The sequence below is a fragment of the Schistocerca serialis genome, chromosome 3 (assembly GCF_023864345.2).
Source record: "Schistocerca serialis cubense isolate TAMUIC-IGC-003099 chromosome 3, iqSchSeri2.2, whole genome shotgun sequence".
In the NCBI taxonomy this organism is placed as follows: Eukaryota; Metazoa; Arthropoda; class Insecta; order Orthoptera; family Acrididae; genus Schistocerca; species Schistocerca serialis.
The window spans coordinates 589,260,779-589,549,136 of NC_064640.1; positions in this window are offsets into that span (position 1 = coordinate 589,260,779).

The following is a 288,358-nucleotide window of genomic DNA, read 5'->3' on the forward strand; positions in this document are numbered from 1 at the left end:
TTTATCGTCTTTTGGCTCCCCAATATTCCCCACGACCCGGTAGCGAGTCATATCGTGTGGTGTGGGATTTCGATCGCCGAATGTCTGGCGTGAACTCCCATCCATTAATGATTTTGTTGTCTCCTTCGGACAACGAAGTCGCTCGCGGTCGACGGTGTGACTTTTACTTGCGTGATCACTGGGTCCCGCATTTTATTGAGAGTGAAGCCACGATCTCTGTTGATCAACCCATCCAGTCTCCTGCAGTGAAGCAATGTTCTCAACACCAGATTTTGTTGGCTGCTTAAATTCGGTTTGTCTTCTGTGCTCCGGGCACTTTTCTTCGACTGTCCGCACTTCCTACCCGATATGTGCCTTACTGAATTTGTATGGAATACGGTAGATACCCTGCTTATGGAACTCTAAGTCGCCTTTCACTGTATATAATTTGACTTTAATTCGGCGATTTGCGCGTCGATGATGATGAAATGATGATGAGGACAACACAACACAACACTCATTTCACAAGCATTCTCTATTCGGGCACAGCATCACAAAAACTTAATTATTAGGAACACCATAGAAAAGTATCTCTTTCCTCAACTAGCCAACTTGGAGACAACTTGTCTCACACAGGGAACGTGAACACGCCAATAACTGAACACAATAGAATGTGTAAATTACAATGTAACAGTTGCACTGCATTCTACATAGGCAAAACAGGAAGAAGTTTATTTAGACTTTGCAAAAAAAAAAAAAAAAAAAAAAAAAAAGAAACCAAACTGATGCTTTCGGAATCAACCGCTTTCACAAATTATCGATAGCTGACCTCATGAAACTTAACAGACGTAGACTAAGTGACATCCGAGACAGCAGATTAACTGTATTCCACACAGAAAATAAGGGTAGAAAACTCGATGTGCTAGAACAATTAGAAACAATATTACACAAAAAAATCAGAAAATATGTTAAATGAACAAACAGAGTTTAACAGCAGAGGCTTTTCAGTAATTTTTGAAGTTTATTTTTACCTAAATGAACAAATATTTAGTAGTTGAATTATTTCCTGTCATAAGACCAAACCTCATATCCACACATATCACTTCTTAAGAGGCTGGGGGATTATTTTGGTGGAGGAGACCAGACAGCGAGGTCATCGGTCTCATCGGATTAGGGGACGACGGGGAAGGAAGTCAGCCGCAACATTTCGAAGGAACCATCCCGGCATTTGCCAGGAGCGATTTAGGAAAATCACGAAAAACGTAAATCAGGATGGCCGGACCCGGGATTCAACCGTCGTCCTCCCGAAAGCGAGTTCAGTGTGCTAGCCACTGCGCCACCTCGCTCGGTTATCCACACATATGGCTGTTTTAAAAATGACATCTATGTATGTGTATTAATGTAATATCTTTGTATCATCTGCCTGTGTATATGTACAGGTGTAGCATTTTTGTATCTGGATATGTTTTGAGCTGTGTAAATTGTGTTTACAAACGTGCTGTAGGACGAGAAGTGTGTGTTGGTATCGGGTAGCTATAATTAAACTACAGCTACTCACAGAGATTCCGTGTGGGCTGAAAATTTCGTATGGTGGCGAAACAAAACAAGGTTTATAACCCAATGCGTTAATGCGGAACCGATTTACGATGGAAAAATTTAGTTGCAAATAAGGCGGCCAAGTGCAAATCTGGTGCTGTACAACATCTCAGCGGCATCTCCAGTGCTCATATTGAACAAACTGTGTGAGTAGTAGTTAATAATATCAATGTTATGGCTTTCTCATTTTTTGACCTTTTCTGCCCACATCCCATTCATAATGCATTACATGTGGAAACATTCCTATACATCCTCCTTGCAGTCACAGCGCCGTATTTGTACCTCGTGGCCAAACTTGGAACTAATTGTTATCAGGAGTAAATCAGTTCCGCTGTGACGTGCTAGAACATCTATCAGTCAACCAAGTTTCTCTACCATACTATGATTACAGTCCACATTGGGCCTCTGTGAATATCTGCACTTCAATTATGACCACTCACAAATATGTCTATTCATCCTGTGCTTAAAACACATGCTAGCAGCACTGGAAAATATAGGTAATTTTTTCCTGTTATCTTTGTTTTGTAGATATTGTAGTAACAATGTGCTACTTTGTAATACACCAATGTACTCTTAACAGGTCCAGTAGTAATAATATAGTTACAGAACCCACAATGAAGGTAACAGATAAAAGTAAGATATTTGTTTTACCTGATTGTTATTTATTAAACTTTCTGTAGGTCTTTGTGACTTCCACGCTCTGATATTCACTGGCAACAGCTGTCTGTTTTACTTACAGGGAGTGTACCAGATGATGTATCATAGAATTAAGGAAATATCTTTTATACCATTGTGGATGACAATAATGGGCCTTTGTTATTTTATCAGTTCTAGTCGACTTACTATACGTACCAAAAACATTATTACTTTCTAAGATACGATAATTTACACAAATCAGTTTATTTTCAATCTCAGCACTGCACTTAATTTTATAATGGGTACAGCTGATTATTATTGCAGACTTATTAATGCCTAATTCATTTCCTTTATAAAGGAATTTGAAGTTATAATATGAGAATAAAATGTATATGTTTATCAGGACTAACTTTTTAAATAATTAATTCAACAGGTCTTTTATAAATATTTCTACCACATCTCAGCCCATTGTGAGCTGTACTCAGTCATTATAAATTTTATGGTTACAGGAAAAATTATAAAAAGGACAAAATCTTTCATGAGTTTAACTATTTCTTTTGTTCAAATTGTTTGCCTTTCAGTAAATTCATATTAATAAGTTCCCGGTTCTTTGATTAGGCCATGGTTGTATTCCATAACCAATAATACCAACAAAGAGTAATTTGGAAATTTAATTTTTTTAACAACTTTTGCAAAGTCATAGCTGTTTTTTCGCTACAGTTATTGCTTATATCAGATACTACGTCTTATTTAGTATTTAATAACTTATTAAGCTAGGGCACCTAACAATGGGCAGACATATCTACTTCTATTACTATCTTGACTGATAATTTGGGTTTCAGCTACAATTTCTCCAGTTTTATAAGCATTAATGTGAGGACTAATATTGTAGCCCTCTGTGATCAAAATTTCAGATCTACTGAAACTGACTACCTACTCTATTATTATTTGTTAATCATTGGTACAACATTAACAAGTTCTTATTATGTCTTTCAAATTTTTTATGTTTTGTGTTGTTCTGCTACTCATTTCTGAAGCATATACATGAGCTAAAGGGATGAAAGTATATGACGAAGTTCTATTTCCAAATAGGATGCTTCTCTTTTAAACAAGCAGTTTATCTTATATGACCATCTAATATGCAATTTTTACCTTAATCCCTCAGTTCTGTACCTAGTTGTCTGTGATAGTGGTAACTTAGTATTGCTTGGGACAATATATAATAATATGTGGTTTTTAATAGAAAGAATTGTTTGTTATTGTACAATAACAACAATAATGTTAGCAGACTTTGTCTTTCAGCGATGGATTTCTCACTTATGTAAGATTTTTACTTTTAAAGTTTATAGTAATAACTTCCAGTCATAAATTATAATGGCAAATAAGCTTTGTAACATACTTACTCTGGTCATACCAGGTTTGGACCTTAAGCTGTCATGGACAGCAATACAGTTTCTGGTATCCAAGGGAAGGTCGCTTGTTCATGTTGGAAAGAATGGGCCAGTCTTTCAGCAACTCTCGTAAAGCGGTATTGAAATGCGGCTACTGTGCTTCCTAAGGAGCAAGTGACATTCTCGTGGTGGCAGGTGCTGTACACCACCTGTTCGAAATAAGATTTTAAGCAGGCCAGGCAGTAAGCTGCTCTCCGCCCAGAACCGATAATATAGATATTATAGGAGTAGTCAGAAGTTTAGCCCCGGTTCACTGTTTAAACCATGGCTGTCGACCAATATTTTGACTAATTTAATCATAATGCTGTGCAGAAGATTAATCAGGATCCATCAATGAAGCTTTCTTCGGAAAATATGTGAAGTCATACAGATCAAAATATTGGCCAAAGGGCTGCTCAACGTAGGTAACACAGCAAGCTAAACCCTGTGGCTCAGTGTAGTACAGTTTTGAGCTACAATAGGGCGTGAATGTTCTGTTTTGTTCTTATGGCGAATGATTTTTCTTTAGTGATGCAGGATGCTTGATTTTGTCTCAAGGGTCTATAGTTTAAATTTGGAGGGGAGAATGATTTCACTTGGTGACCGTGTCGAGACTGTAAACACCACACAGAATGTCACCTTCAATGGCTGGAAACATTTACCGAAGGATTGCACAAAGTAGAAAATCCTAACAAGGCCAATCCTGTTGCTCTCTTCACTGGCAGTTTTGAGCATTTGCAAGGCGCGACCACTCTGTTTTACCTTGTGTCAACTATTTTCTCTCTAGTAATAGAGGCTGTTGGATTCTGCACTGAGAATCTACCTTTTTAAATGAGAATTAAGAGAAATGGAAGTGGGACAAGATAAAAAAGGTGCCAGCAAGACGGAGGAGAATAAAGAAATAAACAGGAAGCACAGGCACTGGCAGGAAGTAAACTGACAAGAGGTTGTCGGGATTAAACGGACCAAAATCGCAAACTGTCTGCCACAGTTAAATCGAGAGAGGATACAAAGGGAAGAGAGGGAGGAATGAGTGGAAAACGGAGGGTACGTAGATAGAAATGAAATGAAACTGAGACATAACAGTGGGAGAAATGTACACGAAACTGAGAAGCAATCAGGAAAGAGAAATAAGCTACGACGGCACAGAAGAGTTTGGTATGGAAAGAGGGAGGGAGGGAGAGAGAGAGAGAGAGAGACAGAGAGAGAGAGAGAGAGTAGGAGCAAGAGGGCCATGAAAGAACTTAAAAGGAAGGAAGAGGAGAAGAAAAGAAAAGTTTGTTGTTGAACACTTACTGGAGCAGCATAAATTTAGGGTGGTAAGCACGTTAAAAAGAACCGAACAGCAATTGAGGTGGGAAATAGAAGGCATATTATACAGAAATTCAATGACACCGGATTGGAAAGATGGTAATGACTGTGACTCAAAAGTTGAAAATCTTTTCCAAAACAATCTGGAAAATGCTAATGTTTTACACATGCAGTAAATGATTAGAAACGGAGGAGAAGAGAGTTCCACGAGAAAGGGAGCTACGTTATATTGTAAACCTCCCCTCTTTTATCTCATTATTCTGCAGCTCATTTATTTTGAGGGCAGTCGGATCCTTAGACTGGAGACAACGTACAAACAGATCACGCCCGGCAAAATGATGAAACCGTGTGCCTACTACCTGTGAAACGCGTGTAATTATGTACCACACAACAAAATTAATAATCAGTGATGACGGCGAGCGTCTGCAATAAATTAAGGTTTCATTGAAATAGTTTATTAAGCTTCAACCAACAGAACATTCTTAACCATTCTCTTCTCTTCACATATGGGACTACATTTCCTGCAGAGAAGACACAGTCTGTTCATGCTTCCCATGTACAATTCTGATTTTAAGTGTAATATGATAGCTTACAAATTATTCCTAATATCGGTCTCGATGCTGACGATGGGTATTCATATGAACTGATTTAGTTGACATGTGGTAGAGTAAATTTACTCGTGCTGAACACGAACCACAGTACCATTGAAGTCTTATATATCTACCATTCGGTGTAACTGGTTAAATAATTCCCGCTTTGACTTTCACGTGTCCATTTCCTCACGTCACTTTTCCCAGATGTTAACTCAGCAGATCCAACAGCACCACAGACTCCGCGTCTTTGTCAAGGAAAGTCACATAACAGTAACGAAAACGTGAAGGTAAGACTCTTGGCATGCTACGTCAAAAATAACTGGTGTTAAGAACACTGTGATCTTACATTCCAAGACTCAATGTTTTCCAAAATGTGGGAGACGAATCTGTGAGCAAGATGTCTGCTATAGCTAGTAGAAATTACTCCCTCAGTAGGCATCGGAACAGTGACTTTCCCGGCTTCACACTCTGAATGTTAGTATAAATAATTGTTAGTCATCACGCTCACACCTCCTTCCGTCTGTCCGTCCCTACACCCAAAAATAGTTCGATCTACAATATAGTTTACATTTCTGATAGTGCTCATGGTATACGGTCATATGATAGAGAAGGTAACCATTCTAATATATATCTTACGCTAACCAAAAACAAAATATTAATATCTCTTTTTAAGTATTAAGGACACCTTGGGCTTACAAAGAGAATTCAGGATCATTCAAGGGAGAACATGACTCTAACAAAGCCTGAGGATCTTTGCCAATATAATACGAGAGGGGATGATATTTTTCCCATACCTGAGATGAATGAAATTCAAATTGAAGGGATGGTAACTAGACATAAGGGAAATTTGCCTGACACAGTTCATAAACTGGAGATTGGGGTGAAACAATCGTTAGCTAATAATTTGTAGACACAGTAATCTACTTAAGAAGTATGAGAATCTTTTTCCAGAATGTTCTAGTGTGGACGATGAATTGGATGAAGAATCGAAGAAAATAGATGAAATGAGCTCAAGATCTTTTAGGAACTATTGGGGACAGAGAAGTGTGTGAGGAATCTAGGAAATCGGCACATTTCCATCAGTGTGGGGTTCCTGATAGTGGCCTATGCAGTCACAGTCATGGGCACCTCTGCGACTTCCTCAAACTTTGATGTGGCTATGACATAGAGGATACGCGGAAAGGAGATTGTGATGGAACATGGCGTCAAAGCACAGACGAACCAGGAAGCAGACCAAATTCCCATGGGTGCATGATGGAACATTCGGCAGGGTAAATATCTGAAGCCCCTTGTATGGCCTTTCCTACATCAACTATGCCACCAACTGTCACATATCAGATGCCTCTCAGTGGTCAAAATTAGTTAAATGTGCAACGAATCTTCCGTGAATTTTTCTGTGACACATATATCAATACACACGCTCCATGCACTGATACGTATCATATCAGAAATATTCAGTAAGAATTCACGTTGAAGAGGAATAACGATTGTGTTGCTGGTGGGTGATATGGCTTATGAGCATGGTTTTCTCTTCATTTGTCACATTGCCAGAAAGACTAATGTACTGTCAGAGGCATATGCGTTAACAACCACAGCATCCACTTTTGACGAATGTATTGGATTCGTTTCAGTTTTGTGTAAGTTAGATATATTACATTTTATGACTCTTTACTTACTGATCGCATGTGCATTCTTTGCAAAAATTTGCTCACACTATTAGGCATCTTCGAAAAACTGCAGTTTGAGTCCCGTTATAGGTTCATATCCTCCAGATAAATTACTAAACAGGAGAAGAAGTTCATAATGTGACAGCTTCATTCTATGAGTCACATGTTCGCGGTTAACCCAGTAAATGGGATAGCGTTAACCGAAACTTAAATAACAACTTAACAATACCCAAAGGATTCTTTTATAGCTACAGAGTGTCCACTAGAACATATCTGCATTAGTAATAATTCATAACGGGATTTTTAAATAATGCAGTGTGGCTTAAATGTGTAACAACAAGGATAATAGATCAGCAGTACGGCATGATGAACAAAATGAGGACGTACAGAATCATGAATAGAATGTCAGATATGACGCCAGTAGTTACATGACGGTAAGTATAGATGATGTTACTGCACAGTAAAAGACTTACTTAGAGAGAAACATGTACATAAACGGTAGTATTGTTACGTGGGTACCATAGCCAATAAAACAGGAGAATGAATGGAATTATGGGTTTGCTTCGTAAAAAAACGCAGGACCACAATTAAGTGCGAATGATCTGTTACAAATTTTGACAGCCAAAATAACTATTCACAGCGCAATGATAAGTAAACTATTTCATAAACAGGGGAAGCCAAACGTGCAACAAATTAGTAACACTGACAGTGACGTTAAAGCATAGAGCAGAAAAATGAAAGCACAAGGTAGCAAAATAATTCAGTAGATCGAAAATTTCATAAAAAGGCGTAAGTTTTAAATACAGAAATTCAAAATATTAAAACAGAAGTAGATTATCTGAAAGAAATGGAGAATATCCAAGAAAGTGAACTGAAGTGAAATGGAAAGAGAATATGTGTATTCTAAAAACTGAAACAGTTGATTGGAATAGGATGGAGATCTCAGATTTGAGAAAGCTGTTTCTGACACTGAAGCTAAATTAAATAATCAGGTTGTTTCTTATGAAGAGAAGTGTACCAAGAACATTTGTGATATTTAAGGTAAAATTTGGAACATTGGATTGAAAATTAAGGAAAATCCGAGTTATATGATAGACTGAATTTCCCAACATCATATTTTAGGTGGGGAAGAGAAATTTGATCCTCAGAAGAAATAAACTCTATGGAACTCGGTTGAATTTCTAAGGAAATGAAAAGAATTTTTCCCAAGGAATGACTGTTCAGTAAAAGATAATGTAGTGATTTAGAAGTAGATACCAAGTACTGGAGCCGGAGTTTAAACACAGAGAAAACGAAATTTGATGAGTTTAAACAACATTTCTTAACGGGTACTGGTTGGAGCAGAAACAAGCTTGTTTAAGGCGTGAAATTATTATAACCGGAATATATGACAGCAAGGGCAGAAATTCCAAGCAACATTTCTGCGAAACGTGGTTCAGGAGACCGGTAAAAATTAGTGGCCAGAACCAAAAATTGCCTGCGACCTTTGGAAAAAGCTTCCAGATGATTCTAAAAATTACGTAGGTGCCAATGACAAAAATTTGCTCCATGTTTGAAAAGCGTCCAGGAGGAAGGCCACTGGAAAGTAAACCATGAATTCAAGCAGGATAACCATTGAAATGACCAGAACAATAATGAGGGAAATGTTAGGGAAAGGCAATGTGGCAATACAATGTGTGGATGAGATACTTCACACTGAATTCAGCAAGACGCTGAAGAAGATTCTAACCGTGTAATATGAAAGAAAATTATGTGGAAAACTAGCTGATTTCGTTACAGACCGAACACATGAGGAGAGATTTTCTTGACCCAGAAGTGAAAGATACGAGGCAAGAAAAATAAGGAATCTTGTGTTCGGAATAATAAGAGGGAAACGTAGCTACAATGAGCATGTGTAGCGACCGGCGTGGGCAGAAAAAAGTTACAGTAGGCAAGCAATAGAAAGAGTGCTGACACGGCTGCCAAGCCCTCAGAGACAGATCACCTGACCGTGTGAATATTTCACCTATCGCAGTATGGCAGGAAGATGACAACACTGGTGTGAACATTGGACCCTCTCCACAAAATGATATTACCGTGCTGGTCGTGGTCGAAATTACGTTCGTGGCCGAAGAAATATGCTATCACAACAGTTTGTATAAAATAGATTAAGAACATATCGATGATCTGTTCCATGGTTTGAAGCAATGCAAATGTGATTTTGAAGGTTTCAAAAGAGAAGTGACGGAAAGGTTAAATAGGTGTAAGGAGAAAGGAAAGGGATCCACGGGATTACGTTACCCAACAAGAAGGGGGAATGTGGTGTAATAATTAAAAGAGCAGTGCAAGGTTTGAGTGCTGCTAAAATAACAATGTGATGTGTAGAGCGGCAAAAAGCGGCGCTCAAAGTACCCCAGTTGCTGGCAAAGATGATATTGGCCATAAAATAAGGAGCGTCGCAAATGACAGGCGAATGGCGGATGGAATCATTAGCAGTGCTGATGACAAGTGGCTCATGGAGGAAACTACAATGAAAGAAAGTGTTGTCGAAGGAGGAATATTGAAACTTTTTAGGCCATGGATCATCCACCTTGCAGAGGGGTAGCTGAAGGAGAAATAACTTCTATCGACAAAGCAGATCAGCTGCTTCTTATGTCATGGCAAGATGTTTATGTATGACTGATTGCACTTCACATAGTGTTCCCAGAAGTTTTTTAAAGTCCTTCCTCGTAAAAATCGCGAAGGTCTAATGAGTGCAGGTGTTTTTCACGCGACATTAATCATTTCTATGACTGCGGACTTGCACAGTCCCCTGAAGAGGTTTCCCTCAGCCCTTAGGCGGTGGTTTCAACACTGGGTCGCTGACCTTGCCTGTTCGGCTAGGCTTCCTATGTACTCAACTTAACTGCAGATAAATTCATGCATAAGCTACACAAAGAAAAATGGTATGAATATCGATTTAGATGACTACGTTTGGCAACACCTGACGTTATCCATTCCACTTATTAATTACATATCTTAATAGATGGGAATTAAATACATATGGTACTGATTACCAACCTAGATCTAATTATGATTAGCATACGTGATGCTAGAGACTGGCAATATGCTGTTAAATTTCAATATCTGTAAAAATATGGGGCACTACCAAAATAATGACGATGATCGGAAACCAGTTAAAGTAGACTATGACAATGAAGAGAAGCTCAAAACTGAAAAAAAAATATTACAAGAACCTTCAAAGGTATTCTGTACATATGGAAAGATCTAGATAAGGAAGAGTGGGGAGTTTGTTAGACATGCCAATATGAAAATGAAATTATAAATCACGTTCATTTAGCGTATGGCCATTGTGGGCCAAAGAAAAGTTCTGACAAAATTTTAGTGTATTATTGTTTAGCAATACATGGGAGAAAGTTACAGATCGATTAAAATTGTGTGATTTTGCCAATGAATTAAGATAGTTAACAACACAAGCAGAGGTCCTATGCAGAGTACAAAACTGAAAGATAATATAGAGTAAACATCTGTTAACGTCTATGGCAATTTGCTCATACCATTAAGAAGCTTCACTTGTACGTTGTTAGTGGTAGTGATTTCCTGGAAATTTTTCAAGTTTTAGCGACTAAGGAAAGACAGACCTACAGCAATGTTTAGTAAAATGGTTGACTTCTTTTCAAAGAAAAGGAAACCAAAATTTGTCTTACCTGACGTAGTGTCCCATTTATTTTGTAAAGATAAAAAACAGACACACAACAGAATGATGTGCAAGTAAAATACATTTTGGCATACCATCCAGTGAGGGAACACATGAAATGCTATATGCATGAATTGGGCAAGTTGTACATAATTTATTGCCATCAGAATCATCGGATGTGGGACAAATTTATACACAATTTTGAAAATTTTGTGAATTTGTTAATGCAGGAATCTGTTGACTTTACTCCTCAAGATATGTTGTTGGATGTAAAATTAACATTTTCATAAAGAATTCCTTGATGTGCTACCCAATAAAGAACTCGAACTAGACTCCAAGAAATAACCGTTGAGAGTAGAAGTGGGTATACAAGCGGAAGACGTAATCAAACAGAATGAAAAAAAAACTGAAGGCAGGTAAGTTCATTGTAAGGGACCTTGTCTGACTGAAAACGTGCGAAAGGTCTACCAGACTCACTCAAGACGTATCCAAATTTAAGTATGTATACATTGTATTATGTATCATTTAAAGTCCAAAGGAGGCCTTAAACTCACACATACTACCTGCCTACTATCTGTGTTATCCAAAATCAGGGAAACCACTAGGTATCACTAGTGTCATTGAATTAAAACACTATGTGCCTACAACAGCCTAAAACGTTCTATTGATTAGATAACTAAAATAAAATAAGGTGAAAGCTTGTACATTTGAACATGAATATGACAATATTGTGTACTAATGTTGTCTGTAAAACTTATAATTACTTATATGTCCTTAAGTCCATTTTTGTAAATCTTAAATACGAAAATTTATCATTTGTGCAAACACGACGACAGTTTACAGCTAAATACTGATGTTTGCAATAAAAAGGTTATTGATTTAAAGGACTTCGAGAGTGATATATGTAGCCACTAAACTATAGATAGAATGAAGCTTTCTGAACTACTCAATTTGTGTTTTTTAATGAACTGCTTGATGTCTATAAAGTGAAATTCAATCTGTGTAAATGTTTCTATATAATAGATGGCAGAAAGTTTACTAGCAGTCGAATTTAACACATTCCAAAAATTAATTCAGTATTGGAGTATATTTTATGGATGCCATAAAGTAATTCAAACAGCAAATTTTTGTTTTGCCTAACAAATGTCGATTTAATGTCTATCTGCTGTAGTTTTCAGTGTAATATATATCCCATGATGTAGCACTGACTATTTTGAAATGAGATACGTTTGTTCTGATATATGGATAATGTCAGCTAATACCAGTATGTATCGAGAACACCGTTTTGTATTTTATTTAAAATAAAATGTTTAAGTGCAATATGCATGTGAATGATTTTAAATTTGTGAAAATTTTGTAAATTAGAACATTATATTGTGTCACATGTACTGTGTGACCTTAACATTGTGTGGCATGTTGTGTGACATCTTACTGATGCTGTAATTGGCACAAAACCTCACTTAAGTGGGAACACCTATACTGTCAATATGTATTTTAACATAATGATACTTTTATCAATTTTGTCAGGCTGTTGGTTCTCCTTAAATTTTGTGTGTTTTCTGTGCTGTATTTTAATGTATTTGATGCAAAATGTTTTGAGTTTGAACGTAAATGTCATAAAAGCTCTTTCCGTTATCTCGCTAGTTCATGATAATTTAATCTAAGCTGTAACTGTGTGTAGTCGTTCAGTGCCTGAAATTTAAGCTTATGTATGAAAAAACTGGAGCTGAGAGTAGAGGAGGTGCCCATATAGAACAAGTACTGTAGTCTGTGGCTATAATACATGCGTGTGTTTATAACTGAGAAATTAAGAAGAGATTTATAGACCATATCACATGAAGGCCTATGGCTGTACAGTCGTGGGCAGCATCACTACCACAGCAGCTTCATACTTCGTCTGTTTTGAAGCAAAGTAATGTTTTACAATTACACTATTGGCGTGAACTAGTGATTGTGATATCTGCTTAATATTCATATGAAATTGTATTTGTTCTGTCCAGTCAAATTTATTCACATGAGTTATATTATCTGAGTTATCTTTCCATGGCTATTCCTTTATGTAAGTGTAGATCTTCTAAGCATGCTAGTGCTTATTCAGACAGTTAATTATTTAGCTCTCTTCACTGTGTTGGTCATTGAGTGGAGTTAGTAATTTAATCAAAGTTCCTTTGGCTGAGTCAGATGACCCATGTGATGGTAGAAGTTAGTTACAAAATTACAGCTGAGTGGTCGGCCCCCAATCATGATCATTTCATCCCCATCGACGAGCAAGTCGCCAAACTGGCGTCAAGTCGAAAGTCTTGCACCCGGCGAATGGTCTACCCAATGGGAGGCTCTAGTCACACGACATATACATTTACATTACATAATGATATGATTTTGTTTAATATTTGTCAGAGACGCACTTCTTCAATGTAATTTTGTTAGAATAAAAATCCGTGAGTGAAAAGTCTTGAAAAGTATGTAATGCAGTGTGCCAGTGTAATGGTCTACAACTTTATCTTAAGGCGAGACAGGCTTGCAAACAGCGAATCATACTACTAAATACTGTTTACATGCTTTATAGTCTGCTATACAGCAAAAGTTTTACCAAAAGTGTGTTAAGGAACTGGTAACAGTTTAAAGATCTCCATATATTAACCATTTTTCTCATGGTTATTTAATATAAAGCCTTTACTTGATATTTGTGTTAAGGTTTAAACTTTCCCTCCAAGTGCAAGCTTCACCTATGGCACAGTAGTTTGTCTTAACACATTCTAGGATTTACACACAACAGACTAAGTCCTCTGTTAATCAGCCATTTATCACTGAGAATATTTTGTTCCTTCTTATTCCATATATAAAGCAATGACTTATTTAACAGTTCATGAAAGTACTACGTCAAATTCAAGATCTCCATAGACTACTTAACTAAACTTACAGAAAGTACAACTTGTAGGTTTCATCCAGCAGTATTACATCCATTATAATTTGTGCAGTAATTAATAGCTGAATTTGAGCTGTCGACTGCGTTTATTAAAATTAATCTCAAATAATTATTTTATCTATTCGAAGAACCTCAGTTCGAACCCTGTTATTGATTATTATCCTTCACATACAGAACAATACATTTATGCTCTGATAGCTTCATTCCATTCATGGTCAACTTAATTCTTTCAAAGGGGTAACATTACTCTCATCTTCAGCAACAAAAATCACTCCACTGTTTAACTTTTTCACATCTTCCATCATTTTAATTTTTCTGTGTTCATAAATTATATATTTTATCTATGGAATTTAGAACGGTTCGTGAAGTAACAGGTTAAAACTAAAAATTATTAAGAAATCCTGTAGCAGCCCCTGTGAACATCAACCAGCTAGCATTCCTACTTCATTTTACTTCCTTTTCACATTCAAAACCTTCATTAACCTAGTGAGGAATTATTTTCATGTTTCGACAAGAATTGGGCAGTGGGTTTGAAAAATCATTTCTAACCTAGCTGTGGGTTCAAACATTGGTTGTTGTGGACACCAGACTGTTTTTGGTATCTGAGGAAGAGGGATTTGCTTAGATGGGTCATGATGGTTTGCTCCTTTCCATAATCCTAATTCGGTTCTGTTCTGGGATTACTATACTGGTTAAACGGTGACTAACTTTCCCAATTTGGCCAGTGTCTGCCTACAACTTTTGAAAATAAGCTTTGAAAAAGTCAAGGTATGATGATATATTTTGCTGAGAAATGCTGTTAGTGATAATAAGAAAGGTTCAACAAAAATCCTCGCATTATGCTCCCGAGTATGACTGGCATAAAAACATGTTCAAAATGGTTCAAACGGCTCTGAGCACTATGCGACTTAAGTTCTGAGGTCATCAGTCGCCTAGAACTTAGAACTAATTAATCCTATCTAACCTAAGGACGTCACACACATCCATGCCCGAGGCAGGATTCGAACCTGCGACCGTAGCGGTCGCTCGGCTCCAGACTGTAGCACCTAGAACCGCACGGCCACTCCGGCCGGCCTGAAAACATGTATTTTAAAACAATTTGCTGGAGCTGATTGGGGCTAAAAAAATTAATTAGTTGATTGGCTGGTCTTAGGTGCCTAGGCAGTGAGTCACATGGACCGTACAGTGAAGTTGACGTATCAGCAATGTTAAATGTAGCAACTTGGGAGTGAGTGACTCTCAGTGATCGTTAAACTGTTCACAAGTACGGAGAACACAAGAAGAGTGTGATATATGGCGTCCCTTGTGGGGGATGAATATGGATTGACTTAGTTTGTATCAGTGAATAGCTGAATCGAATAGTGCATATTACAGTAACAGTCTATAAGAACAGTGTGAAGGATTGGATATGCAGTGACACTAGTAGTCGTAAAGAGCACAGTGTAAGACAGGTAAGAGTGAGCGATAGAGAAAACTGTGAGTGTGACTTAAAAAAAAAAAAAATTACACAACGTTCAATGACAATGAGCGACGGTTTATGTTGTTGTTACAGCAGGTAGGGTGTGTCATACAAAGAGCTTTGAAGTGAGATGTCAAATTAGAGATTGACGTCAAGAGCAGAAGACTGCGAGGCTTCAATACGACGTCTGTGACGGCAGCTTCTTCGACGTGGTTGAGGGTCACAGCGGCACGGGCCGAGAGGGCTACACAACTCGGCTACGACACTAGCAGAGCATGAGGTGAATATACTGGAAAACGAGAGGGAAAGTAGTGAGCTTCAAGTGGTTGTTGTCGAACTTAATAATGTTAATTCAGCAGAAGTTTCTGAATTTCAATTTATTAAAAGGCAAGTGAGAGCAGAAAGGAGTCACGTTTCACATAAGCAACAGTGCTTCAAAGCAAAAAAATGTTCACAGTGCCATATGGCTGGTTGCGCAGTTTTCAAAGTGTCTTCATAGAGCTGATCATTGATTTTGATTCCAAGCTCAAGGAAATTGACGATCAGAGGGCTCCTGCAGACCAAGAAGAAGGTCGACATGATCTTACGGGAACAGCTTTGGATTTGTTTGGTGGGGTAGGTGTAGGACGTTTCCACTGCTGCCTTTGCCGTTTCCCTTTGGGCTGTCGGAATGTTGGTGGACGGAATCATCCTGTTGCATGATGACGCCCGCCCTCACACTGGCTGGCGATCAGAGGCTACTTTTCAGCGATTTCGTTGGGAAACACTGCAGCATCCTGTGTACAGTACGGATCTTTCATCCTGTAATTTTCACATCTTTGGTGACCTGAAGAAAGACACATGTGGACGTCATTTTCAGTCAGGTGAGGAATTGCAAGAGTGGGTGCAGCTGTTCATTCGTCAGCGGCCGACCACGTTCTAAGAAAGAGGAATTGATCATTGATCATCTGCTCACCAAGTGGGATAAATGTCTTAACGCACACGATGATTGTTTTTGAATGTCACCATTCCATGATCCCATGGAACACCCCCCCCCCCCCCCCGCGCCGGGTGTTCTGTTTTCACTTTACTGCCCCCCATAGTTCTTGCACTGAAGTGTAGTCGATGTACTTTTAATTAATGAGGTAATGGTCAAGTATGTGACTCTAGCCCATGACCTTGCTATTGGCTTGGATGCAGGTAGAGTGTAGAGTGCAGTGTTGGAAGGACGGGGGGGGGGGGGGGGGTCGGAACAGAACACTGGTCGCTTTTTATCTCTGGTGTACTCATTTGACAGCAGGCCGAGTGTTCATGGGGCCATACTGGAAAAGTCCCCAATCCTACCCGAGATTGAACACAGGACCTCTATGGCTGGAGTCTAGCGTTCTCCCAGCTAGACCACCACTGCCACCATCATATTCAAAATATGCTTGGAAATAGCTTGACATATCTAATACTGTGTAATGCATTCCAGAGAGAAATATACTTCACTGTATAATACGGTACTGCAGTGTGAACCCGAATTCCATAGCCAAAGTTTTCGAAATTGTTTTAGCGATATTGTCTAAGTATTGATGTGCAATAAACCCTTGATATGTGTTGACCCGTTTCAGAGCCAACTTATTTCCAGTTGTTTTTTTACCTCCATATATATTTTTACATGTATTGCACCAAAAAGTCATCTCAACAGGGCCAATGTCGTGGGTATGCGCATTGTCTCTTCTTGTGAAACAAATTTACTCCATGTACTTAAGTAAATATTCTGCTGAAAACAGTACTGTTGACTTCACTCATCCCTTGATCCTCACATGCAGTACTACTTGGTTGTGTCTGAGAGTAATTTATCCAGTCGCGTTAGCTGTACAACAGAAATACACAGCAGTAGTAGATCGGTGAACAGATGAAGAACTGAGGAATATGCACCTCACAAATGGCTTCAGTGAGTGCAATGGAAGAGTGGCACAGCAAAGCGATGTTGAACTGTTCCCACGGCGATGGCTGTGTCCCCAGAGTACATTTGCATCTCATGGTTCTTGATTTACTCTGTATGTTTTGATGGTTGTATATTGGTTGTGGTAAAGTTATGAAACTATTTTCGTAGAACCTAAGGTAACTGAGGAAACAAAATACATCGCTGTTACATCATTAATCTGTAACGAACCTCCGAAATTAACCTTGAATATTAACAAAAATTTTTCCAATGGCTTTCGATTTCATCGTGCATATCATAGTACTGTCATTCATATACAACCTAATATGTAGTCTAATAACACTAATTCAAGATGAGCATTTACGAATTCAACATTTGGATAACTGTCTAAAATAAAGTGCTTTATAATGTTGATAATGACATTGCAGACAGAGATTACGTAATAATAATGAATATTGTCGCACTGCACATTTACGTCGCCTTAAATTCGAGCTATTTTTTGAGATATTTCTTAAATGAAAATTCGGGTCGGAAACATTCCGTTTCGTTGTTATATTCCACTCTCATATTCAACAAGTTATACAAGTTTAATGATCGCAAATGTAATCATGTAGTATTTGTTGTTCGATTTTATTTGTGCAATTACAAAGACCCCTCTGGGTCGAACAGTGTTCACTCAGAAAGTTAGGCGTGCAGAGAAAACCACAAAAATTTTTTCATTTCTCTAAAATATTAACTGAAATGAAGTAGTAGAATTCGAAGATTTCCACCTTTTTTACAGAATACTTTACCGTCTCGCGCTTGTGTTGAATATCGTTTTTTTAAACAAGATGATGTCGGTGTGAAGTTACAAAAGCTATTTTTGCCAAACGCTTCAAGCGAACAAAACTGTCTCTTGACAAAAACAATATTTCAGGTATCTGAAAGCGCTCCAAACCAATAAAATAAAGTTATATAAGTTAATTTTGTCAAACGCTTCAAGCGAACAAAATTTTGTGTTGACAAAGACCATATTTCAGGTACATGAAAGCGTTTCAAACCAATAAAATTCACTATTGTTTACTCTGTATGACAGTATCCGCTTTTCCCACTTAACCTGCTGAGCCACTGATATAATCCTGAATGATGAGACAAATATTTCTATGGAACGACGATAAAGTTAAATTAGTGCGTATTAATTAAGACGGTCTGTTGGCTTGCATTGTTCGCCGTCCTCCAATTACCGATTTAGCGGGTTCCGTAGGCGCTATCTCCCTAGCTGAACATCGAAAACAGTGTTCAATTACGACATTACACGTCAGGGTAAGCTAGCAGTTGTTAATGATCGTGCTAATAATGTCAAGAGAGACGGCGGTAGGGGGTGCAAACGACACAGAGCGAGAGAGCTGCGCGGCCTGTATCAGCACCAGGGCGGCCGCGATTAACTCAGAAAACATAAACGATGCCTGTTTAATACGCGATTATAGATCGAACTGTATAGTCTCGTGGCGCGCTTTAGCATTCAGTAAAACTATACAAACAGAGGGAAAACAAACGGCATCTCTTCGTAGTGAATGTAGCAACATTAATAGTTTTGCTAACAGTAGAACAATTAACAAAAAGCATTAAGTAAATACCGAGGACAAGGGGCGTTAGGGGATTACACTGGATAAACGTGACCGCATGTGCAAACTTGCTTATAAAGACGAAAACATAAAGATGCACCTAGAGCGATACATTCTGTGCCAGTTTCAGTTGAGAATGCAGCAACTCCTACGGAAACATCCTTCACTGTGCGGACTTCGAGAACTGGTGCTCAGACATTATCAGTATTCTCCTTTACGTACTCCCCCTGTTACAACTATTGAACAGAAAAACTGTTTACTAAAAATCTCAGTGATAGAATATGTTTACCAACACCGCATTTTGTATTAAGATGATAGAAAAAGCTAACTAAATATACTCTTCGTGTACTACCAAAGAAGCGTGATACATCTTCCCTACGGAAGCAAACAGAAATATAGTCAGTTTGATAGTCGTATTAGATTGTCTTATACTTGACAATTCATAATCATATAAAAAAGTATGGGAATGTGATTTCTGCCTATAGTCGAAATTGATCTTGATCTGCTCCTAAAATGGAATGCGGCGAAAATGTTCTTCTCGAACTTCAGCTGCGGGTTACGAATTGAATCTATATTCGTGATTACTAATAGCTGACCACCACAATTACTATCTTCACACTTACCTCAAGCTTCACTTTAGATTTTGGCCCTTTTACGATTTCTAAAGAACACCTTCTATATGGTGGGCTGTTGTTGTAAGAATAAATTCTTGGGGAATACAAAAATCCAAGATGGGACACTGTCACGTAGATGTGAAGTTCAAAATTTGAAGATGGGGATTCAAGATGGTGATCTTTACATAGTATTACCGGCTCTCTGACGTTATAAGCAAAGATGGCGATCCAAGATGGCTGACCTGGTGTACTGGTGTAATTTTATGTTTTCATAATCCAAAAAGAGCCTTGAGAAGGAGTAAATGTGAGCGAGCACCCGTGACCCGACCTCATTTTTTATTCCAGCAATACGATTTCATTGTTGAACAGTTTGTTGTCTCGGTTATCTTACGTGATTACAAGTTGCAGGCAGGTATTAGTTTCATTTTAAAGTTCAATTGTAATGGAAAACCGCACAAAATGAAAAAGGGGTGTGGGGAATGAAACTGAATCCAGGAGCTAGGTAGTTAAAAGAGCACGTGTTCAAGGAAGTGAACACATAAACTATGCAAGAAAAAAATTTCGGAGAGAAAAACAGGTGAAAATGCAATTCTAAAAAAGTGTGTTTAGCTGATGTTGATATATTTCATTAGACATCTTTGTTAGTTAGAGTTAATAATTTCAAGAGAAAAGACGAACAGGATGTATACTTAGAAAGTTTCACCGCCTGTAACAATGTTCAACGACCTCGTCCGTCTAAAAATGTGTGATCCACTAAGCGTAGTCACAGTTTTAAGTACTTCATCATACTCAATGGTGAAAAGAAGAAGTTCTGCCAGAAGGCATTTATAGGTCAGCATGTTCTTAAGGGTGACAGAAGACTCCATCGTCTAAGAGCATTGTTGATAGCCGGTAAGTCCCCAAATGATTTAAGAGGAAAAATCACCACAGGAAATTCATAGCCTTTCGAAATTAAAATGCTCATTCATCTACACTCCTGGAAATGGAAAAAAGAACACATTGACTCCGGTGTGTCAGACCCACCATACTTGCTCCGGACACTGCGAGAGGGCTGTACAAGCAATGATCACACGCACGGCACAGCGGACACACCACGAACCGCGGTGTTGGCCGTCGAATGGAGCTAGCTGCGCAGCATTTGTGCACCGCCGCCGTCAGTGTCAGCCAGTTTGCCGTGGCATACGGAGCTCCATCGCAGTCTTTAACACTGGTAGCATGCCGCGACAGCGTGGACGTGAACCGGATGTGCAGTTGACGGACTATGAGCGAGGGCATATAGTGGGCATGCGGTAGGCCGGGTGGACGTACCGCCGAATTGCTCAACACGTGGGGCGTGAGGTCTCCACAGTACATCGATGTTGTCGCCAGTGGTCGGCGGAAGGTGCACGTGCCCGTCGACCTGGGACCGGACCGCAGCGACGCACGGATGCATGCCAAGACCGTAGGATCCTACGCAGTGCCGTAGGGGACCGCACCGCCACTTCCCAGCAAATTAGGGACACTGTTGCTCCTGGGGTATCGGCGAGGACCATTCGCAACCGTCTCCATGAAGCTGGGCTACGGTCCCGCACACCGTTAGGCCGTCTTCCGCTCACGCCCCAACATCGTGCAGCCCGCCTCCAGTGGTGTCGCGACAGGCGTGAATGGAGGGACGAATGGAGACGTGTCGTCTTCAGCGATGAGAGTCGCTTCTGCCTTGGTGCCAATGATGGTCGTATGCGTGTTTGGCGCCGTGCAGGTGAGTGCCACATTCAGGACTGCATACGACCGAGGCACACAGGGCCAACACCCGGCATCATGTTGTGGGGAGCGATCTCCTACACTGGCCGTACACCACTGTTGATCGTCGAGGGGACACTGAATAGTGCACGGTACATCCAAACTGTCATCAAACCCATCGTTCTACCATTCCTAGACCGGCAAGGGAACTTGCTGTTCCAACAGGACAATGCACGTCCGCATGTATCCCGTGCCACCCAACGTGCTCTAGAAGGTGTAAGTCAACTACCCTGGCCAGCAAGATCTCCGGATCTGTCCCCCATTGAGCATGTTTGGGACTGGATGAAGCGTCGTCTCACGCGGTCTGCACGTCCAGCACGAACGCTGGTCCAACTGAGGCGCCAGGTGGAAATGGCATGGCAAGCCGTTCCACAGGACTACATCCAGCATCTCTACGATCGTCTCCATGGGAGAATAGCAGCCTGCATTGCTGCGAATGGTGGATATACACTGTACTAGTGCCGACATTGTGCATGCTCTGTTGCCTGTGTCTATGTGCCTGTGGTTCTGTCAGTGTGATCATGTGATGTATCTGACCCCAGGAATGTGTCAATAAAGTTTCCCCTTCCTGGGACAATGTATTCACGGCGTTCTTATTTCAATTTCCAGGAGTGTAGATACTTAGGCTTTTCCAAGAAAACAGACTCACTATTCCTCCAAGGTGATAAATTATCTTGATGCAAAGTTAAACGTGAAAAATCACGTTTTAGATATTTCAGGAAAAAAAAATCCTGACGCAGACATTACACATCAGTGCTATGCTAAATACTTGAAAGATCATTTTTATCTCATTTTTCGGAGGTTTCGGGAAGATACTGCTCTACATGTGAAGTTCTGCAACAGATACTTAAGTCCGAATTCCCTAAGGAGAGGGCAGAGAAGGTAGCTGAGGCAGAAATAATGATTCACTGAAAAAGAGCTGAACAATTTTACACTTCTCTTCAAGCTTCAACGAATCTGTGTAAAGGAAGGATGGATATGGCTGTTACAACTTCTGACAACATGCGGAATATTTCACTGTCTAATATTCCGCTGCAGGAGTTGTTGTATCTTCGACAGTTAACCCTCAACGTTCTTGAAATGCATATTGCAAAATCTGCAGAATATCATTTTTACTTCTATGAATAAACTCAGGGTAACAAAAGACCAAATGAAGTAACTTCTTTTCTTCTGCATTACTTAGATAATTTCATTCCGAAGGATGTGAAGGAACTGCCCCTCCTTAGTGATAACTGTGGTGATCAAAGCAGAAAGAAAACCATAGTAATGTTTTTAATGGTTCTTGTATAAACAGAGCTTTTTCATTAAATTCAGCACTTCTGTTCCCTGAAAGGACATTTTTTCTACGCAGTGAGCGTGATGGTTTTGTGAAGAGGAATTTTTCAAAGCACGACCAAATTTACGTTCCAAGGGAGGTATGTGAGATAATAGTGAAGTCAAGGCTCCCTGGATATTTCATGGATACTGTGGCAGGCGTTGAAGATGTAGTTAACGTGAGGAATTGGTGACATCCTCTATATAGGAAGTTAGTAAATTCACTGGAACGCGCGTATGTTTCAAGAGACCAGTGTAATTCTTCCATATATAAACTTTAAGGCAATTCCAGTACTCATCTCGGCATCCAGGGGCAGTAGTTGCTTCACCACTACACAGTATACCAGTGGAACATACGTTCATCCTGAGGGGTGATGGAAAGCGAAATGTGTATTTATCGTAAACAAGGGCGTACTACAGACAGCCGCCAATCACTAAAGCTTAACATGCTGATCTGAAGAGGATGTAATACATTTTTGTAAGTTTGCTGTATAATGCAGTTTTCGTATGTTTTAAAGCTTTTGAAAGTAAAATTTTTATTAAGTTGATTAGAATAGCACATTTGAGTGATAAATTTAAGTTAATTTTAGAAAAAAGGCAACGGCAGACGCTTTGATCAATGTTTTGGCTAGATCTACTAGGAGCATGAAATTATATTATATGTTATTTTATTCACCACACTGTAATCCTTAAAAAGGACAAAGCAACTTTTGCTATTTGTTGAAGATATTTTTTGAACTTTCTTTTAAAAACAGTTTTTTTATATTTCCCTAAAAATATGCATTTATGGAGTTATGCAGTTTCTAAAATGACAGATTCCATTTTGAGCTATGTGTGAGTAAATTTCGAATTTTTCGCCAATTTTAAACTTACGAAAAATGAGTTTTATGAATTTTTCCATCACTTTAAACTTAGGAGAAGTGAGCTCTTCTGTGTGGCACTTCATGTACCCGGTGGATGGGTTAAATTGTTTAACATATGATTTCAGCTAAGTGAGAGGGGGAATAGGTTAAACTTTAATGTGAGAGGCTTATCGTTCACACATAGCAAGATAAGCACACGTGATGATGACTGCCATATGGTCCTAAAGTAAGCTCCAAAGCAACTTGTTTAAGCCGTAACGTCAGAAGGACAGAAGTTTAAACTTGAGGAAAAAATTGATTCACGTCATTTGGTTTTAAATAAAACTGTGCTGCATGATATGAGTAATTTCCTTCCAAACTTAAACTTTGTGTGTCAAGTGTTCAAGTGGTTGCAAGAGAAGGGAACTCAATAAGGTAGGGGAAGTCTATAAGTGACGTAGCTGATACAAATAGCCATACACGTCAGAGTGAAACAATAGCTACCGCCCGCAGTGGCCGAGCGGTTCTAGGCGCTTCGGTATGGAACCGCGCGACCGCTACGGTCGCAGGTTCGAGTCCTGTCTCGGGCATGGATGCGTGTGATGTCCTTAGGTTAGTTAGGTTTAAGTAGTTCTTAGTTCTAGGGGACTGATGACCTCAGAAGTTAAGTCCCATAGTGCTCAGAGCCATTTGAACCATTTTTGAAACAATAGCTTGCGGAAAGCATCTGAAGTCGGGTAGCAGACCAATTACTTCCGCTTTTACTTGCATTTTGGATCCTGACGTCATTGAGTCTGTGCTAGTATCGCAGAGGATTGTGTATTCACCTCAGATTACCTGCTTCCGCAGAAATCTGGCAACAACGCTGACAAGGAGACCATATAAACCGATTTGATTCATATTGACAGGCTGTGTAGAATACAACTAGGACTTCATGTGTCAGCAGGAAGACACAAGTTCTCCAGAAAACCGAGTTCGAACATTTCAGGCTTAGTTATATACTTTGTATGGTCGCTAGTAGTCCCCGAGATCGTGGCGGAGGGAGAAAGCGCTTAGTTTCCTAAGCTCGAATTCTTTGGTTCGTATCTCGCTGCCGATACTTTTTTCATTCCCACGTAATTCTAGCGACAGATGTATTATGAATGTGCAAATGAAAGACCAGTGGCTCAGTTGTTCTGAGTGTAAAAACGTCTGCTGATGAGTATACACGAAAATACAAAAACATTAAGATTACTTCTTAAAGTCCTACAAACTCACAACAGCATTATACATGCATTTTCTTACCCACGTATTGAAGTCATATGTGGGAAAAGAAAATTTTCTTTTGCTGCTTGGTTCATAGAGAAGGTAAATTAAAAAAATGATTCAAATGGCTCTGAGCACTATGAGACTTAACATCCGAGGTCATCAGTCCCCTAGAACTTAGAACTACTTAAACCTAATTAACCTAAGGATATCACACACATCCATGCCGCAGGCAATATTTGAACATGCGACCGGAGCGGTCGCGCGGTTCCACACTGAAGCGCCTAGAACCGCTCGGCCACATCACTGGCTGAAGGTAAATAAACTCGGGTTTGTACGGCAAAACTTTTCAGTATGAAAAGTATTTGTAAACGTGCAGTATTACAGTAATTCCTCCAGTATGTAGCCTTGCGACGTTTAATTATATAGGCAAGTGAAGAACCTTGTAAAACGACTGCAGAATTGCGTGTTTATTATCGAAAACAGTAGACAGACAGCTTCTAGAGAAGATAGCGTAGAAGTTCAATCAGTCGTTCACCATCAGTGAGCTGCACCACTATTCGACGATATACTTCGGCATCTTTGGTACACCGCGAAGCTATGTGACGACTGAGAACTGTTTATGAATGTAAACCAAGTCTGTTTTGCAATAGGCACAAAAAAGCATGCACGTGCTGACATGCAATGCTTTTCGTCGCGGTAATTATTGTTCTCCATGTTTCTATGACCAGTATCATCTTGATTTGTGCAGTGCTCCATAGGTTACAAGCTATACTTGTCACAAACGTAAATAAAATAATACAAATAAAGTGACTATACTGTTTTGGTTGTAAGTTCTCAGTTGTTCTTTCTGTATTTCCAGTCTCCTTCTCCTTTTTCTGGGTGGTGATAAATGAATAATTAAATACTGATATTTTTCGCGTTCATAACAAATCTGTTGTTAGATTATGTCTGAATGAGTAAAAGTACCAGCAGTGAGATTTGATCCAGATACCTCATGATTAGGAAACTAAGTACTTACTCACTTGGCTGCAGACTCGGTTAATATTAGCGACTATACAAAATATATAAACACTCCAAAATTTTCAAACTCAGCTTTCTCGAAAACGGCTGCAAGTTGCATCTTCCTGTTCACACTCGTCGAAGTCCTGGTCGTGCTCTACATACCCCGTCAGCATGAATCAAATTGGTGAGGGGAATTTTCTATGATCCCCTTGTGAGGAAGCCAGTATTCCAGATCAGCTATCTTTTAGTCTGATGCCACACAGCTACACCAGTATCCCCATTCACCCCACCTGGATAGCTATCTTGGAATCTACTGGCACACTGTCTGTGCCACTACGCTAAGATCACCATCTTCTATCCTCATGTTGATAGTTTGAATTTCACAGCGACATGACTGTGTTCCATCCTGGATTTTTAAATTTCCTACCAATTTATGCTTAGGCTAACAGTCCTACTTCCACAATGACATAGTAGGGGGGAGGGTGGAGGCCTGTATCACCAATGGGCTATTTATTAATATCCCGCCATATTTTCAGTTTCTCATAATTTTTTTAATCTCCTGCCATTTTATACATAAGACCCTATTAGCAGAGAGCTGGGAACATTGCATGATGTCATTTATGATGTCATAGTGTGAAACGGGGAGATCTTCCGAACGCAAAGCACCTCAGAACAGACCTAGCCTATCTACTTCTAAAGATAAAGAAAGATCTTGTCAGCAACAGACAGAATTGAATTTTTATGGCTAATGTTGTAGGACGATAAGTATAATAATGAGATCCGTAATGATAATCAGCACAGTTCCCAACAATAAAAAAAATATTTGTAATTATGTCAAATACATCGTTGGAGGAAATGGATGAAGTGTCATATACGTTCTTTTCTAAAACAAATACATGTCAAAAATAACTCATCACTGCCATTAGCATATAATACCATATACGATATCCAACCCCTCCAGAGTCTAAGCCAATAATGTTACTGGTTCACAAATGAACACCAGTGTTTCTCTCGCAACCGTGAAGGAATTTCCTCCTTTATTTACGTTAAGAGATTGTCACATAACAGCTACATAAACTTACGCTGGCCAGACTTACGTGAACTCCATGTATTCTCATGACAGTTCGTTTCAATCCCAGATGTATGTTGTGACGGGAAATTTTCAGGAAATCTCCACAAGAAATAATTTAGATTATACAAATGGTGTCCACATCCTTCACACGTGCATTTTAAGTCTTAAGAAATCTTTGTAAGAGCGACAGCAAAAGCTCAGCTAACAAAAGCCACAACGTAAGATCACGGTTCAAAAATGGCTAATCGTATCTCGGGATTAAAGAAGCTGTCTCAAAATTTTGTGTGCAGTTTGCTGGAACGTAATTAAAGTAGGTCTGTGATCCTTGAGATTTATAATTATAGAAAAAATTATGCAGTCGTGAAGTATACATATATGTTGGATTTTATTGCATGACTATGAAAATAAAGTGCTTCACTGCGCATGCATCTGGTAACAGCTGTTCATTGTTATGCCAGACAAAGAGTCGCAGAGTATGATGTACTTTTTATCAGAGTACCTATATCACAATAGAATCGTCAGCATACTGTATAATTTTGGCATCTAATAATAAGATGCTTCTTCGATTGAATCGTAGAGTACCATATTACTCAAAAGTTTCAACCATATAAACATTTACATGAAACACGTACGCCTTCAATGTGGTGCTGTGCTATGGTGAAGAACTGTACCCCACATTATGCGCTACTATATTCGTAAAAAAAAATTAAAAAAATTAAAAATTAAGAAAAATAATCTTCCATATACGCAGTTAGCTTTCATAAACTTACTCGTTTACCGCTGTTTTTCTTTCTGTTAGTTTCGTTTGCAATTTTTTTTATTTAACACACAACCTTCTTCTCATAACAGGAACCTGAGTTTTCACAATTTTCATTGACGGAGGTGGAAGGGGAAGAAGAAAAGATGGACGTACACGGCACGAAAACGTAGTGTAATACCGTAGTAAGGGACATGAAAATAGTTATGACTCGATGTAGGTATTTTAGTGTACATCTTCAGTATCAATATTGTCACTTCCAAAACTGTGAACTATAAATGATATTAATAAAGACTTTCCGTTTGTAATGTATGTAGCTGATCTTCATTTCACAATTCATTCACGAAGTTTCACCACTAGTGAACGTAAAGCACTTCCATAAGCTTTCCGGAAGATCGAATGCCTTATTTTATTACACACTACAAAAAACTTGTCATATGTCACCAAATTGTGAAACAAAGTCACCGATAATGAACAAGTAGGTTGACACGACTGTAGCCACATCACTTGATCTAATGTATTAGGTACGCACCCTTGAAAATATGTCGATGGAACTACTTGGCAGTAGACTATGAGCACGCAGAGAGATAGTCTGACTAAGGAATGGGCAGACTCATCAGCTACACACCATTGAAACATTTTCTATGGTGACAGCGTCTAAGACACGCGCTTCTGTCAGTTGAGCTGGACATACCTTCGGTAATTACAGTGTTTTGTAACGTTAACGGAGACACACGTTCTTAAGAGCTTTTTACGGAAATACTTCCCACGTCCTATGTCAAACAGTAAGTGATTGCAGTATCATGTAAGAATGCTGTTTGAAACATAACTGATAAAGGATTTATTGTTCCTCAGCCTTACGTCTTTACAATCTTCAGACCGACATTTCCGTGTGCTCGGTCTATTATGAGAATACGTAAGTTTTCTTCTTATTTTGTGGTTATCTATGCTACTGGTAACTCACACTTCGATAAATTATAGATATTCTCCCATTATTATTACTGTTTAGTAACATCCACTAGAATACTGTAATGAAATACAAATGAATTGCTAAGGACTACAAATGTTATAAACCAGAGATTATGATAGGAGAATCCTATTAGGTGTGCTGTCCTTTACAAAGCATAGGAATTATCTTTCGTCTCTTCAGTACTGCAAACTTTCAGAGTCACCAGTGAACCAAAGATGGAATCTTAAAAAGTAAAGTGCTTTTTTACTTTGTATATTTTATTGCAGATCACTGTCACGTCGTTTTATTAGTAGAATTTATGCTACATAGTTTAATACCATTGTGCTCTAAATTGTATATTCAACTGAATCTTAGTGTGTATGTTGGCTACGGTAGTCTGTTAGTTAAAGTAGTTTGAACTGACATATTACAGGTTACCCAGAAGACAAGTCTTATTTAGTCCGTAAAAATGAAAATAATAGAATATTACTTACAAATTTACTCTGAATACCGAAGAGGAAGTTTTCCAGGACGTGGAAACATTAGGAAGGAAGTCTCCAGTACTTTCTTACAGTTACGAGTATATTGTCAAAGTTTTTGAAGCCCTGATTGCCAAAGATGAGCGATGTAGATCCATCACAAGGTGCTGTGGCGGCCGCTTACAACGTAATGATCCCTGACGACAGTATCAGTGGAAACCAGACATGAGTCCCTATGGCGTAATTACTCAAGTACAAGATAGCATTGGCAGCAGCTCCAATATTTACACCTGATGCCATTATCGTTTTCTCGAAAACAACATGTCAATTTTCGAATGTCATTACTTGCGAGCACCATTATTCTGGTTTATCCGTCTCGATAACATCAAAGTGGAATGACGGAACATCATGCCACGGAATTTTAAGAATTAAATTCGTATCAACCGTGTACATCAGCAACATTAACTCACAAAATCTTGGTATTCTATTGGGCTCATTTTACAGTAACAACAAACCACAGATGTGAAATGTAGCTTTAAAAGCTAAATTTGTGGAGTTTGGTTATACTGGGTATAAATTCGTCAGTTGGATATTTTTGGATTCCGAGTTGCAGCAAGACAATGACGACATTTAACACAGCTGTCTGCTGTTAGCGGTAACTTACCGAGTGGTTCATCGGTTATAATTCCAGCTACTTCGTTTCGTTAAACAGAAATAGTCTTATTGGAGAATTCTCTATTCACGTCGAGTAACACTTACATTGAGGTGACAAAAGCCATGAGACAGCGATATGCACATATACAGATGGCGGTACTATCACGTACACAAAATCAGTGCACTGACGGAGCTTTCATTTGGACTCAAGTGGTTCATGTGAAAAGGTGTGCGACGTGCTGTGGTGACACGGTGCGAATGAACCAACTGTGAACGCGGAATAGTAGTTGGGGCTACAAAAATGGGACATTCCATTTCAGAAATCGTTACCAAATTCAATATTCCGGGACCCACAGTGTCAGGAGTGAGCTAAGAATGCTAAATGTGCGTCAGTACCTCTCACCACGGACAATGCAATAGCCAACGGTCTTAATTTAACGACCGAGAGCAGCGACGTTTGCCTAGGGATGTCAGTAGTAACAGACAAGCAACACTGCGTGAAATCAATGTGAGACGTACGACAAACGTATCCATTGGGACAGTGCGGCAACATTTGACGATAATAAGCTATGGCAGCATATGATCGACGCAAGTGTCTTTGCTAACAGCACGTCATCGCCTGCAGTACCTCTCCTGGCCTCGTGAGCGTATCAGTTGGAAAACCGTGGCCTGCTCAGACGAATCCCGATTTCAGTTCGTAGGAGCTGATGGTAGGGTTCGAGTGTGACGCAGACCCCTCAAAGCCATCGACGTAAGTTGTCAACAAGGCACTGCGCAAGCTGGTGGTGTCTCCATAATGAAGTGTTCGGTGTTTACATGGAGTGGACTTGGTCCTCTGGATGTTCGGCAATTTGGAGACCATTTTGAGCCGTTCATGGACATCATGTTCCCAAACAACGATGGAGCTTTTATGGATGACAATGCGCCATATCACCAGACCACAGTTGTTTTTAGAACATTCTGAACAGCTCAAGAGAATGGTTTGGCCACGCTGATCACCCGACATAAATACTCTGGAAAATTTATAGCACGTAATCGTGAGATCAGTACGTGCCCAGAGTCCTGCACCTGCACCACTTTCACATTTATGGATGGCTGGAGATTCAGCGTGGCTCACTACTTCTGCAGGGAATTTCCAGTGACTTGTTGAGTCTATACCACGTCGAGTTGCTGGACTACGCCGGGCAAAAGGAGGTCCTACACGACATTAGAAGATATCCCATGACTCGTCACCGCAATGTATATCACTTTTATAACTCGCTCTTAAATCAGAAACTGATGTTACTCCAGTTCACAGTGACAATAAAAAGACATTGGCTGACACTTTGTCCATATGGCTCTGTCGTTGTTGCGAAGACTACTGCCGTCTTTTCTGTGACATAAAACTAAGCCATTTACCACAACTTAACCATAACAGATAAATGGGAGCTTTTTTACTCTATATGTTGTTGGCAGGGGAAGAAAACGAGATAAAATCACAAGGTGGTATAGTCTAACAGTATCCAAAAAATGCCACAAAAAGTTCTCAAACTGATGGTTCACATAAAAAAAACTTAAAAACATTCCCACAGACACAAAAAATTAGTAGACGTATGACTACACCTGGTACTTTCATGTCATTGGCTGAGAAGCGGGACGCATACGCTTGACGAGGTTGTTTTTGAGCTCTGATGCTGGTAGATTCCTGGATCTACAACAGTCCTGATACCGGCTTTATTCTCCACAATATTACTGAGATACGTTAGATACGATTAGGTTCCGGAAACTCCGCAGTCCATGCTTTGGATATCTCCAATTACGAGAAATTCATCCACTAGGGCATCACGATGCGGACGGGCATTGTCATCAACTGAGAGGAAGTCTGCTCCTTTGAAAGGTCGCACATGTGGCTATAGTATCGCATCCACGTATCCGTCTACGCCCACAACATTGCTCGGACCACCAGTGATGATGCGAAGTCCCGCACGCCCCTCCAAAGTGATGCCCTCCTCCCCAGACAAAAAATAGCGGTTTCCACGAATTCCTCTGACTGGACGGACTACATTTCCTTGAAAACCAACATAAAGCTAGAATAATTCGTTAATCCCGACTAGTACGCAAAAACCCACATAGGAAATTCTTTACTCTCCAGTCTCCATAATGCTGACGACACAGGAAACTCATCAAACTTCGCAGTTTCGTGAGAAAATCACACACTTTGGATCTTGTTCATACATAAATAGCGCAATTTCGCTGTATGAATAAATCATCTCTGTAATTTACTGAGGTTGCTTACTCGTTCTCGTTCCGGGAGGAGCAGGAGGAGATCAGTATTTAACGTCCCGTAGACAGTGTTCTCATTCCAGTCTTCTGTGTTACCCATTACGATAATTTTTTAGAAATCTCAAGGTACCTTGTTACAAAATTAACTTTTTTCTATCCTACTCCACTAGTATACGGAGAGAGAGAAGACCAGAGTGCACATGACGTTCTGCAAGAACTCTAGGCCAGTTCTCGTGATGCTATGCCGAGATATTTGGTGGTAACAACAGATTATCGTCCTTGAACACCTATTACCGAGATTTCCCAGTAAGTTACATGAGAACAACATCACTGTTGTTCCAAACATTTCGTTCAAGTTACCTGAGCACCCCTGTGACGTTATTACACACTGAAAGCCAAAAAAACTTGTATACCTGCCTAATATCGTGTAGGGCCCCCGCGAACACGCAGAAGGGCCGCAACACGACGTAGCATAGACTCGAAAATGTCTGAAGTAGTGTTGGAGGGAACTGACACCATGAATCCTGCAGGGCTCTTCGTAAATCCGTAAGAGCACGAGGGGGTGGAGACCTCCTCTGAACAGCACGTTGTAAAGCATTCCACATATGCTCAATAATGTTCATGTCTGGGGAATTTGGTGGCCGACCGAAGTGATTAAACTCAAAAGAGTGCTCCTGCAGCACTCTGGAACAATTCTGGACGTTCGTTGTGCCACATTGTCCTGCTTGAATTGCCCACGTCTGTCGGAATGCACAATGGTGATGAACGGATGCAGGTGATCAGACAGGATGCTTACATACGTGTCACCTGTCAAAGTCGTATCTAGATGTATCAGGGGTCCCATATAACTCCAACTGCACACGCCCCCTCACCATTACAGAGCCTCCATCAGATTGAACAGTCCCCTGCTGATATTCAGGGTCTTTGGATTCATGAGGTTATCTACGTACCCGTACACGTCAATCCTCTCTATACAATTTGAAACGAGACTCGTCCGACCAGGCAACATGTTTCCAGGCATCAACGGTTCAATGTCCGTGTTGACTGGCCCAGGGGAACCGTAAAGCTTTGTGTCATGCTGTCACCATGGGTACATGAGTGGGCCTTCGACTCCGAAACCCCATGTCAATGATGTTTCGTTGAATGGTTCACACGCTGACACTTGTTGATGGCCCAGCATTTAAATCTGAAGCAATTTGCGGAAGGGCTGCACTTCTCTCACGATGAACTATTCTCTTCAGTCGTTGTTGGTTCCGTTCTTGTAGGATCTTTTTCTGGCCGCAGCGATGATGGAGAATTGATTTTTTACTGAATTCCTGATATTCACGGTACGCTCCTGAAATGATCCTATTAGAAAATCCGCACTTCATCGTTACCTCAGAGATGCTGTGTCCCATCGCCCGTGCGATGACTATAACACCACGTTTAAACTTACTTAAACCTCCTTGATAACCCGCCATTGTAATGGTAGTAACCGATTGAACAACTGCGCCAGATACTTGATGTCTTATATAGGCGTTACAGATGACAGCGCCGTGTTATGCCTGTTTACTTATCTCTTTATTTGAATACGCATGCCTGTACCGGTTTCTTTGGCGCTTCAGTGTATGAACGATTGTGATTATACCAGTGGGACTCTGAATTTGTCTCAAGTTCCTGAATAATGCATAAAGCCTCGAAACGATCAGACACTACTGTAGAACTTGCCACCTAGCATCTTGATTGCGTTTTCATTTTGTAGCGCGACTCTGGGCTAACGTTTCATACACTTTTTCCCTGTGTCATTTTGCTGTCTGTGGAACGACACGTCTTGGTTGTGACATTTGCGTGTTACTCGTGAAGTATGCTGATAGACGATATACATCACCCTCAATTAAAATATAAAAAAATGGTTTAAATGGCTCTGAGCACTATGGGACTTAACTTCTGAGGTCATCAGTCCCCTAGAACTTAGAACTACTTAAACCTAACTAACCCAATGACATTACACACATCCATGCCCGAGGCAGGATTCGAACCTGCGACCGTAGCTGTCTCGCGGTTCCAGACTGTAGCGCCTAGAACCGCACGGCCACTCTGGCCAGCTAAAACGTAAAGTTACTGGCAATATAAACATATCTTTCAGTTATTACAAGTTCATCTTGCAAAGACCTAATAAGCGCTTTAATAAAGCATAACGGTCGCTTTGGAACGGTGTAGACAGTACAGAGCTGGTACCACATGGTTGTGTGGTCCTGCACTACTGATGTAAGTCAAAGCAATGAAGAGGTGGGTATACGCCAGTCACTTGTATGGAATCAGCGCAGTCCATGTGGAGACGTAACTGAATGACAGACACATTCCCTGTACGTAGTTGCCCCTATTTGTTGATGTACCAAAGCGTACTGTCCAAAGTATCTACAGCTATTGTCGTACCACTCGCAGGCAGCAGCCATATAAAACGGAGTAAGAACAATGGTCGTAAAAAATTCTGACACACTGAAACAGGAGACCAGTGTGATGCCTTGTAAATAACAATGTTTATAACAATAATGATAATAATTCCGTCTAGCTCAAAGGCCTGGCGAGAGATTTTCAATTGGACACCACTTTGGTGACGGCGACATGCGTGCTTGTAACCGAAACCAGTAATAGTACCGGGAAGGCAAGCTCCCTACAGTCGCGCCTTGCGGTCTCCAAATTCGCCTTCTTGCTTTGGAGTACTTTATTTCGTATTTTTTGCCCTCTACCATTCTCTTCGTCGCCTATGAGAGTATATCTGTTTTCCACTAATCTTCTTATAATCCTCAGATTAGGAATAAAAATATAATAAGTGACGCATAAATTAAAGTCTTATGTTAACTTTTTGAGGTACACCTTACCAAATGAATGGAACTGCATTTTTTCGTATGTTGCCAACATTTTCCTTTTTCTGTTGTCGTTTTGTTTTTATGTAATGTAATACTAAATTTAATCACTTATGTTCTGTTATTATTAACTTGTGGTTGATCTATCTGAGCAGGCCACTCTGGCCGAGTGGTTCTAGGCGCTTCAGGCTGGAACAGCGCGACCAATAAGGTCACAGGTTTCTAATTCTGCCTCGGGCATGGATGTGCGTGATGTCTTTAGGTTAGATAGGTTTAAGTATTTCTACGTTCTAGGGGACTGATGACCTCAGAAGTTAAGTCCCATAGTACTCAGAGCCATTTGAACCATTCTGTTCTTTCTGGACATTATAATGTTTCTAATATAACGATCGAAAATAAGTAAAGCACACTGTTCAGTAGTGCAACACTAACGGTGATTCATCCTTTGTCATAAGCCTGTTACACAACTTGATATATATTTTTTTAAAATAGCATAACGTTTGTCAGGGCTAGGTTGTGGAGCTGCGTAGTAAGAGATAGCCAAAAATCTTTCTTGCATCTGGTATTTGCTGGAAAGGTGTAATGAATCGTGTGTCCCTTGAGCTAAGGGACAACACCTCCTTTCAAGTTTGGCATGCATCCGCATTCGGATGCTAAATATTTGCTGGTGTGGTGCTGTTTGGTGCCGTCCTACATATATATATTAACTTCTGCCTAATGTTTTTGTAGATGTACTTTGCTTTTGGACATACAAACCTATGTTAGCATTCTTTAAGCTGCATTAAGCACTCAGTGGCGACTCTGTTAAGTGGATTGATTAACTAGTTGGTATTTTTATATTCACGACTTTGCACAACGTCACTTTAACAACCGAAGGTAAGTTCCGGTGGGTATTTCTGTTCTATCATATTTTATTCTCATATTCTATTAATTTCTGATAGGTATCTTTCACTTTTGTCGTATTTTTAGCAAGAAGTTTAGTATGGATGTAGCCAAACTCTATTAGAATTTACTTAATATAATAAAAATTGTTTGAAATTAGCCCCACATTTATTTGTGGGTTCAGATTAACAGGAGCGGTCTATGGGCTGTTAAACCATTGGGCGGCTTTGTCTACAGCTGGAAGGTTTTACACAAGTTTAAAGCCTGCGATTTCAAACCGACATCAGTGAGGTTTAGTCCACCATTTTCTGCTGGGAGAGACTGTCAAGTTTAACTCGAAAATATTGTCACGACCTACGTCCTTTCCTAAGTGCGACATTATTCTCATGGCTATATCCTTGTGTGTTGCTAGAACTTGGGCCTTATATTCCAATGTAGATGTTATGTGTGCATTTGTAAGTCCTACTCTCTGAACCTCTTCCGGGTTCCTCATGCTGTGCGCTTGAGCTGCAGCACGTATGTTCGATAAGATTTTGCTGTAGGTGTCAGAAATGATGTGTTTTATACTGCACCTATATTGAACACCTAACGTGTACTTACCTCTTCCTACTTTCAGTTTGTTTCATTTTGTCTCGTTCATATTATACCTGACACCAGCTCGTATCTGCACATAATTTGTAGTGCAGTCTGCATGTCATTTACATTTTTACTATAAGACTTACGTCATCTGTGTATGAGTTGCAGACAATGTTCTGGCCATGCATGTATAGTATTCGAATCTTTTGCTGCATAGTGGCAAGCAGAAGATCAATAGCAGTGAAAAACGAGGCCATCGACATTGGGCAGCCCTGCAACACCGAACTACTGGATTCGAACTCCTCCACAGTTGACCGTTGATCATAATTATTGATGACCCGTCTTTTAGTATTTATGTATCATGTTGATAAAGCGTATAGGGGAGCCGACTGCGCTTGTCGTCTCTAAAAGGTACTGAAGAATGACTACGTCAAAAACTGTTTCAAAATCTAATGACGTTATTGCACACCGAAGGGAAGAATGTCTACTGTGGCTAAAATGCCTCCATAATCACACGCTATGTGGAGAGCTGACTTATCTACACTAGTTGGACAGGGTCTGGTGACCTCGTGTATTACCATTTTGAGACATTGTGCAAGTATAAAGACCATTATTTTCTTGTCATTGTGAAGCAGTGTAATGGGTGGTTGCGTTCCGTGAGACAAAATCTGTGGATTTTCCGGGACGAGTCGAACCGCAACTTCCAATAAATCTTTATGGATTTCTAAGTCAGATTTCATACGTTCGTTACATACTTGTAATAATGTAGGTATTAGTTGCACCTCAGAGGCCTGGTTAAACTCTGCCGGGATGCCATTTGGCTCAGGCGGTTTGTCTTACGGACAATGTGATATTGTGGCATGTAGATCCTCTTTATTAATCTTCTATTTGAGACTGTAGATACTATAAAACTAAGTATGCCTTGCAGATTTCGTAATAGTTCGGTCCACGCGTTGTTTTCTACAGCACTTCGTGACGTAGGTAGTGCAAAATGTCTGTACATTCCTTCTTTAATTTAACTTAGGGTCATTAAAACGGTTCTGTAACACATTTTAAGTTTAGTAAATATTTTCCTCCGACCATCGTCTTTTCACGTGCAACATACGAAACTGATGTTTCTTAGAAAGAAAAAGTGTCCTGTCTTCTCGGCCGAAGTTGTGTCCAAATTTTTTTCGCTTCTGAATAAAAATTTTCGGTTTTATAATTTTGATCTGATATACCTATCCCTATATACCTATCCCTATCGCTGATGCGTCTAATTAATGGAGATCACGCAGACATTGGTAACAAACGTGAAACTTTTTAGCGCTAACAATCCATTAATATTTTTCGTAATTTCGGTTTCACGTATGGAAGCCACTATGTCAAAGGAGAGTTATAAAAAGTTAACTTCCACTCACATTCCTACCACGAGTTGCTATAACACCCGCGGCATGTAGCATCTTGCAGATGCGCGACATTTAATATGTAATATCCTCGTGCTCCAGATTATTTTGTCGTTCCAGTATTCAATGTCGTTATATAAGGGACATTGTCGGAAGAGCGTATCGCCTACGTTTAGGTATGCGGCATCCTGTCCTTCAAGTTAATAGAGCCGTACATGCTGTCTAATCCACTCACTGCGATAATCCGAACAAAAGTGAATCTAGGCGCAACGCCCTTTTTATGTTACAGTATCAGAGAGATTAAACTCATTCACTATGTATGAGAACTCTATGGACGCGTTAAAACTGGGGGATTGACCTTTGGGGTTATAACACAGTAAATGTGTGGTGCAATTACGATATTGTTATGGCGCGCACTAAACAGGAGAACAATTATATGTTTGAAAACACTGCTCTATCGCGTCGATCGCTACTTCCGTGACGTCACGTATATGTTAATGATCATAGTGGTATAGAATGTGCTACCAATACCTCTACCGTTAGGGACAGTTTCAACGTCTTCAATGATAATTTCCTTTTTCAGTGGTACCGCTGTACCCAGTACAATAGTATGTCCCGAATTAAAAGTAGAACTGTATCCCTTTATGTCATTTAATTCAATGTCTTATTTCTCGAATTAAGTCAAAGTCAGTATCTGCGGCATATAAGCCGCCTCAGACCTTTTGGGTCAGATTGAAACTGGTAACACAAAGTCCAAAATCGATTGTATTGAGATAGGTAACCAATGGTCGTAAATGCATGTTTCCCATGTTATCGAAGTACACAGCGAACACCACATAACAGTAACGTAGCTCATAGTAACTGTGGAATGTGAAGACCGCCAGTCTCAATGTATGCATGGTAACAGCGTATGCAGCTCTGCCGCACACTCGCAAATATCCTGGCTGTATGTTGTGCTCTAGAACAAGCAGTGGGTGATAAGCAACGAACACCCCTGACCACCAATCCGACATACTGTACACAAAATAGCTCATAGCACGTGACTCATATGACGTCCACACGCGTCGCACTGGTCCATTAGCTTTGGCTACACACACACCTCAATCCATGAAATCAGTTGTCCCTTGCATCAGACAATTTGGGATGTGTCCACGATGATGTGTGGTACTGTATACAGAGCATGACGCGTAGTTAAAAATGGAACGTTACTCGTCACGAGAAGTGGCGGACATGAATTTAACGTATCGTGCTGCAGGATGTAGTGCCCGTAAAGCAGCACGAATGTAGAGAGTACACTTTCCCAACAAGTGTCATCCTAAGAGGAAGAAGTTTCTCACCGCGGGTACCAACTTACAAGCGACAGGGTCGTTCACACCATAGAGAGCTGGCCAAGATTCCCGCCAAAGACATGTCGGAACACCGAACTTGGAGGAGATGGTGATGGATTGTGTGACCGACTCCCAGCAATTAGCATCAGTCATCTTGCTCGTGAAGCGCACACCTCGAAGGATACAGCATGGAGAGTCCTGGCGGATCAGGTATTACAGTTCTATCATGAAATACATGTGCAAGTACTGGGACTAACGGATGTTGAGCCGCACGTTCACTTCTCTTAATGGATTATCCACTGCAGTGCTGTAGTGCTAAACTTCGTACTGATTGTATTGAGCACGGATGAGACCTGATTAACCAGTGATGTTCTCAACAGCCGCAGGAGCCATGTCTGGAATGAGGACAATCCCCACCCCTCCCACATCGGTGTCCACCAGTAACGATTCTCTGTCAACGTATGGGCTGGCGTTGTCCAAGAACACCTAACACGATCACGTTTGCTGCCTCCCCATTTGACTGGTCGACGTTACCTGGTATTCTTACGAGATATTCTATTACATTTCTTGGAGACTGTCCCCCTTTTCTGCGATAGGATGTGATTTCAACACGACTGCGCACCAGTTCACACGGTGTTAATGTACGCAAGCTCCTAAACAACACGTAGCCTCATCGTTGGATTAAATGGGGAGGTCCTGTCCCATTGCAAACGTGAGACACGTATCAGACGCCTCCGGGCTCCTTCCTCTGAGGTCACGTCAAGACACTGGCGTATGAAACCGCCATACAAACGCAGGAAGACATTCAAGGTGCCTGTCTCCCGCTACAACAGACACCAGGGATGTTTGAAAGAGTGTGGCAGGCCTTTATGTGCCGTTGCCATGCATGCATTGAGACTGGAGGTCGTCACTTTGAACAATTGCTATGAGCTACGTTGTTGTGTTGCGGTGTGGACTGAGTGTGTTCGTAACACAATAAATATGCATTTCCGACTATAAGTTCCCCATCTCATTATAACAAGTTGTGGACTCAGTATCACCTGTTTCAGTTTATGCCAAAGGATTTGAGACACGGTGTATAAAACGTCTTTCGGGCTATTTAACTTCAATGAACTTCGTTGAGTGGAAGATTTATTTACATTCCTTCCAAATTTGCGATGTGTCTGCTCTGTATCATTGTTATTGACGGCGCTTGCAGTTTGGCATTATTTAGCAGGAATGGAGGCATTTTTTGTGGCTCACAGTGGTGAATTTAGGACAGAGTTTCCCACAGGTAGTCCACTGATCTTACTGACTATCTGTTTATCCTTTGCACGCATTAACGGAGCGGTTTCCTCAGTGCCGTAATGCGCCAGCCTTCGCTTTTTGATGTTTTCTTCGGGAACAGCATTTTTGGGGTCCCTGAAGTATCCGCTGCAGTTCGCTGTTCCCGAAAAGAAATGTTACAGTCAGCAGATGCTTCCTCTGAAACGTTAGAGTTATCTGGGATGTTGCTGATTGGAGATGTCGCCACAGGTTCTGTCGTTTGTGCTTTGCTCAAGGACGCCCTTACTATGCCGGTACTCTCCATCGGACTGTCTCTTTCACGTTCATTGTCATTTGTGGTTGTTGCCGAAATCAGGGTTAATGGTTCTTGCCAGTGACAGCGGCTACATTAATGTGTTCTACGTCGATAGTGATTGGAACTTTCTTCACAGGTTCTGTCAGTCGCGATCTGGTAAAGGACAACTCCGCATTATCGGTGGTCCTCATTGGAAAGTCTATTTCACTAACTTTGTCATTCGGGATCGTTGCAGAAATCGGGGTAGGTGGTTACTGTCCAGTGCCATCTTCTGCAGAAGACAGAGGTATTATGGACACAGCCACAGATCTCACTTCTTCGCTGCCTGGCGGTTCGACCATGCGCCTCTGTGACACTGGGCACACACGTGACCCATTCGATGGCACTGGCACATGTACGAGGTAGCACAATGCTCATGCCTATTACTCGATATCCGCACACATTAATACGTAGGACGGAATGTGTCACTGTGGATCAACTTTTTAATAACTCGCACCAGTCAACACAGGGCACCTGTGAGCAGCGCAATATTACTTACAACTATCCCATAAGACAAGACTACTGCGCTTTTGGAAGCACTTCAACGGTACGTCATAAACTGGGACTGCTCTGATATCAAATGCGGCATATGAAACGCTAATATCACCGATATTACCATCATAATGTTTAAATTTTAATGTGCCCCCACAATCTACTCTTTTATTACAAAGTTCTGCCTTCTTCAGTTTAACAAACAAAACGTTATTTATAATCACATATGGATTCCAATTATACCGTAAAAACTCAGTTTCAAGTTTTCCTCAAGGAAATTTTCAACCTCAAAGAAAGTCGTTGTAATAAAGTTTCTGTCGAAAGTGAACTTCAGAGAGTTTTTCCTACCTGGCTGAGACATCACGATTTCTTGTACTGTTCAAACGGTTTCAAACACTACAGCTGTAGGCAGCAAAGCACATAAAATCACCGAGCTGTGAGTCTGGTCGGCCACAGTACACTGCCGCCAACCACACACCGTAGCTGTCGCTGGTGGATTTCCTCCACTGTACCAATAGGCCCATCGCCTTGCCAGCGATATGCGATTTAAAATCTGATAGGAACTGCTGTTAGCAGTAAATGAACATTTATCTCAACCAGTTCTAGAGCGGACATTACGAAAGGAACTGCTCGTAATGAACATTTGGTATTGCATACCTAGCAAGACGTAATCGCTTACATAAAGCTGGACATCTTCATTGTGTCAAACAGATTTTGGGATGTAGCTGACTCGAAGCATGTGGTTTGATCCGATGAGTCCTGATTTTCATGCTAACCCACGGCATATTCAGACTGGAGACAGTTGTGTGACGATCTTGGGGGGTTTTTCATACCTTGGCTTGAGTCTAATCAGTTACATTAATGTGAATATGGTCCAGGATGTTTATCTTGATGTGTTTGGTGACCAAGTGTTTACCTTTTTCTGCAGATTCATGTTGAACATGTTGTAGACATTCTCGTCTTCCAATATCAGAACGTCCCTATTCACATGACTGCACACAAACAATCCTGCTTTGACGAAGTTCGTCTTATTTATGTTACCGGCAACCGGAGACAGCAAACCGATATCCTATGCAACTAGCGGAACATCGTGGAAAGTGTGGTAGGTGAAGCAACTGTCACATTTACAGCGGTGTATGACATAAAGAGCTCCGGCTGGGATCAAAGGCCAAACGCAGCGGTAGTCTAGCTTGTGACGAATGCTTAAACGAAAGACGTGTTATAAAGTCCACTTGCTGTTAAGGAAAGACAGTAACTGAAACTTTAGGCAGAGATAAATTGTGTGTTAGAGTGACAGCAGTGCATTTACTGACTAGGTTACAGGATTACCTCAGTCTGTGTATACCTGTGCCTTGGATCAGGTACACAGGTAGTCGGTCGCCCAAGTGTTTGTCAGTATGATTACTGAAGTAGCAAGACTTTCTGTCACTATGTATTGCAAGGTTACATTCTATATCACGTCTGTATTACGAATAGTAATTTTCTGATACCTTCTTTTCTAGACAAAGCTGGAGTAAATTCTGTGGCCAAGGTAACATTAGTTCAGTGCTGCTTACAATATGATGAACTGTCATTTTTTTCAATTTATTTTTCTAAAGTTATAGCCGAATGCTACAAGAGATATGTTTGGGACGATATTCTGAAAAATACATTTTCTGTGGAAAGAGTATAATATGATGAAACGTAATTACGTCTGTGTTTTGTTATAAAACCTACCAAAATCGGCGATGGGCTTTGTATTTCTGTAGAAACGGATTGTGTGTGTAAAATTCCTTTCCTTGTAGTTATCACATGCTCATCTTTGTGTATTGTGAGCGGCATGAATGAGTTCGGTGAATCACGCCACTTCTTTGAAAAAGTCTTATTCTAAAACCATTAAATTTATTGTATTAATAACTTAAATGTCAATTGTTTGTCACAGAAACAAGTATTAAGGAATGTAAGAGTTTAACGCGATGATGTTAAGCTGTAAACACTTTAGAGGGTTACTACAACAGCAGATCCACACTACAGTGCTACCCCTCTAACACGATTTTATATTGACTGTGATCGTGTATGCTAATGAGAAGTGAACAGACTAAATTTTGTCTTCTGAAATGTTAAATATGCAAAGCGCCAAAGTTTTGCAGATTGGAGTGAAGTCTACGGTATGTTGTTTAAGAAGAAATACTTGTGGCCATGCAAATTAAATACCGTCGCCAGCCTAATCAGGCAAAATTTATTTCAAGTCACTGCTGTATCAAACTTTACTTCAGTTAGAAATCTGTTTATTAAATGGACACGAAAACAACGTTACCTCTAGCGTGTATTATCAATATAACTAGTCATGATCCCAACTGATATGTTAATGGCAACAAACTAATTAACACTAACGCACACTGCTTGCTTTGGTGTATAAAGTGTAATGATACATTATAAAGCACCACTCAACAGGGAAAGCTACTGATAATTTGAACATGATGCGACCCTAAATCTCCTCTACCGAAAAATAGGAATTTTAATATAGTTAGCAAGCTATTATTTTAACAACGTGATCAATAGTAGTTTTCATATGCTGTCTTTAAATTATGCATAGCACTAAAATGATTTTATAGTAGGGGCCACGAATCTCTTATAGTTTAAGTAATAGTTAAAGTAAGATATTACAACTCGTAATTTTAATAGCACAACTATTTCAGCAATAATTAATTCATTTTAGCATGAAATTTCACTGTGGATTACTAGTTAACTGACTTTAACGGGGAGGGAGGGGGCCCTAAATTATTCTCCGAGACAAAACATAGCTCTTTCATGAACAAATATAACTATGAAAATATACAAAAGATATATGCACTCAAATTACTACTTACAAACATGTTATACAAATACCAGTGTAAATGTTGTAGGCCTTCAAAATGCTATAGCCCAGACTCTGTTTCTGCAATTACAGCTTTCGAGCAAATTTTATATTCTGAGAAATGATTTTAGTATTCTTGATAGTTGCACGTCAGAATGAAATTCTTGTAAAACAATGATAGTCTTAAGAACTTATTATTTCAACACTTCAGAAAAAAAAATTACATACATGCATCAAAATATTAAATATTACTTGCGCTGAAGGTGGATGCCTTGGCGATCTTCTGTGACGGTAGAACAAAGCCACGTAATGGAATAATGGCTATTAATGCAATATACTCTGTATAACTGGCGTCTTAATTACAGATTTTAGAGCGGCCCAAGAAATGTCTTGTTGTTGTTGTTGTTGTGGTCTCCAGTCCTGAGACTGGTTTGATGCAGCTCTCCAAGCTACTCTATCCCGTGCAAGCATCTTCATCTCCCAGTACCTACTGCAACCTACATCCTTCTGAATCTGCTTAGTGTATTCATCTCTTGGTCTCCCTCTACGATTTTTACCCTCCACGCTGCCCTCCAATACTAAATTGGTGATCCCTTGATGCCTCACAACATGTCCTACCAACCGATCCCTTCTTCTGGTCAAGTTGTGCCACGAACTTCTCTTCTCCCCAATCCTATTCAATACTTCCTCATTAGTTATGTGATCTACCCATCTAATATTCAGCATTCTTATGTAGCACCACATTTCGAAAGCTTCTATTCTCTTCTTGTCCAAACTATTTATCGTCCATGATTCACTTCCATACATGGCTACACTCCATACAAATACTTTCAGAAATGACTTCCTGACACTTAAATCTATACTCGATGTTAACAATTTTCTCTTCTTCAGAAACGCTTTTCTTGCCATTGCCAGTCTACATTTTATATCCTCTCTACTTCGACCATCATCAGTTATTTTGCTCCCCAAATAGCAAAACTCCTTTACTACTTTAAGTGTCTCATTTCCTAATCTAATTCCCTCAGCTTCACTCGACTTAATTTGACTACATTCCATTATCCTCGTTTAGCTTTTGTTGATGTTCACCTTATATCCTCCATCCAAGACACTGTCCATTCCGTTCAACTACTCTTCCAAGTCCTTTGCTGTCTCTGACAGAATTACAATGTCATCGGTGAACCTCAAAGTTTTTATTTCTTCTCCATGGATTTTAATACCTACTCCGAAATTTTCTTTTGTTTCCTTTGCTGCTTGCTCAATATAGAGATTGAGTAACATCGGGGAGAGGCTACAATCCTGTCTTACTCCATTCCCAACCACTGCTTTCCTTTCATGTCCCTCGACTCTTATAACTGCCATCTGGTTTCTGTACAAATTGTAAATAGCCTTTCGCTCCCTGTATTTTACCCCTGCCACCTTTAGAATTTGAAAGAGAGTATTCCAGTGAATATTGTCAAAAGCTTTCTCTAAGTCTACAAATGCTAGAAACGTAGGTTTGCCATTCCTTAATCTTCCTTCTAAGATAAGTCATAAGACCAGTATTGCCTCACGTGTTCCAGTATTTCTACGGATTCCAAACTGATCTTCCTCGAGGTCGGCTTCTACTAGTTTTTCCATTCGTCTGTAAAGAATTCGTGTTATTCACCTGCTAATAACAGTCCAAATCCGAGGCATCATTACTCTACTTCTCCATAAATCTTTGTCTGATTGATCATTCGGGATGCTGACTCGTAGAGAGCTAGCCACAGGCTATCTTGCCACATATACTTTTCACGTCAATTTGCGCCCTTCCACCTTTCGCATTCCCACATAAGACCTTTCGTTGCCGGGGGACTTCTCTCAAACTTTTCTATCTTGTACAATTATACATTTCCTAAGCATAAACCAATTATATACTACAATTTAGTACATGAAATGGCATACCTTCAGGAAAGACATTTACACATTATTTCCAATTCACATCATATTACAGGCTGAGAAAAGTTATTTTCGTATATCTCCAGAACAGGAAGTTACATGATACAGATGTTACAGTGTCGATATTCGAAATACGTGTTACAGGCAGTTTAAAAGCACACATTACTCTGTGGTGACGAAAGCCATAGGATACCTCCTAATACCGTGTCGCAACCCCATTGGCCTGGTGTAGTGCAGTTATTCGACGTGCATGGACTCAACAAGACGTCGGAAGTTCCCTGCAGAAATATTGAGCCATGCTGCCTCTACAACCGCTCATAATTGCGAAAGAGTTCCCGGTGCAGGATCTGTGAGCACTGTCATCTCTGTGCAAACGCCGTTGCTCTTACTCGTTAACTGAAGGCCGTCGGCTTCTGCCTCGTCCATAGTGAGAGGTAATGCCTGAAATTTCGTATTCGCGGCACTCTCTTGACACTGTAGATTTCGGAATTTTAAATTCCCAAACGATTTCCGAAGTGGACTGCCCTATGGTTCTAGCTCCAGCTACCATTCCGCGTCCGAAGTCTGTTAATTCTCGTCGTGCTGCCTTAATCACGTCGGAAACCTTTCCACACGAATCACCTAAGTCCAAATGATAGCTCCGCCAATGCAGTGCCCTTTTATACGTTGCGTACGCGATACTACTGCCATCGGAGAATTATTAGAGTCATCCTATATCCTGACTAGGGTCGTTATATCAGAATGTTATGTATCACGCAACCAGTGACAAAGCTATTCAGTGGCTTACAGTAGTTGAGAAATAGAATTTTACAGACATTTGCTATATCTTAAAACCATTTAAAAAATGTACGTTTCCAATTGTCCTCACCACTACAGGTTTTACGGATTCCGTTCATTATCGTTTCTTAGTATTACACCTAGAAATTCACACTATGTGACCAAAAAACCGATCAGATTCTCATAAATTCTTAAATCGAGTTTTGTTCGATTCTTTGTCACTGTCACAGGCACTATTTTGCAATTTCGTTCAAATCTGTGTGACACCTTATGGGACTTAACAGCTAAGGTCATCAGTCCCTAAGCTTACACACTACTTAACCTGAATTATCCTAAAGACAAACACACACACCCATGCCTAAGGGAGGACTCGAACCTCCGCCGGGACCAGCCGCACAGTCCATGACTGCAGCGCCTAACACCGCTCGGCTAATCATGCGCGGCTTGCTATTTCGTAATAAATAGTTGTATACTGAAGAGATTTGCGGCGCAACAGATGTTTCAGTCGAACAGTTCACATTCAGATTAAGGTATTGGGCCATATTACTCAAAATATCACCGAAACAATTTCATATTTGAAAATCAAAATATGCACGGGTGTACTGCCGGTCTACAGTGTCCAACGGGCACAATATTTTGGCGAGCATACATGTCGCCATCATCAGGTGAACTGACGGACTGAGCTCATGTGAACGTGCCGGTACGGAGATCCGTACGCTATGGCTCCTCAGGGGGAACTGGCTTCGGTCGCGGCGGCGGTCGATTTAAATACCCTCCGCCCGCGGCGCACTCCCTCCGCCGTCCGCGCCCCGCGCCACGGTCACGCGGTGGAACAGATTGCGACGGCGTCTGAGATGACGTCGGTGTGATGGCTCTGTCCGCCGTGGTCGTCACAACTATACGTTTGAAAAGTTACGTCATACGATCATATTTTTTTTATCATTGATGTAGAACTCTGACTATCGCCTTTCGGAAATATACGATGTCAAAATGTATCTGTTGACCTTCATCTACTATTAGCAGGGTTTCTAGCTGTGAATGAGACTGAAGGGAGTGGTACAACACCGTGTCCGGCTGCGTGAAGAAGTCCATGATTGTCTTCTGCAAATCCTCGTCCGGCATGAATCTTCGATCCGTCCATTTTAACCCAAGGCGTGATAATCACATTCGAAGAGATCTGAGCTTGAGGGCGGGGGAACGCATATCTCATCCTTTAGTTGGAGCAGCTTTAGCTTTACGACAGCGATTTTGGGACGTGCGTTATAATGAAGCATCAGCAGCCTTTATTCTGGTTCATGACAGAAATTCTGTTGTTCATTATCTGGTGGACACCTACCGGTGTTTGTCCTTTGGCAGCAAAGAAAATAGTATCCGCACGTTGGTCCTGTTTGGACGCATTTCGTAATAACGGCGCTATGGTTCTGCATTTACCGCACACACGTCGGAAAGATACAGATGTCACACTAATCCCGTGCCTTATATACTCGCATTGCAGTAGCATTACGTTGCGTAAACGCTCCAGCAACGCCCTCAGGCGAAAAATCTTTTTTGACTCATACCTAGTGAGTATGTGGTTGGCGACCACGGGGCCCCGAGCTGAGTCCTGACATTGCTTCCTCTTACTTATGCCATACTCCTCACTTTTATCTTTCCTAACTGGCCACCCTCGGCCAACTCTTGTTGTTTTCCGACCATGATGCTATTAGATTTCGAGGGCTAGGGTCTTTCATTTTCCAAGCTATACTTCTCATGCATAGTCGGCGTCTGTATTCCAGAGGAGCGGCTTGCCAAAGGCGTCTGTACCCCATATTAGGGGCGGCGTGGAAAGTTATATCGCCAATCAGATCCGAAGAAAGTGTGGAGATGATGCTTCTCACCTTTGAATCATGATGTGACAGGAAGGTAAAATTTTCCGGAGTTAAAATAGCCCCACCTTCTGATCTCCAGGTGGGAGCTGCTGTAGTGTCACAAAATCCTAAGTCTGCAAAACGAGAGAAGCAATGGTTTGAAATATGTACGTACAATTGTCAATTGGCGTTCGTTAGTTAGAGATGACAGGTTAACAGAAATAGAAGAGGAACTAGAGAAAATTAACTGGGACATTGTTAGTTTAAGTGAAGTGCGCCGTAGAGGCGAAAACTGCCTTCGCTTGAATTCAGGGAATCACCCAAATGGAAAATTAAATGGAGCTAGATTTTTAGTAAACAAAACCATTGTCGACAAGATAACAGTATTAGAAGGAATTTCAAGCAGAACTGCACGCTTCACCCTAAAAATATCAGACAAGTATAAGATCTAAATAGTGCAAGCATATGCACCTACGTCTACTACCTCAGACAAAGAGATAGAACTTTTCTACGAATGTCTGAAGGAAACCTTTGAGAAAGGCAAAGACTGTTTTTATAAATCCGTAACTGGAGACTTTAATGCCAAAGTTGGAACATACAAAGAAGATGATTCAGTTGCAGGCAAATATGGAATAGACGAAGAAAATTATAGAGGTTAGAGATTGGTACCATTTGCAGAATACATGAAAACATGTATTATGATGACGTTTTTCAAGGAGCATCGCCGATCGGAGTGGCCGTGCGGTTCTGGCGCTACAGTCTGGAACAGAGCGACCGCTACGGTCGCAGGTTCGAATCCTGCCTCGGGCATGGATGTGTGTGATGTCCTTAGGTTAGTTAGGTTTAATTAGTTCTCAGTTCTAGGCGACTGATGACCTGACAAGTTAAGTCGCATAGTGCTCAGAGCCATTTGAACCATGTTTCAAGAAGCATCCACGTCGCAAATGGACTTGGAGGAGTACTAACTTTGAAGTGAAAAACAAGACAGACATCTTTCTCACCAACAGAACTCAAAACAATATACACTACGTGATCAAAAGTATCCGGACACCCCCCAAAAATATAGGTGTATCACATTGTGTGCATTGTGCTGCCACCTACTGCCAGGTACTCCGTATCAGCGACTTCAGTAGTCATTAGACATGGTGAGAGAGCAGAATGGGGCCCTCCGCGGAACTCACGGACTTCGAACGTGCTCAGGTGATTGGGTGTCACTTGTGTCATACGTCTGTACGCGAGATTTCCACTCTCCTAAATATCTCTAGGTCCACTGTTTCCGATGTCATAGTGAAGTGGGAACGTGAAGGGACACGTACAGCACAAAAACGTACAGGCCAACCTCATCTGTTTACCGACAGAAAGCGCCGACAGTTGAAGAGCGTCTTAATGTGTAATAGGCAGACAGCTATGGAGACCATCACACAGAAATTCCAAACTGCAACAGGATCCTCTGCAAGTACTATGACAGTTGGGTGGGAGGTGAGAAAACTTGGATTTCATGGTCGAGCGGCTGCTCATAAGCCACACACCACGCCGATAAATGCTAAGCGACACGTCGCTTGGTGTAAGGAGCGTAAACATTGGACGATTGAACAGTGGAAAAACGTGGTGTGGAGTGACGAATCACGGTTCACAATGTGGCGGTCCGATGGCAGGGTGTGCGTATGACGAATGTCCGATGAACGTCATCTGCCAGCGTGTGTCGTCCAACAGTAAAATTAATTCGGAAGCGGTGATGTTATGGTGTGGTCTTGTTTTTCATCGAGGGGTCTTCCACCCCTTGTTTTGTGTGGCACCATCACAGCACAGGTCTACATTGATGTTTTAAACATCTTCTTGCTTCCCACTGTTGAAGAGCAATTCGGGGATGGCGATTGCATCTGTTAACACGATGGAGCACCTGTTCATAATACACGGCCTGTGGCAGAGTGGTTACACGACAATAACATCCCTGTAATGGACTAGCGTGCACGGAGTCCTGACCTGAAACCTATAGAACACCTTTGGGATGATTTGGAACGCCGACTTAGTGCCAGGCCTCACCGACAGACATCGATACCTCTCCTCAGTGCAGAACTCCGTAAAGAATGGGCTGCCATTCCCCAAGACATCTTCCAGCACCTAACTGAACGTATGCCTGAGAGAGTGGAAGCTGCCATCAAGGCTAAGAGTAGGCAAACACCATATTGAATTCCAACATTATCGATGGAGGGCGTCACGAACTTGTACGTAATTCTCAGCCAGGTGTCTGGATACTTTTGATCACATAGTGTAGATGTCACTGTGTTAAACAGGTTCAAGACAAGCAGGGATCATCGATTAGTAGGAGAAAGATATGAATTTAATACAAAATATGAAAGATTAAAGCTAATTAAACGAAAAAGTAAAATTTTAAATGTCAAAAGCCTTGAAGAACGGAAAGAGGATTTTCAAGAAATAATTCAGATAAAATTAAAATATAGTGAAGCAGAAGAAGTATCGAAGGTACTAATTACGACAGCTGAAGAAGTGGGTTGCTTATGTAAATCTCAAAACCAACCCAAGAAACTGACAAATAAAACAACAGGTTTGATGGACAAGAGGAGAAGAATGAAAGTTGGTACAGACAAAGATACGATGGAATATGCAGCCCGCCGCGGTGACCGAGCGCTTCTAGGCGCTTCAGTCCGGAACCGCGCGACCGCTACGGTCGCAGGTTCGATTCCTGCCTCCGACATGGATGTGTATGATGTTCTTAGGTTAGTTAGGTTTAAGTAGTTCTAAGTTCTAGGGGACTGATGACCTCAGATGTTAAGTCCCATAGTGTTCAGAGCCATTTGAAACATTTTAGAATATGCAGAGCTGCGCAAAGCTCAGAGAAACAGCATGGAAAGACGACATCAAGAAATATGAAGAAGACACGCTAAAAGCCAGTGTTGAGAATAAATTTAGTTTAAAGAAAGCCAAGTGAATGCTTACCATTGGAAGGAATCAGCTAATAGCATTAGACACAGATCAAGCCCGAATTACAGACAAGGAAAGAAGTACTTGAATATATTGGAAATTTCTATACTAACCCTTACATTAAAATCAATGATGATACCTTGATCCTAGACGAATTGGATGCTTCTGTCTCCCAAATTCCATTAATACTCCCATCAGAAGTCAAACATGCAATAGAAAATAAGAAAAAAGAGGCTGCTTCAGGTAGTGATGACCTTCCAGTCGATGTTCTAAAGCTGATGGATGAGGAATCCATAAAGCATTTAGCTAAAATATTTTCAGGTGTTTGCACCGTGGAACATTACGAAGAGGCTGGAATAAAGCCAAGATAGTTCTAATATGTAAGAAAGTTAGTACCAAAGATATAAAGAACTATCACCCTGTCAGCTTACTCTCCATAGTGTATAATGTTTTCTTTAGGATCTTGACTACCAGATTGAACACTACAGTCGACCATGCTCAACCCAGTGAGCAAGCCGATTTTCGATAAGGATTTAGCACAGTTGACCATATCTTCACGCTACGGGAAATAATTAGCAGAACAAACGAGTAGCATCTACGCCTTTGTCTTGCATTTATAGACTTTGAAAAGGCCTTTGATTCGATCAGTCACCCAAAAGAACAAGCAGTAGAACAGGCCTATATCAAAATCCTATGTAACGGTCACATAACCTCCACAGCCTTTGTGAGCGTTGCTGAAGATATTGATAAATTTCCCACTGAAAAGCGTGTAAAGCAAGGTGATTCATAATCTCCCTTCAAGTTCTCGGAGAAAGAACGAACAACTTGAGGTGTGCGGATGATATTGTCCTATTTGAAAATGACATAGAAGAACTTCAAGTATTAGTTAACGAACTTGTATTAGTGTGCTCTGAACTTGGACTTAAAATGAACATTGATAAAACCAACCTAATGATCAATGAATGGCCACCTGAGGGAAGTATATCAGATGGAAGTACACAAATCCAAAGAGCCACAGAATAAATCTATCTTGCTCAACTGATGAACATGAAAGGAGATTTAAAACCAGAAATATTACGACGAATTAAATTGGGCTGGCAAGCGTGTGGGAGGTAGTCTTCAATTTTGAAATCTAAGATGTCAGTTGAACTGAAGAAATCTATTTTTGACCTATGTGTATTGCCAGTAGTAACTTAAGGCTGCGAAACATGGACATTAAATGAGTTAATTGTTAGGAAAAGGGACGGAAAGATCAATTTCGGGTCACACGAAAAAAGACGGGAAGAGAGCAGTTGAAATAAGGCGAACAATGAAGACCATGAACATAATGGAAAGAGTGAATATATTGAAATGACAGTGGGCTGGTCATGTTGCTCGAACAAAAGGTGGTAGATGGTCTAAACAAGTCCTAGACTGGAGCCCAATTTACCAAAAACGATCTAGAGGAAGACCTCCAGACTGATGGGACAGAGATATAAGGAAGAATGTGGAATTCAACTGGCAACGGGAAGCTCAGGATCGGAAGAAATGGAAGGATCTTACTGGGATACGTTTTTACATGCCGACTCAATCGTCGTTTCTTCTCGTTAGAGTATCCTGCAGAAAGAAGAATCCAGCCTGGCTTAACCTTCCCACGGTGCCGGCATGCAACTCGCGGGGCAGGCCGGGCATTGTCGTCGCGATGCCCACCAGATAAGCTGCGACCCGCACGCCTGCTTTCTTGTTTATGAATATGTGTTCGGCTGGTGCAGCGCCTATAGTCTTCATAAGCGATCTCCCTCTCATCCTACCTCCTTTCCCCATACCCTCCGCATTGTCGTCGTTACAGCGATGGCTTTTGATGGTTCACCTGTGACCTAGAAAAACGTGCAATCATATTCTGATTGATCTACAGGCTGTCCCACTCACCTCAGACGCCCGTAGTACTCTATTTACAGTTCCATTAATAGAAACAGTTTATGACATGTAGAAAGAAGAGGGTACAAATACATGCTCAGAAATGAGCCCTTTTAGCTGCGTCAAGAACGGTCAGTCTTCCTGTTGCCGATTTCTTAAATTTCTAACTGTGCTTTGTGATCTGACTGTTATGCTGTTACCAGACATAGCTGTTATCACTGTCCCCTGTATCAGCTATTCTGCACGTATAGTTTTCAGGTTGTTGTAGCATCACAACAAGATATGTGATTTTGTGGAGTGTCAACAAGGACATAAGAAATTAGCCACGCTCCTGCAGAACTTACTCTTTGCAGAAATACAACATATGTGATTTATTCCTGACAGGGCAATAGGCCATTATCTTCACCTCGTACGATAGTACGCAACAATATCTTTTAATGAGCGATGGACTGGTCGAGTGGTGCAGTAACATGGCCTATCCGTTCTCTTGATCTTAGTCCCTTAGATTTCTGGCTATTAGAACATTTAAAAGTTTTTGCAAATTTCACAACCATGTACGCTGTGCTCACGTTACAAGATCGTGTACCTATGCAAGTGTGCAAATGCGGGAGCAGGAATGTTTATAGGCAAGAGTTTGTGATTCATTTAGAAAAGGGCTTGACGTAATGTCAGTTAGATGTTACATTGAATGTGCTGTGAACTTAGAATTTTTCCTAGTTGCTATTTATCGAGATTCCTTTGCACAGATAATATTCGAACGTGACGTGACTGGAGAAGAGTACAGGTGACTCCTGTCTACAAAATGGGTAACGGCGTAAATGTACCACCACAATTACGTACCGGTATCGCAAACGTCCATCTTTTGCAGTGTGTCAGAGCATGTAAAAAGCTCAAAAACTGCGAAGTTTATGGAGGAAAGTAAGCTCTTCTCTTACATACACTACAAGGCAAAGAAAAGCACCTCAAAGGAATTATTCAAATGGGACCGGAATATGTACATATGATGTACATGTGCAGACAAACAAACAATTAAAATTTCAGAAAAAAATGCATGATTTATTCTGGAGCAAGAGGTTCACAAATTGAGCAAGTCAACAATGCTTTGGTCCACCTCCGGTCCTTATAGAGGCAGTTATTCTACTTGACAGTGACTGATAGCTTCATTAGATGTCCTCCTGAGGGATGTCGAACCAAATTCGACCATGTTCTACACCCCGTTTTGTTGCCCTTCATGGGAAGCCATCCGGGACTGACATGTCACCAAGGCGCACGGCAAGGGCTTCTACTGCTTATTTTTGTGTTTGCCAAACCGAAAAAGCTCGGGATTTTTACTCTCTAACGAGCCAGTTGGACAGAACTAGACAATAAATCCCTCTGGAGGACATTCAACAACTCTGTTAATCAATGTCAGGCCGAATAACTGTTGCATAAAGGCGAGAAGTGGACCAGCGCATTATCGACTTGCTCACTCTGTGAAGCTTTTCCTCTTGAATAAATCATCAATTTTTTCTGATATTTTAATCATTTGTTGTTTTGCGCGTGAACATCATATCTACAGCTTTCCGTCCCATACGAATAACCCCTTCTTAGTGTGGTTCTTATTTATTTATTTATTTTTCCTATGAGATTGCAAATAGCAATGTTACAAAAGGAGTAAGCGATGGAAAATACAGTTTACGGTACTCATACACATTATGTTGCAAACATTAGAGGCAAGTAAACACCTAGGTAAGACCTTCTATACTTTAGTACAACGTGACTACTAGCTGTTGCCGATGTGTGATTCATGCTATAAATATTTGACTAGTTGAACTCAGTACTCTATACTGGACATGAATATTGAATAGGATGCATAATGTTCTCAGAATACATAGGCGGTTTCGTAGATAGAATCAGATAATTGTTTGTCGACGATTTTGTTGTCTAAAGGAAAACTATCTTCGTTCGCCGATGGTAAAGCAGTGCAGAACCACTTCCAAAAACTTTTCTACTGTATGTAAGAAACGCCAGCTCTCTTAAAATGTAGCTAAATGTAAGGTAATGCCTATAACACAATGGAAGAAGCAGAAAGTATCGGACAACAGTCTAAGTGGTGAACATCTCGAGCACATCGCGTCTTACAGGTGTTTAGGTGTCATGTTAAGAAGCGATATGAAACATGACGATCAGGTAAAATTTGTATCAGTAAAGTCGAATTAAAGACTTAAGATTATTGGAGGAACTGTAGGGTACAGCGCATCTATCAAGGAAATTGCATGCAAGACGCTAGTGTCAGATTATCTGGTAAATAGTTCTAGCCCTTGGCGTCCTTATCCAGTAGGCATGACAACAGACATCTAACGAATTTAGAGACTCACTGTTACTCCCTTAACAGGACGGGGTAGCTATTATGAAAGTCTAACAGATATTCTCGGGAATACGAATTGCCATCCTTGGAAGAAAGGCATCGTAGTTTTTGCGAAAACGTATGAAACATAGAGAACCTGTATTCGCGGAAAGCTGTACGATCACTCTGCTGACACCAACATTTGTCTTGAGCAGGTATCGGTTGACTGAGATAAGAGAGGTTACGGAGTGTACAGAGTCATAGATACTCAGTTAGATAGGACAGAATGTACATAATATGGATACGAAACACCCCCCAGTCATGCACAGTACAGTAGCGTATGAAGTGTATATGCATATAGGGATGCACGTGTAAATGTTTAAGGAGTCGTAATCACACTGAGGCCATCCTGTGTCGAAGACAGATCACCATCATAGGACTGAATGAATCATATTAATCACTTCTCAACAAGTAGTTGTTTATCTAACATTCCTTAGTAGGGCTCCTCTCTTCTAGTTTTGATCAGTACTTTCTGCTGTAAGTCGTTTTAACTGCCTGTAGAGGAATAAATGGGTACTTAGGTGTAAAACCGCGAAAGACACAGGATAGAGGTAATGCGACTGAGGCCGATAGCGTATCCGCAAGATGACCAGTAGTATTTGCTAATGAACTGGCCCCTCTTCGTGTAACAGCCTAACGTAGGCCATTAGAACATCGGAATATCCTGTGACATTTCAAAACACACAAGTTTTTTGAATCATTAAGAAGAGTTTCGTGGCAGATTCGCAGAGTTACATACCCTCTCCACGTAGGTGAATTTGATACTGAACTGACGATCATATTTTTTCTTCCCAAATGGTGACTTTTTCTAGAAGGCTGTTCCTCTGTAGAAACCAACAGTGATGATACATATTTAGATTGTATAAACACAACTTCCTCCCACAGTTCACAACGCTTTAAGGGGCTCCGGAAAGGCTCAAAATCATGAAAAGTTCAATTTTTACTTTTTTGCGTTTTCTGAATGTGCAAACTATTACCTTTTAATAGATATATAATTTATTCAATTCCGAAGACTACAACTATTTTTAATTTTTTTTTGAAATGTGTTCTACATGGGCGTGACCCACTGTGGCGCTGTTAAACTGCTGTCAAATGGTGTTATTATTAACGTCCGTGTTCATCAGGTACATTTTAGTGACGTGAGATAAAGTATGTGTTGTGGCTAACCTGTGATGGTTCGATATATATCGCTGGTGTGATTGTCGATTGTTTCATGTTTATTTACTCTGTCGTTATCTCGAAAATATTCGTAATTAATTCTGTTTCTTGAGTCTCTGTTTTGTTGAAGTATAATAATGAGTAAAAGTAAAGTTATTAGAAATCCTCTGAAGGCTTTTAAGAAAAAGAGAAATGCTGGAAAGCCAAAGGTATGTGTTATTACTGTAAACAATAAAGACGATAACCAAGTGAGTGAACCTAACCTCTCAAGTACACCTGCCCATAGCAGTCAAAGTGGGAAAGAAAATACTTCACAGAAGAAGCTTGGTTCAATGAGTGAAAACTATGAATGTTTTATGGGCGAATCGGATGTGAATGAAATATTTGATATGTCGGTTCTCAAAGGAATTTTTTCAAACTGTATAAGATGTATTCATTGTAGTGAAGTTGGTCTGGAACTCTCCATAATAAAGCACGTAGGACTTGCTAGTGAAATACAACTGAAATGTGATAAGTGTTCATACATGAACACCTTTTGGAACAGTGTTGCAGTAACTGCAACTGAAGAAAATGGTAGCAAAATCTACGAACACAACATTAGATTTGTTTATTCCTTGCGTTCATTTGGTAAGGGTGCTTCTACAGGTGCAATTTTCTGTGGCATCATGAATCTTCCAAATCCCCCAACCAAGTTTACGACCTATAATAAATTAATAGGGTCTAAAGTAGAAGACGTCTGTATAGAATCTATGAAGAACGCTGTGGAAGCGGCAGTAATGGAAAATAATGGTAACAGAGATTTGACTGCAGCGTTCTATGGTACCTGGCATAAACGGGGACACACATCTCTTAATGGTGTAGTATCTGCCACCAGTATGTATACAGGGAAAGTTTTAGATGTAGCAGTAATATCAAAGTATTGTAGATGTCCACAAAAATATAAAAGTAGACATGAAAAAAAATTGCAAAGCTAACTATAGTGGCAGTAGTGGAGGAATGAAAGTGGCTGGTGTTGCCAGTATATTCCAGCGTTCTGAGGCGTGTGATAAAGTGCGATATGCTAATTACCTTGGTGACGGTGATTCTAAAAGTTTCAAACATGATCAAGGACTGAAGCCCTATGGTGATGATGTTGTAGTGCAGAAATTTGAGTGTATTGGACACGTACAGAAGCGAATGGGAACAAGACTTCGGCGACTGAAAGCTTCGTACAAAAAACAAAAACTCAGTGATGGTAAAGGGTTGGATGGGAAGGGAAGGTTAACTGACAGTGTAATTGACAAAATGCAGAACTATTATGGAATGGCTATTAGGCAAAATACACAAAGTGTCGACGAAATGAAGAAGGCTGTTTGGGCTCTTTTTTTTTTCATACTTCTTCAACCGATGAAAATCCCCAACATATCTTGTGTCCCAAAGAAGAAGACAGTTGGTGTAAATATAACAAAGGATTGCTAACTGGTGAAGTGTACACTCATAAGCACAGTCTGCCTCATGCAATAATGGAGGTGATAAAACCTATTTTCAGAGACTTAGCAGCACCTGAACTGTTGAAAAAGTGTATTCACGGAAAACTCAAAACCCCAATGAAAGTGTAAATAGTGTTATATGGTCGAGAATCCCCAAGACTGTATTTGTTGGAATAGAAACACTTCACTTTGGTGTGTATGATGCTGTTGCGACTTTCAATGATGGCAACATTGTAAGGTGCAAGGTATTTAGAAATATGGGAATGAAGATAGGTTCTAACATGGTACGAGCGATGCTTGCTTTAGACAGGGAACGCCTTCGGGCTGCAGACAGGGTTGTAAAGAGTCTAGAAATACAAGCAAGAGTAAACAGGAGGAGGAACAAGAGGAAGCTGGAGGAGGAGTTTGCAGAGGATGAAGATAATCCATCCTATGGACCTGGAATGCACTAAAAAGTTAATCCAATCTTTGTCGCTCGATTCCCAAAACTTTTATTTTCTGATACTAATTACATGTTTTCTAAGGATCTTCCAAACATATTTGTTTCAAACTTTCAGTAAATGTTACACAGTACCTTCTGCATAATTTAACACAGCCTTTTTCCAAAAAACTGCATATTTTCGAATATATAAATAAAAAATTGCAAAAAAATGTTGTGAATTTTCATTAAAATTGAAAAAAAATCATCTTTAATAACTGAACTAAAATTCTGTAAAATCCCTGTGTGAAGTTGTAGCCCATATTCCAATAAATAATCTGTAAAAAGTTCAACTTCCTACCTCAAATACTTTGTGAGGAAAGATGTAATTTATAAGCGCTATTTTAACATTGCAAGTATAGGGCGTTCCGGAGCCCCTTAAACATAATACCATGTTGGTGTCGCTTCTTTGACTTCCGGAAACTCTTCGATACAATTCCTTTCGGTCGCGCGGTGAAGAAGCATCGAGTTCCTTCAGTAATAAAGCAGCAGTTACGCGATTATACCTACCAAACTGTTTCAACAGAAGCCTGTAAGTTGCGTCAACTAGTCTTTTCAGAAATATACCGGCACCAGTTACTACGACCGTAAAAGAATCAGTGTCTAATGCGACTAGTGTTTTAAGATTGATTTTCAAGATACCGTTATTTACACTTACAAGCTACTAAAAATATGTTATTGTGATAGCATGGAAGAATTATTGAAAATCATGAGTCAACAACTGAGTGATCGACATTTAAATATACTGTAGTGTTAATAAACCACGTTCTGCCATTGACATTTAGTTTGTACGTGGTTTCCCTAAGTCACTGACGTCTAGTTCCAGGATGATTGCTTTGAAAATGACACGGCAGGTTTCCTTCCTAGTCCTTTCAATCCAAATTCTAGCCCCACCTCTAATGATCTCATTGCTGACTGGAAGTTAAACCAAGACTTTCCTCCCACCTTTGAAGCGGTAGACCCATTATGAATGAAATGGAAATGAAATAGTGATGGTGATGGGCGGAACACGTAGCCAAGAGATTTGATTGTAGGTAGTACTAAGGAGTACTTCAGTGAATTCCAAGGGATACGAGAAATCCGAGACGACGAGCTAGAGGATGATAAAATCAGAATACAAGCACCGGAATTATGGATGTTTGTAACTGAAGGCAGTAATGCATAGAAAAGTCTACAGAAGACTTTTATCCATCACGGATTTTCAAATGGCTGATGACGTTCGTCTCTACGGAACGTCGGCAGGTATGACCTCCACCTAACAGTTTTTTGAACGCATGAATTACGCTGAAGCAGAAAACAGCGTCATTTACGTTAATTAATAGAGAGAAAGCCATGGGGCATGCAGAATAGTACATATATCATGAAGAGATAAGCAGATTTTACATAAAACATATTCAGGCTGGCGTCTTCAGAATATGACTCACACTGACGTATGATGTGGAACACTGTGAGTCTCCAAGCATACAGGGAAAGTCGAGCATTTAAGGCGTGCGATTAAACCTGTCGACTAGAAAGGACGTAAAGCAGCCCGACGCCCATTGTCCGGGCCGCGTATCTCGCTGCGATGAGGCACCATTGTATCAGAAAACAATTTTCTGATTTAAGTCGTTCAGAAAGACGGTAGAACTTCTCTGAGAGACGTTTTGTTGTAGTCCGTTGTAGAACGCATTTTCTCATTAAACGGTTCACGGCCGCTGGATGGAAGCCTCAGCTATAATGGTATTTTAATTAAAATGTAAGGGACTGTGTGTGAGTTTAGAGGCAGGCGGCTTTTGGTATGCAACTCGGCAAAGCCTTTATGGTTGGTCATCGCAACCTTGATCCTGTATAACCTTTATTCTGCCTTCTCAGAAAATGAGATTACTGCTTAGTATGCACGGGTAGCAATATCGTCCGACTACCCTAGGTGACTCCGCTCTTGGCAAGGTCACCGGTGTTTTATGAGTGTACAGTCCCAACAGCTAACACTGCCACACTTCATGCGCCGCGCGGTGCTGGCAGCGCAACACAGCGCAGCGACCTGATCATCTTTATCCCTGCTCGTCTTGGTGGATACTTCGTCCTTAATGTAGCTATTGACATTCCCTTCTGAGTAATCCGCAGGATCCCCATTGCAAATATAGTTGTTTATTTGTTCAGGTCTAACTCCAGACAACAGCGCAGTGGCGTTACAGAGCACGAGGACAGGAAGGGGAGAGATGATGAAATGAAGATACGGTGCTAGTGTGTAACATCCCACTGACATCGACCTTTTTTGAACAGAAATACTGACTAAGTTGGGCAAGTAAGCAATAAAAGAAGGACATTTTCCAACTACGAGAACCAACCCACATAATAGGTGACCTAATTTCCCAAAACCAAGGAACATGTAAATAAAGAGAAGAGGCTCAAAATTAGAACTTCGTTTGCTCCATATCTGAATGCAGTGTCTTAAGCACTGTACCGCTCACCTGGGTATAATGATTTCACATTCAGCTAGTACATACCTGAAATTGTAGTCGTTTTCCATCCGTCCATTTCAGTTGCTGAACTGCAGTATTAACAGCTTTAAGTCAATAGTTAAAACGGCTGTGTGGTTTTTATACAACTTATCGATTAAGCTCTGTTCAGCTACAACAAGAAAAAGTTGGGTTTTTTTTACAGTTCATTACTATGGGCTTAACAATATCCCAATATCCCTTTTCGTTCTGATTAGCTGTTTTAAAACGAAAATTATATATCTACTAAGGTTGCTGATTTACTCCTCGCATATTACATTCAGTGGAATTACAAACGTACGCGCTTCGGCATGAAGCTCCACAGCTCTAAACTTAACTGTCCTGAAAGCATCCCGTTCTCAGGAAATTCAGTATCAGGTGAATGGCAACGTTTTCAGTCTAGTTTTTGCAAAAACCTTTAAATGTGTGTTAAAATTTTTACGATATACATTTTTAGTGGAGGTGAAATTCCGTGACTGTTACGAAATTATAATTTTTCAGGATACCAGCTACCAATGACAAGTTTGAGTTGCACTTTTACTGTTATTACAGTCCTTCGAGATTAGAACCGCAGTGAGACAGGACGATAATATTTCACCACTTCTGTTCGTTAAACTATTGAAAAAGTAGTCAAGGAATGGCAAAAAGAATTTAAGATATAGACAGCGACTTAATAAATTAATCAGTCTAGACTAGCAAAGAAACCAAAAGATAATATATTGGCTGTCTGACATTCTACGGTGATCTCGGAATACTTACACATACCATAAATAATACAGGAAAGCAAATAGAGGTCCTGAAAGAAACGCCTGATTAGGAAGGATTGTATATCTCTTTCGAGAAAATGGAATAAATTTCCAACCAAAAGGAAATACCAAAAAAGATTACGACAGTATATGGTGAGGTGAAGAGAGTTCACAAGGGTTGGCCACTGCCGCCGAGCGGTTCTAGACGCTTCAGTCAGGAACCGCAAGATCGCTACGGTCGCAGGTTCGAATCCTGCCTCAGGCATGGATGTTTGTGATGTCCTTAGGTTAGTTAGGTTTAAGTAGTTCTACGTTCTAGGGGACTGATGACCTCAGATGTTACGTCCCATAGTGCTCAGAGCCATTTGAACCATTTGAAGAGTTCACAAGATCAAGTACGTTGGAAGGAGAGCGGGTGAGAACATCGGCAAATGGGAAGAAACTTACTAGCAGACAACCGAAATAGGCTTTTTAGAAGACTGGAAACATGTGCAATATAGTGTACCTATCACGTAATGAGAAAGTGAAACATTGCAGCACTGTCATCAAACCAGAACCCTTACACGCATTAGAAACTTTGCTAAGGACCGGAAAGGTACTTCAGACAATATCAAGAAAATACATAGAAGAACCACCAGAAAAAATGTTACGGCCTACAAGACAAAAGAATGTTACACATTGCAAAATAGACAAGAGACCAAACAGACACGTAACATTCCACATGAAATGAGCAAACTTAGAGTCAAATTTTCCTGCTATATTAAGAGTATGTGAGACACCAGTCTAAGCAATCGAATTTCGGAATACACAGAAAACATTAAGAACATGAAGTGAATCAGTAAAATCATAGTGAGACTTGAAGGATACTGACATTAATAATTCAGACATACAAGATTGAAAATAGTACATTCACGACAGGAACAACTTGATAGGAAGAAAGAAATAAAGAAAGAATGAAAATGCATGGTGAGAAGATGAAGGAAGTGGGCTGCCCGAGAAAATCTCACATCAACTGCAGGTTTCGCATGGTCCTTTAGCGGGGTTCAAATGGCTCTGAGCACTATGGGACTTAACATCTGAGGTCATCAGTCCCATAGAACATAGAACTACCTAAACCTAATTAACCTAAGGACATCACACACATTCATGCCGGAGGCAGGATTCGAACCTGCGAACGTAGCGGTCGCACGGTTCCATACTGAAGAGCCTAGAACCGCTCGTCCACTCCGGCCGGCCTCCTTTGGCGGGATATACGTGTATAGTAATAAAAATAATAATAATTGAAACTAAGCAGTTTAAGTTTAAACTTATCCTCGGAGATGAGCGGTTATCTTCGAAATGTTGTAGGTGTACCATTTACGTCAACTGTAAATACACTGAAGCGCCAAAGAAACTGTTATGGGCATGCGTATTCAAATTCCCAAGATAAGTAAACGGGCATAATACGGCGCTGCCGTCGGCAACGTCCATGTAAGATAAGTGTCTGGCGCAGTTGTTAGGTCGGTTCCTGAGGTTACAATGGCAGGTTATCAAGATTTAAGTGAGTTTGGACGTGGTGTTGTTGTCGGCGCATGAGAGATGGGACACAGCATCTCCAAGGTAGCGATGAAGTGGGGGTTTCCCCGTACGATCATTTCACGAGTGTACTGTGAATATCAGAAATCCGGTAAAATATCAGAGGTGTGACATCGCTGCGGCCGGAAGATCTGGCAAGAACGGATCAACGACAACTGAAGAAAATCGTTCAACGTGACAGAAATGCAACTCTTCCGCAAATTGCTGCAGATTTCAACGCTGGGCCATCAACAAGTGTCACCGTGCGAACCATTCAACGAAACATCATCGATATGAGGTTTCGGAGCTGAAGGCCCACTCGTGTACCCTGATGACTGCACGACACAAAGCTTTACCCCTCACCTGGGCCCGTCAACACCAACATGACTGTTGATGAAGGGGAACATCTTGCCTGGTCGGAGGAGTCTCGATTCAAATTTTATCGAGCGGGTGGATGTGTAAGAGTATCGAGACAACCTCAAGCTGGTGGGGGATCTGTAATTGTGTGCGGCGCGCACAGTTGAACTAATATGGGACGTCCAGATACGACTCTGACAGGTGACACGTACGTAAGCATCCCGTCTGATTACCTGCATTCATGTACATTGTGCATTCCGGCGGACTTGTGCAATTCCAGCAGGACAATGCGACACCCCACACGACCAGAATGGCTACAGAGTGGCTCCAGGAACACTCTTCTGAGTTTAAACACTTCCACTGGCCACAAAAGCACATTAATCGAGCCCACGTAACGTGCTGTTGCGGCACTTCTGCGTACTCGCGGGGGCGCTACACGATGTTATGCAGGTGTACCAGTTAATTTTGCTCTTCAGTGTGTATCTGCTTGTAAAACTATTATGATCACATTGTTCCAAATGTGCAAGCCTTAGTGATCCTCGAACTACACTCGATCTTCTGGGTGGCCGATTATATTCCGTACAACTAACCATCTAATTTTTGTTTACAATACATAAAATTTCAGTTATAGTTATAGTCTTTTCACTGTGGTATTATCTTACTCATCTGAGTTAGTTCGTTGAACGTATTGTTTGGTTGGTATTCTGAATATTCGCTTGTTCTGAAAAAATATCTGCATCTTTCATAGTCAGTTCGCGAAAATGTTAATTTCAGTCTGTATATTTAGTTTTACAAATTTTCTCAAAGAAACATCAAAATATCTCTACACTATAAGAGTAATGTTCGATTACATAAGTTAACTTTTTCATCTACTAAAAATCTGTAAAACTATATGCAAATGAATTTAGTACAAACGCAGTAGGAAATGACGAATGAGAGAACCTGGAATGTGTAAAGGAATGTGGAGATATTTCTACGCACATTTCATACACCCTACATGTAATTACACAACAATTACTACGTGCATTGATTTTGATCAGTGATATTTTCCACTGCTTGGATTACTGTATGATATTATAAATCTTAGGTGTCAAATAAAATATTAAATTATAAAATATTACATATGTACTCTACGCCTGAAAGCTAGGGTACTTATTATTTGAAAGGGATGCACACATTTGCTAACAACGCAAATTTATTCTAAAGTGTATTCTTACCTTTTATCATTTTGATACTGACAATACGCTACTAATTTAGTACAGTTGTGATACAATATTACGAATATGTTACTACAAAATGTGAACAGAATTTGAGAAACCACACCCAAATACGGTACACGCTGCTGTTGCTGCACTCCTCATAGCAAGTCCAAATTCATGCCAACTGTGATGGTGTGACATTGATAGCTGCCTTCTTTTACACAGATGAAACGTGAATACCAACTATTAGTGTGAGACTCTTCGGAAGTTGAAAGGGTCTATTGATAACAGAACGAGGGAAACGCTCAGAGAAGGTGTGTTGATCGTCAAGAGCAAGGTCTAGAGTAGTTGCACCTGAAGCTGCTTATCTAATCATGTAGTCCTGACGTGTGCTCTTACCGACTACCAAGTGATACCAGTCCACTCACCTTATCCACAGAGAAGAAGAGAAGCGGGTGGCTGACCATTTTATACAGGCACTCTAACCAAATTCTTGGTGAGGTGGTAGATGGAAGTACTTGAATCGACAGGAACTGACAGATTTTTGCTTGATGGATGTGGGAAATGGCAGACAGCCCTGTGTTTAGTGTGACTTTATCTACGAAAGCAGAAGAGACATGCTGAGTTATCAATGGCTCAGATGTTACGTTGAACTGATTCTGAAGTCATCTTGCTCATTGTCACATCAGACTTGCTAAGCACATTGTTCTCTGCTAGCAAAAATATGGCAGCAATTACAGGAGTTAATACTGCTCAGTGAGGTTCGATTTCTATCGTTTCAGCTATTCCCATCACTCATCTTGTCGGTAATCTTCATAGCGAACACATACAGGGTACAGTACTGTATCCAAGTTATGGTGGCGGGCTAGCACTGCACAAGAATATATTACTTCATATCGCAGTATAATACGTGTGTATTGTAGGGTTATGAATATGTTGCGTGTAGCTGAGCAACTGTTGAGTATGTTCCAACTAACGGATTTTTAACGTGTTTTCTTTCAGTGCAAGATGTTGAGCAAACTGCATTCCTGCAATGCTATTACACATGATACAACAGTCTTGATTAAATTTAACGGTAAAATATAAGTCACAGTAAATTTTCATGTACGAAGGACAATATATATAGGAGAAAATCATCGTCACATCAAGTTGAAACAGAATATTTATTATCCGCCAGGTTCACAAACTACAAATTTAGTTGGTGATTATAGGTTTCGGATAGTTAACTGGCCGTTTCCAGATGTTGGTTTAATTAATCTTATCACCTGGCATGCTACGTCAAACTGCTGTGGTACTGCTAGTGTAGACTATTTAGGCATCGAAGGCATATAGAACACAACGGAAAGGCATAATTTCTTATTCAGAAAATAGAATAGTAAAAATCAGGAAATATCCTCCAAACCTCTTGCAGGAACATAAGAATAGGGAGATATAAGTATTTTCTAACTGTGTGAAGAAGAGAAGAAAATACTTAAAACTGTGATCTCGTCAGCATCTAGCTTACAGATTAAATTAGTTAGAAAACGAGAACTATTCGGCCCATTGTTAGTGATAATAACTGTCACATCTACTAATACACACTCCTGGAAATGGAAAAAAGAACACATTGACACCGGTGTGTCAGACCCACCATACTTGCTCCGGACACTGCGAGAGGGCTGTACAAGCAATGATCACACGCACGGCACAGCGGACACACCAGGAACCGCGGTGTTGGCCGTCGAATGGCGCTAGCTGCGCAGCATTTGTGCACCGCCGCCGTCAGTGTCAGCCAGTTTGCCGTGGCATACGGAGCTCCATAGCAGTCTTTAACACTGGTAGCATGCCGCGACAGCGTGGACGTGAACCGTATGTGCAGTTGACGGACTTTGAGCGAGGGCGTATAGTGGGCATGCGGGAGGCCGGGTGGACGGTCCGCCGAATTGCTCAACACGTGGGGCGTGAGGTCTCCACAGTACATCGATGTTGTCGCCAGTGGTCGGCGGAAGGTGCACGTGCCCGTCGACCTGGGACCGGACCGCAGCGACGCACAGATGCACGCCAAGACCGTAGGATCCTACGCAGTGCCGTAGGGGACCGCACCGCTACTTCCCAGCAAATCAGGGACACTGTTGCTCCTGGGGTATCGGCGAGGACCATTCGCAACCGTCTCCACGAAGCTGGGCTACGGTCCCGCACACCGTTAGGCCGTCTTCCGCTCACGCCCCAACATCGTGCAGCCCGCCTCCAGTGGTGTCGCGACAGGCGTGAATGGAGGGACGAATGGAGACGTGTCGTCTTCAGCGATGAGAGTCGCTTCTGCCTTGGTGCCAATGATGGTCGTATGCGTGTTTGGCGCCGTGCAGGTGAGCGCCACAATCAGGACTGCATACGACCGAGGCACACAGGGCCAACACCCGGCATCATCGTGTGGGGAGCGATCTCCTACACTGGCCGTACACCACTGGTGATCGTCGAGGGGACACTGAATAGTGCACGGTACATCCAAACCGTCATCGAACCCATCGTTCTACCATTCCTAGACCGGCAAGGGAACTTGCTGTTCCAACAGGACAATGCACGTCCGCATGTATCCCGTGCCACCCAACGTGCTCTAGAAGGTGTAAGTCAACTACCCTGGCAAGCAAGATCTCCGGATCTGTCCCCCATTGAGCATGTTTGGGACTGGATGAAGCGTCGTCTCACGCGGTCTGCACGTCCAGCACGAACGCTGGTCCAACTGAGGCGCCAGGTGGAAATGGCATGGCAAGCCGTTCCACAGGACTACATCCAGCATCTCTATGATCGTCTCCATGGGAGAATAGCAGCCTGCATTGCTGCGAAAGATGGATATACACTGTACTAGTGCCGACATTGTGCATGCTCTGTTGCCTGTGTCTATGTGCCTGTGGTTCTGTCAGTGTGATCATGTGATGTATCTGACCCCAGGAATGTGTCAATAAAGTTTCCCCTTCCTGGGACAATGAATTCACGGTGTTCTTATTTCAATTTCCAGGAGTGTATTAAGGAGCTTAAGACGAAACTGAAATCAATGTATACTTTCGGTGTAGTTGTAGAAGAGATAAGAACATAGAAGGATACGTCAGTTAATTCTCTCAGTATTCAAATTTTGTACATAATTACATCAACTATTCAGATTAATGACCACAATTTTGAAAGAGAGAAGAAAGACAAAATAGTAGATTTAATTTACTTGAAGACTGGAAGCGTGTATTGCCGCAGCAGGTGATCATATTGAACACAACCTGTGATGGTGAATTGTCTCGTTACTGGTCATAATCCTCATAACAAGAGGATGCTGTTGCGTTCTTCTTTAGTGTGTGATACCACAGGTATTCAACAAGTGATGGTGTGTGAACTTTTCAAAATACGGTACCAATATTCTAAAAAGAAAAAAAAATTTAACCGCGACTGATATTGTAGCTTAACTTACTTTTTGCCTCCTCTGACTTCCCCTTCCTTGTACCATTGAAGGATGCCATTCGTGGAAGACATTTTGAGGACGATGAGGAGGTGATTCACACTGTGAAGCACTGGCTCCGCCATCAGGACAAGGATTGGTACCGATAGGGCATGCACGCCCTTGCTTCGCGCTGGAGGAAGGCAATAGAATAGGATGGAGATTACGTGGAAAAATAGGGTGTGTAATCCTTATTTCGTTCAATATAGAATTGTTGAAGAAAAAAATGCGGTGTATTACGTTCTGGCAACCCTCATATTTATAATGTGAACTATGTAAACATGTAATATCGCTGATCCACTGTCATCCCAGCTGCCAGAAAAGTAGCATACATAGAAACCAACTAAAATCAGATCCAGTGTGCACCTAGGGGAAACTAATGATTCTAAAGAAGACAGGGCATGACAGCAACGAAGTTACATGTAAGTTAAAAACACCTAACGATTTATTATATCTTTTCTGATCGTAGTTACAGACCATTATGTAAATACCCTATATTACTTATATGTTTACAGAACACCTGATGATGGCAATATGCCGATATTTGCTCATCGCCAATGGTAAAAGGTAAAAGCATTTTACAGAGCAGTGTAGCCTATTACTCATAATACAAGTTACTGTGTGTTATCTGTTTTACATTTTGGTTATTGAATAGGACAGGCTTCTTCACCCTTGTGAAGCTATTGTCATAGAAACGGGGGGGAGGGGGTGACTGCCGTAACAAACCGAGTGAATCATAATTACATTACTCTGTAACTAACCGCTTGGGGATCTGGGTCCCATATAACAGAATCAAAACAGAGTAAAATGAATAAAAAGTTTTAAAGTTGAGTTGATAAAGAGACCATTAGAGAAAAATTTACTGGAGTTTATGAAACCATGAGTATTTAGTTGAACAATTGAACTTATATCAGTACTGAAGTCTTCGTTATTTAGAGTATAATTACTTGACGCACTTGTGAATATGAATAACACATTATGGTTCTTACATTCAAAAAACAATTTAAGTTTTAATTTGCTTCATATAACGTAGTAATATAGCGAAACTACAAATCTACACACCGTTCCCCATACCATGTGAGTACACGCTATATAGCTAATACAGGATTGGCAAACTGCTAGCGTGAAAGTAAATGCGATTACAATGGCGGTAAAATGACATAGATGATCACATGCAAAGACTGTGAGCCTGAGAGTACAAATGTAAATTCACTGAGTCTACATCTGGTGATTTGTGGAAAGTATACCCACCAAGGCTAATCATATATGTTGAATGGAAAAGGAATTAACAACTAAAACCAAGATGTAAATTGAAGGTAGGTTACAATGAGACGAAGAAGTTCATATGGTTCAAATGGCTCTGAGCACTATGGGACTTAACTTCTGAAGTCATCACTCTCCTAGAACTTAGAACTACTTAAACTTAACTAACCTAAGGACCTCACACACATTCATGCCCGAGGCAGGATTCGAACCTGCGACCGTAGCGGTCACCCGATTCCAGACTGTAGAGCCTAGAATCGCTCGGCCACTCCAGCCGGCTGGTGAAGAGGTCGTGGGATATCTCTTAACATTGTGTCAGACCACCTTTTGCTTGGCGTTGTGTAGAAACTCGACGATGCAAGTCTTTCGAAGTCAGCTGCAGAAATATTAACTCATTCTGCCTCAACACCCGTCTACAATTGTAAAGTGTTACTGGTGCAAGATTTTATGCGCGAGTTGACTTCTCAATTATGTCTGATAAATGTTCAATGGGGTTCATATCGGGCGATCATGATGGCCAAGTAACTCGCCAGAATTTTTAATAATTTTCTTCCAACCAATTGCAAATAACTGTTGCTCCGTGCACAATGTCATCCAAAAATTTCCATTCTTTTTCGGAAATGACTGCTGATGGCATCCAAGTAGCCGAACATAACCATTCCCTGTCAGTTATCGGTTCAGTTTGACTAAAAGACGCACCCCACACCATTATGGAGCCACCACCTCCTTTCACAGTTGCTTGTTGCCAACACTGGTCTTTGGCTTCGTGCTGTCTGCGTCACACTCGAAATCTACCATCAGCTCTTATCAACTGAAAGCGGGTCTCATCTGACCACACCACGGTTTTCCAGTCGTCTAGGGTCCAACCGAAATGATTACGAGACCAAGAGAGACACTGCAGGCGATGTCATGCTGTTAGCAAAGGCACTAATTTCTCTCGTGTGATGCCATACCCCATGAACACCAGATTTCACGCTACGCGGCACTACGTTCTCTTGCCCCTGCTGTTTCAGCTTATTCGGCGATTTGCCCGACCGAGAGAAAGGACTGTACAAACCGCTGTTATATGCAGTTCTTCGTGAGCAAAAATTGGTAACTTAAACACTTTTTTAAATCCCTGCAGTGTGATCTATCAGCAAAAGTTGTGACGGTGCATGTGTTTCGGTGTACTCTTCCTGAGTCAAAAAATTCATGATAGTTTTAGACATGGCGGATTGGATCATAACCTTGCTATTTTGGCATATCAGAACTGGTAGGAAAACTTCGAAGTCTGTTTTCCGTGTATTTCTGAGAGTTAAAGAACTGTTGTTGGACAAGTAATTTGGGTTTTCTGTTTCACATACTATAAATTTAAACAAGTACAAAAATCCGGCTGCAACGTGGTCCCCTTGTTAGCCACTGCGTAGGCTGCCGGCGGCCAGGTTTTCTTGTCAAGGCTAATGTTTCGCAAGCTTTCACAGTGGTATTCTTTAGAGACCTACATTTCTCCGGCTATTGTATATGTTTAAGAAAAGGTATGACATCACAGACCATATCATACCATTTGGTAAAACAACTGTCCAAGACTTGTGGAATGGCGTAGTGCTTAATTCGTTAACTCAAGAGAACACAAATTGATATGATGGCTTCTTCTTGACGCAAAAATCTGAATGTCTTCAATTTAATGCAATACTCGGCATGATGAAACACACAATATGATAAAAAATTATTGTCAAGTTGGTCTTGGACTTCTTGATCAATAGTCGTAAAATAAATCTGAAGGACTAAACAGAATGAAATAGTGTGACTGATTTATACGCATGCGCTGCTACCCTTCTTTAAATTAAATAACGTAGCCATTGTTTCTCTAACAAATGTGATTTAGTTATACCTTTATTAAAAAAAAAGATTCAGAGAAACACATTTTCCATTTGTTCTAATTAACGTAAATGCTCAAGAAAAATAATCGAATGGAGAAGAAATGTTCATTTTCCACAAAACGAAACTTTCTCCTCAATAACAAAATACATTCAGTACGGTCACCAGTTTCCTTCCTCCTCTACAGCAGAATTTAGCCTCAAGGGTACAGAGGCAACAAATTTCTGGATGAATTCTGCGACATTTCATCCCACACGCTATAAACTGCTTCGGATAATGCTGGCTTGATCGCTGGTGCAGGTCTTCTACTCCTCATATTTTTCTCGACCTCTGCCCTCACGTGCTCCGAAGTACTAGGATATGCACCTGTGGGACGAAAGTCCAAAAAATCAAAATTTCTGTTCACTTAAACCTGTGTTTTACTCAATTCGTTGTATAGGCTTTTGAACAATCATGTTAGAAGATTACCTTACCTCCGAAAATCTCTGAGAAACAGAAAAAAGACATTATGTTTTCTCGTATTTAGCAGTATCAATGACAGGAAATCATATAGTTAATACAAAATGCCTCAACAATTTGCTGACATCCATCCTCTAGCTGCTACAGAAATTATACTACACTTTTTTCTCTGGTGGGCACGTTTTGTACCGAATCTGCCTGCATTTGCACTATATGCATGAAAGAAGCGTTTGGTGCAGTACAAAAAGATCTTCTCATCTGTATACAGAACTTCCTCCCAGTATGGAAACGGCTTCCTTCTCTACGCCAGAGAATAATTTAATCTGGGAGCCTTATGTTGCTCTTTCAACATTTCCTTAACCGACGATTTTCCCCCATACCTTCCTATGTCGTAGAGACGACAACGTATGTCCGACCTGAGCACGCTTAGCTGAACGACTTTCCTTGTATCTGAGCTGGTCCTGAAAGGGCTTTCATCATTACAGTGGATTACACGATTTTCTTAATCTTCCGTGTACGTCCAGGGCGACGAAGATGGTTGACTTGGCCTTCATGGGCCACACTACGCAGAGATGAATCGTATATTTGCTGTACTTCAGAGCACAGGAATTGGCCCTGACACATCTTCATAAAGCGTAAGAACGCAACCTTTATCTAATTCACTGCGTTGTGTGTAACGTTACGCGTGTTTAGGAATGCCAATTGGCAGCCCAGTATTGGCAAGAGGTAAGATATATTTGTTGTACTGTTGAACACAAGCGCGCCCGGGTCTCAAGGAACAGCACTGCAGTTCTGACTTCGACCTAGGCAACCGGTACGAACGAGTTCAGATGAAAAGGCTAGCAGCGTCGCCGGAAATGAGAAAAATCCCGAAACTTGGAATATGGACAGCTGTCCCTCGCGTGACCTTTGTGCAGGAGATGCTCCAAGAAATGGCGGAGTCGCAGAGAATCTTAAAGATGACTAACTTATAGCTCTTTCATATTCGACGGTAGCTCACGGTCAAATATTAGTGTAATTCTAAATACAGCTGCAATCTTAGAAAAATGAGGAACATCCAATTACACACCAGTATTTCAGTATCTTTAAAACAACGAAGTTAATATTTCAAAATGAATAAACATTTACACAATGAAACTCTGAATTAACAACTTTTAAATCGCTTTATGCGATTTTAATAAACGGTATCTCAGATGAAATCTATCATCCCTGAAAGCAAAGTATCAGTATCTATTCCATTTATTTCTTTACAACGTCTTTTGTATCTATTTCATTACCAAATGTTAGTCAGAACAACGTATCTGCCACAATTACACAGTAAATAGACACAGCATAACTACCTTATATTCTCATTGTTGTGTAGTTATTTAATGAACAGTTTAATATATTTTCAATAAGTTTATCTAAATGCCGATTGCAAATGCTATTAAAAAACTGCTAATTTAATAGTAGTCAATAACATTTTCCAGTGGAGACCGCAACTGAAAAGAAAACGAAAAGCCGTAAGTGTCAAGAAGTAATAAATAACTCTTTAAACAATATTTACTGACGTTGTATTGTCATTTATCATGAGCACAGTTGCAGAAGAATCCTGGCTTACTTATTTATGAACCAACTATTACTTCTATTTATTGTAAATGATCTGAGTGTAACCAAATGTTTATGACATTTCTTTGTTTAGATATTGTAGTAATATATTAGTTTGGTACAGTAAGTGGCCAGCTTGAGTCATTTAATGTCAGTAGAGTTTAATGACGATGTATAGTTGGTGGGGATGACCTTCAGCCAATGGAAAAGCAGATAGTAGCAGAACAAGACGGAAATCAAGTGGAGCCTGGGACTGAAGGGAGCGATTCTGGGCACTCGGGCTTTGGAAGAAGACGGACTTGTCTATAGTAACTGCGTGATGGAGTTGTATAGGTGATTGATTCTGGGTTGTGAATGGCCGCTACAATGCTTGTGAAGGGGCTTTATGTTTCGAGAGATCTGTATATGTTGCAGAGTAGGACTCTTAACTTTCCCTGCTTGTATTTCGGAGCTGAGGTTAGGCAGAACATGAGTTACTGTTCTTTATATCACGTATACTAATTTCTGAATCATCTTGTCAAACTCTTAACTGTTTTGTGCTGGTGACGCTTTCGCGTACTGTGACCATGAAATGGACTTAGATTCCGTGAGTCTTTGACGACTACTTAGATTAGTGTTTTGCTACCATTCTCGTATCGTTCTCAACGATACTTTACTGCATTTGAAAAGGTTTGTTTCTGTCTGCATTTAACTGAATATCGTAGGACAACTTCTCATTTATTTGAGATGCCCTTTCTTAACTAGACATTATTCAACATAATTCTCAGTCCTCTATATCAATTACTGACGTTAGAACCGGATGCCCGTCTTTAAATTAATCTTTTAATTTTTACTTTATAACTCGGTGAATTTAATTAATTTTAGCCATTGAATAGATTATTAGACTGAAGGATAACAGCTACAAGTTATTACCTGCAGTGAATTAGTTGCGGGGCGTGAAAGCAGACTTGCGTGGCTACACCCTATGGCCGCATGAAGCTACTCTTCTTAAACAGAGTAGCGCATAGCCCAAGTACCTAGAGTACGAGAAGCCACATGTAAGATAGCAGCTGGTTTGCTCGAATGCGATGCTCTTTAGTAGCAGTAACCATTAGGTACCGTCGTATGTGTGATATCGCGAATAAGAACCTTCTGACAAGGCAAGAGGAAACGAAGTCCCACGCACAGTACAGAGCAGTTCCTATTCCTCAGTAGTCTAATTCGTTCAAGACTACATCCTCTGAAAAAGATTTCCTAAGTAAGTTACTCTTATCATTTCGAATATCGTGGCGTTGTCTCCCTAAACATCATACATAGTTCCAATGACAGCGTTTTCGGAGGTTAAAAGTAAGTCGTGTAATTTGTAAACCAGGCCCATGATCATTTACGACATAATCCTTAGCGTGCCTGGTGGAGGATAAAGTGGTTCACCGTGGTGATGCTAGTTTGATAGGTGCAAGATATGGGTTCTTATCTCACATCAGTCGTCCATTTTGAACACGCATCAACAGATCTATTTGACTATTTGAGCTCTGATAACGCCGAGTGAAGAACGTCAGGCTGCACCGTAGCTCAGAATCCGCATTAAACATAATATCTCTTCGCTACCAATGGGGCAGGGCCTGTCTACGTTAGACCACAGCACAGGCGGAAGTTGCAGCAAAGACAAACTCTGTTACCGGTAAGCATTCTTACACTGCAAATTTTATGTTATTTAATGAATCCATGGTCATTTAAAGTCACAGGGCTCTAATTTTATGTTAACTTAAGACTTGGGAGATATCGATTCTGAACTGGGGATTTAAATTCGGATTTCCTGTTTCACAATATTTGACCCACTCTGAACGATGTAGTTAGATCATTTCGTTGTTTTCCCCAAGTCTGTAAGCTCCTATAGGTCTGCACGAGTGGAAGATATGTGCGTTCGAACCCTGGTCCAGCCCGAAGATACTCATAATTTCATTTAGAGCTCTAGCATTTGCATACCGAACTATTAGTGAAAAATAAATTTCGTTCTCATTGTCTCTTGATGAGCTAGCAACAACAACTGCGCGTGCCGTTGTTTCAAGTAAAACATGCAAAAGTTTCACTACTGGTATGCAGACAACTGATACTAAACGTCTATTCGTACATAGAAAACACCGAGCGTAGTTGTCGGGTGCGATTCCCGGTAAGCCCAAGGGAGTTGTATCCTCATTTCAGATCCAAACATCTCGCTGATGGTGAAAAAATACTATATCTAACATCTAAATTAACTTAGTTAACAGTCCGATTAAGTGCTCTGTACTAATCCCCGGTACCTGACAATGTTGAGTGATTATGGAAAAAGTTCAAGGCAATCGTAAAATGCGTTTCAGACAGGTACGTGCCGAGTAAAACTGTGAGGGACGGGAAAAACCCACCGTGGTACAACAACAAAGTTAGGAAACTACTGCGAAAGCAAAGAGAGCTCCACTCCAAGTTTAAACGCAGCCAAAACCTCTCAGACAAACAGAAGCTAAAAGATGTCAAAGTTAGCGTAAGGAGGGCTATGCGTGAAGCGTTCAGTGAATTCGAAAGTAAAATTCTATGTACCGACTTGACAGAAAATCCTAGGAAGTTCTGGTCTTACGTTAAATCAGTAAGCGGCTCGAAACAGCATATCCAGACACTACGGGATGATGATGGCATTGAAACAGAGGATGACACGCGTAAAGCTGAAATACTAAACACCTTTTTCCAAAGCTGTTTCACAGAGGAAGACCGCACTGCAGTTCCTTCTCTAAATCCTCGCACAAACGAAAAAATGCCTGACATCGAAATAAGTGTCCAAGGAATAGAAAAGCAACTGGAATCACTCAATAGAGGAAAGTCCACTGGACCTGACGGGATACCAATTCGATTCTACACAGAGTACGCGAAAGAACTTGCCCCCCTTCTAACAGCCGTGTACCGCAAGTCTCTAGAGGAACGGAGGGTTCCAAATGATTGGAAAAGAGCACAGATAGTCCCAGTCTTCAAGAAGGGTCGTCGAGCAGATGCGCAAAACTATAGACCTATATCTCTGACGTCGATCTGTTGTAGAATTTTAGAACATGTTTTTTGCTCGAGTATCATGTCGTTTTTGGAAACCCAGAATCTACTATGTAGGAATCAACATGGATTCCGGAAACAGCGATCGTGTGAGACCCAACTCGCTTTATTTGTTCATGAGACCCAGAAAATATTAGATACAGGCTCCCAGGTAGATGCTATTTTTCTTGACTTCCGGAAGGCGTTCGATACAGTTCCGCACTGTCGCCTGATAAACAAAGCAAGAGCCTACGGAATATAAGACCAGCTGTGTGGCTGGATTGAAGAGTTTTTAGCAAACAGAACACAGCATGTTGTTATCAATGGAGAGATGTCTACAGACGTTAAAGTAACCTCTGGCGTGCCACCGGGGAGTGTTATGGGACCATTGCTTTTCACAATATGTATAAATGACCTAGTAGATAGTGTCGGAAGTTCCATGTGGCTTTTCGCGGATGATGCTGTAGTATACAGAGAAGTTGCAGCATTAGAAAATTGTAGCGAAATGCAGGAAGATCTGAAGCGGATAGGCACTTGGTGCAGGGAGTGGCAACTGACCTTTAACATAGACAAATGTAATGTATTGCGAATACATAGAAAGAAGGATCCTTTATTGTATGATTATATGATAGCGGAACAAACACTGGTAGCAGTTACTTCTGTAAAATATCTGGGAGTATGCGTGCGGAACGATTTGAAGTGGAATGATCATATAAAATTAATTGTTGGAAAGGCGGGTACCAGGTTGAGATTCATTGGGGGAGTGCTTAGAAAATGTAGTCCATCAACAAAGGAGGTGGCTTACAAAACACTCGTTCGACCTATACTTGAGTATTGCTCATCAGTGTGGGATCCGTACCAGATCGGTCTGACGGAGGAGATAGAGAAGATCCAAAGAAGAGCGGCGCGTTTCGTCACAGGGTTATTTGGTAACCGTGATAGCGTTACGGAGATGTTTAATAAACTCAAGTGGCAGACTCTGCAAGAGAGGCGCTCTGCATCGCGGTGTAGCTTGCTCGCCAGGTTTCGAGAGGGTGCGTTTCTGGATGAGGTATCGAATATATTGCTTCCCCCTACTTGTACCTCCCGAGGAGATCACGAATGTAAAATTAGAGAGATTAGAGCGCGCACGGAGGCTTTCAGACAGTCGTTCTTCCCGTGAACCATACGCGACTGGAATAGGAAAGGGAGGTAATGACAGTGGCACGTAAAGTGCCCTCCGCCACACACCGTTGTTTGGCTTGCGGAGTATAAATGTAGATGTAGATGTAGATCAAAATATGTTAAATTTCTATCTTGGTTAACTAACAGGGAGAGAGCGTCTTGATAGGATACCTCGTTCAATACAGAAATTTATATCATTTATTTTCAGTTTCAGATTTGCTGACTAATACTTGTGAATACTTTTCACTTCCCTTTATGGTTATTCAGCAAATAACGATCATTGCCATGATCGAGACTCGGTCAGGCATGACATGAAAATTTTGTTTAGTTATCGAGGCGAAATGGTTATAGGTACTGGGGTTCACCCCAGATCCTGAATTAACATATCCGTCGTGTCGTTTAAAGTCCAAACATACGCAGAAATAATCTGGTAGTGTTCAGGTTGCCATAGAGAGCTTGCCGCGCTGATTCGCGCTGTTTTTTAAGTTTTTAATTTTTTAACTGGTTAGTTCAACAACGTTAAATGACCAAATTTTTCAAAACCGCTCGCCACAAGAAGGACGTTAGCAACTTTGAGAAAGCCTCTTAGAGAGCAACAATACTTCGAATTGTCATAAAAATCTCTTGTGCATAAAAGTACTTCATTTTGCCTATAGGTAACAGAATAATTTACGTGACAGACTCTGTTGTCTCAGATTATAATATGTGCGGTAATACTTTCCAGTTGTCACATACCGTAAAAAAGTTGAGTTTAAAAGCGATAAGAACTGTCGCATCTCTAATAACATGAATCCTAGTATTTGTTGTATCGTGGTGTTCTTTTAAATCTTGATTGATTGCAACAAAGAACAGCGTTCTTTAGTAGTCATTTTGTACAGACACAAAAATTTAATTTAAAAATTCAGAAAATCTTAAAAACTTCTAAAAAGTTAAAAAATATATCTATTGCACCTTTAAATTTTATATAAGTAGTAATATTTTCATCCAAGTGTCGTCGTATTTGGGGACCGCTAAACACAATAAAAAAAGTTAACAGCAGCTTATTAAATTTAAACGGCGGAACAGACGTTCACAGAACGTGGCTAAGAACCATCTAGATTGAAACACAAAAAAAAGAATAAAACTGCACTAAAATCGGACCTTCCGTTTGGGAGATACGTTGCCACGTTAAACTTATTACACCCTACAGTTTGAATCGGGGATTAACGCGATTGTCACACGACAAGATTATACTGTCTACGAGACAGCTACGTTACATTGGCTGCATGCGAATCAGGCGACACGGAGTTAAAATCGTTCTGATATTTTTGAGCATGACAGTAGATCTAAGCGTAATATACACGTCAAATGGTAAACGTAACTGACTATCCTAGTCACGGGATACAGCATCTTAATACACAATGGTACAATAGTGAAGAATGTTAAAAGTAAATATAGAGGTTGAAATGTACCCAGCTATCAAAATATTATTACAGAAAATATCTGATTATGGTATTTAAGAGTTGTTAACATCGGTTTAGCACTTCTAATTGGTTTGGAGTGGAGCCGATACTTAACTTCGTCATCGTTGGCTCCAGTTTCATTTCTTCTATTAACCTGGTGTTAATGATAGTCCGGGGTTTTTATCAGTTTCTTGAATCAAACATCAACGTCCTTTTGCTTGTTTATTCAAACCTAGAAAAATCTGTACTTTTGACACAGACGATACTTTTCATTCACGTTATAATATCAGTGAAATCAAACTTCCTTTTATAGTACCCAAGAACTGTCCACAACCGAAAATCAGCAAGTCCCTTGTTACAAGTACGCTAAGACATCGATACAAAATAAAGAACTTTTATGCTACCGAAACGAAAGTCATACGGGTGCCAAGGACAGGCTTCTAAGAAGTTAAATTGGCGTAAAAGTATAAAGTGGGACATTAATTTTGTACATTAGAAAAACCAAGTTTCCTGTATTATTGTAAAATATAACTTCTGTTGACAGTAATAATTACTATTATCAGCTTATTTCAGGTTGACTAGTTTATTTTAAATGCACATAATTTGATACAAAAATTGAATATTATGATAATTATCCAGTAGGATATTGGAACTGATATAATGTATAAACAGGATGTGTTCACAATACACACTTCTAGACGCTGAAGATGACACTTAGTATATCAAGTCTTACATTGGAGCCCATGTCCGGAAACGTTATCTAGCGACGCTTCAATGCGTCAAAGTCATAGGCGTTGGTGCCTGTAAATGTATTTAAATACAGGGTGATTCCGTGATGTTGTTTCAAACTGTCTAGGATGGTGAGAAGGATAAATTTATTGGTCTGAGCTAAGGGACCCTGCAACTGAAACGAACGAGTCGGAAGTTGTAAACTAAAAGTGTTCCGAAAACCCTGACAGTGGAATTCATGTACTGGTACTGTTGTTGCCAAGACTGCAGGGTAGACAACTTTCATAGTGGTAGTGTCGCTAGGAACAAGAAAAAATGGCTCCTAAACATGGACTCTAAAATCCATACATAAAGAGCTATGAGTACTTGTTCGACAGAGGAGATGTGTTTCGCAGTAGCGATGAAACAAGTGCTCATAGCTCCACAGGGGTATCCATTTTAGAGTCCCTGTTTACTGGATATTTTTATCTTGTTTAGGTTCGTACTACCACCACTAATCCACTGTCAGAGGTATCAGACCGGTTTTCGCTTATAACGTTACACTCGTTCGTTTCCTGTACAGGAACCCTTGCTCCTAGTTGATACATTCATCCTTTTCCATCATTCTAGAAAGTCTGTAAAATGAGAGCGGAATCAGTCTGTACATACATACATTTACAGGCGCTGGGGCCTATAACCTTGACAATCTGTAGAGTCGTTGGATGAAGTTACCGGCTATGGACTAATATGTAAAACTTGATCTACTAAGCCCCTCCTACACCATCTCCTAGAAGCGTGTAACATGAATTGTAAAACGCCCGGAATTGAGTAAAAAGCATCATCCCCAGCAAAAGTCGAGAATTACGCGAATATCACCAACATCTGGTATCGAATTAATCATTAGCAGTGAGACCGGCATCAGTGGAGTCAATTTGGAACAGAGAAAATTACTGTAGGGCTGTTACAGGCTCCACATACGTAAAGCATGTATAGTCAGAAAGACTTAATGTACAATAACAGGCATGTGATGTGCTAATGTGAACGTTCTCATAGTAAGCGATAGCTGTATCCACGAGGAGACGTACTTCTAATCGCAGTGGATAGCTTACATGGTAAAAATGAAGGGCCTGCTTTGTCAAGCTAAAGAACACCTGTAAGATGTGAGTATACCAAAACTTAAATTTAAAAATACCCTGAAACAAAAAAACTGCTTAAAACTAAACAAAAAATAGGTATTGTCCCTTTAAGTTTAATATACGTAGTAACATTTTTATCCAGTTGTCGTCGTGGCGGAGGACTACTAAGCAATTTTAAAAAAATAAGTTAAACAGCAGCTATCGTTTCTAGAAAGACATACTTCCATTATTGCTGAGTATAAGTCTGTTTCGTTTGGCGTCATCTCTTCCAGTCCTGCGCGTCCCCGGCCGGTCGCGGTTGCCGTGCGGTTCTAGGCGCTCCAGTCCGGAACTGTGCTGCTGCTACGGTCGCAGGTTCGAATCCTGCCTCGGGCATGGATGTGGTTAATGTCCTTAGGTTTAAGTAGTTATAAGTCTAGGGGACTTATGACATCAGATGTTGAGTCCCATAGTGCTCAGAGCCATTTGAACCTGCGCGTCACACATCCACACCTCAAAATAGCTAGTAAAGTTATAATTACCTATTATATAAAATATGGAAACCAATTCCGTCTTAATAAGCCTCACATTGTTAAAAAATAAAATTACCTATCTATTTTATATGACATTTTTACACAGTTACGTACGACGTTATTTCCATGCATTAATTTATGAGGCCTATGACCGGCAGTGGTTTGATGGCAGCGTAATAACTCACGTTTCACTAAACTGCGAGGGCGAGACATGGGCGTGCGGTACGTGGAGCGCGCGACTTTACCAAGGGCGGTGGCCCGAACGGGAAGTTACTTGAGGGCAGGCGTCGTCGACGGTTGTGTCTATATTGCGAATTTTTCGGAGTAAATTAATCACGACTTAGACTCAACCGTCTCATATTGTTGTCTTAATACTTATCAACGTTGACTAGGTAGCTGACCTGTTTTGAAATTGCATACATTATCATTTTTTGATGTATTCTGGTTTTATTTCGTGTAATTTGCTGTCTCCAGACGCTTAAATCAAAATATTACTACTTATATCAAACTTATATTGGCTACACATGTTATTCTTTTTACTTTTTAGTAGTTTCTTTGTCTCGGTTTTATTAAATTTATAATTTAAGTTTTATTTCATGCTTTTTAAACTTGATATTTTACTAGTAGACACAGAACGTTGGACACACTATCCCACATTCTCACAAATACTTTCCCCGACGAAACACAGAACTGCATAGCGAGAACTTTTTCACTTATGTGATTTACGTGTTTCTTTCTTTAATTTATACATACATTCATTGAATATGTTTTAGTATATATTTTGCTAATTTAGGTAAAATAAGCAATAAGCAATAGCAATAATACTATATCAAGACGGAGGAAAGTATGCTGGCATTGAGTTCTCTTGCAATAGTTTGCCTGATCTATTAGAGCAAAATCATTTGATTTAGTAATGAATTATAGACCTCATAAAGAAATGATAATATTTTACAATTGAGTCACAATCTCCCTTATTATGCTTTGTACGTGCTGAAACGGGCGACTGCAAAATACAAAAAGAATCATTGTTGGTCAACCGTAAAAGATAAACATACGCTCTTGTGGACTTTTATATAGATCTTTTTGAGTTCTACCGTATGCTACGATGAAACTGGACGTAGCTCGTAAGCATTACTTAGTGTATACCGAGAGAGCGTGCTGGCAGAAAACATTGCTGCTTAATTTAGGTAATGAAGTTTAAACGGCTGAACAGACTTTCATGGAACATACCTAAGAACTATTTGCGTCGTGGGTTAGGAAGGGGGTACTAACACGTAGATGTATAGTAAAGGTAGCGGTGCACATAGGTGAAGCAGAGGCATACGATTGAACAAGAGTGTGCTACAACGTAAGCGGTACAGAAATGTGAACATACTTATGGAAGACAAAACAGGTACTAATTATAGCATTTTCTCTAATTCCTGATGAGACAACCCGTGCTCAAAATGCAACGATATCTAAAAACGCTGCACTCTGAAATGTTCCTTAAACAATCTAAGAATCTCCTTTTTTAAGGTAGATCTGTTCATTCAACATATATTCTGGCCATTCTCCAAACTCCCAATTGATTTGGCTCTCTTCGAAACAATCAACCTGTCTTCCTTTCCCGCTTCTATGAAGAATATATAAGCAGTTGTCGACGTCATTGAATTTGTGTTTGATCGTGTGAAGGAGGTTCCCAAACAACGGTCTAAAATTGTCAAGGTGTTAACTTGTCTACTAGCAAAAACTCTACCTGTTTGTCCTATATAAAAGTTTTTGCATTCTCTACAAGTAATTGTAGAAGTGACAGACTGTATGTACAATTTGTTAGGTTGTATGCTCTGTCGTATGGATTTTCGTAACATGTCCGAATAGGCTTCCGTATTAACAACACGTTAGGTGACCCTCTTTTACCTCATATTTTGTCGGTGTTTCTAGAATGACTAAACAATCACGTCTTTTTTATCATACATTCTGGCAGCTGTAACTAGATGTACGTGTTCTTATGAATGTAGTTGTCTCTCACTTTAAATGAGAACGTTCATATTAATACATCATATTAGTTGTATGACTCGTCATGTCTGTCTCTATGCGCATGCTTTTCGCATGTGGATCTCTATTCTTACATTTATGATTCTTGGCTATGTTGCCCTTATGTTTTAAGATGTTGCATCCTGTTATTGGGAAAGTACCTGCAGTTTTACGACTTGATGCATCCGTTGATGCACACAAGTGTTGTACTTCGGTGTATAAGACTATAGTATTTTTTTATACATGCTAGCTGTTTGCCGTTGTTGTATTAATTACATGGCGTGAGCTCACATGGTACGTGGAACAGCAGGTATTTTGATACTACCTCACGCATTTAGTTTGAAACTGCCGGCAACGATGTTACAGCATGTCTCAACTTAATCTTGTGCAGTAGGTATTAATGGGAACGTAAGGATCCTTACGATTTTATTTTTAATCCTCTGTTACTGAATTATCTAATCCCTGCGCATTTTATTGCCGAAACTGCACTCTTAATAAAAAATATATTTAACACTTAAATTCGAAATGACTTCATTTTATTACTGAAGTTCAAGTATGTACACAAAATACACATACGTAGACGTAGTTAAATGGCTTGTGAAAATAGGTTATGCCGCACAGTAGTCAGCCAACAAATGAAATATCATCGTCATTGTAGGTATTAAAATTTGTCTTACGTTGTTTAAAAGCTATAGGACGTTACACACTAACAACGTCTGTATCGAACACAGATATTACTTTCTCCGTCCTGTTTTCGTTTCCTGGAATTATCGGCTGCTCGAATTAATATTTTTGGAACATGAATACACGAATATAGACATATAACATCATAACTTTCAATGTTAAATCATCTCTATGACAATGCGTACATTCACACTAATATAACAGTAGCAACTCTCGAAAAGGACAATTCCTTTTAGGTTGCTTTAGAGCATGTATCTTCGTCTCATGTCCGAGGAGGATCTTTCTTCGAAATTACCACGAAAGTGTGAACGCAGGAGGGAAGTATACACCAACTCATTTGCGTCGTGAGACGTTTCAGAATAATGAGGTAAGTTAAGTTGGTTGGTTAACTTGGGGGAGGGGACCAAACAGCAAGGTCATCGGATTAGAGAACGATGAGGAACAATGTCGGCCGTGCCCTTTCAAAGTAACCATCCCGGCATTTGCCTGGAGTGATTTAGAGAAAACACTGAACATCTAAATCAGGATAGCAGGAGGTGAGTTCGATCCGTCGGCCTCCAGAAAGCGAGTCCAGTGTGCTAACCACTGCGCCACATAGCTCTGTGAGATAAGTTACATTGTAGTAGTATTGTATAACACCGATAATAAAGGTAATCATCTCGAGTATCGCAGTCTTAACCACTGCTGCTTAAACTGTTGCGTTGAAATGGTCAAGAGAGCTGGCAAATATGAATGTTTTTACGTGAACAAAGTTGAGAGACGCGTTGTATCATGAAATTCCTTTGCGTTCGTCGGTCGGGAAACCACAGTGCGATACTGTGCACTAATAGTGCCATGAGTGAGAGAAATATTCGAAGAAATATTCACACACGTAGTAGTATTTGTACTCCGTTGGCATGAAAAAAAGAAATACAGCTTTTATGCTTCAGCGAGCAGACATCAAGCTCCCTCAAACCTAGTCCGCCTGCCTGGGAGGAGCTTGCGTACGTCACTTGCAAGATGAAGGTTTTGTACGCTACGGAGAGAGCGAACATTAATTATGGCCGTCACGACACACGCTATTATGAAATATGCCTGCCACCATATATGTATATGTGGCAACTACCTGTATATCGTTTACTTCGGTGAAAACTTATGAGTAGTTCTGAGTAGCTTTTAAATGTCAGCGCCATTATGAACTGCGAACACTAAATCAAATCTGTGGTCACAACCACTTTCCAGTCAAGCTTTAAAGGAGAAACCGCGTTCACACAAGACGGAGAACGTGGGCGAACACACGCACCCGCAAACATATAAAGTTTACTGCCTGTTACCGGAATTCTGTGGCTACTTAATACTGCCGATGCCGCTTCAGATCGAGTCAGACGAGTTTTATTGCTGCCCAGCATACGTGAGGCTCCTGTTCAGACAAGTATCAATAACAAAATTATTACTTCGCTTCTGCTGTGTTAGCTCAGCGCTCGCTCGCGTCTCTCGGCCGGTTTTACTGCTCACGGGATCTGACTGAATACTAAACGTTAATTACCAATCTTTGCCTTGAAAATTACTAATCAGGATCAGTTTAACTACAGCATATGATACATAGCTTACTTAATTTATTACGGTCGCCTGGACACCGTGTGAACATCACAAAGGCGCTGGCGTTGGCTTTACTTGCTACAATCATTCCACGTAAACCCAATATAATTATTACATTCGTATGCGTTTACTGGAACCTGTAGTTATTCTACTAGACCTCTGAACATGAGCTGAGGGAACTTTCAGGTTAGTAGCCATTAGACTGTAATGAAACCTTTAAGGTATACCCTTCAACAAAACTGTAGAAATGAGAAACTAGCATGGAATTACAAATAAGCCTACAGTGACACGTCGGTTTGTTTGACTGTTCAGTGGCAGACTTGGTTATAAGAATTAATAGATGGACAAGCAAGATAGAGAATCTGTGTTGTTAGTAGGAACGCAGTTCACTTTGAGGACACAAAATATAAGAGAAAGTAATTATGATTTTCGTTGTGATGTAGAATTTTCTGTTCGAATCACTAATTTTTCTACTTTAATCCTCTTTAAGAGATCTGACCAACGGAAAATTCTAATAAGTGGAATATACAAGTAAAGATCAGTTGATCAACAGATGAAATAATAACTTGAATTGTTATGTTTACATTATTAATAAGTCTACCCACCAAGGCAGGCCAGGTCGCTAACGCTCTTCTGTGCGATGGCACTGGATACCCTGCTATCCTATCCAAATGCTAGTGACTGGATAAATTTTGACCGCCTGTCTTTGGCTCGTAATTGGAGGAGAGGTAGTGCCGTAATGTTCCTGATCAACAGACTTTGAGACAATACACTGGACTAAATTCCAGAGCTCTCCGGGCAGTGGCTCATGGAGCGAGGGCATATGACTCTGTCAATTGTGATCCGTCCGTCAGTTGGGGACAGTAAACTAGGAGGCCCCCTAGGTTTTATGCAAGACGTGTAAGTTATGTGCCAACACGAGATTTCACGCTCTCTCTCTTCCGTCATTGTCATACAATCCTAACATGACGTCACACTGTAGACATATCCATTGTCACCTACATCCAATAAACTTAGGACAGAACACTCCGCACCTCAAAAGAATATGACCGTTTTCGATCCGGCGGCCGAAACTAGGCTCATGGTCTCTCAGTCGACAGTGCCAAAAGACTGTTTCTTGTTGCATGACTTCAAACTTATTACGTTTATACACTGAGGTGCCAAATATTATGGAAAAACGATATGCACAAACACAGATGGTGGTAGTATCGCGTCCACAAGATACAAAACGTCAGTGCATTGGTGGAGTTGTCATTTGCGCTCTGGTGATTCAGGTAAATAGGCTTCCGGCGTAGTTATGGCTGCACGACGGGAATTAACAGACTCTGAACACGGAATAGTAGATGGAACTAAACGCATGGGACATATTGTTTCGAAAATCGTTAGCGGATTAAAATTTCGAGGTCCACAGTGTTAAGAGTGTGCCGAGAATATCAATTTCCAGGCGTTACCTCTCACCACGGCCAACGCAGTGACCGACTGCATTCCATTAACGACCGAGAGTTGCGGTGTTTGCGTTGAGTTGGCAGTGCTAACAAACAAGCAACACTGCGTAAAATAACTGCAGAAATGAATGTGGGACGTACTACAAACGTATTCGTTAGGACAGTACGACGAAATTTTTCGTTAATGGGCTATGGTAGCAGGCGACCAACATGAGTGGCTTGGCTAACAGTGCGACGTCGTCTGCAGCGCCTCTCCTGGGCTCGTTATCATACCGGTTGTGCCCTAAACGGCTAGAAATTGTGGCCTGGTCAGATGAGGTCCGGTTTCAGTTGGTGAGAGCTGACGGTAAGGTTCGAAGGTGGCACAGGACGGTATGAAGCCACTGACGCAAGTTATCAACAAGGCACTGTGCAAGGTGTTGGTGACTGCATAATGGTGTGGGCTGTGTTTACATATAATGGGCTGGCTCCTCTGGTCCAACTGAACCTACCATTGACTGGAAATGGTTGTGTTCGGTTACTCGGAGGCCAGCTTCAGCCATTCAGGGACTTCATGTTCCTAAACGACTATGTGACTTTTATGGATGACAGTGCGCCATATCACTTGGCCACAAAGGTTCGCGATTGGTCTGAGGAACTTTCTGGACAACTGGAATAAAAATTTGGCCACCCAGATCTTCCGATATGAATCACATCGAACATTTATGGGACCAAATCGAGAGGTCATTTCGTGCTCAAAATATTGCACCAGCAATTATGGACGCCTGTATTGATAGCAGGGATTTTTCTGCAGGGGACTTCCAACGACTTATTGAGTCCCTGCCACGTCGGAGAGCTGCACTGTGCCCGAGGCTCAAAACGATATTAGGAGATAACCCATGACTTGTCATCTCAGTGTATGCCCTTTCCCCACCCCTAACCCCCCTCCCCACTCCCAATCTCGTTTCCATAAGCCAATATCCCAACACCACTTCTTGTTGATCATACAAAGACTGCAATATCGAGTCTAGAAATGCAATATATGCGACAGATTTCCTCTTCCGCAACTCATATCCGCTCCCATGAAAACGCCCAACCATGGTCTGAAACGTTTTGTGTTATCATGTTCCTATTGCTTTTAAAATATCAATTAAAATATAGGAAGCGATTTTATGTGAAGAGAATGAATATCTAACATGTATGTGTGAAGTTGTGTACTTCCCTTATTTTATGGAAAGGAGCCAAACTTGGTTTTTATTACGTAGAATGAGATAGTTGATTGAAAATATACGAATACACAGGATGTCGGACAGTTACTGTTACTCGGTTCTAGGGGCGGTGGAGGGAACTTAGTAGATAAAGTTTTGATAAGAAATTCATGCACGAAAATGTTCCTTTTTGATCTAAAATGAGTTTGAAGATCGTATTGCTTTCAGGTCTCCCACTTCGCTGCACGCATACTGTATAAACAACGAGTTCTGACATGTGTGACTGCAGGAATCATTGGCATGGGAAATATATTCAATACTTGCCGTCAGGTTCTGTTTAAAGTCGATAGTGCGGCGCTTCCATGGAGCACAACTTTCAACCCTCCTAATGGTACACGTACCAATTTCTCATAGAGTTACTATAGTCGGACGAATATGGAATGTGTTGTCATAAAAACAACATGGACTGAGGATGGTGGACTGAGGATGGTGGTTTTTCAGTCATAGTTAGTGTTAATTAAGGGAATGTTTTAAATTATTAGCACAACAACAAATTGAGAGCTAGCACGCCACTCTCTCTCTTTAACAACATTTTCAGTTAGATTAACGTTCATATTTTAGGTCGTAATCTCAGGGTTCTCCAGTACTACATTTGGTATGTGTGGTTTATGACTTTTTTACATGTGGAAACTGTGGGCAGAATGTTCTTATAACTGCATGTGTAACCTTCAGAGAGCGTGCATGGGAGTCCCAGTAGTGGAGGCGAGGGAAACCAGGAAGAGAGTTGGCTAGGAGGCCAGCTAGTGTGAGGGGTTCTGGGAAGCAGCAGTTAGTGGATCGTACTTGCAGTGGGACTTCTGGCCGTAGCGCCCTCCTCCTTCGGCTTAGGGTCAGATGGGAGCGTGCCACTTCACAAAACATTTTACCTGGGTCAGGCCACAGTCCGTCGCGAAGGAGTCAGTTGGTGGAAAGTGGCTGGAGGAACCCATTAAAGAGACTGTTGTAATCTGAGTCTTTGTGCAAACGGTAGAAAGGTCATAAAACTCCATGCAGTCTCCATGTTAAGTGCTGGGATGATATGGACAGAGCGACTGTTGCTCGTGTTTAAAGGAGGCTAGACTATAACTCTCCTGACACTAGCAAGTTTCCAGGTTCTTTTAGCGAGCAACAAAAACATACATATATCATGGGCATAGCTGTCTGGGAAGCTTAACAGCCATCGTTCAGAAATTGGCCGACCAAGAAAAATTAGATCTCTCCGTAAATGAGTGACTGTAGTCCTGTCTGGGTAAAATCTTTTTTCAGACGAGACAGATTTGGAATCGCTGATTTTCTCCTCGCGTGATATGGAAAGTGGAGGCTTGCTCCTCCACTGTGGGAACCCCGATGCTGTGTCTGGATTGGCTACCAGGCCATCTAAACATTCTAGAGGGGATATTCAATTGGTACTGGATAGTACGGTAGGTTTCTGCAATGTGGAGACGGTTTCGTTTTTGCCAATTCGGCTCACATATCGCGGCTTGATGGAAAGTGGTGGAGATTCTTTCCCTGCTTCATCTTTTGGTCCTCCCCTGGATGAGAACTTCAGAACTTTCCATTCCAGCATGCACCATTGTGTCTGTGAGTCAAATTGGTTTGGCCAGACCAGCGAACAGATGCACCTCACACTGATATGTGCCGGGATTTCACAGCTCTGATAGGGAAGTTTCTCTTGTTCCGATAATCAGAATGCCAGACCGAATACTTAGCATTATTCGTGGATACGTTAGAACATTACAGCTGCTGCAGCACGTCTCTCCTCGCCCACATCGCACCGTTTTCTGCTGTCGCCTGAATGAAGGCGAAAATGTGAAATATTGCTACACCGGCATGGGGTTGTTAAACGATATTCACAGCTCCCTATTCTCTGGTGAACCAGTTTGTGACATACTTAGTTGTAGCTGGTTCCATTTGAATAGAGTTGGGTTTCACAGTGGATTGATGTAAATCAAGTCAGATTGCGTTATAAAAGGGATTAATTCAATGGAGAATTTTTATAGCTCCTACCCCAATATATGTTTTGCCAATCAGATACATCCATTTTCTGATTTCTATTTGTGATTTTTTGTGCAATATTTATCAGCTCGTTGTAGTTATAAAGGGATTAATAAAACTTCTAACTATTTTGTAAACTCCCTCAACTATTTACTGTTTTTATTTTGTTGTGGTGGTAAATGGGTACAATAGCAATTGTCTTGTTAAATTAATCAATTTGATTATTAATTTGAGCTCTGAAAGTGACCGCAGGCATAGTCAACAAAAGTGCCACGAGTAAATGCACTAATTGTATACATACATATTAAGGGTGCAGCTCACGATTTGAAGGTTATTGAGAAGATAATACTTTCCTTCACGTAAAGATAATGACATTTAGCATCACTCAGACACATATTTACAATTAAAGCAAGTGACGACTTGCGAAGTTACGTAGTGAAACTTCCTGTCAGATGAAGACTGTGAGCCGTTTAGGACCCTGGGACATTTACCTTTTGTAGGCAAGTGACGTACCGATTGAGTTATCCAAGCATGACTCATAACCCATCCTACGGCTCTACTCCTGCCAGTACTACATCTCCAATCTTCCAAACATCAGAGAAGTTCTCTTGCTTACCTTGCAGGACTACCATTTCTGGAAGAAAGTATACTGCTGAGACGTGGTTTAGACACAGCCTGGGAGTTTGTTACCGGAATTAATTTTCACTCTGCAGCTGAATTTACGCTCATTTGAAACTTCCTGACATACTGGAACTGTGTCCTGGACCAGGACGCATGTCTGGGACTTTTGGCGTTTGTGTTCAAGTGCCGCCATGGTAGTTCAACAGTTCAGTCATGGGGTTGGAAAACCTTTGAGTGAACTCATCATTGATAGAATTGGATAGATATGATGCGACATCCACACAGAACTGCTGCATAATAACGACGAAGAAACGGAGAGATGAAAGAAAATATTGGTAAAGAACTTGACCGCAGAATACGGAGGTTCAAGTTCCGGTCTGGTACACAGTTTTAATCTACCAAGAAACTTTAAATCAGAGCACACACTCCTGTAGGGTGAGGAATCATTCTAGAAGCTATGTAGAGTTTATCATCACTGGCAGCTTATTGTATCTGCTGTTATGAATATAATGAAAACTAGAAAGTATTCTTTCTTCACTTTCACAGCTTCAAATATTTTAAATCTTTTCCTACACTCTTGAAACCAAAGGTCAGGTGTTCACCACTTTTCGTCTTCAAAATAACGCTTGGTTCTCTTGGATGTCATAGCTGATTTCTGAGGTAGGAAACCGATTATGGACATGAGCTTCATCCATAAAGTGTTTGTCGTCTGCATGTGAGCAGGTACCTATTTCCGACGGTTACACATCTTGAAACGGTTCTAGCACAAATTTCTGCGAAAGCGTGCTGAGAAGTAAGGCCTCTAAATTTTTCATATAAAAACTTTCAAGGCTTATTAAATGAAATTTACGTTATTCCCATTCTACTTCTTTATTCTTCAAGTCCACATATTCATTTCACAACGTAGTCACTCTGGCGACGTACACATTTCTCCCAGCGGAAGACCAGGTCGTCATTGTAGAATGTTAACAACTTTCGTTTTACTTAAAATATTTAAGAGTTTTCACAAGTAAACTTCGGAAGCATTACTTCTCCTATTGTTCCTATTAAAACGAGAGAAAAACGGCAGCACTAGGTTTATCCTATCTGGGTTACTGAAGTTACTTGGTCATCGTATTGTAACTGCGTGTTATGTGCATTTACCTCTCAATCTTCGAGTCATTGGGAAGAAAGATAGTAGAGTTGCCAGTCAGGGTGAAGAAATTCAATGGTCACATGTACCAGGATTCCCACATGCTGAAGTTTAACACCAAGATCGTTATCCTACTGCAAGTGCTCAAGCATATCCACTCAGCAGATACTACTGCTACAGTTATTGTCGCCGAGCACGCAAGAGGTGACCTTTCATGAAAGGTATCTTAAAGTTAAATTTACGGATGGTGTGTGATGAACAGTAACTTACATGTCTCTCATTCTAGATGAAATTAGGCTGTCCACCATGGCAATCTCTAAGGGAGCAATATTAAGGTGTCTGACGAACATTCATACATTCCACCCAGGAAACATAGAACGCTATAGCTACCATAAATGTATGTTATAATGATAAATCTATAACTCATAGATGTGACTTGCATCGACTATATACAAAATATTTGGTAGATGACAGTCCACGAATAATTACAACTGCAGAACCATACATGACCTCTGACTTTGAGAACTCAGTATAGTGGGAAGACCGAACTTACTGCAATCATATCATCGTAAGGTCGTGACATGAAACTGAAAAGAGCCTCTCTGGTTTAATCTGTGATTTATATTCAGGTTTACAAACCACCAACCGTGTCTGTAGACAGGACCATGACTTAACAGTTGCTGACCAACTATACACCAGGAATGTCAGAAGAGGGTGCAGATCAAGCAAGCTGATATATACAGAAGCGCCAAAGAAATTGGTGTAGCCATGTATATTCAAATACAGACATATGCAAACAGTCAGAATACGATGTTGCGTCGGTAACTATATAAGACAAAAAGTGTATGGCGCAGTTGTTAGATCCGCTACTGCTGTTGCAATGGCAGGTTATAAAGATTTAAGTTAGTTAAAACGAGGTGCTCTAGTTGTTCTCTTACGGATCTATTAACAGCCCTGCCGGATTCATGGTATCAAATCCCTAGAGCACTACTTCAGACATTAGTCGAGTCCATGGCACGTCGTGTTGCAACACCTCCGCGTGTCCACTTGGGCCCTAGACGATATAAAGGATGTGTACCATTTTCTTTGGCTCTTCAGTGTACATATAGTTCCTCGAAGAAGGCTTACACATTCGCCTCTTCATGTGTCTGGGCACTTTCTTCGCCAAACACGGCATTTATATATGTCTAAAATAAGGGGTGGGTGACAGTCCTTTGACGTCGAAGTCCTTCCTCATGTACCCGTTGATTACAGGATTATACTCCACACTCAGTAATCGAGTGAGGTTTGTAGATAGTAGGCTTCTAAACGACAACGCTTGGCGTTGGTCCAGTATTTCGTTTAGCAAAGCCTACTGGCAGAGTGTGTCACCTAGGTAGTGTCTACCTACCACAGATGCGGGTATTACTCAAAGACAGACCGAAGCGGTACGCGTCAAAAATGCGTCATTTAGACCCTCATTATACCAGCGACGGCCTTCACGTGCCTTTGATACCGTCGACGTAGACTGTTGTCTATCGCCCAGCAAACCCTGTTGGCGAAATGGCACGGTTCATCATGGTCATGTGAATAAGAAAGTGATCACACGCTTGTCGCAGCCACGGACTCCACACGTGCATCAGTATCGTAGTAGCATGGTCGGTACGACCCAACATGTCACAGTATACCGAACCCATTTACCAGACGCCTGTCGTTTCCACCCGTTCGAACTTTCTCATATGCTGTTACTACACCACCTCTCTTCAACGTGGGTAACTGGCACTGTATTTAACTATTTAATTTCCTTTGATGATTTCACTTAGCTGGGAGTAGTATTGCTCCTGTACTAACAAAAAATAGTGCGCTTATATATAATGTAGACTCCACATTTACGCGAACTTAACCAATATTTGCTTACGAACCGTCCAGTACACTCTCTGAGTTCGGATTCGTTAGGGCAGTTCTTTCATAGGGTACCATTTTTCTTGAACACTACTGTAAGTTTACGCGAAATATTGCGCATGTTTTCTCAAGTGTCTGCAGCTGAAATTTTTTAGTGTTCGTATCACACTCTCACGAGACGCAATTGATCTACCCTTTTTCACGTGTTCAATGTACCCACTACTCTAAACTGATAATAAGACTAAAAAAGCATTATTGATAGATTTTTCTCTAGTCTCGACACGACTTAATTGCTGCAGTGTTTTTTTTTTCTCTATGGGTTTGTATACTAATATTTGCTTTCAAATCTGCAGATTACCGCTTACGAGCGACTATAACTGAAAATAGGATACTCGGCTGCTACGACCTTGGTCACTGAGGACCGATTTTCGTTCCTTACTAATCTTAATCATTCTTTGTAGACTAATTTATGGATACCTGCGTATATTCCTATTACAAGAAACCACGCCTTAGAATCAGCGCTCCATTAACCTCTCTCTGTAGAAAGTGTGACTTACTTTTCATTTTGCCTCACCTACGTCCAGTCGATTATAATACATATTCCGATGATTGGGTATGTCAGATAAACTGCCTAGAATAATTCACGACAGTGACAGCGCTATTTTCATCTAACAATACTCAGAAGTATATGATAAGGCGCAGAGAGAATTCCGGGACAATGAATTGGTACTAGGATGATCTTCCACTTGTGGAGCTCGATTAAATTTATGCACTGTAAGACTCAAAACAACAACGTAATCGTATATTCAAGGTGTGGCTGTAGTATGTTTCGAATTGTTAGCATCTAGAAGATGAGGATAAGATAGGACTAAGCAAACCGGATTGTCGCAACACATATCTTAATCATTTACTTTCTATTCGTAGACAGAACAGAAAGGAAGGCAGATATTCGTATCTCTTCTAGTGCAAATGGCTCAAATGGCTCTGACTACTTCTAGTGCAGTTAATAGTTATTATCACTAATGAAATGGGGTTGTATCTGTTAGGCTCTCCGTTATTTCGTGGTGCAACACTTATTGATATCATAAGCTTTTGTTGGAGCTCACGGATACAACTTGCCGTAGGTAAAAGTTCCCTACAATATTTTATGAAGTATGACACTATCATGTATAAAACATAGCACTGGCTAATTTACAATGAAACTGTTTTTAAAATATTGTGTGTCTCAGCACAAGGAATATGTAAGAAACAAGTAACCTTTCAACGAAACACCTGTAGTACGGTAACCAAAGGCTTCATACTTCTAAACACCAACAGACAAAGTCCTGACTAAATAAATCCAGTACCACTCAAAACCATAGAAACCACATTAATACTATATGGTCCACTGACATAAATTTGACCACTGCCTATGTGCGACGTCAATGTGCAATAAACAGGTGGTAGCACCAGCAGTGGAGGATATATGAAACAAGTCATGGTAACGCGGGACAAAGTGCAGTCTCCGTCGTGATGCGGAAACGGAGCGATTTATCTGACGTCGAAAAGAGCATAATAATTAGCTTTAAGACCAAGGGTGGAAGCATTTCCGAAACGGCTAAGTTTGTAAACTGTTCGCTTGCCGCCGTGGCTACGGTATACCGTACATGGCAAAATGATGTTATCCAAAACCGACAACGAGGCAGTTGCGGTGTACCAAAGGCCATCTATGACAGAGCTGAAACGCGGCTGCGGAAATATGCACGACCTAATAGATGTGCAATAGTTGAGCAACTGACCGCCCAAATGAACCTAGGGGCTGCCAACAGTGTCTCCGTAACGAACTCTCAGAAAACGTTGCTGCTTATGAGGCTCTGCAGCAGCCGCCTAGCTCACGCTCCCATGCTGACTGCTATTCATCAGCGACGAAGGCTATACAATTTGCACGCCAGTGCCGCACTGGACGTCCAATGAGTGGTGACAGATTCCATCAGACAAACGGCCGTTGGCGCGTATGGCGGGAACATCTGAAAGCAAACACCCAGCAACAATGCTCAGAAGTGTGCAGGACGAAGAGGGAGCGTTATGGTCTGGGAAATATTTTCTTGGTGGTCCCTGGATGATCTCTCTATTATAGAAAGCACAATGTATCAACAGAAGTATGCATCTATCATTCGGGACAATGTCTACTGATACATGCAGTTTGTGATTGCTCCGTACGATAGCATCTATTACCAGGATACTGCAACGTGTCACACATCTACCGACTTACGTGTGTGATTGTAAGAGCATCATGATGAGTTTACCATACTCCCTTGCCCCCAGACTCTCCAAACTTAAACCGAATTAAGAATCTGGGGGACCACCTGAATCGGGCTCTATGAACCATCGGTTCTCAACAGAGGAACCTAGCGTAGGTGACAACGGCGCTGGAGTTGGAGTGGTTCCACATCCCTGTCGGTGTCTTTCAGATCCTCGCTCACTCTCTTCCTGCTCGTCTCGCAGCCGGCAGCGCTGCAGATTTTGGTTATTTGGGGTTTTGAGTGGTGGTCACATTAACGTGACTGGACAGAGTATAAATTGGCAGAAAAGTATGTGCTCCTTTAGAGTAACGTGATTTCTGAAGAGTCACTATGTTAACTGATTTCTTGCTCCAAAAATCTTAAACAAAATCTTTCGGATTATAGTACAAAATTTTCAGAATGCTAGAGAAAAACATACATGCTGTCATTGTCATTTTAGTGCTGAAGAATGTAGTAGGGTTTATTGAAAATACAGCTAAAGGTAGGGTAGTCCTTGAGCTTTATGTATGTACTTACAAAATATCCGCTTGGTGCTGTCTCTGACCACGATGCAATAGAATTCACAACAAATACTCTCTTTCTCTCTCTCTGTCTTTGTCCCTCTTAACCACAGTATCTACACTACCTACTTCCAAACCGACAGAAGACGGAAGATTTCAGACCGGGAGCGTTGATGTTGAGTCAATAGTAACCTTAATATTAACAAATCTTGAGGTATAATTACTGAAGATGGTAATAAGTACACTTCAGTGTCGCTGTCAGTTACACATAAAATATAAGCATCTGCTATTTTCATTTATTACTTCAGCTTGTAGACGTAAGCTTTGAGGCACGAAGCGAGGGTGTGGTATCCGCACTGCTTGAAGGAACCAATGCTTCCTTCCTTTGCAAACAGTGCTGTCCCTGTAACAGACGATGTGTGAGGCGAAATTTGCTTCCTCCGCTACACCACAAGTCAGAGTGCGCGCGTAAATCTACACTTAGTTCCACTTTTTGCTGTTACTAATAACCCTCACTGGCTAATTTCAATCTTGGCAGCACTCTAACCTGTCCTTTCACAGCAAGAATATCGTAAATTAGAAATAATTACTTCCTTTTGTCAGAAATTCGGTAGTGAAGTATGATTCGTTAAGCTGAGTTCCTTTAACTTTATTTTAATAGCCCCGGAGCTATCTGCAAGGCTTCGGTTATTACTGATCATTTGACAAATGCGTTTTCAGCAACTCAATTCATAACTTTTGATATAAAGGTAGATTTAATGAAGGCCAGTACGAAAGATATATCTTCTCGCTGTCATATCTGTAAACATTACAACTACTTTCAAACAATTCTTAGGTATTTATCACAAATTACTGAGGTTTCAAAAGGCAAATGGCAGAAATTAAATGTCTATCATGGAGAAGTGAGCAGGGATGACCTACTTACTAAAGGTAATTTATACGTAATGATTTAATTACACAGGTTTTGCAGAGCACTGAAGAGAGAGAACCAAAATCTCATTTACAAAAATTTTCGTATGCCTCACAAGAGGATTGCCCGATACTGAACAACGTTTTTTTTTTTTTCACGAGAGATCGCGTCCTAAAGGGTCCCATACAGAATCTGTTGAAAGAAAATCGAATGATCAGGTTACAGAACTGCTGCTGCCACTTTCGCATAATAAGATGTCATGTATTTTTCAAGCTGTAAAGTAACTTCTAGAAGCCTAGCAGAGGAAAACAATTAATACGGCCGCAATGTCACAGTGCGTTATACGTAGCTGCCATCCACATCACGACAATCGTTGTGGAAATTAAGAAATACAGCACAGAAAACGGAGGATCTAGTAGATCTTATTAACAGGCTCCAACCACCCCCCCCCCCCAAAAAAAAAAGCAACACGCACGCTTACTCTGCCAGAAAAGAGCTTGGACTCCTCGAATAAGATCAACTAATTCATTAGAAGGCATTGTTCCCAGCTATGGAACTCCTCCTTACAGTGTACCAATTATGGCAATGACCAAGATGGTTAGACTTGAAATAATTCACAGATGGGCATCGTGCTTCCTCTTTACCACTCAGGGTCGCCATTAGAAGACTTCAAATGAGTATTCATACAAGAAATAAGTTTTAGCCAAGCACTGAGGGTAATAACTGCACATGCACCTGTGCATAAATAGGGGATAATGTGGCAATTAAATGATCTTCACTCAGTCTGTAAGTAAACTTGTCCATGCTTAATGTGGGTTTAGGCGTTTATTTGCACAAAAAAAAAGACCTGAAAATATTGTTCCGAACGTCATAAATGATGGGCAACGTTGCGTGGCGTTACTAGCTTCACTTGCAGTAAATGCGTACCCCGTCACCGTTACAGTAGTGAGTGGGAAAACTACCGATAACTACATCTGTCTATAGCTGTCTCTCTCTCTCTTTCTCTCCTGCTATCTCCTCCGCCCCCTCCTCTCTCTCTCTCTCTCTCTCTCTCTCTCTCTCTCTCTCTCCTTTGCTTCTCTCTCATTCTGTCGTCTCTCTCTCTCTCTCTCTCTCTGTCTAACGCACACACACATCACGCCTTTAATAAAAATATCCCTAACGTTGCACGTAGACATGATACTAAAAGTTTAAATTTTGCCTTGTTTCTGTATTTTAAACCGTGTGTGAAGTGTTTGCATTATTCACGTTACATGGGGCAAACTTAAGCCTATAGTGGACCTCACACACAGCCCAGTTAAAACACGTCTACCGTGTTAATTTACTCTGTCAAGAGAAGCAAATAATTCGGAGGACAATGTATGCCTTAGGTTACTTCACAGTACATGGTTTTTCTTTCCAGATTTGGCGCTGACATTTCTTAAAGATAATTTTGTGGGGATTTCAGTACAACTTTTCTAACTTATTTTCCAGAAAAAGAAATACTAATGGATTTATTTCTATTTTATTACCAGGTACAGACAGTATACATACCTACTAGAGTTAAGGGAAATAGCAGCACTATCGTAGACGGTATTTTCATAGATAGTTCTGTAGTTGACGAGTACAATGTCAGATAAATTGGCAGAGGCCAGTCACATCGTGATAAACAGACACAAATACTGAAAGGAATCATGTCAATATTATATTCCAAAGTAGTGAACAAATATCATAGAAATTCGAGTCCACTTGCACTGCTCTCATATGAGGCCAGTTTCGAAGCGCTAACTTGATAAGAAGTCTGCAACACACACAACGTGGGCAACTAGTGTAAGACATTTCTCAAACCTTTATTACTTTCTTTGGTGATGCTTACTCATTAAAAAATGAAGACAAATGTGCAGTTCAAGTACTTACCCGTTCCAGACAACTAATGACATTAGAATCTCACGTAACAGGAAATGGGAGCCGTATCACGATACGAGGGATAGTCGGAAACCTATAATAGAATGACACAACAGACAATATTGCAAAGTGCCAAGGAGTCTCAAGAGACATGATAAAACTATTTATTACACCTAGAGAATAGAATGCTCGCAGATCAAAATTAACACTACATGGTCAGTTGTGAAAGAATCATCGCGGTGAAATGTGGTTCCTTCACATATTAGCCCTTTCTTGTTTGAGAATGAAACTGTTGGTGATCCACCAGAATTGTGTAAAACAATCACTTCTTTTTAACATTCGGCGTGTTAAATCTAAATTTTCTTGCTACAGGTAAAAATGCAGAACTCATGAAAGCTGGTTTTCCCAAGAAACAATGTTACCTGCAGCTACTTGAAACAAACAAATATGAAATTCAATCAATTATAATATCATTGAGGCGTAAACGCTCCAATGAGAATGATGAAATTTTAAGTAGGGTTATGAAGATCAGAGCACGCCAGTTTAATAAATTTTCTCATTTTATTTACTGCCATTAATATATGGGGAGTTTCAAAATTACACCGACAAACTTCGACGGGATGTATAATGTGTCTTGAGGAACGAAATGAAGATAGGAGCCCGTGTTCGGAATCATCATGCAATGACGCTAAGGGGCGTCTAAGTAATAGGTACCGGTGCATGACGCCAGGCCACATCTCTGGTAGTAGGCATGAATGTACGCAAACAGATCGCGGGCAGAACGTCTCCCAATATATCGACAGCTGACTGTACATTAGATGGTTGAAAATGACCACATCTGTCACATCAACACTGTAGAGACCGCTAACAGCAGAGGGGAACGACAAACATATGCAGTAAAAACGCAGCGCTCAGTTGTGATTTGTCTCGCGCTGGTATGCCGCATCATGGAGACGGTCAGCTGGGCCGTGTAACACGACGTGCATATCACATTTGGTGAGGCGAGAGGCGATGCGCACGCTGCGTTACGCATCTGTGAGTAACGATGTTCCAATAAGCATCAGCCGCACTCACCCTCGTTTTCTGCCATCCATCGGTGTCTGAGATGGACGGTGGTTTCACGGGGTGTCGACCCAATAGAGGTCACGCGCGGAGCGGAGACATGGTCCGATTTTGCGGAGGACAAAGTGAAGGAGCTCGACGCACACCCATCCGCAAGCACCCGCGCTGTGGCACGCACAATTCAAAGTTCCCGCTCAACGGTTCGGCGGGTGCTTTATAAGGAGGGAAGGCATTCATTCCATTTTCAGAAGGCACAGGTGCCTTTGGCCCACGATTGTTGTCCATGTGTGGAGTTCAGGCAGTGGTTCCTGCAGCGTTGCACCAGGCAGCCGTTTCTTTTTTTTTTTCTTTTTTTTGGGCATCAGTCTACTGACTGGTTTGATGCGGCCCGCCACAAATTCCTTTCCTGTGCTAACCTCTTCATCTCAGAGTAGCACTTGCAACCTACGTCCTCAATTATTTGCTTGACGTATTCCAACCTCTGTCTTCCTCTACAGTTTTTGCCCTCTACAGCTCCCTCTAGTACCATGGAAGTCTTTCCCTCATGTCATAGCGGATGTCCTATCATCCTGTCCCTTCTCCTTATCAGTGTTTTCCACATATTCCTTTCCTCTCCGATTCTGCGTAGAACCTCCTCCACCTAATTTTCAACATTCGTCTATAGCACCACATCTCAAATGCTACGATTCTCTTCTGTTCCGGTTTTCCCACGGTCCATGTTTCACTACCATACAATGCTGTACTCCAGATGTACATCCTCAGAAATTTCTTCCTCAAATTAAGGCCGGTATTTGATGTTAGTAGACTTCTCTTGGCCAGAAATGCATTTTTTTCCATAGCGAGTCTGCTTTTGATGTCCTCCTTGCTCCGTCCGTCATTGGTTATTTTACTGCCTAGGTAGCAAAATTCCTTAACTTCATTGACTTCGCGACCATCAATCCTGATGTTAAGTTTCTCGTTATTCTCATTTCTACTACTTCTCATTACCTTCGTCTTTCTCCGATTTACTCTCAAACCATACTGTGTACTCATTAGACTGTTCATTCCGTTCAGCAGATCATTTAATTCTTCTTCACTTTCACTCAGGATAGCAATGTCATCAGCGAATCGTACCATTCCTATCCTTTCACCTTGTATTTTAATTCCACTCCTGAACCTTTCTTTTATTTCCATCATTGCTTCCTCGATGTACAGATTGAAGAGTAGGGGCGAAAGGCTACAGCCTTGTCTTACACCCTTCTTAATACGAGCACTTCGTTCTTGATCGTCCACTCTTATTATTCCTTCTTGGTTGTTGTACATATTGTACATGACACGTCTCTCCCTATAGCTTATCCCCACTTTTTTCAGAATCTCGAACAGCTTGCACCATTTTATATTGTCGAACGCTTTTTCCAGGTCGACAAATCCTATGAAAGTGTCTTGATTTTTCTTTAGCCTTGCTTCCATTATTAGCCGTAAAGTCAGAATTGCCTCTCTCGTACCTATACTTTTCCTAAAGCCAAACTGATCGTCACCTAGCGCATTCTCAATTTTCTTTTCCATTCTTCTGTATATTATTCTTGTAAGCAGCTTCGATGCATGAGCTGTTGAGCTGATTGTGCGATAATTCTCGCACTTGTCAGCTCTTGCCGTCTTCGGAATTGTGTGGATGATGCTTTTCCGAAAGTCAGATGGTAAATCGCCAGACTCATATATTCTACACACCAACGTGAATAGTCGTTTTGTTGCCACTTCCCCAATGATTTTAGAAATTCTGATGAAATGTTATCTATCCCTTCTGCCTTATTTGACCGTAAGTACTCCAAAGCTCTTTTAAATTTCGATTCTAATACTGGATCCCCTATCTCTTCTAAATCGACTCTTGTTTCTTCTTCTATCACATCAGACAAATCTTCACCCTCATAGAGGTTTTCAATGTATTCTTTCCACCTATCTGCTCTCTCCTCTGTATTTAACAGTGGAATTCCCGTTGCACTCTTAATGTTACCACCGTTGCTTTTAATGTCACCAAAGGTTGTTTTGACTTTCCTGTATGCTGAGTCTGTCCTTCCGACAATCATATCATTTTCGATGTCTTCACATTTTTCCTGCAGCCATTTCGTCTTAGCTTCCCTGCACTTCCTATTTATTTCACTCCTCAGCGACTTGTATTTCTGTATTCCTGATTTTCCCGGAACATGTTTGTACTTCCTCCTTTCATCAATCAACTGAAGTATTTCTTCTGTTACCCATGGTTTCTTCGCAGCTACCTTCTTTGTACCTATGTTTTCCTTCCCAACTTCTGTGATGGCCCTTTTTAGAGATGTCCATTCCTCTTCAACTGTACTGCCTACCGCGCTATTCCTTATTGCTGTATCTATAGCGTTAGAGAACTTCAAAGGTATCTCGTCATTCCTTAGTACTTCCGTATCCCACTTCTTTGCGTATTGATTCTTCCTGACTAATGTCTTGAACTTCAGCCTACTCTTCATCACTACTGTACTGTACCGAGCGAGGTGGCGCAGTGGTTAGCACACTGGACTCACATTCTGGAGGACGACGGTTCTATCCTGTCTCCGGCCATCCTGATTTTGGTTTTCCGTGATTTCCCTAAATCGTGTCAGGCAAATGCCGGGATGGTTCCTTTGAAAGGGCACGGCCGATTTCCTTCCCTAACCCGAGCTTGCGCTCCGTCTCTAATGACCTCGTTGTCGACAGGACGTTAAACACTACCCACCACCACCACCACTACTATATTGTGATCTGAGTCTATATCTGCTCCTGGGTACGCCTTACAATCCAGTATCTGATTTCGGAATCTCTGTCTGACCACTGCCGTATTACACTGTGTATATGTTGTTTACAGGTGAGGCGTCATTCACCCGTGAGGGTGAGTTCAACACAAAAAATTGTCCTGTTTAGGTGGAGTTGCAGACATGCAGTTTGAAAAAGTGAACACATTTAAGTATCTAGGCGTGGACATCACTTCGAGAAATGAGATTGAATACGAACTGAAGAAGAGATTACGGGCGGGAAATGCGTGCTACTTCTCACTGAATAGATTACTTTCATCACAGATATTGTCTAGGAATTTAAAGATTAGAATATACAAAACTATTATTCTACCAGTTATGCTGTATGGGTGTGAGACTTGGTCTCTCACTGTGCAAAATGAAAAGCCGTTTTGAGTATTTGAAAACAAAATTTTAAGGAAAATTTTCGGAGCAAATATGGATGACATTAGCGGAGAGTGGCGAAAACTGCATAACGAAGAGGTTCACGAACTCTATTCAAGCCCTTACATAACCAGTATTATTAAATCACGTAGGCTGCAATGGGCGGGTATGGCCAGTGAGTAAGTAAGTAAGGTGGAGGCTAACCTCCACGCCACCAACGAAAGAGGTCATCAGGAAATGTTCACCATAAATGCATAGACTGGGGCGGTCCAAGGTTACTGATTGGCCCGCTCATGATTCGCCCTCGATTTACAGGCGACAGTTATACAACGTTTATCCGGGTAAAGCTGCCGAAAGTACTAGAGGAAGTGTCACTTGCAGTAAGTCGAAGTATGTGGTTCCAGCACGATGGGGCACTTACACACTTCAGTCGAGCTGCCAGAGCGCAGATAGGACGGATGTTTGGGGATCACTGGATTGATCGGGTTTGCCCTGTAACGTGGCCACCTCGGTCGCCCGACTTAACCTGCAGGACTTCTTCCTGTGGGGCCATGTGAAGAGTATGGTGTATGAAACCCCGGTGGAGCACGAGGTGGCGACGCTACATACTGTCTTATATTATTCGCAACGTGCTCAATGTCTTTGAGCGAGTGTGGCAGTCAGTGATACACAGATCTCAGACATACTGTGACGCTGGAATCAGGCATTCTGAGTACCTACTATAGTCATATTTAATTCTTAAATGGTGAAAGCATTGTTGTACGGAGCCCCAGCGATCCAATAAATTAATTTAAAGAAATGAAGAAAACAGTTTCGATCCCAATGGAACTTTTAATTTTTGACGTTTGTTTCAAATGTTGTTTACTTAGTTCAATGTATTTAATTTCCTGTACCAACGGAATAAATGGCGATCTACGGTCTCTGGATCCTACTGTCCGATGCCTGCAACAGCGACTACGCATATGGTTCCTCGCAGTTTAATTTATGGCGCCTCTCGTTTAAACTGAATAAAGGTACTGTCATCTCGCCGGCCGAAGTGGCCGTGCGGTTAAAGGCGCTGCAGTCTGGAACCGCAAGACCGCTACGGTCGCAGGTTCGAATCCTGCCGCGGGCATGGATGTTTGTGATGTCCTTAGGTTAGTTAGGTTTAACTAGTTCTAAGTTCTGGGGGACTAATGACCTCAGCAGTTGAGTCCCATAGTGCTCAGAGCCATTTGAACCATTTTGAACTGTCATCTCGGAACGTCTGCCGTAATTAATGTAATGCGGCCGATGGCCGCACACTCCAGAGAAGTAGACGGCAATGACTGCTGCCTAGGTCAACGTTGGCCCCCGTAATTTCGACGCTGTCGTTCTCTCTCTGTTACATCCTGTATACTGCACGAGAAAATGTCAGAGATTGTGTAAAGGATCCCGGGAGACAATATAATGCGGACAGTAGCCCGTGTGAGAGACCGTCAGCCACCACGAGAACAAAGCATCGCGTTCATAGGAGAGAAGACCTGTGCAAGCAGCAGCTAGTTCCATTTGCTCTAGTCGTGATAATCAGTCGCGATCGTCGAATAGGAAAAAACAGAGGTCTCCACCTGCGCGATGTCTGTTCGCGTATGTCACATAGTATTGTTGGATGACATTATCGGACACTGATTCCTGTTCTCATTATATTCTCGAGGTACCGTCTACATCCCCCCGAAAATTGTCAGTGAAATTTTGAGCACCCTGTGAGAAGTCTGAAGCAATTCCGACATATGGCAAAACCGTAGTGAGCCATCAAAAAGGCGTCTACGCAAGTCACTATTTACAATCTGCTCTAACAGAATTCTTCGATACGAAAAAATTAACAGTGGTTAACATCCTTAAATTTTCTTTGCAGTGTACGATAACACTGCAGTCGATAGCAGTACAATTGGGCTATGGGCAAAGATAGTTAAAGAATCCGGAAAAGTAGAAACTGAGCTGCATGATGAGCCACGTTAGTGGCGTCCCGTCACAACCACTGCTCATGACGTAGTGAATAGCACGGATTCCATTATTCGTGCAGAGCGGCGCATCATAATTCGACAACTGACCCTACAGTTATCGGCCGGCATTGTTAAGTGTGTGTGCTGTGACAGAGATCCTTGACTATTGGAAAGTGTGTTAGAGATAGTTTCTACGAATGCTCACGACAAACTAAAAGAAGTTTATGTCTAATGGTGAGTCCATTCTGTCACGGATCACTACCGGTGACGAAACATGGGAACGTCGTTTTCTGCCGGAAAGAAAAAGGCAGTCCCTGGAGTGAAAGCACTCACAGTCACCAAAAAAGAAGAAATTCATAGCAACTCCCTTTACTGGCAGTGTCACTGTGACAGTCTTTTGGGATAACGACGTTGTGATTCTCGTTGGTGGGTTGCCAAAACGGTCAGTCAGTGTTGCAGAGGCACATACGAAGATTCCTAACTAAAGAACCAATTCCTACGTGTTCGGCTCGACAATAATCTAAAACATATTTTGGTCCAACACGAATATATAGTCCCACACAAAAGTGACAGAACCCGGAAACACATCGCCAAATTAATTTAGAGATCATTGCCTCATCCACCCTACAGTCGAGACATGGCTCCGTCAGACTTACATCTGTTTGGTCTCGTGAGGAGTCTCTAGGACGACGCAGAATACATGCTCTGACACAATGGTTGTGTAAGGCCATAGTACATGATACAGGCTGGGTAGAGAAGTAGTACATGTAAAAGAAATGCTGACTAATATTATCACAAAATTATGACAATGAGGAATGAAAACGTCACCATAAAATTTGTTTGACATTATTTATTGAAGAATTTTCATATTAGCTCTACGCTCAGTCTCCTGCACAATGTTTTATTTAGGTATGGTCCATTTCGTTTCAGAGAAAGTGTATACTGCTACCGGCCAGTTTCTTTACTGCTAGTGAGTTCATTACTTTTTGAGAAATCAATGTACAGGAGAGTAGTAGCACATCTCAGTAGACATCATTTGCCGTCTACACCCCCGAAAGCCACCTTTGGGGGTACTGCTGAGGTTATGGTACCTCTGTCTGATCCCTCTTCCCCTTTTCTATTCGTGAATGGCGAATGGTAACAATTGTTGTCTTTAAATTCAATATTATCTCTAATGTCTCTAATTTCTCACGTGGTCATTTCACGAGACATATGTGGCTGGAGGTAACATGTTGCCAAACTCTTACCGGAAAATGCTCTCTAGTAGATTCAATAGTATTCTTCTCCGTGATGCTGAAGGCCTCTCTTGTGCTGTCTGTCACTATAGTTCGTCGAGTATCTCTATAACGCTCTCATGTCGGCTAAAAGATTCCGTTGTGAAATTCGCTGCTCTTCGTAGGATCTTGTCTAATATCTCTTCTGTTAATTCAGCCTGGTAAGGGTCCCAGTCCAATAAGCAATACACAAAAATCGGCAGCAAGTCTTTTTTGAGCCACTTCTTTGGTGTATGAACTATAATTCCATAAGATTCTTCCTATGAATATCAGCGTGGCGTCTGCTGCTCCTACTACTTGTTTTATGTGGTCATTCCGCTTTAGATCCCTCCGAATGGTTACTGACAGATATTTTACGAGGTTACGGTTTCCTGCGACTTCTCACAACGGGTTTGGATGCTCTCGTCACCGTTGATTCCTCATGAAGTCTTGATGCAGCTGACATCCACAGTCCCTTCCAATTCTTTTTCCGTCTCCCCTCCACCATCAGTTTACAAAATAAAGGTAAGAGATGCCTAGTGAAAGAACGATGTTACAAAACTATGGCTCATATATCTCTTAAGACTAACTTGAAGCTCTGATTAGACCAAACATGACGATTTTTCATAAGCTTAATGGAAGTGCACCCTGCAAGCTATGCCATATGAGAGGAATCGCAGACTTCGAAAAGAAAGAAGAATACCAGTAAGGAATAATGTAGCATCAAGCGTGTTTTTGATTTCGAACCAGTAAGTTGTTTGTCTTAGAAAGAATAATGTGGAGAGGAGTGTATAGATGGTCTGTACAAGGGGCAATATTATGGAAATCGAAGGAGACGTAGATGAAGATGAGATGGGAGATACGATACTGCGTAAAGAATTTGACAGAGCATTGAAAAACCTATGTCGAAACAAGGCCCCGGGAGTAGACAACGCTCAGTTATAATTACTGATAGCCTTTGGAGAGCCAGCCATGTCAAAACTATTCCATCTGGTGAGCAAGATGTATGAGACAGGCGAAATTCTATCAGACTTCAAGAAGAATATAATGATTCCAATTCCGAAGAAAGCATGTGGTGGCTGATCAGTTTAATACGTCATAGTTGCAAAAGAGTAACACGAATTACTTATAGCCGGAATGGACATTGTCTTCATAGGAGGATATAAGATGGACATCAACACAAGCAAAACTAGGATAATGGAATACAGCTGAATTAAATTAGGTGATGCTGAGGGAATTAGATTATGAAATGAGACACTGAAAGTAGTAGAAAAGTTTTGCTATTTGGGCAGCAAAATAACCAATGATGGTCGGAGTAGAGAGGATATAAATTGTAGACTGGCAATGGCAAGAAAAGCGTTTTTGAAGACCAGAAATTTTTTAACATCGCTTATAGATTTAAGTGTTTGGAAGACTTAGCTGGAAGTATTGTCCCGAGTGTAGCCACGTATGGAAGTGAAATATGGACGACAGACAGTTCCGACAAGAAGAGAATACAAGCTTTTGAAATGTGGCGCTACAGATCAATGCTGAAGATCAGATGGGCGCGTCACTTGTAATGAGGAGTTACAGAATACAACAGGGAAGAAGAGAAATTTGTGGCACAAATTGACTAGAGGAAGGGATGGGTTGGTAGGACACATTCTGAGACATCAAGGGATTACCAATTTAGTACTGGTGGGAAGCGTGGAAGGGGGGGGGGAGTAAAAATAGTAGAGGGAGACCAAGAGATGAATACAGTAAGCAGATTCAGAAGGATGAAGGTTGCAGGAAATCGATAGATTGCTTTGAGAAACCCGAAGTATCAGAAAATTGAGAGGACATTTAAGAGGAATGAGAAAAAAGATTAATGCCACTGGAGTTTTGCACCTAAAAATGAGGTTACCAGGTTTGGAATACACTGAGAGAGATGTGGGCGCTGCGGGAGACCGTTAGTGAGAATACTTTATCGAATGCAGAGGAGAAGAGGGAGAGGGAAACTTTTCTGTGGGGACACTGCCAAATAATGTCATTTGCGTCAGACAGCATCCCACACATCTGAAGATATCGAGTACTGTTTACGAGTAAAAGATTAGAATAATATTATACCTAATACCCACTAAGTCAGCTGGAAGTGTAGAGAGGCACGATGGAAGAAAATAGCTTACATTATAGGTGGTTTCTGAATGTGATAGTTAACAGAAAATTGTACCAAAGAACTGTTCGATGTTGTTTAGATGTTCGGTAACTAAATAAAAGTGGTTTCATGTGACTTTTCAGTTATGTAGATTTTATATTGTATACCTGTGTTGTCTGTCATGTGTTGTCTGTCAAATGTCATTTGGGAAGAGATACTTGAGAGTAAATGTGACGGATAAAAGCCGGCCGCGGTGGTCTAGCGGTTCTAGGCGCTCAGTCCGGAGCCGCGCGACTGCTACGGTAGCAGGTTCGAATCCTGCCTCGGACATGGACGTGTGTGATGTCCTTAGGTTAGTTAGGTTTAAGTAGTTCTAAGTTCTAGGGGACTGATGACCATAGATGTTAAGTCCCATAGTGCTCAGAGCCATTTGAACCATTTGATGGATAAAACATAGGAACGGATTACGACAAGCATAGGTTTGGGGTTCGGGAACATACGGCTGCAGTCGTTTTCAGTAGTGTCTAGTAACGTAACTTTGGGTTGCGTCACTGCCGTTTTATGTAGGTAAAGCTCACACACTAACAAACAGAAAATCATATGTGATTGTCATGTACAGAGTGAGTCCGTAATCCACCCAGATAATGTTAGAGGGTCTTCAGCAACATTTTCCGAGTATTTTGGTACAATGAGCTCGTAATCAGCGGTGACCCATAACAGAATAATAGCACTTCGTCTAGTATCTCCCCGTCCCTCCCCTATCCTTTTTTTTTTTTTTTTTTTTTTTTACTGCACTGAATATATCTGCACAACAGTGCAAATGTCGAAGGTATTTGCCGTGTGCCTTGTTTGGAAATATATTTATTCAATTCGATCACGGTACGTGCTATTTACAGCAGCAGTGCTCAAAAATGTTCACATGTGTGTGAGGGACCAAACTGCTGAGGTCACACTACTTAAATTAACTTTAACTTACACTAACAACAACACACACACCCATGCCCGAGGGAGGACTCGAACCTCCAGCAGTGCTCACTTGACTCTTCTTCCTCAAGCTTGCATTCAGTACTCCTCGGATTTCGTTTCGTCAGTGTTGGTGGTATGTTAATAGTGATACACAGCAGTATGGGTTGGTTTCATTATGGAAAGCGTATGTCTCGCTGAATGGAATGGAAGAGTGGAACAACGACGGAACCCTGAGCAGTTGTCGGAGCGACGGTCACTACACCTCAGTACTTCCGTGTTGTACGTTTTGGTGATCTCATAATGCGGGATTTTTCATTTTTGTCGATGTATTTTCAAGGAAATAAAGGTAGTTGGCGTAACAAACCGAATAAATCACAATTACATTATTACCTTCTAACGAATCACGGAAGACCAAGGGTCCATGATATCAAAATTGAAAATCAACCTGAACAATTTTCGAAGCTTTGTCGGTGGAGTTAGATTCATTCTGTATGCTAGGAGCAACATGAGACCCAAGCAAGAACCCTGTGGTACACTATGCCCGATTGCTACAAATTCAGGATACCTCTTACTTCTTGATACTACGTCGAACTGTTAAAATACTGCTCTCTATTATTCAGATAAAACAGTAAACAGGAAGACGCTACATTACCCATTCCACAGTATTAGAACCTTTGGGTACTGTTATCATCGTTCACACATTTAAAAACCTCCGATAGGTAATATAATGTCCTTAAATATATTGTTTATTAATGAACTGATTCTAATCTTTCGTCATTGTAAATATACAATGCTAATATAACAATATTTTAGAAATTATTAGTATTTGCCTCAAAATATTTCCCTTCTAGTAAATCTTTATAAATTACGTTGTATAAGTTCTCCAATTCGCTTAGAAAATTCTGGGAAAAATAATACGAGGCAATAATTCAATGTTATTATTCTCCACATTTCCTTGAAATGGAACGACACCAAAATATTTAAGTCAGTTGGGAAAATCCCGCAGCAAAGAGCTTCATTAGATGTTTAACGTACCCAACAACAAATCTCAGCTGAATAGTTTTTGATTTTGTTAATATTATAACACTATATTTTTTTGATAAAATCTAATTTTGTTGATGTTAGAAGCTGCCAACACGTTTTACAATATCTTTTCTGCTCCTCGCAGAAACTGTACGCTATATACTAACAAACTGATGAAATCTTAACTGTCAGCAACTGACGAAGTTGGTGGATCAGAATGGAAAGTGTCTTGAGTTAGGTACCTACCTGTGATTAGCTGCTGATCTACGTTCAAAGCAAGTACCTTATTTCCTGGTTTGTGTTTCCTGTTTGATTTACTGACTTAACACCAAAAGATCTTAACTTGTTTCCAAATTATCGATTTTGAAAGTATATTGAGTTGTCTGGCGATTTTAATTAGAGTTTTACAAAACAGTTCCTTATAGACGCAGCTCACATTTCTTGGACATGACATTCTGCTGCAATTTGAAACCTCGGATATAGCAGCTTTCAACCACCTGACAATGACCAATTTTATAGGACAAATGTTATCAGAATGCATATGACAATGTTCAGGATAGCTTAACATTTCCAATTAAGCAAAAATTCTGTGACACCCTACATTTCCAGCGGGTAATTTACTTAGCAAATAATTCTCAAATTCTTCCATAGGTTTTTCAGTTATTGATCCTTTGGCTTTCCACTAGTTTTTATTACACACGTCAAGAACCCAATTTTAAAATTTTCTTTGATGTTTCATAGAGCAGGTAATTGTACATAACCATGATAGAAACCCCCAGATTAATGGAAGATGGTAAATTATTCGGAATAATAGCTGGTGTAAAACGTGAACACAGATCGTTATCGATTACCATCTATTCAGTGGTAATAATAAAATGATCAAGGTCTAGGAAGAAGCGTCATGACATACAGCATTCATTGCACTTGGTAAACAAGATGCAAACGTGAAATTCATGGTTTTGAGGCATACTGAGCCCTGGTATTTTGATGCTACATACAATCAAGGAAAGTAGTAGATTATATCTAATTCTAACTAGTGAAATGTTGAGGTGTCCTTCAGAGAAAATAGTGAGGTGGTGATCCATTCTACTGATTTCTCTGAATGATTTCGCTTATAACATACGCACGTAATTATTGAGGAATTGTAAGCGTAGCACGATCTAAATAATACTACAATCAGCAACATGCGCTGTAAGCTACATATAATGACGAATTCAACAACTCTGGTACTCTGTGTGCACATGATTCCGTCTCGTACAACATGGCAGTTGGAGCGCTAATCACAGAAACAGGAAGCCTAGTGAAAACCGTAACGAGTTCACGGGCCTACTTATAAACTGGCCGTCTAGATTTTGGATACTCTTTACTAAGTAATCCAGGCTGTTTACTGAACTTAGGTTCTGAATTTAAATTTTCCTCTCTGATAATCGTGTAAAATGATTACAATACCAAGAAATACTCAACAGATTTAATTATATTCACTGATAGATGATTTAGAAGAGTTACAATCGTTCCCTTTGTGTCGTTGAAGGTTTACCTATAGATAAAAAAAGGAAATCAAGCGGAAGAAGTAATTTACAGTTCTGTAAGAAAATGCTTTTGAATACAGCAATCCACAAATGTGCAAGAATTGAATTAATATGACAATGAGCTCTTGATTTTAAATGCTTTTAATTTTTTAGTTGTTCACCTACGTTTCACATAAAATAAACAGCATTTATGTTGATAAGTGATTTTCCATTTCCGTTACTTTATATCGGGTACTGTTAAAAAGTAATTAATATCTATGATTGCCATCGTGTTATTTTTATAAGTTCAGTAGTTTCATTCCGTCAGATATTATCAATTGCTTCTCAACCCCAGTGATTGTTTTTCCTTCGTTAACAGTTTTCTTCTGATTTCAGAGATTCTATGCCTGCCGTGGGACACTGCTTAATCTATTTAGTTACCTTTTGGATGCCATGGGATGTTGTCACATGTGTACAGTTTTTCTGTTTCTTTGATTTTTTGGCTTATGAATCTCCTTCTTCTCATCCGTCTATTTTATCTTCTATAGGCATGGAATCGAATTATTAATTATTGGATTTTGCAGTGTTAGTGGTCGATTTTGGGTGGGAGTCCTTTCCGCCCTCCCCCTTCCCACTCCTCCCTCCACGACACCCAAGGGAACGGAATTTGTGCACCCCATCCTCCTGCGTCTAGTGGTATCCCATGTGAAAGCGCTTGAATGTTTTATAAATGTTTTGAACTGGAGTAAATGTGTGGCGGGACGTGGGTACCGACTCGATATTCACTCAGCAGGATTTGGAAAGCGGCGTAAAACCCACATTCAGGTTGGCCGGAAAACCGGCATTCATCGTTAATCTGTCTGGCGGATTCGATACGGGGCCGACGCACCTCCTCGAATCCCTGAAGCGTCTTGGTAACGGAAGCGAAGATGTGTGCGGGTCATACACCTACTCCTCTGTTCTTTCTAAATAATTTTAACTTTTGAAACTCGTGGTTAATCAGATCCGAAGATGATCGCTGAATGTGATCAAAACTAGTTATCAAGTGAGACTTATTGCAACTGAGACAGTTCCAATATTTTCATAACATTGTTTAATAGGTAGGTTGTCCACTTGGAAAGCTGTGTTTCGTGGACAAAGTTTCGGCCGAGTGTGCAGAGGCTGAAGGATCATTTTCTCCATCACGAGAGTGAAAAGGTGCTCCTTTGATAGAACATGTCTTCGACCGCCCGCAATGCATTCCACATGACCGCAGCGCTCTGCAGCCCAGTTTCGCTCAGTTGTCCGTGCTTGGCGATACTTTCAGTTTCTAAATCTGCGTTGACACTAGACAGCAAGCACAGCATCTGACATTAAATCTCATTGTTTACATTCTACTATGAAACCATATTTTGACAAGATATTACGCGTAAAAAGACATTTTGTCGTACTCATTTCGGATTTAAACTTCGTTACATGCGAAAACCTTAGTGGAGTTAATTATAAGTTGCGTCACATGCGTTCCAAGTATATTGTTTTGTGTCGTATTGCTATATCTCATAGGGTATTCTAGCAATAGTGTTTAGTACCTTTTACTTTCAGAAATTTTACGTTTGTAGTGAATACATGAACATTTAACACTTGTCCAATAACACAAGAAGGCACAGAGAATTACGATAACTTCAAATAAATAGCGAAATGAAGAAAGATTACAAAGCTTCACCTGAGGTTCCAAATACGTTGTGCATAATGAGAAAATGCGTTAGGTATCACTTCTTAGAAGTGACAATAGTAAAATGTGATGCTATTTGCAGTACATATTCAGTATATCGTTGTTGTAGATTTTGTAATCACATCACAATGTAGTACCTAGGATATGGGCATGTTCCTCTTAAATCTGTGTTTTGACCTAGGCTGCGCATTATGAGAACAGTTACGAGTTAACAGTTTTCATTCAATTACAATCAGTAGTTTAATATATGGTCATAGATATATTTTACGTGGCAGTAGGTCGGTGTAAGCACCTTCTGTATTAGGCGGATGTGGCGTCACGCATCGGTTGTGGGATTGTACTCGGAAGAGCAAATAGCACGTGTGTTCTATTTATACCGGCCGTTAGGGCAGCTTGTTTTTACAGCGTAGTAGCCATAAAAATGTGGTAGAACATCGTGATATGGGCGCCTGTTTGTAGGCGTGGATCATGAGTTCAGTTCTTGGGTAGGTCACAATGTGTGCGTGATTTAGCGTGATTTTAAAAATACATTTGATCTTCCTTTGGGTGAAGGAAGACGAGAGTACGGCAATAATCTCTAGAGTTTATAGTTATTTTTCACTGTGTAGGCTGATTTAACTGTAGACTACTGACGTCCACAGTGTTTAACTGACCCCCAACCCCAATTACCCCAATTTTAACATGTTACATATGCCTAGGGTTTCAAAAATTGTAATTCATGCATAAATATTTGGATAGAATAAAAATTAATAATTTATTTACATCAGTAGCTAGCCCATCGTTGCAGCGTAACACACATTTGAGAAATATATCATTGTAACATTTAAGAAACATGTGTCATGTAATGGTTTAAGGACCGTGATAGTAAAAAATCTGGACAATTCTGTAATTTACAGTAAGTACATCATATCAGTGTGTGCATTCACCACTGTTAGGTTATGAACACTGGTCTGCAGATTGTGTCTGTTTAGTGGTTTAACTACATCACCTAATTTTTCTCACTCGTTCCTCCTTGTTTTTGGAAATGGCTCTGATTTTCTTTTTCGTAGCGAAAATTGTTTCCGTTTCTCTTTCCTCTTACCCAACTTCCCAGGATTCATAAACATGTCGGATTTCGGATTTGTCGTTAGCAGCGGGTGTGCTCAGATGTGATAGGGAAGCTTTAGCGGGCTCGAACCCTTCACTCAGCTAATGGGGGTGAAAGCCCATCTAAGGAGTCTACTACCACCCACATAAGTTAGTAAAAAATGCAATTCATTGGCATTTTACTGTCCCTTAGTTTTTCCTAAATTGGGAAAAGAGTTTGGAAACAGATACATGTAAAAATGCAACTGGTTTTAGTAAATTGATCCCCGGACGATGTCAGGAACCATGTGACACTTCCCCTTGGAACCGAGCCTGGCCCTGTCCGCTGTTTGTGTGACGGAAACACAAGCAGTTATTTTTTTAATGAGCGAAGTCAGGACATTATGCAGACGACGGGATATTGGGGAGGGGTATTGTGAATACTAAATGACATTGGCAGCAACATCGTAGAAGTACGGGTTAGGCGATGATAAACCACCACCGAGTCACAGCCGCTAAGCAAAAGCATGGCAGCCAAGACTAGGGCAGCTACGACACCGACGCCAAAGGCCACAGCAGCGCAACTGCTTCGTAAGTTTTGTGGAAACCACACCGACGCCGAAAGATATGGACGACATACGGATAAGCATCACTGGCGTGGAGAAACAGTTGAAAGCTTTGAAACCAAGTAAATCACCAAGTATGAACCGAACCCCAATTCGGTTTTACAAAGAGTACTCAAAGGTAACAGCCCACTACCTAGCTTGCATTTATCGTGAATCCCTCGAGCACCCCTCTGCCACACACCATTAGGTGGCTTAAGGAGTATGATGTAGATGTATATGAAAGTTCCAAGTGACTGGGAAAAACACAGGTAACTACTATACATAAGAAGGGTAAAAGAACGGAACCGCAAAATTGCAGACAGATGTCCCTAACTTCTGTATGCTGCAGATTCCTTGAAAATATTCTCAGTTCGAATATTACAAATTTCCTTGAGATTGAGACACTTTTGTACTCGTATCAGCATGGTTTTAGATAGCATCTCTCGTACAAAACTCAGTTTTCCCTTTACTCACATGATATACTGAGAACTAGGGATGAAGGCCAACAGGCTGATTACATATTTCTAGATTTCCGGAAAGCATTTGACACAGTGCCCGTTGCAGGCTGTTAATGAAGATACGAGCGTATGGAATAAGTTCATAGATATGTGGGTGCGTTGAAGACTTCTTAAATAATAGAACGCAATATGTTGTCTTCGATGGCAAGTTTTTATCAGAGACAAGGATATCGGCAGTAGTGCCCCAGAGAAGTGTGAAAGAACCTTAGTTGTTCTCTATATGCATAATGATTTGGTGGACAGGGTGGGCAGCAATATACGGTTGTTTACTGATAACGCTGTGGTGTACGGTAAGATGTCGAATTTCAGTGACTGTAGGAAGATACAGAAGGACTTATATTTGGTGTGATGAATGGCAGCTAGCTCTAAATGTAGAAAATGTAAGTTAATGCGGATGAGTAGGAATAATAAACCTGTAAAGTTTGGATACAGCAGTAGTAGTGTACTGCTTGAGATAGTCACGGCGTTTAGATACCTGGGTGTAACGCTGCAAAGCGAAATGAAATGGAACGAGCATGTGAGAACTCTGATAGGGAAGACGAATGGTCGGCTTCGGTATAATGGGAAAAGCTTAGGAAAGTGTCGTTCACATGTAAATAAGACGGCAAATATGACGCTCGTGCTACCTGTTCTTGAGTACTGCTCGATTGTTTAATAGGTACCAGGTCGGACTGAGGGGGGGACATCGAGGCAGTTCAGAGGTAAGCTGCTAGTTTCATTACCGGTAGGTTCCAACAACATGTAAGTGTTACGGAGATGCTTCGAGAACTCAAATGGTAATATCTGGACGGAAGGCGACGTTTTCTTCGAGGAACACTACCGAGAAAATTTAGAGAACCGGTATTCGTAGCTGACTGCCGAACGATTCTTCAGCCGCCAATATACATTGCCCGTAAGGACAGGGAAGGCAAGATACGAGAAATTAGGGCTCATACAAAAGCATATAGATAGTCGTTTTTTCTTCGCGCTATTTGCGAGTGTAACAGGGGAGGGAATGACGAGTTGTGGTACAAGGTACCCTCCGCCATGCACCGTAAGGTGGGTTGCGAAGTATCTGTGTAGATGCAGATGTCGATGTAGCGCTGTGGTTTTTAAACTGGAGTTCGGCTTATTAAGAGGGTGAAAATTAATAGCTCAGATGGTACTAGTGGTAACAGAGTCGCCAGTGATGAGGGTGATATCAGTACAGGCTCAATGAATAGCTGTGAAATGAAATTAGATGGTGCCAATTTTATATTTGGTGCCTATTGTTTGAAACTAATGTGAGTGCTGACATGCCAGGTGCTGCGGTTAACACGTTCACGCCGGCGTAGAGAATAGCGGTTCTCATCGTGGAGTGGCGAGCGTATCCATGCTTCCCTGCATATGGTGGCTTTGCTTTTACTGTTTCTTACCGTGGAGTGCCGGTCGTATTCGGATACCCTGGGCTACTTACTTTAACCTTTTACTTTGAAAGTGGCGTAATTCCATTCTTTTAAAACAACGATAGCTACATATAATGCACTTTTACAATAAAATTAAACGTAAATTATGCAATATCTGATTTACTCAAAATGATCATAGTATGAAGGCTTTCACGACCGGATGACATATCTTCTGGTAAACCTTCCGGGATGTAAGGTCGTGGTTACGAGCTGAAGAGTTTCATGGAGCACGACCTTACATCCCGGAAGGTTTACCAGAAGTTACTCAAAATGCTCTCACACTGAAGAATCACACAAAATTGAACTCACAGCTGTTAGTTGCATATTATTGTGTACTGCTGGTACCATAAGTGCTAGAATGGAATATGAGCCACCGGTTGGACACACTGCCCGATGGTAGGAACTTGCATGTGCCAGTGGTTTTACACGTCGGCGTGAACGTATTAAGAGCGGCGTTGATTCAGTTTACAAAAGATATTGTGTAAGGCATTAAATGATGCGGAAAACAAGTTCATAGTGAAGATAAAATGTAACTCAATGTTACGTAACTGGTTTGATGGTGAGATTATTCGCGATATCGACGAAACACAGCCCAAGATAGGAGCTGGACGTTCCATACTGGAAAGAAAGTAAGATGCGTGAATGTTTGCAGCAGGTAGTCACTAAAGTGCTGGTTTACTAGGATCGAAATTCGATGGTTTCATAGGTAAAAGTTATTTGATGGAGCTGATTTTTACGTTGAAGATCTCGATGATTTTACCTCTTTTCATGATGCAGCTGTTATTGTCGGATGTGTAGTGATGCACACAATGAAGTAGTTGTTAATGGTATAGCTGTTATTTTTGGGTATGTATAAAAGCATTTATTCTAGTGAAATTAGATAGGAAAACTGAATTCAGCACAACGAAACCAAAGGGATTAATATCAAATATGAGTGCATTAATGGAATTTTTTGAAGAATGTCAGGTAGATAATGCAGTACAGGCTGATGAAGTAACTGAAACTGGTGATTTATTTGGAGTCATTAAGAAATTTCAGGAAAGAGTTGACATTAAGTGGGTAAAAACAAGAGTATCAGAGATTACAATCACAGGGGCTTCCTAGAATTTTCTTATTTGTCATAACAGATAAATGTGATTTAATGGAATTCTAATAAATTTAAGCTTCCCTGAGAGCACTGTGAAATGTAAAACAGAATAGTTCATTAATGGAGACTTATAAGAAGTTTCATTATAGTGAATGTTAAATAGACCAACCTCAGAAGGAACCTAGTATTGCAAACATGCTGCCTGTGACTTACTAAGATATATTTCAAGAAATTTAACGTCATTCGTTACTAGAGAGAAAGGGGTGGTAGGAAAGAACAAGAAACGTAATAAGAAGGTAAAAAAGACGAAGTTTGATACTGAGACTAAGTTTTGGCTAGAATAAAGAAAATTCTAAGGTTTGTAAAAGTCAAGGAAGAGCGAATAAGATATAATATTTCTGTGTGGTCACTGATACAATATGGGGACGCTATTTGCTCTGTTTATGTAGAGATATGGGGAGTGTAGTTTTATCACGTGAACAGTACTAGCTACATTGGTGAATTCACTGTGCTTATTTATAGCTACTTTGTTAGACTGCAATAGATTTCTTTGTGTGTAACAAGAATGTAAAATGAAAAAATTTCATCTGTTACCACATTTATTATTCTGGGGGTCATATGCTGAACTAAGGAATAGAACTGAGCATTCAGTTTAATGACTTAAGTTAATTTGTATTGTGTGTGTAGCTATCAATATCATTTACCCATCAACAATTTCTTTGAATTTCACAGCTTGTTTTCGGTTTCATTGTTAGACTGGATGTGATGAGTTGATGAGCTGTTAACTAGTCGCTGATTTGGGCTCATTTGTATGTGAAGATAAAACTAAAGTAGTCTTGAACAAGACCAGTTTAGATCACTGCCCACGGTTAGTAGGGGTGTTGTGTAACGGCAGATTACCGTGTGCTATGACAGTGCTCTAACGAGCTGAGGAATATCTTAAGTGAGTGTGGTGTAAGTACTTCTTGTCTGACATGAATCTTTGTTTCTACCATGAATATTTTTAATTCCAGTCTCTGTTCCCCCAAATATACTTTTTGTGCTTCAGTTGGAACCATTATTCTGTTAATTTTTGTTTGTTTGAAGGGATTCCTTGCTACTGTAAAAGCTCTGTTGAACATAAAAAGTAGTACCAGTTATTATTATCTTCAGTTACAGATGCTTGAATGGCATACATGAATGTAGAATAGAATTTATGGGATATGTTGAAAAACTCATGTACATTCTCTTGTTTAAAATGTGATTTGAGGTGCCATTTTCGTTTGCCAGAGTAGTTACGTTTATGTCTTGTTGGACAGTACATCTCATAAAGCTCACAAACTAGAACTTTTGGTAAGAAACTACCATAAGCCAGGTGTAGTATCTACATCTACATCTACATCTGTATGGATACTCTGCAAATCACATTTAAGTGCCTGGCAGAGGGTTCATCGAACCACCTTCACAATTCTCTATTATTCCGATCTCGTATAGCGCGCGGGAGGAATGAACAAATATATATTTCCGTACGAGCTCTGATTTCCCTTATTTTATGGTGGTGATCGTTGCTCGCTATATAGGTCGGTGTCAAGAAAATATTTTCACATTCGGAGGAGAAAGTTTGTGATTGAGATTTCGTGAGAAGATTCCGTCGCAACGAAGAACGCCTTTCTTTTAACGATTTCCAGCCCAAATCCTGTATCATTTCTATGACACTCTCTCCAATATTTTGTGATAATAAAAAACGTGCTGCCTTTTTTGAATGTTTTCGATGTGTTCCGTCACTCCTATCCGGTAAGGATCCCACACCGCACAGGAGTATTCTAAAAGAAGACAGACAAGCGTAGTGTAGGCAGTCTCCTTAGTAGATCTGTTACATTTTCTGAGTGTCCTGCCAATAAAACACAATCTTTGGTTAGCCTTCCCCACAACATTTTCTATGTGTACCTTCCAATTTATGTTCTTCGTAATTGTAATACCTAGGCATTTAGTTGAATTTACGGCTTTTAGATTAGACTGATTAATCGTGTAACCGAAGTTTAACGAGTTTCTTTCAGCACTCATGTGGATCACCTCACACTTTTCGTTATTCAGGGTCAACTGCCACTGTTCGCACCATTTAGATATTTTTTCTAAATCGTTTTGCAGTTTGTTTTGATCTTCTGATGACTTTATTAGTCGATAAACGACAGCATCATCTGCAAACAACCTAAGACGGCTGCTCAGATTGTCTCCCAAATCGTTTATATAGATAAGGAACAACGAAGGACCTATAACACTGCCTTGGGGAACGCCAGAAATCACTTCTGTTTTACTCGATGACTTTCCGTCAGTTACTACGAACTGTGACATCTCTGACAGGAAATCACAAATCCAATCACATAACTGAGACCATATTCCATAAGCACGCAGTTTCACTACGAGCCGCTTGTGTGGTACAGTGTCAAAAGTCTTCCGGAAATCCAGAAATACGGAATCGATCTGAAATCCCTTATCAATAGCACTCAACACTCCATGTGAATAAAGAGCTAGTTGTGTTTCACAGGAACTATGTTCTCTAAACCCATGTCGACTGTGTGTCAATAGACCGTTTTCTTCGAGATGATTCATAATGTTCGAACACAATATATGTTCTAAAATCCTACTACATATCAACGTTAACGATATGGGTCTGTAATTTAGTGGATTTCTCCTACCATCTTTCTTGAATATTGGCGTTACCTGTGCAACTTTCACGTTCCATGAATGTTTCGTAAAAAAGTTAAAATTGAAATTTAATCGAATAATCATATATTTGTAGATACTTACATCAGACTGATTGTTATTATAAGCGTCCACTTGTTGCAGCTGAACGCTTGTGAAAATTTCTACCTAAGCTTTAGAGTCAATACTACTTATCTCTCGTGTAGCAACCATTCAAATACTTCTCCTCGTTTTTATTCAGATCAAAATAGTGAGGGAATGGAGAGTGGACATTGGTGCAACACGCATCACTGTCCTCTTTGAAATATAATCAGTAATTTCAAATATGTTCATAGATATACGGGGTGTGAAAAGCTTGTAAGGATGTTTCAGGATAGATTGTGCGGGAAATAACTGTTAGGAAAAAAATTCGGTACGTTGCGCTGTTTCCGAGTTAAATAGCATTGAAGTTAGCCAATCTGGCCTTTGGCCGCGCAAATTCAAGCGCCCCGCCAGGGACAGTGTCGCGAAATGTGATCTTCTTTTGACTCCCTAAAACTGAATGAGTGCGATAGAAGAGTTGAACATAGGACGGTAGAAAGGATCAAACCCGAGCCTTACCCAGGGCCATCTCGTACGCTATCATCTACGTTATGAGAACAACTGACACTAACTGTATGTGTCCGGCTGCTTGAATCTACGCGCGTAACGGTTTCATTGACTAACTTCAGTGCTAACTGACTCGGAAACGAGCAACGAATCGAATTTTTTTCTTAACAATTGTTTCTCTGGATAATGTACCGGAAAAGACACTTACAAGCTTTTCAGACTGTTTCTAACTGCCCTGTGTATTAAGCTGCCGTGGTTAAGTGAATGCATCGTCTATAGTAGGCGGATGTGACTTTATACAGCGCATTCGCGAAGGGATCGGTAAAGTGTGTAGCCAGTGTACTCAGTTTTTGGTTGCAGTAAGGCAATGTGTTTGAGTATTGCAGTAGCAAATGTGTATAATATGAGTGGAATTTTACGTAACAAATCACGACCTACAATCCAAACAATTTGAAAACATTTACCAGTTAAGATTTTAAAACTGTGGGAGAACATTACAAAATCTGTAGGGATTCATTGGATGCTCTGACCTCCGTTTTGCGATGACGAGGCAATATTGCTCAACTAATGACAATGACGAGGATTCTTCTCAATGGCAAGTTGCATGGCCTCAGTGTTTCCAGGATATGTAAGTACCGTGCGACTTCAAAAGCAGTTTTCTTCAGATATGAACCAGTGCTTTTCAAATTCCGAACCCATGTTGTAACTGTACCCTGTGACAGATGATGGCAACGAATCTTACTTCATGGAGCTGTCTAATTGTTCCATGTAGGAAACGGTTCATCGGAAGTAAATGTTACCATTGTTTGATACTTCCTTCCTCCCCTGGATGATCTATCAGTGGCCTAGAAGGTGGCCCCACTCAGTTTTCACTACTTGTCTTTCTCAAGAACAGAACGCACAGGCAGTTTAAATGTGAATATAGGTGGAGCATAGCTGCTAAGCTGCTAAGCTGTAGGGCTACCAAAATCATATTCAAAGATTCCCGTTTCTCTACGCGAATCTGTAATTTTCTGTCATTAGAGTACACAAAAGTTTCGATGCTGTCGTTTCTAAGGAGCACATTAGTGCAAGAGATTCAATAGGAGTTAATGAATCTGTTCGTTTAATTCAAACTACAACGAGCTGGCGGACTGTCAGATGAGGTATCGATCTAGCTGAACCACACCCCGTATCGACAAGGCAAACTGGATGATCTATCAGTGGCCTAGAAGATGGCCCCACTCAGTTTTCACTACTTGTCTTTCTCAAGAACAGAACGCGCAGGCAGTTTAAATGTGAATATAGGTGGAACAAAGTTTTACACGTTTTACAGATAGACGGGGCAGACTGACCTCAATTAGATTAATTGAAATTTGTGACAGTGGGGAAGCCATCCAGACAAAGAAATCGACAACAGCATCATCGGTGGCAAGACATACCTTTCTTTCTCTAGAACACTTTGTAGAAGATTACTGCATTCTTTTCCGTTTAGAACCAAGTCCTCCAATCCAGAACTCCAGTTATCCGTATGTCTTCTCAAATCCCTTCTTCCTTCCTTAGCTTTGGTATTGTAACCCTCCTATTTCCTCAAGGTACTGCGATGAATATGTTGCTAATCAATCTGTCATTAAAAAGGGTTTTGGTGGCAATGAGCCAAAGTCATGCAATACTTTTCAAAGGGGTAAACCGCCATCTGACTTTGTATTAGTTTATTTATCTTTTGTACCCTCTAGGTTTCCCCTTCTGTGCCATGATCAGGTACAGTGCTGAAGATTGTTAGACCATTATTCAGCTGTATTTGATAAGGCTTTCCAATGCAGGTAAGCAAGGCTACACATGTCTTTAAGATGTAAGTTACACCTTAAGGACACGTGTTAGCCTTGCTTACCTGCTTTGGAGTGCCTTAATAAATGTGACTTCATAATTGTCTAACATCCTTTAGCATTGTACTTGATAACAGCATAAAAGCCGTTATGTGGGTTGTACAAAAGGTAGATATACTAATACATAGTCAAATCGCGGTCTGTTCTTTTGAAAAGAATTCTGACATTATCTCTCATTACATGTCTTTTTAATCTTAATGTGATTTATTGTAAACATTACATAATTTATAATTGAATCAATAATCTATCAATAGATTTCATTGTAGATTTCTTAAAAGATTCGGACAGGAAAAGTGAACTGGAATCATTATTTAAGTGTTTCAATCTATTTTCATTATTCATTTTTACAGCTTGTGTTCTACAAGATAGTACGGCACTGATAACATTTTAAAAGACAGTTCTCAGGCCGAAAAAGTCAATGCATACCCAACGTTAATGAAGTTTCTGACAACGATGCATAGTTAATGGAAACAAACAATATAGCATCTTACATCCCTGAGTCACGTTCATACAAGACAGTGAGGCGCATTTATGACAACAAAATAAAATATTTTAAGAGTAAGTAAAAGATGAGTAGGGGATGAAGTATGTACATAAGGGACGATCATGAAGCTTCCGTTCGAAGCCCGTACAGCCCATAATCTTTATGCCATTCATGCAGGATCGTAGTCAGCGTTGAGGCAATCACCACACCGACTTACCGGGCCATGTCTCGTTGCGTGAAGAAGTCCTTAACTGCATGCCGCACTTCCGCGTCTTACAGGGATCGTCGACCATTCAAGGCCTTTTTTAAGGGATCGAATGTGTAATAATCGCATAGCGAGAGATCAGGAGTACAGGGAGAGTGTCTGAGATACTTCCACGAGAGTTGGCGTACCTTCTGCGTTACAACATTTGCAATAAAGCGACGTGCGTTATGACGAAGCTGTAGCACGCCCTGGTGCACGTTTCCCCAACGGTGGTTGTCGACTGACATGCTGCCCCATACACATTCTTCATTTTCCCATGGATGTATGTCGGTGTTTTTGCTTTTGGCAGCCAGGAAAAGAATAAAAGCATGTTGATCCTGTTAGGACCATTTGGTAATAACGTCACCATAGTTCATTTTTCCGCAATCATGGACGCATGTTGGAAGAACACCAATACCACATCGGAGTCGCACTATATTGCATATACGCAGCAGCTAAACCCTCAAATGGAAATATTTTCATAGTCGATTATAGAAAGAGATCACAATGTCAGATTCAGTTTATCTCATGGTAAATTTGATCAATATTTGAAAGTAGCTTCCCTCACAACACAGAAAAGCCATTAAACCACAATCAAGTTATACATAACTACGCGAATTAAAATCTCATATAAGAGGATGAAAGATATTTACATAAAAGGCAAATAAGTCAAAAAATTAAATTACTTTCATACTACAAAAAATACTGTAACATTTTGAGGAATGTTGTTAAAATGTCGAGATGCATCTATGATCTCACAGAAATTAATAATAAAGATAATAAAGTTAAAATTGTACGGGATATTTCCAATCAGGAGATAATAAAACATTGTCTCTTTAAAGATACCATAACAGTGAAACTAAATGACAATGTTGTTTCTGATAATTCACCAGTTGTGGGTGCCTTTAAGAATCATTTTATAAGTGTAGCAAGGAAAATAGAGTTATATGATTCAGAAGAAGCAAGCGAATATATGAAAAACGGAATTTCACAAAACTTTTCTCAACTAAATGTAGCCCTAACATCTTTCACTGAAATTAACAGAATGCTACAACTTCTGAAAAACAAAAGCCCATACGTTATTGATGAAATTTCAAAGGAATTCTGAAAATGTGTTCTAACGTAATACGTACCGTGAACAGTGACATGTAATGCATCACTTGCCCAAGGAATTTTTTCCAGACGGATTAAAATATGCAATTGTTAAAGATCTTCATAAGAAAAGTGACAATGAGTACTAAAGTAATTATCGTCCATTTTCTTTACTGACATTTCTTCCTCAATATTCGAAAATTTATTGTACTCAAGAGAACTCTGAAATGTATGTAAAACCAATATACTTAACATAACAGTATGGAATACAGAAGTAATGCTCGATTGTGAACGGTATTTATACATTTACTAGTGAAATATTACAACCCTTAAATAACAAATTATCGCCAGTTGGTGTATTTCACGATTTCTCCAGAGCGTTTGAGAGTTTAGATCATGATACCCGCTTAGAAAAACTCAAGTTTAATGGTATGGAAGGCCTTGCACACAACTGAGTTCAATCGCACTTTGCAAACAGAACCCCAGATGTTGTGGTGAATAATTCAAATAGTTTTGTAAAGACAGAAAATTTTAGTGGCCGCAGAAACAAAAAATCAAAAAAGAAATTCCACAGGATCCCACTTCTACTCCTTGCATATGTATATGATCTTCTATTTAACATTCAACAAGGAGAATTCGTACTTTTTGCAGACGATACTAGTGTTATAGTAAATCCCATCAGAGAGAAAGCAAAAGAATATTTCTTCAAACCATCAGTCAGCGGTTCTCTGAGAATGGACTCTCCCTGAATTTTTGGTAAACACTCTATATTCAGTTCTGAACAACAAAGAGTGTCATACAAACAAGTGATGTAGCACATGAATGTGAGACAGTAAATAGGGTAGAACGCTCCAAATTCTTGGGTATACATATTAATGAAAACTTGAACTGCAAGAAGCATATTGCTGCGCATCTCAGACAATTAAGTTCAGCTACTTTTGCTCTTTGTATAATTGCTAGTCTTGGAAAGAAACGAATTGATCCCCTGATATATTGTACATACTTTCACTCAATAATGTCTTAGAATATAATTTTCCCGGATAATTCACAACTAAAAACGAAACTACTGATTCCACAATAGCCTGTAGTAAGAGCAATGTGTGGTGTTCTCCTGCAGTCGTCATGTCAATGTCTCTTCTATCCTCTCAAGGAAAATGCACTTTAACTACACCATTAATATATATATATATATATATATATATATATATATATATAGGGTGAGTCACCTAACATTACCGCTGGATATATTTCGTAAACCACATCAAATACTGACGAATCGATTACACAGACCGAACGTGGGGAGAGGGGCTAGTGTAATTGGTTAATACAAACCATAAAAAAATGCACGGAGGTATGTTTTTTAACACAAACCTACGTTGTTTTAAATGGAACCCCGTTAGTTTTGTTAGCACATCTGAACATATAAACAAATACGTAATCAGTGCCGTTTGTTGCGTTGTAAAATGTTAATTACATCCGGAGATATTGTAACCTAAAGTTGACGCTTGAGTACCACTCTTCCGCTGTTCGATCGTGTGTATCGGAGAGCACCGAATTACGTAGGGATCCAAAGGGAACGGTGATGGACCTTAGGTACAGAAGAGGCTGGAACAGCACATTACGTCCACATGCTAACACCTTTTTATTGGTCTTTTTCACTGACGCACAGGTACATTACCATGAGGGGTGAGGTACACGTACACACGTGGTTTCCGTTTTCAATTACGGATTGGAATAGAGTGTGTCCCGACATGTCAGGCCAATAGATGTTCAATGTGGTGGCCATCATTTGCTGCACACAATTGCAATCTCTGGCGTAATGAATGTCGTACACGCCGCAGTACATCTGGTGTAATGTCAACGCAGGCTGCCACAATACGTTGTTTCACATCCTCTGGGGTTGTAGGCACATCACGGTACACATTCTCCTTTAAGGTACCCCACAGAAAGAAGTCCAGAGGTGTAAGATCAGGAGAACGGGCTGGCCAATTAATGCGTCCTCCACGTCCTATGGAACGCCCGTCGAACATCCTGTCAAGGGTCAGCCTAGTGTTAATTGCGGAATGTGCAGGTGCACCATCATGCTGATACCACATACGTCGACGCTTTTCCAGTGGGACATTTTCGAGCAACGCTGGCAGATCATTCTGTAAAAACGCGATGAATGTTGCAGCTGTTTGGGCCCCTGCAATGAATTGAGGACCAATGAGGTGGTCGCCAATGATTCCGCACCTTACATTTACAGTAAATGGTCGCTGTCGCTCTACCTGTCTGAGCCAGCGAGGATTGTCCACGGACCAGTAATGCATGTTCCGTAGATTCACTGCCCCGTGGTTTGTGAAACACGCTTCGTCGGTAAACAGGTAGAACTGCAACGCATTCTCTGCTAATGCCCCTTGACAGAATTGCACTTGATGATTAAAGTCATCACCATGTAATTGCTGATGTAGCGACACATGAAACGGGTGAAGGCGATGACGATGCAGTATGCGCATGACACTACTTTGACTCAGTCCACCGGCTCTCGCAATGTCCCGTGTACTCATGTGAGGGTTCATGGCAACAGCAGCTAACACACCAACTGCACCCTCTTATCCTATGACGGGCCTGTTACGGACCCGTTTGCGTGCTACGACCATACCTGTTGCATACAGTTGGCGGTAGATGTTTTGCAATGTGCGGCACGTTGGATGCTCTCTGTCCGGGTACCGTTCTGCGTACACCCTGCAGGCTTCAGCTGCATTTCGTCGACACTCGCCATAGATGGGTATCATCTCCGCCTTTTCAGAGTTCCATTTACAAAAAACGTAGGTTTGTGTTAAAAAACATACTTCCGTGCATTTTTGTATGGTTTGTATTAAACATTTACACTAGCCCCTCTCCTCACGTTCGGTCTGTGGAATCGGTTCGTCAGTATTTGATGTGGTATACGAAATATATCCAGCGGTAACGTTAGGTGACTCACCCTATATATATATATATATATATATATATATATATATATATATATATATATATATATATATATATTTGGTCACTTCAGCAATAACATGCCTTGTTCTTATAGATTACTTCTGACCGTAGGTCTATTAAATTGCACATAATATCGTATTGATACGAACAAATGTCATCGGGTTTTGAAATACACTCCTGGAAATTGAAATAGGAACACCGTGAATTCATTGTCCCAGGAAGAGGAAACTTTATTGACACATTCCTGGGGTCAGATACATCACATGATCACACTGACAGAACCACAGGCACATAGACACAGGCAACAGAGCATGCACAATGTCGGCCCTAGTACAGTGTATATCCACCTTTCGCAGCAATGCAGGCTGCTATTCTCCCATGGAGACGATCGTAGAGATGCTGGATGTAGACCTGTGGAACGGCTTGCCATGCCATTTCCACCTGGCGCCTCAGTTGGACCAGCGTTCGTGCTGGACGTGCAGACCGCGTGAGACGACGCTTCATCCAGTCCCAAACAAGCTCAATGGGGGACAGATCCGGAGATCTTGCTGGCCAGGGTAGTTGACTTACACCTTCTAGAGCACGCTGGGTGGCACGGGATACATGCGGACGTGCATTGTCCTGTTGGAACAGCAAGTTCCCTTGCCGGTCTCGGAATGGTAGAACGATGGGTTCGATGACGGTTTGGATGTACCGTGCACTATTCAGTGTCCCCTCGACGATCACCAGCGGTGTACGGTCAGTGTAGGAGATCGCTCCCCACACCATGATGCCGGGTGTTGGCCCTGTGTGCCTCGGTCGTATGCAATCCTGATTGTGGCGCTCACCTGCACGGCGCCAAACACGCATACGACCATCATTGGCACCAAGGCAGAAGCGACTCTCATCGCTGAAGACGACACGTCTCCATTCGTCCCTCCATTCACGCCTGTCGCGACACCACTGGAGGCGGGCTGAACGATGTTGGGGCGTGAGCGGAAGACGGCCTAACGGTGTGCGGGACCGTAGCCCAGCTTCATGGAGACGGTTGCGAATGGTCCTCGCCGATACCCCAGGAGCAACAGTGTCCCTAATTTGCTGGGAAGTGGTGGTGCAGTCCCCTACGGCACTGCGTAGGATCCTACGGTCCTGGCGTGCATCCGTGCGTCGCTGCGGTCCGGTCCCAGGTCGACGGGCACGTGCACCTTCCGCCGACCACTGGCGACAACATCGATGTGCTGTGGAGACCTCATGCCCCACGTGTTGAGCAATTCGGCGGTACGTCCACCCGGCCTCCCGCATGCCCACTATACGCCCTCGCTCAAAGTCCGTCAACTGCACATACGGTTCACGTCCACGCTGTCGCGGCATGCTACCAGTGTTAAAGACAGCGATGGAGCTCCGTATGCCACGGCAAACTGGCTGACACTGACGGCGGCGGTGCACAAATGCTGCGCAGCTAGCGCCATTCGACGGCCAACACCGCAGTTCCTGGTGTGTCCGCTGTGCCGTGCGTGTGATCATTGCTTGTACAGCCCTCTCGCAGTGTCCGGAGCAAGTATGGTGGGTCTGACACGCCGGTGTCAATGTGTTCTTTTTTCCATTTCCAGGAGTGTAGTTGAGGCAACAGAGAAACAAACACGTCAAAAGACAAGGATCACTAGAAAGCCCGGTAAAATATACGGGACACTGAATTTCTTTAACTCAAAGAAAGAATATAAAAATTAAGTAAATTAAAAGGGCAAAACGGATTACAGACGTCTCAAAAATCGGATAGCCCTAAAGTGCAGAGTGAAAAGCAGTAATGACCAGTTGAAAAACGGAAAGCTGTAGGACCATGTACACTTATGAAAAAACCCATGCCTACCGTAGAATAATGAAAGAGACCTTTGGAGAAAAGGTAAGCGCCCGTATGCGTTTAAAGAGCGCGGACAGGAAACCAGTACTACTCGCCTTGATATTCCGATTGTGGCTCGGCTAAAACATAAGGACAGCGAGTTGATCTGTTACTTGTATAGGAACATGACCGATGTCACAGAAAATTACGGAACTGTCAGGAAACGTGTAGTTGAGAAGGGAGTGAGGCAGGATTGTAATGTTTCCAACCAATTTACCATACTTTACAGTGATCAAGTGCTAAAGGATTCCTTGCATTATTATAAACTAGAGCTTAGGTTCAGGGAGAAAAAATGAAGGCAATGAGGTTGCCGATGACGTTTTAATTCCGTCAAAGGTGGCAAAGGACTTGAGTGAACGGTTGTAAAAGAGTCTAGGAGAGACACCAACGAAACGAAGTTAGGTTAGTGTAGAGCAATGGAATTAGATCATGTGTTTTCTGAGGGAGTTGGAAGAAGGAACCGGACAGTCCTTATGGCCCAACGCATGTCTTTCAACTGGATGCCACTTCTCCAACTTGCGAATGAGACACTAAATGAATTATGTCAGGTTTGATAATATTTTCTGAGCGAATCAAGCCGAGGGAGAGAGTATGTGATATATGAAGTGGCAATTGCTAGAAAATCACCTTCATAGATGAGAAACATTTTAACATAGAATATAAATTTAAGTGTAATGAAGCCTTTTATGATAGCATTTGTCTGGAGTATAGCCTTGTACGAAGTGTGACGTGCAGGCGAGATAACAATAGTAGAATTTAAAATGTGGTGGTACAGAAGAATTCTGAAGATTCAGTGGAGAGACAGAATTATTACTGACGCGAGTTGAAGAAGACTGGGGAGGAAATACATTTAATGAGCCATGTCGACAAAAAATATTTTATCGACTGTATTATCAATTCTATAAACGTCCTGCAGCTCTTGTCTTTAAAAGGGTTAAAGTCTCTGTTGGCACTAGATTAACATTTTCAAATAGTTTGTAATAATACTTAACGTGTGTGTGAGTGTGCACAAATTCCTTTTAGTGTTAAAATTCGTGGCCCATCATCTGGAAGACCACCTGTCCCTTTTACCAACGGAATGCCCCTCTCGCAATGAAGAGAACATAAATGTAGTCTATAGTTGCGCTACTGATACCCTGCACTTTAGGTGGAAACAATACAGTCTCCATAAGACGATATGAATATAAATCTTTCTACATCCTTTTTCTGACAAAGACACTTATAAGTTAATACTGAAGTCAAAAAATACAATTAACTGCTATTTTCTGTAAAATGAAACCAGAACTCCCTGTAGCTTGAAAAGAAATGTTCTGGTACCAGACTTAGTGGAACTAGAGATAACTATAACTTAAAATTTAGTTTCACTTAATTTAACTGCTCCTTCATAACATTCAGTGACCTGTTCTTTGCAGTGCTTTGGGACGTCGGTAGATTGAAATCGGATACCGTTCTGCACGTACAAGGTCACCTACCCACTTCCCAAAGAGCGCCTCAAAAAACAGCCAGGTGACATGTATCCCGGTATAGGAGGTCTTTGAACTGTCATATTATTTAAATGGTTATCTGATATACAAGTCATATCAGAGTCAACAGCTGTAAGCAGTTCACGAACCTTATCTCTGATACCTCTTATACGATGAAGGAATATGCTACGTCCTTTATTCCTTAGATACCTGATCGTTTTTGTAGGCAGATCCTTTGCTCGAGAGAATTCCGTTAAGCAGGGATACCTATCAGCCGACTTCAGTCTCAAAAAAAAAAAAGTGCAGCTCCTACTTCAACTAGTGCAGGTATTTTCTCATGAGTGATTCCACCGCCCCACACTATACCTTTAGCTGTAAGCTTCGCCAGCCTCCATTTCTAATACCTACTAAGGTACAGGGCGTGCCTAGTGAAACCCAATCTATTCACAGACTCAGCTGGTACCATTGCAGTGTATGCCGTATCCTCTGTCATCAGCACCTTCTCAAGTTCCATGGTGATACACCTAAGAACTGCATTAAGGTGAGGCAGGTCATGATTTGAAACAGCTGTATGATGGCTACATTTGTGCCGCAATTATGAGTTGGCATCTATCGCAGGTCACCACCCATGTCAAACTCCCAGGACCACACACAATCGCTATCTTATCCTTTTTAGTAAAATTCCTGCATAAGTCCCCTGTGCTATCAGTCACCTGAACCAACATTGCACTGGGCTGTATAATGCTGGTGACCTGGTACGTACCCCAGATACTTCCTGTATGTGGTGGCCTAAGCATCTGACATGAGGAACATCAGCGAGCAGAACCTTTTTCTTTATATTTGACTTTACAACTGGATTTGACTTATAACTTTGGAGGACTGCTGCATGTTTTCTACAGTTACACATGAAAGATAATCCTCTCCACTATTTATTCATGATACACCAAGTACAACAGTCTGAACATATCCCCCTCCTCGCAAATATCCTACCATCTGGCACTTCCCATTCCCCAGGGCCCTTCTTCCTCCTCATTCTCTCTAGTTCATCACTTGCGTTTCCTAATTACACCTGAAGGGCACAGATCTTTCGCTCCATCAATCTTGACTGGATATAGATTATTTTCCCTAAGCATGGTAATATGGTATGTAAAATATACATGAAATCCGAAACAAATTTCTGCGTATATCAGACTTGTTTAACTAGGAATTTTTGAATGCATTTTTGTGTTGTCATGTAGTTTAAAACTGTGTCGCGCTAATTTCGATACTTCTATAATTTGAGCAAAGAGTCATCTTGTTTTTATGAATTCACTGCATGAATTGCCGATAGTTTCCTTTTATGTAATGGTCGTTAGGGGCAAAATGATCGGTCTGCAAGTCTCCGGTAAAACATAAGCTTTTATGCATAAGCCGTTGATATGAGTTTAATGAAATTTCGGTGCATGGCAGGAACTCATAAAATATACGAATTACTCCGGAAAACAATAACTTACCTGAGCGCATTCGGTGATGCAAATGAGTGATTTGTTAATTTTTGCATTGAGATTAGATCAATTTACACTTATAAGATTTTGTTCCTCAGTTAATAGTTTTCAAAATTTTCCACTTTACGCATCTGTCAATTTCCTGCTTTTTTGTGGTAGTAAATTTTTGGTAGTATATTTAAGACGTTAGTACGTGTGCCTCGTATCGTAGCAGATAAAGCCCTTTCGAATTCTTGGTAGGAACTTTAATTATTTTAACTCATAAACTATAGCAACGAAACTATTAAATGAAAGTGAACTCGGAACTGGTACAAACGACCGCACGTGAGGAGACACTGTGACGATCATTCTTTGCAGTGTAATAAGTTTAGAGTCAGGAAACAAGAAGAAATTTATAGCTGGTCCAATTTAAACCTCCTCATACAGCAGCCAAGAATGCAATTAAGGTGCTCGAGATGGGAAGGACAGGAAGCCGATGTCTTCTCTGCAACTCCTCGCTATTCAGGAGCTGGATTATGAGATACTTCTCAATGCTTTTCCTAGTTATTGGAGACGATATTTATGTCTTTAGCCGGTTAGAGGCAGAACGAAACCGCCACGACGTGATGTAACTCAGTTACACCTAGGATTCTTTATTTAATTTTAGACATTTCTACTGTCGGGCTCAACAGTGAAGCAAGCGTTCAGGTTGTTAGCACGTATGTGCGTAGCACCAAGTGGTACTTCTGAGAACATGGATAACGACTACCATAAAATGTAAATTCAATCAAAATTTATGTGATCGCTGATTATCTCTAGCGATCATAATTCGGAATGTGAACTGAACTAATTTTTCATTGCATATATCACAGCTCATAATTTCTAGCACGTAACTTAATCAAATAATGCACTATAAACGCTAAGTACAAAAGAAAATTCATCCTAAATACCAAATTTCATATTTAAACACACATTTACGAGGAATAAATTATTATAGCATTCCTCAACAACGACAAGTCGTGAACAGTACCCAGTACCACCTACCTTCATTTGACCGAAAATTTCAGTTGCTGTTCTCACACGAATCTGTCACATTTTCTTCTACTTACTATCAAATTTATAAAAGTAAAAGTCTGCATTATTTAATACTGAAGCGAAAACTTTCAAACTTTTTTTAACTTATTCCATTCGATCAATGATGTTAAACAGATTTATTTATTCACACGCACCTTTCTGATTAAAATAATCATATTCCCATCTTCAGGTGTTTATCTGTTACTAAACTATTCGCAGTGGAAATATAAATACATAATATTAAAACGCACCACAAGAGGAGTGAAGAGTATTTGACTGTGAATAAAATATTCTTCAGTTATTTGGAACACACTATGCTTAAAAGTGAGACGAAAGACAAAAACCTTCCTTTCTAACTTTCTTTGTTACTTTTTGTTACTGGCGTCGTACGAGCTATAACTGCATGACAGTGAGCTCAGAGGAATTATCATATAAACTTTGGCGGAGCAGCATAGTGAAACATTATCACAGACATTTGTTTCACAAAACTGTAGAATGAAATACACTCGTCTCTCATTCCCTCAATGTCGAAGGAAGTTAAATGCATGGTTTTAAATGTATATTGGGACTTAACCACGTAGGAATTGCTTGCACTGAACAATTATTCGTTAATTGACAGTAATGGAGGCCTAATTATGATTAGGAATTAATTCTGTGAATGAAAGAAACGAATCACAAAGGAAATTCGTAATTTACATATAAAAATGTCAACTGTGAGGCGTTAATGGAACTATGTTCTCCACGTTTCTTAGAGCATCCAGTAAGCGCATGGTGCTGAGTGACATGCTTAAGCATCCACAGTAATTGACGAAGAACAGTTTAAGATTATTCCTGTATCATGTATAGTGCAACGTGCTGAAGGACTTTCTAATAAAAAAAATATTTTTTACAAGAAAAGAAGATTCTATAACGGAGCTTGTCTATTGCGGTCTCAAAACTGTTGCTCTTAGACCTTCATAAAACGACATGTATGCCATTTTCGAATTAACTAGTAAAACTGCTCGGAGATGTATTTTTTAATCTAAAATATTACTACCCTGCGCACCCTCGGAGTGTAGCATCCCATAATGTAAACAAGCAAACTGGAAATGTTTCATGTGTAGTTTACACTAATAAATGATATGTTAGACTGAATCTGGGAAAGTTTTCTTTGAGCCTTAACATTGAGCCGTGTTTAGCTTCTTTGTCTTTAAGAGGAAACAGACTATCACCAGCAGCTTAGTTAAGCATCAGAGGTTAAGTAGACTGTGTTTCTAAGCATAAATTTCTCTTCTATGAGCTAGATGATGATGCTGTTCATTATTAAAGTTTCACAATATGTGAAAGTAAATTTGCGTTGATACGTATTCCAACAACCAACATAAAATAAGTTGAATAAGTTTTTGTAAATATTGGTTTTGTAAACAAGATAACAATATTGACCAATCAGGGTTCTTGTCAGAAGCTTTGGCCTTAGCCTAAAGCGACGGTGAAATGTTTGTTATTCTGCTCATTGGCTATCATTGTAATTACTTTTAAATAATTCCGAACTTCTATCTCACCTACTGCCAGAGTATGTCACCGTTTAAACAATGGAAAATCTTGAAAAAATTTCAAATTAACTCTGCAGAGTTTCTGGTTAAGGGCAACGAATGAAAGACAAAATTCACATTAAAAAATGTAAAGCGTTGAACGTCCTCCCGGCTAGTGTTTCTCAGTTACTGTCAGGAAACTGGCTATTTTGATGTACTAATAACTTTTTGAGCATTACTTTTTTAAACGTCTTGCTCTCGTGCAAGATATGAGTATAGATTTTACGTACTGATCCGTTCGCAAATCAATAATATATCTCAAAACTTGTTAGTTGAATATAGTGTCACAATGATTGTCACGCAGACGTTTATGAAACCATTTATATTTTAGCAGCTCCACATGGAGCCCTGTTCCTCAATTGTTTCATTTTCACGTTACTTGTTTCCTGTTCTTAAGATGCAACCTGTTGTGTACTGGCCAGCGAAACTGGACAACGAGCCGCACTGGTACGCTGTGTGATTTTTTCCCGGGGTCTTCCTAACTTCTAGAATTCTCAGTGCCCGCCTGATTCACGTCGTACGCTCTGCATGACATTTCGGCTGAAAGACTTGTTGCCATCCTTATGACTGCTGCTATGGTAGGATCGACGACATGTATATGTTGGCCGTTACCTCTTCCGTCACTTCGTTCCTGTCGCTGTCCTGCTGCCGCCGCGATCGTTGATATCAGTGAGGGCGACGCACGTCTCTGCGAAGAAAGGTACTCACCCTCCGTGGTGTCGTCGCGAGAGGTTTTGATGTTGTGATGTCAGTGTACGCAATTCCTTTGCTTTCTCTCGGATGACTGCAGGGACTCACGCCTGACCCAGCTGAAGGTCGCTATCTTTGTCAATCACACAGGGTTGGACTTTAATTTTAATGGCTTCTTTATTCACGTAATCGCAGAAGGGTGTAAATTGTCCTTTGTAACCTGCAGTACGGCCTTTTTTTCCTTTTTTTTATTTTGGTCGACCACAAATGATTTCGTGGTCTGGCGTAATTCATTGTGGCGCCTATGTTTATTACGCCTCTATTTGCCTTGCGTACAGTTTCCCAAATGTATGCCTTGCCGCAATGGAACACAATCGGCACACGCTGTATCTGTGGTTTCCGTTTCACTAGGGTGTCAAGAAACGGGAGGTTGCCATCCTCTTTGACTTATGTCGTGAACTATGGATCCTATATTGGGGTGAAGCGAAATGAAGTGATAGAGAAGTTTCTCGAAGATGCCCATTCATGTGGTCAAACATCGTATTTGTAAGCCTTGCAACGGAGTAGATAGGTTGATTTTATTTGCTCTTGCTCCAGGATTTTCACCTCGAAATACTACATGAATAAATTTACCACAAACGACGACAGAGGACGCGCCACACCGACGCCATCAGTTTTTTCATAATAATTTCCATCGAACATAAAATAGTTTTCGGCGTGGTCAAACTCGAAGAGTTTCATCAGATCAGTCTCATATGTCGTGCTTACGGATTTCTATGGTGGTACCATGGTGCAGAAAGGCACTTCTCTATTACCCGCAAATCTCTATCAGCGAAGAAATTCTTGTAAATGTTGTACAAAATGGATGGAATTACGGACGTGGTGTTGACATTTCCGCAAAGAGAGCAGAAAGGTATTTGGTCAAGTTGTGTGTTGCAGCTCCTAAATTGCTGAATATGGTCGTCGTTGGATGCCCTCTTCCTGGACTGTTGGTAGCCCACACTATCATGGCGGATTAGCAGCTCATGGTGGAAGCTTCATGACCGTTTTCGCATCGACGGAACTGCGAAGAATTTCGATGGTATTTCTCTGGAGGTGACATGTCGAATCTTCTTCTGCAGAGTGTTTGGAAATTCGTTGTGCGCTGGTCTACGGACTGTGGTCGTAGATTACGTTGAAAGTTCGAAACAATGTTGGCAGAACTCTTTTTTCATAGCTGTGTTCTACTGTTGCTTAACATCTGCCTTTCCGGTTCAGCTGACGAAAGCAGCAGAATGCATTATGGAATGATTAGACGGTCAATTTGTATTTAAATTATTATGGCTTCTAGTGAGGAACATAGTTTTCTTGTTGCACATACGTCCCTACAATGCCATAAACATACAGTTTTAGCGCAGGAGGCAATTGCTGATAATTTTCTGCAAACAGCTATCGTTGATTGTAATGCGATTCGTCGGCTTACCGATAAATTTTGAGAGACAGACTCAGTGTTGGATGGCGGATGAACTGGAAGACCACGTAAAGGAGACGAACAAAAGCTGTTCGATATTTATGACTCTGCCCAGCAGAGTCCAACAAAATCATTAAACAAGTTGGCACAAGGAAAAGAAAAAGTATCGGGCTTACAAGCGCGCATAAAGCGGTTCGGCAAAAATTGAAACTGTTGCTGTCTACAGAGGCAGTAGTGTATCAATTGATAAATGTGGATCATGAAAAGCGAACCCAGTACTGCAAATAGTTTCCATCATTTATGGAGAAGAATACCACTGATATTCTTGATGTCACATTCTACAGAGATGAGGCCTCGTTCCACACAAGAGAATCGTCATGTTGTGCTCGAAACACAATTGCATGACCAGAGAACTCGAGTACGGGTAGGAACATCCAGATGACGGAATATTGGAGATTTATTTTCGGCAGAGAACGTGGCCATCTAATGGAAGACAAAATTAGCTACTCATGGTTAGAACAAGATTTGGCTACTGTGCACACAGGTAACAACTCTATGCGTCTTCTGGACGAATCCTTTGGGAATCTGTCATCTCAAAAAACCTATGGCCTCATTGTTCACCGGAACTTATTCCATCGGACTATTTCCTTTGAGGAGCAACAAAATCTGTAGGGTATCGCAATTTCCTACATGCGCTTTGTGACCGTCAAAAGTGAAATAAACGCGTACGCGAAAAGAACATTACAATAGGACGTGCGTATATTGTTTTCCAATAGGAGGATTGAGAGTAGTATATCCGCCCATGGGCGTCATTTCCAACATAAGATGTAATTGCACAGCAACTCTCTGAACAACCTGTACAGTGAGGTGACAAAAAGTCACGGGGTGGCAGTATGCACATACACTGATTGCGGTAGTATCGCGTACACGAGGTACAAAATATCAATAAATTAGCGGAGCCGTTACATTCACACAGGTAATTCATGTGAAAAGGTTTCTGGCGCGATTATAGCCGCACTTGTGAAATGACCGCGGTAATCAATGGGGGTGTACGACAAACGTATCCGTTAGGACCGTGCGGCGAAATTTGGCGTTAATAGCCTTTGGCAGCAGACGACGGACGTGAGAACCTTTGCTAACAACACGACATCGCCTGCAAACGCCTCCCCTGAGCTCGTGACCATATCGGCTGGACTCTAGACCGCTGGAAAACAGTGGTATGGTCAGAGGAGGCCCGATGTCAGTTGGTAAGTGCTGATGGTAGGATTATAGTGCGGCGCAGCCTGCACGAAACCATGTACCCAAGTAATCAATAAACGAAAAAAAAACCATGGCAGATTTAAACAGACGTAAAATCTCCAAGATTGGTGATCTTTTACAAAAGCTCCAAATTTAGAACAGACTTCAATGATAGATGCTTATAATAGTTTCCACAACGGAACTTTGTCTTGAAACCTGGCAGAAAATGGATGTGTGACTGCTGTGTACGGACGCAGGACGAGCTGGCCACTGTTCGCGAACAGCTGAACGTGTTGAAGGCCGCGGTCAGCCGTCTTCAGGCTGCTGCCTCGGAGTGTAGCGGCAGCAGGGAGTCTGGTGCGTCGCATGGTACACCCCAGGTGTTACATGCTTCACCCACTGTCCCTGCTGTCGAGACATCTTCGCGGGTACTGGGCGCGGTTAGGCCACCCTCTCCCCAAGGGGAGTAGCGGGTTCAGCGACGTTCGCGGCGCACGAGGAGGAGGGTCAATTTGGAGGCTGGCCGTGTGGCATCGCCCGCTCTGCCTGTGAGTGGACATGTGGCCGCTCTTTCAGCAAGGTCCGAGCAGGCACATGGGGGGGGGGGGGGGGGAGTTTATTAGTTATTGGGAGCTCAAGCGTTCGGCGGGTGGTGGAGCCCCTTAGGGAAATAGCGGAAAGGTCGGGGAAGAAGGCCAGTGTTCACTCTGTCTGCTAGCCGGGCGGTCTCATGCGAGATGTGGAGGAGGCCCTGCCGGCGGCGATAGAGAGCACTGGGTGCACCCGACTGCAAATTGTTGCTCATGTCGGCACCAATGACTCCTGCCGTCTGGGTTCAGAGGTCATCCTCAGTTCGTACGAGTGGTTGGCGGAATTGGTGAAGGCGGAAAGCCTCGCTCGTGGGGTGGAATCAGAGCTAACTATTTGTTGTATAGTTCCCAGAACCGATCGCGGTCCTCTTGTTTGGAGCAGAGTGGAAGGCTTAAACCAGAGGCTCAGACGATTCTGCGGAGGTCTGGGGTGCAAATTTCTCGACCTCCACTATCGGGTGGAGGAATGTAGGGTCCCCCTGAATAGGTCAGGTGTGCACTACACGCCAGAAGCGGCAACAAGGGTAGCGGAGTACGTGTGGAATGCACATGGGTTTTTTTTAGGTTAGATACTTCCCTCCCTAGGCCCGACAAGACGCCTCCTGAGACGCGGCAAGGTAGGAGTAGGCAAAATGCAACAGGGAATAACAGTATTAATGTGCTAATAGTAAACTGCAGGAGCGCCTATAGAAAGGTCTCAGAACTGCTCTCATTAATAAACGGTCACAACGCCCATATAGTACTAGGGAGAGAAAGTTGGCTGAAACCAGATTTAAACAGTAATGAAATCCTAAACTCAGACTGGAATGTATACCGCAGAGACAGGCTGGACAGTGAAGGGGGAGGCGTGTTTATAGCAATAAGAAGTGCAATAGTATCGAAGGAAATTGACGGAGATCCGAAATGTGAATTGATTTGGGTGAAGGTCACGGTTAAAGCAGGCTCAGACATGGTAATTGGATGTCTCTATAGGCCCCCTGGCTCAGCAGCTGTTGTGGCTGAGCACCTGAAGGATAATTTTGAAAATATTTCAAGTAGATTTGCCGACCATGTTATAGTTCTGGGTGGATATTTTAATTTGCCGGATATAGACTGGAAGACTCAAACGTTCATAGCGCGTGGCAGGGACAAAGAATCCAGTGAAATTTTTTTAAGTGCTTTATCTGAAATCTACCTTGAGCAGTTAAACAGAGAACCGACTCGTGGCGATAACATATTAGACCTTCTGGTGACAAACAGACCGGAACTATTTGAAACAGTTAACGCAGAACAGGGAATCAGCGATCATAAAGCGGTTACTGCATCGATGATTTCAGCCGTAAATAGAAATATTAAAAAAGGTAGGAAGATTTTTCTGTTTAGCAAAAGTGACAAAAGCAGATTATAGAGTACCTGACGGCTCAACACAAAAGTTTTGTCTCAAGTACAGTTAGTGTTGCGGATCAGTGGACAAAGTTCAAAACCATCGTACAATATGCGTTAGATGAGCATGTGCCAAGCAAGATCGTAACAGTTGGAAATGAGCCACCGTGGTACAACAACCGAATTAGAAAACTGCTGCGGATGCAAAGGGAACTTCACAGCAAACATAAACATAGCCAAAGCCTTGCAGACAAACAAAAATTAAGCGAAGCTAAATGTAGTGTGAGGAGGGCTATGCAAGAGGCGTTCGATGAATTCGAAAGTAAAGTTCTATGTACTGACTTGGCAGAAAATCCTAAGAAATTTTGGTCTTATGTCAAAGCAGTAGGTGGATCAAAACAAAATGTCCAGACACTCTGAGATCAAAATGGTACTGAAACAGAGGACGATAGACTAAAGACCGAAATACTAAATGTCTTTTTCCAAAGCTGTTTCACAGAGGAAGACTGCACTGTAGTTCCTTCTCTAGATTGTCGCAGAGATGACAAAATGGTAGATATCGAAATAGATGACAGAGGGATAGAGAAACAATTAAAATCGCTCAAAAGAGGAAAGGCCGCAGGACCTGATGGGATACCAGTTCGATTTTACACAGAGTACGCGAAGAAACTTGCCCCCCTTCTTGCATTGGTGTACCGTAGGTCTCTAGAAGAGCGTAGCGTTCCAAAGGATTGGAAAAGGGCGCAGGTCATCCCCGTTTTCAAGAAGGGACGTCGAACAGATGTGCTGAACTATAGACCTATATTTCTAACGTCGATCATTTGTAGAATTTTGGAACACGTATTATGTACGAATGTAATGACTTTTCTGGAGACTATAAATCTACTCTGTAGGAATCAGCATGGGTTTCGAAAAAGACGGTCGTGTGAAAACCAGCCCGCGCTATTCGTCCACGAGACTCAGAGGGCCATAGACACGGGTTAACAAGTAGATGCCGTGTTTCTTGACTTCCGCAAGTCGTTCGATACAGTTACCCACAGTCGTTTAATGAACAAAGTAAGAGCATATGGACTATCAGGCCAATTGTGTGATTTGATTGTAGGGTTCCTAGATAACAGAACGCAGCATGTCATTCTCAATGGAGAGAAGTGTTCCGAAGTAAGAGTGATTTCAGATGTGATGCAGGGAAGTGTCATAGGACCGTTGCTATTCACAATATACGTAAATGACCTTGTGGATGACATCGGAAGTTTACTGAGGCTTTTTGCAGATGATGCTGTGGTATATCGAGAGATTGTAACAATAGAAAATTGTACTGAAATGCAGGAGGATTTGCAGCGAATTGACGAATGGTGCGGGGAATGGCAATTGAATCTCAATGTAGACAAGTGTAATGTGCTGCGAATACATAGAAAGAAAGATCCCTTATCATTTAGCTACAAAATAGCAGGTCAGCAACTGGGAGCAGTTAATTCCATAAATTATCTGGGAGTACGCATTAGGAGTGAATTAAAATGGAATGATCATATAAAGCTGATCGTCGGTAAAGCAGATGCCAGACTGAGATTCATTGGAAGAATCCTAAGGAAATGCAATCCGAAAACAAAGGAAGTAGGTTACAGTACGCTTGTTCGCCCACTGCTTCAATACTGCTCAGCAGTGCGGGATCCGTACCAGATGGGGTTGATAGAAGAGATAGAGAAGATCCAACGGAGAGCAGCGCGCTTCCTTACAGGATCATTTAGTAATCGCGAAAGCGTTACGGAGATGATAGATAAACTCCAGTGGAGGACTCTGCAGGAGAGACGCTCAGTAGCTCGGTACGGGCTTTTGTTAAAGTTTCGAGAACATACCTTCACCGAGGAGTCAAGCAGTATATTGCTCCCTCCTACGTATATCTCGCTAAGAGACCATGAGAATAAAATCAGAGAGATTAGAGCCCACACAGACAATACGAGACTGGAATAGAAGGGAGAACTGATAGAGGTACTCAGGGTACCCTCCGCCACACACCGTCAGGTGGCTTGCGGAGTATGGATGTAGATGTAGAAGTAGAAAATCCAAAGGTATTCTGGTCGTATATGAAGTATGCTAGCGTCACGAAAAAATCAATACCTCATCCACGCGACAGCAGTGGAGATACTATCGAAGGCAGTGTTGCCAAAGCATTGGTACTAAACACAGCCTTCCGAAACGCCTTCGCAAAAGAAGACGAAGTAAATATTCCAAAATTCGAATCAAGAACAGCTGCCAACATAATTAACATAGAAGTAGATATTCTCGGAATAGTGAAGCAGCTTATATCACTTAATAAAAGCAAGTCTTCTTGTCCAGACAGTATATCAATTAGGTTTGTTTCAGAGTATCCTGATGCAGTAGCTCCGTACTTAACAATCGTATACAACAATTCGGTCGACAAAAGATCCATACCCAAAGCCTTGAAAGTTTCACAGGTCACACCATTATTCAAGAAAGGTAGTAGCAGTAATCCACTAAATTACAGCCCCATATTATTAATGTCGATATGAAGCTGGATTTTGAAATATATATTGGGCTCGAACATTATGAATAGCCTCGAAGACAACGATCTACTGACACGCAGACAACTCGGATATAGAAAACATTGTTCTAGTGAAACGCAACTAGTTCTTTACTCGATTGAAGTGTTGAGTACTATTGACAAGTGTTTTCAAATTGATTCCGTATTTCTGGATTTCCGGAAGGGTTTTGACACTGTATCACACAAGCGGCTTGAAGTGAAATTGTCTGCTTATGGAATATCGTCTGAGTCATGTGACTGCGTTCGTGATTTCCTGTCAGAGGGGTCACAGTTCGTAGTAACTGACGGAAAGTCATCGAGTGAAACAGAAGTGATTTCTGGCGTTCCCCAAGGTGGTGTTATAGGCCCTTTGCTGTTCGTTATCTATATAATCGATTTGGGAGACAGCCTGAGCAGCGGTCCTAAGTTGTTTGTAGATGACGCTGTCGTTTATCGACTGTTGAAGTCACCAGAAGATCGAAACAAACTACAAAACGACTTAGAAAATATATCTGTATGGTGCAGAAATTGACAATGGACTCTTAATAACGAAAAGTATGAGGTCATCCTCATGAGTGCTAAAAGGAATCCGTTAAACTTTGGTTACACGATAAATCAGTCAAATCTAAAGGCCGTAAATTCACTAAATAGTTAGGAATTACGATTACGAAGAACATAAATTGGAAGGAACACATAGAAAATGTTGTGGGGAAGGCTAACCAAAGTCTGCGTTTTATTGGCGGAACACTTAGGAAATGTAACAGATCTAGTAAGGTGATTGCCTACACTACGCTTGTCCGTCCTCTTTTAGAATACTGCTACCTTGCCAGATAGGATTGACGGAGTACATCGAAAAATTTCGGAGAAGGGCAGTACGTTTTGTGTTATCGCTAAATAGGGGAGAGATTATTACTGGAATTGTACAGGATATGGGGTGGATATCATTAAAACAAAGGCGTTTTTCGTTGGGGAGGAACCTTCTCACGAAATTCCAATCACCAACTTTCTCCTCCGAATGCGAAAATATTTTGTTTACGCTCAACTACGTAGGGAGGAATGAACACCATGATAAAATAAGGAAAATCAGAGCTCGTACGTAAAGATATAGGTGTTCGTTCTTGCCTCGCGCTATACGAGATTGGAATAATAGAGAATTGTGTAGGCGGCTCGATGAACTCTCTGCCAGGCACTTAAATGCTATGTGAAGAGTTAAAAACAAAAAAGAACGCACTGTGAAAGATGATAGTGATTCCACAATCGTGTGGGCTTTGTTTATGTGGAATGGACTGGGTCTTCTGGTCCAAGTGATCAGCTCACTGACTGGAAATGTTTATGTTCGGCTACTGGGAGACCACGTCCAGCCATTCATGGGCTTCATGTTCCCAAATTACAATGGAATTTTTGTGGATGCAAATGCGTCTTCTCACCAGGCCACAACTGTTGGCGATTGGTGTGAATAGCATTCCGGACAATTCGAGGGAATCATTTGGCCACCCAGATCGACCGACATGAATCCCATCGAATCGAGAGGTCAGTTCGTGCACAAAATTCAACGCCCTCAACACAGTTGCAACTATGGATGACTATAGGGGCAGCATGTGTTTCAATTTTTCTTCTGGGGACTCCAAAGTCTTTTTGAATCCATGCCAAGTCGTGTTTCTGCCCTACGCTTAGAAAAAGGAGGTCCGACACGATGTTAGTAGGTATCGAAAGAGTTTCGTCATCTCAGTAAATTTTCCTGGAAGCTGTTTCATCGAAAATCCAATAAATTTTCTGTTCACATTCTGAGTGCAGGAGAAACACCGTAACATTCCCTTTGTCGGCTAGCAGGCTAACTGTATCTGGATCTTCAGGTAACCAGCTAACGGACGCTCTTTCGGTCTTCGAAATGTCGCTCTTCGTTGGTACGGCCTTGGTGAACGCCCGGCACGTTTCACGATTGATCTCTTCGGCGTCGTCGACTGATAGAGCGTAGGTGGCCTCTTTCACACTAACTATTATGTCCAAGATCAACAATGACGTTAGAGTCGGCGAGAAATTCAGTCCTTTACCGAGCACCGACAATGCAGCATCGTCGATCGTTCCCGCTGCTGTACATGAAGCGACGAACATAGCGAATTGTCTCTCTTAACAGCACTAACCTGCCTGTTCGTGAGATTCGAAAGGCCACTGCAGTCCATAGGTGGTGTGATATCTTGATCAAAAACCGTATCACAGTACCATCTGGACATCAAAGCAGGAATCTACATCTTGGTCTACATACATATAGATACTCCGCAAGTCACAGTACAGCGCGTGGTGGAGGGTACCTTGTACCACTACTAGTCATTTCCCTTACTATTCCACTCGCAAATATAGAGACGGGAAAACGACTATTTGTATGCCTCCGCATAAGCCCTAATATCTACAATCTTGCCTTCGTGGTCCTTAAGTGCAATCTATGTTGGCAGCAGTAGAATCGTTCGGCAGTCAGCTTCACATGCCGGTTCTGTAAAATTTCTCAGTATAGTTTCTCGAAAACAACATCGTCTCTCGTCCAGAGAATTCCATTAGAGTTCACGAAGCATTACCGTAACACTTACGTATTGTTCAAATCTACCGGTAACAAATTTAGCAGCACGCCTCTGAACTGTTTCGATGTTTTCCTTCAATCAGATCTGGTACGGATTCCAAATACTCGAGCAGTACTCAAAATTTGGTCACACCAGCGTCCTTTACGTGGTCTGCTTTGCAGGTGACCCACTCTTTCCTAAAATTCTCCCGATAAACCGAAGTCGACAATTCACCTTCGCTACCACAGTTCTCATATGCTCGTTTCATTTCATATCGATTTTGCAAAGTTTCGCCCAGATATTTAAACGACTTGACTATGTCAAGCAGGACGCAATTAATATTGTACCCGAACATTACAGGTTTGTTCTTTCTACTCAGCCACATTAACTTACATTTTTTCACATTCGGAGCTAGGTGGCATTCATCACAACTACTAGAAATTTTCTCTAAGTCCTCTAGTATCTCCCTACACTCACTCAACTTCGACACCTTACCGTACACAACAGCACCATTAGCAAACAACCCCATATTGCTGCCCACCCAGTCCACCAATTCAAGTATGAATATAGAGAACTACAACGGTTGTGTCACACTTCCCTGGGGGCTACTGACGGTACCCTTCTTTCTGATGAACATTCGCCGACGAAGGCAACATACTGGGTTCTGTTACTGAAGAAGTCTTCGAGTCACTCACATAGCTGTGAACTTATTCCACATGCTTGTACCTACTTTAACAGCCAGCAGTGGGGCACTGTATCAAATGCTTTCCGGGATTCTACAAATATAGAATGAGCCCGTTGCCCTGCATCCGTAGTCCTCAGTATATCATGTCGCTTTGGACTTCGTGCTGGGTGTGATATTCAAAACAGATTCCAGCTAGGTAACCCGCCAATGCCATAGTGTACTCTTTGTAAAACCGAGATGGGTTTCAATCCAGTGTTGGTGATTTATTTGCTTCCAAATCTTTCAGTTGTTTCTCTACTTCAGGGATGCTTATTACTAAGTCGTCGACACGGGAGTCTGTCCGATGGTCGAATGACGGTATGTTTGTGCGTGAATAGTTTGTACGTGAACGGTTTCTAGAACCTGAAATTTAAAACTATGACTTCCGTTTTGCTATCTTTACCGGCCACACCATATTGGGCCACAAGAGGCTGAATGGGAGGCTTAGACCCGCTTAGCGATTTTACAGAGGATCAGAATTTCCTCGGGTTCACTGCCAAATCTTTTGCTAAGGTGTGACGGTGGTAGTTGTTGTATGATTCGCGCATAGGTATTTGCACAGATGCACTAAGCTTTGCTTATCGTGCTTCCTCAGCATCTTACGAATTTCGTCATTAAACCATGGTGGATCTTTTCCGTCCTTTATCCACGTAATAGGCACGTAACTCTCTAGACCACCCGTTTTTATACTTCGATAAGGTCCGGTCTATCTGTAGCTAAAATATCTACGGTATTTCAATTACGTGTGGGCTGCTGAGGTAGCTGCTCAAGACAGTTTCCAGAAATCGTGTTCAAAAGTATTTCGCATGGCTGTCTGTCCGTTCCCCCCGAAATGAATCCATAGACATCTCAGTCTATACTCGGTAGGTTAAAGTCGCCGCAAACTAATACTGAAAAATATGAGGGAGCAGAACAGCCGTTTCATCTCGTCCCATAGCTCCGCCAGCATCTTCATTTGTTAAAACATTTCCTCCCCGGAAAGGCAAATGATATGCGATGTTTTTCCGACGAATTTCTAACTTATAATATTCCCATGTGTCCACCCAGATCACGTCGAAAGTTCTCTACGATATATCGGCAAACAGACTTATTTCCTTTTTCAGGTGGTTCCTGATGATTGCTGTTCTTCTCAGGTAGGCGTCCCATATTCGTTGGCCGTTATCCCCTCCGTAAGTCCACTCCTTTTTCTGCCCTATCAGCTGCCAAGATGGATGGTGGAGATGCTGTGGCTTTCGGGGTGCCGCTTGGAACTGGGACACGCAGCTTTCGGGCTATCATCGCTGGGTCTGGGCCTCTCTGTATGCAAACGCTTTCTTTTATTTCATCTGAATCACAATTACCAGGGGGCGTAAACACACTGCTCTCTATCTACAAGTCTCAAGTAGTCATTACAACTTACAGCGTGAACTTATTTTAAGGACACTTGTTTAGAGGGCGTAATGAACGTTCAACAAAGTCAGTCTTCGAACTGAGTTGAAGTACATGCAGACAATTTTTCGAAGACATGGGTACTGCAGCAAGCAGATAAGGCGAGCGTCTAAACAGAGTGTACCTACACAGCGCAACAAGTAAATAGGAACACAAAGCACTAGCTTTTATCCTTTTGGTGGGCAATACTTCCAGATAACTCACCAGAATCTTGAAGCGGCAAGACGTCAGACGTGTTTTCCAGCTAATCCATATGACCTTGAAAGTTCTAGAATAAGTAATAGATTATCTAGACATCCGCAACAAGGCATCTACCAAATTCCTTGGCAATGTGACAAGGCATACATTGGGGAAAATGTTGTAACGATACAAGAGAAGCATCATAAACGTAGGCACCACACTGAATTTCGCTAGCGCACCAAATAAGACGTGGCCAGCCATAGCGTAAAAATTGGCCAACTACACTCCTGGAAATTGAAATAAGAACACCGTGAAATCATTGTCCCAGGAAGGGGAAACTTTATTGACACATTCCTGGGGTCAGATACATCACATGATCACACTGACAGAACCACAGGCACATAGACACAGGCAACAGAGCATGCACAATGTCGGCACTAGTACAGTGTATATCCACCTTTCGCAGCAATGCAGGCTGCTATTCTCCCATGGAGACGATCGTAGAGATGCTGGATGTAGTCCTGTGGAATGGCTTTCCATGCCATTTCCACCTGGCGCCTCAGTTGGACCAGCGTTCGTGCTGGACGTGCAGACCGCGTGAGACGACGCTTCATCCAGTCCCAAACATGCTCAATGGGGGACAGATCCGGAGATCTTGCTGGCCAGGATAGTTGACTTACACCTTCTAGAGCACGTTGGGTGGCACGGGATACATGCGGACGTGCATTGTCCTGTTGGAACAGCAAGTTCCCTTGCCGGTCTAGGAATGGTAGAACGATGGGTTCGATGACGGTTTGGATGTACCGTGCACTATTCAGTGTCCCCTCGACGATCACCAGTGGTGTACGGCCAGTGTAGGAGATCGCTCCCCACACCATGATGCCGGGTGTTGGCCCTGTGTGCCTCGGTCGTATGCAGTCCTGTTTGTGGCGCTCACCTGCACGGCGCCAAACACGCATACGACCATCATTGGCACCAAGGCAGAAGCGACTCTCATCGCTGAAGACGACGCGTCTCCATTCGTCCCTCCATTCACGCCTGTCGTGACACCACTGGAGGCGGGCTGCACGATGTTGGGGCGTGAGCGGAAGACGGCCTAACGGTGTGCGGGACCGTAGCCCAGCTTCATGGAGACGGTTGCGAATGGTCCCCGCCGATACCCCAGGAGCAACAGTGTCCCTAATTTGCTGGGAAGTGGCGGTGCGGTCCCCTACGGCACTGCGTAGGATCCTACGGTCTTGGCGTGCATCCGTGCGTCGCTGCGGTCCGGCCCCAGGTCGACGGGCACGTGCACCTTCCGCCGACCACTGGCGACAACATCGATGTACTGTGGAGACCTCACGCCCCACGTGTTGAGCAATTCGGCGGTACGTCCACCCGGCCTCCCGCATGCCCACTATATGCCCTCGCTCAAAGTCCGTCAACTGCACATACGGTTCACGTCCACGCTGTCGCGGCATGCTAGCAGTGTTAAAGACTGCGATGGAGCTCCGTATGCCACGGCAAAATGGCTGACACTGACGGCGGCGGTGCACAAATGCTGCGCAGCTAGCGCCATTCGACGGCCAACGCCGCGGTTCCTGGTGTGTCCGCTGTGCCGTGCGTGTGATCATTGCTTGTACAGCCCTCTCGCAGTGTCCGGAGCAAGTATGGTGGGTCTGACACACCGGTGTCAATGTGTTCTTTTTTCCATTTCCAGGAGTGTATATATTACAACAAACGAAGTTGCTTAGGCAGTCTTTCTCCTTCTGGGACTACATGATTAAAGAAGCCACTAAAATTAAAGTACAAAACGGCCTAATTAACAGAGAGAACGGCCTACAACTGAGTCAAGCGTGGAACCCTGTACTCAGCCGAGGAAATGTAATGTCCTCCCATACAGTGAGGTCCGCACCCGGCGATTGTAGGCCGAAGAATGAGAACTGAAGTTTACAGCTGGGCACGGACGTCAATATCACTATCATATAAAACACCAACCTGAGCATTGCAGTAGTCATTTTTAACCACTAAAGATCTCAACAAGTCTTTTTGCTGTAATATCGTGGGGAATTGATGTCGGGCGGACACAGGAGATCTCTAGAAGCCGCACTGTTATTGAATCTATACACGGAATTACACGGAATTTGTAATAAACTAGCTGTTCGGGACGTGACGAGTGAGATGTCTCCTGCAGGCATTTTCGCAGTATGACAGAATGTTTCAGCCTGACGTATTATTTAAAAAAAAGATAAGATGAAGAAATAAACATATGAGACGGAGCGTATAAATATCTGATCTGCTGAAATGAATTATACTTCAAATGGCTCTGAGCACTATGGGACTTAACTGCTGAGGTCATCAGTCCCCTAGAACTTAGAAGTACTTAAACCTAACTAACCGAAGGACATCACACACATCCAAGCCCGAGGCAGGATTCGAACCTGCGACCGTAGCGGTCGCGCGGTTCCAGACTGTAGCGCCTAGAACCGCTCGGCCACTCCGGCCGGCAATTATACCTCGCAAAACCCAGTATGTATATCTGGACGATGAACGATCATTGCTAGGACGGTTAAGACCGGGTGTACAAAAAAAGTACTCATTTTCTGTATTGACAATTTTTCAGAAAGTTAGAAAAGTCCTCAGAGTCGAAAATGCACCTTTCACTGTGCAGCGGCCTGTGGTCTGTCATTAATCTTCGGGACAGATTAAAACTGTGCTTGAGACTGTGACCCGAAACCGGATAAGTGTCTTTCGCTGGCAATATCCATTTTAAACAAGATTAAGACTGGCCTCAAGAGCTTCTGTTATGACTGTATCTCTGTCCAAATCTAAGGGACGGAGTTACCGTTCTGGTGTGGCTACATCTGTCAGTATGTTTCACATACGGTCATACTGAGATATAGGCAGAGGAACTGAAATTCTGATGGCGGAACGAGACCAGAGCACTTGCAAGAGCGTGCCCAGTCTGTGTGGTGTTCACTCGGTTGTTTTGTGTGTGTGTATGTGTGTGTGTGTGTGTGAGAGAGAGAGAGAGAGAGAGAGGAGGGGGAGGGGGGGTTGAGAGAAGGACGGAAGGAAGGACAGAGGGCGAATGAAGTCCTCACAGCTTGGTCGAAAGTGACCGACCTTACTTCGCCTAATGTCACAGCCGCACTATATTTCTTCAGTCATGTGGAAGGGTTACGTGCCTCCTGTCACCTTTAGCGCGTGTTCTCTCACGAGAGAGCAAATGCGACCAAACCCCATGGATAGCTAGTGACAGAGAACGACTCCAGTTAGTTCAGTCCCGTGGCACGGGTGCTGTGCTGCTCACCAGCTACTTCTGGGGCTTTATGGCTATCATGTACAATTTACTTTTCGAAATGTAGATTCAATATAACTGACTTTGAAGTCTACTTTCATAATAAGTGCAGTTAGATTTCCTCTTCGGTATTGAAAGTTATCAACACTCAAGACATAGAGCTTGATGGTACCAGCAAAATGAGACTGATTCATGTATGTTCCCTTAACATGTATTTCTTCTTAGTATTCACAGTTAAAAGGATCTTGAAATATCCTCTAAAACTGCTAAAAATCTCCTTGCCTCACTCCTCCCTAAGACATTTGAATGCCCACTATGGATTTTATGGCAGTTCATTACTAACACAAATTTAAACACATAAAACACTCAAAAGGATTTTCATTTCGAACGCTGCGTATCACTGAGGTCTGACAGTTCACGATTGACAACATTTTACCATATTAAGCATACGTTCTTTCCCCAGTATGGCAAGTCCTTTATGCTGCCCACTCTGTATTCAAGGCAGTCCTTTGTTATTTTCATCATCAACACCTTACCTGCCTATGGACACATTTGGCAGTCCATCTGATCGTACTACAACATTCCGTTATTGCAGTTCTTGTACGCATCATAGACTGGAGTTTACATATAATGTATATCCCATTATGTTATATCGAAACTGAGGCTTACAGACATGAATCAGTAAGCTGATAATAGAAAAGTTTTTTCCAACATAACAACACTTTGCAATACAACATCAAGAACAAGAACATACAAGGTAAACTACATATGCAAGTTTTTACTTTTGCCCCTTGTTACTGACATCTGTGGGCATAAGGTTTTAAATTTACAATATTAGAACACCCAATGGCTTCTTTGACTTAGGACAAACAAGATAATAGGCAGTGGTGTGCAGAATTCCTTGCACTTCAAAGGAACCATTATAGATATAATTGAATTTAGAAATTGGTTGGTTTATGTCACTACATTTTTCGTGAGTTTTCACGAGAACAAATTCGGCAGTTTTCAATTTGGTCACTTTAAGGCCCTTGTTGTGCCTTTTAGATCTGTCTTCCACTTTTTCTTTCATTCTTTTTCTTACCAAGTCTTTTTTCTCTATCAGATTTAGTTCTACACAGGGTGGAAATTGTAACGTTTCTTCAATTATACTTTTGCTCTCATAATTAAATAGAATTTCCTCGGGTGTAAATCCTGTAGTTTCATGGTAGAGGGTATTCATTACACTTTCAAAGTCTACAATAAACCTGCCCCCAGCCTTATGATTATGGTGGTAGTAAGTTGTTATTTATTGACCGATCACTTATGTACGGAAGTTTCTTTGGTTTTACGATTTCTACATCTTTCACGACCCTTTTTAACTCTTGCCACCGTATCATATCATCAGGTGGGTCTTTCGGTTTTCTGATTTCGAAGTTTTTCACGACTCTCATCAAATCTTGCCCCGATATCGTATCGTCAGGTAGCTCTTCTTTTTCGGTTCAGTATCTACCGCCACATTTTGTTTAGAAAAATCTTTATTTCCTTTTCAAATATATTTTTCGTTATGCTTTTTCTCTTTCTTCTATTTCTACGTTTTCTTTGTCTGAACTATTACTCATTTCGCATCCATTGTCTGATTCTAAGACAACGAGCCAGATCTTTTGATCTTTTGTTAGTTTCATTATTTTCAAGTTTCTGATTCTTTCCTAAAATCTTTATTTCATTTTCGGTCACAGGCGTTCCTTCAATATCACGTTGGATGACGTCAACTTTAACTTCATATTTCGTATAACCGTTTTGGATTTCAGCGGCTCGCATATATTCATCAGAATCTATATCTTCATGACCATCAGTAATCTTTGCTTGTACGAATTTTTCGTCAGCCAGGATCGCTGCATCCGCCGTATTGAGTATTTCATCTTCCTCCAGATCCCAATTTATAACGACCATGTTTCTATTTTCAGCACCAATTTTCCTAACACTGGCAGCTTGTATGCTCTGCGTGGCGCCTTCCCTTCTCTTACCAACACTTTCCTCTAAAATTGCTGCTCGTGCACCTTGTGCAGCGCTAAATACCTCCACCTCCTTTCCATTTTTGGACAACATCCTCTCTCCAACATTTCCACTTTCGTTTCTCTCTTTTATTTAATCTCTGGCCATGTAACTCTTTTCAAAATTTTCGTGCTCATATTGCTTTGAACTGTATAACAAATCGTCAAGACTTTCCATGTTTCCTGATTACTCCCTTTCGCACAAATTGTCTGTCTTTTCACTTTATCTTAATAACACATCTGATTCTCTTTTCATATCGGTGATGTTCTCCACTGGAACAGGTCCACTGCATTCCTTTGCGACGTCATCTCTTCTTACTGGCGCTACTGCAACCTCACAGTGGCCCAGTGATAGCTCTACCAAGCTCATTGCACACTGCAGCCTAGTTCGCATGCTACCACCTGCCGTATATTCTCCCATACGTGACTCTTACATGCCAGCACCTGTCATTCTGCACAAACTGTCTTGTGATGCAGCTCTGCCATTTGTTCTTATCTTAAATTCATTTTGCTTTATCCGGTATGGTTTCTTTAGTTTGGGCCCGTAATATTTGTCCATGCGAATCTGGCCCATAAAACACGGAGGTCTTAGTCTTCTGTGTAATTTCGGTTGTGAAAGTTTCGTAGTACAAACCCCCTACCGTGAAATGACATGTTACTGCTACCTCTGCCTCTACCTCTTTGCATCATAGTTACGTGGTAACATTCATTCACAGTTATTTCATTATGTTCGTGATTTTCACTCGTTTGGTTGTTACTGTTTTGGTGATATTCACAGTTTCCTCTCCAGTGATACTTGTCTTCTACTCTTTCCAAAAATTACGAGAAGCTTTTGTGGTTACTTCCCACTTAAGGTTTTGAATCCTCCTGGAGCTTTTTCCATAGTTCCCATAGTATTTCGGCTTCCGTTCGTCTTCTCAACTGTGTCAGTTTTCCATACCACATTTCGCAAAATTCTTTCATTGAGTTTCTGCCTCTGTTGTCATACAATTCCTGCTACAGGCAATCCTAATTTTGCTCTGAGCAGTATTCCTCTATAAATTGTCGTTTAATTTCTTCAAATGACATTTGTTCTGTATCGAAATTCAATCTCCATCTTTTCGCATCACCAGCTAAGGCGCTAATGACCATATTCATCTTTTCCTGATCTGTTACATAATCAGGAAAATTCCTTTCACAGTTTTTCAAAAAATCTAATGGGTGCCATCCATTATGATTTTCAGCCAGATCGAAAAGTTCTTCACCCTCCAGCAATTTGCAACACATCATTCTGTCAGTTACACAATTTGGTTCTTCTCTCATTTTCTGTTCAAGGTCGCTCACTTTACCTTGAATCTGGGAAGTGTTCCGTTCACACTTCTTTTCTCAAGTTGCCACTTGCTTACTCTGCTCTTTTCCGTAATCATTTACCGTTTCTCTCAACTGAGAAATTTCGGTGCTACATCTGCTTATTAATATGGTTTTGAGGCCAAAAGCTTTTTCATCAACTTTTGTTACCACCAAAGGTTCTACAGTGTCTCGTATTTTCATTATTTTGGTATCGAATCCTTCACTGATGTCATTTATATGTTTCTGCATATTGTCGACATTGTTATTGATAGTGTCTATTTCAATTTTTAAGTCCCTGATTGCATTGCTCACAATACCTACTTTTGAGTTTACTTCATCTATCTGTTTACTGATTTTAACCCCTTGCATTTCAATTTGCTGAACTTGTGCTCTTATTACATCTGCCTGTATTTTCAGTTGGTTGTTAATACAACCACTTTGTGCTGTAATTTGTTTGTTAAATTTACTATTTTGTGTTGTAATATGTTTCTTAACATTATTACTTTGTGCTGCAATTTGTTGACCCTGTGCTGTAATTTCTTCAGCCAACATTTTTAACAGTTCGGTCATATCCAGCGGTTTTTTGCTTTCTTGTTCTAAGGTGTTCTCATATTTAGATTCTACTTCTGGTGTTTCGCTCAGTTCACTTTTGACTTTCGGTGAATTGAACATATCCATCGAGTCATTAACATAACCACTGTCTTCAGTGGTGACGTCTTTCCTACCTTGTTTTATTTGTGACGAGCTCATCATCTGAATTTGATAGTTAACATGTATATGGTACTCCACGTAAGCCTGTTGTCGCCCAGTGGTATCATCTGTATCCCCGTCTAGTGAACTACTTCCACCTAGTACAATCGGTACTTCTCGTCTCGCTTGTTCTGACCTACAGTCGTCTTAGTATTCATTTTAATTTAGTCAATATTTTTAATTTTATCTTTTAAAGGCCTGTGAAATTTTATATATATATATATATATATATATATATATATATATATATATATATATATATATATTTTTTTTTTTTTTTTTTTTTTTTTTTTTTTTTTTTTGCTGATCTACTGCAAGTTTGCGCCGCCGGACATTCAATACTCGTCATAGAATTGATTTATGCCAATATTTACATTCTGAACTATATTTTAATACATAAAACTGATGAATGTCCTGTCATGCGGCGTCACGTATTACACTCGCCTGCCGTGACATAAGCTAATGTTACCCTCGGGGAGGATTTGAGTTTTGACCGCGCTTGTGTCTAATGGATGAAGGTATCGCACAGTAGTTTTGAATATGATGAATTTAACAGAAAAACTAAACAGGCTTTAAAATTTGGGGTTTAATGGAAGTAGCAAATGTCGCATACGAATGAAAAAATGAACGGTCTCCAGCTCAATCAGGCACGTGAATTTCGAAATATATGTTTAAGAAAATTAAATATTTGTTATTGAAGTTACTTTCATTAATATTTCCTTTTGAAAAGTACACAGGATACAGATAGACACAGGGCTCTCTGAACTGTGGGTAGCAGTAGTTACTAATAATGCACACATCAGTAATCACAGAAAGTAAAATTGTACCAAAATCACACTAATAAGGGCTACACTCAAGGTTATTACTTGAAATAGTACTGAAATGTTAATGCAAGAATTGCAGAACTAAATATAGACCTGAGGGGCCCCTGTCTTAACTGGCATGTATAAACCAAAAATAAAGATAAATCATATAATGATTACACTGTTCATATCCTTCTGCTTATATTTATTTCCCTTAGTATCTTTAATATTCCAATTATCTTTCTAATATGAGAAGAATATAGTGGGGACCCATGAACAGATATTGTATCACTTGTCACACTCTATGATTATTTCAGTAGGAAGCTTCAATTATTAGCCTCAGTTCTTAGCCTCATTTGGAATAGTTTATGTTTTCATCCTCCAAAGCAAATTATCCAACATTAAGCTCGATTGACCCCAATAAATCCAAGTCACTTCCGTTGCGGAGGGACTTCCTTCCATCTTTTACATTATACAATACAAGTGTCCTAAGCATGAACCAGCTTCCAGTATGCGATGATTTCTTTATAACGTAACATATATTACAAAATTTCATTATTTTAAACATTATTTATTTTTTCCATTCAATCATTACAAACTTTACATTTCCTGTCACAAATCAATAACCTTAAGTAACAAAAAACAAACACTTCATACCCAGAGATACATTGTTGCATAGTATAAGCCTGCTACTAATCGATATAGGTATTAGAAGGAGAGCGCCATTTTTCGGTGTAATTCGTCTTACCAAAGCCAGTAACAAGACTATCCTGACTGTTTAATAATTACTTTATACCAAAATGTTCACTGATTGGTCTCGCCTTCCAGCCTGACATCGCACTTTCTATGTAACAGAATTCGAGAACATACATTCTTAGTTCTTGTCAAATTACTGGAGAGAGAAAGAAAGGCGAGATATAGATTTCAATTGTGAATTAGAAAACAAGCTGGATGTTATTAAAAGTACAACAAACAAAAATAAAAAAGAATTGTTTCCATTGTTAAAATGTATAGGCAAATATTAATAAATATTCGGTCCCTTCTTCGTGACCCTCGAAAAAATCCTAAAAACACTTGTTTTCATATGTGTTACGTGGGTAATTGGGTGACCTAGAAAAGGAGTTGAAATTAGGTAGTGAAACTATAGTAACTCTTGATTCTTATCCATATGAAACCAAAGGTGTGTATGTATGTCTCTCTCTCTCTCTCTCTCTCTCTCTCTCTCTCTCTCTCTCTCTCTCTGTGTGTGTGTGTGAGTGTGTGTGTGTGTGTGTGTGTGTGTGTGTGTGTGTGTGTGTGTGTGTGTGTCTGAGCGCACGTGCGCGCAGGCAAAGTTTTTTGAACATAACACCATATTAAGCAAATATCTTTCAACGTGGAACCTATTCACGTGAAGATTACGTAATTTGAAAGCTACATCCTGACTGGTTGCCACATTTTAATAACCATTAAAATGCTACACTGTGATTGGCTGTCCCATTTTAGTGGTACACTGAGACTGAGTAGGGAGGTACAGGTGGAGGGGGAAAGCGATGGGGAAGGAGAAGCACTACCGGTCTAGCTCCAGCTTCTTGCATTTTCAAAATTTTCCCCCAACTCCCCACATGCTTTTTTAATTCCCCCTCCCACCATCCCTACAACCACCACCATCGTGCACTTTTTTTTAAATTTCCCAAAACCATTATCTTTTACTTTTGTATCTCCTGCCATTCACCATCTAACATTTTAGGATTTCCTTCCGGCACTATCTTAGATTTTTCAGCGACTGCAGCGCTTGCTAACCGTAGAGACTAGAATTGTGGTTCATCTTTCCGATAGGTATGTCATTACTCTGTGATTCAATGCTCAAGACTAGATACTGCATGTTGCACATTCTTGGACTAACATATCTCTTGGAGTTAGATTAGATCATACCAAAATAGGACAGTTGCTCAAATAAAAAGTTAAATTTACGGTTGGAGGATCATAAACATTAGTAGATATTTCTTTACTACAGAATGAATATTCAAAACTGATATAAATAATTAACTACACAAGAATTATAGTAACAGCTACACATCTCAGAACTGTACTCGTAGGATAAGTTCTTGGTATCTTAAACACATCTAATTGCCGTCATGTGGTCACATTAGTTCACATCTTCCACAAGGATCAAATTTTAATCAACACATTCCACAGGCATGGAAATAGTGGAGTATCAGTTTGGTGTGTGATCAGTGGGTTCAGAATGTAACACCATAAATTTCTCTAGCTGCCTGTGTCTGTTTGTAATATCATTACGCTGAAAAGCGTCAATATGGCTGCTGCCATCTCGGTTCTGAATGTAATGTGAATGAGGTCACTTATAAAAATGAAGTGTTGCTATCAGTTCGGAGACACTTATCGACTAAGTCTGATCTGAAAATAACGAGCAGGTAGACCGCTGACATACTATGTTGCTTTGATTTTCGGACTCAATAGAAAACACATGTAAGCTACGTACTAAAAACACAAATACCTGTAAGAAAAAATAACACTGGCTGACATGTATATTTTTTCTGAAAGCTAAAGGTTGTTTCAGGACTATGTTTTTCTGAAGATTTCTGGTTCAGTACTTAGAAAGCTCAATCATATGCAGTTTTTACCCAAATTGAGAATTTTTGTGACATACACAAAATGATCCCAGCTAACTATATGTTTTTTAATACTGTGATGTCGAGCCCAATACGATTATTTTACATACTGTATTAAACCAGAAATTCAGCGACTGGTTATAAAACGACAGCTGAGTTTGCTAATTTCACGGCTTGTTTCTCATGATCGCTTCCACTACCTCTGTTACAAGTTTATGGTAAAAATACATGTCGTTTGACTAGGGCCTCCCGTCGGGTAGACCGTTCACCGGGTGGAAGTCTTTCGATTTGACGCCACTTCGGCGACCTGCGCGTCGATGGGATTAAAATAATGATGATTAGGACAACATCACATCCCGTCCCTGAGCGAAGAAAATCTCCGACCTAACCGGGAATCGAACCCGGGCCCTTTGGATTGACATCCTGTGGCGCTGACCACCCAGCTACCGGGAGCTTATAAGTTTATACTGAAGAAACAGCAGAGGAAGATTTCAGACTTTGTCAAAAGAAGTGTACTTTTAGTACTTTTCCATGGCACTGATATGGGCAGCGTATCGAAATCACTGTGAATTCTGTTACTTTTGCTCATGTAACATACGATGACACATCTGTAAAACCAAAAAGGAAACTTTTACTTTTTCCGTCTGATAATGCCCACAGTGTGCTTGCATGTTCAGGGAACGAAATGCAGGACAGCTCTGAAAAAGACTGTGAAGTCAAGGACTGCCGTGAACCGCGATTGTTTTCACGATCCGAACTCAGCGATCCGACCAGAGATCTGTCTCTCCTATAAAATGCTGCCCGTCTGTTGGACTTTAGAGCGCAGGAAAAGAACTTGTTGGCCTCATGAATTCTTTTGTCTTCATTCACAAGAAGAAAAAATTTCCTTCCGTACTTTCCTCTTGACCATCACCTCATGTACGTCCTCATTGTTCCTAGTTTAATAGAAATACTTGGAATGAAGGAGGACCATCTGCGATCTCTTTTAAACCAATTATCAATAGGTTTCTTGGCAACTGCGAAGACTTTGATTACGATAAAAAAGTAAGAAACTCACTGGAAAACATCAAAGTTTTAGACACCTCAATGAACTTGAAACTACACTTTCTGCACACTTGCGTCAACTATTTTCTGGGTGATCTACCCGCTGTGATTGAAGAACAGCGAGAAAGGAAGAAAGGATCTTTCAAAACACTGAACAAACTGAACGGAAGTACGAGAACCGATTGGATGTCGGTATAGTAGCTGGCTATTCGTGCATGTTGCACAGAGTTTATTCTCTGGCAGTGCACAGAAGAAAACGCAACGGAGATGTGACGAAAAAAATACTTTACATATTTATGATCTTATATCAGTTGCGAAGAACTTTACAGTTCATTATATTGTTATGAGTGCCTTACCTTACACTGTTTTATAGTTACATTTTTGATTGTACGTGTTTCCTATGTCTTTTCTGGATCTTCATCATTACTTTGTGAAAAACCATTATAAGATAGAGAGTGTAAAGCCTTTAGTATCTCTGACCTTAGTAAATAATCAAAAGTAGGATCAACTAAAATGATTAAGAAAAAAGTGGCGAAGTATAAATTTGTAAACCTGTGTAATAATCTGTAGGCATGTTTGAGGCAGATAGCTCAAGCAAATATCCAATTTTTCTGGAGTCCTCTGTCCTCTCCTAGCATGATGCAATATGTTGGCTACCGGAGAAATTGAGGGAAATGACGAGCATATTTCTTATTTTTCTCAGCTTAATGGACTGAAACAGCATCAGCATGCACTACCCTATTATATAAAAGGGTAAAGACCGGCTTTGCAAGAAGTTCAGTGTAGAATATTAATGATAGCGCATCATCACTCACTGTGTCATCTGTTATGAATCTCTTACTAACTGAACTGGTAATGAGATGTCATGCTTAATTTTTGCAACGGTTATTGATTGTAAACGACGTTAACAAACGAATTAAATAACATACAACAACATACAAGGTTATCAATACTACTACAGGCACAAATTTAACTCCATAAGTGTGGCAATTTTGTCGAGCAAATGATTTATAATTTAAGCTTCTCATACCAAAAAAAGGGATGCGATAAATTTCACAGTTGTTATTTTGAATATACGTTGTATCATTGGTAAAGTGTGTTACTGTTACTGAGCGCGATTTTTTGAAAAATTGTACAAAAAAAAAAAGGATAACTGATTTGAAGATACAATTTGATTGTCGTTTAACTTCAAAACAGCGTTGCTTCAATTACTTTGTGCATTTCATATTATCTCTTGCAGAATTCGATGCGGAAAACGAATTTTTCAGTGCTCAAGAGTAAAGCAATTTCCACGAAATCTCGTCATAAACCTAATTATGCGGACCACAGTAGCCACAGTGGGATGATCGTGGATTGCCAGATACCATCAACCATTCGCCGAAGCCATTATACCGCCGATAATAACGAAGCTGGAAAAGTGCCGTTGGAGGTAAGCCACAATTTTTGTTGCTGAGGTATCGATTTATGAGTAGGTTGTAGGCATTAACGATGTTTACATTTTTGGATGAGGCAAAGTTGTGCGACATGTTTATTTGAAACGAAGCTAATAACCGCTTGGGATTGCGAGATGTCTCGCCACAAATTATTATCGGCGGCGGCGGCAGCGGCGGCGGCGGGACCGCGGCACGCTGACGTGCGCATTTACAGTCCTGTCTCGTCAGCGCTTGTTGCATGCATGCAGCATTCTTACGCACGGTCGAGTGCCGCATTCAGGCAAAATATGGTACTTCTCGTGTTGCGTAGGTACAATGAGATATTGTGAACGACTTAGCTTAAGTGCTATAACAATTTTACCTACGTCTCTCTTTAACAGCTGAAGGTGTGAAGTGTTGGTTTTTACATGAGGTAATGAAGCATTCTAAACAAGAAGTGTTACACATAATAGTTCTCGGTTAAGTTATTCAACATTTCTAGGTGGTTTTCTACAAACAATTAGTTCCACAAGAAGGGTAAACATCTCAGAACCTCAATAACTGCATGAAGCAACTGATATTTAATTTCGGTACCTTATTGCTACAATAGGTGATATAGAAGTAGGGTTTCACTGCCATCAAAAATGTTTCGCAAAACTGTCACAGAAGTAGTGTGAGTAAGTGATCTTACACTATCTTTGTCTTCTCTTCAGCTGGAAAGTGTCTGGAAAAATGTTGCGTTACCATATTCACATGCCTAACAGTAGTTATTATTTGGTTGAAAAAATCGGCCTAATAGTTGTTGTTGCACTAATTCCATTAACATGCTCATGGTCTTGATGAAACCGATAATGATTTACAGAACTCCAGCGTCGTGTGTTCTGCTAATTCATGGGTCCCCTAAACGTACTCGTGGTCCATTAGAAAAAGAGCGTTTCAGGATCAACGTACCTACCACGCACAGACTGCAGTATCCAGTTTCAGTACTGAAATCAACCTGGTGTATCTAAATTGATTATTAGGATCATTACCGTCACATTGTAAGATACCTGTTTCAGTGTAAGTACAGATCTGTGAGCAGAAGGTACTAACGCTACCGTCTGAAGTGCGAAATAGAGCAACATCTTTCACGGACGTCTTCACAGAGCCTCTCCTAGCACGTGTACTTTATCTCGCCTAAATATAATGTTCCACTGTTCACGCAACGGGTGAAATGAAATGACTGACATGTGCAAATTCTTGTAATGGTGCTGAGATACGGTGTAAGCTGCGATGATATGCCATTTTTCAGAGTGAATGCAGATGACCTGCGAGGTAGCGATTTGCTTCAATGTCAGTTTGTTCTGACATTCGTCGAGTGAGACTTCTACTTCTAGAAACTGATTCAGCATCCAAAAGCTTCCACTTAGGACAACCAATAACTAACAATCAATGATCACGTTCTGGAAGCACCATTATCAAACATTTCCAAATTACTACTTGGCAAGCAGAATGAGAATAAAAATGATTCTGGCTGGCTTCCTTGTGAAAACTATGCTTTCATCGCTTTCAGGATATTTCAGAAAAAATTTTGAGAGAGAAACTGTGTAGATCCCTTAAAGTGTGCGGGACAAGTAATAGATGAAGGATATATTTTCTAAAATGCATGCTATTCATAGTGTATAACACATTACTCATTAGATCCCAGCGTACGACATGCTGTCACGAAACCTACGGAGTCCAATGGGCCTTTACGTACAGGCAGCGAAAGAGTTTGTTAAACTCGTCCAAACGCACCAGCTGGTATCAGAATTCTGTTATACGCAGCAGGCATATGTAGCTTTGTACACACGAAACTCCTGACGTGAGCCCGTAGGTTCGAGACCAGATCGTCGACGTACAAATGGCTCTGAACACTATGGGACTTAACATCTATGGTCATCAGTCCCCTAGAAATTAGAACTACTTAAACCTAACTAACCTAAGGACATCACACAACACCCAGTCATCACGAGGCAGAGAAAATCCCCGACCCCGCCGGGAATCGAACCGGGGAACCCGGGCGTGGGAAGCGAGAACGCTACCGCACGACCACGAGCTGCGGACGTCGACGTACAGGAACTGGGCGGATTATGTGAACTGCTGATACGTGGACAAGGGAAGTCGACCCTCCGAATGTGGAATTGAAATAAAGCAACATCGCATGACAGCCACGTAACATTGCGTCCTGCAGTTGAGTTCAGTGTCGCGCAGAAGTGCATACGCCTCGCTTTTGGTGCAAATGGTCCCACGCGTCAGCCACCAAAAATAATTGCCAACTGAGTAAGGATGAACCGGTACTGGTAGCTAAGATCCACCGTGCACGTTGCCATTGGAATTCTCGGCAGCGCACATACGGGGACAGTGAATGTTGACGATACCATCCGTCGTATGAGTAGCTGTACAAGCCAACATGATAAATAATAGCCATTCTGGAATGTTGGTGACGTGGTGAACAGATTCATGACATCTATTACTTTTCGTGGAGGATGTCGGACACATTCGACTACTTTACTCATATCCGAGAGCTATTTGCCGAATGGTAATACGGGTTTCACTCTATACAATGTTCATCATGCGCTGGAACTTAGGCAATATATACAGCCAACACACCTACATTCTGGGCGCCGAAATCAAGCATTTCGTTGGCTTGGGGACTCACCACAATCAACCACCAAGGTAAGAGAAAATGACGTTACCATAAAGTAGCTTATGTGCCAGGACTGTCAATGTCTTGTGCTGTACACTCATATTTGCTACAGTCAACATTTCAACGTCAGTTTCAACTGGTAGGACACAAAGGTTTATATTTACGTCGCAAATGAAATGCAGAATCAAATACGTCGGTTCTTAATTGCAAAAACAGGTACACTTGATATCTGTGGATTACAGCACCATCTTCCACGAATGGAAAAATTTCATCTGACTGTGCAATAAAGATGGCGGTTTCCCATTTGAAAATACGCAGCTGACCCCGCCCACTCAGTTAGGGAGAGCTAGGGGGCGGCTAGTTGTAGCGCAGACAGATGTCCCTTTTACTAACAACAACTTTCAGCTCAAAGATTTTTCTTGTGATCTGCCATTTACGAGACATTTAGTTGTCTCAAGCACACTGTATATCAGGGGAGGCACATACTTCAAAGTTCGAGAAAATCTGATGAGAGTTTGTGTAGATAAACCGTTTCAGTAGGTAGTAACAAAGTTTGATGCCTATAAGAGGTTAAACATTTTATACGTTTACCGCTTCCCTAGTGGTAATGCGGATACTTTCTTCAACATATTAATTGAAGCCCTGGAGAGAGGAGAGAGTCTCAGACCTCAAACTAACCCAATAATATGCGGAGACATGAAAATTAGTACAAGAGTTGAGGGTGAAATTAGTAGTGTAATGGGACAAAACTATAGAGAAAGTTGGAGCAGAACTCAGAGCCTAGAACTGCAACTAGGCAGCAACCAGACAACAGGTGCTAGTCACTGAACTGCGCGATCTGATGCAGTGTCGTCGGACCAGCCTAGAACTGCAACTAGGCAGCAACCAGACAACAGGTGCTAGTCACTGAGATGCGCGATCTGATGCAGTGTCGTCGGACCGCGAGCGCCGAAATGAGGCCACAAGCCACGGACGTCTGCCGCAGTCGGCCATCACTCCTTCTGGATCAGCATCCCTCAGCAGCAGCAAGGCTTCCGTGACACCGTCCCAGCTGTCAGTGCCTTGGGGCCAGCCTTCGACATATCATTCCATGTTGACTTCAGCTTCGTAGACGATAACACCAGACCCCAGTCATTGCCTTGCTCTATATGGTTCACAGTGGCCCACAAAGGCAGACTTTTCACGAAATCAGAGTCGGGAACTAGCATTTAAACGCTGGCCCAGCTTAGTACGTGACGTTCGGGAACGGCATGGCCACACCCGGCGCGTGCCGTGTGTCACCTGGCAATCCTCACTGTGACCTCCGCCGCCACTGGGACGCAAAGGAGGGGCGTCTGCCTGTCTACCCAGCCCGAGCAGGCAACACCGCACCATCGACCCGCTCCTGCTCCTCGCAGTCGGTCCAGACTTCGACTCCGTGTAACGCCATCGACTTGGCAATGGAACGACGCCACCTTCTGCAATAGAGGAGACCTATTAGCCGCCCATGACCGCAGCGCAGCCGCATCCTTCCGTCTCAGCTCGCCTCGCATACCGAAGACAGTAGCGCAGCGCTGTCACCTGAGCAGCGTGGCACGCCGCCCGCCATACGTCAACGACTGCAGCTACGACGCCGTGATATTACGAGGGAGCTCCGGACTGGGTCAGAAAAAGGGAGCACCACCAGAAGAATGTCTCAATTGTATGAATTAGTAAAGAACAAATAATGAATTGTTGTACCTTCATCAGGAACTGCCTCAGCTGCTGTCCACCTCCCATCTTTGAGACAGTACCCATCCCACGACCAGAAAGCCTACTTCTCTTACCTTCACAGTATTAACCTCCCAGACAATTTGAGCTCTTTTGGAGTGACGCTAAAGGTAAAAACTGCTACGAGGGTTCCAAAAATCTCTGATTCAGTTCTATATCGTGTATTTACGGATGCTGAAACAGAAAATTGTAACTGTTTACAAGAGATCGTTGCATTTCGGATCATTCTTGTCTGATAATGAATTTAAATACATACAGGCTCAATGAAACATTCAAAACTACAGGTCTAAAACAGAATTTTTTGAGATCAGAAGGTACAGGGTCTTGGCAAATCAAACCTGGCGTGATATGTATATAGAAAGCAATTCAGATGGTAAGTTAACTAAATTCTGCACGTTGTTTAAACTGATGTTTCATGAAGAAATTTTGCAAAAGCAATCATTTCTACTGCAATAGTTAATGAAAATACGCAGCGCGACACAATTAGAGGATCACTTTGTCTCCCAGTGCAATAAAATGAAGCTCAAAGCTGCCTACAACCTTTCTCTGCAACGGTGCAAACGCGTGGCGCCCTGCGCCGTCACCCACGGGCTCAGCGACGCTTCAAACAGCAAGATGTCGACACTTGTGAAAGAAAGTCATAGCTCAAAAGTTCATGTCAGCTGTAACCTGGGTTGATGATGCGACATTGGTACCAAATTTCACCACAATTCTGTCCAACGCTACCGAGCACCTGTCACACCCAGTCTTACCCACTTTTGACCCCTTCTCTCGGCCCTTCTGCAATATAGGTTACAACCGCAAGGCACAGCCTCGAAATCAAGCGGTTTTCTTACAGGTGACTGTGGAAAAAATTTCAGACACATCGCCACTCAGAAGCAACATGAAGCGGTCTCAGGCAGTGGCTGAAAATCCGTCAATGAAACCATCGCATTCCTGGGGTCAATGGTTCCGACGCATGTCGAGGTCGAAAAGGACAGTTTGCAGTGCGGTGGGAAACGGGAAGATATTCTTGACCACCTTTGACTCTGCTGATATCCACCTGGAGCTTCAAACATTTTCTAATGAAACTGTGGTCCTGCAACACTGTTAAACATGATCACAGTCATTTGGAGAGTACCGTGACAACAGTTTTTGCTCTACTGTACAGGTTGGAATCGCTAGGCACCATTCAAAACCATTCAAAAAAATTTTAACATTATTCGAAGCGGCAAAGGTTGCTGATGCCTTTCACGGCCTCCCGTTTAATTCCCTCCTCTTGGGTGATCATTGAGGGTTTCGACATTGGCACACATATGAATGAAACGTCAAACATCCCCTTTAAGAGGCCCCTGTTCGGCAAAACTTTTGGTGTTACCCACCCACCTTTGATGTGCACTTTAAGAATGTATCTGCACAAAGCCAACAAGTGCTGGTGCTCTATGCACCTGCAGATAGGCAACCCCCTGACCTCTCTCTGATTCCAAGTGCCCACTAGCTGGGGCTAGACATCGTCGGTTGCATAGCTTTGGCACCGTTATAGTGAGAGGTTGTAGGCACATTTGAGACTAATTTAAAACTTTTACATCGCAACAACAACGGGAAACAATCATCTGGGTTCGAAGCTATGGCCATTTAACTGTGTTGCCCATTAGCGATGGATAACTGCAGATACTTGCAAGTCTTCCTAGACATTTGAATTTCCCAGTTGTTTGGAAAAGCATTGCACTAATCCACATGCCCTTGAGCACTGTGACTTATATGAAATATATAGTAGGGTGCTGCTTGCTGCATAAAAATGACTCAATGACGAAATAAAGTAAGTGTATACCAGAGGTCGTAATGATCCCCATGGTACACGAAACAGGTCAGAACACTACCGTAGAAGCAACGAAAAAACATGCCAAATTTAAAAGAACGCAAAATCCCCTAAATTGGCGAAGTTTTACAGAAGCCTGAAATTTAGCGCGACCTTCAGTGTCAGATGTTTCAATAGTTTCCACAATGAAACTCTGTCTCGACATCTAGCAGAAAACCCAAAGAGATTCTGGTCGTATGTAAAGTACACCAGCGGCGAGACGCAATCAGTACTTTCACTACGCAGTAATAATGGTGATGCTATTGACGACAGCGTCACTAAAGCAGAGTTACTAAACATGATTTCCCGAAACTACTTCACAAAACAAGACGAAGTAAATACTCCACAATTCAAATCAAGAAACACTACTAACATGAGTAACTTATGAGTAGATATCCTCGGTGTTGCGAAGCAGCTTAAAACACTTAAGAAAGACAAGGCTTTCGGTCCAGACTGTATTCCAGTCAAGTTCCTTTCAGAGTATGGATATACAATAGCTCCACACTTAGCAGTCATATTAAACCACTCACTCGTGGAAAGATCCGTACCCAGAGACTGACCAGTCACACCAGTACCCAAGAAAGGAAATAGGAGTAGTCCGCTGAATCACAGACCCATGTTACTAACGTAGATTTGCAGAAGGATTTTGGAACATATATTGTGCTCGAACATTATATATCACTTCGAAGAAAACGATTTACTGACACACAGCCAACACGGATTCAGAAAACACAGCTAGGTCTTTATTATGACGAATTTATGACTGACATCGGCCATGGGCGTCAAAGTTATTCAATAGTTTTAGGTTTCCATAAGGCTTTTGTTATCATTCCTCGGGAGCGGCTTCTAAATAGATTGCGTCCCTGTGGAGTGTGAAATCATCCTCATGAGCATTAAGAAGAATCCTCTAAATTTCAGTTACACGATAATTCACGATGAACCCCCTTTCAGCCACTTAATGGTGAACTGCAAAGTAATCACTTAGACATATATGTAATATACAGGATGAGGCACGTACGACGTAACGCCCCTTTTATTTTGTGAACTGCTTCAGGTACCGAAACGAGGTTTACGGAAAATAGTACGCTTTGATACATCTAAATCTACATATACATGGTTACAATGCAATTCACACTTAAGTGTCTGGCAGAGGGTTCATCGGACCATCTTCATACTACTTCTGTACCATACCACTCACGAATGACGCTTGGGAAAAATGAACACGTAAACCTTTCCCTTCGAGCTCTGATTTTTCTTATTTTATTATGATGGTCATTTCTCCCTAAGTAGGTGGGTAGCAACAAAATATTTTCGCATTCGGAAGAGAAAGTAGGGTATTGAAACTTCGTAAATAGATCTCGCCGCAAAGAAAACCGCCTTTGTTTCAGTGATCATGTATCATATCAGTGACACTCTCACCCCTATTGCGCGATAACACGAAACGAGCTGCCCTTCTTTGCGCTTTTGGATGTCCTCCGTCAATCCTACCTGGTAAGGATCCCACACCGCGCAGAAATATTCCAGCAGAGAACGGACAAGTGTAATGTAGGCTGTCTGTTTAGCGGGTTTGTCGCATGTTCTAAGTGTTCTGCCAACAAAGCGCGGTCTTTGTTGCGCCTTCCCCACGATATTACCTATGTGGTCTTTCCAATTTAAGATGCTTGTAATTGTAATTCCTAGGTATTTAGTCGAATTGACAGCCCTTAGATTTGTACGATTTATCGTATACCTAAAATTTATCGGATTTCTTTTAGTAGCTATGTGGATGACGTCGCACTTTTCTTTGTTTAGTGCCAATTGTCACTTTTCGCACCATACAGAAATTCTCTCTAGATGATTTTGTAATTGGAATTGATGATTTTACTAGACGGTAAATTACAACATCATCTGCAAACAATCTAAGGGGACTGCTGAGATTATCACATAGATCATTCATGTAAATCGAGAACAGCAGAGGGCCTGTGACACTACCTTGTGGAACGCCAGATATCACTTCTGTTCTACTCGATGATTTAACGCCTATCACTACGAACTGTGACCTCTCTGAGAGGAAATCAGGAATCCAGTCACACAACTGAGACGATACTCCATATGCGTGCAATCTGATTAATAGTCGCTTTTGAGGAACAGTATCCAAAGCCTTCTAGAAATCTAGGAATATGGAATCGATCTGAGATCCCTTGTCGACAGCACTCATTAATTCACGGGAATAAAGAACTAGCTGCGTTGCACAAGAACGATATTTTCTGAATCCTTGTTTGTTATGTGTCAGTAAGTCATTTTCTTCAGGGTGATTCATAATTTTCGAGTACAGTATACGCCCCAAAATCCTACTGCAAATTGAGGTCAGTGATATGGATATGTAATTCAATGGGTTACTCTTATTTCCTTTCTTGTATATTGACGTGACCTGTGCTACTTTCCAGTCTTTAAGAACGGACCTTTCGTCAAGTGAGTGGTTGTATATGATTGCTAAGAAAGCCGCTATTGTGTCTGCATACTCTGAAAGGAACCTGATTGGTATACCATTTGGACCGGAAGACTTGCCTTTCTTAAGTGATTTGAGTTGTTTAGCAACACCTAAGATATATACTTTTATGTCACTCATGCTAACAGCCGTTTTGGTTCAAAAGGCTCTGAGTACTATGGGACTTAACATCTGAAATCATCAGTCCTCTAGAACTACTTAAAGCTAACTAACCTAAGGACATCACATACATCGATGCCCGAGGCAATATTTGAACCTGCGACCGTAGCGGTCGCGCGGTTCCGCGCCTAACAGCTGTTGTGGTTTCGAATTCTGGAATATTTACTTCGTCTTCTTTCGAGAAGGAATTACGGAAAACTATATTTAGTAGCTCCGCTTTAGTAACACCATCATCGGTAACATTTCCATCGCTATCGCGCAGTGACGGTATTGACTGTTTTTTGCCACTGGTTTCTTTACATACGACCAGAATCTCTTTGGGTTTTCTACCGTATTATGAGACAATGTTTCATTGTGGAAACTATTAAATGCATCTCGCATTGACGCCCCCACTAAATTTCGAGCTTCCGTGGAGCTTAGCCAGTCTCGGGGAATTTGCGCTCTTCTGAATGTGATAAAGCATCATAACTCTTGTATTGATCGAGATACTGAAGCAAGTATTATTTTATAACTACAACGATTCACTTTTTCAACGGAATCAGTGCCAAAGTACGTGCCCTTTAGAGTACTATCATTTGCGGGAAACATCCTTTCGATATCCGAAACCGTTCACGAAATAAAAGGGGTGTTACGACTTTTGTGAGTCACTCTGTGTAATGCATAAAATAAAGTCATAGTGCTTCTGGATGTTATAAAACAAGAAACTGGAAAACATAGCCAAAAATATAATAATATATAAATCAAAGGTGTGAATAGAATAGTAGAATGTCCTCAGAGAATAGCGAATTTTGTAAATGATTATTCTCCCGTACTGCGGAGAAGCTGCAGCAAAATCTTCCAAAACACATGTAGAACTCGCAATGGCTTACAGAACAAGCAGAGTGATGTCGCTTCCTAAAACAGAGCTTGAAGTTAGGAAGACACTGCACCAATTAAGCAATAAGAAGTCAGGAGGCCTAGATGAGTTTCCTGTCTTTCTTCTGAAGGCGTACATAGATAGCATACAACCCCCATTAACAAAGATAATAAATAAGTCCTTTAGTTCTGGTACCTAATGAATGCACGAATCGTGCTCTTACACAAGCAAGGTAATACGGAAAGCATTGAAAACTACGGTCCAGTTTTGCAGATATCGTCGTTGTCAAACATAATTGAAGCACTCATGCAAGTAAGAGTGATAAGTTACATGAGTAAATACAACCTCCTTAACGGAGCACAATTTGGTTTCCCAAGTGCCAGAATTAAAAGATAAAGATCGTCCATTACAGAGTTCACAAAAGCGGTACTCGTAGCTCTTAATAGTGATTATTGTGTTACAGGCATCTTTTTAGACATGTGCAACTTTTGACACTGCTTATCTTAAAATAATACTGAGCAAACTAGAAGCGGTAGGCAAAATAGAAACAGGGACTGAGTGGTTTCCTACTTCTTCGAAAACCTGAAAGGTAGAGATAGTTCACATGTCTACTGATGACAAATCCTTTAGGAAAACAATTTTCAGACAAGAAACATACATACACAGGTTTTCCTTAGGGTACTGTTCTTAATATACAGTGTGACTATAATTACAGTCCAAGGTCCAAACTCCTGTAAAAAGAGTACCACTACCCAGAATGACGTCGAATTTGAACGGAATGTAATCAAAGCAGCGGGAAAACAGTGTTGAAAAAACAAACGAAAATTTTACTGCTACATGGCGTTGAAGACGGCGGCAAGGTACGCCAAAAAGAAGGGGAAAAAAGCCTGAGGATACACGGTTGGTCCTCAATTTGTGTTGCATGACTGTCTCAAAGCAGGGTCGCGTTCTGCTGGTAAAGCTCTTTTGCAAGGTCAGTGACTGGGATCAGGTAAAGATGATTACAAAATTCTATAAGTCAGGTTGTTTTGAAGTGCAGTGTGGCAGAGCAAGGAAAGCAATTGTTCCAATGTCTGTCGAAGATGAGCACAGCATTGCAGGAGGGGCTGAGTGCTGGTGTGCAGACGTGCAGTGCACAAACAATTGTCGAAACTCTGCAGATGCCTGTCAAAACAGTACATAAAATTCTACGAAACATCCTGCATTGCTATCCATACAAAATAAGCCATTTGTAGTTGTTGTTTGTTGCTGGCCTCCCAGTAAGGAAAACGTTTGATCTACAGTTTATTACTCGCACGTAGATGGACAATGAATGGCCATGGAACATTATATGGACAGAGAAAGCCCATTTCCATCTCCAAAGACATATCAACACAGAATTTCAGACTATTGGCAGTGCAAAATTCGCTCACACATCAGTCGGTACCACTTCCTTCTGGAAAGGTAACTGTGTGGTGCCGAATTACCACATCGTTTATATTGTTTCTCGAGGAGGTGCGTCCTGAGGGTCACGTTACCTGTACCGTCACTGGTGAACCCTATGGGAGTCTTTTGTGCACCAACAACATTCTTACACTCCATCAACGTGGATATGTGGGTAGGATCATTTTTATGCAAGATGGCTCTCTTTCACACACTACACAGCCATTGAAGCGGCTGCTGCTGAGGCAGTTTGGAAATGCTGGAATTACCAGCAGTCATTTCCCTATAGCCTGGTCGTCCAGGTGACCTAATCTTAACCCGTGTGACTCATGGCTGTGGAGTTATCTAAAAACTTCTGTGGTCAGTGTTCTGACAACAAATGTAGCTGAACTGAAGGCACGCTATGTGCAACGCATGAGCATGAGCCCTGATACACACCGATCTGTTATGAATACACCTGCACTCTGTCAATACTATGGTTCAGTAGTTTTGGTACACTACATAAATGACCTAGTAAATGGTAGAATTACCGGCTGTAACTGTAAAACGTGACCACGATGTAATGACCTTTAATATAATCCGTCCACTTGCATAAAGTATGTGATTAGGACCACATGACAGGCATCGAACTATACTGTGATCTTGAATGTACGATTGGTTTCAATAAACACTCTGTTATATACACCTATTATCTTAAGATAATCCGACAGTGATTAGCAGTACAGATTACGTTTCCTTGCAGAATTTCCTCTACCCGTTCCATGACGTTTTCTTAACTGCAATATTTCTTGCAGTAACAACGTAACACTACTAACGTTTTTCTAAGTATCGTAAATCTGTGAAAAAAATAGTGGTTTACTTGAAACAGTTCTTCCACGCACTTTCGTTTTTCGTTTCGAATGGAGAAAGAAATGTCAAGCGTATAGCTTAAATTTGGCGGGATTAATGGCTAACAATGAAACGGATGGAAACTTTTTCGCTGTGAGTCATATAGCTGTACGTCAGTTTTCATCATCCTCATTCCGATAAGGATCGACTGCAGCTCACCAGCGTTGGGGGTAAGATACGGTGCAGTCGTTACTGACATTTATATCCCCACTGAAAAGCTATGTGCATAAAACACACATGTGGTTCATTGAAAATTGTGGGTTATTGTCGCGGAAAACGTTATGAGCGCTGGCTATCGCACTGATGGCACGTATTTTATCCAAGGTAGGAACAAAGCTAGCGGTCAGAGAGCACGTAGGTTATAAAACGGCGTTAACCATTAATTTCCCAATTTTATACACTCTCTGTGACACGTGCCAGTGATGCAAACTTCGGCCTCTTCTTCGTTTTTCGAATATCACGAAACTGAATACCACTTCACAAGGAAACTCTTCTTAAAAGTAATACAATAACTAACGTAAAAGTAATAGCTATTATATCACTTCTGTATTTTAGGCAGCTATATCTTCTGTCCACTCTGCTTTATACTTTGCAGGTCTGCCAGAGTTTCGACAAATGGACTTTAATTTACGAAAAATATGATCCCGAAAAATCAATTCATCTACAGCTGGATTAGTACTAGAGCAATTTTCCTCTTAATATCTACTTCTTAAATAGTGTAACTCAAAAAATGGGAAGCAGTGAACTGCAGTGGTGTCTGTTTTCTGCTGCTATTAAGCTTTCGTCTCACTGTTTGCTTATGTAACAGAACATCGTTAACATGTTTTGACATTTGGCGTTATAGGCGGATGTACATATTTCGACTTGCTACTAGTGTCGTCAAACTATGCGAAAAAATGACAGGCAATGTACTTAATTTAACCTTTTGGTTTATTTAATCGTGTCGAAGCCATAGACAACCCACATATTACATATACACACAAATACAAATACAATACACATATGTATCAGTAAAACAAACCCAAAATGGGGAGTCACATTACAATATAAAGACAAACATAGTATGTATATCATATCACGTCCCGCCAAAATTCAGCGCATTTAACTACCACTGCCGTAGCGTTTGCCAGATCTTCTTTCCTGCACACTTCCCCCATGTTGCTGCATTCCAGGAGTGGTCCCTTGTTTGGGTCTGTCCGCACTGACACGTGTCCGTCCCGTCTCGGTATCCCCATTTACACATGTTTACGTTGCATCTGCCCACCCCAGTTCGTAGGCGGTTGAGGGTTCTCCATAATGGTCATTTTAGTTCATTTCCAGAGGCCAGTTGTTCGCTGGGTGAGATTAGAGGTGCCTGGTCTCCCGTAGGCAGTGTTGCTTTCCATTTTGACAATCTGGCCTTTTGTTTTGAGGTTTCGATCGGTTGAACTGATGTGAGGAAACTCCGTCTTGATTTTGGACGTGTGTGTGGAGGGTTTTGTCCGAAGAGAGGATGGCGCTGGTCGCGCAGTTGGTTGAGGCGCTCTGCTTCGCTTGCTATCGCTCGTCTGATGTTGGGTGGAGCTATGCCACTAAGCAAATAGAGTTGGCTAACCAGGGTGGGTCTTAGGCATCCCGTGATTACGCGACAGGCATCGTTCAGCAGAGGATCCACTCGTTTCGCATGCGCTGATCTTTCCCAAACTGGGGCAGCGTATTCAGCAACCGAGTAGCAGAGTGCAAGTGCCGACGTACGTAAAGTATGTGGGTCGGCACCCCATTTTGTGGAGATGAACTTACTCAGAAGGTTGTTTCTTGTTGATAGTTTGCCCCTGACCTTGTCTACATGATGTCTGTAAGTAAGTGTGCGATCAAGGGTGACGCCTAAATAACAAGGAGTGCTGCTGAACGCAATCCGTTGGTTGTTCCACGTGATGTTTAGGGTATGTTTGGCGTCTCGGTTTCGAAGATGGAATAGGCAGGATAATGTTTTTGCTGCGTTCGGGCGTAGGCAGTTGACTTCGTAGTTTGGCCTTAGACCGTAGAGGGCATTCGTAAGGCTAATTTCTATGTCGTTAAAGTTTCGACCCTGCACGGCTATTGCAAGATCATCCGCTAAGCAAAGCTCCTAGTCCCTGGTGCAACTGGTTGATCATTCACATATATGTTGAAAAGAGTGGGTGCGAGGACACTGCCTTGGGGTAGTCCATTTTTCTGGATACGCCATCAGCTTTGCTTCCCTCCTAGGTTTACGATGAACCGTCTGTTGCTGAGAAGAGTTGATATAATTTGTATCAGCCCGAAATCATTAGTCATAGCGTATATTTTAGTGAGCAGCAGTTTGTGATTTACAGTGTAGAATGCGGATGAGAGGTCGACAAGTACGGCTCCAGTAAGTAGACGGTTCTCGTACCCATGCTCTATAAACTGGGTAAGATTCAAGACCTGTCCAGTGCAAGTTTTCCCAGGGCGAAACCCCGCCTGTTCCGGAAGTATCTGATGATCAATATTAGGGACAAGTCGATTCAGCAGCATGCGCTCGAACACCTTGTACAAGCAGCAAAGTAATGTTACCGGTCTGAAATTTTTTGGCTCGTCCAATGGTTTGCCGGGTTTTGGAATGGCTATGACCTTGCCCTTTCTCCAGATTTTCGGGATGTTGTTTAGCCGGATACAGGTATTGAAAAATAGGAGCAGCCAGTTTCAAATTTAAGGATCCGTTCATTCCTAAGGTCGTCTAGCCCTGCTGCTTTGCCAGGTTTCAGAAATTTAAGTGCGGACTCTAGCTCTTCGATGGTAAATGGACGGCTGTAGTAGTTCGTGTCACTTTCCCCACTTCTTATTGGGATGGTTTTTGCTGGAGTCTTCGTTTTCCCATTAAGAATGAGTTGGTGCGCTATTTGGTTGGCTGTTACTCTTGGTGCTTCCCGTTTGCTGCTTAGGGTCATTATTTAGCTTCTTAATTGTCTTCCAGGCAATCCGGCTAGAATGTTTCATGTCTACACTTTCAATTAGATGTTGCCATTCTTCTCGGCGCTTCTGGATTAGCTGGTCGGTAAGTGCATTTGCAAGTTCAAGAGTTTCTTCAGAGATTGGGTTCTCCTCATACTTTTCCTTATATGCATCGTATAGTTGCCGGCTGTCTTTCGTTAGGCCCGGTACAAACTCCGTTCTGCAGCCCCTAGGGATAGACTTTCTTGATACATTCTGGACGATTTCTATGAACTTAACGTAGTTGCTGGGTGTTGGTTCTAGAGTTTGCAGCTTTTCGTCGATTCCAATTGCGAAACCTTCCCCGTTTGCCCTCTTGAAATTAAATCTTCGACGAAATGGAATCCGCACTGGCACCACTGCTGAAGTAACTGTGAGTTTGATGGGTCTATGTTGGGAGTGTGGAATAGGACCCAGGACATCTTTCACGCACTCAGTTACCAAGTTCTGGCTGACGAAGACGAGGTCAGGGTTGTATCCCCTTTGCCACCTGCCGCTCTTAAAAGATGGGGGGAGTTTGGCGTCCTGTATGAGACGGAGTGATTCAGCATCTGCCCATGTCTCCACCTTGAGTCCGTCTTCATTAGATTCATTGTATCCCCAGCGTTTATGGTGACTATTGAAGTCACCCATTACAACACTACCCGTGGGAAGGGGAATGTTGCGCGGCAGGTCATATTCGAATGGCGTATTTGGAGGCTTATATATTGATGTTATTGTCATATGATTAGTCTCAACTCTGAGAAGTTACAATGTGGTTTTTGTCTGAAAGTTGAAACCCGTCGTAGGCTACTCCCTCTCGTATGAAAATTGCACTTCCGTATTGATCGTCAGGCCGTTCGATTGCCAGTTTCATGCCCGCAATTTTAGGTCTATTGCTGTTTGGGCCTCGGTGCGTTTCCTGTAGGCATAGGACGCGACATTCGTTCGATCTGCACAAATCAGCCAGTATATCCTGTTTGGCATCTGATAATCCCTCCACATTTATGGAGATGATAGTCAAACGTGGTCTTAAGAAGGACCGATGATGTAAGTCGTCATGCATTTTGTTCCTCCTTGCAATGGCTTGGTGGTAGCAGAATCAGCAGGACTACAAGTAGTCCTCCCAGGGCCGCGACGTGGACGCTTCTGCTGTGGCCCCAACCTTTTGGTGGAAATGTAGGCTTCATTATTTGGGATGACACAAGAGGAAACGTTCCTACAAGAAGCATTTGAAGGAGACCTTTGCAAACAGTGAGACACTAAGAAAAAAGTTTTCTAACTGATAGTAGATGCTTATCGTGGCCTCCGGCCAAAAAACCTCCGGGTCTGCGTGACGATCTGTTCACGCCATGGACCGTAAACCATGAAACATAACGCAGATGGTCACTGTGGTGGAGACAGCTTGGCTGCACATCTCTGTCGGCACCTTCCAGAACCTCATTCACTCTCTTCTTGAATATTCGCTTGCGAGAGGTGATTATTCCGAATATTACAGGACTGTTTTCCCCTTTTCTCCAGACACAGAACAAGCTGCCATTAATCAAAGCAAACAGAAAATCAATCCAAGACATTCTGAATCCTACAGGTACTTTAGTCACATAAAGACGACCTTTTATCGTTCACTAAAGCGTCAACAGCAAACAATCGCAGGTTGCTGCTGACTCTATGCGTCAGATTGTTAATGTATATAGCGGTCGTATCACGCTTACCTTACACACTCCTGACAATACCATTGTCCATGGCGAACGTTTGCCGTTATGGAAAACGTAGTGTGTTCTTTTACTTAAGAACTCTTCGAACTACTCACGTATTAGAGGACTAATTCTGTTTTTCGGACTTTCTTAACAGACTGCTGTGTGGCACTGTGTCAAACGCTTTCCAAAAATCCACAAACATTGAATTGCCTTCTGCCCTCTATCTATTGTTGGCCGGATAACGTGCAAAAAAAGGGGAAGAGGAGTTTCGCATGAGTGAAGCTTTTTAAATGTGTTTTTCTTTGTGGGTAGAAGCTTTTCTGTCTGAAGCAAATTTCCTATATTTGAGTTCTTCAGTAGATTAACGTAAAGAGTGTTGCTCAGTAAATTCTTAGGTTCGTTTTCATGCCTTTCTTATATGTATGTATTGAACTAGGGACATAGAAACGACGGAGAGGCTTCGTCCGCCGCAGCCCTCAGTAATTCACAACCTCACAACAGGCCCAAGCAGTCCACCCACCCCACCGCCGCCCCACACCGAACCGAGGGTTATTGTGCGGTTCGGCCCCCAGTGGACCCTCCAGGAACGTCTCATACCAGACGAGTGTAACACCAAATGTGTGCGTGGTAGAGAAATTATGGTGTACGCGTACGTGGAGACACTATTTGCGCAGCAATCGCTGACACAGTGTAACTGAGGCATAATAAGGGAAACCAGCCCGCAGTCGTCGAGGTAGACGGCAAATCGCCTTAAAAAACATCTGCAGGCTGGCCGGCACACCGGACCTTGACACTAATCCACCAGGCGGATTCGTGCCGGGGACCGGCACGCATTCCTGCTCGGGAAGCAGCGCGTTAGGCAGAGCGGTTAGCCCAGCGGGCTACCTTTCTTATGCACGGGATTCATCTGAGCTTTTTTTCCAGCCGCTTGGGACTTTGTGCTGGTGAGATATCAGAGATAATTTACGGTGCCTGTGCCCAGAAGTAGCCTATGTAAAACCGAGCAGGGACTCCTGTTTCAACTCTTTCTGCTGCTTTTCAACGAAATTTCTACCTACTCCGTACAGGAATTAGAATAGTGATCAAACGATACCATGTGTGTACAGCCTCCTGCGGGAATGCTTTTTAATGGTGAAATTTAGACGTTCAGACTACCTTTTGCCTCACGAAAGTGATCTATGAGTAGCTGAATATAAGCTTTCGACTCATTTAGTCATTTTACGTAGAACAAGAATTTCTATGACTTCCTACAAGGTAATGGAATCATCTTGCAGGTTAACTGTCCGTGTGACCACGGCCTGACACGTGCTACCTTCATTTGAGAAACGTAATGGTGAACTGATATTGATGTGTTGGCCACCAAACTGACCGAATCTGGACCTAACTGTCTACATCCGGGACGCTATCGGGTGTCACCTCTGAGTTGACGAACCACGAAGAACTGTTGTAGTACTGAATTCCAAATGTGGAGCAATACGCTATGCCATTCTGGCTGTTCAGTGTATGGCTAGTAGGATGAAACATCTGAAGAACGTTATCCCGTCTACTATCAGTTTCCCAACTCTTTGTTAATGTCTTACAATTTGGAAAGGTCTCATTCATATGCTTCTTGTAGGAACATTTCTTCTTGTATCATATCATGCACTGAAGTCACACATTTCCACCAAAAGGTTACACTAAGTACGTTACCTCTCACATAAATCTGCAATAACGTGTTGTTTTAAAGTGAAATTACGGTTGATGCCTATGCGCATATAATTTTTGAGAGTAAAAATATTATAGTAATTGAACAAAAAGCTCAGTTACTAACTAACAGCCTGTATTAACTGTTTCACGAGAAAGCTATTGCATCAACTCTTACACGTAATACTGGTTATAAACATTACTATGACACACTAAGCAACCGGCAGATCACTCACTCTCATTAACGGCTACGAAAATATTATGTATGATTCTAAGATAGCATATACCTAAAGTGATCAAGGAAATGCTTCACATAGGTGTCCCATTACCAAAAAAACATTTACACAATGTCACAATAATGCGTCCACCTAACAAAGGCCTGAATAATCAGCGCGCACTGCGGATGTTCAAGAGAGTGAATGAGGTTCTCGAAGGAACTGACCGGAACGTGGCGCCACGCCGTCTCCACCACCGTGGCAAACTGTGCTATGTTTCCGGAGGTTTGGTGGTCAGGGGAGTACTGCAGACTGTTTCTGGTGCTCTTCTAATCATGCGCGTACACTGCGAGTTGTCACACGTTGCATTGTCCTTCTGACGGGTGCTATGGTGCCGAGGGAAAACGAACTGCAAGTAAGGGTGCACGTGTTTCACAATGAGAGATGTGTATTGGTGTTGATCCACTGTGGCTTCCAGACTGACGAGGTCTCCCAGGGATTGCCAAGAAAACATTACCCGGACTGTAAAGCTCCCTCGTCCGGCCTGGGCCCTTCCGATAGTTGTAGCAAGACAGTACACGCCAAAGGCCATCTGTCCTATGGAGCGTAAAACGTGATTCATCTGAAAAGGCCAACTTTCACCACTCAGTGGACGTTCACTTGTCGTACTGGGATTTAAATTGCAGCCTTCGCCAACGATGAACAGCACTCAGCATGGGCGCATGAACCAGGTGCCTGGTGAGGAGGCCCATAGGCATCAAAGTCCTCTGAACAGTCGTTGAGAAGACACTGTTGTTAGCCCCTTGGTTCATCCAGGCAGTCATCTGCTCAACAGTTGCTCGTCTATTCACTTTTACACATCTCTGCAGTTGTCGTTCAACACTGTCTGCTATGATTCGTTTTCGCAACTGTTGCCTCGGTGCCTGTTTTGGATAGCGCCGTTTTATTATGCACGGCGTACTTTAACCACGGTGGCACACGAACAGTTTACAGACTTAGCCATTTCAGATACGCTTCCACCATTGGCTCTCAAGCCAAGCCTTTTCGGGCGACAGATAAATAGTTCCGTACCCATATTACGACAACGACTGCTCTGTTTTCCACGTCCCCCGACACGCTTTATATACCCTCCACTGCTAGTACTGCCACCTGTCGACTGTGAGCGGTCATTGCACGTTGATGTCGAACATAATCGGTGGTCACAATAATGTGATTGGACGGCGTAAATGGACATATACTCGGCAAACAATGAAATCCGAAGAATGACAACAAATATTTTAGTAATTTCACTCAAATGTTTGTTGAATAATATCGTCAGAATTAGTTTCTATTCAGATTACTGCTTGACTTTTCATGAAAATCTGACTTTATTACGACTTTACCAAACAGGAATATCATTAAGCTGTTTTTCAAGATAACATGAAATTCAGGTACACCTTTTGAAATTATGACGCTAATGTAACATCCAGAATCTGAACCAGGAAACTACCACAGGCAATATGACTTGGGTCAATAACAATGAGTAGATACTCGTAAATTAGATCATGTTGATAAAATAAGACACAGAAAGTACCGGCTCATGTGATTTGCCATTCTACAAGAAAGAGTACCTTCATAGCCTGTAAGCGACAGTGCAGAGTACTACGTCTGCCTAGCCGAACTGTGCGCAATTTTAATTTCAGCGTTTACAAGACTTCTACACAGTTCTTCCGCTAATTAACAACTGCCATGGAGCGCTGTTCACACACTCCAAATCTTGCTATTAGACCTGACGACCTTTGTAGGCGGTATTTTCATGTATACTGTATATTTTAGCCCTACATACAACCCCAGGATGGCTGACTAATGACCGGTCCTGTGGCGCGCTCTCAGAGCGCCCTCCACCTTTTCCATTGCCACGCCTCTGCCTCCTTAAAACAAAGGGACTATCCACCATCTTATCCTAACCTATTGTTACCATTGTGCAGTTTCTGTATATGTAGCACAAACCATATAATATTTTCATAGGTTACGTTACACGTACAGAAAGTTTTCATATTTGGTAGAAAATCAGAAATAAACTTAAATTGTGACAGAACTGACATTAAATACAGACATCGCAATGTTTATAAATACCTAAACATTACGAAAGACATAAAATGTTAGTGTTACATTGTGCTGCTTGAGAAAGCACGTTGATTAAATATGTAGCTGTAAAGTTACAAAACAACGTGAAATGTAACGGGCAAGAAAGTTTAGTAGCAGTAAAGGCGACGGATTGTTGTAAAAATACTAGGAATGTTTAGCTCATCTGTAAAGTAGATCACATACTGAACGCATGTGCGACACATTCTTGACCATTGTTTGCGTGTTCGGGGTCTTAGAGAGGTCGGATTGAAAGCATACATCGAGGCCATTCGTAAGAGTGTTGTTAGATTTGTTACCGGTAGCTATAATGAACATGCTAGTATTATGGAAATGCTCCAAAAACTCCAATGGGAAACCGTAGAGGGAAGAAGGCATTGTTTTCTCAAACACTATGAAGCATTCATAGACAACTGACAACTACTACAGATTGGCTGGCGAACGCACTGCAACCAATAAATATGTTGCGCAAGGATCGAGAAGACAAGATAAGAGATATCAGAGCACTTATGGATTCATATAGACAGTATTTTTTCCCTAACCGCACTTACGACCCGGTGACATATTATCTCGTGGTACGTCAGAACAGTAATAACTGAAATATGCAACATAATTTTCGATGATTACGTCATTTTCACTTGTATAGCAGAACTTTTTTCCACTTATTTCACATCTATTCAATGACTCCTGCTCAGTTTTGACCCAGAATACCCTACTCTAGTGTCTACTTGAAGTAGAACTTTATGCTCGATTAGTCTGAACAAATTTCAGTCAGCTAATTGAGAGCTTGACGAACAATTAATTCAAACAAAATTTAAATGAAACCTTGCAATATTACCGCTCTGATTAGCATTTGATTTCTGTACTGGCCATATAAAACAAAACATTAGAAATCATAAATTTTAGGTGAGGAGCTGAGAATCAGATGGCTTTGAAGAAACCCAGGCTGAAAATTTGGGTTGGACTGCATGAAGTAACAGTAGGATCACAATTAAGAAGTAACTGAACATTTACTTTCGGTTAGATTATTTATACCAGAAAGGACGTCAAATGAAAATCGTAAGCTCGGGAGAATGTTGGTGCCTGATACTCATAACACAATAAGCATACACTTCATGAATAACACTTCAGTACGTGGGAAGTGTGTAGCATTAGTAAAGGTAAGGATTCATCAAAGCACACCCTTACATGCACAAGTACTAACAGACCACACAGAGAGATGAATAGAACCTATAACGATATTTCCATTCACTACACTGACTTTCGTTGGACTAGAGAGTAACCAGTTAACCGATAAACAGCATGATCAGTAAATTGTATAGAAACCCTCAACTTCGGAAACACAATGCATGCAGAAACATTTGGAACAGAAGTAATTTGGCACACAATAACTTGGACTAAAACCGAACCTGAATACACCAACCACTTCACAATTCAGCATTGAACAATGTCCTACTTTAATATACACTCGTAAAAACCACTGATCACTTGTTAGACACAGGCAGAAACACACACATTTGCGAAGAAAATGAATTTGATATCCAGAGGAAGTAAGAAATTATTATAATGTTTTGAAAGCTCATCACGGTTCGAGATCTTACGTGGTCTAAACCAGTCAATATGCTCTATGACAAACACTGAACTCGCGAAAAATATTCCTACTAAATGAAATGACGCTTGGTCGGCAGATTATTACAAAGGGTGCAGCACAAGAAGATGGATTACCCGAACAGAAGGCTCAGAACACCACGTGAGATAACACGTGGGTGCGATCACACAATCTTGCACGCTACAAGAAACTTGGAAGTCCGGAAACGAAACGCAGTCGGTACGACAGAAAACGAACCCTAGCTGGAACACGTACAAAATGCACAACCCATTTACGCACAAGAGACGCAAAGTAACTGAATTTAGACTAGGTTGGCCAAAACACTCTCCCATCGCTTAAATGCCGTAGGAAAATAGATCAAGCTAAAGAAACTAAATATTAATAAACATGTTACCACTCCTTAATCGAAAAGAATTATCTCTATACATGAACTGTAGTTGCCTCGTGGCGTTCGCTATTTGTGCAGGTTTTTCTCAGGAATTTCAGTAGGTAATTTGATCCGGTTTTGTCTAATAGATACACTGATTCACGGGGCATGATTTTATGTGTAGTTAACAAATAATTCGTTCAAATTTTCTGAACTGTGAAGAACTGAACGACTGTGGGATGGAATCCCAGCCGTGTCAAATTCTTTCCCTCTACCTTTTAACTAAAATTAACCTCTCAGTGATGTGAAGGTTTACCTGAAACTGAACGTAACTCGGATTCAAATGCGTCTCTCTTTTTCCCGGTTTGATAACTTGTTCGGGACATGCAAGTCGCCTTAGTGACACCTAATTGGTTCCAATCGTTTCAGAACAACTGCCCAGAATATCTGTTTTTGAGTTATTTATGCACAGAATAAAATGTAGCATGGGATGGAACTTTGGTTTGTTTATGTAAAGGAAGTACTGCAGCAGTGCAGCACGTGAATCAGCTTTTGTCTTCCTGCCTTCCTTGGGTAAAACATAGATGCGAAACAATTCTCTGTGTGGTTGGACGAAAGGCATTATATGTTTGGACCTTTTCAAATTTTGTAGTAGACTGTTAAGGAATCGCAACTGGTGAGTGAGTTAGGCATTTTAAAGATCATAAAGGCATTGGCACGATATTCTTGATTGGAATTCTGAGATTTCTTGCGTATGAATACACACGATTTCGAAATACTTCTAGAGATGGTTCAGGGGAGCATTTTAAAAAAAAAGACCACAATTTCTGACTCCAGTTTCTGCTTGCGTGAAATTACCAGTCGAAATTTGCACTCTTAATTCACCGCAAATTCCTCCAACAATGTTCAGTGAGTTACTCAACTTCAAAGTAAAGTAACAAATATGACCAATAACGAAAAAATTACCACCTCATAACCAGGCTGTTAAGTAGACTTACAATTTGAAATAATCCAATACATTTAACCAAAAGTTTCCCTGAAATCATTTGAGAACTGTTGCAAGGCGAAACATCATGTGAATCCCAAATTTGTGGTGTTTCATTTTTTTGTTTCAAGCAAAACACTTTCCCAAAAAACCACTTTGCCTCATTTACATACGACACGTCCTTTCAGTAGTGCAGTAGATGCCGCAGCTTTCAGTTTTCTACATTCGTCGAATGAAACCTAAATGAGGACACGATTCTTCCGGTGACACGGAGAAGAAGTTTGTCATAATGGGTCCAAGACAAAGAAGAGCGGAAATGAATCTCAGCGGTGCATTAGTGGGTACTAACTTTCAGAAGAGGAGTGTTGCAACAAAAGCTAAACATGTAGACCATGTGTGCTTTTCATATTGTTTTTTTATTTGTGACACGCCAGCCGGCTTTCGATTCATCATTAAAACACACAGACAAACACCCATGACTCGAATACGATACTTGATCATTGCAACATTTCATTGCCATGAGATGTCACTCCGAGAGCCAATTCAATATAGAACACCTAACATTTATGCCTCAAGACAACTTTCCTGGCATGCGCTGCCTACATGACGGATTTAAACGAAAGTGATGCTATTCACTTACTTAAGGTTGTTCGCTGAATTTTATTCGTGGCCCCTAACAAAGTGCACTACGCCAATCATATTGTCTGGCTGTAGATACTTTATGCTACCCTGACGGAATCGCTAGTACTGTTTGATTTGTAATGGTTACACCTGAAAGAAATGATTTGGAGCCTCAAACGTAACTAAGTCTCACACATTCTAACTTCCTCGCTTACATTACTACATACCGGCATCCCAAAGTACAGTGAGGATCCACGCTACCGGACCGGAGTCCACAGGTAGCGCTGGGAATGGTCAGAGGAAATACATCCCAGTTAGCTGTACTAATCTACACAATAATTGTTGATTAGTGACCACTAATGTCTCTTTGACCCAGCATAGCACCACTAGCAACCAAAGAACCTTCAAAATATCGTCGGCCTCTCATTTACTCTAAGACACAGAACCAATCATTCAGTGGCACTAACGTGAAATTTATATGCAACGGATCTGAAACTTGGGTGACGAGATATGTGGCCCTGTGTAGTGAAACTGAGAACGATAACGTGTATTCTTATAAACCCACACGGAGCTTTTGGTGGACTCGGATGTAGTGTGTGGAAGCAACGATTTGATTGCGAACCGTGAAGGAACACAGTCGAGTCCATTTTGGAGAAGTGATTTGGTTTTTGACTCAGATCCTGGGCATGAGGGTGTATCAGGATGAAAGGAGAAGAGGGTCTGCCGCTAAACCCAACGCTCAGGCGCACTGGGCCTCACATATCGAGATTTCTACATGTGCGTAGTGAGCTTCTGCGCATGACCGCCACTTGGAATCGTTAAATACAATATCTCTTACTCCATTGAGTGCTCACAGTAGCAGCAGTCACTATGCGATTCAAGTGAACTGTGGCAGTTTCTTTCAAGATATAATTCAAAATCACTGACATTCATATTAATCGCAGGGAGATCGCGGTATTCCTTTTTAAAGCCAGAGTTCCGGTCAATTCACCACCTATTGTTCGAACTTTTCAGCTGTCAATCAGAACAGTTCACTTAATGAGCATGAGTGCAGCCTAGGGACGAGTTCACTGAATGTCCCTCATCACAGTAAATGGGCAAGGAGGTGGGTTCTTTTCGATGAGAATTAATCGGCAGCACCGACATTCCGAGTCATCTGGAGACAGGATTCTTCAAGCAGCATCATATGATTCGGTAGGCCAAAAATAAGGATCTTATAAACGAAACCAAGCATGACAGGAATTTACATCTTTGTGTGCTGCTGATCGGAGGAGACATGAACACACCATATTACAATTTTGCGTTCAAGGTAATTTGTATCATGCCAGTAACGTACAAACACCTGCTAAACGAAACCAAACCCATTGTCCTTGGTGTGATCTAGCTCTAAGAAAGACATAAGTATCTGGGATTAAAGCTTCTGAAAAGAGTTTTAGCCAATAACAATACTTTGGTGTGAATATATACCACATGTCATTTGCTTGTGTCAGCTTGATATTAGATTAAATTTAGCTATAACTTTTTTTACTGGTTTATGAGGACGTCCACGGGTTGTATTGCAGTTATCAACAGCGTACGCCATTCCAATGAAGGTTCTAATTAGTTTATAAAATATATCCATGAAGAGTCTGCACAGACGTACCATGGTGTCACATTTGTAGTTTCAGATCTGTTGTTAAGTCAATCATAGATTAAGAGCAATGTAACAATGGTTAAGAGAATATTTAAACATAATCTTAAGAAGCAATTGGTTGTAGAAATGCACAATACTGGAGCCTGCATGCCCTGCCGAAAGATAAATTGCGTGATGTATTAGTTTTCACAACAAATGCTGCACTGTGGACAGTCACACACAGTACACGCTATTTCCTCATATTAACCACATTTTTTGCATTTGTGACACATCATTTGTATATTACTATAAGTAGTCATGAAGCAAGTATGAGATTCATTTTTATTACTAGATATTAGGGAATTTACTTCTTTGTATTTACATCATCAGTACCTTTCTTTTACCTGCAAACTGTTATAGTAAATAACCTTTTGCTTGCCTCAAATGGCTCTGAGCATAGTGCAGCTGGAGAGCCAACTGGACAGTGGAGGCTGGAGAACACCGAGGTGGTGGCAAACATCTGACTGGGGTTCTGAGCACATGACAGCAGCTCTTAAAATAGTGGAATTTCTAAGCACGTGGCCTTGCCTGCCTGCGCGGCTACAGCAAAACAAAACAAGAGTACTAGTTGGCATCCCAGGAGCTCGAAACCGATGTGGATGAACTCCAGAGGTAGCAGACAACGTGGCACCTCTGGTGGTGCAGTAACGACGCGCTTCCAATGGCCACGAACATGCCTTGAGGATTCCCGGAAGGGATAATACCTACCTAGCAGACCGTCTATCACGACGCAAACGCATCCCTGTGCCATGAGATTGCCTGTAACACGAATTTAAATTTTGTTCTCTTAGCAAAAATAGACGGCTGATATCGGCCGTGGAAACTGAATCGATCAGGACTAGTTCATAATAGTTGACATATGGATAGTGAGACCATACTTGTGCTATTCCTTACTTCTTTACGAACATATATCGTTCACCACGTAGCCCCATTTAACGCACTATCAACTTTGTGAGCCTCTCACAAGCAAGAAGGCTAACTGCGAGAGCTACGTAACAGATGGATTATATAGGAAAACAGTTTGTGAAGCAAATATGACTGAACAAACTGTCATTACTGCCAGTCAATCTTCCAGGGCTTCCAAATACTGCGAGGAGGTCCTTGCCACTGCCCGCTGAGCCCAGAACGATATGCCTACCCAACAACTCCAGCAACGATTACCCACCCAACGCTAAGTGATAGTGTTAAATGAAGTGTAATGAAAGGTCATTGAGAAGTCGTTTGACCCTTATAGTGCTACGATTACGAGTCTCCGAGGCTGTCATTTCTTACCTGACTCAAATGCCATCATAAAACCTTCTACTAAATTTGTGAACAATAATATCTAATTACTTTATTTCTCTGTAATACCTTACTCTTATTTTTTAATGTTTTAACACTTTAAACTGATCTAACCGTTGCAAAACATGACCACATTTGACACATATTCTCTATGTATTCATTAGTTCACTTTGTCTCCATTGATATAACTCATTTATTGTTTTTGTTGACATGTGACATGTGACATGTGTCTTTAAGATCTGTATTTAACTGACAGGCCATTGATTAAGTTTATCACAACGAAGATAACATGTTTCTGTTTTTTATGATATCTTGTTCAGTGATTTAAATCTAACAGAAATATTTTGTTTGCATGTTTTTGTAACTTTCAACTCCATCCAATGGTCTCATTAACCGTAGAGCCTGTAACTGTTTGTTCAGTTGAATAAATAAAATGGACGAATGGCGGGTGGACTGGACCTACCGTCTCCCATAATCCACAATTCGCAATAATTTTTTTGTGCTTCCACTTAAATTAGGATACTTGAGTATATATAGGTAAGACATTGAGCCACAAATATTTGGTCACATTTCAGTTGTCTCAACAAAACTAACAAGGGAAAAGGGACAACTATGCCAACTATAAAATGATAAAACAAGGTTATCTAATGACCAACAAACATACATTCTCAGGTATCCCGACAGATATCGATATCTGTAATTAATTGCTGAATGCGGGGCTGAAAGATGAGCTGGCTGTTGCTGTCATTTGATAGGACTGTATCATCTCTACAACCATTCCAGTCACACAGCCGGCCGCTGTGGACGAGTAGGTTCTAGGCGCTTCCGTCTGGAACCCCGCGACCGCTACAGTCCCAGGTTTGAATCCTGCCTCGGGCATGGATGTGTGTGATGTCCTTAGGTTACTTACGTTTACGTAGTTCTAAGTTCTAGGGGACTGATAACCTCAGATGTTAAGTAACATAGTGCTGAGAGCCATTTGAACCATTTGAACCAGTCACACAGTAAGGCAATTAAAATAAATAAAACTTAAATGAAACTTACTTGGCAAAAGAAAACCTATCTCATTTACTGATGCCACGGAAGGAATGACCAAACCAATTTTTTTAAACAGTAAAGACTTTCTGTACGTCCACAAAAATATGGTTTCCCTGAATGAAATTCCAAGAAACCTGTCTTTTAATTGACATAGTGTCCAGCATTCAGTAGCCTCCTCTCAGCAACACTTAGCCATTCATGACAAATGCCGTAACTGATGAGACAAGTGATGTGCGATATGTGCACGTAATACCAATATGCGGAAATGTGTAATTGCACATGACAAATCATGGTGAATATGGACACAGAATTTTACTAATAAACATGAATGTAAAACGAGATACGACACGTGTCGATTGTACCATGTGATATTAATACATTCATGTGGATAACTGTGTAGGAACCTATTGAGAATTATAGTGTGTCAACAAAAAAGGAAACATGAAAGTTATAATTAAATACAAACAAAATATTTTTGTTAGATTTAAATCACTGAACGTGATATCATGAAAAACGGAAACATGTTGTCTTCGTTGTGATAAACTTAATCAATGATCTGTAAGTTAAATACAGATCTTAAAGATACCTGTCAACAAATACAATAAATGCGTTATATCAATGGAGACAAAGTGAACAAATGAATACATAGAGAATATGTGTCCAATGTGGTCATCAGGTGCAAAGGTTAGAACAGTATGAAGTCTTAAAATATTAAAAAATAATAATAAGTTATTACAGAGAAACAAAGTATTTAGATACACTACAGGCCATTACAATTCCTACACCACGAAGATGACGTGCTACAGACACGAAATTTAACCGACAGGAAGAAGATGCTGTGATATGCAAATGATTAGCTTTCCAGAGCATTCACACAAGGTTGGCGCCTGTAGCGACACCTACAACGTGCTGACATGAGGAAAGTTTCCAACCGATTGCAAACTGCAGTTAACCGGTGTTGCCTGGTGAAACGTTGTTGTAATATCTCTTGTAATGAGGAGAAATGCGTACCATCACGTTTCCGACTTTCTACATCTACATCCATACTCCGCAAGCCACCAGACGGTGTGTGGCGGAGGGTATCTTGAGTACCTCTATCTTCTTCCATCTATTCCAGTCTCGTACTGTTCGTGGAAAGAAGGATTGTCGGTATGCCTCTGTGTGGGCTCTAATCTCTCTGATTTTATCCTCATCGTCTCTTCACGAGATATACGTAGGAGGGAGCAATATACTGCTTGACTCCCCGGTGAAGGTATGTTCTCGAGACTTTAACAAAAGCCCGTACCGAGCTACTGAGCGTCTCTCCTGCAGAGTCCTCCACTGGAGTTTATCTATCATCTCCGTAACGCTTTCGCGATTACTAAATGATCTTGTAACGAAGCGCGCTGCTCTCCGTTGGATCTTCTCTATCTCTTCTATCAACCCTATTTGGTACGGATCCCACACTGCCGAGCAGTATTCAAGCAGTGGGCGAACAAGCGTACTGTAACCTACTTCCTTTGTTTTCGGATTGCATTTCCTTAAGATTCTTCCAATGAATCTCAGTCTGGCGTCTGCTTTACCGACGATCAACTTCATATGATCATTCCATTTTAAATCACTCCTAATGCCTACTCCCAGATAATTTATGGAATTAACTGCTTCCAGTTGCTGACCTGCTATATTGTAGCTAAATGATAAGGGATCTTTCTTTCTATGTATTCGCAGCACATTGCACTAGTCTACATTGAGATTCAATTGCCATTCACCGCACCAAGCGTCAATTCGCTGCAGATCCTCCCGCATTTCAGTACAGTTTTCCATTGTTACAACCTCTCGATGTACCACAGCATCATCCGCAAAAAGCCTCAGTGAACTTCCGATGTCATCCACAAGGTCATTTATGTATATTGTGCATAGCAACTGTCCTACGACACTCTCCTGCGGCACACCTGAAATCACTGTTGCCTCTCCATCCATACTCCGCAAGCCACCAGACGGTGTGTGGCGGAGGGTATCTTGAATACCTCTATCTTCTTCCTTCTATTCCAGTCTCGTACTGTTCGTGGAAAGAAGGATTGTCGGTATGCCTCTGTGTGGGCTCTAATCTCTCTGCAGTAACCGCTTTATGATCGCTGATTCCCTGTTCTGCGTTAACTGTTTCAAATAGTTCGGGTCTGTTTGTCACCAGAAGGTCTAATATATTATCGCCACGAGTCGGTTCACTGTTGCTTCTCTCCATTGAGAACGACATGTTGCTGTAAGTAGGCTGTTTAGGTTTTTTTATTGGTAACGCCACCTCTGTATGAAAATCACTGGCTGTGCTGTGTGCAGTCTGTGGCTGCTTTGCATTGTTGTAATACTCGCCATTGTAGTGTTGGGCAGCGGCAGCTGGATGTGAACAGCGCGTAGCGTTGCACAGTTGGAGGTGAGCCGCCAGCAGTGGTGGATGTGGGGAGAGAGATGGCGGAGTTTTGAAATTTGTCATGAACTGCTATATTTATATATGATGATATCAAGGTAAATACACTGTTTGTTCTCTATTAATATCTTTCATTTGCTAACTATCCCTATCAGTAGTTAGTGCCTTCCATAGTTTGAATCTTTTATTTAGCTGGCAGTAGTGGCGCTCGCTGTATTGCAGTAGCTTGAGCAGCGAAGATTTTTGTGAGGTAAGTGATTTGTGAAAGGTATAGTTTACTGTTAGTCAGGGCCCATTCTTTTGTAGGGATTATGGAAAGTCAGATTGCGTTGCGCTAACAAAATATTGTGTGTCAGTTTAAGCACAGTCATGTATAATTGTTCAAAGGGGACGTTTCATATGGCGACCCTTAGCCGAGGATACCTCACTGGAATCTTCTGATTTTTTTTTCTTGTAGTTTGTGTAATAAGTGTAGCTTTTGTTTATTGCTAGCGCGTAATTGTAGAGAAAATCTCCTTTGTAGTTGCAGTCTTTCATTGTTGTACAGTAAAACAGTTGTGGCATGCATGTAGATTTGCACCAAGTATTTCGCAGCTGCAATTAACTAGATATTATTTTCAGTGTTATGTTAATGTGTTCTCTTATTTTTGATCTTCAAATGGTGCTTTTCTGTGTTATCGTGAAATATTGTGACAATAATGGCGTGTGAAAAACGTAATACTAGGCTCCAAAGTAAATTGAGAAATGACAGTGAAGACGAAAGCAGTGTGTTAGCGCCGCAGAGTAATGAATTAACTAATGTTCAAAGTAGTAATTTGGTAATTGTGCATAGGGAAATGGAGCGGGCGCCAAACAATGGTGTAGACAGTGAAACAATTAGAGAGCAGGGAAGCATTATCGATCGATCGGTCGGCAACAGCTCGCCTCAGGAATCCGAAATGACAGGAGACAATCTCGCAAATACTGTAGATTCAGGTTTTGGATCCTCACCGTTTTCTCAAATAAGTCAAGACACATTTTCTGCTTGTCAAAATGTGAATGTTTCCGGTGCAAATTCACTGCCGAAAAGCACTGAGGAACATGTTCCAGACACCAGTGCATTGTTATTACAATTAATACAGCAAATGGGACAAACACAGCAAAAGCTTCAAAAGTTAGACACAATGGAACAAAATCTTCGAAAGTTAGATACAGTGGAACAAAATCTTAAAAAGTTAGACACAGTGGAACAAAATCTTAAAAAGTTAGACACAACGGAACAACATCAGAGACAAACACAGCAACAGTTAGACACAATGGAACAAAATCTTCAAAAGTTAGACACCACACTTGAACAAACACGTGAAGATTTAACTACTGAGTTACATAACATTGAATCGAAATGTCAAAAAGTCTGTAATGACGTAAAAACACAAATTTGTGAGCATTTTCAACCTATTTTTTCGCGGCATGAAAATGCATTACAGAATCACGAAGCAGCCATAAAAGAACTGCAAGCCATTGTTCATGAAAATCATGAGACCTTGTGGGCTAAAATTGACTCAGTTGCATCTACCGATTCGGTTACGCAACTTGCAATAACTCAGGAAAACTTAAAGGACACAGTAGATTCGATTTCAACACAAATGGACACTCTGAAACTTGGTTCAGAAAAACACACTGAGGAAATGTGTTCACTATTGGAGAAAGTAGCCAAACTTTCGGATCAGGTCACTAACTTATCTACAAAGGTAGATGATGATCTGAATGACACAAGACCTGTAACCTTCACTGACACAGAAGAGTATGAACAAATTAGAAAATTCAAACAGAATCAAAATCAAATCAATACACAGTACAAAAGAGAAATCCGGGAAGTACAAGATCAGCTGACACAGGTAATACAAGAATTACGTATTTCAGAGGATACTCGCGCCCCAATACGGGAAGAGGGACACAGAAATACGGAACAGCCACAAAATAATAACACAAGGCATTTCGGAAGTTATGAAAGAAATTGGCAATGTGCACCGAATTTTGATATGGAATGGCCGACACGACCTAACAGTGACCGATATGCGACTCGCCGACATGATGATTTTGACTATAAGCTGTTCATTACTACACGTAAATTCAAAACATTTAAGAATTCTGGCAACGACATTCATCCACAAGCATGGCTCCATCAATTCCCGCATTGTTTTCCTCCCAACTGGTCGTTAGAACACAGATTAGAATTTATGTGTGGCTACTTGGAGAATAAACCAGCTGTAAGAATGCGATCGGTAATTCACGATTGCCACAGTGAAGGAGAGTTTTACCATGCCTTCCTCTCAGCATATTGGTCTCAAGCCACACAAGACCGAGTAAAACATAGCATCATAATGATGAAACGTTTCGAACAATCTGAATTTTCCAGTCTTATGAAATATTTTGAAGACATGTAGCATAAGAATCAGTATCTTTCAAACCCATACAGCCCCTCAGAACTCATCCACATTTGCTTAATCAAACTGCCTGAACATTTACGACATATTATTTTGGCAGGACGTTGCAAAGACGACATTGAAGCATTTCAGGGACTTTTACAAGAATTGGAAATTGACACTGACAATCGCGGAACGCGAAACCAGGAACACAACAATTACAGGTCACATCCGTCGCAATTCCGCGATGAAAGAAGTAATAACTTGACACGACAAGGCTATTCTCACAACACAAATCGTGACCAAAACAGACACCACCCGTATGACAACCGTTGGCAGAGTAGTAATAACTACAGGGAAAGATCACCTCTCTGTGGTAATGACTATCACAGAGACAATAAGAGAAACAGACAATATGCGAACCAAAATAAATACTATCAAGGGAGACAGAATAACTTTAGACGCAACGGACCAGCGCGCAGTTACGATTCAGGGAGAAATTCTCCACCATGTGACCGACAAGAAAGAAACTATGGAATCTACCGACATGACGACAGACGATATGATCGTAACGACAGACCTGAATTGCAACAGAACTGGCGGGATTCAAACAGAGCAGGGCCCTCTCGTCACGGTGAATTTGTAGAAGTTAGGTCTCCAAATCCCAATAACGACGCGCGCCTACAAAGAGACAATAGGCAATGACTCACACCGCTGGCAGCAACAAAACGTACTTATGAAACTGATGACGCAGCTGCCGTAGCTAGTAATTACGTAAAAATGGGAGACATTAGGGACATCTTACTCCAGGAACACGACGTAAAACTTAACAACATTGCATATCCTGTGATTCACATTACTGTAAATGACGTAAAATTTACGGCAGTACTTGACTCTGGCAGTCCCATCTCAGTAATTAGTGAAACAGCCTTTAGCAAATGCAACAAATCGAACGATTGCCCCACACTTCCGTTACGTAAGATTAAATTACAAGGTGCAATCTTTGGAAAAAGTGTAGATGTACGCCAACAAACCAACTTAGAATTCTTTTGTCAAAGCCACAGCTTCTCTACGAACTTTCTTATTGTTCCATTATTGTCGACGGAAATTATATTGGGAGTAGACTTTTTGAATGAATTCAAAGCAATCTTAAACTTTCACGATGCTGAAATAAGTTTAGAGAAGGAAGGTAAGTCAATAGCTTTGAAATTTGAAGATTGGCTCTCAAACCATGACGAAGAAATCAATCTTCTTTACCTTCTGTTGGACAACAGTTCGGAATTTTCTACGGAACTAGACACTAACAATCACTCTGCAAGAACTGACAGGGATGATATCGACGGAATATTTGAAATTAATGAGTTAATTCAGAATAAAATTCAAACAATTGAGAATTGTAATGACACTGATAGGCAGGACCTTTTTGAGATTTTACAAGAACATTCCACAGTTTTTACTCATAAAACAGGAACAATCAAGGGATTTCAATACCAATTTCGTGTTCGTGAGCATACTAAATTTTGTATTAGACCATATGTAATTCCAGCACATTATAGGGACCGTGTTAGAACAGAAATACAATCTATGCTTGACGAGGGCATTATTGAGCCTGCAGTAAGCTCATACAACAATCCATTACATGTTGTTGAGAAGAAAAATGGATCGATCAGGCTTGTCTTAGATTCGAGACAAATCATTACGATCATTAATCCTGAAACAGACAGGCCGCAAACGTTGGAAGAACTTCTTCAAAACTTTAATGGTGTAAAAGTGTTGTCTTCGATTGATCTCAGATCCAGCTTTTATCAGATCGAACGTCATCCAGAATGTAGAAAATACACAGCTTTCCTTTGTTTCGGCGTTTGTTATCAGTTTCGGAAACTTCCCTTTGGTTTGAACATTTCTTCAGCAGCATTCATTCGCGGGCTAAATTTCATATTACCTGAGTTCTTAAAACGTCACATCACCTTATATGTGGACGATATTCTAATAGCACAAGCTTCATGGGAACTACATAATCGCATCCTCAACAGTTTGTTACGTATTTTTGCAGAATCTGGAATTACAGTTAACTTGGAAAAGTCTGAATTCGGTAGGACAAAGGTGAAGTTTTTGGGACATATTATTTCTTCTGAAGGCATTCAGCCGGATCCTGAAAAGTTAGAAGCAATCAGAGCCATTCCAGTTCCATCCACAAAAAGACAAGTCCGCAGTTTTCTAGGTCTCGTAAATTTTTACCGTCGTTTTCTGAATATGCAAATTCTTGTTACACCAAAACTTTGTTCTCTCACTGGAAAAAATACTATTTGGAACTGGGACGAACAAGCACAATTGGAATTCAATTCTTTGAAAGAAGCGTTACTTCACGCGCCAATCTTAGCTCATCCAGATCTGTCACAAGATTTCTGCCATAGCACGGATTCTTCTAAAGTCGGTCTTGGTGCCCATTTATTTCAAGAAGCCATAGAAAGTGACACTACTGTTCAGAAAACCATTGCTTTTGCTAGCCGAGTGCTAACAAAATCTGAAAACAATTATTCCGTTACTGAATTAGAAGCTTTAGCTATCGTTTGGGCATTTAACAAATTCCGTTTCTTTCTTTCTGGTAAGCACGTAAAAGTATACAGTGATCATCGTGCATTACAATTTCTTATGTCTTCAAAATTAAATCATGACAGGTTAAAACGTTGGGCATTGTTTCTGCAAGAATTCCGCTTCACAATAGTCTACATTCCCGGCAAGGAGAACATTGTTGCGGACGCACTGTCACGCGCACCGGCTGGGCTTGAGAAAAGTACCACAGAAGGCAACCTCGAGAAAAATTTCAGTATTCTTTACATTCAGAAAGTCGCCTTTGAAAACTTCATCACCACATCTTTAAAGGACATTGCTCATGAACAAGATAAAGATCCGATTTGGAAAGACATCAAGAGCAAATGGCATGAAAAGACACACACACAGATTCGGCATTATTATCTGGTTAGAAACAACATACTGTTCAAACGCTGCACTATTGATGACAAGCTATGGGTACTTTGCATTCCTGACGATTTTGTTAATAAGCTCATTTGGTACATTCATTTCAGCTACGCACATTTTGGTCCACGAAAATGTTATCATATTCTTCGAACGACTTGTTATTTTAACAATATGGAAAAAGAATTCGAAGAGTCTTGTCTATTTGTAAACTTTGTCAAAAGGCGAAACCATCTACTGTCTCACATCGTGCTCCGTTGTTTCCTATTATTTCTTCTAAATTAAAAGAATTTGCTGCTGTTGATCTCTTGGGACCACTTGTCAGAACATCCAATGGATTTTCGTACGTTCTAGTCGCTGTTGAACTTACTTCAAAATTTGTTTCTTTCACTCCGTTACGTAAAGCCACTGGACGATCTGTATCCAACGCCTTTGTTAAAAATTTCTTACGTGAAGTTGGCCACGTTGCTAAAGTCATTTCAGATAACGGACCGCAATTTAGATCTGCTGCTATGTCACGCACGCTTCGGAATCATAAAATCAAACCTGTTTTTATTTCATTGTACTCACCACATTGCAACCCGTCTGAACGGATTATGAAAGAAATCAATAAGCTTTGCAGACTTTATTGTCACAGAAAGCATCAGCATTGGGACAGATATCTATAATTATTTCAAAATATGTTGAATGAAATGCCTCATGATTCCACTGCTTTACCACCTACTCTTGTACTGAAGAATGAAGAACCACCGAACAGAATCAGAGAGCTTGTACCTTTCCCGAATACACGTAAACTTCGACACAAAGACATAATTGATTTGGCTCTTAAAAATAGAAAATCTGCAGCAGACAAAAGGAGAGAACTACACGGTAAAGCAAATGCAAAGAAATTATATATTGGTCAGAAAGTTCTCATTAAAGCTCATTCATTGTCACATAAGAAGAAACACTTGAGTCACAAATTCTTTCTAGTTTACAATGGACCTTACAGAATCCGACGTATACCACATGATAATTGCGTTGAAGTTGAAACTCTGCGTACTAGGAAGAGTAAAGGTTTACACCACATTTCACATGTAAAACCGTTTATTGAAAGATAATCTGTTTTTTAACTTTGTCATTGCCATAAAACTTTTCACTTTACTTACTAGTATGCTTGTCAGACTTAGAATCTGTTAACATGCAACAATGTTTGAAGTTAAATATCCAGTCAAGAACCAAGAGAACTTATTGAAACAGAAATGACGAATGCATTGTTATAGGGAACAGACGTCACAGTGTTATTGTGTGTGTACATTCTTGCTTGTTAGTTGCACGATAAAGGAACGACTATAAGGCTTACATACTTAGAACATTTACCAGTACTGCTAATGAGATTTTAATGCAACATTTTGGTTTACTTGAAAATATATTCTGGATTTAAAGTACTTTCAGTGAGATACCAGATGGCACAGTGGTTAGTTTATGTGACAGCTACACGATTTTATCACGACGCTACTAATGAGTGACAATTTACAATGTTGCTTTTGCAGTGTTTCTGTTTTATGTCTGCATAGTTTTCTGTTTTATTCTGGAAAGTAAAACAGGTTTTAGTAGTAACTTTTGTGGTATAGCTACAATGAGACTGCCTTTTCCGTAGCACAACAATACGTTACAGCACAGTACTTTCCTCATCACGGCAATAAGCGTAATAACTAAGACATTTATACGCAAAGCATTTCACTTTTGTGTATTATGAGGTAAGTACATTGACTTCTGCAGAACTTAGCTTTCGGAGGACGATAACTACGACACTTCCACACAGATTATGTTGCAACAAGACGCACATTTAGCGCTACAGTACACGTATTTGAGTGATTAATTTTGTACTTAAAACATGTATTTTTACAGATTTTTGAATTACAAAGAAAGTTTTCCGTGATACATTTCATTCCATTGCTGTAATCTGTAACACTTGAGGGTATAATTACATTAATCCTCAGGGGGTACACGCCTACTTTGTGTACCATGTGTGTGGCAACCACAAGGAACCCTAGCTAATATGGTATTTGCTTATACAGCTTTACACATCGGTACCATATTTCTCTAACACACAAATTACACAGCTATCTGATCATGTAACTGAGAGATAAACTTTTTTTTATTACATCAGTGACAGATGTTTACGCAATTACACAGTTGGATAACTTCACACTTATAAAACTGTATTTTGTCTGTACTTTGTAAACTGTTCATATTTTTTCGGAACCATTGTGATACTATGAGAGCTTTGAATGATATATCTGGTAAGGGAGCATGATTTTAAAGTACGTTTGAGGTAGATGACACTATTGAAATGAGCAGAGAATTTTTTTTTAGGTTTTGAAATTATTGGAGGAAGCTACGACGATTTTGAGAATTGACTGAGATGTTATGATATTATTACGACGACGATGTGTACTATGCTGTTGAGATATGTTTATGATCAATAAGATGATGCTACCGTATATGAGGAATAAGAAGTATGTTGGAAACCAAGAAGCGTACTTTAAGAGTTATGAAATGTGCGTAAATGCGTGACTGTATCACAATGCTGACGAATATTTTATTTGGACACTTATATTTATAGGGTTTTGTTTCTACACATTTGCAACGCAAATTCTCGACCCGTGAAATTTTGTATATGAGACTGTCACAGTAGCGGAAACTGCTGTCGTAAATATTTCCGTAAGAAAGTTAAGTGACCACCTGCACGTAATGCGTCGTGGGCACGCAGCTGTGTCAGACGCCGGGAGAACAAGTCATCAGTTGGTGCCTCATCAGAAGCACAGGTAGAATAAAAGGAAGGGGAGGCCATTGTCCTCGCTATTGACATTTCCTTGTTGAAAGCATACTGTGGAGCTCGTAAATTATGATATTTACTAAAATGCCTAATGAAATGATTAGAAACATTTTACATCTATTGTCTTTGTAGTTAAGAGATTGCTCATTTTGTTTAATATCTGGTTTCCAGCTGTGTTGCAGCATTGGTTTTATAAAATAAACTTAAATGCATCTGCTGATGTGAACACTTTCTGTCAACAGATTTATTAAATAAGTATTTTCTGATCCACATTCTTCGAAAAAGGAGCTCTTGGAATGGAGAGAACAATAAGAAGGGACTAATAACAGTAAGTGCATCTATAATTTTCTTTTCAAATACTTGGTAATTTCTTTTGTAGAATAATTTGTGGTGCACCACTTTAATTACTTAGACATTAAGATGTGATTATACATTTCCCTTATCTGCATTGTTATCTTTAGTGTACTATTTTTTCTGCGTGAGCTATGTCATGTTTAGATATAAGCTGCTGTTTGCCAGGCATAGTGCTACTGAACTTTAATTTGTGTTACTCTGCTAAGCCAGATTTATTTTTTTGTTTGCTGCGCATTGCCTCATATTAGTTTAATCTTGGATTGCTTGGTAATTTAGATTTACTGTAGCTTGCTTTGCGATTTTCCATTTTTTTATTGCTGTTTATATTAATTGTTTTATGTGCTGCTGCATTGCCTCGTCCCTTAGTTTAGCATCTGAGCTCAGTAGATTTAAGTTAGCTTAAGAGGGGGTAGACTATATAAGAAACAGACTATGGAGAATAGGTAAAGAATGCATTGCGATGTTATATGAAAAGGATTTAGGCCCAAATGAGTATTGTACAATCAGAAATAATTATTTTGAAAGAAATATGAACAGAATACAGAAAGCAGGCTTAGATAGGACTTTTTGGGAATAATGATGAACAAAGGGAGATCTCCAAGCAAAATACTGCAGTAAAACAAACCCTGTCCTTTCCCTTTTGTGTTATCCCACTATATGTTTGTGTACCCTTGTGTATTTGTTTTCTTCCTGTCTCTGTGTACTGTTTCATAGAACTTTTTTCTCTTCTAATACTAAGTTACATTCACTATGATGAGGAATACTGTTATCTTCAAATACAATTGGCATTAATAATGTGTTATTTACTTTGTAAAGATGTTTAGACATTATTTATTCTGTTTTGTGTTAATGCTCATGTGTGAAGTTGATGTTTCGAAAGTTATTCTGATCTTTTATGTATGTACTCATGTCATAATTCCTGTAACACTGACGTATATGTCTATTTCTATTCTTTTGTATCGCCTGTTTTACTACAAATGTTATCTGTATTGTTATGTTCTTTAATGATGTATTTTGTACCTTTGTAATTGTATTCTCATGTTATAAAATTGTAATTGACACCAGTTCATCTTATTATTAACTTGTAAGTTACATTTCACTGCACACGTTTCTGTTGGTCATAGTATATGGACAATATGTGAGAAGTAGTGACTGTTAGTGTTTGCACGTGTGTTAATAATTCAGCAAGGGACTGGATAACAGCATTGTTGGTTCTAAGGACAGTTCCGAAAACTTTGTGAGTGCACAAGTGGTGGTTTATGGACTTGCTATATTACCCGCAAGACTCTTCAATGGTGATTGTGCACCTGCACAGTCACAACAGATGGCTGCTGGCTATCTCTACAAGGACTACAGTGGGTCTACATCTTTGATGATCCATCAATACCATTATTTCTACAAGGACTGCAGTGGGTCTGCACCTCTGGTGGCCCACCAATACCGTAATCTCTACCAGGACTACAGTGGGTCTACTCTGTGATGACCTGCCTACCAATATTCTTGAAAACTTCGAATGACTCTGCTGTGGGTTTGCTCTGTTGTGACCCATTACTTGTCTGCATGTCGAGAGTCAGCACTGTCTTTCCGTTGGAAGGACAACACTACTTCTTCAAGACTGCATGGAAATCCATTACTTCCCTGTGCATTTTCTTTTACTGCTCAGACTTTGAGAAAAACACTGCAATTTTACTGTGATGGACGATTAGGACTGTCTTTATGGACTGTGAGAAAATTTGAGCTTTTGACCAACATTGTATCAATAAGTGTGTGCATTTGATTTCTTTGTTATTGTAATTATGAAAAATTTTTTTCAAATCTGTATTGGCCACTGCCTTATCCAATTTGTAAAATTTTTTGTGGGGAGCATGGGGGCTATGTAAGTAGGCTGTTTAGGTTTTTTTATTGGTAACGCCACCTCTGTATGAAAATCACTGGCTGTGCTGTGTGCAGTCTGCGGCTGCTTTGCATTGTTGTAATACTCGCCATTGTAGTGTTGGGCAGCGGCAGCTGGATGTGAACAGCGCGTAGCGTTGCGCAGTTGGAGGTGAGCCGCCAGCAGTGGTGGATGTGGGGAGAGAGATGGCGGAGTTTTGAAATTTGTCATGAACTGCTATATTTATATATGATGATATCAAGGTAAATACATTGTTTGTTCTCTATTAATATCTTTCATTTGCTAACTATCCCTATCAGTAGTTAGTGCCTTCCATAGTTTGAATCTTTTATTTAGCTGGCAGTAGTGGCGCTCGCTGTATTGCAGTAGCTTGAGCAGCGAAGATTTTTGTGAGGTAAGTGATTTGTGAAAGGTATAGTTTACTGTTAGTCAGGGCCCATTCTTTTGTAGGGATTATTGAAAGTCAGATTTCGTTGCGCTAACAAAATATTGTGTGTCAGTTTAAGGACAGTCCTGTATAATTGTTCAAAGGAGACGTTTCATTGCGTTCTGTTATCTAGGATCTCTTCAATCCAGTCACACAATTGGTCTGACAGTCCATAGGCTCTTACTTTTTTCATTAAACGACTGTGGGGAACTGTATCGAACGACTTGCGGAAGTCAAGAAACACGGCATCTACCTATGAACCCGTGTCTATGGCCCTCTGAGCCTCGTGGACAAATAGCGCGAGCTGGGTTTCACACGACCGCCTTTTTCGAAACCCATGCTGATTCCTACAGAGTAGATTTCTAGTCTCCCGAAAATTCATCATATTCGAACATAATACGTGTTCCAAAATTCTACAACTGATCGACGTTGGAGATACAGGTCTATAGTTCGGCACATCTGTTCGACGTCCCTTCTTGAAAACGGGGATGACCTGTGCCCTTTTCTAATCCTTAGGGACGCTACGCTCTTCTAGAGACCTACGTTACACCACTGCAAGAAGGGGGGGCAAGTTCCTTCGCGTACTCTGGTATCCCATCAGGTCCAGCAGCCTTTCCTCTTTTGAGCGATTGTAATTGTTTCTCTATCCCTCTGTCGTCTATTTCGATATCTACCATTTTGTCATCTCTGCGACAATCTAGAGAAGGAACTACAGTGCAGTCTTCCTCTGTGAAACAGCTTTGGTAAAAGACATTTAGTATTTCGGCCTTTAGTCTGTCATCCTCTGTTTCAGTACCATTTTGGTCACAGAGCGTCTGGACATTTTGTTTGGATCCACCTACCGCTTTGACATAAGACCAAAATTTCTTAGGATTTTCTGACAAGTCAGTACACAGAACTTTACTTTCGAATTTATTGAACGCCTCTCGCATAGCCCTCCTCACACTACGTTTCGCTTCGCGTATTTTTTGTTTGTCTGCAAGGCTTTGGCTATGTTTACGTTTTCTGTGAAGTTCCCTTTGCTTCCGCAGCAATTTTCTAACTCGGTTGTTGTACCACAGTGGCTCTTTTCCATCTGTTACGATCTTGCTTGACACATACTCACCTATCACATATTGTACGTTGGTTTTGAATTGTGTCCACTGATCATTAACACTATCTGTACTTGAAATAAAACTTTTGTGTTGAGCCATCAGGTACTCTGAAATCTGCTTTTTGTCACTTTTGCTAAACAGAGAAATCTTCCAAACTTTTTTAATACTTCTATATACGGCTGAAATGATCGATGCAGTAACCGCTTTATGATCGCTGATTCCCTGTTCTGCGTTAACTGTTTCAAATAGTTCGGGTCTGTTTGTCACCAGATGGTCTAATATATTATCGCCACGAGTCGGTTCTCTGTTTAACTGCTCAAGGCAGTTTTCAGATAATGCACTTAAAAAATTTCACTGGATCCTTTGTCCCTGCCAACCGTTATGAACGTTTGAGTCTCCCAGTGTATATCCGGCAAATTAAAATGTCCACCCAGAACTGTAACATGGTCGGCAAATCTACTCGAAATATTTTCCAAATTATCCTTCAGGTGCTCAGCCACAACAGCTGCTGAGCCAGGGGTCCTATAGAGACATCCAATCACCATGTCTGAGCCTGCTTTAACCGTGACCTTCACCCAAATTATTTCACATTTCGGATCCCCGTCAATTTCTTTCGATTCTATTGCACTTCTTATCGCTATAAACACGTCTCCCCCTTCACTGTCTAGCCTCTCTCTGCGGTTTACATTCCAATATGAGTTTAGAATTTCATTACTGTTTACATCTGGTTTCAGCCAACTCTCTGTCCCTAGTACTATGTGGGCATTGTGACCGTTCATTAATGAGAGCTATTCTGGGACCTTTCTATGGACGCTCAAGCAGTTTACTATTAGCACATTAATATTGTTATTCCCTGTTGCATTTTGCCTACTCCTACCTTGCCACGTCTCAGGAGGCGTCTTGTCAGGCCTAGGATGGGAATTCTCTAACCTAAACAATCCACATGTGTACTTCACACGTACTCCGCTGCCCTTGTAGCCGCTTCCTGCGTGTAGTGCACGCCTGACCTATTCAGGGGGACCCTGCATTTCTCCACCCGATATCGGAGCTCGAGAAATTTGCACCCCAGATCCCCGCAGAATCGTCTGAGCCTCTGGTTTAAGCCTTCCACTCGGCTCCAAACCAGGGGACCGGGATCGGTTCTGGGAACGATACTACAAATAGTTAGCTCAGATTCCACCCTGCGAACGAGGCTTCACCAACTCCACCAACCACCTGTATGAACTGAGGATGACCTCTGAACCCAGACGGCTGGAGTCATTGGTGCTGACATGAGCAACATTTTGCAGTCAGGTGCACCCAGTGTTCTCTATCGCCGCCGGCAGGGCCTCTTCCACATCTCGGATGAGACCCCCTCGGCAAGCAGACAGAGTGAACACTGGCCTTCTACCCCGACCTTTCCGCTATTTACCTAAGGGGTTCCATCACCCGCCTAACGTTGGAGCTCCCAATCACAAATATCCCCTCCCCCCGTGTGCCTGCTCGGAACTTGCTGAAGGAGCGGCCACATGTCCACTCACAGGCAGAGCGGGCGATGCCACGCGGCTAGCCTCCACATTGATCCTCCGCCTCGTGACCCGCGAACGCCGCTGAACCCGCCACTCCCCTTAGGGAGAGGGTGGCTCAGCCGCGCCCGGTACCTGCGAAGATGTCTCGACAGCAGGGACAGTGGATGAAGCATGTAACACATGGGGTGTACCATGCGACGCACCAGACTCCCCACTGCCGCTACCCTCCGAGGCAGCAGCCTGAAGACGGCTGACCGCGGCCATCAACACATTCAGCTGTTAACGAACAGTAGCCAGCTCCTCCTGCGTCCGTACACAGCAGTCACACATCCTACCCATCCTAAGAAATCAATTTACAGTAGATAAAGGTTAAATTGTAGCCTATCGCGATTGCGGTTTATCATATCGCGGCATTGCTGCTCGCGTTGGTCGAGATCTATTGACTGTTAGCAGAATATGGAATCGGAACCCCATGCTGAATCCCAACAGCCTCGTATCACTAGCAGTCGAGATGAAAGGCATCTTATCCGCATGGCTGTAACGGTTCGTGCAGCCACGTCTCGATCCCTGAGTCAACAGACGGGGGCGTTTGCAAGACAACAACCATCTGAACAAACAGTTCGACGACGTTTTCAGCAGCATGGACTATCAGCTCGGAGACCATGGCTGCGGTTACCCTTGACGCTGCATCCCAGCAGGAGCGCCTGCGATGGTATACTAAACGACGAACCTGGGTGCACGAATGGCAAAACGTCAATTTTTCGTCCAGGTACTGTTTACTGCATTATGATGGTCGCATCGGTGATTGGCGACATCGCGGTGAACGCACATTGGAAGCGTGTAACACCCGGCGTGATGGTATGGGGTGCCATTTGTTACACGTCTCGGTCAACTCTTGTTCGCACGAACGACACTTTGAACAGTGGAAGTTACATCCAAACTCTGTTTTGGCTCAATGTCCAGGCGTATCAAGACCGTTATTACGGCCAGAGGTGGTTGTTCTGGGTGCTGATTTCTCAGGATCTATGCACCCAAATTACGTGAAAATGTAATCAAATGCCAGTTATAGTATAATATATTTGTCCAATGAATACCCGGTTTCCATCTGCATTTCTTCTTGGTGTAGCAATTTTAATGGCCAGTAGTGTATTAATGGTCACAAATTTAGTCGAAGGTTTTATGATGGCATTTTAGTCAGGTGAGGAATGACAGTCTCAGAGACTCGTAATCGTAGCACTATAAGGGTCAAACGACTTCACAATGACCGTTCATTACACTTCATTTAACACTATCATTGCTGGAGTTGTTGGGTAGACATATCGTTCTGCGTTCAGTAGGCAATGGCAAGGACCTCCTCGCAGTATTTGTATCTCGGAGTGGGGCAGCTGTGGGCAGTACTGGACATCTTTCCCTCTTGCCAAAAGCAGCATGGGAAAATATGGTAGACCCACGTTGACATGTTGGCAGTTCCTGACGTTTGATTTGCAGTAATGGCAGTTTGTTCAGTCATATTTGCTTCACAAAACTGTTTTCCGATATAATCCATCTATTATGTAGCTCTTGCAGTTAGCCTTCTTGCTTGTGAGAGGCTCACAAAGTTGATAGTGCGGTAAATGTAGCTACGTAGTGAGCGATATACGTTGGAAAAGACATAAGGAGTAGCACGAAAAGTATGGTCTTGCTATCCATATGTCAACTAATATGAATTAGTTCTGATCGATACAGGTTCCACGACCGATATCAGCAAGCTATTCTTGTTAAGAGAACCAAATTTAAATCCGTGTTACAATCTCATGGCACAGGGATGCGTTTGCGTCATGATAGACGGTCTGCTAAGTAGGTGTTATCCCTTCCGGGAATCCTCAAGGCATTTTCGTGGCCATTGGAAGCGCGTCGTTACTGCACCACCAGAGGTGCCACGTTGTCTGCTACCTCTGGAGTTCATCCACATCGGTTTCGAGCTCCTGGGATGCCAACTGGTACTCTTGTTTTGTTTTGCTGTAGCCGCGCAGGCAGGCAAGGCCACGTGCTCAGAAATTCCACTATTTTAAGAGCTGCTGTCATGTGCTCTGAACCCCAGTCAGATGTTCGCCACCACCTGGGTGTTCTCCAGCATCCACTGTCCAGTTGGCTCTCCAGCTGCACTATACTGACGCAGCGCATCGCGTATATGGGAGGTCACGTTCCAAGGGCAACCTGCATTCATTTCATACATGCTGGCAATAACCGACTAGAAACAGGTTATTTACTATAACAGTTTACAAGTAAAAGAAAGGTACTGATGATATAAACACAAAAAAGGGAATTTCAAAATATCTAGTATCAAAAATGAATCTCATACTTGCTTCATGACTACTTATAGTAATATACAAATGATGTGTCACAAACATAAAAAGTGTGGTTAATGTGAGAGAATAGCGTGTACTGTGTGTGACTGTCCACGGTGCAGGATTTGTTGTGAAAACTAATACATCACGCTATTTATCTTCCGGCAGGTCATGCAGGTTCCAGTATTGTGCATCTTTACAACCAATTGCTTCTTAAGATTATTTTTAAATATTTTCTTAACCGTTGTCACATTGTTCTTAATCTATGATTCACTTAACAGCAGATCTGAAACTACAAATGTGACACTATGGGGCGTCTGTGCAGACTCAGATCGACTGATTGATTTAGTCATTCCCTCCGAAACACATGTTTGTACGTTAATGGCATGATACAAATTACCTTGAACGCAAAATTGTAATACGGTGTCTACATGTCTCCTCCGATCATCAGCACACAGAGATGTAAATTCCTGTTATTCTTGGTGTCGTTTGTAAGATCCTTCCTTTTGACCTACCCAGTCATTTGATGCTACTTGATGCATCCCTTCTCCTGGTGACTCGGAATTTCGGTGATGCCAATTAATTCTCCTCGAAAAGAATCCACCTCCTCGCCCATGTACCGTGATGAGGGGCGTTCACAAGAAACATTCAGTGAACTCGTCCCTACGCTACACTAGGGCGGACCAAACTCAACAGCTGGTCAACATAACACATCGATTATATAATTTCTCATACTCATTAAGTAAACTGTTTTGATTGACAGCTGAAAAGTTTGAACAATGGGTGGTGAATTGACTGGAACTCTGACTTTAAAAAGGGATACCGCGATCTCCCTGCGATTACCATGAATGTCAGTGATTTTGAACTATATCCTGGGAGAAAATACCACAGTTCACGTGAATCGGATAGTGACTGCTGCTACTGTGAGCACTCAATGCAGTAATAGATATTCTCTTTATAGATTCTAAGTGGCGGCCATCTGGTAAAGCATGACTGCGCCAATCGCAAATCACTTTGGGTACCATTCAGCCTCTCTACATAAGATGGGAACAAACTATTCCTCCAGTCTAACTCATCTCAAGTCATCAAACAGGCGTCTATTGTGACATCTTCTGAGGTCAATGTCTTCATCCCAATAGACACACTATTATTCTGCACAGTTCGTGCATCTACATGAACTCTAGAAAATCTCACAGCTCTCTCGGTCCCCCAGTGTTTGGCCTCCTACAGTGTTGCCTCATTTCGCCGGTTTGGACGAAATATTTTTATCGGCCCACCTCATACCTATCTTACAGCAAACTACTCAGAAAGCAATACAAGTGCCTCAGGGATAAAACGCCGTGGCCCCGCTCTGCGCTCTCCGCTTCCTATGGCCAGTGACCCCATGGCACAGGCTGAGTCCTCTGCAGCAGATTCCACTTTGCGAAGGCGCCGGCTTGGGTCACCCTTCGCTCTGCATGCTGTTTTCTCCGAACTGGCACCATTCTGTCTCACCTGCCAGAGATGTGATCGTCCAATACGATAAGCGCTCAGGTCATCCATCTCTAACAGCTTCATGCATCTGGCTACTATGAAATTCAGCATCACAAGCACTGTCAACGTACTCTCATAGTCTAAGTAACAACAGAGCATGTAATTATGTGTTAGACTGCCTAAACAAAGTGAAAGAAACGCGGGTAAAAGGGTTATGAAGCATCACACACATATACTCACACACTCTCAGACAGAATGGAGAAATAGCGGGGAAAGGATTACAGAAACTAAGCATACACACATATTATAGAAATTTGTGTATGTACGTTTGTAAGTATTGTATCTACATTCCACATCTCCTCCTAATCAAATAGACCAATGTCAACTTGGTACACATATCACTTACTGTCTACAAAGAATCGTTGTGTGATTGAGAACCACCTACCTATGAAAAGGGTGGGGTAGGATGTGAGAAAGGAGTGTTGCCCATGACGAGAGAATACGCAGAATTTACTCACACAGTATTTGAGAATGAGAGTACTCGATGACTTCCAACCATCTTCACACATAATTTCAAACATTTACAAAATTTTGTTGCAGAAAACCGCAAAAAATGATGAAAGGAAAAAAGTTTATCGTTTATTACATATTCGCTGTTCATGTAGTAAAACAGCTGCATCAGGCATGACGTTTTAATTGATTCACGACACATTTTGCAGAGATTATTCAAATATACACTGACTGTACTTGCAAAATTGTCTAATGGACGACACTTGGTTCAGGAGATATAACGTCACAGACATTGAAATGCGTGAAAACGAAATTGCAGGGCGGAATTCATTAGAGTTATAGGTGAAATATGTGAACAAAGATGAACGAAATATGTTACACAATGTATGTGAGAAACACATATATGGGCAAAGCCACAGATAAAGAGCTCTTCCTACACTACTGAATCGATTTCAGCGAAACTTGGCAAAGATATTACTTGCTATCTGGAAAGAAATACTAGAGGGGTAATCACAAGCAGCCTTCTATTGGGGCTGCGGTGATAATATAGACAGAGAAGGGGAGACGAGTAATGGGGCAGAAACAGTGGGGATGGTAGAGATAGACATGGATTGGAGGTAGTCAGAGATGGACAGAGAGGGGGAGGGAGAAATAGACAGAGAAAGGGAACAGATGGAGGTAGACACATAAATGGGGATGAAGAGAGGGACAGAAGAAGGGGGGAAATCAGGTGGACAGGCAGAGGAGGAGGAGGAAACGCATAGAGATCTGTGGAAGAAGAGATGCTAAGCCAGAGGTAGACGAGGATGACAGAGAGACGGTGGAGGAGGACATGAACTTAGAAGGAGTGAGGAAGAGATAGAGGGGATCAGGAGGAGATAGAGTGGGAAGGAGTAGATATGAGGGAAAGGATGAGACGGACAGAGGGGGAAGGAGCATGTGGACAATGGGGGGGGGGGGGGGGGAGGAAGTAGATGGTCAGAGAGAGGAGAGATGATGAGATGGACAAAAAGAGGGAGAGTAGGAGATAGACTAATAGACGTTTGGAACAACATACGCGGGCAGCGCCGGGTACTCGGATAGTAGGTGCATATCAAATATACTTACAGGAGCACATAAACACTTAATAGACATACAGATGAAAATCACAACACTTAAATGCTGAAATGCCACTGTGGCTATCAGAACAAATCATTGTGCCCTTCATCTTTCTCCCAGGTTTGAAGCACAGATGCACCGAAGTTGAGAGGTGCACTGAAATATCGGAAAACCGAAGTGTGCGCAAAGGAAACAAAGAAATACATCATATGGAGACGTTTCACAGTTAATTCTTTTTTCTCCCACGTATAGTCTCTTCACAAATCAAGTAACCTAATTTTTCATGTACACTTCAGTTTCACAAAGAGGAATGCTATTGCAAGTAAGAGTAAATCAATTTTGGGAAGATGCAGTAATTGGCCATATTTATCACAGTTACGCGCTGGCGGGACCTTTCGTTCATTGTGGAAATGCTGTAGTGTTGTGAGGCTATATTCATGCTGCTAAACGTAGTTTTGCTGTTTCTTAGAAATGAGTTACAGTAAGTGTTTGAATAACCCTAAAGTATTTTGTTATGTTTGTGATAGCTACGTAACCGCAAAGCAATTGATAGTATCGTAAAAAATGTCTACTCTGCATACTTCGGTATAAGGCTTGTCTTGTGGGACTGAGAATTTGGAAATACGGGAAGAGAAATTCAGTGTCTTTAGCAAATTTCCGTGGTTTGGAGGAAGCTGGAAACCATGTATACGATTATTAAGTATGTACGGTTAACGCAGAAGGTCATAACCCAAAAAGCAAGAAGGATGAAGGTATCCAAACATATCTTCGGCCTTAGGGGTTATTACGTATAGCTAATCCACCCACATTCAATTTCCACCAATCATCCTTCAATATTTGCAACAGGATAGCAGCTGGGAAAATGAATGCGGTGTTGGTGATGACTCCTAGTCGGAAGAAGGTTGTGGATCAGAATTATTATGTCAAAACGAACTAAATGATTCAGCTCGTGACTTGTATCTGACAAAACATGGCGCCAAAAAGCTTGCGTCAAGACTGTAGGGAAAAACACTTTCTGCTACCCGGAGTATCATTCTCTTGGTACAAAAACCCGTAAAGGGAGTTAATAAAATTTTTTAACGAAAAGCAATATGACTTTTTCTTGTGATTCTTAGGGTTTTATGAACATCTTTAACGTGAATTACGACTCAAGAAAGTTAACTTTGTTTATAGACTCATCGTAACGAATCCTAAAACGTATTGTTCAAATAATGGAAATTTGTTTGGGTCAATACCTGTTGCTTATGTAGCATGTAATAAAGAGAAGTATGAGAATTGGAAAGTTGAGTTGAAATTTGTAAACTATGAAAAACTTACTTAAACAATAGGTGTAGATCTGAAAATGGTTGGACATGGTCATGAATCCGATGTAACAAAATTACCCTGTGTCATTTGTGAGTGGGACAGCCGAGTCAAAGACTCGGAAGATACCGGAAGGTAAGTACCTGGCCCCGAAACAAAACCATCCAACGCGGTACACAGCATTTAATAAATTAACCAGTTGTTCAGTCACGCGATACACTATTATCTCCTCTTTTTATCAAGCTTGGATTAATGTAACAGTTCTCTAAAGTACTTCAAAAAGATGGCGGCGGTATCCTCTACTTGGTCGCAGGATTTCCAAAATTTTCTCGTGACACGTTTAAAGAAGAGATCTTTATGGGGTCGCAGATCATGAATATAATTAAGGAAAATTTGTTTGAAATTTCAGTGAATCTAGTGAAAAACAGGGCTTGGGTTTTGTCTAGAGAAGTAGTAGTGGTCAACTTTTCGGGTAACAACGAACACTCAAATAATAAAACCATGTTTATAACAATGTTGCCTAATTTTATGAACTTCGTACGTACCATGAGTGGTGAAACGTACCAGGGGAGACGAAATACGAACAGGATGAGTTACTACTGTGTTATGCTAAAGAAGATGAAGTGAGACAATCAAGGAAGAGAAGTTTCGCCCCACGTTAGAGAGAACTTGAGGCAGTGAAATCAGCGAAGGTAAATCAAATTGTCGTACTTGTATTGTATTTTTTTAAATAATTATTATCATTTTTATGTGAATATGTTCCACGTTTTACTCTTACGTAAAGTATAGCGGTTCTAAGCACGGTGAAAAATAAATAATTTACTTTCAATGAAATTTAAAAAATCCAGTCAGAATAAAATGTGATTTTAGTTAAATCCTCAGACATAAATGGTACGAATATATGACGTCATATAGAAAAACGGAAATCAGGTTTCCTGTCAGAATGAAAAATGATTTGAATATTACCTTACAGTCGTGAAATATCGTTCTAAAAGTTTGAAGAGGTAGCTTTGTGAATTATTTAACGACGTCTGTAAGTTATCACCTGTTTATCTGATGTAATGTGACCACTTCTTTGTTATAGAAATACAGGAACAAAAATAAGGTTGGTCCCTACTTATTTGTAAAATCCCTGTTAATTATAGTAATGAAACTCATAAGTAACTCGCAACTAATGTTTGTGATTAAAATGTCGTTTAGTCGACATTTTACACTATCTAATCACAATATACGGAGACCTAATAGTAGATAATGGGGTGTGTTCACACCTCGCCTTTATGACGACTTGGACTCTGCCAGAGACAAATTCAGTGAGGTGTCTGAATGTCTGTGGAAGAATGGCAGTCCATTAGTCCCCAATAGCCAAAGCCAGAGAGGAATGTTCAGTACTGGTGTCTGGAGGGATGTCGACGTAGCAACTCATCCCAAAGGTGTACCATTGGGATCAGATCGGAACTGGGCAAGCTAGTCAATTTCACGAATGTTATTGTCCACAAATTATTGTCTCATAGATGCTTGTTTGTAACACGGTGGATTGGTATGCCGATGCAGTCACCCTGTCTGTACAGTCCCTGTGTTATAGGCAATAAAGAATGCTATGTAATGTGTTCATATTGTTACGAATTTAGTTTTCTTGAGCACAATAAGGGAACCAATCCTTAACTGCAGAAACGCCCCCTAACCTTACTATTATATAATTCTTAACCGCAGAAACGCCCCCTTACCTTACTATTATATGCTGCGTATTTAACTGTTGGATGATAGGTAACATATCGAGGCATCCGCCAAACCCGAACAATTCAATTGCCTTACTACATGTTATAGCGTCTTGCATCATTGTAAAGTGACTTTCCTGTCATCCCCTTCCAGTTCGCTCTTTACACCATCTTATGCATCGTTTAGCATATTCTATGGAAATGTGAAGCTCATGAGGAGCTGCTCGACCACTGTCCCCCACTGTTTTAACTCCCTACGCACAGTCGTTTTGCTAGTTGGACGACCCCTGTTCGTCGGTACATGATGGGTGCTTTTTAGTGGTTTGGCTGTGGTTTGTTATTCGCTTTTCGACTTCACAAACCCATCATCAAAAGTAAACTTGATCTTTAGAGGCAATTAAAAGTTGCCAATGGATTTGTTAATCAGGTGATATCCAATAAGGAGCCCATTCTCTATCACTGCTTCTCTATTGAAAACACAGCCTCCTTTCACACAGGGAGTGGGCCTCTCGTGATATCTAGTGGTCAGTTACACATTACATTGGGGCGTCCTCATAACTTTCATTAGATTGAGTACATAAAGCAATTACATTAAGATGGTTTACGAAAATATAGTGTCCGGAAGTTTTTAAAATTGTGGGAACTGACAGTGTTTTTAATTTAATACTTGACATTGATATACGTTTTCTATTTGTTGTTCTTTTCCTTTGTCACGCGTATGGGATAATACATAGAGAGTCAACATGTAACAACTAAACTAGCGACGTGCAACGGCCATCTTGAGAATGTTTGTGCTGTGGTTTGCTTAACATGGAGCTGTAGCGTCATATGGGACGTAAGTATTGTTTTGACTTCAGGGTATGTAGTGATTGCTACTTTCAGTCAGTTATGAGGCGCTTCACTTATGTAGTTATATTAATGGATGATATTTTGTGTCATATTTTAAATATATTTTACTTTGTATACGGTACCTTCCTATGGATGTGTGATGAAACACCTAACGTAATTGTAATCTAGATAGAATTCATTGTAGAGAATGTATAAGAAATTTGGAAATATTTGGTAAGGACTATGGGACCAAATTGCTGAGGTCATCGGTCCCTAGTTTACGCACTACTTAATATAATTTAAACTAACTTACGCTAAGGACAACACATACACTCATGTCCAAGGAAGGACTCGCCTCAGACCGCACGACTACCCCACGCGGCAATGAATAAGAACGAGGAAAAATATAGGGGAGGGAAGGGATCCACCTTGGTTCAACACACATGTTAGGAAGTAGCTGAGAAAGGAAAGAATTTTGCACGTCACTGCCCCGCTGAGAAACAGAAGTTACGCGAAATGAAAGCATCTGTCAAAAGGTCAAAGAGAGATTCTTTTAACGAATTTGAAAGCAATATTTGATCTGCAGATTCTAAAAATAATGCCCAAAAATTTTGGTCTTATGTAAAACTTATGAACGCTGCAAAAAATTCAATAATTTCTCTTGCTGACAGTACGGGTAATGTAACGGATGATGATAAACAGAAGGCCGAAATTCTAAACCTAGCTTTCTAAATCTCGTTTACTTTAGAGGACTGCAGCACCAGTCCCTCTTTCAATTATCGAACAAACGCAAGGATGGCTGATATAATGTTTAGTGTATCTGAGATTGTAAAACAGTTAAGGTCCTTTGACGCCAGGAAGGCATCTGGTCCAGACGGTATGCCCATAAGGTTTTATGTTGACTATGCTACAAATATAGCACCATTCTTATCCATCATCTATCAGAGATCATAGGAACTATGGGAGGTTCCACGAGACTGGAAGAAGGCCGAGGTCATAGCAAGGGTAGAATTAATAATTACCGGCCCATTTCACTGACATCAATATGTTGTAGAATCATGGAACATATTTTGTGTTCAGACATAATGACCTTTCTCGACTCTGAAACCACGTCTAGAATTTGATACTGAAGAGGTTAGTAGTAGTTTTCTTAGTACATATTGTCTACGTCAGGGGCAGGTATGCATTCAAGGGGATATCCTGTTGTTCTCCTTTGATTGACAGGTACTTAACCTATTGTTCGGTTAAGTGATTTTCCATGTCACCCCCATTTCCATTTTGACTGACAGGCCCTTACCCTACCTTCCCCCTCACACCCTCCCCCTCCACCACTCCACACCCACCCCCTCGCTGCTACAGGTACACTTTCAGGTCTGTGTTATTAGAATAGACCCCTCTCACTCTTATCAATTTGGTTGACTACTTAATAAAACGGATCAATTAATTAACCTCTCTGGTGGGAAAGTGCCACATGCCCCCTGCCACGCCCCCCCGGTAGGAAGTTCAAATTCCATCAAGACAATGCAACCTCTACTAACCTAGAAAATGGTGGGAAGATAGATGATTCGGGCTACCTCCACTAACCTAAGTCATCTGACTGCCACCTCTTCCTATGATATGGTGGGAAGAGGACTGAACCTGTGCAGCACATAAGTCTTTATTTCACATGCACTATTTACTTAAACAATTAGAGGCACCACCTCAAACCAGTGTGTTAACCATGAGGTCTGGGGTCCAACTGACCTAGTAAACAGCACTGCCACCAGATTGCACTGTTGTCCATTCCGTGACGTAATCCAAGATGGCGGGGAAAATGGGGGAAACAGTGTGGTTCCCATGGACTCCAGAGTCCAATTGACCTAGTTTACAGCACTGGCACCAGATGGCGCTGTCGTCCCTTCCATGATATAATCCAAGGTGAAGGTCAGGTGGTGGAGAGGAATGGTCTCATAACAGGAAATTCAAGGATATATATTGTTTATTTATAAAAAATTCAGTTTTTGGGCTTGGATTTCTCTTGCTTATCATTTTCTGCTGTTTGGAAACATCTAGGTCTTGTAAGAAGTAATTACATGGAGCAAACATGTTGCATAACCTAATGTTCAGCACTGTACTCTGGGTGTCTTAAATTAATGTTTGGCCCTTTGAGGCCTATTGTTTTGTTAAGTGGTTTTCCATGTCACCCCCATGTACTTAAACTATTCTACCGCCATGGATACCCAATTAAGTAATTAGTAATGTGCAACCATTTTCTGGTACACTTTTCGAATTTCACATGCTTTTAAACGCCATTTTCGGCACATTCTTCTTTGTCACCCACCCTCTTAAACATAAAAATAATGCAAATTCACTTAGTGTTATGCACTTAACCTGCTGTTCTGCTCCATCTCACCCACTCACACATATCCTCCCCTTAACTATTGTATCGCTATCAACATGTTGATATAAAAAATTAATGCAAATTAATTAAATCGATGGTTTTCACTTGTATGGGGTAAATTTATTAATTCACAGAATCCTATTGGTCGGAGAAATCGATGGAATACAGTTTAAACAAAAGATTGCTAATAAAAAAACACATCACGCCACTCGATGCCCGATGCCACCACCACACCAGCCGTAGGTGCCACCAACACTGCTGCTCCCAGCCCTGACCAAACCCCGGCCGCAGCCACCAAAGAAACACTCTGGCGTCCATGGGCCACCCTCCCTCAGGCTAGCACTTTAAGGCTGCAGCAACCAGGCTGCTCGCAGTTGCCCAATTCCGCAGCATGTCCTCGTCTGCCATCACATTCTCGCCGTTCATGTTAGGTACAGTACACACTCCTGTCCACCTCGGCACAGAACTCCAAGGCACACTCACACCTATCCCATACATGGAGCGCCTCCAGGCAGCACATGTCTTTACTGTTGCTGACACTATACCTATGGATACTGATGTCACAGACACCGCTATAGAAATCTGTTTCAGATTAGCAGAAACGGCTTTCTCCCAACCAGTCCTAATCGAACATATGATCTGCATCCAGTCATGTGTACCTGCCCCAGGATGACCGACATCTAGCCGTGAAACGTCAAAGTGGCGACTAACTATCTAAAGGGTTCTCAATGTTATTTTGACGTCTTACGGCTATGTAAAATAAGAGCAAGGTCGACCTCTCGGAAATTGTATAGTGTCACAGAAATAGTTAACACTCGGTTTCTTGATGCCTCAACTTGTGTGCCATTTTCCTAGTTAAGGAGAGATATTTGAATTGACCTATCTTCTCTCCAAAATTCAAACTTTCCGCCAGTTCATTGGAAGAGGTGGCAGTCAGATGACTTAGGTTAGTGGAGGTAACCCGAGTGACCTATCTTCCCGCCATTTTCTTAGGTTAGTAAATATTGCATTGTCCTGATGGAATTTGAACTTCCCACCTGGGAGGTGTGGCACTTTCCCACCAGAGAGGTTAATTAATTGATCAAATTAATTAAGTAGTCAACCAATTTGATTATAGTGAGAGGGGGCCTATTGAAATAACTCAGACCTGAAAGTGTACCTGTAGCAGCGAGGGGGGAGGAGGTTGGGGGAGGGGGAAGGTGTGGGGGAACTACAGGTTAAGTGCCTGTCAATCAAAAGGAAATGGGAGTGACATGGAAAAGCACTTACCAGAACAGTAAGTTAAGTACATGTCAATCAAAGGAGAACAATAGGTTAAGTTGCTGTCAATCAAAGGAGACCAATAGGTTAAGTACCTGTCAATCAAAGGAGAGCACTAGGTTTGCCCTCGAGTGCATACCTGCCCCTGATGTAGGCAATCCACAGTAACAAAACGCGCTGACGCTGGCCTAGCCCTACTACTGAGGTTAAGCCCTAACAGACAAAAATAAAGAATATAAATAAATAGTAATAAATTCAAAGTGTGTGAAAGTCTAGAGAAAACTTCGAGGTCGCACTCGAGAGTAACGGAGAATGAGAGCGGCAGGTACCAGATTTAAACATTATTGGTTTCATTAGAAAGTAAAGACTTGAAACTGAATGTCAAGTCAGCATAGATACTAGGAGAGGACCTGTTTCTCATTACTTACCAGACGCTGCGATGAATGTCATGGACGTGAATGCCAGAGCTCTGCAGTAAGATGTATAAGTAAATCACATGACTGTCTGTATTACCCGCTTATATAGCAGTGCACGTTGAAGAGTGACTTCATCGATCGGATCTGGATTCAAACCACCCGTCGGATTAACTATCGGTGTACCTGCCGGCTTGGATTTTGTGTTCAGGCGGTTTTCCACATCCCACTATGTTCCTACTGGGCTGGTACCCAAGCTCCACCTCAGTTATAGAAAAAAAAAAACATTCGGTGACTTTGACATGAATAACTTTACATGCCTATAGTTTGGGTAGATACCTTCACCACTAGTAACGGTGTGGTGACAGGCCAGGCATCCGGTAACCGCTTAAATTAACCATGACTAGTCCATAAATAACTATGGCGAACCTGTGCTCATGCGGGACAGATGCACGTCAGAAGGAAACATGACGGTCTGCATTCTGGAACATGGTTGGGTTAAGGTACTTCATGTATTTCTGTTTCATGTAAAATAGCCACAGATTTCATTTCAGAGACTCTTCCAACAGTGAGTGAAATTATCTGAATCCTTCAAAAACTTTTTTGCGGCATTGGTATACAGCTTTTAACATTTTCTTTTCTCGTGGGAGTACAACAGCGGATATATGGTGAGAGAAAGTATGAAAAAGGTAAATACTTCTTAATCAATTCGAGAAATCGTTTTCAGCAAAGAAATTACAAACTGTTTAGGTGCACAGAATGAATGAGAAATTCTCTTAAGAAACTCGAGGGGGGGGGGGGGGGGGGGAGGTTAGGAGAATGCATAAAGGCATAAAGCTGCAACTAGAGAAGCGCTCCACACAAGAGTCAGAAATTTGTAAAACGTTATGTTCCTCTATTTTGCTTCTACAGACTCATGCGCTAGTTTGGTAACGATAGATCAGAAAAAGTTTGATAACTCTAATGTCTTCTGTGCGGAAAGGTGTTATTATGCAGCTGTGAAATCTCACTATTCGAGCAGACGTACACGTAAATAATGTTTGCCTACTTGCAAATGAAATATCCTGCCACGGTTACACAATTTAAAAAAATAACAAATACCTCACTTCTGCTACATATTTAAACGCTAAAGACAGCTTAGTGCCAATTGTACACATTTGTGAAACGCACGTATTTCTCCACGTCAGCATTCCATTGAGGAAGCAATGAGCAGATTCACTCGTATCGAGTATCACAAATATTACTCGATTGTCTAGGGAATCTAACTACTAGCTAAAATCGTCAGTTTTTGTATTTTCACTAGGCAGGCGGAAAACGTAAACCAACATTGGCAAATGAAAAAGAAGTAATTTCGAGTATACGATTTACGGACTTTTCTATTTCGGTGCCACGAATCCTCCCCCAAAGTTAACAAAAATATTTCTCGCACACTCCGTACGTTTTCCTAGCCCTTTATATCAATGATTCGAAGACTGGCAACAATGTTTTCATATATCTGATAGCCGGAAACATCAATATGAACTGAATAAAAATAGCCAGGTTTGCTTACACAAATCTTTGAACAACACAAAATTTCTTTCTGTGCGATGAAATCGCTTTCTCTTTCACGGACAAATAGAGCGCGCAGGTATTCACGATTTCCCTTTTGTGACTACCATTAACTGATGAGCTCTCAAAGAGAGAGTATCTCACTCCTTCCACACGTATTCCAAGTGTGTGCGTATTCCAGCATTATTCCTACAGATGCTGTTCACATACGTCATCTGTATTTCATAGTTATTTCACCTCTTCCGTAACAATACTGAAGTAGAACAGAAGTTAACTATGTATGTTAAGTCTAGCGAGAATTATATACACGCAATACCAAGGAGTATATTTTCAAACAAATGTATAATGGGCGTACAGAATCCTCATAAAGTTGATATAAGGTTGGAAAATTAAATTCCTTCTGGGGTTGTTACGGAGCAACGCAATTAGTTGTTTCACATCTAGAGTCTTTGCTATGAATATCCCGTAAACTCTCAAAAGCAGTACATTTGCAGATTATAACTATATCCAGTTCACAGTTCTAACAGGTACACCTATGAAAACGGAACGAGAAGTATATGATAAAAATAGTGCAATGGAGAAGTTAATGTTAAAAAAATTGCTTTAAATAAATATATTACGTGGATTGACGGAGTGAAATTCAACTCTGCGCTGCCAATACTAGTTTAGGATCTTATACCACAACCAAATATCCGGAACACTGGAAACATATGCCCAAAAATCTTAATCATAATTAGAACGAAAGACATATTATCAAGTTGGAAACAGATATACACAGGAATGAGACGAGACTGCTGTTTAACCCCCATCATTTACAACGTATATGTTAGCAGTGTGTTCAGAAATGCAGATCAATAAAACACAAATGCATTCATACCAGTCGAAATCTGTATCTAGTAGCACGGACGTTTGCAGATGATTCAGCTTTCATTGTAACTACAGAAGATGATTTGTAAATATTTCTCCATAACGTTAAAAATACTATAACATGCAAATACTTTACGGAAACATCAGCTGCTAAAAGCTAAATAACCTTCTCTGACAAAGATAGTGATCATTGAAAGATTTTTAACAATTACAAAATTTAGAAATAGTGACATAGTTTCCTTTCCAGTTAACGTTACTGGGAGATTTAGATATCTCAGAAACAAAGCGGAAAATTTAGCAGTCTTTAGGAACATGATATAAGGTAACGAACTAAATTTGGCAAAATAAAAACTTGCGTCAGTCAGTACAAACTTTGGAATGATTTGGTGTAGTAGTGGGCACAAATTTTTCACTGGTGGCATGAGAGCGGAATTGAAGCTAATGGTATGAAGGTATAGCTAATGGAATCAAGGTAAACACAGAAAGACATGCTACACCATTTGTAAAAAAAGGAAGAGAAGATGTTCTCCTAGAACGTGGACTGCCCTCAATATTGGAGCACATACCGTAGTACTGTGAAACGGAAAATCCGCACGCACATCAATTGGCACCATTTTATTCCGCTAAAGTGACTGTGTGGTGCAGGTTGACGGTATAGTTCCCCGTAGGGTCGTATTTTTTCGAGGAGTTGAATCTTACCTGTACCGTCACTTGTAGATGCTACGAGTGTGAGAGTGCTTCACTGGGCATCATATACATGTTGTCTTCTCAGATGCAAAAGACAGAATTTAAACTGTACAACTTGATAGGAGAGTCTTTTGAGCACCAACGTCACTCCAACCCACAAACAGCGTGGACGTATGGGTAGGACCATTCTTTTGCAAAATGACGCTCCTTTGCACATTGCTAAGTAAATGAAGCGGCTGCTGCAGAGGCATTTCGGAAATGTTAGGATTAACAGCCGCCATTTTTCCGTTGCCTGGGCCTCCAGATCAATTGATCTTAATCCGTGTGTCTTCTGGCTGTGGGGTTATCTGAAAGAGGTTGTGTACTATGCTCTAAGTACGAACGTAGCTGAACTGAAGACACGCATTGCTCATTGCATTCTGAACGTGAACTCCGAGACACTCCGATCTCATACGGGACATGCTGTTTTTCGATTTCAACTTATGGCAGGAAACAGTGAACGTCATATGAAAATATCTTGCGCCAGTCTCACAACTGATAGAAATCAATGACAGTTTGCTTTTTACACTGTTTTTGGCCCCAGGAAAATTAAAAACAGTTTACTTTTTATGCATTATTTGGTCTCAGGACAATTATAAACCGGTTTTCCCCATCGGGTGCGGTACGATCTTGCGATGGTGGATGTGCTTACCTAACTAACAGTGCCACAACTTTTGACTAAGGAACTTGTGCAGTTATGCACGCAGAAAAGTACGGATGGTGTAATCTGCAACTCAAACTATAGCCGTCGTATTTCATCGGTCATTTGTAGCCGATCGCGTTTTCGTGAAGAAGCTTACAGTGCCATTCACTGAGCGATTTTTTGTTATTTTCTTTATTTCATGACGCTTCCCCCTGTGTCAATAGCATGCCATTCAAATTTGATGTCATTCTGAACAATGGGTCTTTAAGTATGGACGCCCGATATGTAATAATTACCGATACGTCACTACATTATAGTGTTTTTTATTGTCTTATTGTTAGGTGAGAAACGATTTTTTTGTAGATCAAATTTCATCAGGTTAAATTACTACACCGACGAGAGAAATATTATAACACCAACAAAGAGTTGTGGAACATAAACGATTGTTACTAGGAGTGGTTTTACGTATAAACGGTGGTATCTGTTCAAATTTCGCGCCAGTCGCATAACTGTGGCTCAGGTAGTGCTACTACAAAACAGGCATGCTTTAAATACACAATGGAACGGTCGTTGGCGTTAGTTGCCTTCGGGAGTTGACGTGATGAATTGATGTTAGACAAGAATGCCTCTGAGGCTACAAAGACGCTATTTCAGCACCTCACTGAGCTTGAACGGGGTCGTATAATAGAGCTACTAGAAGCTGGATGTTCCTTCTGTGATACTGCAAGAAGACGTCGAAGGGAAATTGCCACTGTATTGGACTGCTGGTAGCGGTGTTCACCACAGCATACGGTCGCAAGAAGACCGTGCTCTGGACGGCCACGTGGCACCACCAAGAGGGAAGGCTATCGTGTTCGGCGTATGACCCTGGTGGGTGCATCGTACTGTATGTGCAGTAGTAATGTCAGCAGCTGTAGCGTCTCTGTAACACAAAGAACTGTTACAAACCAGTTACTTCAAGGACAGCTCCGAGCCATACGCCCCGTAGCGTTATTCCATTAAACCCAAATCACCGACATTTGCGACTTCAGTGGTGTCAAGCGAGAGCTCATTGGATGGCGAGGTGGTGGCCTGTTCTGGTTTTTGACGAAAGCCGGTTTTGCTTTGATGCCAGTGATGACCGTGTGTCGATTAGACGGATGGCTGGTGAGCTCCTGTTACCAATCAGCGTCCGTGCTAGTCAAATTGGGCCTAGACCTGGAGTATTGTTTGTGGACCGATTTTGAATGACAGCAGGACCGTTCTCTCTGTCATTCCACGCTCCCTCACTGCAAATTTGTACGTTGATCTGGTGATTCGACCTACTGTGCTGCAATTCGTGAACTGCATTCCAGGGGGATTTTCCGACGAAATATCGCTCATGCACACACTGATTGTGTAACCCAACATGCTCTCAAGTGTGTTGACATGTTGCCTTGCCCTGCTCCGTCACCAAATCTGTCTCCAGTCGAGCACATATAGGACATCAGCGTACGACGACTCCAACGTAACCCACAAACAGCATTAACCGTCCCTCTATTGACCGACCAAGTGCAACAGGCCCGGAACCCCAGCCCACCATCTGACATCTGGCAACTGTAAAACAAAATTCACACACGTTTTCATGCCTATATTCAACATCCTGGTGGTTACACCCGTTATTAATGTTCCAGTACTTCTCATTTGCAGTGGCTTATCTCGGGCTTTCATCACATCTTGCAATGTTAATCACTGAAATAGGTTACCTAGACCAACGTATTTGACAAACTTCATAACTCTACATTAATTACTTTTTGGTGTTGCAGGTTTTTCCGTCAGTGTATTTGGTTCCACTTCCTGCAGTCTTACTTGTCCATATGTGCCGTCCTTGTGTTGTATTTAGTTGGTCTGTGTATAGCAGTCTGTCCGATTTTCAGCGTTTTTCAGACACATGTCTGCTGACCATCTCTTTCTCACTGCCCACTGTGTAATGGTTTGGTGTGTTGACTGTATGTAATGTTGCCAAATGTCACTATGTGTTCGTCTTTTGTTTGTTTTGTGGTTTCTGTATCTAGTTTAATGTATTTTGTTCGTTTTGTGTGTGTGTGTGTGTGTGTGTGTGTGTGTGTGTGTGTGTGTGTGGCGCGCGCGTGTGTACGTAGTTTTTTTATTTATTTTTTTATCGTTACTTCGTCAGGTTATTTCCTATATACGAGGGTTGTCCAGAAAGTAAACTCCGATCGGTCACGAAATGGAAACCACAGTAAAAACCAGAAACGCTTTATTTGCAACAGTTAGGTACACACTCCACCAACTTCTCTACATAGCCGCCGCTCTAACTTAGAGTTTTGTTGCAGTGTTGTATCAACTTTCCAATATCATCGTAATAGAAAGCAGCCACCTGTGCTTTCGGCCAGTTATCTGCACTGGTCTGCAGACCGTTTTCTATGGAAAAATTTTGTCTTCACAGCCAGCGGTTCTTGTGAGCAGAGATGAGACTCTGGGGGAGCCAGTTACGGACTGTATTGTGGGCGATCAAACACTTCTCATCGGAAACGCTGCAGGAGGTCCTTCATTGCCCCTGCAGTGTGCAGCCGAGAACTGGCATGAAGAAGGAACTGTTCGACAGTTGCGTTATGTGGGCTGCATGACACAGAATAAATCTCTAACCAGGCCCTCATACTTGGCGGGAGACGCTATTCCCTACGCATCTTTACATGCTCAATGTTCACTCAAAACTGAAAAGAGCGACGCGGCACGATCAACGGGCATACTAGAGACACTGCCCAACACATCTGTACAAATATTTACTGGATTTTCCCAGTGCTTTCCATTTCGCTACCGATCGGAACTTACTTTCTAGACTACTCTTGTATCCATACGTGGTTGTTCTAGTAGATAAAATGATCAGTGATTGATTTGGTCAGTTATTAGCTTTCGTTGCCGGCCGAAGTGGCCGAGCGGTTCTAGGCTCTTCAGCCTGGAAACGAGCAACCGCTACGGTCGCAGGTTCGAATCCTGCCTCGGGCATGGATGTGTGTGATGTCCTTAGGTTAGTTAGGTTTAAGTAGTTCTAAGTTCTAGGGGACTGATGACCTCAGATGTTAAGTCCCATAGTGCTCAGAGCCATTTGAACCATTAGGTTTCGTTCATTGCAAGTCTCTTTGTATGCGAATGTTTTACTGTGTGTTATGAGTTCTTTGTTGTGACTGTTTATTCTAACCATTTTCATATCCTGGTCCCAGATAGGTTGCCGATGTTCATATTTATTAGGTGTTCAGCAAAGGTAGAATAGCTATTTTCGTATTTCCAGCTTCTTATGAGTTCTTCTCGTGTAGTGTAGAAATTTCTGCCTGTCATTTCTAGATACACTGGTTTACAGTCTTGACTCTCCAAATCCTTGGTATTCGTCTCTTTTTTTTATTGTTGTTTGTAAATATGCCTGTGTTGTGATTCCTGTTCTGTGCGCTACGTGTAATTCTAGTTTCTTTGATGTATTTGCTTGTTTGTCATGTCATGGGTCCTCCTTTTCTGTGTGTTTGAGTGTACTGCAGTTTCTTTTTGTTATGGAATTTTGTGGAGCTCTAGTCCTCTGCTTCTTTTCATTTTTCCTTAGTTGAACTTTCATTTTGTGATTGAGTCTTCGTATAATGTGTGTCTTATATCCTTTGTTTTTGGTTACTAACTGTATTTTTCCCAATTCTTCTACTTAGTTTTCTTTCCTGAGTGTGATTTTGTAGAGGCTGTGTGTGATGTATTAGAAAGCTGCTAGTTTGTCGTTTTGTAGGTTCATACATGACACACACAAAACAAACAAAAGACTATTGAACTCCATATAGACACCACAATAGAAACATAAGACGATAACATAGCGGCAGCACTATGTACAGTAAACATACTGTATACAGTAAACACACCAAACCAGAACACAGCGAACGGTGAAGGTGAGGTGTTAAATTGAAACGTGTCCGAAAAACGCCGAAAATCAGACATGTTGGTGTACACAGATCAATTATGTACAACTGCAGGACGGCACATATGAACTAACAGTAACATAAATTGGCAGTACAACAAAATAGTAATTTAACCTGAAGAATCTTGTGCTACAAGAAGTAGTTTCTCGTCTAGCAATAAGAAAATGACATAATACTATATTTTTATAACATCGGTAGTTATTAAAAAACACATTTGTCTTTTTCATAAAACAAACATGTACTACCGGCCATTGAGGATGCTTCACAAATAAAAAGAAGCGATGCACGTATGGTCGAACACACTTGAGATATACCTAACTTTGGATACTAAAAGGATTATAAAATAAATAGGGATACACTGGTGTTACAACAGTTAAGTACACTGTTTTAGCGTCGTATCTATAAGCGCACGAGAAGATTAGTGTTTAGCGTCCAGTCAACAACGAGGTCATTAGAGACAGAGCACAAGCTCGGGTTAGGGTAGGATGGGAAAGCATATCGGCCGTGCCGTTTCAAAGGAACCATCCCGACATTTGCCTGAAGCGATTTAGGGAAATCAAGGAAAACCTAAATTACGGTGACCGGGCGGGGTTTGAACCGTCGTCTCGAACGCGAGTCCAGTGTGCTAACTACTGCGCCATCTCGCTCGGTTCGTATTTATAGGCGAAGTTAACGACAATGCTTCCTTCGTTCTACGAAAACATGTTAAAACGCATCGTTGTACGTAATAACTTTTGTATGTTCACGTGAAGATCAAGAAATACACTTGATGCTATTTACATGTAATTTAAGCGTTTACCGTAAGTAAAGACGATGTTATTGTTCGTACCGCTCTATACGAAAAAAGTGTGCGAATGGTTTTCAATCAATAGAATGTATCAGAACAGCTTTTAAAAATTACTAAGATGGAGATGAAATTTTCTAGACGAAAAAAGGAAATAAATATTAATATATACAAACTTACGCAAATGCTAAGTTTCTGAGTTACAGAAAACGATGATCTTACAAAGTTATCTAGTCAAAAACTCTTCCACAAAGTTCTCTCCTATTCATTACACATACATCTACATTTGTCAAATTGTAGAATGTTGCACACTTTCAAACATTCCAGTATGGTTTCGCAGATTTTGATGACACATTCGTGAACCATCTCTGCTTTGACGGTATTTGTAACATAAGCCTACTGTTTAAGTGGCACTCCTGATAATAATCCAGAAGGACTGACTTCAGAGGAACGTGCAGGCCATGGAACTGGTCCCCGTTTACATAACTATAACCACCGGTAGGTACCATCTAATGCTTTTAAATCACTGTAACTAAAATTATGCAGTAACTACACACTAATTGTTTGCACGCCTAATGTTGTAAGAAGTTTGGACAAGCATTGCGAGTAAAGTCATTGTAGCCAACTCTTCTCAGGCGTTCTGGGAGAACATAGGATCACCAGAGAGTCACTTACAGTAGTAGCTCCAAGATTTATCTTGACAAGCTACTGGCGTCTAGCTGGAGAATTTTTATCCACCTACAAATGTTGTGGAAGCTCACACGTATGCGGAAGTAAGCGCGCGATATGTTGACCACTTTTTTTGATATTCTGATTTGAGAACTTCACACAATGTTTCTTATTTAATAATCCAAACATGGGTAATTTGAAACTTATGTTTACCGGGATTTTTTGTGAAGAATTCGACTGGAAAGCCAGTAATGGATGTCAGTTACACTTTTTGTATCACATACGCGACATTTAATTCAAAAGTAAACCTAAATGACGCATCGAGGGACTATCGAAACTGAAGCGGATTTTTGAATTACTCCATTTACTCTAACCAGGAACCATTTTTCAGTAGTAGACATTTTTTCTATAGCGTGTAGATTGTCCTATAGTGCTGACTGAATATATATCGCTATAAATCTTATATATATGGAGCAGAACTGTGAATAATAGTAATAATAATAATAATAATAGTAATAGTAATAACTAATTAACCCTCATGATTGTCTACAAATGACTGAATTGAAGCTTAAGAGACGTTACTTTCAAATATTACTTGCTCTTCATCCTGCATGTAAGTACACAGATTTCTACATCTCTGATACCTACACAATGATGTTCACTAAGTTTTAATACAGATCGTGTTAAAAAAGAAAGATGGACACCACCTGAATCAAATTTTAATTTTATTCTAACTAATACATTATATCATTGTTACAGTTCTTATACATATGTAATTACTGCGAACAGCATTTCTTCAGCAGGACGAGTATACTGTTAAAACTTGATTTAATAAAATACTGAGTCTGCTGATAAACTGCGATTCGTAGTAATTAGATATGGATCCAACAACGTCTTGTAACAAAGGTCGAAACCGACGATCCGAACGTACACAAGAAGGGACTCAGGCGGTACTTCTCTTTCTTTATTTTGTTAATAGTGGGCACAGTGCACCCATACGTCATCTCCATAAAATTTGAGTTAAAGCGGCAGTCTCAAGGCATGTTCGAAAACTCATCATCTAAATATTTTAAGAAATTCATAAATTTTAGGTTCATAGTTATACGGATGGTAGACGATGCCAAACTGCGTGGTATGTAGAGCGGATAAAACTTTAGGGAAAGAAAATTTTTATCCCAATGATCAACTTGTACCTAGGAGCACAACTTCAACTTACAGCAGCTGCTTAAAGTGAGGTCCGCCAGTGTCAATGCACGCTTGAGCTTTCTACAGAGTTAAAAATCTTCCAGTTAGTATGGCGCCCGTTAAAAAAGTTTCTCTTCTTGTTCGTATGACATTATGTCCTCCAAAAGCTGCTGCACTATAGATTTCATATATGTCCGCAAGTTTCTGTTACGAATTCCTGTTTCCTATAACCAATCACTTATGGTAAACAGTGGTAAGCTTTGCACGTTGTTTTCGAAGGTAGTTTCACCGACGACGACGCTGCATAATTTGTTTCTTATGAAACATAAGTTGCTTACAACTGCGTACCTCATCCGTATCCCTCAGCCACGAACGAGTTATTTTAGTATCCACGTTACCCTAACTTGTGCAAGTATTTACGCAACTGCCGCAACCAGTATCCATTTCAATCTGCTTACTGTATTTGTCACTTGGTGCCCCTCTACAATTGTAGTCACTCCTCCCCCCCCCCCCCCCCCCACGCACCGCTCTTCGTTACCAAATTAGTTATCCTACGATACTTGACAATCTGCCCATTCAGCCTATCCCTTCTCTTAGTCACACTTGTCAGGAAGTTCTTTTCTCTCTGATTGACTCAGTACCTCTTAATTAGTCATCCTTTCTACCCATCTAATCTTCAGAAATCTTCTGAAGGACCACATTCGGAAAGTTTCTATTCTCTTCTTGTATATCCTGTTTATCGTCTGCGACTCACTTCGATATAACTTTATGCCTCAATTAAATACTTCCACAAAAGATATCCAAACAACGTGTTGAGGTATTACCTGTTTCCTTCTGTCTCCAGGTCATGGGATAACGTTAGATTACCGATTTGCTGATGTCTGGTCAGTTTCAAAGCCTGGCATTTTCAAAGGTTCATCTTCAGTTGTTGCTGACTGATTAGGGTCGAACAGGCGGCCGGAGAAAGTACACCGTTACGCTAAACTTAAGAATGAAAGTAATTTGCACTTGATGTCTCACTATAAAGTAACATAACTCTATGGAACTTGGGCCAAACATACAAAAAATTGCTACCATATAGTACGGAAGGTAATTGGAAGACATATGTAATAAGACGAATAGAAGTGACACTTTTATTCCAAGACAATAACTACGCTGAAGTCACCGCTACGTATGATGATCAGGTGGATGTAACAAATGATAAGATATGGTTCTTATTTGGGTAAGTGATCACAACGGACAGCAATGAATTTTCTACAACATGCTTCCATGCTGATGACAAGGTTGGTAAAAGTTCTTGTGGTAGGGCGTTCCATTCCTCCACCGACGCAACTTGCAACTGCTGTATGGTCGTTGGTGTATGTGGACGTGCTGCAATACGTCTTCCCACCGGATTTCACACGTGCTCAATGAGATGTACGCCGGGGGAACGGGGAGGCTAGTCCATTCGCTGAATATCCTCTCGTTCGAAGCGCTCCTCCATTTGAGCAATTAGATGCGGTCGCAGTCATCCATTAAAATGAAGTCAGGGAGAATGAGTCATTGAAAATACACACATGAGAAAGGAGTACAGTGTCACAATTATGTTGACTGCTGAGTGATCCCTGTTCAAAGATTTGGAGATCAGTAAACATTTCCACCATTGTACCACCTCACGCTACAACACTTGAACCACCAAAACGATGATGTTCGGCAATACCTTGTATTAGGTATCCTCATGTGGTGAGAGATGGGAACACGTACCAAAAGACTGGACCACAGTACTTCGAACACTAGGCCAGCCGGCCATCTGCATTACTGAAAATAAAGACAAAAACATCAAAAATTCTCACCATGCGTTCGAATCACTTCCCATTATCTTGGCACTGCATTTTGACTCGAAAATGCTCATCTACCGTCGTCGTGAGGATTGTCACAAACAGAAATATTACTTTCACACACATACAATAGCGACTTTCTACACAACACGCTACTTTCGTGTAGCTAGAGCGAAATATTAACCTGTCACTATTAAGATGCTGTTTCGGACACTCGGAGTAGTACCCAAAAAGCTTCTGCATGTAGGAAACGGAGTGTTAAAGTATTGGACCTGCATCTAAGACAGACCAGTGGTAACTTGATGTTCCAAGCGTGCCAACACCGGAGCTGGTACAGCCTCCACTCGACATACGCTTTCACTAGCTGAGTCACATTAGACATATTCTTTAGCAAAAGAGTGAAAGCATACTAAATCCAATTGACGAAACTAAGTCATTAGGGTCGGCCGAAGTGGCCGAGCGGTTCTCGGCGCTACAGTCGGGAACTTCGCTACCGCTACGGTCGCAGGTTCGAATCCCGCCTCGGGCATAGATGTGTGTGATGTCCTTAGGTTAGTTAGGTTTAAGTAGTTCTAAGTTCTGGGGGACTGATGACCACAGCAGTTAAGTCCCATAGTGCTCAGAGCCATTTGAATCATAAGTCATTAGCTTCTACCCTCTATTACTTTCTTTTTTCTGTTATTAAAATAAATAGTTCCTACCTGAAGTATTACGGAGCTATAGGGAATATCTTACAACTGTCACGATTTATAGGCGGTTCCCCTTCGATATAGCTGTTCCACATGCTTTTTAGTTCACGAAAGATCTGTCTACGTGAAGATTGTTGTAGAACATTCTAGTGGCTCTCGGATTTAGCGCGAGAATGACACACCCGTTTATCTTCCAGCCCTCTTAACCACAGGAGTTTTGCTGCCAGATTGACTCAGCGCGTTCTATACGTGACATTCGATCACATGTCTGCCCAACATCATTTCGTATGCTCCCTTTTATCTGAATTTAATTATAAAACAAACAGATCATTCATATAACCTCACGTGTGGGGAGAACTCCTTACTTTCAATGTAGGTGAAGACTTTATGTTATTACCGTCACTAAAAAAGTACTTGTGACTTTAAAATAGCAAATGAAAGATAGAGGGAGTAACATTTATACACACATAAATCATTGTAATAAAAGTAACTAATTTGCTATTTTGGCGGCTTTTGAAAAATTACTCACTGAAATTCAGAATTAAATCTTTATACGCAACTCTACAAGTAAGATACTGTAATTCCTCAGTAACAGATATTATGTAATCAAAATAATAATTTTTACTCATTTTTCCATAAACAGTTATCGAGGAGCTTGTGAAGCCTCTGAGCGTATTAGGATATTGGGATGTAAATGGTAACAATGTAATATATACACTACCTTAATACCAGACAGTTAATGAAATACAACTTGAAATGAATCTTTTCAACAACAGAAAATGTTAAATTCTAATATACCTAACCTAGCCCTCCCTAGTTGTCTACAAACAATTAATACCCGAGTTTTAGTACAGCAGCTTTTAGGTTTCCCTAATAGGTAGACTTTTCTGTCCTCCGACACAACAGTTTTTCACTTACCCTTTTTCATGATCAGATATGTTTTCTAACCACTGCTTGAGTTCACACTGTTTTCAGTATGCTAAGAACTACACTTATTGCGTACAATCAGACTTTTTTGAAATTTGTGCCTCATGGTCTCATAATTGAGATGTTGGTCTTTTTCTCTCTCAAGTTATGCTACTTACCAATGGTGGAATATCACATCTCTTTAGTCCATGACTAACTTTCATACTGGCGTATCTGCCGGCCGGAGTGGTCGTGCGGTTCTAGGCGCTACAGTCTGGAGCCGAGCGAGCGCTACGGTCGCAGGTTCGAATCCTGCCTCGGGCATGGGTGTGTCCTTAGGTTAGTTAGGTTTAATTAGTTCTAAGTTCTAGGCGACTGATGACCTCAGAAGTTAAGTCGCATAGTGCTCAGAGCCATTTGAACCATATTACCGTATCTATAAAGTGAGGAATTTTTCCATCTCTGCAGTACTTTTCCCAAAATTTTGAACTGTTTATATAAATATTTGCAAACCAAAATCATTTACAGCTTTTTCAACGTACTTTGTTTTAGTTTGACACTAGTTACGACATAGATACCTTGGCAACCACACATTCATGCAACTCCATGTTCTACTATTCCTTTCAGTTCTTACCATCTATGTCATGCAAGTCCTGTAACAGTAGTATGACCAGTTCCAGGCTAAAACTTGTTAACTACTTTGAACATAATATTTAAGCAAATTTTGTCTTCAATTTTTCATTACACTGCGTGACCAACGCCTTTATTAATTTATCTTTCTGCAACTCATTTGCCTTGAATTTACTTGATTCATCTGTGACGTACCTCGAATGTTTCTGGGTGCATTACGTACCCTCATGTGATGAGAGGTAGGAACCCGAGACCACAGTTGAACTTCATCGTTTTGGTGGTCCAGATGTTATGGAGTGACAAAGCATTACTTTATACTCGTGTACTGACATTCAAATCTTTGAACACACTAAACTAATCAGTGAATGTTATTATGACATTGTACACTTTCCGCATATAATGTATTTTCAGGGGTGCATTCGGCACTGGCTTCATTTTTATGGATGGCAACGCGCGACAGCATCCTACAGTGCAGATGGTGGAGCTCCTGCAACTAGAGGTTATTTGGCGATTTAACTGGCTTGCCCGTTACCCCGAAGTAAAACCTGTTGAGCACTTGGTGAATGTGTTGGGAAGACATTTTACATTACGACCAAATTCAACAACGGCGATCCAGCAGTTGTCATCCGTGCTGGTGTGGGAATGGAACGCCCTACCACAAAATCTTCTTAGCAACGTTTTGCCCAGCACATGAGCACGCTGTAGAGTGCCCACTGCCGTCCTGGGTGATCACACATGCTATTAAGAGCTTTGAGTAGCCCCCTTTAATGTCCAGGGGACTTCACTGTAATTATTGTCTTTGATACAAGAGCCATCTCTGTTCGTCTCCTTGTGTATTTCTTTCAGTTATATTCCGTGCTGTACTATGCAGTCCTTTCTCTGTAGGGTCTAAGTTTCATCGCGCTATGTTACTTGTTGAGTGGTACTTAAGTAAATAAATTAGTGAAATCAAAGCAAACTAGAAAATAGAATATAAATGAAAAACTTGGTTTAGTTTAGAGAGTTACATACTGGCAAACAGCGGGCAAAAGAGCAGAACAGAAGAGACAATGACCGTGAAGTCAGCAAGTTCCACATAAGCGGGCGCTGTCGATTCAGCCGTCAGGGCATCGCCCGACCGGCTCACGTGTTTCTCAGTTGTCGCATGTGAGCAAAGGCCCTCGCCTACATTCCAAGAGCCAATGACTGACGTTAAGAAGATTCTTCGGGAAGCTTCTCAACGTGACAGAAGAGGCAATGACCGTGAAGTCGTTCACCTCCAGGAAACTGAAGTGAATAAATACGCGAGACTCAGTGGGCCCGACAGAGGAAGACGAGACGGAGACGAAGACGGAGACGAAGACGAGGACGGAGACGGAGACGGAGACGCAGACGACAGACGAAGAAGACGAAGAAGTGAAGAATTGTAGCAGTTGTTTTCAGTCAGTTTCGGTGCTGAAGACCATCATGCAAGAAGAGACTGCATCATGCACAGACGCACCAAGTCCGCCGCTGTAATGGAATAGCAAGCAGCAGACTCGGCGCCAGAAGACAGAAGTTAAAAGGTATTTGAAGTCTGATCTTTACGTACCTGGGTGATTCGTGAGGACGGGAAGGAGACGGCCTCACATCAGCAGTCACCTGTGACCTGGGATGAAGACCTGACAGCTGAAGACTGGCAAGCGGGAGTCCGTGGTTCGAGTCTGGGACACTGGCCTTCCCCCGCCGCACCGCTCCGCTGGCCGACGCACAACACACGTGGCCGCTTAGAGAAGAGAAACACTGGGACTCCACATCCAAGGTATCACCATCCGATGCACGACTTCGCTCGCAATAATTAAACGGGCCACCTCGCGCTGCGCGTCTCCAGTCAGCTGGGCGAGACGGCGACACGAGATACACACCGCTACGCGCAATCAGACGCCGCCGCCGCCGCCGCCGCTGCCGCAGCAGAAGGCTACGCAAACGACACGGCTGCCGCTCTCCGAACCAGAACGTCCAGTAAGATACAGTTGTACGAAACTTTCAATAAAAGTTATCTTATGTAAAAATGCTGTTTCATTCTACCTCATACCCAAGCCAAGGAAGAACCCACCCTGCCCACATGTTGTTAAGAGAGAAAAGTTAATTTATTTAATATTTTCACCCTGACAGAATGCTTTAGAATGCTTATCCTGACAATTGACAGCATCAAAAGAGAAAACCCAGTTTCATTTAGTGACAGAAGTGTTACATTTAGTATCACAACTGTTACATTTGGTGTCAGAGAAAAACCCTTGGCTCAATATGAGGTGTGAATGACAGTCACTAAAGGTCCACAGTTAGTATTTTTTAATGTGTGAAAGGATAGAGGTTTGCATAGCAGTCGTAATATTTTCTTTATTTAGAAGTGTATTTTCTCTCATGATTTTAAGAGTTTGTCGAAAATATTTAAACATCTTTTGCATTCAGTGTAGTAAGATTGTGTAACTAACAGTTCGTAAAACGATGACACGAAATCGTACAAAGTCAGAGTCAGCAATACAAGCGGTTTCTACTGATGAAGCTATTCGGAGCTTAGTTAATCAGATAGAACAGCTTAAAAGTGATAATAATGCATTATTTAAACAGTTGAGGGAGGTTAGGCAAACCAGTTCAATCCCTCCCACCCTAGATTCCTCAGCAGCAGCCTTAGTAACTCCTTTTTCAGGTAAACCTGGCGAAGACGTAACAGCCTTTTTTGATGATTTAGTAGCAGCTGCAAAGTTAGGATCATGGTCAGATGAACAGTTCTTACAAATGACAAAGTTAAGATTGACAGGAGAGGCTAAAGCACACGTCGTATACCATGAAGAATTACGGAATGCTCCAACATTTGAGGAATTGAAGAAAGGATTGCTTAAACGTTTTCAAAAACAGAACAGCTGTAGATTTTATAGGGAACAGTTAAACACTATCACTCAGAGGCAAAACGAGTCGTTAGAAAGCTTTGTAGATAGGATTAGAAAAGTTAATATTAACACCTATCAGTTGACAACTAGTGATGAAGCAAATAAATTTATTTTACAAGAGGCAGAAAATAGAGCTCTGGATACATTTTTGCGTGGGTTACCTCCTGAAACGTCCCGTCGTGTCAGGGCAGTGTTTCCAAAAATTTTGCGGAAGCTGTATCTGTGGCGACGACTTTGGAAGGAATTGACATTGCCACCAGATACAAGGAGAAGCGAAATGTATTTCAGCAGTAGTACGATGTTTTAGGTGCGATCGACAGGGCCATATAGCAAAAAACTGCAGACAACCTCAATGCACTAATTGTCAACGAATAGGTCACACATTCTAGGAATGCAGGTGTAAGAAAGTTTTTGGAAACAGAAAGCAGTTAAACTCGAACGGGAATGTCGGAGCCGCCGCCAGGCGTTCCCAATAAAATTTCATGGCATTAAGGCGAATGTGAAGGCGGAATGCTGGTTATCTGCTACCATACAGGATAAAGAGGCAAGGATACTGGTGGATACAGGCGCCAACGTATCAATAGTGAGTAATGAATGTATTGGAGAAAAGAAATATGACCCTCCAAGGTATAGATTGAGTGGAGTAAGAGGAGGTACAGTGAAGTCATTAGGATGTACATCACTGATTTTCTATATTCACGGTGTACAATTTCAAGAAGATGTAGAAGTGGTAACAAAGGTAACTGACGGGTACGACGCGATCCTAGGGTTGGATTTCCTGAATAAACAACACGCTAAAATCGACCTCAGACAGCAAACTGTAGAACTTAGCGGCATAGTGTTTCAGCTAGGTGACACCGCTGCAAAGGGCCCACTGCCGCAAGATTTCCCCAACCGGAAGGCGAAATCAACTACATTGCGTGCAAAGTCCTTGAAGGTAGATTCGCGGGATCAGATACCATCTGGCTCAGGGAAACTTTTCTGGATGACCGTTGACCCCGAGGTACCTACAGATACAATATGTCTAATAGAGCCATTAGAGGAAAATGAGGAATTAGATGTATCACATTTTTTTGTACGTAGAAGTGTTGTACGGGTTCAAGACGTTGAGGGAGAAAGAAAAGTACTGGTACACATTGACAATTTCGGAGTGGAGGACAAAGAGTTGCATAAGGGAATATTAGTAGCTACAGTCAGTACTTTTGAAGAAGAAGATTTCATTTGGTCAGATATTAATGATGGTCAGAAACCAGACGCCTATAAAACCGCATTACGCCAGAAGATTGAGCATTTGCAAGGAAAAGATAGAGACACGATAGAAGCCGTTTTGGTTGAGTTCCGAGATTTATTTAATGCAGAAGGTCCACTGCCAGCAACAGATATCACACAGCATAGGATCCCAACAGGAAATAGCCCCCAAGTTTATAGGAAGCCTTATAGAGTTCCGCATCACTTACAGCCAGTACTGGATGAATTTTTAGAACAGCATCTAAAAGATGGAATTATAGAATATTCTGATTCGCCTTATAATTCGAATATCGTAATTATTCCAAAGAAGTCTCCCGACGGTACGAAACGAAATAGATTTTGTTGTGACTACAGGCACCTTAACAGACAAACTATCTCAGATGTTTATTCTATTCCAAACATTACAGATATCATTGACAGTTTAGGTAACAGTAAATACTTTTCAACAATCGATCTACGTAGCAGATATCATCAATTCGAAGTTGCACCTGAAGATAGGCATAAAACAGCATTTTCTACCCCTGGAGGCCACTGGCAATTTAAAAGAATGCCTTTCGGTTTGAAAAATGCACCAGCAACTTTTCAAAGACTACTCGATGGAGTATTGCGAGGACTCAAAACTCAGCAATATTGTGTATATCTAGACGATATTATTGTATTCTCCAAAGACATTAATGAACATGCTGTGCGTCTGAGTAATTTTTTTCAGAGCCTTAGAAAAGCTAAATTAACATTAAATATGGAAAAATGTAGTTTTGCATTGGCAGAGGCTACATACCTAGGGCATGTCAGTAGTGAAAGAGGAATTAATACAGATCCTCGATTAATTTCGGCAGTTAAGGACTTCCCAACACCACAACGTGTTAAGGAAGTACAAAGTTTCATTGGTCTCGCATCGTATTACCGAAAATATGTTCAAAATTTTGCTGAAATTGCCCGACCCTTAACCCAATTAATGAAAAGGGGTGCAAAATTTCATTGGTCTGAAGATTGTGAATCAGCATTTCAGACCCTTAAAGATAAGTTAACACACAGTCCAGTATTAGCCTACCCAGATTATAATAAAGAATTTATTTTATCCTGTGACGCAAGTGGTCATTCAGTAGGAGTTGTTTTGAGTCAGAATATTAATGGCGTGGAACACCCCATAGCTTACGCTTCGAGACAACTAACAACGGCAGAAAGAAATTATTCCACAACGGAGAAAGAATTGTTAAGTGTTATTTATAGCATCAAATACTTTAAATGCTACTTGTATGGTAGGAAATTCAAGGTTATTACAGACCACGCAGCTTTAAAATGGTTGCTTGTGTTAAAGGATCCATCTAGTCGTCTCACCCGTTAGGCTCTATGTCTTTCAGAAATGGATTTCGAAGTTATCCATAAACCAGGCAAAAAACACACAATTGCAGATTGCCTAACTCGGAAAATAGCACTTTTGGAAGCAACAGGCCGAGATACTGAGGACTGGAGAAAGGCACAACATGAGGATACAGAATGCAAAAAATACGCAACTCAAAAACAATTTTGCTTTGAAGATGGTGTATTATGCAGTAAAACAAAACTTGGACCGCGAATTGTTGTTCCCCAACACCTTAGACAAGAAATAATGGCAGAGGCCCACAATCATATCCTTGCAGGACACGGTGGACAGCGGACAACCGAAAGACGTGTAGCAGAGCGATTTTGGTGGCAAACCAGAAAGCAGGATGTTGCGCAGTACCTTCGTAATTGCATTGCGTGCGCACAACGAGCTGAACTTTTTCGTTCAAAAATACCCTTACAGAGGCTCCCCGAGGCTTCATGTCCATTTCAAATCTGTGGACTGAATCTCTACGGGCCATTTCATAAAACACCGGTTGGTAATAACTATGTCCTTACAATTATAGATCACTTTTCACGCTATCTAGCTATGGTGAGTCTCCCAGATCAGCAAGCAAATGCAGTTGCCCAAGCTTTAGTTAACGACTGGATACTTAAATTTGGCGTACCTGAAGCTATTATCACAGATCAGGGATCTAATTTTATGTCTGAATTAATAAAACAGCTATGGCACCTACTAAAAATACGTAAATTATGCACCACTCCGTTACACCCTCAGTGCAACGGACGCACAGAAAGAGTTCATCGGACAATTGGCAAGATGCTTAGTTATTATATTAACGAGCAACATTCTAATAGGGATACGTATTTACCAATAATCGTGTCGGTATACAACGCCAAAACGCATGAAGCAACTGGCATGTCACCTTATGAAGTGGTCTGTGGGAGAAAAATGCCGTCCCCTTTTGATGTAATCAGGCAGAAAAACGGAAAAGTCGGAGAAACAGTAAGAGATTTCAGTCGAATGATGAAGGATGTATAGAAAAAGGTTCAAAAATCTAATACAAAGGCTTTGGAACGACAGGAACGATTAGGTAATGCCCAAGCTAAATATTCAAATTACAAGACCGGCCAGTGGGTGATGCTTTCAACTCCATATATTGCGAAAGGAAAAACGAAGAAATTTGTAACAAACTACAGAGGTCCTTATCAAATTATTGAGATCACATCACCAGTCAACGTTAAACTGCAACTGCCCACCCGAACTACTATTGTCCATGCAAGTCGTTTAAAACCTTTTAAGGGTGCTCCAGATGTAATTCCTTCAACAATAGTGTCTGCTTTTCCGAAGGGTGGAGGTAGTTCCCGTAAAGGAAAAAGAGTGGCCACGCCAGCACAACATACAGACATGGCACCATACAATCTTCGACCAAGAGTGCGAATGTCCTAGTGGAATCTCAGTAGACTGTGGATAGTATAAAAATGTATGCAATTAATTAATGATTTATTTTTTAAGAAAAAGAAAAGTTGAATGTAGAAACATGTAGGTCTTGTAGTTAACAATGTATTCCTTCTTTTCTTTGTTTTTGTTTTTACTAGGTTGGTAGGTCCATAAACATGTTGTTTGCTTTTTTCAGAAAACGCCATGGAAGCATTTCCTACACAAAACCTATCCTACCACAATTACTCCCTTGACAGTTCCCTTCTGAAGTCATTAGATATGTTCATAAACTCGCAGCATGGCAAAATTTATGCCAATTTTATGATGAAACATGTCTTAAAATTAAAAGGTGAACACAAAACTAAAATTACAATGCTAGGAACGGGTATATCTGGAACCTTTGTGTTGGTGTTTCTGCTTTGTACAGTTTTCTTTTATTTAAGACGAAAAATAAGCCAAATAATAATATACCACTTCATCAAATCCCTGTTAATTGGATACCACACTCTTAACTGGTGTACTTCAGTGGTTACTTTTGAGCATTAGTGTATTAATTTTGTTTATTGTACTTCACTCTTTACTATACAGTCTCATGTTAAAATAATCGATACTGTAGAATAGATATTCTTGCATTAGTATAGGGTAGATTAAACAGGTGTTGCTATGTAACTTTCTAAGTGAATAACCTATTTTTGTTTATTCATTGTCATCAAGATTTGTTACACTTACTACAACCTTTTATGTGTGAGCTATGTGATTCATGAGCGTACAGTGCTTTAGTAAAGTGATGAAGTATTTTCAACATACTTAATGTGAAGCGTGTGTAATCTTCTCAGTCGAGAGTTTTCATTGCTTGTGTTAGTGCTTTTACTGTGTGAAGAGTGGAGGAATGTTGAGTGGTAAATTCGAGGGCGAATTTCTCCGAAGGGTGGAGGAATGTTGAGTGGTACTTAAGTAAATAAATTAGTGAAATCATAGTGAACTAGAACTTAGAATATAAATGAAAAACTTGGTTTAGTTTAGAGAGTTACATATTGGCAAACAGCGGGCAAAAGAGCAGAACAGAAGAGACAATGACCGTGAAGTCAGCAAGTTCCACATAAGCGGGCGCTGTCGATTCAGCCGTCAGGGCATCGCCCGACCGGCTCACGTGTTTCTCAGTTGTCACATGTGAGCAAAGGCCCTCGCCTACATCCCAAGAGCCAATGACCGACGTTAAGAAGATTCTTCGGGAAGCTTTTCAACGTGACAGAAGAGGCAATGACCGACTCACGTGTTTCTCAGTCGTCACATGTGATCAAAGGCCCTCGCCTACATTCCAAGAGCCAATGACCGACGTTAAGAAGATTCTTCGGGCAGCTTCTCAACGTGACAGAAGAGGCAATGACCATGAAGTCGTTCACCTCCAGAAAACTGAAGTGAATAAATACGCGAGACGCAGACAGAGGACGACGAGACGGAGACGAAGACGGAGATGAAGACGAGGACGGAGACGGAGACGGAGACGAGAGATGAAGAAGACGAAGAAGTGAAGAAGCGTAGCAGTTGTTTTCAGTCAGTTTCTGTGCTGAAGACCGTCATGCAAGAAGAGACTGCATCATGCACAGACGCACCAAGTCCGCCGCTGTAATGGAATAGCAAGCAGCAGACTCGGCGCCAGAAGACAGAAGTTAAAAGGTATTTGAAGTCTGATCTTTACGTACCTGGGTGATTCGTGAGGACGGGAAGGAGACGGCCTCACATCAGCAGTCACCTGTGAGCTGGGATGAAGACCTGACAGCTGAAGACTGGCAAGCAGGAGTCCGTGGTTCTGGCCTTCCCCCGCCGCACCACTCCACTGGCCGACGCACAACACATGTGGCCGCTTAGAGAAGAGAAACACTGGGACTCCACATCCAAGGTATCACCATCCGATGCACGACTTCGCTCGCAATAATTAAACGGGCCACCTCGCGCTGCGCGTCTCCAGTCAGCTGGGCGAGACGGCGACATGAGACACACACCGCTACGCACAATCAGACGCCGCCGCCGCCGCCGCTGCCGCAGCAGAAGGCTACGCAAACGACACGGCTGCCGCTCTCCGAACCAGAACGTCCAGTAAGATACAGTTGTACGAAACTTTCAATAAAAGTTATCTTATGTAAAAATGCTGTTTCATTCTACCTCATACCTGAGCCTAGGAAGAACCCACCCTGCCCACATGTTGTTAAGAGAGAAAAGTTAATTTATTTAATATTTTCACCCTGACAGAATGCTTTAGAGTGACAACAATTGACAGCATCAAAAGAGAAAACCCAGTTACATTTAGTGACAGAAGTGTTACATTTAGTACCACAACTGTTACTTACTGGACAGTGAGACATCATGCGAAAATTACTTTCGTCCTTAAGTAGACTCTCCATGCATCTTGTCATCAGTGGTGTGGAGAGTCCAAGTCGTCAGAGAGGTTTCAGAAATATACAGAAGCCAGATGAAATTAGTGATTCCTGTCGTAGCATATATGTTTAGATGACTACATGTGTAGGGTCCTGGTAGTGAAACAAAATAATTAATATAATCACAGCTGTCAGCATTTGTTTTCGTCAAGTCTCTTACGATTCGTCTTCAGAGCCGATGAACCTTATGTCGTCCTGGGACACTCATCTAGCCCTACGACCGAGCGGAAGGGCTGGGTGGAAGTTCTTCTCTCGTGATAAATACCTCCTGTACTATAGAGGAACATTAATGGGTTGGGAACACTCGTAGAGGAACTGAAACTCTTAGCACAGGAACCCCCCTCTGCTTGTGTTTGCAGAAAACGCATTTTAAAGGGTCTTATATTCTCGTACTATGGGGAGATACCTCCCATTGCAAGGATGAACTGACTGGGGATAGTGCCAGTGGATGGGTCGCTGTGTTTGTCCATAATACACACAAGTCCTCAACTCTCTCCCTGGCTACTACGTGCAAGCAGTTGGAGTTGAAATTCATCTGTGTCAGAGGATCCATGTTTGCTCGCTGTACTTATTTCCACAAGATGTGACAGACTCTGAGGCTCTCACGAATCTTATACAACAATTCCCCACACCATTTCTCCTACTTTCAGACATCAGTGTTCATCTTGTATTGTGGGGCTCAACCTCTACTATCCATCAAAGTCGGGTTTTGGAGAGCCTCATGATACATCACGAGCTGTGCAACACTGCCAGTACCACTCCTTTCTGCATTGCAACTCGGTCATCCTCAGCCATCAACCTCTCTTTCTGCTCTCCAGCCCTCACGGAATTCGGTGGGCAGTCACTGATAACCTTCATTCCTGTGACCACTTCACTTTCTGGAGTCATGTACTGGATGTAGCTCTACCTCAAATGACGCTGCCACGATGAGTGATCAGCGGAGCCGAATGGATGCTGTTCAGCCAGCTGGTTGTGTTTGAACGCCACGATGCACTCAGGAATGGGTGGACCTCATCGTATGAGTAATCCAACATGCAGCTGAATGGTCCATTTCAAAGTCGTATTGACATACTAGGCTACCTGTCTCTTGATGGTCTGTGATGAGTGCCATTCAGTAAACTGGGTCGGGCGTGCGATTTTTTGACGGTTTAAGTGCGCCAAACGGGGGTAAACCTTGCCACCTTTCGCTTACCAAGGTCCAAGGCTCGACACATCATCAAGGAGAGCACGGAAAGACTACGGCAAGCGTTCCTGGACTCTGTCAACCATTCCATTTGTTCTACTCCAGTATGGGAAGCCATCAGGAGGGCGGAAACAGTGGTGTCTCCTAACAACACCTGGAGATGTCGTGTACACAATGGGAAAGCATTTTAGTGGTGTCTCCTAACAACACCTGGAGACATCGAGCTCACAATGGCAAAACATTTGGCTAAGAATACTGTTACTGCCCGCCAGGATCCAAGATCCGTCGTTATGGTGCCACCACGAAAAGGGGTGAATTTGACTTCAGGACTAACAGTTCGTAGTCCTACAACTACCCATTCCCCGTGTGGGAGCTGGTCGTCACAATGTGTCCGATCATGACCACATATGATACAGTATGCAACGAAACTTGAAACCATCGTTAAAGGAGGTCCTCTTACAGTGTTTGTATTTGATATGGCTGGCAGACCACTTCCATAACGCGTGGAAGGAGGCAATTCAGATATTTCTCCTCAAACTAGGAAAGGGCTGTTACATACAGGAGCGTCACCTTCACAAGCTGTTTAGGAAAGCAGCATTGTGTAGGTATATTCTTTGACATCAGTAAAATGTGTGACACTTCTTGGAGACACAGTATTCTAGGGCAATACACAACACTGGGGCTACCTTGACTATCTCCCAAACTTCATTCCGTACTTCTTATCAAAGCACCTATTTTGGTACCAAGTTGGTGATGTGCAGCCGAATATTTTTGAGCAGGAGAATGGTCTTCCTAAGGACAGTATTTTAAGTTTTACCGTCCCAGCCATAGTCATAAAAAGTATCATGTCTACAGTAAGGAGTCCTGTACAGTGTTCCTTAATTGTGGAAGATTTGGCAGTTTCCTGTTCCTCCTGTTGTATTGCAACAACAACTCGTCAGTTACAGCTAGTAGTGGAGCAAGGAGAGAACGAACACATTTTGTTAGTGCAGGTTGCTGACATCAGGGGCAGCTATGCACTCAGGGGCAAACCTATTGTTCTCCTTAGGTTAATAGGTACTTAACCTATTGTTTTCCTTAGATTGACTGGTCTTTAACCTATTGTTCTGTTACACAGTTTTCCATGTCACTTCACTTATCCCCCTCCCCCTCTAACTCACCTCCCCGCTCATGAAACCTCCCCTCACGGCTACAGGTACATTTTCACATCTGTGTTATTGGAATACCCCCTGTCACTACTATTAGTTTCATTGACTACTTAATTAAGTTGATCAATTAATTAACCTCTTCCCCTTTGGTAAACCCCCTCTGCTCCCCCACTCTCCTCCCTCCCAGAAAATGGTGGGAAAAAGACTCAGTTGTCATTTAGAGGGAAATCGGTTGCTCTGTATGGAATATTGTTTAAACAATTTTGACAATGTATGGAATATATGGAGAAGGTGAATTGTTTATTTATAAGAAATTAATTTTGTTGGGGGTAGGATTTCTCTTTTTCATCATTCTATGCTGTTTGGAAACATCTAGATCTTACAAGTTTCTAGTTACTCAGTGGTCTACAGAACTTGGAGTTTATAGAGAAATAGTTTCCAGTTTATATCTTGGGAATAATGTTGCACAAGCAATCGTTAGGATGCTGTCATGTGCTAGATATCGAGAAGTACCGCAGAAATGGTGTAATATTATGGCAAACCATGCAAAAGTACATGTGTTCTTGTAATCCCCGAGTCTGGAGACGGGTGTAGAAAAGTGAACAAGCAAGCAGGTCCTGACCAGAAACAGTAACGCTGAGGGGAAGCGGGCCCAGTTTTGTAGAACATTTCTGAAAGTGGCTTCGGTTTGCTTAGGGTCCTCTGGTCACCCGTCAGGGGTTGTCGACCACCAACCTCGCATGGAAATATCTAGTGTCACGAGTATACATACGTGCTGTCTGTCTTCATGGTAAATGTACGAATTATGTAAAAGGGGAGGTTTTGTATGGCACAGGATACGAATTGTATGTTTACTACATCGACAAGGTACACAACGATATATTGACGGGTCAGATATCAGTTTAACGTTATAATATTCAAGCTCCTGTACTCGGTGGGAGAGTAGTGTAATTGAGTACGGGTCTTTCCATATTTGACAATATGCAGGGGCACTTTGTAGGGTTTCAATGTTGGTGCAATATGGCGATCTGTGTAGAAGAATTTTTTTTTTTTTTTTTTTTGCCACTGAAAGTCTCGTCTGCAGAAAGAAAGAAAAGGAGGATGGTGCTTCCACACTGGCTGCATCAGTCATTTGGAGGGTATATTCGATAAGAGCCAATCATAATGCTCGATTGATTCACATGACATCATTTGTGCTGGGATGTAGGAGTCTCTACATAGCAGTGAGAACATTTGCGTATGTTGAAAGCAGGAAGGGTAATACATGATGGATGGGGTGCCACATTAGGACGATCAGGAGGAATGATTTCGAGGTTATTCTGCGGTATTTTCGTAAACAGGTTCTGTTAGCGCAAAAATTTTCGTGCATACAAGCCGAAACATCAAGAAAGCGAGTGTTAACTATTTCTGAGACAGTATAGAATTTCCGAGATTCTGACTTGGTTCTTATTTTTGCATAGCCATGTGATATAAGATTGAGAACCGTTTAGATGGTGGTCTCCACACTGATGTTTCACGGGGCTGTGTCAGTTACGCTAGGCAGTTAAGCACAGCCTGGATGCAGCTCGTATTTTCCGTTAGGATCGCTAGGGAGAAAGGAGCCTGTGCTGTTCTGCGAGGTATTGCAACATCTCTCTCTCCAAGCTGAACCCTATGCGTCATCGCCCCATCAATGATATCTAAGTGAATACGTATTTCTACAGAAAGTTCTCAGGTGTTAAGTATGAATGAGATGCAGGGGGCTCATCATTACAGGACCCAAACAGTCCCGTCATAGCTTGGCGGGACTGCCAATGCACCCTGTCTCCAGCGTTGGCATTGTGTGTTGAGTGGTGGGACATATTTTTTATCAACGATCTTTTGTTTAAACCATATTCCTTCTACTTGTACATCTACATATATACACTGGTAGCCACCAAGCAGTGTGTGGTGGACGGCACTACTCATGCCAAAGTCACATTTCCCGCTCTCTGTTCTACTCATGAATCACGAGAGGGAAAAACGACTGCCTGAACACCTCAGTACAAGCTCTAATTTCCCTTATCTTTGGATGGTGAGCATTGAGTGATATTGAAGATGGTGGTAATAATATACACTCCACATCCTTGGCAAAGATAGGATTTTGGAATTTAATGAGCAGCCCCTTCTGTTTAGCACGTCGTGTATCTGCAAGTGTATCCCACTTCAAACTTTCAATGAGATTTGTACTGCTGTTGCGATGGCTAAATGTACCAGTCACAAATCTTGTGGTTCTTCTTTGGACCTTTTCAATCACCTGAATCAGACCCAACAGGTAAGCTCCCCCCATTAAAACGAACAATACTCTAAGAACAATAGGAATTAAAAGAAAACTACCCATACATGTGAAGAATATCGATTTAATTAATTTGCATACCTTTTTCATGTCAACGTGGTGTTAGTGGTACAATAGTTAATTGGGGGGGGGGGTGTCTGTGTGTGAGTGGGAGACATGGAGCAGAAGAGCGGGTTAAGTGCAGAACACTAAACTAATGTGAATAATTTTTATGTAAGAAGCAGTACAGTAGTTTAAGGAGGTAGATCACAGAGAAGAATGCGCGAGAAATGGCGTTCAAAAGCATTTGAAATTCGAAAAGTGTACCAGGCAATGGTGTGAGGAGATAGCTAATTACTTAATTTGGTATCAAAGACTGTAGAGTAGTTTAAGGAAATGGAGGCGACATGGAAAATCACTTAACAGAACTATAGGTAAAGTGCCAACAAAGGCACAAACGTTAGGTTAAGACACCAAGAGTACAGTGCCCAACATTAGGTAATGCAACATGTTTGCTCCATTTAATTGCTTCTTGTAAGACCTATATGTATCCAAATTGCAGAGAATGATGAGCAAGAGAAATCCAACACTAACATACTGAATTTTTTATAAATAAACAATGTACCCTTTCTGTATATGCCATACATTGTCTCAATTGTTCAAACAATATTCCATACAGAGCAATCGATTTCCCTGTAAATGACTGACCAACTGAGTCTTTTTCCCACCAGGGTGGGAGGGAGGAGAGGGTGGTAGGGGAATGGGTTTACCAAAGGGGGAGAGGTTAATTAATTGACCAACTTAATTAAGTTCAAAAATGGTTCTGAGCACTATGGGACTTAACAGCTATGGTCATCAGTCCCCTAGAACTTAGAACTGCTTAAACCTAACTAACCTAAGGATATCACACAACACCCAGTCATCACAAGGCAGAGAAAACTTAATTAAGTAATCTATCAAACTGATAGCAGTGACACAGGGTATTCCAATAACTAAGACCTGAAAGTGTACCTGTAGCAGTGAGGGGAGGTTTCCTGAGGGGGGATGGGAGTGGGAGGGGGTGGGGGCTAATATGTTAAGGATCTGTCAGTCAACAGAGAACAATAGGTTAAGTACCAGTCCATCAAAGGAGAACAATAGCTTTGCCCCTGAGTTCATACCTGCCCCTGATGTATGCAACCCAGACTAATGTAATGCACTCATTCTCTCCTAGCTCCACTACTACAGCTTACTTTAAACAGGCTGGAGGAGAGGGCTGCAGAGTCTGGATTTGTGTTTTCTGCACAGAAAGTTGTGTGTGTTCATTTCAGTTGTCCGTGTAGTATTTTTAAATTACTTCAATTGCGTATGTGGAACACCATTCTCCCTTTTAAAGACTCTATGCGGTTTTTGGTCCTCTATTTTGAATCCCGAATGTTTTGGTTAACACACGTGAATGACCTGAAGGCAAGGGCCCAGATGGCATGAATATTTTGAAGTAACTTAGCCACAGGTCTTGGGGAGCGGCCAGAGCGTGTCTGCTCCAGTTATATAGGGCTTTCGTGTGATTGCGGCTGGACTATGGGTACACAGTGTATGGGTCAGAGAGGCCTTCGTACCCAAGGATAACTGACGCTATACGCATGAGGAGATGAGGCTGGTCACAGGCGTTTACAGGACCCACCCCTTACCCAGTCGCTGTGCTGAGGCTGTTGAACCGCCACTTATCATCCGACGGCAGCACCTCATGGTGCAACAGGCGTGTACACACTTTGACATAAAACTCGACCGGCGGCCGGCCGCTTCAGAGGCTAAGTCGGCGCCGATCGCGACATGGGACAATAAAAGTGGCCAACTCGCTAATTCTCTAAGTCCGGTTATCTGCACAATCTGGCAACACTGCAGACTGCGGCACTTCCTGGAGGAAAACTTGTCCCATGATAGAGAAACACTACGTTGATTACGCCTGTGGTCTAGCGGTAGTGTGCGTTGTTTCTGTTCGTAATGTCAGTGAATCGAGAGCAGCTGGCATAAAATATTTTTATAGCCTCTTCTGTCTGAATGCTGAAGACGTGAATGTAATGGTAGCGCAGATTCAATCTATTTCGCTTTCTGACACACCGATATCAAAATATTATCCAGTAACGATTTTGCGGCCGATTTCCTGCAGACTGTCCTCCTCTGGACGCCGTATGCGGCAAAGCTCCGGGATCCATTTGCTGGCTACCGGCAGCGGCCGTGGCGACAGCAGCGGCGCTGCACTCCCCCGTTCTATATCGAAAGCGCCTGCTCCCGCTCATCGCTTTTGATGATTTAAAACGCTTTATTATTAAATGTTGCTCCACAGAAAATTTCTACGATTTCCATTCACGCTCAAAAGCAACGGAGACAGACGCCCTGATTAGTAGGCGGGTATTATATTACATTAATCGGCAAGAGCTGAGTATGGCCCGAAATTAATTTTATAGACTGGGACGAAATGAAACCACCTCGCTACATTCGATGAATTTATAAATGCTTCATACCTCGTTTCTTTTCCTTTCAAACTCAATTATTTGTGCATCTTTTGGTCAATGTTCGGATGTTTTCGTCAAGCCGGGGTGAGCGTCTGTGGTGTAAAGTGTATTACAGTTCTTGTTTCATTCCTTATGGTAACTCTATGCGATAAACTGTGTGAACACCTTGCAATGCATGCTCTGTAGCAGTGCAGGAACACTGCACATTAGGAATTCCATGTATGGGTTCATGAAGTATTTAATGTTGATCGGAAGTGATAGTTAAGGTCATCACATTTAGACCAGAAAAAATTGTCGTTTTGGAGGTTTCAGAGAACGGAAAGGAATTGCTAACGCCGGTGTTAGAAAACGTCTACAGTTAAATGCTATTGCAAAAATTTAGAAGAGGGGAACTATATTAATTAACATGTGCACTTCATAAACAACCTTCTGACATGTTAGACCTATAAGACGAACAAAACTCAAATTTATATCGTTGACAGTCGCTTTGAATCTTTTCAGGATCTATTTGACAGTGAAGAACCTTGGCATTTGCAAAGCAGACATCCATGATATTAACTTAATTTACTAAGTCGAATCGGACGAAGGTTGATGTTTAAAGGCATTCTTCAGATTTCGTATAAAGAATTTTTACTAGCCGTTTGCAACTCCATTAATTGAAATGGAAAATAAAAGGTTGTAGTCAGTGGCTTCCACCGAGATTGGAACTGCTATGTCATACAGTACGAGCACTGCAACGCACAAGGGAACCTCTTTTTTTTTTAATTTTGCTTTTTTTCTTTTACTTTGTTTGACGATTACCCCTTTTTTTCTCTCTTATTTTAAAGCCCCTTAGGAAAATGGCAATAAAAGAAGAAACTAAGGCCACCGCCACTTTTCATCCTATAAAAAAAAAAATAAATAAAAATCTGGTCCACTTTAGGCGTTGGCTTCTGACTAAACCTACCCCAAGAGCTGCCTGCCTATATACCAGGGGAAATATGGGAATTCAAGGTTAGGGCTATCATTACAAACAAAACAAAATCTTTCTTTTTCTGAATTTTATTTTTATTTTGATTTTTGTTTTGTTTATTTTTGTTGTGTAATTGATCAGACGCCTTCTGCGCCCTGCTGGTAATATGTTGAGTCGCGTCTCCTCGAAATTGGTGTGTTCCGTTCAGTAGTTCAGAAATGTTCATTGGTTCAAACTGGAAACCTTCTTCACTCTTGGCTTAACACATTCCAGTTGCGAGGCGGGTCGTGGAAAGCACTCCCAAGGAAGTTCGAGAAAAATTGTCTGTATTTTGGATGGCGGACAACGACATAATGACGGTCGTTGAGGTATGTCCAAAAATCGAGTACAGAGTCTACAGTTTGTCCAACTAGGTAGTGAATGGCATGTTCGCGAATCCAATTCACAGCATTGGTCTTTGTCCGAGGAAAACAGTCACGTCCCGGAACTAATAATGGAAGGGGAGTAGTCCGATTCAGAATGTCCCGCGTTAGAAAAGCCACAATATGACGAATAACCTCTGAGCTAACGACACACTGGTGACCACAGACGGACTATAGTCACTGCGATGTTGCCTGAGCCTCAAAACGCAACCCTAAAACACACAAATAGGTGTTACTTATGCGAAGAACGCCGTTCTTCGAGTCCAGAAATTAATTATAATTTCTAAGTGTCTCATGTTACAGTGGATTCTATCGCACGAGTCTTCGATGTGGAAAACGAATGTCAAGTGAATTTAGCGAGGTGACGCCGGCCTACACCCGGAAGCAAATGCACTATCAGAGTGTTGACAAATACTTGCTACGACGCTGCCATTTCTCGGTTCTCTTACGAGGCAGCTCTTCAGCGAAATGCTTGCCGTAATTCTCCGATACGGTCTTTCAGAGTGGAGACGCGCGCGCACGTTTGGTTTTTATGCGGCGTTCTCCCCTGATGGTTTCTGACGTCGCCTTGTGGGCTATGTCTACATTTGAGACATTCAATTATCATTAATCCAGAATGATACAAGTTTCAGGTTCCGGCGTGGATGAGGGCTGTTGACGCCGACATTATATCATTTCAACGTAGGGAAAGCAAAACGGGTCATTCAATGTTTCTCATTCAACATAAAGCATGTGAGATAATTTTCCGTAACGTTCATAATCATCTAAAAATACAAACGAAGTAAAAATACATCTGAAGCTTATTCGAATTGAATATAATGTAAGATACCAAACGCTTTGCACCTCGATGTCGAATTTGTCCACGTGCAATCTTTTGCAGCATACAAAAAAGAATGTCATGATTACCACGAGAATGAAGAAATATGTTGGTACGGATGGAAGCAAGGAGAGACGCAGTCAACAAATATTCGATTCCTCATGGCATTCATTTCATTTGAGACGTAAGAAGAGTTTAAGCGGAATATTAGTTTCGTTAACACGAAAGATATGCCGCACATATTGATAACGAGGAAGTCTGCGTCTTCATACGTTTCTTCCTTGAAATCTGTATGCCCTCTTACGTATATACTAAGTAGCCTGATCATTGTTTCAGTAATGTTACCCTCCTATTTGACCACGTAACGATGAACAGATTCCAAATGCATGTCTCTGCATGAAAGAAGCTGTTCGAACCCTTCCCGGGTTGCTTTTTGTGTTTTATTGCTTGGAATTCCTGAAGCAGACCACTGTGCCTTCTCCCCTTGTGGGTTAGGTCTCAAAACTAAACCGCTTTTTATCCAATGGCATAATTTATTCAGACAGCATCAGCACAAGACTGTCAAACAAAGCCTTCCATTTACAGTTGCAACACTCTAACCAGCACTGACCGAAGTGTATTCCACGGTCATGGTCCGAAATTAGCAGCTGTCTGCTACTGTGGCAAAGTCCGTACTACACTTTCGATTCCGCAGCACCATTTTATCTGGTAACACTGTGTAGTTGCAGAGTTGTGCCAGCATGTCTGTCCTCACAATGTCAACTTTATGTATCTCACTCCTCCTGCAGCGTTGATATCGAGGAGCAGAAGCAAATGAGTGTATTCTTCATGACGTAACATTCAGTATTCCCTTCTTTCATAGCCACTCTTCATGTGCATCGATACCAAATAGGAATGTGAAAACTCTTGCGAGTGAGAGGATGACAATAACAATCGTAACAAGAACAATCAAATAATGAATGATGTTTATTCCAACGCAGAACGAGAATGGCTTTAAATATAAAAATCTATATCTATATCCATATCTATTGATCTTTGAGTTGGCACAATGCAAATACATTCTTAGCATTTAGTTACCGAATTTAGTTTGGGATGTTTGCAGAGAAAAGGAAAAGTCGTTACTTCTCGCTAGTGTAATATAATGTGAACCAGCAACTACCCTTTCCTAAGAACACGACTCAAGAAGGTTCCCAAGTAGGTACCAATGCACTGCTGCATTCTGTTCCCTGACATTGCTCTGATGACGGTTAATGCAGATAGTTCCGATTTTGAAATACAAAACGTATTGCAGGTTAGTTCCTAGGATAGTAACATTAAATTTGCGTTGTAGACGGCACATGAACGTGACGACTATCCATATTACTCATCAATATAAAAAGACAATATTATGGGAATTTAGCAGGATTACTCAACATGAATTCTGAAATTGGTTGACTGACCGCACAGGTGCTAAACGTCGTCAAGAGTATACGATGTCCTAATCGCATTAGGAATATGAAGATCGTCTTCGACAGCTCGCAAATTTCACATTGCTATCTCCACCCTACTCCAGACAGCCCTCGGTGGAGTTGCACTAAGTTGCCGATGCAATGTAAGGCCTTCAAACCGACAACAGACCACATTTTGAAAATTACAAGCGAGTTCTCTTGCAGCGTAAGCTTATTGTAACTAATCTAAAAATTATTGGACAGGAACATTGTCCTATTCTAAAAAAGCTGTCCAGCAGGTCCTCTAATCGCTCCTTGGTACAGTCGTTTGACTATTGAAAATGGTTCCAACAAGTCACCACCAGAAAACACTGCTCTGTCTGGCAATAACTCAAGATGTAAAGTAATACCACGGTACTACAAATATCAGGGAACACCTTATCACAGATAAGACTGTCCTTAAGGCTTGTAAGCTCACATTTATTACAATAAATGACATACCCGAAATGTTACCACTCTCATTATTACGTCAGATTGGTAATGCACGTAGTAAGTTCCTCGTTTTCATGATTTCCTCTTCAAAGTAACATACCGTACTTATTATTTAACACAAAATGACATTAAAAATTTAAGTTATTCACGAGCAGCTAGTTGAGAATATGTATGAACTTCAAATGACACGACGAACCGTCTTGTTCCGCATATGGATTCAAACCCAGGTCATGCAGACTAAGCAAAGATTTCGTTACTGACGGAAACTAACAGTCATTCTTGATTAAGCATACAGAGAGTGATATACCTCGATTTTAGACAGTATCAGATAGCAAATATCAACTTTAAATTACATAACGCAAACATGTTTAACAGACGCGAATTCCTACCCATCATCTGTTGTCCCTGTTAACGAACTACGAGGGATGTTAAATATTGCTTCTTCACAAGTAACTTTGTTGAAATGCCGTGACGTAAAGCTTTGTGTTGGACACGGATTCGTACCCAGAACCTAATCGGATTGCTATCGAAGGACAGTCAAATGTGACATATCGGATTTTTGCGGCAGTAGCTAGATGTTTTAACTGAAATGACGAGACGAAACATTAATTTTTTTCTTCCCAGGACTCCTACCCGGCACCTATCGCTGTTATATTCTAGAGAAAACGAACGTTAAATATGGGTTTGTTGCGCCAGCAGTGATATGTGAGCATGTTTCAACTAGAAATAATATAACGAAGAGTTCAGCGCTCACTGGGAATAGAGCCCAACATATATCGTTGTTGACTATACACAAAGAGACGTCAGCTACCGAATTTTTCTCCACCAGCTGCTCAAAGTAACATCTTGAACTTACAGTCATCTCGCAAATAGTTCTGTGTCTCACTGGGAGTTAAAAACGTCAGATATCGTTAGTGTTGACAACGAATGAAAACACATTAAAAATCAAATTCTTATCCACCAGCAGATAGGTGTTCTCATGCTAGAGCTTGATTATACATAATTAAATCTTTAGTGCCGGGACAGAATTCGATCCCATTCACGCGTAATATGTGGAGATGTTGAGGAATCTGCAGTTTTGAACAAACAACAAATTGTAGCCGAGCTGTATTGTCACGAAGGGATCAAATTCCGCGTTAAGGGCGGTCTGAGTTGCATTCCCAGTTCAGAACCAATCTTGTCGACATACAGAAGCTCAGATAAAAGATGGAATAAGTGCCCTGTGACCATACATAGCGTTTGTTTCGTCACTTGACATAAATAAGTAGTATAAGAAAGGTTACTGGTGATAGAGTTTCTACATGTCGCCACTCCAGACTTTATTGTGGTTCAACCTACCTTCTACTTGGTAGAGAAGGAAAATCATCTTTAATGTGAATTTTCAGACCACACTGCCATTACATCTTCTTCACTTGGTGTAGCCAGGAGGGAATGGACTCTGCCTCTCCCTATCTAAAATCATTGACAGAAGTGGTAATCCAACCCAGACCATAGGTATAACAACCTACCATCCGTCCAAGAGACCACGAAATCCTCTTCTCTCATTTTTCAATCGTAACGCCGTTGCGCCACACTGGATGAGAATTCTGACGCACGGGCGTCCTGTAGTAATTTGCACCATGTTCAGTAAATTCATTTACTTGGTTGACCGAATCACCATGAACTAGCTGCCTCGGCTACCCAGTGCATACATTCCACTCTATGTTTTGCAATCACCGAAATAAAATCACGTAACTGCCACCTACACAGAACTGCCAACAGTGTAGGATGCAGAAGTTTAAATAGGAAGTGTTTCTTTCCACTTGAGCTATTCTATTGCGCTATCTGTTTGTAGAAAACGTCGTTCAGTAAAAAAAAAAAAAAAAAAAAAAAAGCTGTAACTGTTTGTCTCTCAGAAGTCAAGACCTGGCCATGTGCATAATCTCACAGTGCTGTGGAATCAAAAAGTTCTGGAGAAAAGTTGTCGAGCTCTGGAGCTGTTGTAGCTACGTGTCAGCTAGTAGCCTATCTTACATTATATTCAATTCGAATAAGCTACAGATGTATTTTTACTTCGTTTGTATTTTTAGATGATTATGAACGTTACGGAAAATTATCTCACATGCTTTATGTTGAATGAGAAACATTGAATGACCCGTTTTGCTTTCCCTACGTTGAAATGATATAATGTCGGCGTCAACAGCCTTCTTCCACGCCGGAACCTGAAACTTGTATCATTCTGGATTAATGATAATTGAATGTCTCAAATGTAGACATAGCCCACAAGGCGACGTCAGAAACCATCAGGGGAGAACGCCGCATAAAAACCAAACGTGCGCGCGCGTCTCCACTCTGAAAGACCGTATCGGAGAATCACGGCAAGCGTTTCGCTGAAGAGCTTCCTCGTAAGAGAACCGAGAAATGGCAGCGTCGTAGCAAGTATTTGTCAACACTCTGATAGTGCATTTGCTTCCGGGTGTAGGCCGGCGTTACCTCGCTAAATTCACTTGACATTCGTTTTCCACATCGAAGACTCGTGCGATAGAATCCACAGTAACATGAGACACTTAGAAAGTGTAATTAATTTCTGGACTCCAAGAACGGCGTTCTTCACATAAGTAACACCTATTTGTGTGTTTTAGGGTTGCGTTTTGAGGCTCAGGCAACATCACAGTGACTATAGTCCGTCTGTGGTCGCCAGTGTGTCGATAGCTCAGAGGTTATTCGTCATATTGTGGCTTTTCTAACGCGGGACATTCTGAATCGGACTACTCCCCTTCCATTACTAGTTCCGGGACGTGACTATTTTCCTCGGGCAAAGACCAATGCTGTGAATTGGATTCGCGGACATGCCATTCCCTACCTAGCTGGACAAACTGTAGACTCTGTACTCGATTTTTGGACATACCTCAACGACCGTCATATTGTCGTTGTCCGCTACCCAAAATACAGACAATTTTTCTCGAACTTCCTTGGGAGTGCTTTCCACGACCCACCTCGCAGCTGGAATGTGTTAAGCCAAGAGTGAAGAAGGTTTCCAGTTTGAACCAATGAACATTTCTGAACTACTGGATGGAACACACCAATTTCGAGAAGACGTGACTCAACGTATTACCAGCGGGGCGCAGAAGGCGTCTGATCAATTACACAACAAAAATAAACAAAACAAAAATCAAAATAAAAATAAAATTCAGAAAAAGAAAGATTTTGTTTTGTTTGTAATGATAGACCTAACCTTGAATTCCCATATTTCACCTGGTATATAGGCAGCTCTTGGGGTAGGTTTAGTCAGAAGCCAACGCCTAAAGTGGACCAGATTTTTTTTTTTTTTGTTATAGAATGAAAAGTGGCGGTGGCACTTAGTTTCTTTTTTTATTGCCATTTTCGTAAGGGGCTTTAGAATAAGAGAGAAAAAAAGGGATAATCGTCAAACAAAGTAAAAGAAAAAAAGCAAAATTAAAAAAAAAGAGGTTCCCTTGTGCGTTGCGGTGGTCGTACTGTATGACAAAGCAGTTCCAATCTCGATGGAGGCCGCTGACTACAACCTTTTATTTTCCATTTCAATTAATGGAGTTGCAAACGGCTAGTAAAAATTCTTTATACGAAATCTGAAGAATGCCTTTAAACATCAACCTTCGTCCGATTCGACTTAGTAAATTAAGTTAATATCATGGATGTCTGCTTTGCAAATGCCAAGGTTCTTCACTGTCAAATAGATCCTGAAAAGATTCAAAGCGACTGTCAACGATATAAATTTGAGTTTTGTTCGTCTTATAGGTCTAACATGTCAGAAGGTTGATTATGAAGTGCACATGTTGATTAATATAGTTCCCCTCTTCTAAATTTTTGCAATAGCATTTAACTGTAGACGTTTTCTAACACCGGCGTTAGCAATTCCTTTCCGTTCTCTGAAACCTCCAAAACGACAGTTTTTTCTGGTCTAAATGTGATGACCTTAACTATCACTTCCCATCAACATTAAATACTTCATGAACCCATACATGGAACTCCAAATGTGCAGTGTTCCTGCACTGCTACGGAGCATGCATTGCAAGGTATTGACACAGTTTATCGCATAGAGTTACCATAAGGAATGAAACAAGAACTGTAATACACTTTACGCCACAGACGCTCACCCCGGCTTGACGAAAACATCCGAAAATTGACCAAAAGATGCACAAGTAATTGAGTTTGAAAGGAAAAGAAACGAGGTATGAAGCATTTATAAATTCATCGAATGTAGCGAGGTGGTTTCATTTCGTCCCAGTCTATAAAATTAATTTCGGGCCATATTCAGCTCTTGCCGATTAATGTAATATAATACCCGCCTACTAATCAGGGCGTCTGTCTCCGTTGCTTTTGAGCGTGAATGGAAATCGTAGAAATTTTCTCTGGAGCAACATTTAATAATAAAGCGTTTTAAATCATCAAAAGCGATGAGTGGGAGCAGGCGCTTTCGATAAAGAACGGGGGAGTGCAGCGCCGCTGCTGTCGCCACGGCCGCTGCCGGTAGCCAGCAAATGGATCCCGGAGCTTTGTCGCATACGGCGTCCAGAGGAGGACAGTCTGCAGGAAATCGGCCGCAAAATCGTTACTGGATAATATTTTGATATCGGTGTGTCAGAAAGCGAAATAGATTGAATCTGCGCTACCATTACATTCACGTCTTCAGCATTCAGACAGAAGAGGCTATAAAAATATTTTATGCCAGCTGCTCTCGATCCACTGACATTACGAACAAAAACAACGCACGCTACCGCTAGACCACAGGCGTAATCAGCGTAGTGTTTCCCTATCATGGGACAAGTTTTCCTCCAGGAAGTGCCGCAGTCTGCAGTGTTGCCAGATTGTGCAGATAACCGGACTTAGAGAATTAGCGAGTTGGCCACTTTTATTGTCCCATGTCGCGATCGGCGCGGACTTAGCCTCTGAAGCGGCCGGCCGCCGGTCGAGTTTTATGTCAAAGAGTGTACATTCCCCGTTAGTCCCAATTCACCAGCATACTATACTGTAGCTCCTCCAGTTATGCAGCGCCTCTTTACTAATCGTCCGCTGGCTTTGAGGCCCTTAGGGATCCACGTGAAATATGTGGGATGTGTACAGGCTCAAATGTGGGGTTTAAACAGACAACCACCCTTGTTACTGCAGAGGCCCAGAGTAATTTTTGGCTTAGTGCAGTACAGGAGACATCGCACTCCTGCTACTGTGTTTAATACGATGTTTTCCAACATTTTAATGAGCACCACAACTATCTAGCTGTATTCCCACAGGCTCTAAACAGCGGCATTCCTCTGGTTGCTCTGTTGTTTTCCGTGGCAGTGTCGTCGAGATTCGATTGCCTCCAGAGTTTAGTGTAGTCTATGCTGGATTAACAGCGATCTTGATGGCGCTGAAGAAAGTGAGATGTGCCATACCTGGTAAATTTCTCGTCTGTTCCGACTCTTTGAGTGCCTTTTAGTTTCTGAAAAGGGAATGAAAGGGCGGGTGTAGCAATCAAGGAATCGTGTCGTGATCCTCAGTTAGTTTAGTCTACCATCCTCTGCATGCTACTGTCCCGCTGTTGGGGTACGGAGTCATGCATCGAAGTGAAGGTAAGTGGTTGGAAGTGAAAGACAATTAGCTCCGTCTGTAACGTACACAATGCTGTCGTGATGTACCTCCTTCCAGCCACACAGACACGATGACTTCCTCCTTACTCGTCTTTCCATAGGCCACAGCCCGATGACGCATGACTCCTTTTTCCCGCGGGAGGACCCATCAACGTGTGGTGCTCGCGACGTACAAGTAACTGTGCGCCACGTATTAGTATAGTGTATTTTGTTTTCAGGCCAGAGGGCAGCGGTAGATATGTCTGCAAATCTACCTTCTGTTATATGTAACGTTCAAACAACTGGTGTGATTTTTAGCGTTTTGTGACAGGTCCAACCTGTTTCCCGAAATTTTAGCGAGTCTTTCTTAACGTCTTAAAAGGGTGACAGGCTAACCCATGTTTTTTGTAAGTGGTGAGACAGTTAAACTTCCTTGTGCCTCTTTTTAGGTCCTCTATCGTTTTACAATGTTTTAATCCCAGGCCTAGCAACTTTCACCCTTCCTCCGTTGTCTTAAGGCGTGTGAGATAGAGTTAGTGTGTGGGTCAACGAGGATGAGTTTGGAGTAAATGAGAGTCCTTTTATAAGATTTCCCTCACTGCGTGACAACGATTTCAACCATTTTATCCACATTCGTTTCCTTTAGTGTCTGTAAGGGAGCTGAAAACATCGCCGTTGAGTGCCTACAAAATCCACACACACACACACACACACACACACCTAATATCGATATACAAACTAAATGTTTCACGTACATCTCGTGGTGTTAACAGGATGCCTTTTAACAAGTACTTACAAGCTGCGGAGCACCAAGCCTACAAGGTTTCTAGATACGACTACTGTCGGAGCCGTCTGTTCTGTACGCATTCATCCACCGGAAACGTAAGAAGGGTGCACATGCCAGGGGGCCAGCTACCGGTTCGAGAGGGCTACGTGATCTGGATCCGCATCCACAAGGTAGGGGCGGCGTAGCTATGCGCCGCAGGTAGGCCGCACAACAGCCATAATCCAATTATTTCTGTGCGCAGCTCCCTCGCTGCGCGGCCCGCCCGCCCCCGCGCCCACCCACGCCCTCGCCGTGCCGCCTGATGAAACGCGCTGTGCGCCGCTCTGTCAACGCTCATCTTACTTTGGCTGTAGGAACGCCGCTGCGACTTCCCGTCAGACTCATGTGAGAGACCGCCGTTTTCATTCCCGGCGGGGGTTTGATTATCTTCCTCAACTCAAGTGCAGTGTCGTGGGACTACTTGAAAATTAAAAGAAATCGTATCCTTGTTGCGTATTGGCCGTAATTCCTTTAAGTACGTCTACACAAGGGGCGACGAAGTAGTAGCGTCTTACATTAGACGCTAATTGAGTTTTGGCAGTGTTAAACGCAAGCATGGGCGCACCATATGTACCCAAAAGCGCCGCCATTAGTTAGTAGTCTTATAATTATCCTTTCAAAGCCACACAGAACTATTCTTACTCTGAGGGACACATCCACTAACCTGAGACAACCACATGCGAGAAGCTGGTGTGGAGGTTGATCCAGTTAACATTTTCTTCTCTGATCTTTTATAAATGGATCACGAAACTAAGGAGCCAGTATTATATAGCATGGTCAAAAACTGTATCTTCTCTTTCAGCAGACAGAAATATGACTTTCTTAACAAAAAGGGTTATATAATTTCAACATTTGACAGATGTTTTAGGAACATTAGCCGTTTCATATCCACTGATAGATAAATGGACTCCAGAATTTTCTGTGTATTTCTCCCCTCAGCTAAGCGCAATCAGGTTGTTCCTTCATGTTTTAAAATACATCTACATACCTTCCACCAAGTCTTTCGTATTTCTTTTAATTCAGCTAAAATCTTTCCTGATTCATCTACGAATCCCACTTCCATTTCATTATCATTATATTTATAAGTATGTCTTCAACCGCGGTCTGTTGCTGAGACAGTTTTTTGTTCACTGTTTATCTGCCATTGGAAGTTATTTCCATCATATTTCTTGCCACTACCCGCTCCGACTTTGAATGCTTCACACATTAAAGGCCTTCGTTTCTTAAAACTGGTAGTAAGCATAAACTATAATCTTTCGGTCCGAGATACATCGGAAGATTAGCTTACCGACGACTTTCTAGGCTCTCATCGTTGTCTCCAATAAACTGCCCCCCCCCCTCCTCAAAAAAAAAAAAAAAGAAGAAGACTTGTAGGACTTGGTTAGTCCGTTGCAAAGACGCTGCTGTTTACTTTCCCCATCCTTCCACAATCTGAACTTGTGCTTCGTCTATAACTACCTCATCATCAATGGGACGCTACCCTCGGTTCATTACATTCTGTCTCTTTCCCATTCTCTTTTAAGTGCAATAATAATAGTCGCCTTAATACCTGACACTTTCTGTTTGAGATTTACTTTCTCCACACATGTAACATCTTTCGGACTGTGCCTAAGCTTCTGCGTAATGTAACTAACCCTTTGTCTGTGTCGGAATAATATTAATTTTATAAGTCAATGCAATTTCTTTTTAGACGAGGATTCGAATCAACTAAATCTAAGTCGAGAGCCAGCTCTGTAACATACATAAGTGATTAACCAACGGAGACAGGATTAGCGGTATTCATACCTTCTTTACATACAGGACTACAGTACAAGAAATCTTTGAAATAAAGTTTCAAATGGTTCAAATGGCTCTGAGCACTATGGGACTCAACTGCTGAGGTCATTAGTCCCCTAGAACTTAGAACTAGTTAAACCTAACTAACCTAGGGACATCACAAACATCCATGCCCGAGGCAGGATTCGAACCTGCGACCGTAGCGGTCTTGCGGTTCCAGACTGCAGCGCCTTTAACCGCACGGCCACTTCGGCCGGCAAATAAAGTTTCATTTCAGACTAAGATTCATCTAAGAGCATTTGTACCCCGTGTACTGATTAATAGTAGCGTCAGTCTGATTCATGAAGCATTAGTTTTGAATATGGTGTAGTTTCAAATCGACACCACTATCAAACAATTTGAGGTATTTATCAGTGAAACGTAATTACATTTCATGATCGCTGATTGCCTGCTAAAGGTTCTCTCTGCAGCAAGCAGTTTGCTCCTTTTGCAAACGTACTGTACATTACGTTTCTACCCACCTTGAGGCACTGGCAGGAACATTTGTCAAAAGAGCAGCATTTGCGCACTATAAAAACGTGTTACATAGTATGCAAAAGAACGTTACTCCGTTTCTCATGTCCGTGAAAATGCTGACAGGAGTCGAGGTAAATTTGTCTCAGTTTCCGCCACGGTCACGGTTGCTTCACAGAATTAGGTCCGTTAACGTTTGACGCAGGCAGTAAGAGCGGGCGAGGCGATTAGTCGCACGCCGCGGGCCTTTTACTGCTCTGCGGAATGGCCTTCCAGTTGTATAGCCAGTCTGAATGGAGGTAAAAAGCCTGTCTGGACGTTCCGCAGGAAGGTAAAGCTCTAAGTCTTCGCCAGCGTCAGCTAAGTGAATTCAGTTTCAAATGAACTGCTCTGTCCAGCGCACGCTGCAGTTACACAAAGTCGCTCTGCGGTCTTTGTGGGAGCAAGATAATAATTTTAATCTAGGATGGAATATAATCTACCTTCTTCTTTCACCATGCCTGCGTCTTTCATCTGCGGCGGTGAGGCTTTGATGCTCTATTCGCATTTATTTTAATCGCATTTTCTTCAAACTGTTCTCTTCACTTCTATAGAGAAGTACTGGTCAGACGTACTATAGACCGGCAACTACTTAAAAAAAGAAAATATAAATAAATCTGCGGTTCTTCGCCAGGAGCGGCACAACCTCGCATCATGGGTCTTTTGGTGCATCAGCTTAGAGCTGGATAGAGAGCTAGAATTTTTCCTGGCTCCCGGTTTCTGGAGGCAAAGGTAGATGGAAAAAGTAAGACAAGTAATGAAGATACAGCTACATTAACGAAATCTCTACCACAGTCATACACGGAAACCCCTTGTAACCCATATGACTGCCTGTCCAGAGGATTTCATTCCAGTCATCTGGTGCCATCAAACATGCGAAGTAAGGAAAGTTCTCCAAGAACGGTACATAGTACAGCTGAACCCGATACAAAAAGCATTCATCTCTCATTACATACTAGCACAGATACAATATCTTGTTGCCGTTTTCTCTGTGACAACGGCAACTGCATATCAAGCTATGCTGTTCGCGTTGAGGGCCAACTGGAAACTCCGTATTATTTTCCTTAGTTCCATGACTCCACATAATCAGGCAGGTCTAATCCTCGGAAGTATTTATATACCGTACAATGCTATGTATCTAAAACGGTTGTTTCTGACCGATGAGAACGACAGTCTCACTCAAAAATTATTTCAACGTTTCTGAACCGCAGGATACGCCGCCGCTAACTAATCTCAGCTCTAACACTCCACACACCAGATACACCGATTAGTTATATTGATTACATGGACCCATTACAATGGGCTGCGTAACAACGTGTTTCCAACTTTTGAGGGTACCAACTGGTAAATTACTCGTACATAAACTCAGGAGCACTCCAGTGAACTGTGGTGCTGCTCTTGTTTTGTACTAACACCATATTACTCAATATTAATAGTAATCTCAGATTTTTCGCAGGTATTGCTGTTATCCACTATGAAGTAATACCTAAAAAGAGCTGCACAAATATTAAGTCAACCCTCGACAAGATTTGAAAGCGGTGTAGACATTGGTAACTCGCCTTAAATACTCAGAAATTTAAAATTAAGCTCTTCAGAAAACGAAATAAATCTATTATCCTATCACTAGAATACCTATAAGTCACAATTTTACCAGTCAACTCATACAAATACGATGGAATAATAATTTGTAAGGATTTGAAATGGAACAATGATATTGGCTCAGACGGAGATAAAACAGGTGCCAAATTTCGATACATTGGTAGGAAACAGAGGAAATGTGATCAGTCTACAAATAAATTACGAAATGGATTCAGTTTCTGAGAACCCGGATTGACGTCAGTGGTTTGAGACACATTAAAATTTATGCCGGACCATGACTCGAACCCGGATATCCCACTTATAGCGAGCACTCGCCTTAATCACACTTTTTACAGCTTCTCTTTTACACCTGGATACAAGGTTGGCATTGCAGGTCTGGTCTGTGTGCTTCGCTACTGCGAGGCAACTGCAGTATAACTTGACATGTTTTTCGTGTCTGGTTAGTGCCTCTCGTCCCCTTCGTTTCAGCTGATTAGGTTGAGATGAAGTTGATGTTTCAGATGAATCTGCACATGTTCTATCAGGGACAGATCTAGCGATCTTGCTGGTCATGGGAGTATTTCAACATCACGCTGACAGTTCTACAGATGCTGAGGCTGTGACCACTCCGGTTGTGGATTGCATTGGTGCAGTGTGGAATCTGTTGATGCCTGTTGGATGCCTCGAATGTGCCAGTAAACATCATTAAGAGAGTTAACATTTGGCGGTCAAACATTTTCTTGACTCTTAGGCAGGTAGCAGTATTGGAGTGGTGTGCATCACACCAGAAAGGTGCTGACGCCGGCTCACGGCATGTGGTCTCGTCCCACGGCAGGAACTGAACAGCAGGGTTATCACCCAGTGACATCATGGAGCCAGTGGCCATACTGCGTGGGCAGCATACCTAGCTCTGGCCACGGCTGTGAACAGCTCTAGAAATTGGGCGACCAGGGCATGCCTTATTTGTCATAGTAAGCGTGCAGGAGAGGCACCATCAGCTCCACATGGAGTGTGTGCTGTCGGGTGAGTCACGCTGCATCCATCTGATAGGAGAATGGTTAGCAGCATCGAAGTCTGTTAGCAGGAATGCAAGGCGAGTAGCAGCAGGAACTGCAGGTTCCCACGAGGATGGATAAGCATCTGCTCCCTGATTCCACCGGTTATGTCATTAGAGGGACAACTGGATGATGATGTACACAACTTCCCTTCAGTCTTGACTCAGACAGCAGCTTGCCATTCACTGCAGCTGTGTCCCTGGGGGACTTGGAGCTCCATCAAAGACAGTAGACCGCTAGGTGAACAGGACATAGGTGAAGATTCCAGGCTGGATAGCTGGGAACAGAGTAGGTCCCTCACCAACGCAGGAGTAAGGTTTACAAAAGTTTTATCTGTGTGTTTAGGTACTGGGAGGCAACTGTGACATCACATGGCATTATTCTCTTGTCTGCTGTGAACAGAGTAGCTCCCTCACCAACGCAGGAGTAAGGTTTACAAAAGTTTTATCTGTGTGTTTAGGTATTGGGCGGCAACTGTGACATCACGTGGCATTATTCTCTTGTCCAGGTAGCTCCTCTGGTCCCTCTATTTGCAGCTGAACGGTGTCTTAACGTCTCCTTTCAGGATCAGCTGTGGATGTGTTTTGTGGAATCAGTGCTCTGAATAGCTATTCTTGCATCTGAATTATGCCTTCTTATTCGACTTTGCAAGGTCATATCTATCCTTTTCTTCCTGAGCCATGATTATCCTTCATTAGCGCCTTCGGCAGCCAGTTCTTACAGCGTGTAGCAATTAACCCTGTCTTGTGGCTGTACAATGTGCCACATCAGTGGTCCCTCGTTTCTTGCATTCCAGCCGGCTAGCTCCTCTGGTCCCTCTATTTGCAGCTGAACGGTGTCTTAACGTCTCCTTTCAGGATCAGCTGTGGATGTGTTTTGTGGAATCAGTGCTCTGAATAGCTATTCTTGCATCTGAATTATGCCTTCTTATTCGACTTTGCAAGGTCATATCTATCCTTTTCTTCCTGAGCCATGATTATCCTTCATTAGCGCCTTCGGCAGCCAGTTCTTACAGCGTGTAGCAATTAACCCTGTCTTGTGGCTGTACAATGTGCCACATCAGTGGTCCCTCGTTTCTTGCATTCCAGCCGGCTCTCATATACTGACCTGCCTGGTGTGCCTCTCGCATTACCATTGGAACATTTCCAATTTTACTTAAATATGCCAAACGTATTATTCTGTGGCTCTTTAGTTAATACGCAGCTTAGAACTGAAATAATATGTGATGTGTCCCCACACCAGGATTCCAAGAGTAACACTGATGCGCGTCTCTAAAACAGTTGGAAAAATCAGACCCTGTCCCAGGTCGTCGCCATACACACAGACGATGGTCATCCTTGCTGCTACAGAAACGCAATTCATCACAGAACACAATGTGATGCCATTCATCATCAGTCCATGCTGCCCAGTCACGCCACCATTCGAAACCCAGCCGTTTCTGTTGTGGTGTCAATGGCAGCCTACACATGGGATGGTAATTCTCTAGTCCGTCTGTTGCTTGTCTCTGACCAATGATGCGGGCTGACATAAAATGTCGCAAAAAGTCCATTGCTCGTTCTCAGATGGGGGACCCAGTTGTGAAGAAGTTACAGTGTGCTTGAGACACAATACTGTGACGCTCTCTCGTGATACTAAGACGTGGCCCACCGTAATCATGACGACTACTACAGCTTCCACATGTTCCGATGCAGTCCAGCATTGGGCCAATGTACTGGAATGGCTGGAAACAATAGCTAGAATACATGTCTACGTGTTTTTACAGACACAGTTACAGACGAATTTTAATTTGAGGCCATAGTAGAAGGGAGAGTTCATAGTTATACTATCGATATGAATGTGCCACTTACTGCAGCTCACGTGCTAAAAATATTGTAGTTTGGGCCAAAAAGAATCGTCATTACACAGTCTAGTAAGAAATGAACGAGCCTCACGTAATGATATGGACAGCTATGACAATGAGAGAGATTATGGAAGAATTCCAGGAAATATTTAATAAAGCTCCACCGCGAAAAGCAATACTTCTGGATTTGCCTTTGGCAGTGTTAAAGACGAACCGCGAAGTGGAAGGAAGGGGACACGAGAAGAAACAACTGACAGAGTCTCTGCTTCGATTGAACAATCTCCTCTGAAGTCGACACATAAACGTGCTTCGAATCTCAACGATGTGAGAGCACACGGAAAATTACTTTAAGGTCAGAAGTCTTCGACAGGTGTTCGTCAACGAGTTATCACATGCTATCCGGGATGAGTAAGTCTTAACAACCACTCAACTTGCAAATGCAGTGAACCCTGCCGAGGTTATGCTTCCAGTTGAATGTGGCATTTACCGCAGCTCACCTGCTAAAAATATTGTGGTTTGAGTCAAAGAGAATCGTCATTATACACTCTAGTTAGAAAGGAACCAGCTTCACGTAATGGTATGGACAGCCATGACATTACACCACCGAGTCGGACGGTACTTTTTTTTTGAAGGGGTTGTGAATGGCGCATATTATTCACACTTGTTATCGTCATGGTTAATACCTTAGTTTGAGGGAAAGGGACTCACAGAACTCATATGGTTGCAACATGGAAGACTGCTTCCTCACTGTGGTTTTACAGAGCGCGAGTTCCTAAACGAACACATTCCAGGACGGTGGATCGGTCGTGGTCCATCGGCCACACTAGCTGCCTTTTAATGGCTGCCAAGAAGTCCTGACCACGTCACATCATACAGCTCGTTATCGGGAGCCATTAAGGCGCATGTATCTGCACGTTGTTATGCTACAAACGAAGAACTGCTAACTGCTGTCGAGGATGCATTTCACACTATAACAAAGGACAAGCTCAAAAATATGTTAGAAGAACAGGGTGTCGTATGAAAACTTTAATATTTTTGGCCTTATAGCCATCATATTCAGCTACAAGAAGCTCTTCGTGGAGAGCTGAGAAGGCAGCAGTAGGAAGATGAAGTCATGTGGTGTGACGTACCGATGACAGATGGTTTGTTCGGTAGCGGTATTGCCTAAATTGGCGTACTCCTCCGTGACCGGCTGCTGTGTGCCAAAGTATCGCGCCAAAATGATAAGCTTCTGTTATTAGTATCAGAAAATCTAAACAGTGAGTTTACTTGTATTTTATGTAAAAGCATCTCTCAATAGCAGGCTATCATACCATTATTTCCAAAGTGTTAACTATCAGCAGAACAGTAAACTATTTCTAAGCAAAAAGGCAGGCAAATAACTTCGGAAATATTCGGGTCGCTCGTAAGTTGGATGGTGGGCGACGTGGTTCGGCTGTAAGATAAGAGCTGGTTCGGCACTTTCGGAGGACAGACATGTTGTCAGCCTTGGTCGGTATCAGTTAAGGACTCAATTAGAAATTTCGTATTATTTGGACAAGTAATTGAGAACAGTTTGATAGAAATTACACTAACAGCAGTTCATTATTTTGTTAATTTTCTATGGATGTGTGAAGAGTGGAAATTATTTGTGATCAAGAAAGTGGACTATAAGTGTGCTGTTCCTCGTACTCTGCTAATAAAAAACGAGTTTTATCCAATTTCAAGAAAGCAGTTCGAAATTTAGTTATTGATACATACTAATTCCTTGTTTATAGTTTTTTACAGCCTCAAGATAACGGACTAACGACCTATGTGCTTTTTTCTGCGCAGGGAAATATAACTACAGAAGACTGCAGGTGTTGAACATTACTAGGAACTTAAGCATTCCACTTAAGGGAGTGAAAGCAACTAGGCCCCTCCCGTGTACTGCAGTTTTAGTGCAAATGAGATCAGTGACACTTCATTTGTCGCAATACGGAGGAGGTATGAAGGAGGGAAAATTTCGAGGGAAAGGATTTATCGTACACAGGTAAATCCCTATCGCTATCTATGTATCTCGCTTTTTCACTTGCCGTAAACTGTGTTTATAGAATGATGGGAAACGTAGCGATATAATGGAAGCCTAATACGCTGTTAAGTGCTTGTGTTGAAACAAATCAAATCAATTAGCATTACATACTAGGGGGCACAGGAACTTCCCATAGTACATCCAAATGTCGCACAAATAATAATTTTATATGAATACACCAGGTAGCCAGACGAGGCCACATTTAAACTCTGTCAAAAGGTGATCACGCTATCTCAATAGAGTACACTACATCTTTGTGTCCTTAGAGTGATAACTCTGTTCACGTTCCTTATATACGCTGCCACGACTGGCAACAACACTAAACACAAACACCACTAATGCACTCTGGAGGCCATTATACTTGTCACACAGAAACGACTCTCTAATCAGTTACATATCCGCCGATGATGTTTACGCCTAGAGTTACCTTAACCCTTTCAGACCTAATTTTTTTTTCTGGAGGAAGGAAAATTTTTCTGTATGCTCTAACGCTCTTAGGTGATTTTTAAAATGATTTTTAAATGATTTTAGATGCAAGATTTATATACATAAATGTACCCGTGTTCAAAACTTCTTTTTATGGATTTTTATAACAATAATGATATTGAGTTATAGGGTGGAATATACTCGTAACTAACCAACCACTTCCCTGTCTTCTGGCTGCCACAAGCCACAGCTCACTGCGTCGTTCACTTGTTGCTGTTTTTATAGTTATGCCCAACAGCGGCAGCACTTGTGCGTTGTGAAAAGACTGAACATTCACAAACGTGTACTTAGGTTTCCATTGAGGAAAAATGTTTCTGTTGCAGTTAATACACAGCAAACATTAATGTACACAATTGTAGCCAAGAGCTACGAAAGGATTAACATTCAGGCATGTCTTCCCCAGCTTCAGATACACTTCAGTAATAAATATCAGTGGGCTTTAATTAACATCGCTTTTATCAATGCACACACCAAGTTGTCTTCAGTAAAGAAAACAGAACATCGCATTGGAAAAAAGAGAAGTACTATTATATACTGAAAACACGCAATGAAGTACTTTATTCGGCACCTACAACATGCAGCTACATTTACTTTCAAGAAACAGGTTCACGCACATTCTTCTCTTTCTACAGCGTTGCGATTATCGAGCAAGGGAAGTGAGGCTATGACAGATGGGATTCAAAGAAGAGTCGTGCTCATAGTCATACAGTCTATTACTGAGTGGGCGTTGCATAGCTTCTCAGATCTACAAGAACGGCGCAGTGCACCACACAGAGCTTTGCTCTTAAAATTCTGGGTAACCGACACCATCTCCCTTCCCCTTACCCAACATGCTTCTAGAAGAATTTTACTTCATCCAACTTACATGGTCGTATGGTGACAACGACGCGTCAGTTATATATTTTATTTGTACACGGTAAGTACGATATGTTTATTCCCTAACACGTCAGAGGATGTGAAGAATTGAAAATGATATAATTTTAAACCAGAATGACGAGTCTCAGAATTGTAATAAGATACATTTAGGCACAAAACCTGTGGCACCACCCTCTCTATGTTTGATCGGTGAGCCTGCATAAGCGGGTCACGTATTTTAGGAAGCTTACACGATCTGAGGATCTCGGCATAGCTGCGGAGGGCTGGCTGGGCGTGTGAGGGGATGCAGATTGTGGCGCGAGTAAATTACAGGTCCGTGACCGCGGACAGCGTGCCGAGGCGGGAAGATACCAGACAATGTCCCGCCATGGGTGTGCACGCACAGGGCAGGTCTTCCAAAACACTGCCGCATTAATATGTATGACTTGGACGCTTAATATGTCGGGTTAAAGGTTCGCGTCCTTTACTTCGGTAAAGAGGAAAAAAATGCCTGTTTACTTACGTAGACGCCTCTTACGCAATCTTGTGTCGAAGCGACACAGCAATGAGGCGGTATGTTAGATAAATTGTACAGTGGAGAACACTACTACGCCCATGTTCAAACAACGTCTAACGTCCTCGTCAAAGTCACTGAAGCACAATGAAATAAGCGCTTCGCCGGAGCTAGAAAACCATTTACTTTTTTTCGATTTTGTCGTTGTGGTTTTATCTTAGACCGAATATCTACAGCGAACGTAATGACAGCTTTTGTCGTACAGTACGTCTGTAGATAATACAAAATAAATCAGTACTGTGTTCATATGGCTCCCGCGTTAACAAGGCCGATGAAGAAGAGGCAGGTAAGGAATAACCTTATGTTTAGGATGCAAAAACTTTCGCTTGTATTTAGATTTATCTCATTTATGCTTTCACGGTAAAAGTATGCAAAATGTTTCAGTTCGTGTGGAACTTCTGTTCGATTGCGGTGACTTCAAGTCACTTCATACATTAATAGTATATGAGAAATAATCATATCATCTCTTGAAGTAAATGAAAACGATTCAAATTTTGCATTTTTCTCATATTTTCCTGCATAACTTCACAAGAAATTATTTCGTTGAGGAGGTATTGACAATGAGTTTATAGCGACTCGGTGTAAGTTGAAGCACAGAAGCGAATTTTGCTTGATGTTCCTTAGCGTTGTAGATAACACAATTTAGGCAGAATAAATTTCCGACACAGGCCGCAGAACCATTGCAGAGCATATTCTGAGTTCAAGTGTGCGTTTCTAGTGACAATTACCGAATGTACCAATTTCAGAACAAATGTCCTATCATATTTTTTTGCTCTTTATGGAATATTTAATACGATGTCTCGTATGTGGTAGACATATGTTTAAGCGCCAACAATTTCTGCACAAGAATGATACTTTCCCCACTATACAGTGACGTCAAATTACTTAACGATATCATCCGAATAATACTATACGTTCGAGGTACGTGAATAAACTGTCTTTTACTTACGGTGAATGGTGAAAGTAATGACCACTGATGACACATTCACAGCCGTATATGTTAATACCCAGTGTTCTCTTGCCTATTCTTCCCAAAGTCACGGGGTTGTAGAACATCCAGTCATCATCGTGACTTAATACAAACGCAATGTCATCTACAACTTGGAAAACTTAATTTTTGTTGGAAAAAGTAATCGATTACGTATCTGTTTTTTTCCTCCGCAAGATGAACTCCATTTAACCAGGATATTTTCATTTCGAAAGCGACAATTACGACGCGTAACATATTTGAATAATATGAAATATTTCTCATTGGTAGAAATAGAACCACTACGCGAGATGGATGCTGTAGTGAGTTAGTTCATTCTGATCGAATGTATTTTTCCATCATGGGTTGAAAGCTGCGAGTATTTCTCAAATGATGAAGCTTTAGAAACACCGAGAGAGGTGGCGCAGCAGTTAACTTGACTCGCCTTCTGGAAGACAGTGGTTCTATTCCAACGTCCAGCTGTCCAGATATGTGTGTTCCGCAATTTACTTAAATTTATTAAGGTAAATGCTGTGTTATTCTTTTGAGAAGAAAACGCTCGATTTCCTTGCCGAATCTTAGATTGCGCTCTTTCCCTAAGGACTTTGTCCTCGACGGTTTGTTAAACCCTTATCGGCCTATACGGCTGCATCAGTAACGTCGTGTATGAAAAGAATCGACGGATATTACACCACATGTTCCCATAAATGAAAATACTGCAAAACTTTGGTCATTGCTATGGATTGAAAAAGAAAAACAAATTCAACTACGTAGAATATTGCAACCAAACTGAAATGAGGAATGAAAATACTAGGAATTTCTAATGCAAAACCCTCAAGATGTGACAATGACGCTTAGTCGTTAATTGTATTAAGGAATATGAAACATTTTAAACTAAAAATCATTTCAGAAACTTGGGTAATTAATGAATGAGCAAATTTGCTTATCGGTTTTACGTGTAGTGCGATGACAACCGATAAATGGTAAATAGATTATGATAATACATAAGTATAAAGATATTTTTCCTGATTTTTAACGCTTTCAAGAGCAGTGATAGATCTGCGAGGTGAAGTTGTTCGTTGGCAGAGCTCCGTGCTAGGAAACGTAGCGTCACAGAGTGGTTCTTCAGCACTGCTGCAGAAGTCACAATTAGCGTTCCTCGTACAAAGTAATGTGACTGTGGCCCATTGATTATTTTTTATGGAAGGAGAGATTTTAAATAGCACCCAAAAGGAGCAGCAGTTCTCACTTTTTGAATCTACATCTACATCTACATTTATACTCCGCAAGCCACCCAACGGTGTGTGGCGGAGGGCACTTTACGTGCCACTGTCATTACCTCCCTTTCCTGTTCCTCTCCCGTATGGTTCGCGGGAAGCACGACTGCCGGAAAGCCTCCGTGCGCACTCGAATCTCTCTAATTTTACATTCGTGATCTCCTCGGGAGTTATAAGTAGGAGGAAGCAATATATTCGATAGCTCACCCAGAAACGCACCCTCTCGAAATCTGGACAGCAAGCTACACCGCGATTCAGAGCGCCTCTCTTAAAGAGTCTGCCACTTGAGTTTGCTAAACATCTCCGTAACACTATCTCGCTTACCAAATAACCCTGTGACGAAACGCGCCGCTCTTCTTTGGATCTTCTCTATCTCTTCTGTCACCCCGACCTGGTACAGATCCCACACTGATGAGCAATACTGAAGTACAAGCCGAACGAGCGTTTTGCAAGCCACCTCCTTTGTTGATGGACTACTTTTTCTAAGGACTCTACAAATTAATCTCAACCTGGCACCCACCTTACCAACAATTCATTTTATATGATTATTCCACTTCAAATCCTTCAAATCGTTCCGTACGCACACTCCCAGATATTTTACAGAAGTAACTGCTACCAGTGTTTGTTCCGATATCATATAATCATAGAATAAAGGATCCTTCTTTCTATGTATTCGCAATACATTACATTTGCCTATGTTAAGGGTCAGTTGCCACTCCCTGCACCAAGTGCCTATCCGCTGCAGAACTTCCTGCATTTCGCTGTAATTTTCTAATGCTGCAACTTCTCTGTATACTACAGCATCATCCGCGAAAAGCCGCATGGAACTTCCGACACTATCTACTAGGTCATTTATATATATTGTGAAAAGCAATGTTCCCATAACACTCCCCTGTGGTACGCCAGAGGTTACTTTAACATCTTTGACGTCTCTCGATTGATAACAACATGCTGTGATCTGTTTGCTAAAAACTCTTCAATCCAGCCACACAGCTGGTCTGATATTCCGTAGGCTCTTACTTTGTTTATCAGGCGACGGTGCGGAACTGTATCGAACGCGTTCCGGAAGTCAAGGAAAATGACATCTACTTGGGAGCCTGTATCTAATATTTTCTGGGTCTCATGAACAAATAAAGCGAGTTGTGTCTCACACGATCGCCGTTTCCGGAATCCATGTTGATTCCTACAGAGTAGATTCTGGGTATCCAGAAATGACATGATACGCGAGCAAAAAACATGTTCTATAACTTTACAACAGATCGATGTCAGAGATATAGGCCTATAGTTTCGCGCATCTGCTCGACGACCCTTCTTGAAAACTGGAACTACCTGTGCTCTTTTCGAATAATTTGAAACCTTCCGTTCCTCTAGAGGCTTGCGGTACACGGCTGTTAGAAGGGGGGCAGGTTTTTTCGCGTACTCTGTGTAGAATCGAATTGGTATCCCGTCAGGTCCAGTGGACTTACCTCTGTTGAGTGATTTCAGTTGCTTTTCTATTCCTTGGACACTTATTTCGATGTCAGCCATCTTTTCGTTCGTGCGAGGATTTAGAGAAGGAACAGCAGTGCGGTCTTCCTCTATGAAACAGCTTTGGAAAAAGGTGTTTAGTATTTCAGCTTTACGCGTGTCATCCTCTGTTTCAATGCCATCATCCCAGACTGTCTGAATATGCTGTTTCGAGCCACTTACCGATTTAACGTAAGACCAGAACTTCCTAGGATTTTCTGTGAAGTCGATATATAGAATTTTACTTTCGAATTCACTGAACGCTTCACGCATAGCCCTCCTTACGCTAACTTTGACATCGTTTAGCTTCTGTTTGTCTGAGAGGTTTAGGCAGCGTTTAAACTTGCAATGAAGCTCTCTTTGCTTTCGCAGTAGTTTCCTAACTTTGTTATTGAACCACGGTGGATTTTTCCCCTACCTCACAGTTTTACTCGGCACGTACCTGTCTAAAACGCATTTTACGATTTTCTTGAACTTTTTCCATAAACACCCAACATTGTCAGTGTCGGGACAGAAATTTTCGTTTTGATCTGTTAGGTAGTCTGAAATCTGCCTCCTATTACTCTTGCTAAACAGATAAACCTTCCTCCCTTTTTTATATTCCTATTTACTTCCATATTCAGGGATGCTGCAACGGCCTTATGATCACTGATTCCCTGTTCTGCGCTTACAGAGTCGAAAAGTTCGGGTCTGTTTGTTATCAGTAGGTCCAAGATGTTATCACCATGTGTCGGTTCTCTCTTTAATTGCTCGAGGTAATTTTCGAATAGTGCACTCAGTATAATGTCACTCGATTCTCTGTCCCTACCACCCGTCCTAAACATCTGAGTGTCCCAGTCTACGGTAAATTGAAATCTCCACCTAAGACTATAACATGCTGAGGAAATTTATGTGAAATGTATTCCAGATTTTCTCTCAGTTGTCCTGCCACTAATGCTGCTGAGTCGGGAGGTCGCTAAAAGGAGCCAGTTATCAACCTAGCTCAGTTGTTGAGTATAACTTCCACCCATAATAATTCACAGGAACTATCCACTTCTATTTCACTACAGGATAAACTACTACTAACAGCGAAAAACACGCGACCACCGGTTGCATACAATCTACCCTTTCTAGACACCGTCTGTACCTTTGTAAATATTTCGCCAGAATTTATCTCTGGCTTCAGCCAGCTTTCCGTACCTATAACTATTTCAGCTTCGGTGCTCTCTATCAGCGCTTGAAGTTCCGGTACTTTACCAACGCAGCTTCGGCAGTTTACAATTACAATATGGATTGCTGCTTGATCCCCGCATGTCCTAACTTTGCCCCGAACCCTTTGAGGCTGTTGCCCTTTCTGTACTTGCCCGAGGCCATGTAACCTAAAAACCGCCCAGTCCACGCCAAACAGCCCCTGCTACTCGTGTAGCCGACTGCTGGCTGTAGTGGAGCCCTGACCAATCCAGTGGAATCCGAAACCCCACCACCCTATGGCGCAAGTCGAGGAATCTGCGGCCCACTCGGTCGCAGAACCGCCCCAGCCTCTGATTCAGACCGTCCACTCGGCTCTGTACCAAGGGTCCGCAGTTAGTCCTGTCGAAGGTGCTGCAGATGGTGAGCTCTGCTTTCATCCCGCTAGCGAGACTGGCAGTCTTAGACAAATCAGATAGCCGCCGGAAGCCAGAGAGGATTTCCTCCGATCCATAGTGACACACATGAGAGACCACCTGCAGATGGGTGCACCCTGTACCCTTCATGGCATCCGGAAGGATCCTTTCCACATCTGGAATGACTCCCCCCGGTATGCACACGGAGTGCACATTGGTTTTCTTCCCCTGCCTTGCAGCCATATCTGTAAGGGGCCCCATTACGCACCTGACGTTGGAGCTCCCAGCTACCAGTGAACCCACCCTCTGCGACCGCCTGGATGTTGCAGACTGACGGGCAACCTTTGGAACAGGACAAGCAGCCATATCTGGCCGAAGATCAGTTCGTCAGACAAACTGGAGAGGCCTTCCGTTCAGCCCTCCAGAATGTCTTTCGCCCCCTGCCACACCTCGAGACGACCTCCCACTCTACCATAGGTGAGGGGTCAGCCTCAATGTGGGCAGTATCCCGGGCAGCCACAGCCGTAGTCCAATGAGGAGATGCATAGGACGAGCTGGCCGTCCCCGACAAACCCCCGTCTGGACCCCCACAGTGATGCCTATTGGCAACAGCCTCAAGCTATGTGACCAAAGCCAACACTGCCTGAAGCTGGGAGCGAAGGGATTCCAACTCAGCCTGCATCCGAACACAGCAGTCGCAGTTCCTATCCATGCTAAATACTGTTGTGCAAAGAACGTCTGAACTAATCTACAGAGAGCGCAAACAATTCGACACAAAATTTAAACGGTTATTAAAATACAAGATTGCCTAGTAAATGCAGTAATGCTGCTACTTGCGCACTGCTGACACACCGCTCGGCGGCAGAAGGAGACTACGCGATTTTACACTGTTCAGGTACTAAAACGCGCTGCTACAACTCTCAAATACTATAATACGCCTGAAATTTGCGAATTAAACAACGCAAGTACCCAAAAACACGCAAAGAAATTAAAAATTAAACTATGTAACAAATAAGTGAGCTAAGAGTATAAGACTTGCTGCTGGCAGCTACTTATCCAACGGCGGCAGGGATCTCTGTGACGACGTCAACATGCGTTCACGCGGTAAGTACAACCACGCTCCCGGCCATATGGACCAAGCAATACAGGCATCATGTTGCAGCAGTGTTATTGAGAGCTGAGCGCTAAGAACCTCCCAGGTTTAGGGACGGCTTCCAGTTTTCAACATTTAAAGCATGTTGTTACTCGCTGGTTGTGACAACTTGACTAGTAAATATTATGATAATAGCTCGAAAGTACGTCAGCCGCTGAGCCTCAGAGTCATTCATGTTGTTACTAATGTAAAAAAATGTTTCAAATGACTCTGAACACTGTGGGTCTTAACTTCTGAGGTCATCAGTCCCCTAGAACGTAGAACTACTTTAACCTAACTAACCTAAGGACATCACACACATCCATGCCCCAGGCAGGATTCGAACCGGCGACGTAGCGGTCGCGCGGTTCCAGACTGGAGCGCCTAGAACCGCTCGGCCACACTGGCCGGACCGTGTTGTCACATTAAATGATTAAGTGAGACTTTTGCACAAGTGTGGGACAGTTTCATTTAATATATCTGTTCGTTTGAGTCTCTCAACGAATCTAATTAACTTTACCTTCTTCTACCAGGTGATCAAAAAGTAAGTATAAATTTGAAAACTTAATAAACTACGGAATAATGTAGATAGAGAGGTAAAAATTTGCACACATGCTTGGAATGACATGGGGTTTTATTAGAACAAAAAAAAAAAAATTTCACAAAATGTGCGACACATGGCGCTTTACAGCAAATAACTGCTACCGTGACGGGTGAGAGGTATGCCGATATGTTACAGAATCCCATCATCCCCATCCTGGCTGGTAAACACCTGCTGGAACGTATGATGTTTATGCAGGATGGCGCTCCACCCCATATTGCTAGACGGGTGAAAGATCTCTTGTGCGCGTCGTTTGGTGATAATCGTGTGCTCAGGCGTCACGTTTGTCATGTTTGGCCTCCCAGGTCCCCAGACCTCAGTCCGTGCGATTATTGGCTTTGGGGTTACCTGAAGTCGCAAGTGTATCGTGATCGACCGATATCTCTAGGGGTGCTGAAAGACAAGATCCGACGCCAATGCCTCACCATAAATCCGGACATGCTTTACAGTGCTGTTCACAACATTATTTCTCGACTACAGCTATTGTTGAGGAATGATGGTGGATATATTGAGCATTTCCTGTAAAGAACATCATCTTTGTTTTGTCTTACTTTGTTATGCTAATTATTGTTATTCTGATCAGATGAAGCGCCATCTGTCGGACATTTTTTGAACTTTTGTATTTTTTTGGTTCTAATAAAACCCCATGTCATTCCAAGCATGTGTGTCAATTTGTACCTCTCTATCTACATTATTCCGTGATTTATTCAGTTTTCAGATTTATACTGACTGTTTGATTACCCGGTTGATTAGAAGTTGAAGAAAAGCACAGTGGTCAAGTGAAAGGAAAGAGCTAGTTTTGTCTGCATCTACGAGAGGTGACTGATACCTCGGTCACGGTCAGAACAGAAAGTCGTGAAGTAAATGTTCATTTTGCCAAGAGCAGACAGAATCAAGGGAAAGTTCATTACACACTCACTGTGATGCCTTAATCCTCAAATATATACTCTCGGATTTTTCACACGTAATTGCCGACAAACTTCCGTTCTGCCCGGACAAATAAATAGCACACTGCGATACTGGACTCGCAACTCAACTCAATCAGTGAGGCTCACCACTGGACGCATCCGTTCGTTTATGGTGGCCACTCTGAGTGACTTCCTTCGAGAAAACTCTGAGCCAGACACTGTAGAGAAATGACTAAAATCCGGGAAAACATTTGAAATGGCCGATTCCGCATATAATACGAGTAAGATTCACTATCATACGTGAGCCATTCTGTAACACGTGTAATTTCCTGGACAGTACACACAGCATCATCATTTAATGTGGATTAAAAAAAAAGCTTCCTGTGACTGTTCCGGGATAATGCTGTTGCTGCGTAATGGTAGAAAACTGTAACGAAATGCAGAAGGCATGCTTAGGATCGACGGTTGGTACAGGAATTGGCACCTGACCCTCATCGTAAACAAAGGTAACGTGTAGTGCATAATTAGGTGAAAAGAACAGTGATTGTATGATCACCCAGGAAACAGACACATCTATTAAATATCAGGGAGTGTTCGTGCCGAACGATTTGAAGTTAAGCGAACACATAAAACTAGTCGCAAGAAAGACGGATACCAGACTGAGAATAGTTGGTAGAACCTTAGAGATAATTCAGAAAGGAGCGGCGTGTTTCGTCATCTTCAGTTGCAGATGCTACAAAAGAGGTGTTGTGCATCACGGTGTAGTTTACTGTTGAAATTCCGATGTCGTACATTCCTAGAAGAGACATCCAACATATTGTTTCCTCCTACGTATATCTCGCTAAAAGATAATGATGGGTAAAATCAGGGAGATTCAGTTTCACACGGAGGCCACGCCCATCATTCGCGACTGGGACGTGAAAGTTGGCACACAAATTACTCTACGCCACTCATCATACGGTGATTTGCCAAGTGTAGATATATATATATATATATATATATATATGGATTTAAAAAGATTTTTCAGCACTAATCCTAACGCGAAGGCGTCCACGGCGGCGACCCGTGAAATCCCATTAACGCAAGTTCTTTGATCGGCAACAACATTCCATTAAAACTGTTTGGCAACTTGGGGTAACCTTGGTAATGTGTACGTCTGAGGAAATAGATCTATCAACAAAAACCGTATTCTAACTGCTTTCATTTTTAAATGTAGCCATAGTCTAGGGAATTTTTTCCAGAATGACTGCTCTCTAACAGTGCGCGTGCTGTTTTTAAACATCCTGGCTGTTTTAATCGGGGGTGAGTTTCGAGGTTCGAACGTGGAAATGTTTCTTCCGCAAGCATCCCCATCAAAGAGAAGAGAATCGTTTCGGAAAGATGGATATCCGACATAACACACAGTTTTAACATGCCAGGAAGTTTCAAAGTGCATTTAGTTTAACCATCATACGAACATCTGCACGGGATTTCTCTTTACTCGAGTGTTACTGATGTTAATGTGACTGACTAATCAAAGGAAGGTAAGTCTGTTTGGTAATAAAGGATTATTTTTTATATTGAAGACTTCTTAAGCAGTATAATACAAACAATCTAGAGCGCATCTAATATTTATTTAACCTGGCAAATGTTCCAATCAAACGTGACCATCTTCAGACCACTTACTATTAAGTTAATGATATTGACTGAGTATGATGTAGTTAATCATCATAAAATTAATAAACATGAACATAGTTACAAAGTAAAATATTTATATAGCCTTGGTGGATGCCATGTAGGGGTTGTGAGGGGAAGCTGCTCCCACCGTCCCACACGTGGCGGTAGAATAAACACCCTCATATTGTATGTGCAGAGATAATAATACAACGTTAATTTTAATCCACAAGTATATCTAAAATATTTCAAAGGATACTAAAAACTTATAAGAACGATAGCAGCGACTAGGATATAAAAAAACTGCCTTCTGTGTGCATTAGACACTACTATTACATACTGCACACCTTATAAAAAGTATAACATAAGCGATACAAACAGCCAAGGAAAGATACAAGGAGTAGGGCACCAACGGTTACCGTAGGGATGGACGGTCGCTGTTCGTGTCGTACCAGTGATAACACGTTTCGCGGTAGACTAGCCTTACGATCAGCGTCGTGCATATTTAATCTCCAGACTTATGTATCCACTTAAATACAGTCAACTGGTTTCTAATCATGAAAGAAAATTGTAAATAATCTTAACTTTTTACAAATAAAAATAGGAACTACCGTAGGCGAAGCTGTTGTTGATTAAGTTACATTTGAAAGTGGTAAAAGTTACAGTGAAAAGTATGTCAGTGTATCAGTACTAAGCCCTAGTACAGGCTGTTTGGTAATATTTTCGCTCATTGTTTAACTCTGCCGATCACGTGTGGAAGGGAGAGTACATATTTCCCCTTATAACCACTTGCATCTACACGACACTCAGCGGTTATTGAGTAATGCATGCAGTAGCTCCGTGCACCGGCTCCACATGTCACCAAGGATATATACGTATTTTTATCTTGTAACTATGTTGCTGAATGTTAGTCTGCATGGTGGTTAGCTGTGTCACACTTAGCCTTTTTTGTTAATTTTAGATTTTATCATCTGAAGTTGGTCATGTGTGACTGAAACCGGTTACTAGAATAAATAAATATTATTTGTATTGCAGACTGCCTGTTTGACGCTAGACCATAAAGTGTTTGCTATTGACGTGTTGAGTTGAAATTTTCTGGTTGCAACAACGTCTTGCGCTTCAGTAAATGTATCAATGATAAACACAAATAATAGACGTATATACGTGTAATTAGATCGTAAAACAAAATTTGTTCGCCGTTCTCAAGCTAGTTCACAACCGGAAGCTGTGAAGCTCACTTATGGATAAATATTGAAGGAGAAAAAATCATTGACTTACTTGCCTCAAAATAATACGGCTGTTGCACACACACACACACACACACACACACACACACAAGAAAGGAAGTCAATGGGCATGGCCTCCAAAAAATATGGAGAACAAAGAGGTGTTTTCGTTATAATAGGTTTTACCTGATCACCACAAGACAGACCTTTTTGTCCATTAGTTAACAGATTCTTGAGTTATATAAGCGTTGGAAAATAAAAAGACAACGAGTTAATCAGTTATTAATTTTAGTGTGTAATATTAATGGGTACGTACGCGGTGCCGATAATCTGCTCGAGAAAAGCGTCGAGACACGTTTCTTACTGCCGAAGAGGCATATTTTACAAATTGCGTATCTTTAATTCGTTAGAGGCCACCGCATTTTGTTGGAAGCCAGGCGGAAAGAAATCCAGCGCCTGGCTCTTCTTAAACGGGTCGGCAGGAGACCCGGAGCTATTACTCAGCGCAGCCCGCTCTATCTTATCGCTGCCTGTGACTGAGTGGAACCCCGAGCACGCCTCCGCAGCTGAATTTTTAATATAGTAAATAGGAGTCGGAAGGCGTTATTGCGAGGAACTGGCCCAGGTGAGCTCTAGATATTGCGGAGAAACTGAGAGAATCCAAACTTCGCGTGCCAGCCTCTTCGACGGTTTTCGACACTGTGCAGTGTTTTACTTGTTTCCATTTTGTCTCACACAAATTACACAAATTGATTTTTAAATGTCGCAGATGTTCTACAATTTAAAATCGTAATGGGTTATGTTATGTTGTTTTAACGACACCGTTGTAAACTACTCTAATTCATTCAGAAATACGATGGCCTTATTGTACTAGTTTGATCAGTACAGGAATTGTTGGTCCATTTTCACATTAACTCATTAATAGAGAAACCTCTTCATTTATATAATGATCAGAGCTCTAGGACATACTCAAAAGTTCGGGAAACATACCACGAAATAAAAGGAAAGCGAGGGAGAAACTACCATCTACCTTCCCACAGATAGCACTTTTTTATATGGATTACCTTGAAATTATTAGAAAACTACAGCTTTAATACAATGAATGGCATTTTCTATAATTTTCCTCATTTATTTCCCCTTAAGACACTCATACTTTTCATTAATTAGAAATGTTGTATCTATTAAGAAAACTGCCTGACTCCTACTATGTCCTATATGCGAAATGTTTTTATTTGCTAAGAAACATGGGCTATTCAGGGTTGCTGTTACATAATCAAAAAATGGTTGTTAGTCCCAGTCATTTCTCGAAATGGATCTCATAATACAATATAACTAAAATATACAATACTAAGGGAATTTTATTATGTATTCCTGTGTGCTTAGCGATGGTCTCATTTGACAGTAAGTAATACAATATAAACAAATCGCTATAATACAAATAAAGTCTGGTTACGATGAAGTATGATACCGTATTGATGGTATATTAGAAAAAAATTGCAATACTTACGGGGCGATATGACAAAACGTTACTTATCTCCCAAGAAGAGCGGCGCGTTTCGTCACAGGGTTATTTGGTAACCGTGATAGCGTTACGGAGATGTTTAATAAACTCAAGTGGCAGACTCTGCAAGAGAGGCGCTCTGCATCGCGGTGTAGCTTGCTCGACAGGTTTCGAGAGGGTGCGTTTCTGGATGAGGTATCGAATATATTGCTTCCCCCTACTTATACCTCCCGAGGAGATCACGAATGTAAAATTAGAGAGATTAGAGCGCGCACGGAGGCTTTCAGACAGTCGTTCTTCCCGCGAACCATACGCGACTGGAACAGGAAAGGGAGGTAATGACAGTGGCACGTAAAGTGCCCTCCGCCACACACCGTTGGGTGGCTTGCGGAGTATCAGTGTAGATGTAGATTGCCAGATAAGTGATTAGGATTTGAAACTAATGATAAATTACTGTCAAAATAAGGTCTGCGCGAAGAATGTGAGTTAAAATTACACAGTCTCTGTTTCAAGGAAGCAACTCTAGTTGCTTTTTGATGTTCTTCATGAGTAATTTTCATCAACACTGAATTTTCCAGAGAATCCACGTAATATATGATTTTACTCAATGTGACGTCCGATCAAGAGTCAGGTCAGCTAAGAAGCGGTATGAGCTGCCATGTGAATGCCACGCACTATCAGCACTTTTATACTCTCGATATCAGTTAGGAGATAGGATTCGTTGTGTGTCTTGCACTACTTATTTGCTGTGCTATTAAATTACATTACCTTGACCACGAAGCCGTAGGGAGACACCCATGCTGTTGTCAATAATCTTCGAACCATCAACTGCTAAAGTTACTAGGTTTTCCGTAAGTAAAACTATAATTGTCTACTCCGTGCAGTTACGTTGGTTGGTACCTGGACAGTGTTAAACTGTCTGTATTTTCGTAATAAACGTGAGGCTGTACACACTCTTTAAGCGATTTTTAAAATGGTTTAGTTACTTCCGCAATTTAATTATCACAGATATATTTTAGAACTATAAACAGAAAATAACTGATGACCTCCTCGCAGTATTATACAGGATCAAATGCACAATATGGTAGCATTTTACACAGCTGCCACCCTAAGATATTCTCCAATTGTTAAAAAAGTCCTCCCGGGGTGGCAGAGTGGTTCTAGGCACTTCATTCTGGAACCGCGAGACCGCTACGGTCGCTGGTTCGAATCCTGCCTCGGGCATGGATGTGTGTGATGTCCTTAGGTTAGTTAGGTTTAAGTAGTTCTAAGTTCTAGGGGACTGATGACCTCAGCTGTTAAGTCCCATAGTGCTCAGAGCCATTTGAACCATTTTTTTTGTTAAAAAAGTGAGACCAATTTACTATTTCAAGAAAAGTAACAAACCATCCATTACACGCTATGCAGCGGGTTCATGCCTTTATGGTTGCTACTTTTTCCATATATGAAAGCATGCTGATAAAATAGAACCGAGTAATTTATGTGAAGACTCTTAAAGTTTCTTAGGTAACGCAAACGTTATTAACACTCTACATCTTTAGTCTTCATGTCTACGTATTGATTTCTCAACTTACTAACCCTGACGAGGAGCATATTTATCCCAACGAGAGATCAATTTGTTGACACCGTCACTGTAGAACGTTTGACTTTGTTGACGGATCCACAATCTCACCTCCACTTACACCGCTTCATTACTATCAAAGTTAAGTGGGGACTGTATGGAGGATGATCTGTGAAAATGAAGCCAAGGCGTCGGATTGTTACAGATGTCGCAGCGTTCTTGTGGTCTGGCATTGTCATGTGTGGACGAACTCTTCGAAATCGAAACTCGATTACAACACGATTTTCTTACGCACCGACATAGTTACTACGCTATAGGCAGCCATGTTACGCGCTGATTCCATTCGGAGCCCTCTAGCGGCAGAGGTGTGTACATATGTAGTCATAAAGAAAAAGGTGTAGACTGTTGATAACATTTGTTTTATTTTAAAAAACTTTAACAATTTTCACCTAAAAATGTCGGAGGCATTATTTTTCAGCACGACCTCGTACTAGAAACGTTATTTCTTAGGAAAATATAAACTCGATGAAATTTCTTGGAAATTTTCTCGAATTTACGCTTTAGTGGTCTTGCATTCTTCAATAGCTGTTCTCGGATATCTATTCAGGCACGTAACTTCTATGTTTGTTGTCTGCATCAAGACAATGGACTCCTTTTTCGTTGACAGCGGAGAAGATGTTTCTTTGCCGGATTGTGTTCTGAAGATTGGCAGCATACGTTCTTTTCAAACATAAACACGAAGAATATTGCACTCAGTGCAGCTACAGAATGATTAAATTAAAAATAGTGCGCAGTAGTGAGTGGTGGTGTCACATTATCAGCTTCTTTGATTTCGTCCATTCTGTTCAACCAGTAGTTGTGCTGGTTCAACATACAGTTGACCGTAACTGTACGAATATTAGGGAAAATATCATTAAAATATACAGAAAACATAACGGGAGAAACTACAATTATTGCCCATGCTATTGCGTTATGAAATTTAAAATATGTTTCGGGCACTCGGAACTTTAAGCGTAAAATTTGACCTCTCACAATACGAACTCGGCTTACCATTAAAGCTATGTACGTGCAATACTCTGTTATCGGTGTCACGTGGTGGTGTGCCTTGTCACAGATGCTCAAAGAAGCTGGGATGTCTCCTCTGAGCTCAGTGTGCACGCTATGAAGCATAAAGCAGTGATATCCTATTTCGCGCTGTTTGTGGCAGTAAGTGCGAGAAATGTGAGAAGCAGAGGCAGAAAGGGCTGGCTGTCCCTGCTGTGTGCTGCAAAGGGCACGGAGGCGGCCTGCCTCCGGCGTGGGCGGTCGCGTGGGCGCGCCGGCCGCTCGGCTGCCGCCGCTGACAAGAAATTTAGGCCCCTCTTTCCTTTCCTTTGGTCCAGATTTAAATGCGAGCCGCCAGCCTGGGGGCTATTACGCAACACAAAGCGATTTTTCCCGACCGAGAAATTGGTCGCGTGGTTGCGGGCACCACGCTCCCTTTGTGCTGCGCGCAATAGCACATCGCCGCACACCGATCATCCAATAACAGCTGATTTCACCGCACGCAATGCGCGTCAGCCGGCAAATTGTATCGCCGTTCATACCGGAAAGCCTGGCAGCGGCGGTTTGGCGCCCCGCCAGCGCCCCTTTCCCATGCATTCTTCACGATCGTTCCGCCTGTGGATAAAATTTCTGACTCTGGCGTTTGGACCTGTCACAGTTCGTCTTTCCGTACTGCTACAGAACTAATGTGATAACGTTTGCCATTCAGCTCTTCCCACATATGTTTTCTGTGTTGCTCTGTTTTTCCTCGATAGCGAATAATAATCAGCTACCAACTATAGTTACACTGGAAGAGTTTCTTCTCAGTTTACAATCAGACGCAGCATCAGTTAGTTGTAACAACTTTTTTATCCATTACGGACTGTTTCGACTACGATCTCACCATTTTTCTGTATCGTTGGCTACATGTCCTTCATTGTCTTCATATGAGTATTCCATCCGTCTTTTGTGCATGATGTCCGGTTTACAGGACTGACGTCGCCTTAAATTACACTATTTCTTTGTTCTTTTTCTGTTTACAGTCGGTTCCGTCTAGTGTAAATTGTCGCCTTGATTAGCATTAAATGCTGAATCACTCATTTCTGATATCTGTTCTGACTTCAATAAATGGCAGCAAACTGACCAACGAGATTATACCTCCAGTGGAAACTAATACAATCTACGCAAAGTGGTAAGCAGTGCTACACAAACCTGCTTTGAGACACATTCTCAAAGTGGTAGGATATGACACTGCAATATCAGG